Raw genomic sequence first — 288,358 nt, 5'->3', positions numbered from 1 at the left:
GATAACACTAATTCATAAGCTTATAGCTACACAGAAAGAATAAAAAGGAAGCTTTATATACCGTGTTTTTAAAAATGTTAAAACTTTAATGTTTTTAAAATAAATGCTCACACTCTAGACAAAAGCATGGAATCTGAAGTACATCTGAAACATAAGAAGCTTAAGTTACAGTGAATAAGGACATGCAGAGAGAAGTAAACCCGTTCATCGTAACATCAGCTCGAAGAATTAAGCCTTAGTATTCTGACTTCACTATTTAATTTCGATATTGAACATCAAAACATTGAAAACAATGAAGAAACTATCAGTGAACAATTTCTAACAAACACCTGTGAGATACTGTTATAATAATCCATTCTGATGATTTGTTAGTCAAATTGTTTAATCTTATGGTACCTGTAATTTATTTGACGGAGAGCAGGTGCCCGTAAAGATAAATTGAATTGATAACAGTAAATTGTTAGTGTAGTATAAAGAGGAAGTACTTTATTCCAGATAATCTATAGTTAATGAACACTTTATGCTAAATCAACAGTACAAGCAAACTTTCAACGTAAATAATTGTTTGCCAGAAATACTAACAACTTAATAGAAATTAATCAATCTGTGTGTGACGGAATACGATGTTAAACAGAGTAAAGATTGTATGTATTTTGCAGCCTTGAATTGCAATAAAAATTAGCCTATAATTGTTAAAGATTTTAAAATCATTTGTTATCTTAAAAACCAGCACATCTTCTACCTAAAAAAAGAAAAAAGGGGAAATACATTTATATATTTTTTGTTCTCATTGACGTTTGTGTCTTTCTTTTTGTCTATTTTTCTACAGCTCATGAGCTCATAGAGTAGCTACAAATGTGAATAAATACTTTAAATAATATCAGGATTTCCTAGAGGTTGTCGCTACTGTACCAACATAATGGTAAAGTTTTGTTTGTTAATCTCTACGGAATGATTTATGGACGACTGTCGACATTATAAAATGATTATCGAATATATATGTTCCATCTGACCAGCATTTCCAAAATTCCAACCTTCTCTTCGAAGTACAGATGCATATCGAAACACAACTGAAAGGACAAAAATTTATCTTAAAGGAATTGGAAGGAATGTTTCTTTGAAGAAGAAATAATTTGAGTTACAAAGAGAAGATAAAAAAAAATAATCTGTCGCAGATTTGACCATAAAAGCAGTTCTGTGTTGATCATGTTAACTTACCTGACTTGATTTATTTTGAACATTAAAATATTTTTGTATTTTCAATCTATTGACCTTCTAGACATTTTAAATCACCAAAATGTCAGTAAAAACAAAAAACATTGTTCATTTTAGATATATAAGCATAGTGCTTTTAAATCCCAAACATGAGAAGAAATGTCGTAGACCGTGTTTAGTCTCAGTAGTTCAGCATCATTTTCATTAGGAAATAAATCTTCCTGATCTTTTTAGAAGATTCTGAAATAAATCTTTATAATCTTTTTGAAAGAACATTAAAACCTACGTATATATATAAGAAACTGACCAAATATTGTTATTTAAGTGATGGTTTTAGGAAACAAAGGTGATTTATTAGATCGCATATATTCGTTAACATCATATTCAATGTCGACAAAGTAATTCACTTTTATAGTGTGGGATATTCCATACGTGGTATTAGGCTGTTAATGACATTACCAATAATAGCATTTGGCTTTAAAAGTGGCATTTCAAAGAAAAAGAAAATTTTATTTGCAGATTAAAGAACAATAGTCTGCCTTCTATCAACTAGCTCACTTATAAAATTGGACAATCTGTCCTTCAACTTTATTTTAATTAATTGGGCTGAACAGCAGTAGCATAACTAACCACCAAACGTGTCCGAAGTCGGCAATATTCAATCAAGTCATGTATTAAATAACAGAGTTAAACCATGTCTGCGGAATAGAATTATAACAAAGTTCAAAGAAAATCCGCCAAAATCAAGATTAAATTAAAGCATGCATAGTGCATGTTCAACGCTAAGAGAAATGATTTTTGACATTTATTGCAGTTTAACTGGTCAGCCCTTTTATCGCATTAATATCATAATCACGAACCAAATGCTTCTGGATATTTTCTTTAGGAGTCCCAAATGGTGATGAAGATTCCAATCTTTGTATTTCCATAGAATTATTTTGTAAAATTCTTACAACATGCATTATTGATATCAGAATTGACAACGTTATTTTAGTCTGTTCTGTATCATTATCTGATTCTAGTTTCTTTAGGGTATATACAGAGAACCAGACAATTACATTTATCATTACGTTAGAACATTTAGACGCAAGGATATATTGAAAAACAAGTAAAATTGCTTTTAGGCACAAATATGTTCTAAGAGAAAAAATTCCTGTAATTCACTTGTGATAGATATAAATATTTCTTTACACAATATGTTTGTTGTGTGATCCAACATACAATGAAGGGAATACAATAATAGAAACCAACCAGTGTCATGCTTTTAAGTTGCATGTTTTAAATTTCAAATATATTCTTTGATTTATATGATTGTACTAATTAAGACAATAACAATGATACAGAAAAGTATGATTAATCATCAAAAGTGAGCTATTTAAAACAAGGACATGTACAAAAATGTATACTGTACAGTTCTAATATTTGTTCCAGCGTTATTCAACGATTTTTATTCTTAAACTGTTTAGATCCTTGCTAAATATACATTTTTTTACGTGAATGTTGATGTTTTGCTATCTATTCAAAAGTACTTATTAGAAATATAGTATTCACAGATATGAACAACGGCGATTTCCAAGAAAAGAATTGCTGACATGAATGTATTCCATCCTGCACTCTAATATTGATGTTTAAAGATTTTATACGGGAGCACCATAGACAGTAAAGGAAGTCATGATCTTGTGAATGCCCATAACAAACTATACAAAAATTCAATGCAGCTTAGAACTATTCAAAGAAACTGTTTCAATTTTAAAAATCGTGCTTAATCACTCTAGTATATACAGACTATGCACTTCAAGGTGTAAGATAATAGGTACATATGTTTTCATGTTACTAATTGTTTAAGAAAATCACTTTAGCATTGCATGCTCCATTCAAGTACATTTTTTCAAATTTGAGAGTATCTTGTTTGAAAACTTGCGGATTTTCTTTAATATGTCGTTAACTTTTGAAACAACCAATAAGGTAGCATAACATTAAAAACATTTTCAACTGTTTTAAAGGCCGTATCACGTAGATAGTTATGTATATCAAAGTTAAATGCATTTAATGTTGCAGAAAACTATTTTTTCATGGTTTGCAGTGTTTTGTCATCCCAGCAGAAGAGGATAAAATAGAGAAAAGGAGTTTTGATACTGCTTACACTCAATTGTACAGTTGTTCAGAACTCTATTGTCCCTTTATCATTCATCCCTATCAAATTATCATCAGTGGTGAACATTTGAAGCAACTGGTCATATTGGGGTACCTCTGTTTTGAAAAAAAAACTGCATTCATAAACAAGGAAAATTTCTGATGCACTAAACGCATCATATTTTTATCTACGCAGAATAAATTTAAGCAAAGGTGTTGTGATGCACCGTAACCGATATTGCACGAGATTCACCAAAATGACTATTAGTATTTCCCAGGACGTCATAAGAGAAGCTTTGCATGTCCCGTTTCATGGAGTTATGACAATAAGTAAACATGCCACACTAAAAAGACTCCATGGGACTGCATGTCAACTTCCTGCCAATGCTAAAAAATAGGCATATTAATGATAAATGCATAATATACTTATCATCTTATTTTTCTTAAAGTTGTAATATAAACATGTAATACGATTTCATTGAGCGAGACATGTTTTTTTTAGGCTTTAGCGTTATCTTAAGCTAGCTGTTAGTTTGAACTTCACTTGTCATCACATACACAGCCTGTAGATATATCCATGTCTCTGAAAACAACCAAAATAATAATCTTTAATAGGATCTGATTTTCTTTGGAGAAAATAAATTTCGTTAATTAACAGACGACACCGTATTTGATTTATTGCCAGAGAAAACGGAAATCTATAAGTAATTTTGAGATGTCCAACTCGAGAGTCAATATATTATCTACAATTAAGATCAAGTCATAACTTTTATTTGTCCTCAAATAATCGTTTTCCTTTCCAATATCAAAAATAAAATCAAGGGCACTTAAAACTAATACAATGGTTCATTAGTTTTGTTTAAGAATGACTTGGTGATAGGGTTGTACAGATTGTTCTCAATTATATGTGGGCATAAATAATGGAAATTTGGATAGAAAAGATATATTTTGCATGAATATTAGAAATCTGAATTACATGCGGGTAAAAATTTGAAAGTAAAAGATATTTCCATCCATAAATGTTATCAGAAATGTTATGATAGATCCGCTTCATTTACTTAGTGATTAACTTGTGATGCAATAAAAGTAACATGCGTCATGAAACGATTCCATCTGTTCTTTACAATCTATAGCTAACCTATAAAAATGGACAGTACTGTAAAAGTACACATATTGAAAAAGTTTTCATAAAACTATGAAAAAAGGAATGTATCTTCAACCATCGCTACAAATTTCATAGAGTTGAAAGAGTTGAAATGCTGAAGTCTTTGCAATTCAGGGTGGCTGATGTCGAAGCAAATGAGTGATATTTCAGATAAAAGTTTATCTGTTTAACTTTGATTCCAATCAAGCTAGGGGGAGTTTATTCGTCGTCCAGAATATATTTGTTCCGTATCCTCACAGACGGACGGATGAAGGAAGGAAAAATCGAGGACTACATATAATCCAAAAACTTGTTTTGTGTGCATGATAATGCAATGTATATGATAATGCAATGTATATGATATTGTTCCTTTATTTTTTTACAAACTGCATCAACCATCAACCAAGATAGTTCCTCCAACAGAGCTCTCGGGTAGATGCGCGTGGGATATGAAAAAGGCCATATATATGTGCTTATCTCTAAATTGTGTTTTGATTTAACAAGATGTATTCAATTTAGTTAGTCATTTAAAGCAGACCAATTTAACATATATATATAGACTGTTTCTAAAGCCTCGGTAACACCTTACCGGATAGCTCGAACGGACGCCTAACGGATAACAATTTTCAATCCGTTCAAGTCCGTTAGACGTCCGTCCATATCCGTTGCATGTCCGTTAAGCGTCCGTTTTATCCGTTGCATGTCCGTTAAGCGTCCGTTTTATCCGTCGACGTCCGTTCTGTCCGGTGGAAAATTTTGAGCATGTTCAAAACTTTGAACGGACGTCTAACGGATAAAATGTCCGTTGAACGTCCGTTAGACGTCCGTTAGGCGTCCGTTTTGTACGGTACTCGTCCGTTTCGTTTCCGTTTTGTATCCGTTACGTGTCCGTTATACATCCGTTGGAGGTCTGGCAGATAAATTCACCAACGGACTTCTAACGGACGTCTAACGGATTAAACGGATGAGAAACGGACTTCTAACGGACGTATAACGGACATAACGGATGATGAACGGATCTGAAACGGATAAAATTGATGCCAATTGAAAATTTCTCGTCAGAAATGCCAAAAATATTTCGTTAGGTTCATGAATTCTTATTATTCATAATCGATCTTAGAGTAAGGGCACATCTTCACAATCAAGCAGCTGTTAAACTTATTCAGGTCAGACACTGCCCTTTAGCGGCATTTTGAAGAACAAACAAAAACCAGTTACACAGAACTTTGACTCTGGAGGCTCACAAATCAAATAGATTTGCTTTCATTATATTGCATGTTTTTTTCAGTTTTGTTTGGTAGGATTTGCATGATTTTTTATGTGATAGTCGGTTAAAAAGTTCATCAGAGCTCATGTTTTGTCTGTTATTATGTATATATATGCCGACTCGAAATAAAATCTACTTACTTAATTACTTAACTAGAACATTTTCAATATTAATGCAATTGACATGTATTATTATTGTCGCCTTTAATTTTTTCGTATATCTTGTTTATCCGTTTTATCCGGTACGCTTCCGTTAGGTGTCCGTTTTATGCGGTACTCGTCCGTTGGATGTACGTTCGACATCCGTTCTGTCCGTTACGTTTCCGTTTCTCGTCCGTTGCTTATCCGTTGCATGTCCGTTATGCATTCGTTAGGCGTCCGTTTTAGTTGGTCAGTACATCAACGGACGCCCAACGGATAACAATTTTGTCAACGGACAACTTTTATTTTCATCCGTTAGGCGTCCGTTCGTCTTATCCGGTAAGGTGTGACCGAGGCTTAACTTAACAAATAATCATGTTTCAATCATAGTGAATTATGAATGTGAAGTGTCATAGCATATCATAAATAATCCCTAAAGCCTCGGTCACACCTTACCGGATAGCTCGAACGGACGCCTAAAGCCTCGGTCACACCTTACCGGATAGCTCGGACGGACGCCTAACGGATAAAAATAAAGTTATCCGTTGACAAACTTTTTATCCGTTGGGTGTCCGTTGGTGTACTAGCGGACATGTAACGAATGCCTAACGGACACACAACGGACATTGAACGCACGTGAAACGGATACCTATCGGACAGAACGGACGTCGAACGTACATCCAACGGACGAGTACCGGATAAAACGGACACCTAACGGAAGCGTAACGGATAAAACGGATTAACATAATAATCTGAAAATTAAAGGCAACAAACCTTCTGAAAAGTAAAAGCAATAAACCATCTGAAAATTAAAGGCGCGTCAGATGGTCATGGTATCTTGTATATATGTTATAATATTTACTTCTGGGAAAGTGTGGTCAGTAGGACAGGTATCAAGATCATACGTACCAAACAAATTGAACAATTTATCCAAATTTTTTTTTAACGTTTTTACACACGAGGGTCACTTTAGTTAACTGGTTTAGTTGATTTTATTTTGTATTGCGTCTTGTTTAGCATGATATGTGTGCAAATATAGAGCTCCTCTGATTAAAAAAATCAAGGTAGAAGCAGTGTGGTAATTTAGTCTTATAGAGTTTAAGTTGATTTTCTGAATTTGTTCATATTATGGTATTAAAACGGATATGGTGTTATGCGGAACTCTCCATCCGTACTGCATGCTACGATATTTTGTTCCAGACGCAAGGTGTCTAAGTGTATAATTGCTAACTTGAGTCATGGTTCCAGCGGATTTTTGTAAAAGGTATTCTGCTTGGCTATGCGAGGTCCAACCCGCTGCAATATCTCGTCGAACATCTCTGTGGGCATACGAAGGAAGTGTAAAAAGGATTGCCGATCCTCCCGCCTAAGTTTGGTCATGAGTTGGTCATATAGACCAAAACTGCGTCGTCTTTCAGGACTAAGCCATGGTCGTGTCCACCATCTCCTTTGTCTTCTCCTTCTTCTCTTTTCGACAGCTATAAGGTTTATATTTGCTACATTTAAGCTGAGTCTGGCATGAATAAGAGCTGCTTGGTAGCGAAGACGTGCTCTTACTCCAAGATCCATCACGAATAGTAAAAATTCATGACACTCAAGAAAATCTAACATACCAAATATTGGCATTTCTGACGCGAAATTTCAATTGGCATTTGTGCGTTTTACATCTGGTAGGCATCCGTTTTATCCGTTATCCTTCCGTTAATGTCCGTTTCACATCCGTTTTATCCGTTAGGCGTCCGTTAGGCGTCCTGTAGACGTCCGTTGGTGAATTGGTCTACCGGATCTCCAACGGATGCATAACGGACACGTAACGGATACAAAACGGACGAGTACCGTACAAAACGGACGTCTAACGGACGTTCAACGGACATTTTATCCGTTGGACGTCCGTTCAAAGTTTTGAACATGCTCAAAATTTTCCACCGGACAGAACGGACGTCAACGGATAAAACGGACGCTTAACGGACATGCAACGGATATGGACGGACGCCTAACGGATAAGAACGGACGTCTAACGGACATCAACGGATTGAAAAAAAGTTATCCGTTAGGCGTCCGTTCGAGCTATCCGGTAAGGTGTGACCGAGGCTTAACGGATAACTTTTTTTTCAATCCGTTCATGTCCGTTAGACGTCCGTTCTTATCCGTTAAGCATCCGTCCATATCCGTTAGGCGTCCGTTAAGCGTCCGTTTTATCCGTTGACGTCCGTTCTGTCCGGTGGAAAATTTTGAGCATGTTCAAAACTTTGAACGGACGTCCAACGGATAAAATGTCCGTTGAACGTCCGTTAGGCGTCCGTTAGACGTCCGATTTGTACGGTACTCGTCCGTTTTGTATCTGTTACGTGTCCGTTATGCATCCGTTGGAGATCCGGTAGACCAATTCACCAACGGACGTCTACCGGACGCCTAACGGACGCCTAACGGATAAAACGGATGTGAAACAGACATTAACGGAAGGATAACGGATAAAACGGATGCCTACCGGATGTAAAACGGACAAATGCCAATTGAAATTTCTCATGGTTTATTGCCTTTAATTTTTAGATGGTTTATTGCCTTTTATTTTCAGAATATTTTGTTCATCCGTTTTATCCGTTACGCTTCCGTTAGGTGCCAGTTTTATCCGGTACTCGTCCGTTGGATGTACGTTCGACGTCCGTTCTGTCCGGTACGTATCCGTTTCACGTACGTTCAATGTCCGTTGTGTGTCCGTTAGGCATTCGTTACATGTCCGTTAGTACACCAACGGACTCCCAACGGATAAAAATTTTGTCAACGGATAACTTTTTTTTTTATCCGTTAGTCGTCCGTTCGAGCTATCCGGTAAGGTGTGACCGAGGCTTGAACTCTTCATTTGTTTTTAAAGAGAATTTGCATGGTGTATACATTGAACCCCAATCATATTAACTAAGTACTATATATACCATGGTTTTTACGAGTTAACATATTTAAACAAACGAATCCGAAGGATGAGTTTGTTTAAATATGTTAATGAGTAAGACACATGGTATATAAAATTTGTAATATAAATAAAATGATTGACAGCTTCAAGACCTTCAACTAATATTGGAAATTGATCACGTTACAGTTTTATCCAATGAAATGGAAGCTCGCGCAAGTCACTTTTGCGCCTCGTGTATGATCTTTTGTGTATTTCATGTAATAGAACCCCTGAATTTGCAAAAAAGGAAAGAAAATGTCAGATTATCCCGATTTTTATCAGACTGAGGTAAACAAAAATATCGGATTCCAACGTCGAACAAGGATTAAATTATTATTCTTATGGCGGTAAGAATTGTTTTTTGTTTTGTTTTCAAGTATCATACAAATTAATCATATTTTACAGAATTTTCATCTCATTGAAAAATGCATATTTATACATTTCTAGTTTTCGTACAAACTGCTTTCTTCCATTATTTTATTAATTCGATTATTAGATTATTTATTAAAACACAATTTTAATGATAAAACACTGTATTTAAACAGTAGCTGATCCAGGGAGCGTAGATAGTGTACGTTCCCCTAATTGATCGCAAAAAAAATCCTATATTTTCAGATATTTGTAGCCGATATTTATTCACTTTTATATATTTACCCCCTTTTTAAAATCGAAACTTAATTGGATCTTTGCAAAGGAAATGATAGTTTCACATTTAATTTATTTCACAACTTAAAGAAGAAACATTTAGTAATTGTTTCCAAAATTAGGGGAATTCGTAACAATCCTTTTATAGCTGACTATATGCGGGATGGGCTTTGCTCATTGTTGAAGGCCGTACGGTGACCTATAATTGTTAATGTTTGTGTCATTTTGGTCTTTTGTGGATAGTTGTCTCATTGGCAATCATACCACATCTTCTTTTCTATACTATATAGTTTGAAAAGGGTTTCTTAAGATTTGTGTACACATAATTTTTTGCTTTTTGTTATGAAATGAAAACAAATGAAGATCTTGACCTTTTAGTACGTTTAACAGTTTCCTAAATATTCAAGAGTCGGATACATTCAAAACTGAAAAGGTGGAGCCTCAGCCATGGAATAACATGAACATGAATATGTTATACCATGGCTGAAGCTCCGCCTTTTTCCCTTTGAATTCTAGTTGAGTTGCATATTTAATTAGCAAAGTATGGTACAACATTAATTTGCATATAATATACCATGGTTTTCCCTCACCACACTTTTTAAGTAAATTATTTCATAAAAAAATCAAAGGAAAAAATCCAATTTATGTTACAATATGAGGATAGTGTAGGATGAAATACAAATGAAGAAGAAATCAATCATATAACTTCGGTGTAGGTGTTTGTAATGTATGGGTGAAAAAAATGTTTTAAAATTTAATGAAGAAGTTTTTAAATCCGAGTTCGAACAGGATGTTATTGATAGGTTTACACTCATACCACGTATCACTTAAGTCGAGTCTCCTGAATGTTTGTTTTACTTCATGACAGACATAATTTGCAGTTTAATCTCAGAAGACCTGTTTTAATTAAAGATATAAATCATTATTGTGAAAGTACAAAATGTATCTTTTGCATGTATGTAATTAGAAATTAAAACTGAAAGGTTTTAAATGTAAAAGCACACGATATATATATTATATGTACTTTATGTAGCAGTGGAAAAGGCGTTTAGAGTCTAAAGTGAAGAAATCAACAATATTTAACAGATATTTCTGTGGTCGCTTTTCAACCTTTCCTGTGGCATGTTTTGTTGATCTTCTGCATCCCTTCATTTTATAATCCTGTATCTGCCTACTAAGCGATGCAGGAGTATTTAATGAAGTGGTTGTCTTTGGTCTCTGTCTATCATACGCGTTTTCATCTATTTCAATATTTCGGTTTTTGTTTAGACACGATATTAGCCTATATAATTCAAAGACAAAGAGGAAACAGGCTGAACTTGTTTTAAGATTGTAATTTGGTTGTTATTTGTCTTTTAACTATCTTTAACTGTGAGTACTTTCGTATTGGTGCTTTGTGTCTTTCCTGTTTTTTGTGTGCTTTGATTTGATATGACGAATCAATTCTTTTCGGCCGATTTTTAATGTTTGATATTATGTTGTTCTGTTACCTCACTGTTCAGGTTAAGGGAGAGCTGGGTATCTGCAAATATGTTTAATTCCCACACATTCTGTATATATGTGCCTGCCCCGTCAGTAATGTGTTATTCAGTGGTGGTCGTTCGTTGCTGTAGATATTAATAGTATGTGTTTTTCGTTTGTCTGTACAGTAGTGGTATTTGGTTTTCATGTTTTGAATTGATTGGGGTTTTGTCAATGGTGCGACATCTCTATTTTATGGAGACCAAGATGGTTTTATGTTATTTTGAAGTACGATTATACATAGACATATGTATTATCACCAACAAATCTGACTCCTGGTTTTAGAAAGGAATGAGATAAAGACAAAGTGTATATTTCATTTAAAGTTAAAGTCTACATTTTTCAATACACAAAATACCGGTCAATGACAAGTTAATTTAGAACTGTATGTTCCACTATGACAAAACAGACTCTTTAAAAACTTTTGATATCTTTATTTACTATATAATAAAAATGAGAGTAACATACAGCTACGGAATAAAACTACAGGAAAGATAAATTTATACATTTAATATAAACACGTTCATGCACAAAACTATTTGTGCAGTGAAATTGTACAGGTATTTAGTCAAATATCAGAATGTTAGTTTCATTTTAACACTAGTATAACCTAAACTTTTATATGGTTTTATATACAACTGTTTTCCACCGAAAAACATTATTTACAATCGCTATATTGTCATGCTGTTTTTGGTTTGTAGAAGTCTGAACAACATTTGAAATTGGCTTCTTTTATCCAAATAAAACTGGTTTTTTTCTGTGTGTCTGCATAAGAAATAAGTCTAAGTTTTAGTACATTTACCGAGCCTTAAAACAATAAAGTCTGAACTGAGATATCAGAAGCTATACCAGTTTAAGAATTTCACATCTTAAGACATTCATTGACAACATGTAATCATCTTTCCACTATCGTGCACGTATTAAAAAATCTGGCATATAAAGCATCTGAACCATTAACCAAAGGCCAGCTTAATAGCCATGGTAATGGTGACAATTTGATGTCTTTATCGAAAAGTCCAATAAAAAGAGATTAGATGATGTTTAAATGGTCCATTAACGACGAAAATGTGTGAGTTTATTGTTATTATTATAGGACTACAGTTATTGGAGTGTTAATGAATGCAGTTATTTATGGTCGGTCATTACTTCCATGAAAGCTGTCACCGCAATCAATAGGTAGCTTCACCTTCCTTTTCCTGAGGGATGACCCATGCAACAACAAGTTTAAAATTTAAATGACTCTTTTAACCCAAATGACTGATTGAGCTCTGTTTTATATCGCATACAGTCCCAATCAAACATAGAAGTTCAACCATTGGTTTTACTACCAAAAGGCCAACATGTTATATAATATTCCAATACGATAACGTACTAAAGACTCAGTTGTCAAATCTAGAGCTGCGACATGAACGCATGATACGCACGTTGCTTTTTCAAAGAAAAAAGTTCTATAACCCATCGATGTCATAGCATAAATTTATATAAAAAAAATAAAGGGAGATTTATTAAATAGTTATAAACCAGAAACCAAAGTTTTAGCGAAATAGTTACGGTAGAATGAACACGTTCGAGAGTGTCATGCATCGAATGTATGTTATGTTTTAAAAGTATCTAATAAATCGTTTTAAGATTGGTGCATACACTGCAAATGTGTTGATGGTTTTGTTATGCCCCATTTAATGGCATTATGTTTTCCGGTCTGTGCGTCTGTTCGTCCGTTCGTCCGTCTGTCCCGCTTCAGATTAAAGTTTTTTTTTTACCCCATTTTCACGGTCCACTAAATGTAAAAAAAAATGATAATGCGGATGGGGCATCCGTGTACTGGGGACACATTCTTGTTTTAATTGTTTTGTATGTACAAATGTAACAGTTATCCTTTGAATCATCTATTTGCATGTGTTGAGAAATTAAAGTATTCAATCTGAATATGTGATTCAGATTAATTGCTCATCTACTTCCTGTGTATCGTATACTAAACATGGCTATGATTAGTGAACAAGATCTCATAATGATTTCCACTTGTGTGAATGATTTACATCTTGTTGACATTTACGAAACATCTCTTTTTTGTTCATATAAAAAAGTTTTGTTTTTAGTTTTGAAAAAAAACCCACAGAATTAGTTTACAGCCTTATCATTTGCCTCCTTTGAAGATATAATGGTATACAAAAAAAATTCCATGGTTGTTTGAATAGCAGTATATTTTAGTCCTGTAATGAGAATTGTCTTCTACGGCAGCTGCTTTTCTAACTCTAAAATCGATGGAATATTACAGACTACAGTTGTAACAATTCTTCTAATGAATGTATCTCCTATTAATTAATGCGTTTCCTGTACTGGTTTGTCACTCGTTTGATGTCGTAGATGCTGTACTTTTCTACTTCATAATTATAGGATAATGTCACAAAATTAAAAGCCTTGCTTTGACATTCGGAATAATTTTCATGTTCGAAATACATTGCGTCTATGGCATTTCTGTTTGACATAGAATTTTACGTTCTTATCTATGTTAAAAATAGAAGAAAACAATTATGCTACACAGTCGCGCTTAAACCATTAGAATAAAACAGTTCTGTTCAAATAAATACAATAAAATGAGTACTAGTATGTCCTCTTATTAATAATAACCAATAAAATTGAGAATGGAAATGGGGTCAACAACTCGACAACGGACCAAAGAGTAAACAACCGAAGTTCACCAATGAGTCTTCAACACAGCGAGAAAAGCTGTATTTAAACACCCAATATAACGACTGTTCCTTACTGAAATGTTGTGTGTATGCATTGAAATACAAAAAAATGATTTCCTCAGAAATTTGTTTAGAGCAAGAAATACAATTTTGAGAGTGTCTGCATGGTTGCAAGATATCTCTCAAATCCGTTTCCAGCCAAGGAATGAGTGTTTATTAAACTCATTCATCGTTATTAAAAGGTCCGGTCAGTATTTTGTTTCCTATGTTGTGTTTTGTGTACTGTTGTTTTTCGTTTGTCTTTGTCTAATTGGACCATTGCGTTTTCAGTTTATTTTTGACTTATAAGTTTGAAGATCTTTAAATATCTCTTTGGTATCTTTCCCTCTCTATTATACTCAGTATCCTCACTTTTTACAAAAGTCGTCATGCCGCATGTTTATCTGTTTTTGGGTCTCACAACTAGGAAGCCATTTGAGAATCAGCAATCGTTAAAGGTATGGTGGTCATACTTTTAAGCATTTGACATAAGCAATTTATATAGCTCAGATGCTCTGTTAGCAGATACCGATACATATAGTGAGTGCACTCAGAGCTAAAAGTAAGGGCAATCATAAGCTTTATGTTACGACATAAACCATCAAATACATGTTAAGATATGAAAATTAGGTATGACAATATTAAAAAAAAACCCACATCACTCTTTGTCTTAATACGACCTATGCTCTGATTCTTAAAATCAACAGCATTTTTTTTTATTAAATGGAAACCATTTCTTTATATTTATATGGGGACGGAGTCCCCAATTACGGTAGAAAAATCAAAAAAAAAAAATCGGGAAAATTTCCCGAATTTTTCATTGTACTAATGAACTCAAAATCGTTAACTTTTTTTATGTCATGTTTTGAAATCCCGGACCGGCGCAGAAATCTACAATATACTTCCTTTTTCCGGTCTCGTTATGAATCTTTGAGTAAAATATATATTTATCAGTCTAGTATAAAAAGGAGGGAACGCAATACCAATTTTCATTTTTTTAAATAATTCTTTGATATGAAAAAACGTTACCTGATGAAAGCGTTTCTTTGTTTACATTGCATATGACGTCATAATTTAAATAACGTCACAACTAAAATCACTAACAACAGAACCAAAATCGGAAACGTTACGGTATTTCCGTTTTATTTTTTTAACAAATATTAAAGTTACAAAAAATAATGCATACAGACTTCGTCCCCATTTACAGGTTATGCCTGCCTCATATTAATTTATAAACAAAACTGTCGAATAAAAGCTTTAGTTTCAAAGCAATATGTGAAAGCTGTTGGTTATTGATGTTTTAATTAGTCAAGCACCCAGTTATAACGCATATCCAGGACGAAATTCACTGAAATTTAAAAATCTTTGATGATAACTTTAGCTTTGTTGTTAAAAGATGCTTTAATCATATAGCAGCATTCTTTAGAAGTGTTTTAGTGATCACATTTAATCTGCTTAATTGAAGCATAATCTTGTTGATAACATACTTTAATAATTAAGACGTCTGTCGTAAAATCAATTATCCCTACATTTACTTTTTCATATTAAGTAAGATATGTAATTGTTTTTTGCTCGAATACTGACTCATCATAAGATAACACTATGATAGTCACTGTATTTTTTTCCTGAACAATACTTAACCATTTGCAAAGAAAACCAAATGCACCGCTTGGGATATGTGTGTTTGCTCGGCATATTTTTATTATAAATGGTTTGTGGTCCTGTATTTCATAATATTACTTCTCCTGAGGATTCATACCATTGAATTATATATGACTTGAACATTTGTGCACGTAAAATAAATAAACAGAGATATAAATCGCAAACGAAAAGGTCTTATGTAAACCACTTTGCTAATGTATTCTCTTTGTATACGATTTAATCAGATATAATGCTACCTGCAATAGTCTATCGTCCACTATTTGTCTATTTAGAAGTTGTATGGAGATCTGACAAAAACTCATAGGAATATTTTGATGGGCATCAGTATATGTATTGTTTGTTTCAGAACGACAATATATGTATATATATTACTGGCTTATACATTTGTCTTTTCCACATGCGATTTCAAGTGATATCGAATATAAAAATCAGGAATGTTAACGAATTACATCACGCAGAAGGTGATCCATAATTGAGTTTTACAACTTTTTTACAGGACATTTCAGTTTCCGTTGTATAAATAAATCAAATTAAACAAATTAGAAAACTGCAAAAACTGACCAAAGTACATTTATTGGACACAATGCTGCTACTTTATGGCATACACTCACCATCTCATATCATTCACACATGTTATTGTCCTAAATATACATATAATATCTCACGGATGATATTACACGCATCATTGAATACGCTTTTTTATGCTGATTATACGATCGAGAATCATCACAAAGCTCCCTTTCGATGCCACTGCTGATGGAGTTGTTATCCCCGAAGGGTATTACCAGCCCAGTCATCAGCACTTCTGTGTCGACATGGATTATCATTGATATGATCATAATTATAAATTAACTGTTTACAAAACATTTAATTTTTGAAATACAAAGGCTTTTGTACCTCAGGAATAGATTATGTTGACTCTTTGAAACCTTCCCTATTTCCATTCTTAATTTTATCTTGACTGTATTTGGCAAAAGTTTAGACATTTTTGGTTCTCTATATTCTTCAACTGCGTACTTTATTTGGCTTTTTAAACTTTTTTTTTATTCCATCGTCACTGATGAGTCTTTTGTAGACGAAACGCGCGTCTGGCGCAAATACAAAATTGAATCCTGGTATCTTTGATGAGTTTGTGCACAACCAAGTAATGCTCGAAGTTTTGTTTATGACACATTAGCTTTTTTTTCCTTCAAGGACAATATTTCTTGAGCATCTTGTTGTAACATTTCATGAGGCACATATTTGAATCATGCGTTGCATACATTTTGTAAACCGTAACATTGATAATGATGAAAAAATATGTGTGGTTTTATTTTCAACATTTGGTTTTCTGACATTGCAAAGCTTTAAGTTCTAACCGTGTACTTTTCTTCTTTTTATTACAACGGAATGATAGATAAGAATTGGAAAATGATCTGAATGAATTTCAATAGAAAGGATCGCTAAATTACACATCGCCCATAACATCAATGGCTTCTGGACTATAAGCTGTAAGAACTTCTTGTATTCGTCGCTTCAAACGAACCTGTTGTACACCTGACTTAGACCTGTACCTGAATTTATTTAGAATTAAAAAACTACTGTTTGTTAATTGATTAAAGCTGTCTAGAATGAAATTTTGGCGTTGCACCAAAACCAATACAGTAAGAACTTTACTCTATCCTTCGTGCCACCCAACAAATAACAAAGAGTAAATAATGGCAACAGTAGTATACCGCTGTTCAAAACTCATAAATCCATGGACAAAAACAAAATCGGGGTAACAAACTAAAACCGCGGGAAACGCATTAGATATAAGAGGAGAACAACGACATAACACTAAAATGTATCACACACAGAAACGGACCGAGCATCAGAAAAAATCCCACGAGAATAACAAATATAACATCAAAACCAAATACATGAATTTGGGATAGACAAGTATCGTGACACGTCTTATCGCAATGTGAATTTACACTAAAAAATAAGAGAAAACAAACGACGGAACGTTAAAATTTAACACACACACAGAAACGAACTATAATATAACAATGGTCATATTCCTGACTTGGTACAGGTCATTTTTAAAGGAAAAAGTGGTGGGTTGAACCTGGTTTTGTGGCATGCCAAACCTCGCACTTTTATGGCCATGTGAAATATAACATCAAAATGACAACACAACACAACATGACTACAATATAAATAAATTGGAGAACACACTATTGACTGCTGTACCCCTGTTTTTTTGACATTTTTACTCTTTGAGTATGTTTGTTTTGTTCATACATCGTTGACAATGAAATGGAATTTGATGCGACTGCCATACAAGTGAGAGGTTTAGCTAGCTATAAAACCAGGTTCAATCCACCATTTTCTACATAAGAAAATGCCTGTACCAAGTCAGGAATATGACATTTGTTATCCATTCGTTTGATGCGTTTGGACTTTTGATTTTCCTTTTTGAATTTTCCTCGGAGTTCGGTATTTTTGTGTTTTTACATTTTCCATTTATGTAATTGATGTGTCTTTCTAAAGTTATCTTTTTAGTCATCCACTGTTTATCCTCCCAATATTAAGCTATCATAAATTTGTTTATGATTTTAGTATTATTAACGAATTTGAAAGTAGACACATATGGTAGTGAAATTTTGCAAAATTGTCAGCAATGTTAATGTCAGTCCTATGCATTGTGAGTAGATTGTTTAATTGATTAGATCAGGTTTTACTTAAGTAATTTGCGTCTTAAATTTTACTTAAAAGCGCTAAAAAGTTTTCTACTTGTATATATATTGTGTATGGTGTTATTGTAGTGAAGTGGAATGTATTGACAACATATTTGAAATTTAGTTCCTATAGTAATTGCTTTTAAAATAAGGCCCGATCTTCTAAGTAGAAAAATAATCCCTAACCTTTTCTATCTTGTTTGTTTCCTTATAAAAAGTTATTCCATAAAGCCAACAACTCTTGTATACCGAAGTTCGTGATGGCTTTCAGTTTTAAATAATTCTTCCATCTTCCAAACCTATTCCGTAACTACAAACAAGTATACGAAAGTAAATATGCAGTAAGAACCGTTCATTGCCAATGTTATGTGACTATTTATCTTCAATTTAAAACATAATAACATTTTTCAGTTTTATACTATCTTAGTAGTTTTAGGGCAGAAAGATTTGGCAGGTAAAAGAGAAGTACTTGGTGTATACAGTTTCCCCGTGAAGCACGTTATATTTAATTCCTTGAAAAAATACAAGGTTTAGCTTAGGTCAAAATGATGTTTGATTATATTAATTCGACAAGCTTTCTGTTATCTTCAAAAGGGCAAGGTAAAACACATCAAAGATACCATACTTTTTATTTGTTCCATTATACGCCCGTCTCGTAAACGCAAAACTTATCAGTGGTGTTCGAATAAAAAAAAATTAAAAGCCAGATGAAAATTGAAGTTGTAAAGTTCTAAACGTTAACATTTCCGAAAATTGTTGTAAAATATCTTTGTCTGCGGTAGAACAACTTCTGGAATAAGAAAATCCTTAGTATTTTGAATAATACATACTTTTGAGAACAGTAAATTTATAAAAATGACCATATAGTTGATATTTGTATCAACACTGAAGTGCTGACTACTGGACTGCTGATACCCTTGGGAACGAAACGTCGCCCAGCATTGGCATCGACCCAGTGGTGTAAATAATTATCATAGTAATCACATTTATAATTCAATACACAAAACGCGCGTTTCGTCTACATAAGACGTATCAGTGACGCTCAGATCAAAACTGTTAGAATGCCTAACAATTACAAAGTTCAAGAGCATTGATGATCCAAAATTCCAAAAACTTGTGTCAAATATGGTCATGGTTATTCATGCCTGGATAGGGAAATCTTAGTATTTTGAATAATTCATACTTTTGCAGACAGTAAAATTATAAAAATGACCATGTAATTGATATTAAGGCCAACACCGAATTGCTGACTGCTAATTTGAGCGCATAAAGAAATGATCTTGTTTAAGCTGTTTTGAAAATGATTCTATAACCATAATCTCATATTATTCATATGCTGTGAGTCTGAATATGGAAGAAAAATTTACGCTGGACTTTAAGCACCAATGATTTAAAAACACTTTCTTTATATTGATCATATAAACATACAACACTACAAATTCTCCGCTATAAACGGTTTCCAAATTTTGTTTAGAAAGTGTAGATTTAGATTTATGATAATTGTGTTAATAATGTTAATTTCATATACAGCCCTACAAAATAATCAAACTAAAATTAAAGTATCAATGGATATTAATTTTAATAACACAAACTCTGTATACATTATTCACTCCAAATTTGGATTATTACAGTAAAATTTAAGATTTATTTCGCATGATAACTCTTCTCTGATATGGATAAATCGCTAGAAAAATGTTATTTGATTTAAATGACGAATTGAACTTCTAACAATATAACCAAAATGTACTAGACAAAAGTATATCCTTACGTATGTACAAATAGGTTTTTGATTGCTTTTATTTCTTCCTTCTCCAGCAAATTCAATGAGAATATAAAGTTTTATAGCACAGTCTGTATCTCAAAGAAATTCGTGCATACAATTCATTATTATGTATTTCATTTAAAGAGAAGAGTGACATTGAAAATATTATAGATGATAAGGTAGATATAAGGGTGTAATGGACGGGTGTCACATGTGGATTAATGGGGTGTGAATTTGTCATCAACTAAACATTTGGTTTATCACTTTGGTAACACATATTTTTAAAGAAACAAAATCGTCAGTTGGATGTCCAAACCTAATCTGAATACAAAATTAAAAGAAACAACTCCTGGCATTGATATACACAGTTTGATTATGCACTGGTACATTACTCCAAACCTGAGAGGAATTTTACAGTTGTAAATTCAATGTAAGTGGCACCTCGAAAAGAGCATGTCACGACCAATATATATAATCTGAATTGAGCCAATCGTTGTTAAGAGGGGAAATATCCTTTCGAAATCTATGTTAACAATCGTTTACTTGTGATAAAAACCCAGACACCCAAAATATAACTTCTTATTGAGAAAAAAATATGTCATTTATGTGTAATATGTTTGCAAATAAAATTTTAAAAATGTTTTCTTCTAGTATAACTATAAATTAATTCTTTAAATGTTTCAAAACATGCATGAATTAAAATGTAAACTTATTTCAAGGAATCCTTGGCTTTTGAATGGCTGATATATAAGAAATCTTAAATATGTATAATAAAATGTTAGATGATTTGAAGAAAAGTACATCATCACATTATGAATCAGACACAACTCTCTGAAAATCAGTACATGAAACGTGAAAAAGAAAATGAAAAATAATAAGTATTTTAACCAGTAAGCATCTTTGAAATAGAGCCAGAAGACAGATATGATAGACGTAAGTGACTAACAGACATGAAGTTATCCGTCCCTGTTTTAATTTATAGCTATCAGCATGGATAATCATAATTTTCGTTGTAGGATACCCTTAGAATCTTAGGAGTGACAAGTAACAATTCTCTGCAGCTCAAAAAGTCAGAAAAGAGATTGAAATATATTCAACAAACAGGTAAGGAAAATTTTTATTGACAGGAACTGTAGAACAGGACTAAATCTGCTGTTTACGACAGATGCACAGACTTTTTACGAAAGGTGAAACAGCTACATAATTTTCTTATCAAGGGAAAATTGACATCAGAACTATTGAAAGTATAATGGATGCTTATGATCCTGACTTTCTATATAAAATCAGAAGAAATATTGGTTATCATAAATGTGAAGATTTTTTGGAAAGAGCTGGAATTATTTTTCAACAAAAGACAGCTGTGCATGATAGGCAAGGAGCTGACCATGAGTACAAGTCTGTGCTTTATCCTTGTCCGATTTTCGTAACAAGATAGCACCACACTTGCCAAACGAAGCCCGTATCTAAAGTAAATTTACAATTAGGTGACAAAAAAATATCTGGTCACCGGACGGCTTCAAGTCAGATTCGCAGTAAAACAAAGACCATGGCCAACATGTACAAACACGATTTGCAGCACACCAATGAATTTTATTTTAGGTATTGGTATTATAATTAAAAGGACATACACAAAAAATTATTTTCTTACATGACACTGCCTTAGTCCCAGTTGGAGATCATGATCAGCGATTACCAACTGGAGTGAGACCTCACAACAGATCTATGACCCTTTGGTTATATCATTGGTTGCACTTTATAATAATTGTCATGGATATGGGATGTTTCATTTGTATTTTTTTCTATTGATATTCCTGATGATAGAAGCAAGTAAAATAACAAAAATATCCAACTCTAAGGAAATTTCAAAACCGTCGGTCCCTAATCCAATGGCAAAATCAAAAGCTCAAACATACCAAACGAACGGATAACAATTGTCATATTTCTGACCTGGTACAGGCATTTTCTTATGTGAAAATGATTCGTTAAACCTGGCTATATAGCTGACTAAAACTCTCACTTGTGTGACAGTCGCACAAAATACCATTTTATTGACAACAATGTTATAACAAGACAAACAGACATAGTAGGTAAACATGTCCAAAATAGGGGTACAACAATCAACATAGGGTTATAATCTTATTCGATATAAAACAAAAAAATATAAAAAAAGAAAACAAAAAATCACATAGACGGGACAGTTTCTACAATGAGTAACTATTTGTGACATTAAAAGATAAAATCTTCGAGACTATAACAGCTATAAATTATGCTGTTGAATGAGTTTAAATATTATAGTATGACAGGGGACCTGAATCTTGATGTGCCATTACTCTTTATGTACACAGATAAATCACAGGCCTACATATGGTATAATAATATATAGTTAAGCAAGTTAATGCGCGAATACCAACAATAAAATTGAGAATGGAAATGGGGAATGTATCAAAGAGACTACAACTCGACCATAGAAAAAAACAACAGCAGAAGGTCACCAACAGGTCTTCAATGTAACGAGAAATGTCTAGTTGCTAATCAAGGGTGCCCCTTATGGTTTGACTGTTTTGCAAAATGTAGCCCTGGAAAGACCAATAGAAAAAGAAAGAAACAAAAAGAAAAAAAAGGCTTATGTAAGGAAGACGAAAAAAAATACAGAATTCAAATTTCATTGTAACAGTTACCAAAACATGTTATAAAAAAACTTGATGCCAAATTCCAGACTGACGTGGAAGAAAATAAATGTTATCACGGATGAAGCCGTAAATGGTTATGCTATAGAAGACATTGGTCATCGGCCAACTGTTCTTGACCAACTGATAAAGTCCTTTCAGTTGAATAATTAAAAACGAAAAAATGGGTTGAGAAAAGTGCAGATTCCTGAAGAATTTCATTGATCTGCACATAATAGAAAGACGTACACATACTAAACTAAAAATGCTGAAAAAATGTGCCTATTGCACTACAAATCCCCACTGTCTATTTAAAGATTTGTTTGATTCTCTACACATACTACAATATCCTGTCCAAGTTCAGGAACAAACGTATGCATATAAGGATGTTGATTACGTTTCTGGAGGAAAAACAGATAATTAAGACCAGGCTTAGTCAACAAAAGTGTTAATCCCATTAGTCCCCCCATTAAGAGCTCTGTGTTCTCCACTTAACTCCTATCAACGGAAGTTACTAAATACAACACATGTGTGCCCATCAGCTCAAGAAGGATAACTCCATATAATAACGCGGGAAATTAGAGGAGTTTAGGTATACAGTGTACATAACGAAAAGGAGAGAAAATGTAAGTTATGACATAAACACTGCAAAACATTTTTTTAATGTTAGGTGAATATCATAAGATAGTTTTTGATTTATCAAACGGCATAATCGAATTTTCAGTGGCCGAGCAGGAACAAATAAACCACTTATTGTGATGTACCAATGTCAAAAACGTTAAAATGTTTTATTTTATTCGCGAGACGTTCACATCAAGATAGTAAGAAAGCCAAACAAGTATATAGTTGAAGAGCAAGTTTGATCAACGGGTATAAAATTCGTGCATAACAGTTATTCAAATTTGCCGCGATAGAGAATCGAAAGCATAAAAATCAAGAGGTAGTGCATTATTTGTTCAAACAGAGGAACGTTTAATATCTACAAACATTGAATCAGCAGATTACTTTATAATTGACGGAGTCTCAACAGTTGATGTAAAAATATCAATAAAATTAGGGAAGTTAAGCCCCAAAAAAATCATATATAATTAAAAATGATACAAGTGATTATGTCTGGTGATTTTAACCAATTACCTAATGGGTGATTCTAGTGACCACTGTTTTATTATTGTTTTCTTCACAAAGTTCAATAGAATATTACTCATTTGCAAAGTTAAACACTGCCTTCAGTGCAAACAATGCACTAAAACAAGATACAACAACTCTGGAATGGTGATGATGGTAATTATTAGGGTCATAACTATTATATTGACGATACATATTCAAAAAAGGATGTTTCTTTCATCTCTCATTCTGGTTTTTCAGATATTGAAATTGAAGAACATACACTATTGGATGTATTAATTGACAAGTTAAGGTTGCCCTTTGTGTTAGTTCACATGGATCTTTAAAAAACTAACTATTCTGCTTAACGACAGCAAAAACTACTTTTAGTCTTATAAATATTTTAATTCAGAGGAGTGTGTAAAACGTGTACATTCTTTGTTAAGTATCAATCTAAAGACGATAGTGCAACTTGGATATATTATCAAGATATGACAACTGTTTTAAGTCACATATAATTTTTTTTAGAAGATGTACTACTGAAATAGTGTAAACACATTTAAATATGATGAGTTGGCTTCCCTAACAAAAAAAACCAGATATGTCAGTGACTATGTTCTTGCTAAATTTAAACAGAAGTCTAAAACGGAAATTCTTCAATTACCATAGCATCAGAATAAAAAAAACATAGTATCAATATCAATTAAAACAAACATTTGCACCTACAAATGTACCACAACCTCAGTGAAAATGGGTGATTTGCGATTTGCAATTTAATATTTCTGTTTAGTCTATATTTGGCGACATGCATTTGACGCTGCTCGGTACTTGAACATCCCGTCATTGTGTACTATATTGATAATTTTTGTATTCATGATTTTTGTTTATGCTAAAGTGCTTTGTTTATATGTCGTTTTGTTCTCTTTGTTGACATATTTGCTTGTTTTACAGTGATTACGAGTATAGTCTAGTGTTAAATTATCAGTCCCACATGTTACTGAAGTAATGACTTAGATATTATTATAGGATTGACATGGTCTTTATTAGTTTGTGATCGACCACTAAAAGTAAAAGATATTATTCAGAAACAGAGATAAAGAAGATGAATTCTGTACTATAGTTATCAAAGATACCAGGATTATAATATTACATTATTGACATATTTTTTTATATATAATTTATCTAAACAATTATAGTTAACCATATATTTACGGGTTATTACAATATTTTTGTTACATCTTTATTTGTAGATGAGACTTGAGAATGCTATGAAAATTAAAATATATCTTTAAAAAAAAATTATGGTACAGTGTTGACTGTCGCCCCATTGTTGAATTTGTTACGTGTTATGTCTGTTTGTTATGGTCACACTTCGTTGTCAATATGGGGGGATTGTGTGCGACTGTCGCACGGGTGAGAGGTTTGGCTAGCTATGGACCCAGATTAACTTACCGTTTTGTGTTTAAGAAAGTGGTTGAATCAAGTCGGGAAGAATATGTCAGTTGTTATCTATTCGTTTCATGTGATTGAGGTTTTGATTTTGTAATTTACGTAGGGACTTTCCGTTTAGAATTTTCCTCGGATTTTGATATTTTTGTTTAATATATGACTTCTTTCTATGAAACATCGATTTCCACGGAAACACAGCTAAAAATCTACTTTTCACAGTTAAAATTTTACGCCAAATAAACCTTTCAAAATGAAAATATATTCAGAGTTTAAATATGGTACATTGGAATACATATGGAAACATAACTGACACAAATGGGGGATTCATGATAATGAATTAAGGGACTATAGGGGGCACAGCTCACGTTCCTATTCTCACCTATCGCCACGTGGCTTCTCAAAACTTTTAATATAAAATATAAAAAGGCATGATGACCACATTGTTTTTATAATTAGTCGACATATAACATGTCTTAAGAAACACGTTTGAGCGTTGTTCCCATACCCTTTATCGTTTCTCACATTCTTAAGACAATAACAAGAAAAAAATTCATAGCAAACAACTTACATATCGTTGTCAATTATTGTTTTCAGCCTATACATACTCTCTTCAAAAATACACATTTACTAACGAACTATCAGATAAGCTACCAATAACAATTATTAAAGTTGTTTTTACTGTGATAAAACATTTGAAAATAATCTTTTTATAATGATTTTTTGCAAACACCACTCTTTAAGACCACATTAACTTATAAAATCATCGCGAAGAGAATATAATTTTTAAAAGTGAAAAGCTAACTACAGTTACACTATTGTGATAAAATTATGGTCATAACGCCACTACAATCCACTAATTATGTGTTTTATAACCATTCTGGTTTACTGTGATATTAAAAATAAAAAAAACCCACTTAAAATCTACATTTAAAGCGCTTTTTTTCATTTACAATTCCCAAGAACGATGTACTCAAACACGAGAGCAAAGAGATTTAGAAAAAGTCAATTCAGAAGAGGTCAACTTTGTCAGAGGGAGTTGGAACCCAAGTTTTTTTTTAATATTTCTAAATTTATCAACAGAAAATATATTAAAACAACAACTGCTGAGCATTATATGCTTATACTCCCAGCAATTCGCAATTTCTCCAGCACTGGTATCAACTCAGTTCTTAAAGAAATGAAGTTTTTTTATTCATGTAAAGTGTCAGGCACGCTTTTGGAAGATTTACCTGTACCGTACCAGCAACTCTTTAGAATAGCATGTTTAACTAAATTCTTCACATCAGACTCCTGACATTTTGGATATTTCATGATTTTAACTGACTTCTTCGGGTGTTAAGTGCAATACATAAATGAATAAAGCAACACTATATGTCAAACTTTCTCGATTATAATCATAACTCTACAATTGTCCGATAGCAATCAGTAAAAACCTTGAACAATAGTATTCTCCAGTTAATGCATTATATGTATCAATAAATTATTTTTTTGCAGTTTTTGACAAGCCGAAGTTATTTAGCATTAGAGTAATGATGTTTTTGTATCAGTTCAAGGTTTAAAGCTCTCCCGAGATCGGCATTTATTTTTGATGATTTATATTAATACGTGAAGATGAGAGGTACGATTTATACGTTGTTCCTCAAACTTACAGAAAATACAAAGAGATGCATATGACATATTGTTTATAGCTAGCTTAACCTCTCACTTGTATGACATTTGCATATTATTCCAATGTTTTGACAAAAATGTGAGAGCAAAACAGACAGATAGGTATAATTGTCAAAAATAGAGGTACAGCAGTAAAAATTGTGTTGTATCTATAAAACATAACTATTCCAACAAATAAAAAAACAATATTTGGTATTTTTATATCCTTCAGAACTAGTAATTAATTGAAGAACAGACACAATTCCACTGTCATTTTCTTTTTTATATTATGTTTCGACGTCGTCAGCTCAGTCCCATAATCCATGACAAACGATACGGTTTTAGTTTTGAAATTATTAATTCCCCCACCGTAGCAGTAATTTATCAACTCCTGCATATGGAATATACATTTCCAAACTCATTCGGTATTCAAAAGCTTGTCGCTGCTTTATAAGACGTCACCAATGTCAGCAGAAAGATGAGGAACCAGGGTTTTGTACCAGGGTTTTGTTTCAGGGTTATGCCAATGAACGTCTTGTCTTTTTTTTTAAAAAGTTCATCGGAAGATACCAAGATCTTTTTGATAAATATTCCGTACCAACTCCACAAAAAACATGATGGTCTTCAAGTATAGATTGAAGGTTCTGAGATTCTGAGGTTCTATATTATCTGAATCACGCGTCGTAGTGTTTTAGTTGTCTTTTTATATTTTTATCTTTAATTTAGTCAATTTTGATTATATACTTTTGACATGGCTCGGTATTTATACATCACACCATTGTGTTATTAAGTTATGGTCATCTTTGTATTCTCATTTTTGCTTGTGTACTTTTTCTTTATGATGTCTATAGGCCATATTGATTTTTGTTGAAAAAAGCATTTTTGTTTTTATAGGGATTTTAACATAATTGACCACTGGGTCCGATTTTTGACATTTTATCAAGCTTAGTAACCAGATTTAAGGTAACAGGAATATGAGAGTTGTTTTCCCTTACGCTTTATGTGTTTGAACTTTTGATTTTGCCATCTGATAGAAGACTTTCCATTTTGAATTTTTTTTGGAGTTCGACTTTTTTGTCATTTTACTTCTTTATAAGTATCACAGTATAAAAACTAACCCGAAGTGTTACGTGTAAATAGCATCTTTTTCCAATACTGCCTTAAGTCATTTGCTCATCATGGTTTCATATTTAAGGCTTATCTATACAAAGCTTATAGTTTGATAAAATAACTCTCTATGGAAAAATCTTATTAAGCACCATTTACTTTTTCACATCATATTACTTCTTTCACAATATGATATAACATTTTCATGATTATAACCGACTCCTACAGATGCAATAAAATGAAAAATGGGTGAAAATAAACCTTCTAGACTATAATCAAAATTCAGCCATCAACTTAAAGACTATCAGTGAGATACTGAGCAATAATACTCTCCAGATACTGCAGTATATGCATTTATTAATTTCTTTATTGCAGGTTTTGACAAGCTAAAGTTATTAAGATTAAAAGTAATGATGCTTTTGTTTCAACTCAACGTATAAGTATGCTCTCCGGAGATCGTTTATATTTGTTTCGATGCAAGATATTTTAACTATATATAAAAATGAATAAAAGATTTATAATTTCCTTTGTGCAAACGAATGGTTATTTTCTCAACTTATCCAAATTTCTTAGAGATGCGTTCAAAAATTATGCATGTATATAAAATATTATTGTTAAATCTGGTTGAATGTGGAGAGTAATGAAAGTAGCTAAATATTTATCAAAGGTACCAGGATTATAATTTAGTACGCCAGACGCGCGTTTCGTCTACATAAGACTCATCAGTGACGCTCATATCAAAATCTTTATCAAGCCAAACAAGTACGAAGTTGAAGAGTATTGAGGATCCAAATTTCCAAACATTTGTGCCAAATACGGCTAAGGTAATCTATTCCTGGGATAAGAAAATCCTTAGTTTTTTAAAAAAATTCAAAGTTTTGTATATAGGAGATGTATAAAAATGACCACATAATTGTTATTCATGTCAACACCGAAGTGCTGACTACTGGGCTGGTGATACCCTCGAGGACGAAACATCCACACGCAGTGGCATCGACCCGGTGGTGTAAATAGTTTTCAAAAGTACCAGGATTATAATTTAGTACGCCATGCTATTCTTTGTTTAGTAAAGACCTCTTAAAAAATTTAACCCGACGATGTGCTTACATAGCTCATAAAAAATCCTGTATAAACCAACATAGCATTTGATGTTTAAATCATATAGAACATATATGTGGTACCTATATATATTCAAAATTTGGACTTCAGTTAACAAAAATTGCAAGAAATAAACTAATATAAATAGGACAATTTTGATATGACATAATGAATATACAGTTTATAAAAAACTCGTTATAAAATATAATCCTCGTATAAATGTTTTAATTGCTCATGGTTGCAAAATTAACTTTTCGTAGAAATAAGATGAGGGATGAGCGTCAACGATACAACTACCCATTCAAATCACATTGAGTAAAAAGTAAACAATTAAAGTGTCAAAAATAATTACATAGTTCTATGTGATTTGTTTCAAAATTATTTCTTTTTTACGTGAAAATAATTGGGATCGAACAGCCAAAATTTGTTAACATACATTATAGATACTAGTATACATCACAAATAATTTGAAGCAATCCAAACAAACATATAAATAAATCTGAAATATACGCAAGTTAAAGTTGATGATAAAAAAAAATCCGTGTCATGTAATATAATGACATATACTTATAAGGAACAGTTCAATAAAATAAAACCTGTATACAAAACTGGATGTAAAAAACCGTGCCACATCAAGAGTCAAACTTTGGCAGGATATAAATTATCTTATAATATTTGTTCGAAAGAATTCTTATCAAATATTACAGAAGTCACAATAGAAGTTTTGTTAGATGCTTAAAGTTAATAAATATTATTGACTATGTTTTGACATTTGAAGTACCAAGGACAACATGAAACAAAATTTACATATTAAACAATAACTATTTCAACCTGTTAAAATCTATATGATTCGTTGACATTAAATCATAATTAAAAAAAGATTAACCTAGCCGTATTTGGCAAAACTTTTGGAAATGTGCGGTCCTTAATGCTCTTCAACTTTGTACTTTATTTTGCCTTTTTAACTTTTTCTTATTCAAGGTAGTCTAACAAGGACTAACAATTTACTAAGTTTGGATACATACTGAGTGTAGATTGATAAAAAATTTACAGATTTTATTATGTAATAAAAGTTCCAAGAATATTTGTTACATAATAAAAGCTCAGGGAATATTTGTTATATAATCTCGACACATGACACTCTTTCATTCAAGGAACAAATATTATGAAACAATATGATGTTTTAAATCTAGGAATTATCTTATGAAGGATTTAAATGTAATGTTGGTTCCCAAGAACTATTATTATCCATAATTGTTCTGTTCAAGAGGGAAGAAATATAAAAGCAAAATTCATATATTTCACCAAAACGACCAAAAGGAACATACTTAGACTACAAAGACAAAGGAATGAATAACTGAATAAATGCTACAAACATCACCACCCAGAAAAAAAATTAAGAATGGAAATAGGGAAATTGGAGACAACAATTCGACCAAAATAGCAAATAACATCCGTGATGCCAACCCTCACACTTAACATCTAACTCATATGGAATAAACAAACACACAGTAGAAAAGATTCATTAAACTCTTCAGAAATACCAGATTTAAATGTTTGATTGTGCCAGGCACATGTTTCATCTATATAATACTCATCAGCTATCATGTTCAAATAAAAAAAGTTAAAAGGGTCAAATTAAGTATGAAGAAAATCAGTGGGATCACATTAGAAAACTTTAGACTGTTTATGGAAAGAACATTATCAATATATATCTTATGCTTATTCTTAATAGTAAAATACTATTTAAAATGTTGAAAACGTATATCAGCTATGTTCATTACTGAATTAAAAAAAGAGTCCAGAGATTTTTTGTCAGCTTTTTCACGTTTTATCCATTTCAAACAGTTAGTATGGAAAAAAAGTAAAATCACAAAAATACTGACCTCAGAGGAAAATCAATTCGGAAAGTCCATAATCACATGGCAAAATCAAATAACAAAACGCATATCAAAAACGAATGGACAAGAACTGTCATATTCCTGACTTGGTACAGGCATTTTCAAATGTAGAAAATGGTGAATTAAACCTGGTTTAATAGCGCTAACCCTCTCACTTTAATGACAGTCTCATCAAATTCCGTTATATTTACATTGATGCGTTAACTAAACAGGCACAATAAATAAAATAGTCAAAATATGGGTACATCAGTCATCATCGTATAACAATTTTAAAAGGAACAATTTAATAGAACACAAAATCATCTACTATCTACAAACTCATGAGTCGTGGATGATGTTACGACACTCATTCCAATGAATAATTGACGGGGGACGATATTTAGGTTAAACTTATTTACTGTACAAGTCTTGCTCGGGACGCATCCTGAAAGCCTATTGAATTAAAATAATAAACTCACTAAAATATAGAACTACCAGGAAAATTTAAAACAAAAAATCTCTAATCAAAAGGCAAAACAAGTGAAACTGCGAGCTACTGCTCACTGATGATACCCCCGCCGCAAGTGGATAATATTAATAGTGTATAAATATGCAAGTGTTCGGTAAACAGGAAGTTGTCGAGTGATGAATCTGAAAACGCATCACACGGTATAGCTGACTTATATAAATCCTGAAACCAAATTTCAGAAATCCTTGTATTGTAGTTCCTGACAAAAATGTGACGAAAATTTTCAACTTGGATATCATGTGTAAAATCATACAAGTGTTCGGTAAACAGGAAGTTGTCAAGTGATCAATCTGAAAACGCATCACACGGTTTAGCTGACTTAGATAAACCCTGAAACCAAATTTCAGAAATCCTTGTATTGTAGTTCCTGAGAAAAATGTGACGAAAGTTTCAAGGGACGGACTGACTGACGGACGGACAGACAGAGGTAAAACAGTATACCCCCCTTTTTTTTTTAAAGCGGGGGTATAATCAAAAGCCCAAACACATCTAACGAATGGATAACAAGCGTTATATTCCTGACTTGTTACAGGCATGTTGGATTAAACCTGGTTTTAACACTAATTAAACCTCTCATTTGCATGACAGTGAGTCGTACAAAATTCCGTTATATAGACAACGATGTGTGTGAAAAAGACAGAAACAAAAGGTAAAAAATGTCAAAAATGGGGGTAAAACAATCAAAATAGTATAATACTAGTAATATTAATCACTATAACAATAAACACATATGTAACAGAGAAACAGGGAAAAGGCATATATATATAGAAAAAGCACATTATTTAAAATGAAATACCACACAAAAATTTACATAACACAATGAAGGAATGTGTCAGTTCAGAGCCACGTCATGTGTGTTACAAAGAAACTCAAAACAGAATATAATTAAGACAAAGCACATTATCAAAAATGAAAGAAAATACAAAAAATTACCATTATATACAATGACGGGATGTCAAAGAGCAGAGCCACGTCATATGTTTTAAAGACACACTAAAAGGCATTAAGACAAAACACATCAGCAAAAAGGAAAGACAAGATTACAAAAGATTACCATAGCACAAAGACGGGATGTATGAGTACACAGCCACGTCAAATTGATATCACCAGAAATAGTCTTAACAGTAACACTCAGTATTATACAAAACAACAACTAATGGAGTACTTTAACACGTTGTTAAGATGAGAAACAACGTCAGAATACATAATCTATACTTCAAGATCATCGTGTATTATTTATTAAGTTGATACGGAATATTTATACACATTTTTATTGAGTAAAAGGACGAGACGTTCTTTGACATACACTTGGTTCATCAACTTTGTACTCAAGACAATGGTGACGATTTACAAAGTCTCAGTTGCAGCTGCAAACTCGAAACACTAAGGATGTTTCTATCACACGCATAGATAACCTTAGCCGTATTTGGCACAACTTTTTGGAATTTTGGATCCTCAATGCTCTTCAACTTTTAACTTGTTTGGCTTTATAAATATTTTGATATGAGCGTCACTGATGAGTCTTATGAAGACGAAACGCGCGTCTGGCGTACTAAATTGTAATCCTGGTACCTTTGATAATTTTTGTATACCGAATGTTACAGTATATCACATATATTATGCAGGTGAAATTGATAATTTTTATCTCGTTTGTCTTAGGATTCTAGTATTAAATGACAGTTGCCGTTTTTAATGAAAGTTTATCTAGCAAGGCGCTTTTAAAGATTTTTTTAGTATGTTTAACTTATTCTTTTTTATGGTTCTATTTCTAAGTAAACAAGTAATTAGAGAATGTAAGTGAATTCATGAACTTAATTGTTATTTTCAAGATTACCAACGCTGTTCGTCCGATGGGTTTAACCTCTAAATAACATACTTTGATATGGAAAAATCAAATTGGGGACCAAAATATTTTTTCAGTGAATCTTTACAAAACAAGATATATTTATGCTTATAGAAATGTGTATGTTTTTGATTGCCGAAACGTACGACCCTGAATCAAGTTTGTCCATTTAAAATCACAGAACAATGCTTGGTACATTCCGCTTCTAAGGGTTGACAGAGAAATACAAATTTTGTATTCTGACTGTCTTCTGCCCATCATTTATTTTCGTGCGTACCAATTTTTGTACATTGTGAAAAAACCTCGATACTCGATACAATAAATCTTTGCAAAACCTTTTTAGAGGGTCTACAGTTGGCTTGTTATAATGCTTATTTCTCGGCCTCTTTCTTCAGCATATCCTCTGATTTAAGTGGTTTTCGTATTCCGAGTCCTCAATCAACCAACGTGCCAAAGCCTAAAATTGTTTGACATTGTCTAATCGGACCTTTTATAGCTGACTATGCGGTATGGGCTTTGCTCATTGTTGAAGGCCGTACGGTGACCTATAGTTGTTAATGTCTGTGTCATTCAAGTTGGTCTTTTGTGGATAGTTGTCTCATTGGCAATCATACCACATCTTCTTTTTTAAACTATAATCCATTATTTTTATTATTTATTTGTTCCCGTCTAGAAAATGCATTAAGTCTTTGAAACTAACTGTTTTTTGAAGAAAGCATCCATTAGTCGTTCAACCTTATTCTATAGTTTGTAGATAGATGAGACAACTATCCATCCAAGTCACAATTTGTAAAAGAAAAACCATTATCTGTCAAAGTACGGTCTTTAACACGAAGCCTTGGCTCACACCGAACAGCAAGCTATGATTGGCCCCAAAAATGACCAGTCAAAACCATTCAAACGGGAAACCAACGGTCTAATATATAGGGAAAAAAAACCGAGAAACACTTATGAACCAAATCAACAAACGACAACTACTGAACATCAGGTTCCAATCTGCATATTTAATATAACTCAAGCAGCTGGTACCATGATAATATCAAAAGTACTTTAGTGTTCCATGAGCTGATCAGGGTTGAATCGTAAACAATCTCCCTCTGTACTAAAACAAATTATCTTAATAATTCTTGAAATATCAAAGTGTGCAATTTGAACAAATATGAAAGCATCAGTTGAGGTGAAAGAAACATTAATCGAACACGTTTGAAAAATAAAAATCTAAATGCATAACATGAAACCTTATCCCGATAGCTGTGATCCTGTGGAAAACATTTATCATATTTTCGATGCCATTTTATAATGGTGACAAATTACGCTATGCATCTGCACACTCAGGAGACTACCATGATTCAATGAATGCCACTTTTCTTTCACTTGCTCCAATTGTATCTGATTTCAAAGCATATAAAGATATCATCAATGGGATATTTTGTAAAATAGTTTTTTTGTATTGTATTCTTTCTTATAATATTATCTGGTTCGTGATACTTCGTCTTTTTACAAATAAGAAATAGTCTTTTCTAAATACAACTACCCGACATTAAAACCCCCGAAATCAACGATTACTTAAAAGAATCATGATTGAATATAATCAGAGACATTTAATACAAATGATTTCTTTAACTGTGAACACGTGCATGAAATGATCAGGTGGTCAAGAAGAATGAAATTCTTTTCGGAATAAATTTATAGTATACTATATAGACTGATGAAAGGCCATATTGTTGTGATTATCCATCACATCCTCATTTGTAAAATTCCCTTCTTTTCCACTGTTCAAAATTGGGTTTTTATGGACTATTTTGCTCTCGTCCTAAATATGCATATACTATTATTTTTTTCCTTTGGAAATTAAACAAATAACAATCAGGCAATACGATTAACAAGAAAAGGTGACTGGAATCAAGATGTATATAAATAAAAACATAACACAATTTTATACCCAGTAATTGTATACTGTAGCGATACTTCATTCTTATTCAAAGTCTTTATTATTCTCTGAGAACTTAGTCTAGTGTTCTTTAGGTCCTTGTAACTTTCACACTTTTAATGGTGACAAAATTGAGGTAATTGAAAAGTGAATTCCTTAGAAATGCTGCGGGATGAACACCCAGTGGTAAATATTGCAGGTATATTAAGTTCTAGAATAAATTAACAAATATTTCTAATTTAGGTTGACAAGGGTAAAGGAAACAAAAAAAAACAAGAAGATAATCTGTATTGAATCCATTTGCAAATAAGGATATAGTGTATTAAAATAGAATGTTTTCCGTTTATAAGACCACCCACAGACTCGTCAGATCGTTGTTGTACGCGTGTTTTTTTTTTAGAGAGAGGATGGTGTTTTCGCCTCATGCGAATTGGATTTAACGTCCAATTTGCCCCATGTCGTGGCAACGTATTTATACCTCTCACACAACCAACCGAACACTCCACTTAATCCAAGTTTTTTTTTACTTGACAGAGAAAATGTGTATTCAGACACTAAGTTACATGTCTAATATCTAGAAAAATATCTGAAGGAAGTCTGAAAATATAATTGGAAAAAAACTAAACCTGCGTTGTTTCAGATAAAACTCCAATTTCACTGACGTAGATTATACATCTTGATTTCATGAATTGTTAGTGTTAAAAGATCTGTGTTTAAACAAAAAGGAATTGGAATATAGGAATCATTATTACGATTTTGTCCGCTAATACTAGCCATCGACAATAACCAACTTATTATACAGCTTTAAAAGAAATAAGACAGAAGAAGGTACAGATATATGTTTAAACCTGCCGCACTCTATATGTGCATGTCCTAAATCAGGAGCCTGCAAATGGGTGGTTGTGGTTTCTGCTGTTTCTTTTATTTGATTTTGTGTTATTTGTTCTCTAATGATGTGCCGTTACACCACTGTGAATGGTAAGAGGAGTTGGCGATTTCAAACATGTTTTAACCTGCAACATTCTTCACGTGCTTGTCCAAAGGTGCCTGTAGTTCAGTAGTTGTCGTCGGTTCATGTCGGTCATTGTTTTATCCATAAATTGCTCTTCTGATAATACGGTATGATTGTTTTTCATTGTTGAAGGTTGTACGGTTGCCTATAACTGCTTACACTCACTTCATTTGAATTTTGATTGATCGATACCGAGTTGTCTCATTAGCATTCATATCATATCTCCTTATTTTTATATAAAAGGAAACTGTTGAAAAATATCAAGCGTTCCTCAATTCATATACGTGTTTGCGTGAAGGCCGTTCCTTGACCTATAAAGGTTTACTTCTATCAATTGTTTGTTTTCATGGAGAAGTGTCTAATTGGCACTCATACCACATCTTCCTATATCTTTGTACCATTAAAGTAATATTCTCATGCCATTGATTCCACCATTTTATCAATCAAAATACAACAGCCTGAAATTTAAAGACTATGATGATATAATTATAAGTTTCCTTTTACTGTTGATAGTAAATAATGACATTGTGTCGTTCTATTATATCTGTGCAATTTATCTTTAATTTACCAAATTGTAAAACAATACGTAAATATACAAATACTGAGATGAAAAAGAGAGAAGTTTGCCGATTCTTTTAGAGATAATGGTGATTGAACATTTTTATTCCGACTTTATGGAGACATTAGATATACAAAAGATTGTCAGCAAATTAAAACAAAAGCTTCTATTTCGATTTTCTGTCAGACAATCATAAACCACTATCAGAAATTTACAATCTATTTTCAAAATAGAAATCATATCAAACTGATCATAGTGCAAGACGAGACCGTCAAAGTATTGTCAGACTTATCGCCATTCGTAACTCTTATAGAAATAATTTAACCGATTCTTCGATGTTTTTACCATTAAAATAAAGTCATTTTGTGTGTGGGTGGGTGGGTGGGAAAAGGGGGGAAGAATAAATTGAGTTGTTCGTCAGTGTTGAATAAACCATTTCAGGAACCTATTTGAATATATTTAAAAGTTTGATCATTATTACAGAAAGCTCTAATACAATACGGATCAATAACATTATTTCTGTCAGGACAAATACGCTTACCTATAAAAAAAAATGAAGATGTGGTATGATTGCCAATGAGACAACTATCCACAAAAGACCAAAATGACACAGACATTAACAACTATAGTTCACCGTACGGCCTTCAATAATGAGCAAAGCCCATACCGCATATTCAGCTATTCAAAGGCCCCGATAAGACAATGTTAAACAATTCAAACAAGAAAACTAACGGTCTCATTTATGTAAAAAATGAACGAAAAACAAATAAGTAACACATAAACAAACGACAACCACTGAATTACAGGCTCCTGACTTGGGGCAGGCACATACATAAATAATGTGGCGGGGTTACACATGTTAGCGGGATCCCCCCATCCTAACCTGGGACAGTGGTATAACAGTACAACATAAGAACGAACAATAAAAATCAGTTGAAAAGGCTTAACTCATCAGATGGACAAACATACATGTGGACGTGGCCGGGTACTTATACATCCCGACACTACCCTTTGTTTGAACATGTATCATTCTACCTATAGAATATTTCAAGAGAGAGTCATAACTGAATAGAAGTTGTATTTGGTTAGAACAATTAAATTTGAACTGCTTTTTCTGGTTAGGGGTAGATATTTTGCCTTACAACAAGCCATCTAGATTACGGAGTTGCACCACACAACATTGCACTCTTCCTTTAAGATTCTTCGTATGTAAGGTTCATATTCTTAGTGGACGTGACTGCAAATTTACACATCTTCACAGAAAATCGGCCATTCCACTTCAGCTACTGACGGACGATAATAAAAGTTCCAGAGATTACTATATTATTTCTAGACCATAGTAAACACTTGGCCATTATGACAAAAGTGTGTCAGAAATCATATATGATATTCTTCCTCAGTCATAATAACCTTCCATCATTACCGAACTGAACAAAGAAATAACACCACGGGTGCCGTATACGGTGCAGAAAATGCTTACCCTTCCGGAGCACATGATTTCACTCCCGGTTTTTAGTGGAGTTCGTAATGTTTCTTAATTATTATTTATAACTGTTGATGTAAATGTCCTTTGGTTTTGCGAGTCTTAAAGTTTGTTTACTCTTTGGTTTTGATTGTTATTGTCTTAGGATACCATGTGTAAAACAAAGCGAAGTAAACGTGAAAAAACCGACACAAACAAGTTCACAATGAACTATACAGCAACTTAAATATTGATAGATATTCCCGTGCTTGCATTTCCTATCATGATTTTCTTGATAGAGGGTTGCTGCTCACAAGGAAGCTATTAAACCAAGAGTGTCAAATGGTGAAGTTGAAATCCTCCCTTCGTTAAATTTACAGACGTTATCACGAGTTGGTTGACCGTTATGGAATAACCGTTTTAAAATGATATCGGATATGTTCCTTACGTCGTAACTACAATCCACTACCCTTTCATGAATGTGACCTACCGATAAGACTATTTACCGGATTTGTTATCATTTTAGCAACACGACGGGTGCCACATGTGGAGCAAGATCTGCATACCCTTCCGGAGCACCTGAGATCACCCCTAGTTTTTGGCGGTGTTCGTGTTGTTTATTCTTTTGTTTTCTATGTTGTGTCGTGTGTACTATTGTTTGTCTTTTTGTCTTTTTCATTTTTAGCCATGGCGTTGTCAAATTGTTTTAGATTTATGAGTTTGAGTGTCCCTTTGGTATCTTTCGTCCCTCTTTTTTTTTTTAAAGATTTTACATGCATGCAATGCAAATCTCCTAGTTACTGCTCTCTTTGTGACATGATTTTCTCCTACTAAGATCGTACATAGTGATGATGAATAGGGTTTAGCGAGCTAATAAGTCAGATCTAATCCACTATTTTCTACAGAAGGAAATGCCTATCCAAAAAAATGGGTTATGACAGTTGGTTTCCGTTCGTTCGATACGTTTGAGCTTTTGATTTTGCCATGTATTACGGGACTTGATGTGTTGAATTTTTCTTGGAGTTTGGTATTTTTGTTATTTTACCTTACGGATTCGTAAATGTTTGTAAGTTTCTATGCATTATTTGTATCCAAATAAATACTGTATCGTTGGTGTACACGCCGATTAATAAGATACTGCGGTATTGAAATTAATTCTAGCCCAATAATTTTGTTTCGAAGTGACAAGTCTGATCCAAAATTTTGAGTTGCATAACATGTTAAAAACGGAGTAAAATATGACGAGGTCTTACACTCAGAACTCTACTTCCACAAAACTTCAGATTGTCTCATTATAACACATAAAAATCTCAATCATGAACACATGTAAGCCATTGGTGAGATGGTGAGATGTCAATTTAGCTACGAGTATTGAAATGACCAATTAATTACTGCAGCTTATCGGTCGTCCCATTGTCTATATCACTCTGTTCAGCTCTTAATATTATTCCATATCATGTCTTTGTGACGTCAAATACGTTGACCCGGCCTTAATAACTTTGACCCGGACATATCAGCGACGTCATAATGTTTGAACCAACGTTAATAACTTTGACCCGAACTTATCAGGTCATCTTTTGTGTGACGGTGAAACAAAGAAAACACTTCTGAAACACGCAAATATAGCCCGATAAATCGATTATCAGATTATCTGCATATTGATATTGTAAAATATCAGCTGCTTGACATTATATGAAGGCTTTTTGATCTCGTTCGCTACGCTCACTCGACAAAAAACTTCATATTATGTCTCGCAGCTGATATTTAACGATATCAACATGCAGATAACCCGATAATGGGTACATATATAACATACCCAAACAAAAAGATTGCACATTTTCAATATAAAACATAAAATTTGTCGCCAAGGACATTTCAGAGGTGCCTGAATGGTGTGTCCCACTTTTCTTTGTATTAGTATTACATTTTTATGAGAAAAAAACAATACTATGCGTAAACTAAGGATTTTCTTACCCCAGGAGTTTACCTTAGCCGTATTTGGCACAACTTTTGGGAATTTTGGTCCTCAATGCTCTTCAACTTTGTATTTGTTTGGCTTTTTAACTATTTTGATCTGAGCGTCACTGATGAGTCTTATGTAGACGAAACGCGCGTCTGGCGTATAAAATTATAATCCTGGTACTTTTGATAACTATTTCTTTGAAAATGAGTTTTTCTTGTTTTGCATTGCTTATACTGCTGTTTCCAAGAAGTGTGTTCCACGTCTCTTATGCACATACATGTACATCTTTAACCAAGCAAGCACATTTGAATAAACTAACGTTCACATATTAATGACAGCTTCAGTTTATAAATTTTATCGAAAACTAAAATAATCTGGTTTATTATCGAGTCCTTGTGTTTACCTCTAGTGGACAGTGTTGGGTCCGTTATGTTAGTAGGTTTATCATTGAGGTTTATATAAATAAACAAATGTTTGAGTTTGAAAACTAAATCAACTTAATAATTCATTTTATTCATATTGCATCTAGTATTTACTGTTATGAAAACATAGTTGTAAATGATAAATATTAGATTTCTATGTTTTCATAGTTGTGTAAGTGTTGTTACTTCGAAGTGGCAACGGTCAAACATTTTCTTTACGAATGGAAGATTCTGCATCAATTTTTCAAAGTCCCCTGGACTATCTTGGCAAACTAAACCAATAGCCTGCAATGAACCAAATATTATAGATGTATAACAGGTAGAAAAGGATGCGACTGATTTTGAGGACTTTTTATTCTTATCTTGAATATGTATATTCAGGAACATAATACGTGAACATTAAATATTTGTATCTATTATAACAAAATGGCGATCAGAAGTATTATGCGTTTCCAAATTTAAGGACATACTGTTAACAAGAGACCATCTTTTGTAATGGGTCATACAATAAAATTGAGAAAGGAAATGGGGAATGTGCCAAAAAGACAACAACCCGAACATAGAGCAGACAACAGCAGAAGGCCACCAATGGGTCTTCAATGTAGCGAGAAACTACCACACAGTAGGCGTCCTTCCGCTGGCCCCTTAAAAAATATGTATACTAGTACAATGATACTTGACGTCATACTAAACTCCGAATTATACACAAGAAACTAAAATTAACAATCATACAAGAATAACAAAGGCCAGAGGCTCCTGACTTGGGACAGGCGCAAAATTGAGGCGGGGTTAAACATATTTATGAGATCTCAAACCTCCCCCTGTACCTCTAGCCAATGTAGAAAAGTAAACGCATAAAATACGCACATAAAAATTCAGTTCAAGAGAAGTTCGATTCCGATGTCAGAAGATGTAACAAAATAAAATGACGATAATACACAAATAACAACAGACTACAAACAGTTAACTGACATGCAGGCTCCAGACCTCATTTAAACTGATTGAAAGATTATGTCTTCAAAATATGAATATCAGGTACAATCCCTCTCGTTAGGGGTATAGTATCATACCATCATAACATATTTGAGAAGAAAACAACCCGTGTCATGCCAAGAACTGTTTTTTTTTTAAATAAATGTGTTTAGTTCCGATGCAAAGATGTACCACTAAATCTTTATAATGTAAGAACGAGTTGGTATCGTAAGGAAATAAATCCTCAATTTGTTAACTCAATAAAGTAAAATAATTATTTAACGATACCTAGATTGATGATCTTATTATTACACTACAACAAATTTATGACGGTTTAAGTCAAGATCAGACTTTGACATTGAGTAAACATTAATGAAATAAAATAATATGGATGTTTTATAGCGGGGGGATAGGACCTTTATCGGGACTCCGGGATCGGGTCATTTTAAGCTCGGGATTTCGGGATTGACACTTTCGTGATCCGGGAATCCTTTTTTTCGGATTTCGGGACGTCGGGATTTACTTTATTTAAATTTCGAGATCAGCACCCTCCTATCCCCCCTCTTTATAGCTGGAAACCTGGTGTAATTATTTTTATTTTTTTTTGCACATAATTCTCGAAAAAGATTATAATAAAGGTTCGGAAAAAGAAAAGATGAGAGTACAGTTCCTTGTTTTAGCTTTAAATTCCTTATCTAAGCTTTTCTGATTAGGTTACATTTGAATTCCCCCATAACTTGAAAATTAAAGAAACAACAAAAACGGCTCCCTCTGCCTTATTTTTAGACTGATACCTCGAAATTGACATACACGGTCATCTCAGTACAAGAATCAATGACAAACGAGACGATTCTAATTTAGAATTTATTAATTTCCACCACCTCAGTACCAATATGCCAATTTGGAATATATATTTCCCAACTTATTAGGGTTCAAGAGCATGCATCAACTAATCAGACTTTTTAAAACGTCACCAGTTTCTAAGCAGAAAGTTGATGAACCAGGTTTATGTCAAAGAACGTCTTGTCCTTTTTCTAAACAGGTTCAACGCGAGGTTCTAAGACCTTGTTGATAAATATTCCGCATCAACTTTAAAAATAATACGATGACCATGAAGTTTAGATTCAGGGTACTGACGTTTTTAATCATCTTAATAATGTGGTATATTTTTTATGTGTCTTTATAAAAAGTTTTACTGTTTAGTCTGTTCTTTTGGTAGTTTTCATTTGACGTGGTTCTGTACTTATACATCACGTCATTGTGTTGTCGTTCTATCATAATTTGTCTATGTACCTTTACATCCCATCATTTATATTTTCATGTATTCAGTAAAATTTGTCGATATTATATGTATTTTAATGCTTCTAAATTTTCAAAGTCCTGTAGAATGTTCAGAAGTTGAATGGTGGTTACCTTTTTATTGTCTTATGTTGTCGGATGTATAAATGAGAATTAAAATCACTGCAAGACTGCTCTCCGAGAAAAATTTAAAAAAAACCGGAAAGTAACCAATTAAATGGCAAAATTGAAAGCCAAAGATTCCTGACTTGTTACAGGGACAGTATTTTTTTTTAATTCGAATAACGACAAATACACACTTTATGCGTTATCTACCTTTTCATGCCCCTTTTATAATTAAATATTCATACATACCTTTCGCTGCCCAAATATTTTAAACAGTTCTAGTTCTAGACCAGTTCCTCTGACAGTTAAGGCAGTTGTTGCCTCTTCCTTCCATGTATTTAAAAATTCATCTGTCGTCATACCTTAAATGTTAATATGCATTACAAGGGTTAAAAAAAAATTTGTCATCGTGAACGGCTCTCACTGTGAACAGACTTCCTGACTAGTTATTCAATTTTTGTCATACTCATACAACGTGGTGAAACTGTTTTGCTGCACTTAGATCTGATGGAAACAAATCACACACACACTTGAAATTATTGATGGGCAAAGGATAGTTACGATTATTTTATCTTATAACTACTGTGTAGTCATTATTATTCGCTGGATAACAAATCTCGTGGGTTTCGTGGGTACAGGTGAACCACGAATTTAAATGTTCGACGAATAGCATATTTCAAATGGGATTTGTGAACAGAGATCGGCAAAACCACGAAATCAAATATCCACGAAAGTTTCATTTATTTGGCTTTTATGTTTCACTCTAGAAAATGTATTATACTCTTTGGCATTCAATGTGTTATTTCTTGAATTATCATCAGGAGGGTGGATTTTGTCTTGTATATATGTGAAAAAATCTTAAGAGAAAATATATCAAATGAATTCTTGAGTTTGGACATAGAATGCGATTCATGTTTGTATACATATCAATGTTTCTTCCCCTTTCAGCATTTAATTATTCTTAACAATATCATCCATGTGGTTACATAAGCATTATATAAGGTAATCGGATTCAATTATGTACATATTAATTGATGATTGTGACCTTTAGCCTTCATGGGTAGAATCTAAAAAACAAATCAAAGAAAATTACTGTACAAGTATAAAGGTAACATTCCGTAATTTGTAAACTTAAAATTATATATGTAAAAAACAAAATACATACCGTTGCATTCACCATTTAGATCAAACTTATACACCACTGCTTTTGTAAGTTTCCTAGGTGGAGGTCCGGTCAGTTTGCTGTCAACTCCGACTATTTGTGCCCACTCCTCATACGTTACCAAAGAAGTACATGTAACTTGGAAATTACCTTTTTGCATTATACTGGAAGACATAGTACTTACTTCCGCTGGGTTTTGAACCTCAAAGACTACAAAACAAATAAAATTTTAAAAACGTAAAACGGATAGCAAGAGAAACCAAACATGTTGGTCTGTAAATCAGACCAAATCAACAACAAAAACTCGATTGGTTTGCAAAATATATACTAACAACAGGCACAACAAGTGAGTGGGTCATACTTAATGTCTCTGTGTTCAAATTTGCCTCAATGCTTTTGCAAACCATATGTTGTAAAAGTGAAAATCTAAGTGTAAAAAGTAAAATCACAAAAATACTGAACTCAGAGGAAAATCAATAAGGAAAGTCCATAATCAAATGGCAAAATCAAATAACAAAACGCATCAAAAACGAATGGACAAGAACTGTCATATTCCTGACTTGGTACAGGCATTTTCAAATGTAGAAAATGGTGGATTAAACCTGGTTCTATAGCGCTAACCCTCTCACTTTAATAACAGTCTCATCAAATTCCGTTATATTCCGTTGTAAACAAGTGTATGAATCAACTTAATGACTTAAGGGCATCCGATACAGTTTCAAGGGAGTTAACTTTTGGAGCGACGTTGAGGGCATACGATACGTCACAGAAGAGGTAATGACGTTGCTAACGTAAGTTGTTATTATCGCGACGTCAAACTATGTCTTATAGAGAAAAGAATCAGTTTTCGACTGATTTTTATCATTCAAACGTATCTAACTTGAAAACTAGCTCATGGATCCCTCTGAATTAAAATGCTAATAACTCAAAAAGTAGCACATGAAGGTATATATTTGTTTTAATGGGGCTAAAAATAGACTATATTCAAATTGTCAGCAAAATTTAAATCTTTTCTCTACACGATGCATCGGATCTAACGTTCCTATCATGACAAACGTTGGTTCGTATCCATGCATCCCGCATATCCAATATTATTTTGCATCTTCAATCTTTTGTTCAATGATAATGTTTTACAGACTGTCTTGGTTGTCCTTATTTGAGTGTGCGTGTGTAATGTTAAAATACTTAGGAAACTCCTCACTCTTTATATTATCACATGTGTCGAATAGTTAAAATACTAACATGCCAATATCTTTGGTTCACCAACAACCCGAAAACAGAAACAAACCTATTTTATTGTTGAATATCTTACATATACTGTTTTCGACTGTTAAGTATCATCCGTGATTACTCCCCGTTTTGAATGGAGTTGTGTTGCTCATTCTAGTTTTTAAAGTACTTCAGTCAGTGTATTAAAAATTGTCTTGTTTTCATCGTATTGACATTTCTGCCATTTCTTTCTAAAATATTATTATTTTTTTCCCTTCTTTACTTTCCTGTTCTATTTTCTTTTAATTTTGGTACCTGTTTCAGAAACAGGGTTTTTATTATGTACAACAGTACATTTGGTAGAAAACTCACCCTGAACTTAAACATAACTTTATTTCCCAGTAATCCATTTACTACTTTAACCATGCCCTCTACGTCCACTTTTTGTTGACATCCTATCTCAATGGTGAGTAGAAAGTGTGCTGGTTTCGACATTTCTAATAAAAATAATACACATTCTTTTTAACTTGAAATATTTATACATTTTTCGTTAATAAAACAAAATATAGGGCCTCGGTAGCCGAGTATAAAAGGATAAGGAGTTTCATGGTCGAAGCGATTTGAACTTGTATAAAAGGAGGTTGATGACCAGATTTGTGTATCAGATTGCTCTTGATAAATATACTAGATATACTTTTTTAAATAATATTAAAGGAGTAGACCCGGTAAGACCTTGTTTCAAATATAGAACTTTTACAAAGTTGTTAAATTGTAAACTATTATTTATTTATTTAAAAGGTAGAATACTTTTGTTACATTAATATGGTCTGTTTTTGATAGTACAACGAACATACAACAGGTGCTAGCATCAATATTTCATGCAAAATTACTGTCTTGATATCTTCATATTTTTTGTCTAAAACTAATGTGGCCGTACATGTGTTTAGTCTTAATATTTAAATATACGTTGTATACAATGATGATACACAACATATATGAATGTTGGAGATGAACACGAATACACCCATTTCCATTTTAAAACCAAAAGCGTATGAACAGTGTGGCTAAATGGTATATTCTATGAACGTTTTTAAAGACCAAGGCAGTCCAAATCTTTAATCAAACGTACTTCGAATTTAAGACCGAAATTAATCCTTACCAGACCTTCTCCTTAAATGATTACGTTACCAGGTTTGCTGCATCAGATGCCAATTTCAACTACAAATGTACTTGTTCAATGATGATTGAGATCAATACTATCTTAAATAGATCCATTTTTCGGCTAGTAATGTAACACATACAGAACTATTAAGTTTAACAGATTTCAGTGTCTTACGTAAAAAAAATATGTAGGAAAATATTTTAAGTATGATTGTATCATCTTATATTTAAGAAATGACACCAAATGTCAATGGAAATGGTTTGTTTTGAATATTTCTTCTCTCGTTATAAAGAAATTAGCAGCAACATTCCCATTCAAAACTCCTAAAAGTTTTCATTTTGATACTTTTTTTCAAAGAATGGCTCCTAACACTTTTTAATTATTATATTATAATAGTTTTTTGTGGACTGGAAATAGCAGACGGAAAGGACCGAAATTTGCAGAAACTTCATTTTGAGATGGTTAGAAAAAATACAAACCATGTTATTATTGTGTCGGTATGGTTTTAAAATATCTGCGGTTTATTAATTATCAATTCATAGTTGTTTTGTATTTTGTATTTTTTATTTTGTAATTTTATATTAAACAATATAACCGATATAAATGCAAAAACTCAGTTGTTGAAAATCACCTTACCTGACAACTTTTAAAAACTCCCTGTTTAAAATGAATGTGTTTGGTACAATACAACTATAATGTTTCAATTGATATGAAGGATGAAATTTGAGTAGCAATGTTCCCAAAAAATACCTCAACTTATGGTTATACTAAAACCCAAAGTTTCTGATTTTTAACGTGTCCTTCGTTTTATATAATAGTATTATATATATTATGTAAAATAGTAATTGACTTCGTCTTTAATCAGAAAATATAAGTTTAAATAACCTGAAAGTATTTTTTCTAAAATACATATGATATAGAAATTTATTTAAAATGAAATGAAGTATACCAATCAAAATAATAATAATAGACTGTTTACTTTGTATTTTCTATTATTCATGTTATATTGTGTTGATTTCTTTTCAGTTATAAAGTTAATTCATTTGGGGTGTATATTAGATTTAGGAGATTTAAAATAAACTTTTTGAAGTTTAAATGTCAGTCACAAATAGTTATATTGGAGCTTTTCTTCTTTCGGTGACATTACCATGAAATGTAATTAACAATAACTAGTTATTTAATAAAATGTTAGCTAGAATAAAAGTCATGGCGGTTCTTATTTGTTTTTCTAAAAGTAATATCTATTGCTATTAATATTATGGCTATGCCTGGTTAATTCATCTTTTTTTTTAAATTCTAAAAGAGGGGTCTACTTATGTTTGATTATAAAGAAGATATTTTAAAGTCAAGGAATATTACAAAATTCTTGGACAAGATAAATGTATGGATTTTTAAAGGTTCTTCAAATAATATAAATATGTGCCCTCTTGTACTAAAAAGCGTGTTTTTACAAATCATATCACTCGAAATGTACCCCTCATCAAAGGGATATTTTTAACATCAAAGGGCTGTTCTCAATCTGACTACAACTTGGATGGAGAATTGTCTCATTGACACTCATACACATCTATTTATATACTAATTGCAAAAGGACAAAGAACGAAAATGAGAATAACGAGACGACTGAGACACAGATAACAAACATATAACGCAACAAATAAAATTCTCACACATCAACGAACAGCTAGGGGGTGTACACAGGTTTTCTTGAAGATTGTGTAAATCCTGCTTCTTGCAAACCAGCCGCTATGGTACGAGCTATAAGACATGCACGATGGTGGAGGAGAAAAGACATATATGCCAAATCAATGGAGTCAATAAAAAGCAGATGGAATAGTTTTTCAATTATTTCTTTGTCAACAGGGAAAAAACCATTTCAGTTAATTATAAATTAAAGAAATGTAAGGTACAAGTGGTAAATAAAGTTGTACACCATCTTGTTTTGATCAATATTGGCTAAACCTATTATTTTATGTTTACAAAAATTTGCAAACTTTTAATTTTTTTTTAATTAAAATTTCAAATCGCTTGCACGCCCCATTTTTTGGAGTCGAAAATCCGTAGAACAAGAAATTAAATTGATGTGGCCTAAGTTAAACACTTCTGGAAAAATAGTCTGAACTCAAATAGTGATCGATTAAAATATTAAAAGTATGGGTTTTTTTCGTATTTATTTTTATTTTGAGTAATATTTCTTTTTTAATATCTTTTATAATCAACTTACCTTACTGGTTTTGAATAGGATATGAATGATACGCAATAGTGGTTTAAAATAATCTACGACTTCCGATGAATTAAAAAGATAATACGATGATTTAAAAGGTGACACCTACATATAGTTAAACATACAGTAAAATGAAAATATTATTGAAACGATAAATAATTTTATTGAACGCGTACAAAACTTCTTTTTTTACTGACCATGTGAAATAATAGAATTGGGTTTTGATTAACCCCAATGTATCATGTGCTTTTGATTGGTGTATTGTTTAGGAATGATTTGTTACAATAAACCTTAGCGATGTTTTTGTTTTGCTTCGTTTAACAAGAAATGACAACAAAATTCGTAATTTCCGATCAAAACTGTCAACATCATTTGCAAATCCAGGTTAAATTTCAAACACATTTGAGGTATGGAATGTCCTATATACATATTTGTCTTTTGTTATTTCATGAGATGAAAATAGTATATCAGGGTTAGATGTGTTTCTTTCGGTTTTGTTTTGTAGTCCGGATTCGTTACCTTTCAGTTGATTTATAATGTTTAAACACCGGTATACTACTGTTGCCTTTATTTAGATAACACAAAAAGCTTGACACTTAATCTGAATGAATCAAACAATCGATAATGCATTCAAAATTTATGACTTACAATGAGTACAAGGGTTATTAATGCTTTCGATACCCGAAGATTGTTGATTTTTTATCCATTCTTCACATCAAATATGTTGTTGTTCGAATAGACAAAAAATATTTTGCCCCGACCACGGACGGACAAAACCTTTACCAAAAACTGTAGTTACACAGTGCACGTGAGACCTTATAGATAAATATATATGGGCCAATAAAATCATTATGGGAGGAAAACGAAACCGTTTGATATGCCTAAAATTATCCTTTGGAATGTAACTAAAAAACTATAAATTCAAAGCGAAATATCAATAGCATTGCATTAATCTTTAGACCTACATGTATGTGATTATTAGAAACTTAATTTCTTAAGTGTAGTAGGTAACCATAAAATTGCAAATTTTAAAATTGTATTCGTATATGAATATTTTTTCAAAATATAAAATATATTTCCTCTTAATGTAGAAACGTTCAACAGTCCAATCTTCTCTTGTTTGAAACTGTAACAAATAAATTGTACATAGTCATTTGTGAATGTAGCTGATTGTACTGTATTATATATATATCTATGTTTCGCAAGACTTCCGGATTCGTGCAAGGATAAAATAGTAAATGTCATATGTGTGTTTTAGCTGATACGGTTTTAAATTGATGTCATGCTTTCCTTTGATCGATATGTCAATAGATCTCGAAGACTTCAAAAGCCCTGCCAACGGTTTAAGGATATTAGGAGATCTGGACTTTGATAGATGAAATCTTAGCATAATCTTCTTTAAGAGCATTGTAGTGAAAAACCATTATTTAATGTTCTTCGACTTTTAATTTGAACGAAATTGCATCATTAGCTTATAATCAAATTGGAAGAACAAACAATGTCTTTCCTTAAGACATAAAATCATATTTATTGTTAAATTGAATAATGTGATAATGCCATCTGCTGAATTAGTTGTGTGGTGTAAATAAAATATTGTTTGTGAATAGAATATTGTGGAAAAATGAATAATTTGTCTATGCAAATTGGACTTTATATCAATGTGACTAAAATAACTACCATATACACATCATTGTGTTGTGGCTCTCTGTTAGTCGTACCATTCTGTTTACTACCGCCACATTCTGTATGTATGTGCCTGTACAAGGCAGGAGACTGTAATTCAGTGGTTGTAGTTTGTTGATGTGTTACACATTTGTTTTTCGTTAATTTTTTTCTGTTCATAAATTAGGCCGTAAGTGTTCTCGTTTGAATTGTTTTCCATTTGTCATTTCGGGACTTTTTATAGCTGACTATGAGGTATGGGCTTTACTCGTTATTGAAGGCTGTACGATGACCTATACGTGTTTATTTCTGTGTTATTTAGTCTCTTCTGGATAGTTGTGTCATTGTCAACCCTTTGGGTACCGGAAGCAAAAAAATAGCGAAATGACCCTGATCAAAAAATACATTTTTCGAAATGACAATTCTGTTCCATAAATTTGGTGTTGCATAACTAGATTACAACGGAATCAATAATTTTGAGGTTTTAAATGCAGATCTCTATTTCCTCGAAAATGTCTTATCAAATTGTTTTATTATTATGCAAGATTCAATCATGAAAATTAAAGTCATTGCTGAGACGATCTGTCTATTGAGCTATTGAAAAATGTATTTAATGTTACCATAAGATACATATCCAAAACTTTATTTATTTTTAAGGTATTGATTTTTGAAGATAAAAACATAAAAAACTTTTTCGGCAAGGAATAATTTAGGGGGTGTCTGAAAGCTGTGTCCCGATTTCCGTTTGTCAGTACATGTTGTTGAATTCCTCTTTCGATGACATATGTTCCGCATTATTGTTTTTTCACATATATCATTGACCAAACAAGACGATTTGAGTATGATACCGTTTAAACATTAAAGACAGCTTCAGTTCAGAAATATTATCGAATACTTCAACTACTTGGTTTATTATTGCAGAACGTGTGTTTACCTCTAGATGTCGCTTCTGCGTCTGTTATGTTGGTGGATTGCTATTTCATTGAGGTTTATATAAAGATAGAATTGTTGAGCTTGAAAACTCACTATAGTTAAATACACTAAGTTTATTATTTTATTCATATTGCATCTAGTATAAACTGTTTTAAATATATATGTGTAAATGTTTAATATAAAATTTCTATGTTGTCATAGTTTTGTAAGTGTTGTTAGTTCGAAGTGGCAACGGTCGTACATTTTCTTAACGAATGGAAGATTCAGCATCAATTTTTCCCAGTCACCTGGACTATCTTGGCAAATTAAACCAATAACCTAAAACGAACAAAACATTATAGAATATATTTACTAGGGATCAAAATATGCGACCGATTTTGAGGACTTTTTTTATTCATATATCTTGAATATTTTCATTCAGAAACATTAACGGTGAACATTTGAAATTTTTGTATAGCACTACAAGATGGTTATCAAACATAGTATGTGTTTTCCAGTTTAAGGACATACTGTAAAGAAGAGGTCACCTGTGAAATGGTCCATACAACTATACCACTGGATCTGGCTACCTTATCTTAATATGTAAGCACGAGATTGGTATGTAAGAAATCACCAATTTCTAAATCCAATAAAGTAAAATAACTTTTTTTTTAAAACGGCAGCTAGATTGAGGATTATAGTAATAATTACACTACCACAAAATGTTGACGAAAAGTGAAATCTGACTTGAAAATTGTATAAATCAGTAAAGAATTAATATTTGAATTATTTTATAACTGGAACTTTTGCATGTTTTTTTTTAAATGTTAGCACAGAATACTCGAAGAAGAAAAAATATTAATATAAAGTTCGGACAGAGAAAATGACCAAGTCTATTTGTTTAATTTTCACTTTCAATTTCCTTTCTTCATTTCGAATCAATAAACAACTTGGCAGCGAACTCTTACGTCGCAACACTAACAGTCGCACAACCGGATTTTGGGTATAAGTGTATTTTGGAAAATAAATGTTGTTTTTTTCATTAAAATAATGCTGTAAATTTGAAAATGTCTTATCAATTTCAGCATCTGCTAACGATTCGCATGTTTCTGAATTTAATGAGCATATAATATAAGTGGTATTGCAAGAAAGAAGAAATACCGAGCTGCAAGGAAAATTCAAAAAGGAGAATTACGTCCATTTAAACTGACAAAATCAAACATAATTAACCAACGGAATAAATAAAAAATAAAACATGTGTCTTAATTTTCTCTTTGTACACGCATTTTCCAAAAGTAAATGCTGGGTTGAACCTGGTTTAATAGCTAGCTTAGAGCCCTAATTAATATGGTAGATACGATTCGAATCAATAAACAACTTGGTAGCGAACTCTGACGTCGCAACACTAACATTCGCAAAACCGGATTTTGGGTATAAGTGTCTTTTGGAAAAGAAATGTGGGTTTTTTTTTCATTGAAATAATACTTTTAATTTGAACATGTCGGATCAATTTCGGCAGCTGCTAACGATTCGAATGTTTTTGAATTTGATAAGCATATACTATAAGTGGTATTGCAAGAAAGAAGAAATACCGAGCTGCAAGGAAAATTCAAAAAGGAGAATTACGTCCATTAAAACTGACAAAATCAAACATAATTAACCAACGGAATAAATAAAAAATAAAAAAAGCCCCAGCTATGGGTAAATAGTTGGTCAGATGAAGATCATAGCTCTGTTAAAGCAGTTCATCTAAGAGAAGGACAACTTGATACAAAACCAATGGTTAGATGGGAGTCATAAGCTTTGGTTAGCAGCTTATCTAGAGTAGGAAACCTTGATTAATAAATCCCTGGCCCTCCTGGTAAGGAGGTTTGGCGTCAGGCTAATCACCTTGCCCTGAAAAAAAAAGCTGATTACAGAAACTACAGTCGATATACATGCTTGCCCTTCTAGGGTTGGAGCAGAAGATGTTTTTAATGCAACTGACCGCCATGCGATGCAGAGAATGACGTCTAATAAACCGATACTACTGTTTTCGCCCAAAAAAAGTCACCTAAGTGGCGCAATGGAATGTACGCACAATGTATGAATGTGGAAAATGTGTTCAGATAGCAAAGGAGATGAGAAATTATGAAATAAACATACTTCGCATAAGTGAGGCAAGATGGAACCAAAGTGGAGTTTTGACACTGGTAACGGGTGGGGAGATTCTATACTCTGGAAACCCAAATGAAAATGATTACCACACTAAAGGAGTTGCAATAATGCTTTGAAACACATCAAAGAAGAGCCTGATGGAATGGGAACCAGTAAATGAGAGAATAATGTGGGTGAGACTAAAAGCTAAATGCCAAAACATTTATACAGTGTTATGCATCAACCAATGATGCCGAAGATGATGTATAGGAATGTTTTTATGAACAATTACAACATGTTTGGGACAACATCCCCAAAAGAGACATCAAAATAGTAATGGGTGATATGAATGCTAAGATTGGAAAAGAGAACAAGGACAGAGAGAAAACATTAGGAAAACATGGTCTAGGAGAAATAAATGAAAATGGAGAAAAGCTAGTTGAATTCTGTGAGATGAATGAGCTTGTGATAGGAGGCAGTTTATTTCCACATAAGAACATACACAAGGAGACATGGGAATCACCTGATGGAAAAACAAAAAATCAGATTGACCACATTATTATAAGTCAGAGAAGGAGAAGCTCACTACAAGACGTGAGAGTTATGAGAGGAGCAGATATCAGCTCAGACCACCATCTTATCATAGCCAAAGTAAAAATTAAACTTGCAAAAATGACCAAAGTCGAACAAAAACGTATTAAGTATAATGTGGAGAAGCTACATCTCAAAGATCAATTCCAAATCGAGCTCAGAAACAGATTTGAAGTACTTGAAGATGGGCCAGACCTGGACATAAATAACGAATGGGAAGTGGGAAGAGATATCATCAAGGAAGTGTGTGAAGATGTACTTGGTAGGAAAACTCTACGAAAACTAACAAAAAGAAAGATTGGATGTCACATGGAACGTGAGATAAAGTAGAAGAGAGAAGGAAAATGAAGGAAAAGGTTAACACTGCAAGAATAAGGGCTCAGAAACAAGAAGCACAAAACAAACACCAGCTCCTCAACAAAGAAGTGAAAAAATGTTGTAGGAAAGACAAGAGAGAATATGTAAATGATCTAGCAACTGAAGCAATATTTGCTGCATATAAGGGCGACATCAAAACCTTGTATAATATCCCCAAAACCCTTAGTAGACGAAAAACAGCTAAGTATAAACCAGTAAAGGATAAAGATGGAAAAGTTCTAACCAATCTTAATGAACAGATGGAAAGATGGAATGAATACTTTGGCAATGTCCTGAATAGACCAGAACCAGACCAATCAGTTATAGTAGAGCCAGCTGTGGTAGATTTGAACATTAAAATAAATAACATCAAGAAATATGAAGTGAAAAAGGCCGTCAAAGCACTCAAAAATGGAAAATCTGCAGGCATAGATGAAATACCACCTGAGGTTTTCAAATCTGGGACAATGACATAATCGAATACATGCACAAGCTCCTGAATAAGATCTGGCAGGAAGAAAAGATACCAACAGAATGATTAAAGGGTTTGTTAGTGAAGCTGCCAAAAAAAGGTGATTTAGGGCTATGTGAGAATTGGAGAGGCATAACAATTCTATCAGTAGCTAGTAAAATACTGTGCAGAATTATACTCAGCCGAATAAAAGATGCGATTGATCAGGTACTGAGAGACGAACAAGCAGGTTTCAGATCAAACAGAAGCTGCACTGACCAAATATCAACACTACGTACCATCATTAAACAATCGGTAGAATGGCAATATCCCTCTACATCAGCTTTGTCGATTTTGAAAGGGCATTCGATAGTGTCAACAGAGAAGGGCTGTGGCAACTGCTAAGGCATTATTGGATACCAACTAAAATTGTGAACATGATCAAGGCGTTGTATGAGGATTTCACAGTACAGGTGATACATGAATCATCATTCACCAATCCTTTCCATGTAAATAATGGTGTGAAACAAGGCTGCCTACTCTCCCCTACACTATTCTCGATAGCTATAGACTGGGTAACAAAGCAAGCAATAGACACTACACCAAGAGGTATACAGTGGAACTTCGCACGAAGGCTAGAAGACATAGATTTTGCAGATGATCTGGCTCTGTTATCTCACCGTTTAAAAGACATGAGAGACAAAACCACCGAACTCCATGCAACAGGAAAAAAAATAGGGCTAAAAATCAACATCAAGAAGACAAAAATTATGAAAGTAAAGACCAGAAAAGGAGGAACAGTGTGAATTGAAGGAGAAGATATTGAAGAAGTAGATCAGTTTACTTATTTAGGAAGCATCATGGATAGAACTGGTGGGACAGATGCAGACATCAGGACGAGAATAAGTAAACCTCGACAAGCATTTGCTATGATGAAGCCAGTTTGGAAATCAACAGCATTTACAGAAAACACCAATGTTAAGGCAGTCCTTTTTTATGGCGCAGAGATCTGGAGACTTACAGCAGGGGTACAACATCAAATCCAGGAAAGAACCAACAAGGAACCAGCAACTAAACAGCTAAGGAGGAGAACTTGGCAATGGATTGGGCATACTTTGAGGAAACCTGTAGGTACCATCATTAGACAGGCATTAGAATGGAATCCCCAAGGACATCGGAGACCGGGAAAACCATTTCACAGCTGGAGAAGATCAAGGCACAAAGAGCAGGAAGAAATTGGATATACCTGGACCGAAGCTAAAAGGATAGCCCAAAATAGAGTAAGATGGAAAAAGCGACTGTAGCAGCCCTATGTTCCACAAGGAGCGAAGAGGATTAGGTCAAGTAAGTCAAGTAAGTCAATGAATAAAAAAACATGTGTCTTATTTCTCCCTTCGTACAGGCTTTCCCAAAAGTAAATGCATGGGTTAAACCTGGTTTTGTAGCTAGATAAACCTCTAGATTTTATTATGGTTGTTGATAATTCAGTTGTATTGACAAAATGTGGCGGGTGACCCAAACACACATAATAGTTATCATGCCACCATAACTGTGGAAACACGCACCACAGACATACAGCGCAACTGATTAAAAAAAACATACAACAGACACCAAGAAAAAAAGGTGTTGTTAGTCGAATAATACATTCAATAGAGACGTCACCAAAACAAATCGTGTATGTGAGATTAAATTGACAAGGATGGAGATTAAAAGGTTTAGGTAGTGGATAGTACACACCGTGGTATGTTGATTTGTTCCTAGAAAAATTGTAATGACAAAGCTTCTGCCATTAAATATAAAATCAGTGCCATAATTCCATTATTCATGCAGCGACGCACTAAGGGATCTAGAGGATCCTTGATGTTGATTTTTATCACAATTAATTTTATAAATGCTGCATATACAGCAGCATGTTTTTCGGTATTAGATGCAGTTAAATAAATGCTACAAAGTTTATGAATTGCGGTAGAATCTGAATTTACGACAATGTTCATATACAAATGGTGGTTACTTTTTTATTGTTTAATACTGTTAAATGTAAATTAAAATTATATATTTATATATTCCTACATACCTTTCTCTGCCCAAATACTTTAAACAGTTCTAGGTCTATACCTGCAGCTCTGACAGATAAGGCAGCTGTTGCCTCTTCCTTCCAGATATTCATAAATTCATCTGTTGTCATACCTGAAACGTCAATATTCATTACAAAGATCAATGTTTGAAATTAGAATAACTATCCTAAAAGTTTCTATAATATACTTTAAGAGAGGTTCACATTGATCCGAACTCTGACATCACTATAACTGAAACAGATACAAATAATAATATTTTGTATTTTTCTACATTTCGAATGAAAACTAATTTCCTATCAAATTGAACGTTTGCATTATTTTTCTGCAAATCTGGATAAAAGGAAGGTTAAAACGATACTGAACTCCGGGAAAAATTCAATTGTAAAGTCACTAACAAAATGGCAAATTCAAATGAGAAAACACATCAAACGAATTCACAACAAATGTCATATATCCTGACTTGGTACAGGCATTTTCAAATGTAGAAAATGGTGGATTGAACCTGGTTTTATAGTGCTAAACATCAGTCGCATCAATTCCGTTTTATTTACAACGTTGATAACTAGTATACATCAATAACCAAGGTCACTCCTTCCACTAACCACAATGATGGTCTTAGAATGACGATGATTGCAACAGGAAGACATGGTGAGAGACGGCGGAGAAAAAAATATATTAATATCAATTAAAAGACCAATCGCATTTGTCAATTTGTTCTTTTCTAGAAAACTACTTAACTGCAACTATACGTGAGAACAGAAGTTTAACGTTTCTGATGGATAGAGATTGTGGTTGGGCAACATTGAAAGTTAAGAACTGTCATCAACAACTTGGTTTGAATTGATGGCAATTCCCCAACAGGTCGGGAAAATATGAGGACAATTATTCTAAACGATATAATCTATGGGGTACAATAACTATAAGGTACTAGGGTTCAATCAATGATGAGTGTGACATATGGCCTTGCATGGGTACAGTACAAAATCAAATCAAAGAAAATACTAGCACATTTCATTATTTGTAAACTTTAATATACATGCATGAATAATAAAAATGCATACCGTTGCATTCGGCATTGACATCAAGCATATACACCACCTCTTTAGTAAGCTTTCTTGGTGGAGGTCCAGTCAGTTTACTGTCAACTCCTATTATTTGTGCCCACTCCTCAATTGTCAATAAAGAAGTACATGTAACTTTGAAATTACCTTCTTTCATTATACTGGAACACATGGTACTTACTTCCGCTGGATTTTGAACCTCAAAGACTACAAAACAAATAGAATTACATATAACATAAAAGGAATAAAAAGAGAAACCAAACATGTAGGACTGTAAATCAAACCACATCAATCACCAATTCTCGATTGTTTTTGTAAATATAGACTAACAACAACGAGCAATAAACTGTTTATATATCCTGATATATATAGCACAATAAAAGAGGGACGAAAGATACCAAAGGGACAGTCAAACTCGTAAATCTAAAACAAACTGACAACGCCATGGCTAAAAATGAAAAAGACAAACAGAAAATCAATAGTACACATGCCACAACATAGAAAACTAAAGAATAAACAACACGAACCCCACCAAAAACTAGGGGTGATCTCAGGTGCTCCGGAAGGGTAAGCAGATCCTGCTCCACATGCGGCACCCGTCGTGTTGCTTATGTGATTACAAATCCGGTAAATAGTCTAATTCGGTAGGTCAAATTCATGAAAGGGAAGGGGATTGTAGTTACGACGTAAGGATATAAATAATATACAATGTAATGTGATTGAGTCATACCAATTTTCTGTGTGTACAAATCTGGATCAACGTTTTTTCAAACCATAGGTCGCAAAAGTGAAACTCAAAATGATCTCATTGATAGAGGGTTGCTGCTCAAACGGAAGCTATAAAACAAACTTCTAAATGGTGAAGTTTAAATCATCCCTTCGTTAATGTCAGGGACGTCATCACGAGTTGGTTGACTGTTATGGAATAGCCGTTTCGCAGATGAAAGCAGATATATTCTTAATGTCGTAACTACAATCCTGTCCTCTTTTCACGAAACATGTGACTTACCAAATAAGACTTGTTACCGGGTTAATGCTAGCATGAGCAACACGACGGATGCCACATGTGATGCAGGATCTGCTTACACTTCCGGAAATCACTCCCAGTTTTTGTTTGTGTTGCAAAGTCTTTAGTTTTCTATGTTGTGTGTTGTGTAATATTGTTTAAAATTTTCTTTTTTAGTCATTGCGTTGTCAGTTTATTTTCGATAATGAGTTTGAATGTGACTCTGGTATCTCTAGGATAGAAAAAAAACAATAAATGCATTCAAAATACTGATATGCAAGTATAGGTAGAACTGGATTAAGGTTAGAAATTTGGACTATCGCTTGATAAAGATTTTGTTTGTTAGTGGAGAAAAGTTTGACTAAATACGTGCCTCCTACAAACTCTCAAACATTAACACATTTTGTTTAAATAGATATAAGAAGATGTGGTATGAGTGCTAATGATACACCCCTCTATCTAGTCAGAATTTGTAATAGTAAACAATCATAGGTCAAAGTACGGTCATAAATACGAAGCCTTGGCTAACACCAAACAGCAAGCTATAGAGAGTCCCAAAAATGACTTGTTTAAAACCATTCAAACGGGTAAACCAACATAATCTACATAAAAGCGAGAAACACTTATGAACCACGTCAACAACCGACAACTACTGAACATCAGATTCCTGATTTAGAACAGGTGCAAAAAACTGCAGCGGGTTTAAACGTTTTAATAGGTTCACCTTCACCCTTATCTAATAGTTTAACATCTCAACATAGAAAAAACACTATAAAATATCAATCGAAATGTCTTAACTCAATCAAAAGACATATTAACACAAGTGAACACACACTGAACGAATAAATTCGATCTATGAAACAACGTAAATACAAAATCAATAAAATGAGGGGTTAGTTAAGGTTGGGTTTTTGTGGTTACTTTTGTCTACATGATGCATCGATATCGGATCTAACATTCCGATTCTGACAGACGTTGGTTCATATTCAAGCATCCCGCAAAGCCACTACTATTTTGCACCTTCAAACTTTTGTCTAATGATACATTCTAACAGACTGTCCTAATTGATTTATTTGTGTGTTTGAAATGTTATTATGAAGATAGTTTAAGGCATTCAAAAAACTTCTCCCATGTTATAGTGTCACATTTGTCGCTAAGTAAAAAAATACTTGCATGCCAATATCTTTGGTTCACCAACAACCTGAAAACAGAAATACTACTATGTTCATCCTACATGTACTGTTACTTGTTGTTTTTAATGAACTGCACTGGTTTTTTTTTGGTTTTGTGGGTTTATTGCCATGACTTCGCCGATTTCTTTTTTTTATTTGTAGTGTCCACCTCTTACTTTTCACAATATTATTTTACTCATATTCTTTCTAAAATTAGCTGTACCCTTATTGTTTAGTTTTTACCTTTTACAAAATAGTTTGAAGTGTGAAATGTCAACTGATATCTATAAGCGAAGTATTTAATATGTACAAAATTACATTTGGTAAAATACTCACCCTGAACTTAAACATAGCTTTATTTCCCAGCAAACCATTAACTACTTTAACCATGCTCTCTACGTCCACCTTTTGTTGACATCCTATCTCAATTGTGAGTTTAAAATGTACTGGTTTCGACATTTCTAATTAAAATAATACACATTCTTATTAAACATGAATTATTTCTGCATATTTTTTATCACAGTATTCGTTCATGTAGAGCCTTCTGTAATCGAAAGAACATTCAAATTTAATTCTTCCTTGATTCTATTGAAAAACTTCGCTACCATATACTATTTTTAAGATTTAAAAACATTGCGTACCTTTTACATTATGTTTTGTTTGGGAATTTCGTTAATAATTGATGCCATTAATGATGACAAGCAGCAGTGATGATAGCATAAATGACGTCACAATTAAAACGAATATTCATGTTTTTAAGGTTGATTGAAACTATATGAGGAAAGAAATGATTGGTGCACTTATCTCCGATCCTTATATCTTTGAAATCCGTACAAGAAACACAAGGGAAAAAAACTGAATTAAATGACGTAAAGTAACGTCATATTACTTTTATATAAAATCAAAACACACACATATTCATGTAAGTATACAATTTGATTTGTACTTTTTGTGAATTATAGCAAGTATCTGCTAAGTCAGCAATATATGACTATTTCAACTACTTATACTTAGTTTAGCTCGAGGTATTAAATACCTTCATAAATATATCCAATTTTTTGACTATCAATGTAAATCTTACAGAACTGTTTTAAGATTTTTACATATATCAGCGTTTAACGTTAAAAATGCATAAAAATATTAAAAGTATGCTTGTATCATTTTGTATTTAAGGAACGGAATATTGATTAACTGGTTTATATTGAACATGACAATATGTTGGAACACACCGAATGTCAATAGCAATGGTTTGTGTTAAATCCCCTTTCTCTCGCTGAAAGAAATTAGCAGAAACCTCCATTTCATAACTGGTTAACAGAGAAACTGATAACTGGTAAATGTGGTTTTTTTTTCTATCGATGTATGAGTTTTGAACATCGGTATACTACTGTTGCCTTTATTTCCATCGATTTTAGTTTATACCCGGATTTTTTCTTTAATTGATTTATGACTTTTGAACAGCGGTTTACTGCTGTTGTTTTTATTAACGAGGTGGAAGATATCAATGGAACATAAGTAAAACTCCTAAGTCAAAGAGAAATGTAATACAACTGTTCTTTCCAGTTACTTCATTTTAAAGAATGACTCGTTTTTAACTATTAAAAATACTAGTTTTTGAGGATTAGATATAACAGGAGCAAAGGACATGAATCCGCAAACACTTGAAATTAAGATATGTTTCTCCTTTTTGTTTTATCAATATCATTCAAAATATTTATAAAGGTACCAGGATTATAATTTAAATTTAGTACGCCAGACGCTCGTTTCGTCTACATAAAACTCATCAGTGACGCTCATATCAAAATATTTAGAAAGCCAAACAAGTACAAAGTTGAATAACTGATTACCATTTGATTGTCATTAGAGGGAGGTGTTAGGATGAAACTTGAAATTTAAAGCAGGACCGGAGTTTGGAGGCACAATGAGCAACTTGGCAAAAGAAAGGCAGGATGACAATCTATGTAAAAAGGCAGGCCCAAAAAGAATGAAAAATAAATAGGCAGGACAGAGATTACAACTAAACGAAAATGCAGGACAAAATGTTCGATAATAAAAATCGAATTGAAGCTAAGTACAAAATAATTTTAAAAATCATTTCAGTTATAAAATAACCTTACCTGAGAATTTAAAACGCTTTTGTAAGTATAAACGTTTTTGATATAATACAAGCCTGTTAAAGCGAAGAGCACGTTAAATACGTAACCTTATGTTGTTATTTCGTAAGCTGAGGTTTTATTATGGAACATTGATCAATGATGAATTCTAAGTACCAATGTTAAAAAAAAAAAAACTTACGAAATAGCAACATCAGGTTTCGTTTTTAAACGTGAAAATTCGCTATAAAAATTCGTTAAATATATGCTATGAACATTTGAGTAAAGAATATAATAATTGGCCTCGTCTACGAATCAGATATAGGTTCCAAATAACCCGGAAGTGCATCTATATACTTACTATATCGAAATGTGGTTTTTTTTGCCATATGGAATCATATAGTTTTATCTTAAAATTTTAATCTAATCAGGCGAAAAAATATATAACCTTATACTTTAATTATGTGTTAAAACATATGTTGAAAATGTTAACCCTGTTTGCATACGTGTACTAAATTTATATTAAGGTATTTTGTTTAATTCAAATGCATCAAATATTCACAATTAAGAGTGTTGGTGGGGAGGGGGGTCTGGTTACTTTAGCAATCTGTTTTTGTTTTATCGTGAATCATACATAATATAGTATGCAGAATATATAATTGATTTAAATGAGAACCTTTATGTAAGGACTTAAAAAAATGAAAGATACTACATATTATTTTTATTTCTTCATAATGTAAATTTTCATATATAATATATAACATTAAATACCAAACAAAACGGTTTTATAAATCAGTGGAATGGTTTGAACACAAATACAGCTCCATCAAAACGAACGAAATTGACACTAACAAGTTTTTCGGTGAAAATCAAGAGTTGATTGACCGATACAAAAACATGTGGCTAAAATCCCTTGCGACACGTAAGTTTCACAGTCTTCAAATTAGATACAAGACAATATAAAAGCAATATATTCATCTGTTATTTTATAGATTCTATTCCCGATTGGGATATGTTGACGGAAGATAGTCCGAATAGAGAATCGGTGATGCATGCATAACATGAGGTCTCCCTGCATGTATGTGTTTCCCTCAATTATTTTGTTTTATTCATTGTTGATGTATATAAGATTTGACCATTGGTAAACTTCTGTTTCCAGTATTAATACTAAATGTGCTGTCTGCGCTATCAAAATGAATTGACCGTTAAAACTTTTTCTTTCTACAGTCATTGATCGTATATATCACGGTTTTGACGATGGAAATGTGCAATAGTTCGAGCGGAGTACGTTGTTATCTATGGACACATATGTTTTGTTTATAAAATCAATAAGGTGAATGTTTTAAAAATACAAACTTTAAGACATTGGAAAATGAGAGCATAACGAATAGGAGTATAAACAATTTCTTACACCTTTGAACACCTCTATAAGTTGATAAAACTATACCTTTTTTTTAGTTTATAGCTGAATATGATTCTCCCAGCAATATACCTGAATCACCTACTTTTCCTTATGCTCTATTGAACCGGGAATATGTTTCAATGAAATAAGTAATTGCTTTGCTAAAAAGCTAGCCATTTGATGGCTTATTATGTTGAAAATATATTCGTTTATTTGTAGTATCATTCATTCAAAAGAATACTCTGTATTTTAGTATTGGGGTATATAAAAGTGGAACATTATAAAGGCTAATATGGTATTTTAAAAAGAATTGAAATTCTTTTGTGAGAAGCAAGTTTTACCTTAGGAAAGAGCTTAATTTCAAAATCACTTGCGTTTTTAATTTCACTCAGGTCTCCTTTTGTGTATTTTAATTTTGATATTTAAGGGATTGTGTTCATTTTTGTTAGATTTCTTTGTTCAATTATGTATTTATTTTTTAAATTAGTCTTAGAGCTTAAAATAATGTCAAGACATGTATCTGTTCCAGCCCGTATGAGTATTTTGACCGGAGTATTTTACAAAATTACCCATACGGTCGGACCGTACTCGTACGGTCTGACTAATATTAAGAAGTTGGTCGTGTACTGTTTATATAAAGAAAATGAATGTCAACATTAAAAGTGAAACAAGGTAAATCATTGATGACTGATTTGATCCCCTAAAAACTTTCTTCTACTAGTAAAACGATCAGAAACATCATCATATATGTTTAAACTATACAATAAAATTAAACAGACTTATAAAAATCCAACTGCACGTGTTGATTTAATATATTTATATCTATATTTATGTTAACATCGCTTATGTGGTCATCTGAGGTCAACTCCATATTTAATTAGATGGGGTCTAGACCAAAATACACACGAAACGAAACTACATATTATTGAACCTATGCTCCGTAAACAGTTTACTTCAGACTTTTGATAGGTTGGATAAATCTTTTACATTGTTGTAAATTAAATATGAAAATTTTAGTCAAATCGGTGACCATGAATTTGACAGATAGTGCCCCTTTAGAATACACTTCAGTTATGAATAAGAAAGTTAAAATATTATTTACATATAATAGTAGTTATCAAAAGTACCCGGATTATAATTAAGTACGCCAGACGCAATTCAATAATAAAGACAGATCAAAACTCAATAAATTTGAATCATTTTTTTGTTTGACCTTGTGTCATTAAAATATTAATTCAACACTTCACTATTAACTTGAATCAACACCTCACAGTCATTTTCATGACATACTTTAGTCTCGGTTGATAACCTCTCGCACATATATATATAGCGTTTAGGGTGATTAACGGATCGATCAGATATTTATAGGGGGCGTAACAGATACTAAAATATAGAACATATCTATAAATTATAGCAATTTCGTTATCCCCAAAGTAATTATTAAAAAGAACAGTTAGCATGTAGTTGTGATTATTAAACTTGCAATCTTGAAGCTCACCATATGTTGCCCAACCTGATGATGATCATATGAAACCAGTTACTGGTGAAAAATAACTATAATCCAATTCTTGAACCAATGCATGTATATATCAACAACTTTTTTACCCATCCATATCGTAAAAATGGATAATGGTAAAAAATTATTTCTCTCGGTCTGTTATGATGTGAAAATATGACAGCTAATTAATTGTCGTGCGTTGAAGCCGTAGTTTACCGATTGTCACCATTATAGTACACAATCAACAATGAAGCATGGATATTGATCACGTGTATAACGTGAACAATTAGATAATAGTTAATTTGAATGACAGATCCATGCGTATTGCGATCACCGGATTTTTACGAGAAAGATCACGCTGAGTTCACTGCATACGGGAAACATATCGGCGAATTGTTAACTGAAAACAAACAATTAAAATAAGTACATTTCTACTAAATTTGGATAAATTATATAATTTGTCTTGAGAAAAAGTATATGCACATAAGATATAGAATAAGAAATAGCCAAAAAAAAAAACATGTGTATAAATTGTTTTTAAGGGCATTCGATACAGTTTTGATCCTGTATTTACAAGTTGATGAAAATTTGCATATAGGCTCTTTTTCACCTGATTAAATCAAATATGTAAAAAAAAGTATACCTCCATGTGCTACTTTTTGAGTAAATTGAGATCGAAAGGGGCTATAAGGGCCATGTTTGGCCCCACCCCGAAATTTCATTTAATTCGTCATGTTGTAAGTCTATACCATAGACCTTCTGAAAATAATTGAATTTTGGGTCTAGCTCGTTTATTCTGTTGCCTAGCAACCACTATAATGGCGGAATTAAACTCATCAAATATGAATATTATACAGCTTTAATATATCTATATTTGAAATTGAACCTGTTTAGCATGTAGAAAACTTTATACTTGTACACTATTTGAATATTACATAATTAATTGCACATTTTTGCCAAATTCACTGTTGTTTCTCCCTAGCAGCACATCTGTGCCCATGGCAACCGCAATTTGTTTTCTAATTTACAAGATTTAATTTTAAATATATTGCAACAGGAAGGCAATTTAAGATGCAAATTGTAAAAAGAAACAAACTCCAAGGTAAATATTAAGGGGGAAAGCAATATTGAAACATCAACAAACAAAACAAAACACCGGGTATTACTGATATCTACAGATTGTGCATCTGATGCCGGGTGGGGTCTCACTTATCAGCGACTTGAGGAATAATATAAAGACAAGACACATTTAGCGCTAAGAAATCTTTATTAATTATCTGAAATAAATAGATACAAACACATGCATTAAAGGGTGTTTTCAAAAGTCAGTGTATTTCCATTACAGTAGTTATGTTTCAGGAAGGGGTTAGGGATGAAGGGGGCACTTCTATTTACACCTTTTAAGCTTGAATAAGTGAAAAGGTAACAAAACTATCAGATATATATGATAAGGACAATAAAGATCCCATAACTTCTTTGACTGTCAACTTGTTTGGTGTTCCCGCTGTGTCTTTATCAAGCATTTTTTTCTCTTTGGACACTTAAGTATTACTCGTTTAAATAAAACCACATGAAACCAAATCAATATGGGAAAAGGTAACTTTTTTTCCTACGCAATTTATGAAAAGGTATATATTTTTAAAATGTAAAACTGGGTGAGGTGACAAAACAGCGGCACCCCTATTAATTAAGTATTGAAGTACACCCCACTCCAACCCCTCTAGACATATGTAAAGGATCGTTAGGGTTGATTTTTCGAAATTCAATTTATTTTTATTAACTTTTTGAGACGTCCAGAATTACAACTGTATCATTCTATAGCATTACAAAACTGGAATATGCTACTATATCAAATAAATCTGTATTCTTAAATTTTCTATATTCATTATATATATATATATATTATTTGTTTTATTGTAGTTCTTGTCAATGTGACTAGTTTACTTTTCGCCTTCACTAATCTTAGTGTCGTATGACTTGGTCTTTGATCATCAAGACAATATTCATTATATAATTACAATTTCATTTAGTACATGGATGTCCAAATCGCAAGACTTAAACAATGGGCAGGAAATCCTGAATTAGGACAGGCCCAAAAAATCGGCAGGCTTAAAAATGTTATTTTGAGATCTCAAACCCCCTCTCCCTTCACCTCTAGCCAAAGTAGAAAAATCAAACACACAATACACACAGTAAAATTTACTTCAAAAAAGTCTTAGTCTGATGTCAGATTCAACTACCTTGACCTAAAACTTAAACCTGAAGTGAGACACAAGGAAAATCGGACGAACAGACTAACATACGCACGGACGAATAGACGTCTGACGCATAGACCAGAAAATATAATGCCCACAAATGGAGCTAAACAACAAAACTGGGTCACATTTTAAAATTTACACTTTATTTTTCCGCATGATTATAAAACTATTCAAAACATAACCTTTAAAAAGGTAACAGACATGTAGTATGCTTACAGACTTCAGGCTCTTGTTTCTATGCATGGAAAGGTCAATTATCCATATATATGATCATATATATATATATATCGAATCCCGGCCAGGGAAGAACCAAAAATTTGCGAAAGCAAATTTACAGATCTAACATTGTTGGGTTGATGTTGAGACGAGTTGTATATATATATATATACATTCGCGAAAGCAAATTTACAGATCCTACATTGTTGGGTTGATGTTTAGACGAGTTGTATATACATAATGTACACAGCCATGTATCACCATCACTGCTGGTGATCCAGTGGATAAATCTGTTGTAGAGTTGTCACTGGCTCAGACGTACTTATTTATATAAACAGGTATATACGGATATATGGATAGTCTACCTTATGCCGTTTCCGTTTTCTTACATTAAAATTTAATAGAACTTGTTCTCTATACAAATTACCCACAAAGACACATCCAATTGGAATATAGGTAGTTTCATTTTCAAAATAAATCTCGTGATTCTCGCCGATTATGGAAATTTAAATAAAAAAATTCCCACCCCCCTTTTTCGTAACATTAATCATGGATCTGACCCTAATACCAGGGATAGAAGATTGCCCCATTCAAACAACAGATGTTTAATTGATAATTAGCAAAAACATCAGAAATGTACAGATTTTGTTACAATGAAGTTCTATCTAAAATTTCATTATTAAAAAAAATGTCCTCAGTTTTTATTGACTCCCTTACACATGAAGTTCATTGTTTTTCGGATTTTTTAAAGAAATTTAACTAGATAAAGTTACGGAAATATCATTAGGAATACACTTTACACTCATAAACAAAAACATAAGTTTCTATAGGCATAAGAATGTATAAACTAAACTTTGTCAGATGAAAAGGTCCAATTTGGACTGCAAATTTCAGCTTTTTATTGCTCCGCTTGGCTATGAAAAATATAAAATAAACTATCGCACCAACCTTGCACCAAAAAGATTTTTTATCCGAAGTTTGATATGTATGAACTTGTCAAAATGTTAAAATTTCTAATTGGTGCAAGCATGGTGCGGTGGTCAAAATTAAGAAAACCATCAAATTTTCTGTATTTTTGCTTATTTTCCCAATTATGACGTCATTTGCACCTACCATTGTGACGTCATTGAACCTTTTTTAGTTAAATAAAAACATATTTTTTTAATCATTAGTTCATATTCTAATAATTTATGGAGAAAAATCTGCTTTGTTAGAATTTTTATTATCTTGAAAATCTGGGGCCATTTTGGGCCATTAAAGCCCCTACTCCAGATATTTCATCAAAATACGGATTTGTGGACGTATTTTTCCTTTAGCCTCGGTCACACCTTACCGGATAAGACGAACGGACGCCTAACGGATGAAAATAAAAGTTGTCCGTTGACAAAATTGTTATCCGTTGGGCGTCCGTTGATGTACTGACCAACTAAAACGGACGCCTAACGAATGCATAACGGACATGCAACGGATATGCAACGGACGAGAAACGGAGACGTAACGGACAGAACGGACGTCGAACGTACATCCAACGGACGAGTACCGCATAAAACGGACACCTAACGGAAGCGTACCGGATAAAACGGATAAACAAGATATACGAAAAAATCAAAGGCGACAATAATCATACATGTAAATCGCATTGATATAATTGAAAATGTTCTAGTTATGTAATTAAGTAAATAGATTTTATTTAGAGTCGGCATATATATACATAATAACAGACAAAACATGAGCTCTGGTGAGCTTTTTAACCGACTATCACATAAAAATTCATGCAAATACTACCAAACAAAACTGAAAAAAACAGGCAATATAATGAAAGCAAATCTATTTGATTTGTGAGCCTCCAGAGTCAAAGTTCTGTGTAACTGGTTTTTGTTTGTTTTTCAAAATGCCGCTAAAGGGCAGTGTCTGACCTGAATAAGTTTAACAGCTGCTTGATTGTGAAGATGTGCCCTTACTCTAAGATCGATTATGAATAATAAGAATTCATGAACCTTAAGAAATTTTCAATTTTCAATTGGCATTAATTTTATTCGTTTCAGATCCGTTCATCATCCGTTTTGTCCGTTATACGTCCGGTAGAAGTCCGTTTCTCATCCGTTATACATTCGTTTTATCCGTTAGACGTCCGTTAGAAGTCCGTTGGTGAATTTATCTGCCAGACCTCCAACGGATGTATAACGGACACGTAACGGATACAAAACGGAAACGAAACGGACCAGTACCGTACAAAACGGACGCCTAACGGACGTCTAACGGATGTTCAACGGACATTTTATCCGTTAGACGTCCGTTCAAAGTTTTGAACATGCTCAAAATTTTCCACCGGACAGAACGGACGTCAACGGATGAAACGGACGCTTAACGGACATGAAACGGATAAAACGGACGCTTAACGGACATGCAACGGATATGGACGGACGTCTAACGGACTTCAACGGATTGAAAAAAAGTTATCCGTTAGGCTCCCGTTCGAGCTATCCGGTAAGGTGTGACCGAGGCTTTTCGTTAGAAATACATAACTTTAAAAAAAAAAGATAAACACGATCTGTTTTTTGTTAGATTATTTGTAAATTATGTGATATATAAATATTGCATAATTTTGTACATTTTATTATTACAAATAATTCAAATTTATCAAATGATTATGAATGTAGGAAAAAAACGTCTTTTTTGCCACGAAATTAATCACATTTAAAAAAAAATGCACTATTTACTTTTTCATGAAAATTGGTACACTTAACCTTCTTACGTAATCAAACCAAATGTCATTTTAAAAATGAGAGGTCAATGAATGCGTTTTCAAGTTAAATAAGTTTGAATGATAAAAATCAGCCGAAACTGCATCTATTCTCGATAAGTCACCGTTTGACGTCGCGAATATAACAATTTACGTTAGCAACGTCATTACCTCCCCTGTAACTGTATCTTATGCCTATTCTTGTCTCTGGGTTTTATAAACATTTAATAAATATCTATAATCAAAATAAAGATTCTCGGCAAGTATCTGCCAGCCTGCTTCTATAGCCTAATGCAGTTCTTCATTACGGTAAACATGAAACAATTTAAATGGTAAATATGTTTCAAAAACGGCCTGGGAGGATTTCCCCCATAACCTAGGTGCCTCAGTCGGCGGCAGCAAAACTGACTTGCCTCTTCTGATTCTAAGGCCTAGTGACGGACATGTCTAAATGATATTGCACTCTTCATAGGAGGATCACGGGCCCTCACTTTCGTGTGAAAAATTTGATTATACAGAAAATCACTGAAGCATGACTTTAGTAGGCCCCCTCATAAAAATTTCTGGATCCGCCACTGCTCATGTATAGAGGATACCACGCTCTTTGCACGCAAAGGCAAAGAGAGGGGTCTGTAGGTGAACCGTTGTACTTGAAGCTAAATTTCGGCCCCTATACAATATACCCTGATTTTCTAGTGAGTCCTTATTTCACCAACCTGTATCCCGAACAACCTCTAATTCAGAACCCGCTTTTCGCATTTATTGCTAATTTCTTTCGTCCTGAACCTTACCACAAGACGATAACCAAGCAATTCACAATCAATCTATTCTGATATTATATATAGCACACCACGGTTTTTCTCTTATTTTCATACTATAAAATACAATTATTCTGTATTTTTCATATTATAGCACATCACTATTTTCTATTCTTTATATTGTATCACACAAATAGTCTCTACTCTTTATTTTTTATCCATTTTTCTTAGTTTTGTCTCATTATTCTCAATTCTGCACATTCCTGTTATAATTTATACTGTCCTTTTTATATATTCTATCAGATATCTGATAAACTTACCTTACAAGATCTTACCTTACAAGATCTTACAAAACACTCACATCAAGTTACGTCTATGTATAGAAAAAAACTACTCATACTCAACTACAAGAGACTGAATAGTTGGAATGTTACTTAGCTTTTACACCAATAATCTGTGTCGCCTAATCCTTTTGAGAAGAACATATTTAGGAACTAACCTTCACAGAAAACCACTTTGCCAGAACTTAACCAATCATTCATGAACACCAAATATTCTTTAAATGCATGTGTGTATCATGCACATGGAGAAGATGGAGTGGGATTTATCCCATACTGCATGGTAACTTGTAAAGAAACAATTACTCAAAAGTGTATTCTACTACATATTCTACTTCTCTAACTATTATAATATTCATTATGTAATAGCAAGCAATTAAGGACAGCTTCACAAACAATATCTTCTCCTTTGAACCTTTATATAACAATAAGGAGATGTGGTATGATTCACAACAACTCAGCAGAGTTCAAATGACGTGGTTATGAGCAAGTATAGTCACTGCACGGCTTTCAATATTGAGGAAACTCCATACCATATAGTCAACTATAAAATTGCATGCATTTAAAATGAGATACAATTCAAATGTTCAAAAGCTAGCACCTGAGATTAACCCCAGTTTTTGGTGGAGTTCGTGTTGCTAAGTCTTTAGTGTGCCATGTTGTGTCTTGTGTAATATTATTTGTCTGTTTGATTTTTCGTTTTGAGCCATGGCGTTGTCAGTTTATTTTCGATCTATGAGTTTGACTGCCCATCTGGTATCTTTTGTCCTTCTTTTAATTGTTCATATGATTTTTAATTTGTAAATACAAACCTTAATTCTCCGACAACATGGTATTCTTGATTTTTGTTTTATTTTATTAATATACGTTTGTGTACATTTTTCACTTGGTGATTGCTGTCAAAATAAAGTAGGTTTAACAACAACAAACAGGAGGTTAATATAGGAAGAAACAAATACATAACTTTACAGTTAGACATATTGTCTATAATAATTGTTTAGGAATGGTAATTTTTGTCTTTTGGTTGTTGTTTCCGTTGATGCATACCCTTAATCTCCCTTTCATTCATATAGAAGGAGAAAATCAATTATATGAGCGTTGTATACGGTGGATGCAATAAGGTACAAGGGGACATTTTAACGCTTTGTGTTAATGTAAAGTTATACGGACACAGTCCAGATCAGAGTACAGTGTTGAAACACGTTAATATTTTCTTTAACTTTAATTTCTCACATAGTCAGATTTCATGGAAGATAATAACTAGATTGAATTAACAAACAGACGATGAAGACGGAAAAACAACAACACCATGCCTACATGAAATACCACGAACAAACAAGCATTTCACTGAGCACTAGCACTATACACACAACTTCCGAATGGAAAATGACAGACTAAACCAAAAAATAGGGTATGAATGCGTTTGAAAATTTTATTGGTTTTTGTCGAGCCTGCAACTTTTGTTGCAGAAAGCTCGACATAGGGATAGTGATCCGGCGGTGGCTACAGCGGCGGCGGTGTTAGCTCACTTCTTAAAAGCTTTATGTTTTAGAAGGTGGAAGACCTGGATGCTTCATACTTTGTATATAGATACCTCATGTTACGAAGTTTCCGGCAGTCACATGTCCAATGTCCTTGACCTCATTTTCATGGTTCAGTGACCACTTGAAAAAAACGTTAAGATTTTTTGTAATGTTGAATTCTCTCTTATCCTAAGTAATAGGATTACCACATTTGGTATGTGCGTACCTTGCAAGGTCCTCATGCCCGTCAGACAGTTTTAACTTGACCTTGACCTCATTTCATGGCTCAGTGAACCAGGTTAAGTTTTGGTGGTAAAGTCAATATCTCAGATACTATAAGCAATAGGGCTAGTATATAAGGTGTATGGAAGGACGGTAATGAGTACATGTCCAACTGGCAGGTGTCATCTGACCTTGACCTCATTTCCAAGGTTCAGTAGTTAAGTTTTTGTGTTTTGGTCTGTTTTTCTCATACTTTATACAATAGGTCTACTATATTTGTTGTATGGAATGATTTTAAGGTGAACATGTCTAGCGGACAGATGTCATCTGACCTTGACCTCATTTTCATGGTTCAGTGGTCAAAGTTAAGTTTTTCAGTTTTGGTTTTGTTATCTGATACTTTACGCCATAGGTCAACTATATTAAGTGTATAAAAATGTTTTATGATCTATATTAGTCGCACAGGTTTTATTTGACCTTGACCTCATTTTCACGGTTCATTGCTCAGTGTTAAGTTTTTGTGTTTTTGTGTTTTGTTCTCTAACTATAAGTATTAGGTCAACTATATTTGTTTTATGGAAGCATTGTTAGCTGTACATGTCAGCCTGGCATGGTTCATCTGACCGTGACCTCATTTTCATGGTTCATTGGTCTTTGTTTAGTTATCTTATCTTGGTTAATTTAACGTTTATGTGACAGTTGTAATAAAGCTTTGTATATACTTAGGACTATCAACATAATATCAATAATTAGTAAAGAAGGCGAGACATTTCAGTGTGTGCACTCGTGTTAATCCGTAAATTTTGAATCTTCACAAACTAAAATCGTAGCTAGGATATTTATTCATAATATACATCCTTTGAAAGATGTTGTATTGATCATATTACTAGTAAGCTACCATACCGATTAATATATTATTCTATCAACGCATATTTACGACTGTGGCATTTGCAAAACCCAGCATTGTATATTTAGAAGTTCCTCTGAATAAGGACAAAAGTTGTCTCCCTTATCCTGTACGTATTGAGACATACAAATGTGTGACAATTGGAATATAAAAGATATCAGGAAAATAAAACTGAACATATTGAACAAAATTTGTGATATCTGACATATGTGGTGTATTAGATATGCACACTTCAGACATGGTATCTTTTATTTTTTTGTACAGTTGATCTGTTCAAGACTTTCATGTCATCCTTGAGATTTACAGATCTTCAGCACGACGTCTATTGCAAGCGATATGACAACTCACATAATCTGAAAAGTTATTATCATTTCCTTCACAACCAGAGAACTTGAATGTAGTACACATTTTGAACATTCTATTGTAGTAGTATCGAGTTGTTCCGGTAGTAGAATTAGTACACGTTCCAGCGTCCATTGGGGCGTAGCATGCACATTTCCTGAGACAATCAATTGGGTTTCTGAACATATTTTTGCTCTTCCCTAATCCACTGTAATTAAATGATTCACATCGCCCACTTTGTGAACTGTAATAAAACATCGGTATCTTGATCATATGGCTTAATGGGCTGGTGCCTGTATATGGTGGTATTCTACATCCTGAAGAAAAAGAATGGTAACTTACCAGTTGTATATGTTACATTGCAAAAGCAATATAGTGTACTTTAAATTGTAAAAAAATGTTGATTTGATTCCCCAGCTGTTTAAAGATAATCTTTTTTCGAAATGATAAAGTAGTGGAAAACGATTTATTTTATTAAAAAGTTGAATAAAATTCGTATTAAATCAAACTTAATTTGTAATAATATGTTTCTGTCAAAATTAAGAATTAAAAAGTAACTAGACTTCGACATTCACGAGCTCCAGCATCAACTTACTTCGTGGAAGCTGTTTCCATGCCAGTATCTGTTGGAAATTAATCTGAGCATACAGAACAGGCATACAAAGCAATATTAGTAGACGTAACATACTAATGTTGCACACTGAAAAAATTAGAAAGACAACAATAAATATAAATTTAACCATTTTTTAATACAACACATTTATGTTTAGACGATAGCTGAAACTGAGATTTTATCGATGTGTTGAAGACCCATTTGTGGCCTTCGGCTGTTATCTGCTCTTTGGTCGAGTTGTTGTTTCTTTGACACATTCCCCATTTCTATTCTCATTTTAGATATATTACTTATATTATGATCACCAATTATAACAGAAACAGAACAGTAACATATTATCTTGTAATGGGTATAACAATGAGATACTGACCAAACAACACAAGTTTAATAAAGAGACATATAGAGGTTATAATCTTAACATTATTTAATGTTTCTATTTTGATTTATAAAAAAATTTGATTTATAAAAAAAGAAGTGTAGTTAAAGTTAATTTTAAAAATTATGATATAGACATAGTTTTATAATAGCAGAATCTTTAGAACTAGCATTAGAAATGGCATGATGAATACATAAAATTGAGAATGGAAATGGGGAATGTGTCAAAGATGCAACAACCCGACCATAGAGCAGACAACAGCCGAAGGCCACCAATGGGTCTTCAATGCAGCGAGAAACTCCCGCACCAGGAAGAGTCCTTCAGCTGCCCCTAAACAAATATTTATACTAGTGCAGTGATAACGGACGTCATACTAAACTTCGAATTATACATAAGAAACTAAAATTAAAAATCATACAAGACTAACAAAGGTCAGAGGCTCCTGACTTTAGACAGACGCAAAAATGCAGCGGGGTTAACCATGTTTTTGATGTCTCAACCCTCCCTCTATACCTCTAGCCAATGTAGAAAAAAACAAGCACATGTAAAATAAGCACAGTAAAACTGCACAGTAAAAAGTGCGAGTTCAATGTCAGATTTGGTGACAAAAGAAAATAAACAAAATGAAAATAATACATAAATTTACAAAGGACACTAGCAGTTACTGACATGCAAGCTTCAGACCTCAATTAAACTAATTGAAAGATTATGTTTTCATCATATAATTATATATGTAGTTTTCAACGTGAAGTAAAAATGTTGCATACGTTAAAGCATTTGTGACCCTTACATATAGAGCAGAACATTCTTGCATAAAAAAAAAAGTAAAACAAAACTACGGCGAACTTAAAGGAAAATTATAAAAGGGAAAGCTCATAAACCAAAATATTTATAAACTGATTAACTAACGGACCGAGATGGAAACAACTGTCAGATTCTTATATTTATGATAGATACTAGATCACAATAGTATACTTGGAAAACTACATTTAGCAGCATCTTGATATACATGTTTACCCTTTAACCAACAATTGAAAACCACTCTTACATATAGAACATTCAAAGCAGCACTCGCACCCTCAAAGTGGAAAGGGATTATTATCAGTTGCAAAACTTGTTTCCCAATCCACTATAAATAAATATGCTTAAACTTAATAGAACATTCTTGCATAATTATAAAAAAAAGAATAGCAAAACTACGGCGAATATCTAGACCATCATAAACGTCTTTGATTATATATCGTTAAATTGCTGTCACATTGCCGTTTTTCAGACATTTCCTTTCCATTTATATAAACAAGTCAATGATCAATTAATGCTACAATAGTTTGCCGATGTTCAAATTTCGTATTTTTTACTGCATGATTTAACACGCATGCCAAAAAACCCTAAAAATCAAGTATTAAATGAGATATCAATTTGTTTAGATTAAGATATCCTTATAAAAACTTGCAGAACTTGACTAATATTTTTTAAAACAAAATTAAAGTAAAACGAACCTGATTATTAATGATGATGATCAACCTCTCGTTTACTTACATGTATAACGTTATTGCAACCCTACAATTTTAAAAGTGACTAATTAAGTAACATAGTAATTAAAATGTTATTAACATATATTAATTAGATGCTTAAACACTTGAACATCGTGTGACCTTTAGTTGTTTGTAAAGAACACTTCTTACGTGAATAGAATATAACTGTGTGTACGGTAAACAACAATGACAATTTGTCGTTTTATAAATAATAATTAAAAAATAGAAGATGTGGTATAATTGCAAATGAACCAACTGTCCACAATAACAAAAAAAAAATGACACAGAAATTAAGAGTTATAGATCACCGTACGGCCGTCAACAATGAGCAAAGCCTATACCACTAAGTGACAGTCAGCTATCGAGTCTCCGAAATTATAAATGTAAGACATGAGACTCAAAGACTAATAAGTTTATTTTTTAAATCTTTCATATATATAGTGAATTCATAGATATATTATAAACAATATAAGATGCCTTATCAACTATATGAAATATCTTATACAGGATATCTGATATCTAAAAAATAAATTTAATACATCTAACATACTTTATAAGATATCTTATGAACTTTAAGAGATCATATCTTATAAAATATATTAGATACCTCATATAACATGTAAGATATCTCATAAAAACTAGATAATATGAAATATCTTATATGAAATATTTAATACATTATACAGATAATTTATATGAGATATCTAATAAATAATATATCATACATTATAGAGATTAAAAGATATCTCATATAATTTATAAGATATCTCATATAGTTTATAAGATATCTTATATCCTTCAGATAGTTAATAAGATAAGATATCTTATATAGTATATGAGATATCTTCAAGTTCTTAAATTGTACAACGGCTTGTCATATGCTGGCTATTTATGTAAATTCATTGAAACGACGAACTCTGTTTACAAAAAATCTAACGTCGTGCAATCATATCATTTTAAAAGTTATGAGGCAACAGTTCGCTGTAAAAATCAAACTCTGACTTGTTATGCATATTGAGTTCTTAACGTGTTTAGGATTATGTTTGATATCTTTTAGGATTATGTTTGATATCTCAACACATTTCTAAGAAATCTCATTATATATGCAGATCTCATTAATATAAAATGATAAAATAATTTCAATTAAAGAACTAAACCACAGACACTGGACACTTTTAATAGCAAAACACTCATTTGCAAATCCGCTGCCGCCTCAAATAAGAGCAACAGTCTCATGTTTATAAACAAAATGTGCGGAATTACATGGGATTCAATAATTTCATTGGTTTTCTACTGTTACTATTATATTTATTTTACTATTTGATTTATTAAAACATGGGATTTTCAATATCCAATGGGACAGGGCAAAATCCCATGGGATTTTGGATGGGATTTTTTTGGTCCCATAGAATAATTGTAGTCCCATGGGACTATAATTATCCCATGGGACAAAATAAAATCTATGGGATTCAAATTATAGATATATAGTTATAAATATACAGTAATGTGTATGTTACAATGAATGCTGTTTTGTAGTAAAATAAATTATATACATACAAGTTTTTTATATTTTTAATATATACATAGATATAGGAAGGAGTGGTGTGAGTGCCAAGGAGACAACTCTCCATCCAAACAACAATTTAAACAAGTAAACCATAATAGGTCAATGTACGGCCTTCAACACGAAGCCTTGGCTCACAGTGAACAACAAGCTATAAAGGGCCCCAAAATTACTAGTGTAAAACCATTCAAACGGGAAAACCAACTGATCTATATAAAAAAACGTTTTAATGGAACCAAACCTTCTCCCTTTTTCTGAAACAATAGCATAACATCATAACATAGAAAAAACACATGATAAAATATCAATTGGCAGGATTAACTCAATTAAAAAACGTAAATTAATACACTATGAACGAATAAATTTGATATTTACTTCTTTTTCATTTTGTCACAAACATAGTTTTTTTTTAGTTTTTTTTATTTATATATATGACAATAAAGATTATTCTTATTTTGGAATGTATAATAATATTTACGGTCAATGAGTTAAGTCCTTTCACTGAAACAAAAGGAATACATGTCTAAATAAATCAAAAAATATTGTTTTGTAATCTTTGTTTTGTTTATTTTATTATGAAAAATAGAACTGAAATATATATTTCGTACTAGTATTCTGACTGAATAGTTTACTCTTTTCATGAGGTTATGTTTTCTTTGTTATAGTTTCATTGCAATACACGAATATGAAAACAATTTGAATTATATACCTTTGTTGTGAACATAATATTATGCTTATATTTGCAAATTTATAATATAAACATTTTTTTGTTGAAGTTTTAGCTTTCTTTTTTTACTGCTTGCTATGTTCAATTATTCAGTCCACTTTATAAGAGTCAAGTCAATAAATTATTTCATCCACTAGAATATTACTGCAATTCTTAGACAAAACATTTTTACAATCTTTTCTTGAAATTTCTTCCTCCGTAAATCTTTATTGGGTGAAGCGATTCAATTGAGAAGACAAATCAAGTTTATTTGGACATCAACATACTAATATTTTTTTCATTTGTTCCTTCTTTCAATTGATAATAACATTGTTGCATTTACATGATCAAGTTATTGTGCATCTATGATCTTGGTGATATGACTCCTTTTCTTTTATAGTCATTATGTTGAAATTTCCTCTTTCTTATAAGTGTAGGAAAAAACCACATTCCATTTCAAATTAATAAAAAAAAAAGTCGCACTATGGAGAAAATTATTAACTTTACGTTTTCTGTTCAGTATTGATGTGTTGAATGATGACCATGAAAACCGAGATGTCTAACCTACAAATACACAGAACTCAAAAATTATCAGTGAAGAGAAATACAGCAATAAAATGGCTATTTTATCATGTTTATGAACATTTAGATAAATTTTCATTTAAATATTCGTTGTAAGTACTCTTATTTTAGTGATTTGTGTCTATGATTTACATATTACCGGTTGTTGTTTGGTTCCTTGTTGCAGTCTTTTGAGTTAAGCCCATTGCAACAAATGTTAACAATTTGTTCAAATGTTGATCTGTTATTTAAACCATTGTCGGGTATAGGGTTTGCTCATGGTCAAAGGCTGTACAGTGAACTATTTTTTTTTTAATTAAGGGGCTCGCAGGTCTAAATCATATTTTTTTCTTAATATAGCTATATTTTCTATAAATGAAATTTATCTTATACTAATAGAAAAATAAAATGTTAAAAAATGGGGTCACTGTTCATTTAAGCTCACAATCCGTCTTCGAAAGAAGCATACATTTTTGTAAAGGTACTTTTTTTCTTTTGAATTATTAGGAGAAATAAAGTTATTAATAATATCAAAATTAAAAAAAAAAAAAAATTACAGAAATCGCTTAAATTTTACAATAGTTTAGTTTATGTACAGCTTATTGAAAATGATAATAAAAAATATAGGTCACCGATGAGTTACAAAAAATGGCATGTTTGCAGCAAAGGGAGATAATTTGGAGCTTTTTCAAAGGTATATACATTTTAAAAGTCATCTGGTGCCAAAACAAATTGATTGTTTTGAATGATTTTTGTACCATATGATAAAGTAACAACTAACCTTCAAACCTTCTTAAATGTCATTTGATCTCTATTGGAGAAAAGTCTTATTGGATATCAGACTGCTTCTTATTTTTATATCAACCCAGCAAGGATGTGTATAGTTAGACTATACATATCCTAGAACCCAGCCATATTATGCCTGTCAAATATCAGGAGCTTGAACATACATGTAGTTCAGTGGTTGATGTTGGTTTATATCCGTCATTTTTGTTTTTCATAATTTTGTGTTTTTATAAATTACAATGAATTAGTCTGGTATATTTGAAGTATGAATTGATGCTTTGTCTCAAATTTTATTGGTGTTGCTTTTTATAGATAACTATAAAATGTAAAGGGTATGGGTTTTCTGATTGAAAATAAATAGAATAGTAACATGAAAAAACAAATGAAATTATTGAATGCCATGTAATTCCGAATATTTTGATTATAAACATGATATTGCAGCTCTTATTTGAGGCGGCGACGGATTTGCAAATGATTGTTTTGCAAATTAAAGTGTCCAGTGTTCACTCATGTTTAAGGTCAACACAATTCTAAACACAAACATGAACAGTTACTCATTGTCATACACATGTTTGAAACTGAAACATGTTTAGAACTGAGCGTAAAAAAAAGTTCACAAAATGTGTTAGCATATTGAATTGTGTCTAAACACCAGTTTAACAGTGTTTAAATTTCATAAACCTACTAAGAATGTACAAATCTAAGTAAAAATAAAAACTAAGAGAAGCAAATGCGCTGCAAAAGAGGTCAGACCGGGTGTGTCGATTTTGTAAGCGTCTTCTGCTTTGAATGCATCACCACCATGCTATTCCACACTCGGTAAACATTTTAATATCAGGAAATGTACAAATCAGACGAATATTGTATCTGAAGACGTGAGCTCACGAACAAATGTCTCTTGTGAGTTACGACAAAGACATGTTGTAGCAAAATATTCCCGTGCTGTTAAAATGGGGAAATTGTGTGAACTGTACAAAATGAAGGAAGGAATTAAATTTACATGAAATAGTGTATTTCAAGGTTTTGTTTTTGTTCCTATTATCAATAGATAAAACAAGGTGACATTCTGGTACTTCATGCCAAAAAAATAGAAAAAGTTCCATAACTCCCATTAAAGTATCAAACGGCAGCAGATTATGATCATCTAGACATAATAAAACAAACCTGCTAATTATGAGAGTTTCATTGAAACAGCTTCACGATGGGTCATAGAAAAGGATAAAGTAAGGCAAGCTCAAAATCAAACGATCCCTACAAAAATGGGCTGTTTCTACCAACATTATTTGTTTATAATTAAGCATAGTCAAAATAATTGTTTGGTACAATCTAGAGTATACTACGACAAATAATTCTGTAAAGTACTAGAATTCTAGCTTTTCAAATTCTTAGCATTGATGTGTTTCGGACGGATGGACGAAGACGATAAACATGTCTTCCGCGGAATGGCTAGTAGGGATGCATGATTAAAACTCATTGGAAAACCGATGTTGTTGAAATACCAACAATCCACAATATACATAACAAATATTTTATTGTTAAAAAATAACTTTTTTGGTTTTTTTGGTTTTGGCAATTCTTTAATGACAAAACAGTCTACTTTTTCCCATTTTGTAGAAAAAAAGGTAAAATCACAAAAATACTAAACTCAGAGGAAAATCAAATCGGAAAGTCCCTTAGAGTTTGTCTTTGGTTCATGTCTACCATATTTTTTTTTTTCATTAAAATGTTTTGTTACAGATCAGACCGTTAGTTTTTGTCAATTGAATTATTTCACATTTTCATGTCGGGGCCTTCAATAGCGGACTTTACTGTTATTGAAGGCTGTACGATTGTTTATTATGGCTAACATCCACTTCATTAGAACTTTGGTAAATAGTAACTGTTGTCTTATTAGCAATCCTACTTCATTTCTTTATTTTTATATTGCTACAGACTGACAAGTACATTGCAAATGAAAGTTGTGATTGAATTATATTCTATGGAGCATTAAAGACATTTCCACTACTGAAGTAGTAGTTTTTTTCACTTTCCAATTTATATCTGTACTTTGTGAGGAAACAAAACCCAGATCATGCTTGTGAATCTTCAGTGGTCTTCTGGTTAATATGCGAAATGTTTTAAGGACTGTGATTGACCCTAACATGAAACCAGGTAGAAACCGACTGTTAAGTCACACATTTTTTTGTTTTTCAAAAGAGAGAGAATCATAGTTTAAAGCAGGGTACCAAAAAAAGAACTCTTTCATTTACAGTTAGATCGAGTTTTAATTGACAAAATGACCACTACTATGGTAGTGAAAAGTAACGGAATGTCGATCCATTATCAAATTAAAAAAAAAGAAACCTCAAACGAATGATAAACAACTGTTATATTCCGTACTTGATATGTTGGTATTTCCTTATGTAGAACATGGTGTTTTAAACCTGATTTATCGCAAATTAAACCTATCGCTTGTATGGGAGTCACATAGACACACGTATAATAATTTATGGTTTTTAAAATTAATGTGTATGTGTAATTTTGATTAACGTAATGGGATTTTCATTTTTTTTATTTCTCGTCCCCGAATAGCAAAAAACATTAAATGCACATTTTGATCCATAATGACTCCAGTGATGCTAGAGATCAATCCAATGCATTATACAATCGTTGAATTGTTGATAAATGTATCACAGAAAAAGACAAAAGCATAGCTAATAAGGGATATAATACAACGTCATGGTTGTCTTTCTTAGAGCAAAACCAACATGAGTATGGCAGTAATGTCATGTTGCCTTATTTCATACATAGAATATACAAAGCTATAAATTAGATAACATTGTCATTTTAACAGATACTCTAAGCTAAATATATGTAAAGTAGACATTATTAATAGGGGCTTACATCTAGACAACTATCAACATGTATGTGGATAGTTTTGTCAGTGGTATTTCATATACTACGTCGTATTTTTAAATGATAGATAATAAACTGTGTGGTTTTGCCTACATTAGATTACGCCATGATGATATATTTGACCTTGATTTGGTGCTTCTATAATACTGCTATGTTTGGATCCGGAGCTTCAATTGATTTATTTTAATTTTTACTAATTATTTCGCTACTCTGGAAACCTTTGTTCAGTGAGATGTCTCTTTTCAAAATCGAAAAACCTCACCGAAACTTTAGTTTTCTATGTTGCGTCTTCTGTACTATAATTATTTGTGTGTTTTTCTTTTTCCTTTATAGCCATCGCGTTATCAGTTTATTTTCGATATATGAGTGTCACTCTGGTATCTTTCGCTTATCTTTTCTTGACTGACAATTTGGAGCTTTACACAGGTGTCAGTTTATGAAGACCATGTGTTGCGTTCCTGTTATCCTTTCTGGTTTTAATGCTTTTTAAAGTTACTGTCTAATCGCTGTTTTCCCCGCATCTCTTTTTTTATTCATATTCTTTTTTCTTAGGAATTATATAACTGGTTATTGTGCAACTTTTTAAAGTGATTGTTAAAGTCACAGGTCTGTTCAAGATAAGACGTTGTCTTGTAGATTGTAAAGTTTTGTTGGGGTGATGTTATATATCACGGTTAAACATACGGACATCAAGTACTCATAGACTAATGTATGGTATCCATATAATTTGTGCTTGTTTCAATCCAGAATCACGCGTGTTATTTTTTTGTTGTCTTTGAAGCAACATTCTAGCAGCAACTGCATGTGGACTATAATATTTTTCGCAGTTGATACAATATGACAGAGCTGAGCTCGTGTTTTCTATCATTATAAACTTGATAGAGGGTTGTTGCTCACATGAAAGCTTTTGAATAAAAGGTTTACGTTGACCATTATGAGTGGGTTAACCGTTATAAAACTTTGTCATAAATAACAACTGATATATTCAAATCGTTAAAACGCTATCCAATGTTCATTTCCTATTTTGTGACATGCTTGACATTTGATTACAAGCAGCCTGATGAGTGCCACTGGTGGATCAGGATCTGCCAACCTTAATTGAGCACCGTATATCACCCCCAGTTATAAGCTTTAAGTGAGGGTCGTGAGGCTCAGTCTTTCGTTTGCTTTGTGATCTTGTTAGTCTTTTCGTTGTCTTTCTTGTTTGTCATGACTTTCCCTCGATTTTTTACGGTTGTATGTTAAATAGTGTGACGGTCGACATTGGGGGAAATATCTTCTCTCATAATGTTGAAATTAATTAAACAAAAAACAGGTCTTAAAATAAATGTATAAGTAACGATTATTTAGATTGTACAGACTGAGTGCTCATGTAATGAAATGATATATAGATTTATAACGAAATATGTCCATGTTATACACGTGTTAATGTCTGCATCTGCGCATGCATTCACGTTTACTGTGAAAGTTGTTCTTGTTGCCTCCACATCCGGTGTAATGGAACTTTCGGCACATCTTGCTTGCTTTTTCATAGTAATATCTCACAGTATGGGCCGTACAGTCTGTATTTCCGTAAGCAATTGGTTGGTCACATTCTAAAATAAAACGTATTTATATCTAATTAGTGAGACTATGATTAATAAGTACATGATGATGGGTCATCTGATAACACTTTTAAAAATTAATAGTCTTTATGGTATGACGTAACGAAGTCAACTAACATCAAATCATTAAAACGAATAGTCACGAGCAATGTACTAAATATAGTTAGCATCTTTTTGATATTGCTACTTCAAAGTGTAAAATATAAAGATTCGGTAACAGGTTAGCGATTGTTAACAGAGCGTATTCTATAAAAGATAAACAAAAAAGCACTTAAGTTAAAAAATAGAAGGTCTAGAATATGGGCCTAGACGAATAAAGAAAAGATGTTAGAATGGGTCTGAATATGCTTGGAATCAGCCTGCGGGAGCATGAAAGCTTAGTTGTCCTCCAACTATGATTACCATGCATTGAACAGTCGCCATAACAGTCCTCCACTAACATATTTTATATCACCTTTCATTTAAGATGGTGTTACCATCTCGTAGGTATAATGAATGATCACCCCCTTATTCCATCTTCTACGTAGTTTTGGAATACACAATTTTACGGTTTCCTGTTGATGAACAGAAATCAAGTGTTTTTAACCTTGTTCATCAAAGAAATCATCAGCGAAAATATGCACGTTTGATACAGATGATCATTTACCCCCTAACTTCACAAACATCATCATCTAAATGTGCCAACTTTGCCTTTGTATTCATTTATGCAATAAAGGTGTGAAGTTGTTACCTAAAATATGTTGTAACATCAAATGATACATTTAATTTCAACTTACGAAGTCTAACATATATATGGGTAATCCCTTTTTAACTTACTATTAGATGATGATGACGCCCATGAACCTGAAGAACTCCCGGCCTTTTTGCCATGCGTGCTATCCCACCAGGACATGCCTGCTCGCCATGTCGGTTCGTCTCTCCCGGATCTCTTACCTCCTTTCTTTGAGTGTCTGTCTCTCCTTCTTGATTTGCTTCCATGTGAGTTGCCTCCATTCAACCTTTGTTTCAGTTCTTGTAGCTCTTGTAAGTAAAACTGTACTTCATTTTGCGATAATGGATTATATTTTCTTACCGAAAAAATAGATCTTTTTTGTCTGTGAGCACTCGTGAGCAGTAGAATGCTACACAAACACAGGCCCAGTGAAATAATGTTTTTGTTCATATTTACTGTCTGAAAAAAAATGAAAACAACACGTTTAATAATTTATTGCGTCCAAAGCTTTTCTGTATTTCCCTTCATCAGGAACGCCCAAAGCCAAACATTTGAAATCAGAGGATGAATAAGTACCCAAACCGTTGAAGAGCTATATGACAAAAATACCTAAAACAGATAGCCAAACTCATCTACTCAATTCAACTTTGTCTGAGGGAGCTGCAACCTTAGTTTCTTAATAATTTCAAAATTTATAAACGGTAATTTTAGAAAAGTTTGTTAAATCATGTCAGTACCGAAAACTGAGCTGAAATATATGTAGATGAATATATATAAGCAGTATTTAAAATTACATACACTTTTATATCTGACTTAGCGGTATGGGTTTTGCTCATTGATGAACGAAGGCCTTATAGTTATAAACTTCTATGGCATCCGTATCACATCTAATTTAGGACGAGAACAAATTAACAAATATTGGTACAGGACAAGAAATGAAAACTTAAACTGCACAAATAGGGTATGTTTTTGGTAAAGCAGACATTTTCCTTGCAATAGGTCACTACGGATTCACAAACTCGTTCATGGAGAGGCCATTATATCGTTCTCGTTGATTCACACAATATGTGTTGGGTTTTTTAAAACCTGCACAACTAAACCAACATTGTTTTCGTTTTGGACCTTTCGATCGGACAGGCGAAGTCCAAGTGACCATAGTTCTTTTTTTTATTCAACTTTTGGGCAAATTTAAGTATATGCATAATTAAAATTATTAATAAGTTCTTGTACTTTTATGTGATAAATATCATGTACATGTTGGAAAAAACATGTTGTTTATGAGAATAAATGGGAGCGGCTTGACACGAAGATATTTACTTTTCAAACCACAACTGTTTTTGCAATACGTCTGACTTGTCTGTGAGAATCAAAAGAAAAACAATTTGGAAATGGAATTTGAGTAAAATGCTAAGTAGCCACTGTTTGAATATTCTATTTGAAATATAATTTCCCCCGATACATTGAGGATCTTGGCTACGGAATTTGTGTATTCAATTTCATGTTGATACAAAAGACTTGAATGCATTCATGATTGACGATTTTGCATGCCGTGTATATTTCTCGTTCAGGTATAATTACTTAAGCAAAATTCTTGGGAAATATACGACTGAAACCATAACCAGAGGCTCATATAAATTGGTTGATCGTAACAATATTTTGGTTTGTACTTAAAGAAATTTTAAGTCTGTCGTTAGATTGATAGCACGTCATGCACGTGTCCCCTTTCATCTATCTGACATTTTGACTAGTTGTTGTCGTTTCCGGATTTTACAATTAGTTTTGGCATTTCTTCAAATCGTATGGACCCAAAAAGTCGATTATGATATACATATATGGGTACCTGGGCCTTCGGTAATAAAACTTTACTCAGTACTCTGAATACAAAATTTGTGCTTGCTCGAACACCAAATCCAGCATTTTGATTGGTTTAATTCTGAGTGAGTACGATAAACGTACCTTAAATTGATAAGACTGTCTTGTTGAAGTCATAAAACTTTGTCCACTGCTCGGAGCACAAAAATCATGCTCGAAACATGAGTTCCAGCATTTTGACTGCTTGATTTTGCAGTACAAAAAACTGACTCGAAAGTTCTATTCAACAGCAAAATCTGTTCGAAAGAGGGGTGTCCATTTGGCTGTTAAATCCAACGATTATGTTATATGCTTTATACTATGATTATAATATATATAGACATGCCCAAACCTAAAGAACATGTCCGTTATCTATGAACTGACTAAATGTAATCGTCACTTATTGTAGAATAAGACAAACAATACTGTCTGTTATTTTTCAAATAGATCGATTTCACTACACAAATACAACCAGTAACACAAACCAGTTATAACTTTAAAAAAAAATACATATCGCAGCTGATTGTCAGTATTTCCGATACTTCAAGAAATCAGCGTATTTTTTCAATCAATCACCAAGCGGATAGCGTGATATTAAAACAGATTTTTAGATTAAAGAGTGTTATGCACACTGTTCCTTATGAAAACTTATTTTATTCTGACTTCGTTTAGCTTTTTCAAAACTTGAAATAATGAATCATGGTAAAAAAAAACTATATTGAGAGTTCTGAACTGTTTTAGACTACATGTATAATATGAGAGAGAAATATGGCGTAGTCTATTTGAATCCTTTTTTTCTTGAAAATATCTATGAAAAGTAAGGTATATTTTGTAGGCTTTCTTGTGGTAACATATTTCAATTTGGTGTCTTTATTTCTTCCAGTAATGGAATATCCGTCATAGATCATCGAAAAAACTTATCATCGGATCTGTATCACGTGCAACACAACGGGTGCAATCAGGGGAACAATATTCTATGTTGTAGTTTTTTTATTATGATTCTCCAGAAACGGCCTTATCTGTCCAAAAAATCGGGGTTTTCCATTTAAACTTTTGATATTCGATCATGTATTAGAATTACAGAAATTGCATGTAAGTTAACGATGTTTTATATGTTTGTGTACGACAAAAGATCTATACGTATCCCCTTTTACGATTAACGACAAGAGATATCAACGTATTTTTTTTATCATGTGATCGTCTTGTTGGCGCACTCGTTTCATCAAGTGAAACAACTGGTTTCACCAGAATGATAAAAACAAAACAGTCCTGAATTTCTGAGTTCAACCAGATTTTGGTTGTGCATTGTTGCCCAACATATTTTTTTCTTTATATTGTGTGATTAAGATGTTAAAATATACTAGTTTTACACAAATGTAACGATAAACAAGTTTTTTCTTTCCTTGAATATAGTAAATAGAAAAACTCTTTTAAATCAACCAATAAAAACCAATCACTTCTAAGAAGATGAATATAATATTTATTTTTTTTAAATTATCCGGCACATTATTTCGAAGATGATAATTTCAGATTTAAATATATAAAAAGACATTCCAACCCAAAAATTTAATCAGACCGTGTAACTGCTGCAAATACTATGTTCAAATATAATTATATATATTTTTTTCTAATTTTTGGTAAAAAATACATTTGAAAATTAACCAAGTTGATTAAAGTCAGTGTAGCAAATGTATACAAAGCTAAACATACTTAAGGTCAAATTATCCCAATTCACAATATGAGCTACTTACAAGTTATATCCGATGGCTTTTATCATATATAAAAAGTAATTCTTCAGTATTAAAAAAGATGGAAATAAGAGGTCACTTACTCTAGTGTAGTTGCAGAACAGTCCTTTAGTAATTTCGCCAATAAAATAGAAATCACGAAAGTGTCATCAAATTTAAATATTCAAATCACGTATTTATAACTGTAATTATGCAAAAATAATTTGGCCTGACATGCGAAATGTCATACGGGTGACATGTAATTAATTTCGTGTGGTTTAGTTTTGTTTTGAATTATCCGGAAAGTTCTTGCAATAGGGGCATTGCATACTTTTCTATATTTATAGCTTTTTTAAACTTTCGACTATAATTGCACTTCCTTGTCATCAACTCGAGCCCATTTTTTTTATACAATATACTTTGATTTGAATCTTCTAGCTAGTTCTAGCTACATGGACATTTTCTACTTTTCTATCTTTAGGCTTTTTTAACCTTCGAATATATATTGCAAAACATATTTGTCTTCAGTTCTGGCTTACTTGTAATACAATGCACTTTGAAAAAAGTTATCTTAAATTAATACATGTAATTAGGCCATTTTATCCCTAATTGTAAGATTATATCGTTGTATGAAGTCTCTCACATAACTTGCATTAAGAATCAATTCCATAACAACGTGGTCAAGACTGTTTCTTGGCGCGCTAATAGACTGGGTCAGATAAGGTGAATGTTGGTCTGTAATGGCCACTTGTCATATCGTACGTGTTATAGTCATGTAAACTACAGGGTTTCAACGCCTAAATCAAGATTTTTTTTTTAACTAGCAGAGGACTCAACCTTGTGTATTGATTAAAAAGGTGGAAACTTAAGAGAGGTGCGAAAGATACCGGAGGGACAGTAAAACACATAGATCGAAAATAAACTGACAATGCCTTAATTAAAAGAAAAAGACAAACAGACACATAATAGTACACAAGACAGCATAGAAAACTTAAGACTGAGCAACATGAACCCCTCCAAAAACTGGGGGTGATCTGAGGTGCTCCAGTTTCTTCTCGTGCACCTGCATGTACTGTACTCTTTTATTCGGATAAAATCCGCACTGGACGCCCGGGCCATTGACAGACTGAGTGAGCTTAACATCACTGTTACCAATAGCCGATGACAAACAACTTCATGGTAAATGTTTCATTAGTATTGCAAACATTAATATTGCGGTTATGAAAATGATTCTAAGAAGTAACTAACGTTACAGAAATCTTTACACTATGAGTAGGATAAACAAAACGTAACATAGAAACGAAATCTGACACTCAAAATTTATTTATTGTGACTAAAATTACGAAATCTCTTTGTCGAACACTTTCTTCTAGAATTGGTTTCTCTAGTTGATTTAATATCTGAAAGCATAAAAGAAAACATTATCATGTGTGTTTAAAGTAATTCATTGTTCATATGACAATTATATGAACAATAGTTTGCGAATTTTTATGAGATTCAAAAAATGTGTTAATCATACGTTTGTGAATTATGTCATATCTATAGCTTTGATTTCATTTTGAATATAAACAAGACAAATTAGTTCTAGAGACATCTCAAAGTGATACCAAGCACCTTCACTATAAAAATCAATTTGGCTCGTTTAATATTCATAAAATTTTGACATGTTTACTAAAAAATGAAAATTTCAAAAAAACTTGAACCACACACTTCTTCGAAAAATTTTCGTTGGACAAACAGCAGTTTGACTAAAACCAATTTTGATCTCTGAGAAGCTTCAATTTCCTGAACAATAGAAGGTCATTAAAACATTCATCTGATTTTATTAATCTCCCTGTAGTGTTATCACCTTAAAATTAGATGACAGGTTAATTAAATGTAAATTAAATGCTTTATTAACTTTAATTGTAAACAATGATTGTCACGTGTACAGACTTCAGTAGGGTTGATTGATTGTTGTTTGCTCAACATTCAGTAGTAAATAGCTCATACATAATTCATGACGACAACAAATAAGCAAGCATTTTAAAAAGTAGGGCCTGTAAAGTGTGTTGACCGGGATAAATGGTGGCTATTTGGAATACCACTGGAAAGGAGGGTATGTTAGATGGAGACATACATTTAAGCTCGCGACAGATCCCCTAGTGACATCTCCAAGAGTTGTTGTAAAAGTGCAGATACCATGGAACCCTCCCTTCACGTGGCATCAGATAAACGTTCACAAGTTTTTGTGAAGGTTCAATTGTCTGATGGGAGAAATTCAGTGAGAAGTATTTTGCTTTACCCCATTAAATCTTGGGGTCCTTATTAATAACAAAAGTAACGTAAACACGTACAATAAAACAATGATAAATTTTAGTGCTAGTCAAAAATAAAGAAATCAAAAATTTAATAAAAAATATGATATAAAAATATGTGCTGTTAGTTAGAAAAGTATCTGACCTGTTGATACACATTAATGCTATTCTACATTCTTATATTAGCAGCATTCTACATTGGAATAGTTTAGGATGTGGAATAATGTGATTCAGGAGACATCGATGACAAATTCCACTTTAATATAAACTTTACTATTTTGACATTTCATGATGTTTTCAATACTAGAAAAAAGAACTATACTGAATAATTTGTGTAAACTCATTAGATGGAGTAACATAGGGCTGGAATCGCAGGAGTGACATTGTAAAGCATTTATAGATCGTATATTTACAAAACATAACTACTTGGTTGACCGTTATGAAATTTCTGTTTTACAGATGACGACGAAAATGATCCAATGGTTGTAAACCTTTTTTCGTGAATATGACCTACCGAAATAGACTTGTCATTGAGTTTGTGTTTTAATGAAAGAAAAACGGATGTCACATTGAAGCAGGATCTGCTTACTCTTCTGTAGTATCTTAGATCATTCACACGATTTCCTCGGGTTAACGTCTTTGTTGCCCAATTTATCGTTTCCTACGTTGTGTTTTGTATTCTATCGTTGATATTGTCGTCGATTTCAGTTTTAGCCCATGGTAGTGTTTGTTTATTTTCGACTTGAGTTTAAATATCCCATTGGTTTCTTCGTGTTGTTCATGATCGAAATTTAGTTTTTCAGACTTTCTAATACCATTTAGTCTAGATATTTGAAAACTTAACCAACATAACTTTCATCTTCATACAAATCTTTCACTCATATTCTGCATGTTGGTTTTTCTATTCCACTTTATCATTTTCCGTTGTTTTATGACTTATAAATATTTGTTTTATTTGCTTTAGTTGTTGTTTGTGATATGTTTTACATGTAGAAGGAAACAAAATGCCCATGAAAGGTTTTGAGATTTAAACGCGTTTGATACAGGTATAGTATGAATAATTATAGATAGGCGGGGCTTCATCTTGTATACACTATACTTGTACATGTTAGTTGAAGTTAAGCTATGTATGCAAGTTGAAGCCCCGCCTATCTATTGATTGCAAATGTCAATCTTAGTTATAATGCTTGAGCAATCTTTTATACAAACAGAGCAAGAAAGCCAACCAATCTACAGGCATTATGAAAATGTCTCCTAGGAGAAACGAAATCTTTAAATGGCTTGTCGCGAACCGTGAATAACGTTAAATCATTTCTAAAAGCAATGTTTTAACAAGTGGGGTGGTGGTATAAGAAGTGGAACTACTACTAGTATAACACTAGCATGTCAACAGATCGAATCCCGCACATGGCAGGTGCTCTCGACTCCAATATTAATTAATTGACTTGGATTGATTGTTTTCCTACCGGAGGTCGGTGGTTTTCTCCGGGCACTCCGGATTCCTCCACAAGTAAAAACCTACCGGAAAGAAATATTACCTAAGTGCTGAAAGAGGCCTTAAACACTAATCAATCAATCAATTAAACAATTTTCAAAAATCAAGTTATATTTGCAAATTTGTTGTTTTTAAACATGTCGCTGTCGTAAAAACTTACCTGTGTCATAAAAACATTACTTATTCTTTTTTGGAGGATTTTTTACTTTTCCTGTCCTTCTTTGATTTTTTGGATGATTTTTTAGGTGCTTTCTTTGACTTTTTAGAAGATTTTTTAGACGATTTTTTAGATTTCTTTGACTTCTTTGACGGCTTCTTCGTGTCTTTTGAACTTGAACTTGGCTTCTTTTCTAAGCTTTCTTGCAAGGTTTGAACTTGGGTCATTAGCGACATGATTTCCATAGGTCCCATCTTTGCTCCAACTTTGTTTGGGCCATCCAGCATCGACATTATTCCACTGAGGTCAAACGGATCCTCCTTGGTTTTCTTCGCCGCATACGTCACGACTACAAGGAACGTCCATACAGACACAACCAAGAGTAGGCTGTTCATTGTAGGTCAGCACGTATGCTTGCTAACTGAAAAATGGACGTATGAATAATATAAGTTTTTGTTTTATTATATTATATAATATTATTAGAAACAATATAAGGCTATTATGACTACAAAATTTGCTTTGATAAACGACTTATGTGTACTTGCTTATGCGCATGTCCTAAAAATACTGTTTATAAAAAGAGAGGAGGTAATTCAAGTCTCTAAGAATCCTGTTAAAAGAATGAGAGATTTTTCCATGATTTGGAAGAATAATATTGGACTTTTGTCCCGATTATAAATAGATTTTGCATCATAATCAGTTGCACTATTGCTATAATAATATAACGAACTAGTACTGTTTTCATCGTTTCGATACGTAATTTCGATACGAAAAGAAGCTAAGTTGAAATTATATTTAAACTATTGCAATAAAATCCGAATGAATACAATCTCTATCAAATAAAGAGTTTATTTTTAGATGATTTATGAGTTATTGAAAACGATAGAATTTTTAACCTTGCAAACATTATCATTGGAAACAATTGATACCGAATGAAGAAAATGGTGTAGACATTTTACCAGCTATAAAATGCTCTATTAATTATTCGTTCACATGAATCAAAACGGTACTGCATTTTGTGAAAAAATGTAAAAAAAATAATACATATTTAATTGAACATTTATAGGCACAGAAAATTTATTGAAAAAATACCTTAAATTAGTCAATAACGAAATCAGTATACTCACATTTGATCGGAACTTTGTCTTTGAACTAAAAGTCTTTTTAGTGAACCGCGGCGTATTAAGCTAAAAGCTTTCGTAATTTATTCATTGCACGTGAATTTTCATATTAATGATGTTCAATGGCGGTACATGTCAAATGTGGTAGCATGCTTGCAATATATAATTTTGATTGTATACCTTCGCATGCAATTACTACAATAACAATAAAAACTAGTGATTTATGTTTGAACTATTCCAAAATTTTCCTGCTCATACTAGTTCTGATTACAATTTAATTAAAAATACCTTCGTCAGAACTGGTTAGTGCACTGTCAAAACATTAAAGACGATATGATATATAGCTTAAAGTTCATACAGCTACGACAGAAGTAATGTTAGGTCTGAAACTCGTGAATAAACAGACTGATACAACTTGCATGCAATTCTAACTTGAAAATTACTTCTAAATCCAAAATATCTTTCAAAAAAATTTAGGAAACCGTAGCAGAAATCTCAATAAGACTACTAACATAAATTGCGTCAAATAAACTGTTTGTATGAATAATGCATATGATTAATATTTTTAAAGCGTTTTCACATATAGCATGATAAATGGTATTGCGTGACTTTAGGTTAGACGCAAGCAACAATTCAAACAACCTTAGTTTTCAATATGTCAATCAAGGCGATCTTTCAACATTTCAATCCTTTATAACTATGACATAGAACTTACAAATGAATCATTAAAGCGAAACACCTCTCAATAGACAACAAATTCTACTCGATTAAAGAACTGCGACACTGTGTATATGCAAAACTGATCGTGTATGTATATAATCAAGTCCTTCCTACAGCTTGGTGAATGTGCTGAATTCAACTCTGCTCCTCGGTGTACATATAGATAGACCTTGATTATCTTCAAAATATAGGCCTACCTTTCGTGATTTACAAACACCGTGAAAAATCAAAATCAACTGTACTACGACTTTCTAAAGCTTTGTAAACAAAATGACTTATTTCAAACATCCTTTAAACAAATAAATTCTTAAATCTATCGTCTCAGATATTGCAAATCATGGAATGGAATTAAAAGATGGCACGAAAAATGTAACCTTTTGCGTAATCTCATCGAAAGTTTAACGGGTGTCATCTAGAAATATCTGTATTAAAATTGTTGAAGTCACAAATACCGTCCTCAATTCTGCGTTTATGATATTATCGAGCTTCCAGTGGAACAGGATCTGCTTATCTCTCCGACGCACGTGAATTCACCCTTGTTTGTGGGTTGGTTTTGTTTGTTGAGTTTGTTGAGTTTTTATTGCTTCGTATCTAGATTTCTGTTTAAAAATTTTGAGAGTTTGTCTTTTTTCGTTTGGCCATTTAGTTGGCTGTCCTTCATATATTTTTTTTTGCATTGACCCATTGTTATAAATATCTCTTTGAGGATAACATCAATATCTAAACAAAGAACCAATAACAAAAATTCCAAAGGAGCCATCATACCGCTTATAGATTAAAACACACATTTGAAGAACAATTCACTATTGATTGGATGACCAAATTTGAGCTATATAATAAGACAAATACAGTTTTCTTAAGAAAATGTGTGTGGACAAAGTATATTTGATTATCTCCAATAAGATTTAACTAACTAATACATGAAGTACCTGTTCTTGCTTCAAATTTCATCATTAGTTTTTTTCTTTAATATATTGGACTATGTTTTAATTTCCTTCGGAGATAATAACTTTTGTCGAGTATAAATTATCAGCTGTGAAATTTGAAAAAAATGGACTAGATTGCAAATTGAAAGTTATTTTATCGTAATATGTTTTCTTTGTTACCACAATTTAAAAAGACACTACTTCTCTCTCTTTAGAGCACCGGATTTCATTTCATTTTTTTTTTGTGGTGTTTGTATTGCTCAATCTCTAGATTTTGGTGTTATGTTTAGATAAATGGTGTGCGTCTTCATTTTAAGTTTGAAAATGACGTAACTGATTTGAAATTAAATAAGTAACAAGACAGATGCCAGAATAGGAGAACTATCTGCTTACCCTTGCGGGACACATGAGATCGCACCAAGTGTGTGTTTTTTGGTGGGGTAAGTGTTACTCTGTCTAGTTTTACAAGTTATGTTTGTCTTTTAGTCAGATTTGAGTTTTGGCATGACATTGTCAGTTTCCTGCGACTTATGAGTTTGAATGCCACCTTGTTATCTTCTGCCTGGTTTTCACATTAATGCTATATTTAAAAGGCTATTGATATTGCTGGTCGCTTCTTATACAGACTATTAGCTTAGAGTTTATTGGATAATCTCATGTTAGAACCAAAACATAACGCAACATTTATGATTTTGACTGTCCCTTTGGTATCTTTCGTCCCTCTTTTGTAGCTTAATACTTTGCATAAGATTATATTTATTCTTCTTTTAGACGAAGATTATTTTGTTATAATAGAAAGAAATATATTAACAATGTAATTTTTTTATTTCATGGATATGAAAACATTACTGCTTTGCCTTCATTATCATGCTTTTCAAATGGTAGAATAATTGTCATACATACGATAACCTTGGCACCTATTGGATTGTACAGATGTTTAATTTTGGTCAAAGTTCTAATTAACTAATGACTTGATATTAGCTCCCTTAGAGCAGTTTGGTATACATTCGTACCAATTTACACAATTTAATATACGAACTGCACGTTTGTTAGTTGTTCGTTGACTGCAAATATGGAAAGTGAGACACATTGACACAACAGATTAATTATCTAGTAAAAAAGAATGTCTTAATGAATTGCTACAGTACTACAGAACCAAGTATATCGTCTAATAATAGGATATGAAATTGTGAAATTTTACCTATTATGTCTGTTCGTTTTGTTAGCACATCATTTTAACTATAATTGAATTTTGAATTATGTGCAAGTGTCATACAAGTGAGTGGTTTAGCTAGCTATAAAACCATATTAAATCCACCATTTTCTACATAAAAAAATTCTAAACCAAATCAGAAATATGTCAGTTGTTAATTATGATTTTTTTTATAATTTACAGTAACTGTTTGCATAAGTATGAATAATTCGAAATACTATGAATTTTCTTATCCCAGGCATGAACACAATAGCCATTTTTGGCAAAACTTTTCTGGAATTTTGGCTCCTCAATGCTTTTTAACTTTATACTTGTTTGGCTTTCTAACAATTTTGATCTGAACGTTACTGATGAATCTGATGTAGACAAAAACACGCGTCTGGCGTATTAAATTGTAAGCCTTGTACCTTTGATAATGTAAACCATTCGTTTAATGTGTAGAGCTTTTGATTTTGACGTTTGCTAAGGAAATTTTCCTTTATAATTTCCCTCGAAGTTTATTATGTATGTTATTGTACTTTTGAGAGAGATGATTTCTACTACTCTATCATTTGTTTGATGTGTTTTGTCATTTGATTTTCCCATGTGATTAGGGACTTTTCGATTGAGTTTCCTCGGAGTTCAGTATCTTTGTGATTTAACTGATCATCACAGTTCGAATCAAAACAGTAAAAAAAGACAAATTCAATAAGCTAATGAAGAACTTCGAAAACCAAAAAAACGAAAATTGTATTAAATATGACATTGGTCCTCCATGACTTGGTGGCATTACAAATATTTTATAAAAAGTGCGAATCACAATTTATTATAGACTGGATTTGGCATGAATCTTGATATTTGCAATGGCTGACTCAAACAAAAGTTCTTTCATAAAGAAGAATGTGTAAATCATTTAATTTTTCCTTCTTAAATTGATAACTTAGTAAATAAAATACTCACATAATAAAATAACATGTTAAATCAATAATACTTTTTTTTCATTTGATTAGTCACATACTCGTTTACATTGTCGTAATGTCCTGTACCGATTCTCGTTTCCTTTGCAACCACTGAACCAGAATTCTCGGCACATTTTACTCGAGGTTTCCCAGTAATAACGTAGAACATACTTCTCTGAACAATAAATACCCTGATTAATTTCAGCATGACATGAACATTTCCTTCGACATTCAGAATAAGAATCGAAGCGGTTTTGGTTTCCTCCGCACCCATTGTATCTAAACTTGGCACACTGTCCTTGTTTAACATTGAAATACCAGCTTGTCCGACTATGTCGACAATGGTGACCACTATCACTTGGTAAAATACATTCTAGGAAATAAATAAAGAGACAATTTCATTTTCTGTTATTCCTGTTAGCTGATAGTCTTATAAATGAACTCATAGATACCAGGATTAAATTTTGTATTTACGCTAGACGCGCGTTTCGTCTACAAAAGACGCATCAGTGAAGTTAGAATCCAAAAAAGTTAAATAAAAAGTCCTTAGTATGTAAAAACTTAAAGAGCATTGAGGACCAACATTCTTAAAAGTTTTGCCAAATACAGCTAAGGTAATTTATTCCTGAGGTAGACAAGCTTTAGTACTTCAATTGCAACTGTAGTATATCGCTGTTCAAATCTCGTAAATCGATTGAGAGAAAACAAATAAGGGTTACAAACTAAAATTGAGAAAAACACACCAAATATAAGAAGAAAACAATGACACAACAGACAACTGAAGTGCAACAAAAAACGAACGACAATGCAATATACATAGAAATGAAATATAAGATAACAACTTCATTCTCCTGACTTTGCACAGGACATTTTCTGAAAAAATTTGTAAGTTGAAACTGGTCTTGTGGCTAGCCAAACCTTGCGCTTTTAATGATAACATCAAATTTAAATGCATCAAATAATTTGGAAATCAGGATAATGACTTACCATATGGAAGGACATTGGCACCAGATTTGGAATAACAGGACATAACACACATCAGTAATAAGGCAATTGGAATGAACAATATCATGATGTTTCTAAAATTAGAAAGAAAATTAATGAAAATTAAGATAGGTTTTCTTTATTTCTCACAAAGTTCAGGAATGTAATTTGTTTAGAAGTAAAGCAGTCGATAACAGTGTGTTAGAAGGCAGGATTACTGTATCTTAAAATTTAAAAGTATTTTGAGATGATTGTTTACAGTAAATTTAATCATTATTCCTCATTATTCTTTACAAATAAATAACATTATCATTTGGCGTTGTATGTTCATTTTCGACTTGTGATTGTTCCTTTGTTATCTTTCGCCTCCCTTTTTAAAATATTGTCTGAAAAAGACCATTTTCGGGTTAATGGTTTTAAAAACTATTTACTGGGTATTAGCTATAAACTGGACGCAATGTATATATCGTACTTTCAGTATTACAAAACTCTTATTTACTGGCCATTCAAACAAAAGCAATTTCATATGATCTTTTTTAAACTTTTATGGGGTGTCTTATTGGTTGTATAAGTATGCAGCTGGGTTCGTTTAGAATTGAGACGTTGAATCCGATGCCTTTTGTAGGGAAATTTATCTACTTTTTGCAGTTTGTGAATCCTACCAACAACTCTTATCAGGGTTTGTTGGTGGTCTGTTGCAAGTAAAACTTTAGAGTATAAATGGGATATTTACCACCGGGTTTATAGCAACAACAAACCAATATATCAGAACTTTTTGCATAAGGAACAACCTGAATGAGGTCAATCAAGATTCATAGAAAGGAATCAAACAAAACGACGTAAAACAATAGCATGCCCTTTCTGGTTAGGTACTTCAGATACAACAGATAATAAGTGTTAACAAAAATACCGATTCTCTAGGTAATTTCAAAAAGGAAAAGCTCATTAAAATAGACATAATCATATGTTACACTTTATCAACTATAAACAATACAAATGAAAAACAACTATCATAATCACAGATCACAATTTGGAGTACAACATTGCATAAACAAATGTTTTAGAATGATAGCTGAGAATACAGATCCTTTGTATATGTACCTTAATGATATCAGGTAAGAAGGTGTGTTAGAGATCATTTCAAAGGTAAATGCAATGCTTACTAAAGGAAATGGAATATCAAATGCGGTTAAAAGTTTGTAGTAGAATCATATTTAGTATGCAATTGAAGTAGTTTTGTCAAAACCTATTGTCATTTAGATTTGAGCAAGATCAAACCAATTTCAAATGTTAAACAGGGAAAGGTTTTTAAAAATTGTGACAGACTGCTAATTTAATATACAACTTACTTGTTTGTTCAATTGATTTATGTTCAAACTTGTTTCGATGATATATAGCTGCAATCTAAGAACCAATTTAGAAACAATAAATTAAATCAGTATAATTTGCAGCCCTAAATAGATAATAATATTGAGATGACATAGGCGATAACAGTTTGGAGTCTTTAAAAGTTTATAAAAACTCACCTATCGTCCTTTTTCTTGTAGATATTTGAGGTAAATTATGATAATTGGCGACATAATCTCGCACGAAATACATGTCTAAAAAATGTGAATAAAACGTGTTATTGTTTATACTTCCATAATAACTTAATTAACATATTAAACTTTAATTAAATTCACTTAAATTAATTTTAATTACATATATAAATGACACGGCAATATCGGTGTTGTTTCATGTTCTCTTTATTTATACATCTCTTTATTTTTCCCTTTTTGTTAACATCTGCATATAAGGTCGGTCATGTAACCTTTTTTTTTTAATATGTTTAAATTAGCTCGTTAGCAATTAATTATATTAATGTGTAAGGAAGCAAAACTCAGTTGTATGATCCTTGTTATAGACTTAAGGCTAAACTTATTTCACTTTTAGTAGTCGGACACTTTTCTCATTAATTAGAAAGTAATTACTTTATAAAAATAAACAACCGGAGGAGGTGCAGATGCTGTTGAGACTTTTCCCTTGAAAAAAAATGTAGTGCAACAGCTAATTTATACATAATATGTTGTATATAATTAGATTCAAAATATATCCTTAAATCATTATTTGATATTTTGTAATTTTTTGGTTTTTATGTTTGTTTAATTGTTTGTTTGGTTGGTTGGTATTTTGTTTGTTTGTTTATTTTGATTTGTTAGTTTGTTTGTTTGATTATATCTATATCTTATTTTTAATTATGTCGACAGTGGTAAACCGATGTCAAAATCGCACAAATCGCTTAAAAAAAATAAATGAAAGCATCAAACAAAACCTTAATGAATCGGATGAAATCCAAAAGTGATTCGACAGTGTACGTCGACAGAACAAGAGTCTTAAACTATGCATTCACCCCACTCAATGGAAATATGAACTGATTTTGAATGACCAATTGTCATTGGTTTCGTGGGTAGAAGTGAACCACAAATTCAAATGTTTTCTATAGGCTCTATATACAGTGATTGGCAAAACTACGAAAAAAAATATCCACGAAAATGCAAGTTTTCAGTAATCAACAAAAATTGATACCCACGAAAATAAATGAATCCACAGAACATGACTTACTAGCCTTATCAATTAATAATTCAAAGTTTGGAACTCTGTAGACAACATTTATCTCACAGAACTTGAAACAAGAAATAAAACATAAAGTCTGTCTCATATATTGACTATCGTCTGCAATTGACAAAAAGAGTCGGTCGAGAACAAAACAATACAACAACACAGATGATTTTAGATTCCCAATTGTGAATTTCCATTTGTATGTAGCGAATAAACTCATCATAGATACCAGGACAAAATTTAGTATCTACGCCAGACGCGCGTTTCGTCTACAAAAGACTCATCAGTGACGCTCGAATTCAAAAAAGTTAATAAGGCCAAATAAAGTACGAAGTTGAAGAGCATTTAGGACCAAACTTTGCCAAAGACAGCTAAGGTAATATATGCCTGAGGTAGAAAAGCCTTAGAATTTCAAAAACATTGCAACAGCAAGTGTTTTAAAGTATATATCTTCGAGTAGATACGTATTCCGTGGTTTACATTTCTTATCATGATTTCCTAGATACATGATTGCTGCTTACGATGAAGCTATTTAAATAAAGGTTCCAATTGGTGGAGTTGAAGGAATCCCTTTTATAAACACCATGATGAGTGGATTTACTTTTATGTGCTTATTTATTTGTAACTTTTTTTATATTGTCCATATAAGTATTGTATATTGAAATATATGAAAATTAACTCAGAATTGTAATTTTCAATTACAAAAGTAGAAACATGTGTATGTTTATGAATAACTACATTATTTTATGAATTCAAATTTAAAAAAAAAAATGAGTATACGAATAAAAGGTTACCTGAAAATGATGACACAATTATAACTTCTACCAGTTATTTTATACATCTGTGAAATAATAATTGATAATCTAATAGCTTTCTCTAAATGAGGGGGAGTATTTTGCAATTACAATGCCTTTCCGTTCATCTGTTAGTTCATATTTCAGTCTAACCATCCATCCATCCATTCCTTTTTACGTCCGTTCGTATATCAATTCTAAATGAAATCTTTACTAAAACAAATATGATTCACTAAAGAAAACTCCTTTCCCGTTGATGCGAGTAATAAATCATCTTTGTTGTGGTACTTTTACCTGAAATTTTATCACAGGTTTATATTTGATCAAAGTAATCTCTCTTTGGATTTTCATGACTTTACTTTTATTATTCGATAATTATGGGACTGCACTAATAAAAATTTAACATTGTTTACGATTGATTTCCTCGAAACTTTGCAATGATGTTGAAATTGATTAATTGAAGCTGATTTTTTTATTCTTCAGAGTATCTAGAATGTCGTTCGAGAATGACTGAACTTTCACTATTGGATTTAAATAAATATTTTTCTCACGTTTTTCAATTTTTGTATGCTTGCTTCTATTTACTAAAAACTTTACACAACTGAAGTTATAGGTTAAAGTGACATACGAGAACATATTTTTTATTTTTTTATTTTTGTCATCTCAGAGTTATAGGACTTTCACCGTCAGGTGCATGCAGCGTACTAAGTATAGTATGCTTGGATCAAATTACTGCAATATTTACACTATCGATGAGATTTATTAGCAAAATACTGTTTCGCTTTTGATTATCAAATTTTCTAGTTAGTCGATCCACAATATGATACTTTTGAGTCATACAAAAGACAATAGTCTTTATAAAATGTAAAAAGCAGTGTATTGTGAATACCGACTTCTTTAACATATATACGTATATTTATGAGTGAAGCTTGTTTGAATCGAACCAATCTTATACAAGACTCTTTTTCCTCGGTTCTTTGTAAATTTTCTAATCATTAGTAAGCCATGCTTTTTTGCTAAGCATTCCGATATTTTGTTTTGCACTTACTGCAAAAAGGGATTTACTTTGATACATGTAGCCTCCTCCATTTATAATAGCTACTTGCAATGTATTCATTTACATTACTATATTCAATATTGTTTCATTTACATAACTATGTTCAATATGGTATCATTTACATGACTATGTTCAATGTTGTGTCATTAACATTACTATGTTCAATGTTGTGTCATTTACATGACTATGTTCAATATTGTGTCATTTTCATGACTATGTTCAATATTGTGTCATTTTCATGACTATGTTCAATATTGTGTCATTTACATGACTATGTTCAATATTGTGTCATTTACATGACTATGCTCAATGTTGTGTCATTTACATGACTATGTTCAATATTGTGTCATTTACATGACTATGCTCAATGTTGTGTCATTTACATGACTATGTTCAATATTGTGTCATTTTCATGACTATGTTCAATATTGTGTCATTTTCATGACTATGTTCAATATTGTGTCATTTACATGACTATGTTCAATGTTGTGTCATTTACATGACTATGCTCAATGTTGTGTCATTTACATGACTATGTTCAATGTTGTGTCATTCACATGATTATGTTCAATGTTGTGTCATTAACATGACTATGTTCAATATTGTGTCATTCACATGATTATGTTCAATATTGTGTCATTACTATTTTCAATATTATGTCATTACTATGTTCAATATTGTGTCATTTCTATGTTCAATATTGCGGCATTACTTTGTTCAATATTGTGGCATTACTATGTTTAATATTGTGGCATTTACATTAATATGTTCAATATTGTGTCATTGATATTACTATGTTCAGTATTGTGTTCGTATGTAAAAACATATTATAAGCAATGTCTCACAAAAGAGCTTGGAGTAAACAGCACAACTGGGAATCCTAAATATTGTTTAACATCATTTACAAAGGATGAAATTTTACAAATCACTTATCTGTCTTTCTATCTTTTGGTACTACCATCAAAGAAAACGAAGAAAATCTACCGTCATTATCCTGGATACCAAAACTTTACACCGTATAAAGAACGATACATAGCTGGGTCATCTAGATGTTTGACTTAACATCTTTCTAAAGTGATGGCTACTACTCTTTCTAAAGCAAAAGATGGCCGTCGAAAATATGGTGATGAAATATATTCAACCAGTGGTGTCAATCAGATGTGGGATTCTTACATTATTTAAAGATCTCTGCTTAATCTTAAATCACAATCTCAGTAATTTTGTATCTACATTAAAACATTTGATTTTTCTACGTTTTACACTGCTATTCTTCGTGCTCAATTGAAAGATCGACTTCACCATTTCATAAAATAGAGCTGTTTTTATTAAAATGAGAATCGTAGACATAGAAATATTCCTGTTGGTTATTATAAATCTTATTTTGCAAAGAACCATACTGAAGAGGATATTCTCAAAATGCAGAACTTTTTGATCGACAATATATTCATTGAGTTTGGAAAATTGATATTTCAACAGAAAGTTGGTATCCAAACGGATACTTATTTTGCATCCCTACTAGCCGATTGGATTTTGTACTCGAAACATGAAGCAGAATTAATTCAGAACCTTTTAAAAGACTAAAAGAATGCACCTTGCAAAATTCTTTAACTTTACTTTCAGATATATTGATGATGTCCTATCACTGAATAACACATATTTCAGCCAGTACGTACATCTCATTTATCCATGTGAACTTGAAATTACGGTTACTACTGATAGTATGAGGACTGCTTCATACCTTTATCTTTTTTCTCAATATTGATACAGATGGACGACTTTTCACTAAAATCTATGACAAACGAGAAGATTTCGAATAAAACTCATTCCATACGATAACCATTTCGTACCATAGCAAAAAACATGTAGTACCAAAACCATTTCGTTCCATGAACATTTCTTACCTTATGGAAGACTATAATGTATACCATTTTGTATCATAAGAAAGGTTATAATGTGGATCATTTCGTATCATATGCAGATTAATGTTCATTCGTTGTCTAATAAACCTAGCTCTCTGTTGTGGAATTAAGGAAACAATTAACGACAAACACTGTCCAAACACAAAATTATCCATCTAGTTCTTAATTATACCAATCTTGATTCATTATAATATGAACAAACACTTACTGTGACAGAAAAAATACCTATTTAAACAAAATTATCACAAAATAAATTCCAATCGTATATACCCATTTAGACCTGAGTATTTTTCATGTACTAAATATGATATGGTTAATCTTTTCTTTTGTTTTCATATGGTACGAAATAGTTTATGTTCATTATACGAAATGGCTAATTTTTTGTACAAAATGGTAATTTAGTGTAAGAAATGGCAATGACCGAAAAGTTAATAGTACAAATTGACTAGAAACCACGATTGTAACTCGCCAATTACCTTTACCCCATCGTATGGTGTTTACATATCTCAGTTAAAACAAAAGGGGGACGAAAGATACCATGGGGACAGTCAAATTCATAAATCGAAAATAAACTGAAAACGTCATGGCTTAAAATGAAAAGGACGAACAGACAAACAATAGTACACATGACACAACATATAAAAAATTAAAGAATAAGCAACACGAACCCCACCAAAATATAGGGATGCACGTGCAAGTTTTTATTTGTAGCAGTTCAGAGTTTCAGGTATTTCGTTGTTTTCTCTTATTGGTAATGTGTTTCTCTCTGTTTAGTTTTTTTTTTACCAATATTTGTTTTCGCTTAATCGATTTATGACTGACTATTCAACAGCGGTATACTACTGTTCCCTTTATTCATATATTTTTTTCTTCTAACAATCATATCTCAGAAATACCCTTATTTCATAAATTATCTCTCTAAGCTTATTACAATAAAACTCATCATAGATACCAGGACTAAATTCTATATATACGCCAGACGCGCATTTCTTCTACAAAAGACTCATCAGTGACGCTCGAATCCAAAAAAAGTTAAAAAGGCCAAATAAAGTACGAAGTTGAAGAGCATTGAAGACAAAAATTCTTAAAAGCAAAAACAGTTTTAAACTGTCATATTGTTACTAAACAGTACTTAGGTACAATATTTGAAAAGCAGTGATAAGGGATAATAGACAACCAGACGAATAATCCGATAGGTTAATCAAACAGAGGGTTTATTAATGTAAGTTGTACTGTCACCATAACATATTGGTTATCAGATACGATGTTCTTGTGTCTCTTAATTCACTACCGATATGTATTTTTAGATCTTTAATTTTACGCAAACGTCGTCTATTCTGTAATTTTATGGTGACATATTGCCGATTTTGACATGTTGACTGAGTGTGAATTTGCATTCTGATGCATACATAGCAGAAGATGTTTATCGTTTTCGATCCTTTTGGAGTAAATGCGACTTTCTTAGGTGTTTTTTTATTACCTTTGATTTATTATCATAATCAGTATATGACAATTTAACATCGGTATACTTCTGTGCCTATATTGATTTAATTGTTTTTCATCTGGTCAACCCGAGGCCATTAGTATGACTTACTGTACGGTATTGGATCTTACTAATTTTTCAGAACCTTCAGTTGACCTGTAATCATAAACATCATTGTCCTTATGTCTTTTTGATAGTTTTTTTATAAGTATTTAAACCCCATCTCCTTATTTTAAATATGTATCTGATAATTGTTAACAAACGACCATTTCAATGTTCTATCATGACCAATCATTATAAATGCACAGTAATACGAAAAGTAGGAATAAACGATAAATGTTCACGAGAGAATATTAAGAAATAAACCATATATTAATGGTACAGAGCTTTATTTGCGGTCATCATCTTGACAGTTGTTGGAAGATATATACAATGACCAGTTTAAAAGGGAACACTTTTCAGTAAAACAAGACGGCTCCTACCGTCCGTCGACTTTAAGTCCCTCTTATGCTTATTGAAAATCGATACATATCTTAAAAATAACATACTAGTATGCAATATAAATACGATTTTTAGTACAATAAAGGTGTTCGGCAAATAATTTTCTGTTTATTATAAACAACAAATTTATTTCTATTGATTGGAACTGGCTTACTTAACACCCATGAACATCCATGTTGCCATGTTTGTAGTACCTGGGACTATTGTTGTAGTTGGATTCATTGCATTGTTATTTCCAAATGAACTTTGCGAATTAGTTCCTTGTGATCCAAAAAATGAATTTCCTTGGCCAAAATTATGATTTTGAGGTGGGGGCATGTTTTGGGCCATATTCATTCCTCCTCCGCCTGTTCCCATGCTTCCTGAAGGGTTATTATTCATTCCAGTATTTCCCATTCCAGGATTATTTGTGTTTTGCATATTCCGCATGCCTGTGTTAGTCCATCCAGTGCCAGGATTAGTCAGACCCGGCATTTGTCCATTTCCTTGGTTTGGCATTGCACTTTTATCAAGAATATGGTTTCTGACATTTTTCGAACCAGCAGTGCTAAAAGAAAATGATGCAATTCCTGTATTAGCCTTAGTATCTGCAGCACTTCCCGATGTAGAACCAGTTATAAGACTTGCAGCTTGATTAGGATGAGCAATATCCGTTCCAGCATTTTGGCTTCCTACGCCCGGATTTCCGCTTCCAATTGCAGAATTTGTATTTGCCATGCCTACGTTTTTATTATTCGTATTACTAATTGTAGTACCCATATTTCCCATTCCATTTCCTCCGTTATTACCAATTCCCCTTCCATGTCCTCCATTATTACCCATTTCCATTTGTCCATTATTACCAACTATTCCATTTACGCCGGTATTACCCATTCCCATTTGTCCATTTCCCAATCCCGACATTCCCGTATTTGGATTTCGCATATCCATACCAGTATTTCCCATACCCGTATTAGGACTTCCCATACCCATATTAGAATTCCCCATACCATTACTAGGATTTCCAATACCATTACTAGGATTTCCCATACCATTACTAGGATTTCCCATACTATTACTAGGATTTCCCATACCATTACTAGGATTTCCCATACCATTACTAGGATTTCCCATACCCATATTAGAATGTCCCATACCATTACTAGGATTTCCCATACCCATATTAGAATGTCCCATACCCATATTAGAATGTCCCATACCATTACCAGGATTTCCCATACCCATATTAGAATGTCCCATACCATTACCAGGATTTCGCATACCATTTCCAGGATTTCCCATACCCATATTAAAACTTCCCATACCCATACCTGTATTTCCCATACCACGAGAGATCATACTATTTCGGTTCATGCCGTTTCTGAATCCGCCGCCATTGTTTCCCATATTCCAGCCCATTTGGTTTAAAGCATGTCCCATCATTCCAAACTCTCCCAACATTTCCGTGTGTTCAAACTCTTTTGCTTTGCACGTGTTCATACACTGTGTTATAGAATTAAATCTGTTTCCATTACCGCCGCAACCAGTATACATGAATGGAGTACATGCTTCTCCAGCAAATGCATACTTTTGTACTTCCAATTCACAGTTGAAACCTCCACTTCCAGCTCCCTCATTCATAGGTTGTTTGCACCTACATTCCTTATTACATTCACGTATGGTTGCAAATCCTTGATAAAAACAGCCTTGATTCAAAAAACATCTACCGGAAGTCTCACTGAAAAACCATCGTTGTACAAACATACCCATACACATACCAGTTTGATGCATGTCAAAGCAATCTATTAATATAAAAATAATGTTTTAAGAAATAAAACAGGTTATATTATTTATTATATAACATGTTTAAAGCACATCCAATACAATTTAAAAATAAAATTGAGAATGGAAATGGGGAATGTGTCAAAGAGACAACAACCCGACCATAGAACAAACAACAGCAGAAGGTCACTAACAGGTCTTCAATGTAGCGAGAAATTCCCGCACCCGGAAGCGTCATTCAGCTGGCCCCTAAACAAATATATACTAGTTCAGTGATTATGAACGCCATACTAATTTCCAAAGTGTACACAAGAAACTGAAATTAAAAAAATACAAAGACTAACAAAGGCCAGAGGCTCCTGACTTGGGACAGGCACAAAAATGAGGCGGGGTTAAACATGTTTATGAGATCTCAACCCTCCCCCTGTACCATTAGCCAAAGTAGAAAAGTAAATGCATAACAATACGCACATTTAAAATTCAATTCAAGAGAAGTCTGAGTCTGATGTTGTCAGAAGATGTAACCAAAGAAAATAAACAAAATAACAATAATACATAAATAACAACAGACTACTAGCAGCTTGTTTCCGTACAAGCATACAACGGACAGATTGTAAATTGTAATGGTCAAACATACCAACATCGTTGTCCTTAAGTTTGGTTTCTGGTGTATTAATGTCTCAATGCTAGCAATCATACCACGTCTCTTTTTATTTATATATATATATATAAGTAAAATATTGATTCATGTTGTTATGAAATAAGGAGATATTGTTTGATTGCCAATTTACCAAACAAAAGAAGGTGTCAACAATTACAGGTCTTCATACAGATTTCAATAAGAAGCAAAATCCATGTTGTTTTCTTAACTTGAGTGCCACGTCTATTAAGGACGAGAAAAAAATCTATAATACAGTAGTAGTATCTTCAAAGAATAACGATCTAGTAAATATCAACTACCACAATAAAAACAAATATGGTTTGTTGGACAGATGCAGAAATGCACAAGGGACGACAATGAATTATTGCATATAACGTCTCCACTCCGACCGTATGTACATGTGTATTTAAACATCCCACACAGTAAAACAAACTCCTGGTATGCACCAAAAATGATATAAAAGGAGTTCGTATATTATTTTCTTCTCTTACGGAAGTTGAAACCTTTATTTCTAAATAATTTGCCAGTGGTTTCAGAGATAATTGTAGACTCAGACGCCTCACCAATGAACTGTACACAAACTGAAAGGTGATATTTGTGATTACTTGGTAGTTACTTCAAAGGACTTTGGTAAACTAGTGATAAATTTTCGTTTATATTCATTGATGAAATTTATCTACTTTTTTTTAAGGCTTGACAAGGTTTCTGGCGCTCATAAGCTTATCCTATGAAGATATTTACTACTTATGGTCTTGAAACATTTGCCGCTCCATTTATGATAAACATTTTTGCACTATTAGTAATATATCTAGTCTGTGGACTCAACATTGACCGCTCAATCACTAATAATTTTAAGTAGTCAGTTGAATAAACACATAATGCTCAAACTAATATATCTAGTGTTAAGACTAAAAACCGATCGCTCAATGAATAATGTAGCTAATATATGCTTTAAACGCCCATCACAGAATCGGAAATATAACTAGTCAATAAAAATACTAAATGCTTACTTCTATCCATTTTGCCAACAGCTCCAGCAGCAACAGGTTTTGGTGTTGCTTTTTTAGCTTGAGCATCACCACTTCTTGCATACAAGAGAACACATACTAACAGAGCTAACAGCTTCATCTATTATTTGAGTACAATAATCGTTCTGGATAGTTTCAGCAGAAAATAGTTGGCTACAAATAAAATCAGAATCGCATTTTTCAAAAAACAATCCAAAAAAATCAGATGTATGTCATTTCTGTAAAAAAGTTAAAACTGCAACGAATATGTTCAAACAAAATGTAAATAAGGTTTATCAAGTTGAATACCTAATTGAAGTTCCTTCCTTCCTTTCTTTCTGTCTTTTTTATTAGTACAATATCATCATTTTGTTACTATTTCATTTAATTGCGGTGTAAATTCTGTTAAGGTATCTCAAAATACCATGTTCATGTAGTTTTTGGTCATTAATTTACCGTCCTTTGGCTATTTGTAACTTCTGATTGTTTCCTTGACACCTCTCGCTATTATATATAAACATTTGCATAAATATAAACGATTGTTTTACTTCTCAGCCAAATATATCATTTAACCCCAACACATTTCTCTTCAAGAATAAACAGTATGGCGATTATATTTGAAAAACATCATTATTGCCCCTTTTCAACCGATTTTAAGAATATTATTTTATTACTACGTTAGAAGGCAAGATATCAATACTTCTGAGATCAGTTAGATAAATTATCAAAATATGCATGTGATGCACCTAAGTATCTTTGGTTTCTATAAATTTATTTATCCATTTTTTCCCCATAACTATTAGCTTCATAAAATAAAAACACAGCTGGATAAAATTGAGGAATAATAAGCCCTTATTTGTCCTCTAAAATTATATAAAAAAAAATATTTTCAGTCCCTGATTCGATGTTTATCTAATCATATCGATTATGCATATAGAAAAATATTAATAGAATACGGAATCTGAATCTGCATATTATATTCCGAACACATTAGTGCAAAAGTGTTTGTTGCGATGTCATTACTAAATTAATGTATTAATATATTTGACCTTAATTATCATTTGACACGAAGTTTATGTCTAAGTTAAGAATGAGCTCTAGTAACCTTAACCAATGTTTGTTGAACATTTGAAAGATGTCATTTTGAAGAAGATTTATAGTTCTTTTCGATTTTCGAATTCATAAGGCCAAAAAAGGTAACATTATCATACCTGAATTAAATATCTAAATAAGTAATCAAACTTACTCTTGCTTCCTGTGTGCCTCGTTCTACATTTCCATATATATCATGTCTACTTCATGACTGGCTGAATTAGTCTGTTGTCAGTTATGACAACAAGTTTGCATACTAATGTTCATTTGCAATGTAGATGTTTTTTAAATACCCATATACGTTGGATTTGTAGAATATATATTTTTTAACGAGAAAAGGGAAATTATGAGTATATTTTTATTCGACCTAGATATATTTTCCATTCGTTTGACTAATTGATGTGTTTGACATTTTTTAAGGGACTTTCGGATTTGAATATACCTTTGGAGTCCGGTATTTTTCCATTCGTTTTATCTTTTGATTTTGACATTTTATAAGGGACTTTCGAATTTTATTATACCTTTGTAGTCCGGTATTTTTTCCTTCGTTTTATTCGTTTGATTTTGACATCTTATAAGGGACTTTCGGATTTGAATATACCTTTGGAGTCCGGTATTTTTCCATTCGTTTTATCTTTTGATTTTGACATTTTATAAGAGACTTTCGGATTTGAATTTTCCTTGGAGTTTGGTATATTTTCCATTCGTTTGTCAAATTGATGTGTTTGAGTTTTTGTTATTTTAACATTTTATAAGGGACTTTCAGATTTGAAATATCCTTGAGTTCGATATTTTTGCTTTTTATTTTTTATTTTTACAGAATTCCAAACACATAAAGAAATGTTAAATAATTTTGATAGTCATTGTTCACTTGATATCAATTCTTATATATCCATATTGAAAATATAAGAAATCTGAAGACAGCGTTCCTTTTCACAGGGTCATATGATTATCTACTTATCTGAGTTAGATTTTCTATTGTGGTTCATCTATAAAGATTTGTAGGAGTGATACTCTATCATCTCTTCACCAACTACCCGATGATAATACCAATGGAATAATCTTTTGATTTTACACAGCAGCCGAGGTTATTGATCGAGATGAACGCTCTAAATTATAAATTAACTGTTTACAAAACTTTGTTATAGTAAGGCTTTCTACTTCAGGGATAGATTACCTTAGCTGTATTTGGCAAAACTTTTAGGAATTTTTGGTCCTCAATGCTCTTCAACTTCGTACTTTATTTGGCCTTTTTAACTTTATTTTTTATTCCAGCGTCACTGATGAATCTTTTATAAACGCGTCTGGCTAAAATATAAAATGTCAAACCTGGTATCTATGATGAGTTTATTTCCATTAGTATCGAGAATAATATACATCATGAATTTTTACACCTTTTTAGAAGTAAAATATTAAAACAGATTCCTCCTCATATATAGATAACACCTTCACGTCTTTTGTGTGTGGATGTGTGAGTGTAATTTTTGTGTTGTCTTTTTCTGCCGAAAGCACACATTAGGACATTATTCATACCAGTCTGAAATATCGTCTTGTCTTGAGATCGATTTTCTCAAGTATGAGCAAATATTTTCTTTTAAGAAAGATGGGGTCTCTAATTTAAAATTGATTGATTTTTTTAATGATTTGTGAACATGTAGTTTATGTCATGCTTTTATGAAAATATAATAAAAACGTACGGGTTACCGGGCTTTATATCACTTTACATGTTGTGCAAAATTGTCAGATTTTGTATAGATTATACATGGAAAACCCAAGTTTGTTGGATGAAAAAAAACACACCATAGAATTTTAAGATAATAAAGCCCTCATTATATGTGTTCAGATAAGAAAAAGAAAATAATGGTGTCATCGGACTCGTTTTCTTGCTTCATAATAAAGTGGCTAAATTCACGTCACATTCTATAATAAACGTTACTTCATCTGAAATATGTTTCTTTATACTAGAAATATCTACTCTCATAGTTGGAACAGTGAATCAAACAAAATATTCAATGTTTTGCAAGATACAACCGTTAGTATAATAAAACACATAATTCTATATATTAACATAGCAAATCTTACACATGAATTACATTCTACTCTTGAAATTTACACATTTTATTATGTGGCATTCATAAAAGCAACAGTAGTATACCGCTGTTCAAAACTCATAAGTTCATAGAAAAAAACAAATCCGGGTTACAAACTAAAACTGAGGAAAACGCATTAAATATAAGAGAACAACGACGCAACATTAAAATGGAACACACACAGAAACGAACTAAGCTTTAGACAAAATCCAATGAGAATAACAAATATAAGATCAAAACTAATTACAAGAATTTTGGATAGAAAATTACCGTGACACGTCTTCAAATAATGTGAATTCACACTCAAATATAAGAGGAAACAAACGACACATAAGAAACACAAAGTTAAAATGTAACACACACAGAAACGAACTATAATATAACAATGGACATATTTCTGACATGGAACTGGATATTTTTAAAAAGAAAAAAATGGTGGGTTGAACCTGGTTTTGTGGCATGCCAAGTGTTATCTGCTATTTCAAAATCCAAGATGGAGCTACCTGAACATGCAGATTTTTTTAAGTAGTTGCTGTTTTGACATGTTTTTTGTACGTCTTGTTTGATTTTACACAATTTATTATAAATATATAGAATTAAGATCTGGACATTTGTATTTTGGAATCAAAAGTCCTGTTTTAGGATTTACATATGATTTTAGTAACGCTGCGTATGCGTCCAAATGAAATTGTTATATAGTTGTACCTTCCCATACGTCTCTAGATAATTGAATGTCAAAAACTTGACTATGCAAGCACCAGTTAAGGTGCTTGAATGCAGTAACTGTTATAAGAATAGGATTACGACATCGTGGTGATATTTTTTACTTTTAAGAAACATTTGTAACAGGCGTGGTTAAGTTTATATATTAACATAGAGCTTTCGGCGAGTCACAGACAAGGCTAATTAATTGTTGTCGTGTATGAAACATTTATTTATAGAAGATATTACACAATTAGAAAAAGAACGATGATTAATAATCATGTGATATCAAATCTGTATAACGTTCGTTATTTTTATATAATTTGTTTTGTTATTTTCAGAAATTTATTACGTATCAAAAAATAGGTAAACGGTCATTTTTTTTTTCATTTCAAAAGATTCTTGAAATATTTTCTCAAAATACATGTCCTGAACACTTTATACCATCAACTTTCTATTGCTATATAACCATATAACAGTCCTTAGGATATAATTCAATTATTTTTACTTATATAGATATACATGTATATAGCTTCCTCGAATTCACGACCTACTATAGTATACAAAATACACTAAATATGTATTTGAAATATTATAACTGCATACGTTCTACCTGATTGGATTATAAGAGAATGAGAACTTGTGACAGGCTCTTAAAACTCTAGGAACATATGTACTAATGTATGGTGTTGGTCCCTTTCATTTACCCATAGTAGGTTAATAAAAGATTAAACCAACTAAAAAACGTAAATTTCTCTATAAAACTATGCATATGTTTGTTATCACATGTGAATTTTGATTGTCTATGTTTTTATTGTATATGAAGAATTGACCTATAAATCAAATAATTAACACTATGCAGTCATCCATAAGTCCTAACTAGAAAATTGTTTTCCACAACACATTCATATAAAGTAAATAAAATACTTTTTCGTAAAATGACATCTTTGGCGTCTTACTAAAGCAATTTTGATGAGCAAGATATCATTTAAATTATTTTTTGAGACATTTACAGATTATTTAATTTGTTTTTTAATTATTTTTTTTTATATAATTAACTCGACTTTAAAACATATAACCAGAGGCGGATTTAGAGTGCAGGGGACAAGGAGGCCGCGCCCCCTCCCCTTTATGAAAAAATGGGTTGATTATATAAGGAATCACTGAAGCTTAACCGGAGCGTGCCCCCTCTAAGGCAGTCAGTGTGCCCCCACTTAAAAAATTTCAGGATCCGCCACTGATAACCACATTTTTAGGGGCACTTGTACACTAAACTCTGCGCTTTTTCATAACACTTTAATAAATGAAAAAGTATAATTTTGTACATTTGGAATTCGATCCGGAAAATTGTTCTTTGAACAGGGACGACAGTCTTGGTTTACATTTATTTAAATCGATCTCCAATTTCATGTTCTTACTAATGCATCATCTTCATCTGTTTGACGGTTATTTTTTATGTGTTGGTGGCATATTTAAACAGCAATATTATTCATCCAAGACGGTTGAACTGGTGATGATATTTTTCGTGACCCTCCATTCATACTTGTTGCGAATCCTCGGCCACCTCCTGCAGGGAGTTCACTCATTACTCCTCCTCCACTATTGACTCTAAATCCACCTCCACCTCCACCTCCGCTTGTCATTCCTCCACCTCCCATTGTTCTGCCTGCACCGCCCATTGACATTCTTCCACCTCCCATTGGCATACCTCCACCTCCCATTGACATGCTTCCACCGCCACCCGACATGCTTCCACCTCCCATTGGCATGCCTCCGCCTCCACCTCCGCCTCCACCTCCCATTGACATGCTTCCACCGCCACCTGACATGCTTCCACCTCCCATTGGCATGCCTCTACTTCCACCTCCCATTGACATGCTTCCACCTCCCATTGGCATGCCTCCTGCTCCCATTGACATGCCTCTACCTCCACTTGTCATTCCTCCACTTCCCATTGACATGCTTCCACCTCCCATTGGCATTCCTCTACCTCCACTAGTCATTCCTCCTCCTCCCATTGACATGCTTCCACCTCCCATTGACATTCCTCCACCTCCCACCGGCACTGGACCGGATGATTGAATACTTAATGTCCTTTTGCCACCAGTAGCCATTGGTCCTGATGACCATGATTGTCTCGTTTTTTCAGCCTTTACGAGTCCAGGTCCTGTTAATTCGCGCCCAATAACATTCATACTACCCGCTCCTCCAGGTATGTTTGATGACCTTGACATAGCTTGGAAGACACCTTTATTTAAAGCTGGTGCGTTTTCATTATGCAGCCATACGGTTCTACTGCCACCAAAAGTTTTTCCGAAAGTTCCACCCATACTTCGGTCTCCGGATATAGAAGATATTTTCATACTTCCCCAATTAAGTCCTTTTGGTTCAAGATTTATTGTGAACGACCCTGAACATACTTTATTACATTCCTCGTATGATTTAAAATTATTACCATTCCCTTGGCAACCACCATACCAAAACTTTTCACAACAGCCTCGTGATGGATTATAATACCATCTTTCCTTGATAGCCTTGCATGGTCCGGCGTCGGGACTTACTTGACATGCGCAGCTCCCGATGCAGTCATCCAATGACATAAATCTATTATCATTGCCGCCGCATCCCCCGTACATAAACTTCTCACATTGGCCAGTTTTTGTGTTGTAATAATAGTTGGGTATACTGGCTTGGCAGGATCCTTTCATCACTGGTAAGGTACATCCTGTTAAAAAAAGTTAAAACCACATTGGTGAATTATTTGAATCTATAAACATCTATAATATATTAATCCCCTTCCCCATAAAAATTTTACTGAGAGAAAAAATGGTACAAATAAATTATCTATTATGCATCAATGAGGCATGTTAAATCTTACCTATAAGAATGTCGAGTATTTTATGTCGTGATCACATCAAGATATTTTTTTCCGATCCGAATGCGATTGTTATTGGGAATGTTTTTGCTCTACTGTATTAGCAAACACAAATTTTTTTTTTATCAAAAAAGTGCTATTTAACAGCTCTTTCGTCGTGTTGCTCATCTTTGGGCGAATTGCTATTGTAGTATTGGCGTATACCTTACGTCTAATCTGTTTACCCCTCTGGAGCACCCATGATCACACTAGGTTTTTGATGGGAGTCATTTTATTCTATGTTATATAACTTAAATAGTTCTCGTTTAACTTTTTTTTTTTATCTCATTGTTTGTATTGTATTATGAAAAAATTATTGATGTTGTAATGTTTATGTCCTTTGGGGCCCATAATTGGAAAATAAAATATCTTATCTTATCTTATCTTATCTTATTGTAGACTGTTGCTTCTTTTTTGGACGTTTTTCGTTTTTTTGCCATGGTGTTGTCTTCGACTTGTATGATCAAAACACCTCTAATATCTTCTGTACAATGTATCTCTTGTATATTCATATTAAAGACCAACTTGATTTTACACGTAACAAAGCCAGCAGGACCACGACCCATTTGACTTTCCTATCTATTTAGATATATCTTAGATTATATGATACCGTTAAACATTGCAAGTCCATGTTTAATTGATTTGCTCAGATTTACAGTTTTCATTTAGAAACGTTCGTGGTATAAATTGTTCGGTGAAGAATTGCCGAACTATTTTTTTTTTTCTCTTTTGTGTGCCTTTTATCTGACTAATATCTTGCATGAACCATTAAATATTTAATGTAATAACCCTTTTTTAAAGCGGTTGTCATTTATTTGTTTTTGTTATATATAAACTTCATGCTTGCATTTTTTCAATGATTATTACTGAACCTGACGTATCATCGACTTACTTTCAGGATCTGCAACTACGTAATTGTAAGTTAAATCCGAAACAATGAACGAAAGTAGGTACAGCAACTGAAATAAAAGAAGTAAAATAAAACATACCATGAGTGAAAGAAGCAAAGGTTTGGTTATTGATTAAACAGTCACTGATTCACGATACCGAAAAATAAAGTTTTAAGACTTTTTCCCTATCTAAGCATATTGAATATATACATACATGTATGCTTAAAATATTGATGCTTTTGATAAAGTATACTCTATTGTCTTTCCTGTTACCCTACTGTTTTCATACCTGTACAAAGGACGCTTACTCTAAGCAAATACTGTTTGTCATAGTTTTGTTTCATTGTATAAAAATGTCAGGCAAAAATATTCGATTTGAACCATAATCACTCACATCTTGGGATCAAAATTCAAAAACAAATTGCACCAACTCCTTCACTGATCTGATTTTGTTTTTGTCTTACAGAAATATACTGATGTGTTCATGCTATGTTCGCAATTTTGAAAATACTGATTTTAAATTTATTTAGTTTAAATCGTTTACTTTATATTAAAGTTTTTTTTATATATATTATTCCTTTCTTACCTTCATTTTCCTAGTTATCTAACACGTATTATCTTTATCGTTCTATTTGACAACTAAATCTTACGTCAATATTCTATGAAAATGAAGGGGAAAACTTAGGACAATTCTCAGTTAATCTGACTATTGCATGTACAAACCTACATATTCTCCTTTGTTAGACCTCCATACAGTATACTTTGATTTGACAGAGGTGTCCTAAAGTGCACCAGTGAAAGATGTTGTATCTGTCGTGAGTCAGGCCAAACTCCCTACAGCCATCACTGGTGATCTGTACCAAATTTGTCATCCTTTCTTTACCTACACTTATATCATTATCTTTCAATATCTTTAGGCTAAAAGTAGCTGTTGAATACACATTTTATGACGCCGTCATTGTGTTCAGAGGTTTCGACAAGTATTCAGTGCTAACATCATTTGTCTCTATGTAACTTGCTGATTTACCGTTTGTTCAACATGCATGACACTTATATACAAAAACTGTATGATAACATATATTTCATAAGAATTTTGAGTGATTTGAAGTGTACATATTGTGTATTGATGTAGAATTATTTCAAAGAACAGTTATTTTGATTGATTCGTTCATCAAAAAATTGCTTAAAGCATGTGAGAGTCTACATTGGTGAAGACTATATCGCTTCGAGCAGCTCGGAAGCTCTGTAACATAAAGATGATATAGTGTTGTTTCAAAATTCAGACTCAAGGGTCATTGTCCTATCTTTTAAAAAACAAAATGACTTATAAACCAATGGCATTTAGTATTAAAACTGGTGATAAGAATTATAACTAGTTATAATTTTAAATATTTCGTTTCTTTTTTAAATCAAACATCTCTAAATTAACATAGTACATATGTAATGCTAAAGGAACACATTTGCCATAAAAAAAAAAAAAAACGCTTGTACAGTTTCAAACTCTAGGGAGTAATTTAGGTTGAAAGGTTGCTCTCGGTAAATTGCATAGAAACTCTTCGAAGCACATTTTTAGTACAATTGCATTGTGTATACACGTATGAAAATTAAACCTGCCATTCATACTGTAAGAAAGAATTTGACAATTTTCAGTGAAAGTGGTTGTCATTTTGTGTATGTGTTACATAATTTTTTTTCGTTCATTTTTTGTACATAAATAAGGCTGTTAGTTTTCTCGTCTGAATTGTTTTACATTGTCATTTCATGTCTTTTTGTAGATGACTATGCGGTATAGGCTTTGCTTATTGTTGAAGGCAGTTTTGTGACCTATAGTTGTTAATTTCTGTGTCATTTTGGTCTCTTGTGGAGAGTTGATTCATTGGCAATCATACCACATCTTTTTTTATATATATATTGAACAGAAGGAGATAAAGATATATCACACCAGCACATACAAATGTGTAATTTTAAGTTTTTAAATACAAATGCATTGTGTATGCACTTTTGAAACTTTATTCTCTGATTCTTAAAGAAATTATATAAAATTGACCATACGAATATTCGTAACAGGTACTTATATGCTATAAAACAAATTACATATGATTGTTATAAAATCTGTGAATATTAAACCACCTTCATCCTTCGAATGTAAGCTTAAATGTGACTAGATTGTCTCGCTTTGCACAGTCACATTTTTTTCAGGCAAAGGTATGGTATACCAATGAGACAACTATTAACCAAAGTTCAAATGAAGTGGATGTAACCAATTCCAGGCCTTCTACAATGAGAAATACTTAACACCTAACGGGAAGGATTGTGATTAATAGACATAATCTTTTTATTGGTTTAATTGAGGTCTGAAGCTAGTAGTCATTTGTTTATTGATGTATCATTGTCATTTTGTTGTTTAGTTTCTTTTGTTACCTATTATGACATCGGATTCGGACTTCTTTAAAACTGAGTTTTGCTGTGCTAATTGCTTTGTAGGGTGTTTTTTTTCTACATTGGCTGGAAGAGTAGAAGGACGGTTGATATCTCAAAAAACAATGTTTAACCCCGCCGCATTTATATATTTCGGAGTTAAGTATGACGTCCATTATTACTTAACTAGAGGCCAGGTGAAGCACGCCTCTGTGTGCGGGATAATCCCGCTGCATCGAAGACCCATTGGTGACCTTCAGCTGTTTTCCGCTCTTTGGTTGTGTTGTTCTCTCTTTGACACATTCCCCATTTCCATTCTCAATTTTTTCATACCGTATAGTCGGCTTTGAAAGACCCCGACGTATGAAACAATTCAATTGAGAACACTAACGGCCTAATCTATAACAAAACAAATTATGATAAACAAATATGACAGACTTGAACCGACGACAAGCACTAAACTACAGGCTCGTGACTCGGAGCAGACACACACAGAATGTGGTTCGGTTAAACATGATTGTGATTGCGCATCCATCACCTACCCTAAGACAGTGGTGTAACAGTATATCAGTTGAAAAAGACTTACCTCATCAGATTGATACAAAGCAGGGAAACATCAAATAAAAACACAGACCGGACGTGCAGGGTATTTATCCATCCCTCATCCATAATATAAAAAAGACATTAAATACAGATCTGAGAGTACTAGCAGGTACTGACAACTATTTCAAAGCCAATAACAAGTAATAAAAAATATCATGTTTCGAAGACTAAATGGACTTTAGTTCAGTTGCTAAATACATTACCCGTATATATGTAAAATGCAATTTTTATTTCTTTTACATCCAAACGATATCAAACGTCTATTTGATTTTTGTATCCACTATATTGTAGAAATGGTCATGCGTAAAAAAACAAAATAAAACCATCTGCGTTGAAATTCTATAATTTTTCATATGGATTTAATAATAAAGTGAATTTGTGGTAACTATGATTGCCAATGAAACATCTCTCCACCACAGACCAAATCACATAGAATTAGTAACTATTAGAGTTTATCGCGGCCTTCAACAATGCACACATGTCATACCGCATAGCAAGCTGTAAATGACCCCGAAAGCACAAATATAAAATAATTTAAACGAGGAGATCATGAGATTTATTGTAGTTCGCACATCAACGATTTTGCATGTTTTCAACTTATAAAAGTATTTCATACAAAAATATTGAATATATAAGGAGCAAAGTTGATCATTACATTTTAATTTATTTAAACAATTGAGTGATCGTTAATATATATAAATTAGGGTACAATATAATAACTTCCACAAGATCAACCGTATTTTCCCCAGAAAATATGGTTATAATCCACTTTCAAATATAAAAAAAAAACTACTCAAAAAGTTGTTTAGAGCTGGAGTTGTTTCTAATTACATAATACTCATAACTCTAATTTCGATCGTTTGAATCATTATTTTTTTTCCTCCGCAAAGGGGCATTAAGTGTTACCATTGACCGTTCTTATTTCCTTCCGTCCTTCCCAATAACGAATCCAGGTAGCGATTCACTGGTCGTTCTATAGTTATGCCCCTGTCTATCTGGAAAATAAGTTTTAGTTTCTGCACTCTTACTTAAGTTTGCCTTACAATATTTTTTATGAAACTCATGCTACAAACAACTACAGGCAAACAGAGTTTAATTTTTGACAGTATTTCACTAACCGGTCATGAGTTATGCCCCTTTTTTAACTTAGAAAATGGCTAAGCTGAAAAGGGGCATTCGTATCTGTTTAATCATTCTTCTTTTATTTCATATTAATTCAAATTCAAATTCACAAAAAAATAAGGTACGACATATATTTTTTTTAACAGAGGATAGGAACTGTAGTTTAGTTAGAGGAACATTCTATGGTCGTACAATGAAGACCTACATTGTCTTATTTAATCAAAGAGACATAACAAATGATAACAGTACATGTGTATGTAATGTAGGTCATCATATGTCTATGTATACTATTAAACGCGTTGGCTAACATCAAACGACGAAAAGTATAAGTGACTGTTTATTGAGCAGCCTGATAAATAGTCGTATGTTTAAATCTGAGGATTGTCCCCAACTGTTATAATATTTAGAATGGTACAAACAAAACAGGTTAGCAATAACAAAAACACACAAAATCACAGTGACAAACTTATTCGGAGGACCAAGTACAAATGCAACATAACAATTCAAACAACGAGATAGTTGTACTAATAAATGTAATAGACGCATACAAAAAAAAAGAACTATCAAACTTTTGACAATACAAGCTTCCATCAAAACTTGGTTACTATATCAGATGTTCCGATAAAACAAGAATACATCTTGCATTATTGCTTTATATTCGAAATTCGTTTAATTACATACTAATCAGAAGCAGTAATGAGTAGAGTTAAAATTTCGTAAAGAGAATACAAAGAACTTTGTTGGTAGAGGTCAGAGATCAAATATGATGTGACACGTTCTTGGGAAAGTAGTGAACAAATAGTTACATTTAATATCGTATCTGTTTTGCCTTTCTGGTCAAATTCATCTAAGATCAACTTTGCCTGAGGGAGTTGGAATTTAACTATCTTAAAAATAAAGAAGATGTGGTATGATTGCCAATGAGACAACTCCCCACAAGAGACAAAGTGACGCGGAAATGAACAACTATAGGTCACCATACAGTCTTCAACAATGAGCAAAGCCCATACCGCATAGTCAGCTATAAAAGACCAGAAATGAATTAAAACAATTCAAACGTGAAAACTAACGGCCTTATCTATGAAAAAAAATGACCGAAAAACAAATATGTAACGACAGGCACATACATACAGAATGTGGCAAGGTTAAACATGTTAGCGAGGTCCCTACCCTCCCCTTAAACTGGGACAGGGGTATAACAGTACGACATAAGAACGAACTAAATATATATAGCATGTTAAGGGAAATATACGTTAAAACGAGTGTACTATGTATCAGATTCGTGAAACTCTTTTTTGATTTAAAAATACGTGATTAAAGTCACTCGTATTGATAATACATGTATTAATTTTTAATTATTCACATTTTTTCACGAGCTTTTACAATAAGAACCAAAAAGGCCCATAAAATCCACATGCATACGTGGCGTATATGATTTTGTTTTTGTATTTCTAAAGTACACCCGTATAATAATGTTTATTATGTGTTAATCAGATTAAAATCATGGACCGAAAATCAGTCATTTTTAAAGAAACATTTATTCTTATTGTTTACTGAATGGAAGAAACATTTAACAATTTTGTGCTTTATGAATAAACTTAATCAGCAACATTCCAACTAATTTTTGAAACCTGAATCTATTAGAAGCAGTGTGATCAATAATGGTCAACTAATAATCAAATTCAAATCAGGTTAAACAAAAATTAGGTCGTAGTAGCGGAAAGTTTAGTGTGATAAAAATAATATACATTGATGAATGGAGAATTAGAAGAAAAGTATGCTATCAATGTTGTTAGCACCAAAGAGTTGTCTTCTAAGCTGATATGGAAAAGGGAATTATATTTTACCTGCAGTTTAAAGTAAAATATTATAAATACCGAACTCCAAGAAAAATCAAAACGGAAGTCCTTTATCAGATTGTAAAATCAAACGTTTAAACACGTCAAACGAATGAAAAACAATTGTCATATTTCTGACTTGGTACAAGCGTTGCTGAAAATGGTGGATTAAACCTGGTTTTATATCTAGCGTAACCTCTCACTGACAGTCGCAAAATATTCCACTATATTGACAATGTGTGGCAAAACAAACATATCGAAAGGAGTAGGTCCGGTAAGGACCGATTTTGGCCTCAAATTTCAGTTTCATCTGACGAAAGATTTTGACCACTTTTTAAACACTTAAGTGTCTATTTCATTTGATTCATATATTTTTTGTGAAAGATTTTAACTCCTTTAGTCATAAAAAACGATCTGATTCAAGCTAAAATATGAAAAATCTACCAAATATGCGAAAAAATGTCACTTTTCAGATGGTTTTTGTCAAAAATGAAAGTGGCCGCATCCGTGTTCATCCTCAATCTTTATATATGTTATGTATTATCATCAAATACAGCTTCCATTTTAATATTTTGGATGAACACGAATGCGGCCACTTTCGTTTTACACGGAAACCGTCTAAAATTTAACTAAAATGCTTAAATTTTGATGATTTTAGTAATTTAGCATGACTTAATGGTGCTAGTACTTAATATAATGTGCATTGTATTGCCAAAAAACAGCCAATATTTATGTAGCAGAACCATTCGACTATCCAATAAATAACTAAAAGTTTACATTTTAACAATTTTGTAAAACTGCTATATTTTGGGGCCAAAAATGGCTCTTACCGGACCTACTCCTTTCGAGATATCAAGAAAACTCCAGGCAAATGAAAATATGAAAATAACATTATAAATTTATGTATATATTGCCCAGGATGCTTAAAAATTACTAACCGAATATATGAGGAATAGTATAGCCGTGAATGTGCATGGTCAAATGTATGTTTTCTAGCTTTTTTAAAAAGTGATTTTCATATTTTGCATTTGACGATCTTGACAAGTAAAAGTTTTCGTGTGCCAATATCTGAGTTTAAAAAAAAAATCATTAGGAACTACTTGAATTTAATTTGGTTCGAATAAATAATTGAGTAAACTTTATTTTGTTGTCAGTTTAATTTGTATGAAATATTAAAACAAAATGCTTTGAAATTAAAAAAAAAAAAATGTATGAAACTCGCAAGAAATTTCAAAGATGGTGCCACTCTGCTGATATATTTTAAATGGTAGTAAAACAATTGAACGTGTTTTGTATAAGTAGAGAATGGAAATGAGGAATATGTCAAAGAGACAACAACCCGATCAATAAGAGGAAAACAGCCGAAACATATTGATAGGTCTTCAAATACAGCGAGAGAGAGAGAGATCCACCACCGGAGGCGTTATCAGCTAGCCCCCGCATATAATTCGGTCTAACAGAAAAAAACCATCGACTTCGAAGTATTTTCTTATGTCAAAGGCACTCAAATCTATAAAACAATCTTGTTTGTATTGTAAATGACATCGAAATAGAATACCAGAGTAGTAGGGAAATGACCATTGTTATATTATAGTTCGTTTCTCTGTGTGTTGTATTTTAATGTTGTGTTTCAGTTGTGTCGTAGTTTTCTTATATTTGATGCGTTTCCCTCAGATTTAGTTTGGAACTCGAATTTGTTTTTTCTCTAACGATTTATGATTTTGAACAGCGGTATACTACTGTTGCCTTTATTTATACATTATGTATATCATGGACTAGTATGAATATTTTACTGTTTCTGTAATATCTCCAACCCAGATAACTTTTACAATAGACGGAATACAATGCACTAACAAATGGAGTAAAAAGTAAAATCACCAAAAAAATGAACTATAATCAAATGGCAAAATCAAAGCTCAAACACACCAAACGAATGGACAACAACTGTCATATTCTGACTTGGTTCAGGCATTTTCTTTTGTAGAAAATGATGTATTGAACCTGATTTTATAACTAGCTAAACCCCTCACTTGTATGACAGTCGCATCAAATTCCATTATATTGACAACAAGCGTGAACAAAACAAACAGACATTATAGACATAGGTAAAATGTCAAAAATAGGGGTACAACAGTCATCATTGGGTTGTAGTCTTCATCACAATTTTTATCATTTAGGCGTTAATCAATCAATTAAAACTGCTTACAGACGTTTGACTTCTATTTTTAACCATAGCCGATAGAAAGATAACGGATAGGCGAAAGATACCAAATAGACAAACAATCGTGCACAAAACACATCATAGAAAACTAGAACCTGAGCAATGCGGACCCAACCAAATCTTTGAGTGATCTCAGGTATTCCGGACTGATAAGCAGATGATATTATACATAAAGGGAGGGAGATTAAATGTATCAATTGATAATATTCTACATAAAGGGAGGGAGGGAGAATATGTGTTTTATCTGATAATATTCTACATAAAGGGAGGGAGGAAGAATAAATGTATAATCTGATAATATTATACATAAAGGGAGGGAGGGAGATTAAATGTATTATCTGATAATATTATACATAAAGGGAGGGAGGGGGATTAAATGTATAATCTGATAATATTTTGAATAAAGGGAGGGAGGGGGATTAAATGTATTATCTGATAATATTCTACATAAAGGGAGGGAGGGGGATTAAATGTATTATCTGATAATATTATACATAAAGGGAGGGAGGGGGATTAAATGTATAATCTGAAAATATTATACATAAAGGGAGGGAGAGAGATTAAATGTATTATCTGATAATATTATACATAAAGGGAGGGAGAGAGATTAAATGTATAATCTGATAATATTTTGAATAAAGGGAGGGAGGGAGATTAAATGTATTATCTGATAATATTACACATAAAGGTAGGGAGGGAGATTAAATGTATAATTTGATAATATTACACATAAAGGGAGGGAGGGAGATTAAATGTATTATCTGATAATATTACAAATAAAGTGAGGGAGAGAAATTAAAAGTAAACCAATAGAGTCAGAGACGGCGAGTAAGAAGTTAAATAAGATTTCGCAAATATTTAATTTTACTTCAAGGTTCAACTCTTTTACTCCTGGTTTCAAAAACTCAAAAACTCCGACATGAATATTAATCCATTCCTATGATGCCATCAAAACAACAAATTCTGAAAACAAAACAAAACAAATGATTAATCAATTTTGCATCTTTTAACTTGAAACGGTTTAAGTTTAATTTTTGATATCTTATGAATCTTATTGTCTTTAAATAATACAAAAACACTAATGAGAGAGGGAATGGCATTTCAATTTATTATGGGACAAATAAGAAGCAACGTTCATTGACTGTTTCGTGTTCAATATTCAAGTCAATAACACTCAAAGATACAAGACTAATTGTATACGCCAGGTGCGCGTTTCGTCTATACTTTAATCATCAGAGGATCATTTAGAACCAAAAATTTAATTAAGCTTAGCAAAATACAGCTTAGGTTATTTATTCTGTGGGTAAATAAACTCAGCATCGATACCAGGACTAAATGTTTTATATACGCCAGACGCGCGTTTCGTCTACAAAAAACTCATCAGTGACGCTCGAATCCAAAAAAGTTAAAAAGGCAAAATAAAGAACGAAGTTGAAGAGCATTAAAGACCAAATTTTTAAATAAAGGCCACAGTAGTATACCGCTGTTCAAAACTCATAAATCCATGGACAAAAAACAAAATCGAGGTAACAAACTAAAACCGAGGGAAACGCATTAAATATAAGAGGAGAACAACGACACAACACTGAAATGTAATACACACTGAAACATCCTTGGTATTTCGATTCGAATAATTTAAAGTTTTGTGAACAATAAATATCGGTTCCTGTCTGTCTTTTTTGTTTTCGTAAATTGTTTTGTTATAAATAAGGCTGTAAATTCTCGAATGCATCATTTCATATTTTCTATGTATTTTTAGTACCATTTCTTTACTTTAAAATTATGGTAATAATTAGGTACTTGTATTTTACAGTACTTGATTTTCACTAAATATTTTTGTACAGAAATAATACAATACTCCATTTTTGAAAATGATAACTTTGGGAGATTTGAAATAGAAAAATCTTACAAAATGCTTAAAGTGTAACGGTAGTAACCAAAATCTGTAGTACCTAAATTTCAAGTACAAATACAGTACTGTAAAATACAGTTACCTAAATATTACGATAATTTTGAAGTAACACAAAAGTACTGAATATTAAAAGTAAATTTCCAGTTCTACAAATGTTTAGAAATAGTACCTATGCAACAGTAGCTGTGTAGGCGACTATAGGGTATATGTGGTTCTCATTGTCAAAGCCATACTGTTACCTAGCATACTTGCTTACATCCAAATTATTTGAACTTTGGTGAATAATTAATTGACTCTTTGGCAATCTTATCACATCTCCTTATTCTTATATAACTTAGTTGTGAACGATTATGCATACCTATCAAATTCTGACACCCAATGAGTGGGGAAAAAAATAATTGAGATTATAGTTGAACTATATACCTTCATAATTTAGCTGTCCGTCATTATTCAAATCTGCTTCATCAAACATCTCTTGTACTTCATCGTCACTCATTTTATCACCAAGATGTGTAACGATATATCGAAGCTCATCCACACTGACAAATCCGTTTTTGTCTTTATCAAACAGTTTAAAGGCATTCATAAGTTCTGTTTCAGGGTTGTTTAACTTATCAACTATCATCTCAAGAAATTCATCAAAGTCTAATTTTCCATTTCCTGGAATAAACAGATAAGCAAATAAGCAGCTTGTATTTTTAAACACAGTATGCTAATACGTTTACTTTTCTACATTGGTTAGAGGTATGGGGGGGGGTTGAGATCATCTCACAAACATGTTTAACCCCGCCGCATTTTTGCGCCTGTCCCAAGTCAGGAGCCTCTGGCCTTTGTTAGTCTTGTATTATTTTAATTTTAGTTTCTTGTGTACATTTTGGAAATTAGTATGGCGTTCATTATCACTGAACTAGTATATATTTGTTTAGGGGCCAGCTGAAGGACGCCTCCGGGTGCGGGAATTTATCGCTACATTGAAGACCTGTTGGTGACCTTCTGCTGTTATTTTTTATTTGGTCGGGTTGTTGTCTCTTTGACACATTCCCCATTTCCATTCTCAATTTTATCAAATAATTTTTATATTTCATACCATGTTATAAATATGGTGCGTCCGATGCGTATTCTGGATTTACTTTCATCAGGAACACCCAAACCCCAAATTTGATAACCAGGTAAGGATATTTCAATACTTGAATACTTTTGAGCAAATATGACCAAAAGGGACAAAAATTTAGACGAACCGATCTAAGGTAAACTATGTAAATGGAGTAAGGAACCTTTCTTGAACAGGTTAAGAACTTACGAAAAGTATGTTAATTGTACCAAGAGTTTCAAATGGTGAAGTTGAAATCATCCCTTCGTAAATTTTACGCACGCCATCACGAGTTGGTTGACCGTTATGGAATAACCGTTTCACAAATGATATCGGATATGTTCCTTACGTCGTAACTACAATCCCCTTTCCTTTAATGAATGTGACCTACCGAATTAGACTATTTACCGGATTTGTAATCACATAAGCAACACGACGGGTGCCACATGTGGAGCAGGATCTGCTTACCCTTTCGGAGCACCTGAGATCACCCCTAGTTTTGGGGTGGGGTTCGTGTTATTTATTCTTTAGTTTTCTATGTTGTGTCATGTGTATTATGGTTTTTCTGTTTGTCTTTTTCATTTTTAGCCATGGCGTTGTCAGTATGTTTTAGATTTATGAGTTTGACTGTCCCTTTGGTATCTTTCGTCCCTCTTTTATAAATCATGGCTGTGTCGAAACACTTGTTATTATACTCAAGTACTAATAGTCCTCTAGCAGAGGTCATAAATTAACACTACCAATATTATCAATTGCTTATCGAAAAAATGATCAAAACAGCAACACTTTTTGAACGTAATACGATAAGCCATTTTGACAGGCGAAAAGCCCTTTGGTATGATCAAATGTGTGTTAATTCTAAACTTTTTTAATCTTGTACTTTTATTCTAAGTACATGCACAGGTATTCTAATAATTTTCGAATTTTCTTTCAATTTATTCTTTGTGAAAATATTTCGTTTTGCTCACACATTGTTGTCAGCATAATGGAATTACATATGACGGTCTTAAAAATGAGAGTTTTAGCTAGATATATAACCAGGTTAAATCCAACATCTTAAACATAAGGATATGCCTGTACCAATTCAGCGATATGACAGTTGTTTTCCCATTCGTTTTATGGGTTTCATTGAATTTATTTTAGCGTTACTGTGCCGAGTTAGAAAAATTGCAAGCCGTGCCAATAACTTATCTCTAGTGTAGGTTAAACAATTCAAAGAGTAGGTGTAGAACTGTTTCATGTTGTGTTTTTAATTTGTACTTCTAACATACCATCGCCATCATATCGTTCCAATATGACTTCTACGTCAGCCTCTGTTGGATTTTGTCCAATATTGCGCATGACAGTTCTTATTTCACTGACAGATATTGTACCATCACCATCTTTGTCGAAAAACTTAAATGTTTCTCGAAATTCTGTAAGATAAACTGTTTTGTTTTAAAGTGTACATGTATTTTCGGAATAACCTTCACCAAGTTTGCACGTAAAGTACTTCTAGGACATAACGTCAAAATATCAAAACATACCCCTTTCGTCTAAATTGTTATGTCTTCATTACAGTTGTAGTCAATTAACCAAATATAAGGAGCGTCTTTTACAGTCAAGCGGTTGGGTGTCCAGAAGGTTTGCATAACATATCAGCAGTTTTCACATTCATTTTCATAAGCGGAATTTTTCATTATTTTAATTGACTATTATACAATTACTGTCTTTTGTTGAGGTAAATGTGTGGTTTTATTGACTTTTGAAAAACTGATATTCACTGAGGCCAACGGCCTACTAATAGTTTATAAATAGTTTATAAATATGGAATAAAATTGACTTTTGAAAAACTGATATTCACTGAGGCCAACGGCCGAAGTGAATATCAGTTTTTCAAAAGTCAATAAAACCACATATTTGCCGAAACAAAAGACAGTAAATGTTTTATTCCATATTCCGAGAGAAATGAATGCAATAGAAAATATTTACCAAAACCAATTGTACATCAAACCTTTTTTTAACAAAATTATACACGTAAAAGCACGCGACGTTTTGCGCGGTAAATATCCTTTTTCCGCAGGTGAATATGCTTATTTATTCAAAATCCCATTCATATAGAAAAACCTACTAATAGTTTATAAATATGGAATACAATGTGTTATTCAATATCTATTTAATGTTGTTTTGTTTGTTTTTGGTTATTCTACCGTTTGGATTTAAAGAATGTGAATTGAGATGAATATTTTATTAGATCTAAACATTATTTATGGCAGGTATTTTGAAAGTATCTTTAAATTTTACAGCATTGCACGACCTTCTTATGTGATTGAAAGCTTAGCATACTGTAAAGACACCGGTCTATTAGTTATGTTATCCTCCAGATGTAAAACCTGCAAACTATTTCAATTGTGGAGATAACTTTAAGCAAATCTTCAAAAAGTAATTTCTTTAGGTGTCAATAAACTCATCATAGATACCAGTGTTTACGCCAGACGCGCGTTTCGTCTACAAAAGACTCACCAATGACGCTCGAATCCAAAATTGTTAAAAAGGCAAAAAAAAGTACGAAGTTCAAGAGCATTGAGGACCAAAATTCCTAAACGTTTTGCCAAATACAGCTTAGGTACTCTATTCCTGAGGTAGAAAACCTTAGAATTTTAAAATACAAACGTTTTGTAAACTGGTAATTTATAAATATAACCATATCAATAATAATTCATGTCAGCACATAAGTACTGACTACTGGCCTGGTGATACCCTCGGGGAATTAAAACTCCACCAGCCGTGGCGTCGATCCAGCGGTTGTAAATAAACTCATCATAGAATTTTAAATTGACAGAAGGCAAACTAAAAATCTTCGAATTGAACAGTTTAGCGGAAAAATCAATCATGCATGATAAATACCTGTTACTTCTTCGGGAGTTAAATCTTCTATCTGAAAGAATATGAGAAAACAAAGCATCAAGATTTATTCCTTAAGGTGGTATGGGTGTCTTTCGCCATCTTGGATTGTAAAAAACAGAGAATCTAAGGTCCATATTTTTTATCAAGTTAGCAAAATTAGATGCAGGAATGCAGATATTAATGTGAATTTTCATTTAAAAGAACCAATTTTTAAGAATATAACTTAGAAATATTGATATTTGTACAAGTGTAGATTATTTTTGGTTGTTTTTGAATATTTTCATATTGGCAATTTAAGGGGAGGTAACTCTAAAACAGTGCATTTTCTGAAGGACTCTACATGAAATTTTCCTATTTTGTCTTTTAGCTGGAAAAAACGTACGGTGACCCTATCTTTTCTTTTGATATTCTCAAAGCAATGTCTGAAAGCAATCTTTTCCTAGTTTATTTTACAATTCTATCATTTTGTTTAGTTTCTATTCACAAAATGTTGTTTTTTCCTGTACAATCCATACAAAATTTATCATTTTGTCACAACCTGTAGCTTGAGAAAATGCGTGGTGACCTGTCATTTTTATAATATTTTTGAACATGTATCAATAGATACTACATTTTGACAAAGTATGAACAAATTCTATCATTTTTATTTTAGACTCCCATACCACCTTAAGATCTATGTTTATATGTACTTTCACTCAGTCTTTAGTTTTCCATGTTGTGTTTCGAGTACTGTTGTTTGTCTGGTTGTTTATTCCTTTTCTTTTGGCAATGGCGTTGCCATTTTCGACTTATGCGTCTGAATGTCGCTTTGATATCTGCCGCCTCTTTTTTAAGAGGTTTTGGTATTACAGCCTGTCAAACATTCTATTTGTATCGTGCAGTCATTTTTGTATCAATGAGTACACGTTTCCTGTGGGGTTTCTATGTTTTTTTTGTGTATTACGAAAAGCCAAATCATACCACATCTTCTTTTGTATATGTAATATACCTTTCGAGACTATTGTCACAGGTGAGACCTGACAGTTTACTTTCTCTGTCAGTGTAATGGATAAAAGTATAGTTAAAATAACAAAAGAAATGTTATACAGTACACCAGAAAACACCATGCAAAATAAGACTGCGACGAAAAAAAAGTCAACGAACTACATTGCCAAAACAGCCAAATTTGATACAGAAAGCAACTGGCACGAAATGGTTGTAGGGTTTCAACTTGGTTTCCATGTGTACAAAAAATTAGACTCTATATTCATTGGAGGCGTAGAAGTAAAGTACACAATAAAACACATACACAGTCCAATCAATACAACAGATCGACAACTTACTTGTATATAAAATAGGGGCGAAAGATACCAGAGGGACATTCAATACGTTTATCTTAGACCCTACTATTTATGTTTAACATCATCTACGCGCTTGAAATTGACCCATTGAAAATTTTGTTATATTCTGAGTGAGCTGTTATATATTGTAAGTAAAGTATTAATTGCAAAATTTTAAATATTATACTCTTAGTACTATTTGAACAAGTGAACTATTTTATATGAGAATATGGATCATCAATTAATATGTTAATGATAATGAGTGAAGTATCATTGGAACTCGATTTAAAATAGAACTTATCTTACCTTTTTTAATTCCATTTTATTTGTGTGTTTCCATTCTTTTTCAAGCCCACCAGTGTATGTGTAAGGATATATATATAACAGAACTACTAATATTTATATACTAATGTGTTTGTAACAATACTAATGTCCAAATATTTGTTCAATTAAAATAAATTTTCGATATTCAATTTAAATCTTTTTGCAATTCAATATCCATACGTGAAAAGATTTTCCGAATCTTTAATATAAGTAATTACCAGTACCTGTTTAATTTGACAACCACTTGAAAGGTCAACACTAACACATTTTTTTTCATTTAGTATTACCCAATTTGAGGTTTATTTTTTTCCATATTTCGTTCCGTTGATCTCTTTTATTGCCTTCTATAATATATACGGTATAGGTTTTGTCAGTTTCGTAAAATAAGTTCACAGTCGCTTTACAGAATTGTCAGTTAAAATGGTCGGCTGCCTCGCCACCTTTTCCCATTTGTAAGAAAATCGGTTGAAAATTCAAGATCCCCTTCTTTCTGTTTTAATAATCAAGTAACAGATAGATCATGATATTAAAAAATTGGGAATTAAGAAGGGTGGAGTAAGCAAATTCATGATATTTATTGCACCTGGCTCAGAAAATGGTCAAATTTTCCATGAGTCATTTCTTAGCAGGTAGATGATTTAAAACGTTAGTTGTCATTCTGTAGGTCAATGGTATATGCATTATCGTTTGGACTTTACTTTAACACCTTACTGAAAAAAAAATAAAAAGGTTGTGCGCACGTAAATCTAGTTTAAACCCAACCATTTCGTGCCATCTCCTGCCTGTCCCAATACAGCGTGCTTTGACCATGGTTTGGTCGTTGATGTCTATTTTCTTGGAGAAGTCTGTTGTGCCCTGGACTGGTCAAGTGTATTGTTTAACATTATTTGGTTAATACTACTATTGTTTTATCTACACTGATAAATAAAGTAAACTGTCAAGAAATTTTACACATGCAGGCGTAGTTAGGAACACAGCAGTGTAATACTTTCACAGGATTTTTACAGCAACGGCTTTTTATAAATTTTCGTAACAAATAATGTCATGTTCGTAACAAATATTGACAGTCACTCGTTTCTTTTACCGAAATTTCAGTAGAAATACAATGGGTGGATGTGTAAACACCTTTTTGAAATTATGTTGAAATATCAAGTCTACTTATGTTGATAAACATACAAACATTTTGTTCAAATCCATTAATATTTTTTTTTACCTAAAACTAAAAATATGCATTCGAATGCATCATATTGAAACATATTAACTGTGTATTTATATCTACTAAAACAGATGGACTATCCTCACTTTTTGTCATAATATGAATACAAGTAGGCTATAAACATTATGCCCCTGCATCAGATTCATAGCTATTTACACCAGGTTTTCATTCATTAATAAATCATTAATCCTTGGCATTAATTTCATTTGAATATACATTGTTGTACTAACATTTTTTAACTGTAACATTAATCAATGACGCTATAATGTAACAAAAAAAAGACGTTCAATAGTAAACGAGTAAAAATTGTAGGTACCTTTTAGGATTCGAAATTTACACGTTGAAACATGTGTATTTCGATATAAGCGTTTCGTTGCCAAAACATTTTGAAACTTTTGTTCTCGATTGCTCTATCATTGCTTCCAACTGTTTTGCAGCTAGCGTATGCCATACTGAATTAAGAGCCTAGTGTTTTTTTTTATACATTTAACTTCTTGGTCGATGCGACTACAAGTTCGCGTTTTGTCCTCGAGGCGGCCACGTAGCAAGGCAGTAGACATCCAGTAATAAGTAAGCATTTCTGTGCTAAAATGATATATCACTGATTACTTCATATTCAGCAATGCTACTTTTGGTGAACTGCAAATCATTTGGATATACCATGGGTTTCAATCATGTGTTCATTTTCATAAATTTCCTGTTAACAATACTTTGTTTTGTTTTTTAATCTAAGGATTTTCTTATCCAAGGCATAGATTACCTTAGCCTAAATGGCACAACTTTTTGGAATTTTGCATCCTCAATGCTCTTCAACTTCGTATATGTTTGGCTTTCTAACTTTTTTTTATATGAGCGTCACTGATGAGTCTCGTGTAGACGAAACGCGCGTCTGGCGTACTAAAAGAGGGACGAAAGTTACCAAAGGGACAGTCAAACTCATAAATCTAAAACAAACTGACAACGCCATGGCTAAAAATGAAAAAAAGACAAACAGAAAAACAATAGTACACATGACACAACATAGAAAACTAAAGAATAAACAACACGAACCCCATAATAATTCCGGTAACTTTGATAACTATTCACACCACTGTATCGATGCTACTTCTGGTGGACGTTTCATCTTAGAGGGTATCACCAGCCCAGTAGTCAGCACTTCGATGTTGACATCAAAATCCATTATGTGGTCATTTTTATAAATTTCCTGTTGCTTTGAATTTTTTTTTCTTAAAACTAAGGATTTTATTATCCCATCCTTAGCCGTGTTTGGCATAACTTATTTTTTGAATTTTGTATCCTCGATGCTCTTTTATTTAGTATTTATTTGGCTTTCTTACTTTTTTATATGAACGTCACTGAAGAGTCTTTGGTAGACGAAATGCTCGTCTGGCGTACTAACTTATAATCCTAGTACCCTTCATAAATATTCTACTGTATACATAGATGATCAAGTCAGATTTGACACAACTTTTTAATCGAGTGCACTCCGATAAGTCGTGTGTAGACGGCACTCGCGTCCTTGGTACTTAATTTTTAGCCTGGTATGTATGAATTTGAAGAGGTTTTAGTTTTATCAGCAAATTGCATGAACTCTGTCTTTTAGCTTTGTATCAGTTATTTTTCCTCTCAGCCGGAGTGAAAACACCTTACAATATAGGTTTTGTTATACGATATTGACTTGTATTGTCGTTACAGCAATCCCGTTCTCTTTTCCTTGAATGTAACCTACCAAATTACACTTAACAACGTGAACTTACATGACTGAGCAACACGACGGGTGCTACATGCGGAACATATTCTGCCTATCTTTCTAGAGCGCCTGAGATAACACTTGGATTTTGGTGGGGTTCAATGTTCTATGTTGCATTTGTGCACTGTTGTTTATCTCTTTTTAGTTTACCTTTTTTTGCCATTTTTTGTCAATATATTTTCGACTTATAAGTTTCAATATCCCTATGGTATCTTTCACCTCTTTTCTCCATAGTGTTTTTTTAGGGGGGTAGTTTATTTCGATTTTATTTCTTTTCATCTTGAATGTTTTGTATATGGAGGATGTTTACATAAACCCAACATCTTGTTATGCCTTCTTGTCATCAAATGCCAAGCTGTTTAAAACTTATTAACCGTGAAGAGTTTTCGTCGGAAGAAAAATACCCGATCATTAGACAAACGGGTATGCTTGGTATTATAAAAAGAATAATTTAAGTTTTCATAATAATTTTTATTATTAAAGTGAGAAAAAAAATATGAACAGCAAATCAACGATTTTTAATACACAAACAAAACACATGCACAATCTCGCACATTTAATGACAGTTTTAAATATAATTTATAACAAAATGTACATTAAACAAACACTGTTGACAACTAATAACTTCGTAACATAACACTTATAAACATATTAAACAATAAAAATGTAAGACTCAATCTATTAATTACATGTTTTACGTTTTCATTCATAATTTACATAAAATGTTCAATAATATTGCTGCCTCTAGTTGTTTCAACCAATTTGATTACTTCAGTTCATCGCATGTCATCATATAAAAGAATTCTACAAAAAAAACATGTCATGGATAAAGTATAAGTATGTCAATATCCATTTCAGTTCATGTTTCATTGTATGTCCTAAATTTAAAAATTCTCAAATCCAAGGTTTATTCTTAAAATTCAATGTCAATATATATAAAGAGTACTGTATTGTCAAACCCCTTCACACTATACTCATTGGAATAATTTTCGAGTGTTCATCATCGTGTTTACATGGAGTGCAGTGATGGGTTTAGGCAGGTTAACAGTAACCAAACTTCCAACGTATATGCCATTCATTTGAAAATGCCTGAACCAAGTCAGGAATATGACAGTTGTTGTTCATTCGTTTGATGTGTTTTGTCGTTTGATTTTGCCATGTGATTAGGGACTTTCCGATTGAATTTTCCTCGGAGTTCAGCATTTTTGTGATTTTACTTCTTTTTTTTCAGTTCAAATAAATTACCTCTATCAACTAAACAACGTTGACGCCTACAAGCAATCAATTAAAATTTGAATCTCTTCCGCCAAGGTTCTCACTGTGAAAAGTTTGGTCATTTTTCCCACATAGACTAACGGTCGCCCTTAATTAAGAGATGTTGCAGTTGCTTTTTGCTAGATAGATCTTGACCTGATTAACAATTTAACCCCATGTCAGATTTGCTCTAAATGCTTTGGTTTTTGAGTTATAAGCCAAAAACTACAATTTACCCCTATGTTCTATTTTTAGCTGTGGCGGCCATCTTGATTTGATGGCCAGGTCACCGGACACATTTTTTAAACAAGATACCCCAATGATGATTGTGGCCGAGTTTGAATTAATTTGGCCCAGTAGTTTCAAAGGAGAAGATTTTTGTAAAAGATAACAAAGATTTACGAAAAATGGTTAAAATTTTACTATAAAGGGCAATAACTCCTAAAGGGGTCAACTGACAATTTCGGTCAAGCTGACTTATTTGTAAATCTTACTTTGCTGAACATTATTGCTGTTTACAGTTTATCTCTATCTATAATAATATTCAAAATAATAACCAAAAACAGAAAAATTTCCTTAAAATTACCAACTCAGGGGCAGCAACCCAACAACGGGTTATTCCGGAAATTTCAGGGCAGATAGATCTTGACCTGATAAACAATTTTACCCCGTCAGATTTGCTCTAACTGCTTTGGTTTTTGAGTTATAAGCCAAAACCTGTATTTTACCCCTATGTTCTATGTTTAGCCATGTAGGCCATTTTGGTTGGTTGGCCGGGTCACCGGACACATTTTTTTAAACTAGATACCCCAATGATGATTGTGGCCAAGTTTGGTTTAATTTGGCCCAGTAGTTTCAGAGGAGAATATTTTTGTAAAAGTTAACGACGACGGACGACGACGACAGATGCCAAGTGATGGGAAAAGCTCACTTTGGGCCCGGTGAGCTTTAAACGGATTGTAATGTCCAACGCAACGTACAAACAAGACTTATTCGTTCAGTAATGAGTAACATTTTTTGTAATTTACGCTACAGAACGAATATAAAGAGGATGTTAAAGAATTAACACATAGAATGAAAACAAATGGACATGGTTTTAAGATAAGTGCATTTTTAAAAGTCACATCTCATATTTAAAAAAATGTGAGTACGTGGAAGACGACCATTATAACAAAATGATGAGAGCTTTTGCGGACTTCCCCCTATTTGAATTTACTTTCCAGTAGTTTTGTTATACTTTATTCGAAGTAGTTATTTCAAATGGACAACGGAAACAAACCACATCAAAAATGTGTGCGTCTGAAACGCGTTTCTACATTCATCATCACCAGGAACACTCATACCAAAACATTCAACTTGACCATAGCACCTGAGATCACCCCTAATTTTTGGTGGGGTTCGTGTTATTAATTCTTTAGTTGTCTATGTTGTGTCATGTGTACTATTGTTTTTCTGTTTGTCTTTTTCATTTTTAGCCATGGCGTTGTCAGTTTGTTTTAGATTTAGGGAACTACCATTTGATTTTTATGGGGGTGGGGGGGGGGGGGGGGGGGTGGGGGGGGGGGGGTTGGATGAAATTTGAAAAAATAGGCAGGACAGGAGTTTTGAGTTAAAAAAAAAAAGGCAGGATGGGACACTTGCAAAAAAAAAAGTCAGGATGACAATTTAGGTGAAAAAGAATCAGGATAAACTAAAAAAAAAAAAAGGCAGGACCGAACAGAGTGAAAAATTAAAAGGCAGGACAGAGATTACAGCTGAAAAAAAAGGCAGGACAAAATTTTTCATCCTAGCCCCCCCCCTCCCCCCTAAAAATCAAATGGTAGCTTCCTTATGAGATTGACTGTCCCTTTGGTGTCTTTCGTCCCTCTTTTACAAACCTTTGGTTCAACGGCTTTCGTGTTAGCAGCACAAACTGAATGTATTGACACACCACACACAACATCCTTACAGAAAACGTGTGAAAAGTAAAATAACAAAAATACCGAGAAAAATATTAAACTGAAATACAGTCCCTTGGCAAATGGCAAAATCAAAAGCTCAAAAACATCAAATGATTGTGAGAGATATATAGATATATACGTCATACCATATGCAAGTATTTCATGAATGCTGCAACATTCTATTCTTAGGGGAAAAATACAATCAACATATTACAAATAAAATTCTTTTTTACCTGAAAAATTAATCTTGCCATCTCCATCTTTGTCTGCTTCCTTAATCATAGACATTACATCTTCATCTGCTAAATCTTCTCCTAAATTAGCCATCACCTGTTTTAATTCTTTGGTATTTATAAATCCATCTCCATCTTGATCAAAAACACTAAATGCTTCCTTAAGTTCTTTCTCGGTATCAGCATCTTGAACTTTCTTTGCCATCATCATAACAAACTCCTCAAAATCTATTTCACCGTTTCCTGAAAAAGATACAGAATACAAGATGTATTTAAAGAAACATAATGTCTTTTACGTATATTTTTTTTAACTGATAATGAAAAACATTCGCAATGTCAATTGAAAAAAAGCTGTACCTTCCATAGATCCGTATCCAACGTTTAACATATAAACATTATTTTTTTCTAATTATTTGAACTTGTTAAGTCCCTATTCCACGTAATACCAATGTAAGAAATTGGACAATTGTCTTCCTTTTACGGCTTTTAATATTTTCTTTATAATAAAAACAATGTATACTGTCATGAAATTATTACAAGTGATAAGCCGATCATTTCCTTTTGTATTTTAAGGTATGGGTATTGTATATTGACTTTGTTTATATAATATATTACAACAGTATTTGTAATCAGTGATACATTGAATGAATTTGTAATAATAGTAAATATCATGTGATACCTATTTCGGGACTATTTCATAATTATGATAGCCTGATAAAAATATGAATATTGATTTATAAAAATATGGAAATGTGGTATGGTTGAATATAGGCAATAACCACCAGAGACCAAATGCAACAGTAAGACCTCCATCAATGAGTAAAACCTATTCCGTATTTCCAGCTAAAAAATGCCATGTCATGACAAAATGTGAAATAAGCCTGCAATTTAGTGGTTGTTGTTTGTTTATGTGTTACATATTTGTTTTTCGTTCATTTTTTTACATAAATAAGGCCGTTAGTTTTCTCGTATGAATTATTTTACATTGTCTTATCGGGACCTTTTATAGCTTACTATGCAGTTAGGGCTTTGCTCATTTGTGTAGGCCGTACGGTGACCTATAGTTGTTAATGTTTGTGTCATTTTGGTCTTTTGTGGATAGTTGTCTCATTGGCAATCATGCCACATTTTTTTTATACAAAAGAGAAAAACAACGGCTTTATAGAATAGAAAACAATAAACGAATAACAAATATGACAAAAAGAAACCAACGACAACAGCTGAATTGCAGTAGCTGTCGCTTACTTAGTTCATTTCTTTTTTTAAATATATGTAAAAATTATCTCACTATATTGTCACGGTATCCATTTATATATGATATACGGTTAGTGTCTTATAGATGTTTAACGCATATTTAAAATTTTCAATTATATTCCTCGGTCATAGATGACCTTACAAGGTTTTTGGATGTCCAGTGTATATGGCCTTATTCTATCATAGCTCACTACCTGACAGGAGAATTCAAAATTGATAGGGCCATGGTTCCATACTACATTATAGTTTGGATGTTCAAAGACGGCACCATGCATTGCTTCGATCTATCCTGTGTTAATATTAAAACGAGGAGAAAGATGGGAGAGAAAAAAATGATGAGAAAACGGCATATAAGATTCAAATATGCAATAAAAGATTCATTATATCTGTAAGAAGTGCAAGTTCGTAAAACAAAAATAATTGCAATTCCGTGTTCTGCTGTTCAGTGTTATGTCAAAATAACAATAAGAGCAAGACGATGTGAAACATGCCACACAAGTAAATTATTAAAATAAAATACCGGGACTGTACTGGACTTACATAATGTTCCCTGAAGAGTCAATTGTATAATTTAATAAGCTTTAGGAAGTGTTTTTGTGCCGACTTCGATATCTTTTGTTCTTAATTAAAGATTACAAATAAAAATTGAAGAAACTGACAAAATTCTCTAAACATAAAATTGAGAATGGAAATTGGGAATGTGTCAAAGACACAACAACCTGACAAAAGAGTAGAAATTGCCAAAGGCATTCTTGTCCGTTCGTTTTTTATGTGTTTTGTTATTTGATTTTGCCATGTGATTATGTACTTTCCGATTAGATTTTCCGCTGAGTTCAGTATTTTTGTGATTTAAATTTTTTCAATGGTGTTTCAACACAGCGAGATACTCCAGCTCCAGTAGGAAGGATTCATCTATCCCTTTAGAAATGTTTTACTCCTTACCATCAACGTCAACCTCATTTACCATATCTTCTAACTCCTGGCTCGATGGATTTTGACCTAATGACCGCATAACTGTTCCCAGTTCTTTTGTTGTTATAGTGCCATCGCCATCTTTATCAAACATTTTAAATGCTTCGCGATATTCTACAAAGATGAATTATCATTCTTTAGTTAGCTATTGTTAGGTGAACGATGGTAAAATAAATGAGCATGTTGATATAATAACAGCAATATTGATCAATATTAAGAAATACTAAGATATGTCCGTGTCACGAGAGTCAGTGCTTTTACTTCTCTGCCATACATTGTTTTTAAAATGAGCTAAGATTTCTATATCTGTATATTTTATGAGGGACAAATTCGATCTTCAAGCAACAGTCAATTTTTTTTCCTCGTCAGTATTTTTTTTATTTTACTTTTGATCCAATCCATGTACTTATGTCAATCGGTCCTAGGGGTTGTTTTGAACTTGGAGTGAAATGTAAGTTCTTGATCCGTTGTGACTTTGAATTAACCTTTTGCAATAAAAGCACTGTTCTTTTTGCTTTACTCTTAGGGAAGTGTATGTTATGTTTCAATGATAAAACAGAGTCTTTTTTTTTTTACACTTTTTGTCTCACGTTTGTCTCCTACCTTGAATTTGTTCTGGCGTCAAGTTCTCAACCTGAAAAAAAAGATAACAGTTTTTATTTTGTTTAAATGTAAAATAAGTTGAACAATTAGAAAACTGTACAAGAGATTGGTGAAAGATACCAGAGGGACATGCAAAACTGCAGAAAACAGCTTTTATTTTTCATTAGTCATCAAATAATTTTTTTATAAAGCAATCTAATTTTACAAAATTTAAAGATTTACTCAATGACCTACCTTCGTCTTTATTAGTGGCATATTTGGTTTTATAAGCTAAGCTTTCCCACCAAACTATCTTTAACTGCTCTAACATCGATACAATGTACTACAAACTTACTTTTTAAATAAGCAATTTCTTTTAATTATCCTAAAGTCCTTGCAATGATGTACAGATCACGTTCAAGTACTCAATATCAAATGAAATAAATGTGAATAATAATTAGTTATTAACACTTAGCGTGCAGATAGTCTTTTGTCGATCTACTGTAAACTCAATTAATATGCCGTGTTTGGTATTTATTTCTAATCGACCCAGCATCATCTCTTAGTAAAAAACCATATCGGTGTAACATCCAGGTTTTATAACACTAAGCCTGATCATTGAAATATCATACAATGTATTGATCAGGCTTGTTCTTGCTTAATGTATACTATATATATAGATAAGTAACCGATGTGTGAAAGGTTAAAAACAGCCAAGTTTATAGTGTTTGGTCATTTAAAAAGTCAAAGAGTGTCTTTAAGTGTCTCTCTTTTATTGTTTTATTACATCTTATATTTGAAAGTTGATAAAAAAAATAAAAAAAATAATCGACGTTTTTCGTCCAATGCAGTATATTCCTCCTGTATGACTAAACGAGTCCTTATATATCGAATTTTATAGTTTAAAATGTCTAAATGACAATGGTGTGATCAACTTAAAGTAAAGCCGTACCATATTAGAAAATAAAAAATGGTACCTTAAAGTTAGCCACAAACGGCATGAAAAACATTAAAATTATATTCAACTTCAGAGAAAGCAGAAAGCAGTTTTATACTACACCAATAAACGAAGCAACTACTACCGAATACTACTACAGGATTGCAGACTCTTTGGTGCAAAAAGACTCATACATTATTTTGTTAAACATGTTACCCCTCATTAAAAAATACAAATTGGGGACAGTGGATTGAAAAGTATAAAGACTATTTAACTTCAGACATTTTCCGTAAGATCATGGAAACAATTACTCTGCAACATTGAGACTCTTTGTAAGGTTGTCTGTATATTAAAACATTAATTTTATAGACTGTAGTTTAGATCTTCTCATGTTTTATAAGTTCCAACAAAAGATTTAAATGGACAAATAAAATACATGATACAATAAAATCATATTGACCTCTTGTTTACAAGATTAAATATCAAGTGATTGATTAACATTAACATAAACATTTAAAAGGTTTTGAAGTACCTATATTATTATGGAAACCATGTACTGATTGTTAAATCAAAATATTTTTTATAAGTATGCAAAATCTCAAGACTTTTAAATGTCCCTTCTTCAGAATTATGTGTACTTTGCTGTATATTTGGTTTTAATCAAATTAAGGGGTCATATCTGAAGAACCAATTGCTATATGTTTTGGAGTACGACAAGACAGAGAGCAAAAAGCTTTCGCCGACTTTAATTCGCCGACTTTAATTCGCCTTTTATTTGTCACGACTAGTCAAAAGTTTAGTTTTGTAATTTATTTACCCAAACTTAAAACGAGTAAAGCGAAAGTGGAGGTGGCCAATGAGAACAGCAACCATGGATACCTATATACAAAAACATGAAAAAAATCTTTCAACAATTGTCACCGTTTGTAGAATACTATTAATGAACTCTGTTGTGTTTGTTGGTAGTGGTGTATTCTTTTGTCATTGTCCTGATGTTGTCTGTTCAATTCATCTTATGATTTTTGATATCCCATTACTCCTTCTTTTTAAAAAGTTGTTCGTTCTTGAAATGCCAAAAACATTCTGGCGAATTATAAAAGCTTATTTCCAGAACATAACAAAAGACCACCCGTGCACAAGAAGAGACAGAAATCTTTACATTTGTACTTTAAAATCCTTGTGTTCTAGTAAGACTGTGCATACGGGCATGACATTCCTAGCTATTATCTAGACAGTACAATAAGGTATACTATCTGAATTGTGTAGAACATAATTATGTATGATGATATGATATAAAATCTGACAATAAGACAATGATCAATAAATAATTATGCAACTTTATTTGGTCGGGATTAAATTTATAAGATGTACGATATATTTTGTATAAAAGACAATTGCCAAGGATCACTAGGTGCGATAAAGATATAGCTGAAACGTTGTTAATATTCGTATATACAGATCACATGTGGGTTCCACCTACATTATTTACCATTTACTAATCACATCTGTGATATTGCAAAGCATGTTTGGGCACACTTTTCTTTTTTCCAGGGTTTACATTTTTATAACCTTTACGACATAGATATTTTTTCTTTATGAACAAATCTTTGCCAGTCGTCGTCACATGCTTTTTTTTCTACTTGAAAACATCTTTTATGTATACCACCAGGTTTATTTTATAGTTTTATCATTCTACACAAAATTTCGCTTGTTTTGGGGGCAATCAGAGGTATAAAATACATTGCAATCTTTATAAAGGTTTGTCTGCAATACCAAATTAATTGTTTTTGATTTATGCATATTGAGATGTCATTAACTTGCAGTAAATGGAAGCTAAACAACCACACTTAAAACAAATGCCAGAAAAAGGGTAAGCAACACGTTATTTCTACTAACGAAAAGCTAAAATATCTGTAATAATTTGAAATAGTAGCCACTGGACATTAACCAACCAACAATCAATGGTTATTGTTTACCCTTGGTCATTTACTAGTATCCTTTTTTTCGGTGGGGCTAGATTTCGGCGCTTGATATAGGCCATTCTACCGTCCAATTTGTTTTATTTTTATCAATTGTCGTGCTTCTTGTGTTTTAAGTGTTATTTGGTAAATATCAAGTCGATATATTAATTTTGGACTGAATACAGGTGAAATCACCCATATTTTCTGAATGTTGCTGGGAATGGTTTTCCTCTATTTGTCGTTTTAGGTCCAATGGCCTATATCAAAAGCCGAAATCTAGCCCCACCGAAAAAAAAAAAGAATAAATGAACAAGGGCAAACAATAACCATTGATTGTTGGTTGGTTAATGTCCAGTGGCTACTATTTCAAATTATTACATATATTTTAACATTACGAAAATGTCGATAGCAACAGAGGTTCGGTCTGCTGTCGTTAATCTGTGTGAGAGAAAAAAAGCCGAATACAAAATAAATATGAACACATTCCTTGTACCTACCATTTTGATGTTTGGTGTAGTCCTCTATTAAATGAAAGTTGTTGAATCAGTTCATCAGAGTATGTAATGCAACAGTTTTATCTATAAATTCAGTCATGATATCATCTTTTTTATGATAGTTCTATAGGAACAAACAGAATTTGATAGTGTCCAAATGTATATTACACTAACAGTTATGAAAATGGTATACTATTTTTTAATTAATACATTATGATTTAAACGAACAGGTAGATTTAATATTTGATGAACGTCAAATTAAGGTACTTCCAGGGGTCAAAGGTGTGTTGTATTATGTTATTATATGTTTCGGTCATTTAATGTGATTTGTTACATTGTACACATTAGATCACAATACAGAACTAATACAACCCGTTTAAATGTAATATGAATAAAGTAAGAAAATAAGCTAGAGAGAAAGAAAAAAGACATAACTATATTGTTTTTATACGATTAGGATGATATGCGTTTTCTATATTTTAGGGTTACAATGAACAGTTACCCTTTTGATAACTTGTCTTCTGTGGTGCCAATCTATTTAACCAACACAGGAATAAAGTCTGTTGTTTCCGCTGTGTGTTTTATTTTTTTAATTTCTATTTGATATTTATTTTGTGTTTTTTATTGTTGGATTCTTTCACATTTTAACTCGCCTGACCTGAAGGGCCAAGTGAGCTATTCTATTCACTCGGAGTCCGTCGTTAACTTTTTAAATTCTTCTAGAGAACCACTGAATGGAAGGGAACCAGACATGACATGAATGTTCCTTGTGAGGTGCTGACCAAGTTTTGTTACTTTGTAGCCAATCCATCGATCATCCAAAATGGCCACCAGCGAGGACTCAGTTTAACATAGGACCCTATCGGAAATACACATGTCTTCTTTTAGAGAACCACTGAATGAAATGAATTGAAACATAGCAAGAATGTTCATTATTATATGCTGACCAAGTGTTGTTACTTTGTAGCCGATCATTCATCCAAGATGGCCTCCAGCAGGGGACTTACATCAACGTAAGACCCTATGGGAAATGCATATAAAAGTTTTTCTAGAGAAACTCTAAATGGAATGAAACCAAACATAGAATGAATATTTCTTATGAGATGCTGACAAAGTGTTGTAAGATGGCTGCCAGCGAGGAACTTAGTTTAACATCGTTTCGTTGGTCATGTTCTAGAATGGTTAATTTTCAGACAGGGAAGAGAAAATATAACGTACCGGTTCGCCCAGACTCGATCTAAGAGTAGCGGTGGTTAATGTATCTCGCAACGAATGTGACCTTTATATGTTATACCGGTTGAATGTGGCAGCAGACGTGCATTGTACCATGTGTATCGAATAATTGTAAGGTGAACATATCTGTCTAGCAAGTATCATATTACTGCATGTCATTTATTCATCATCCAACATAATAACTTGCCTCGCGGTCATCCAATGTTCAGTACAACAGTACTTTTATTTGAAAAATCCTGTTTACAAACTAAAACCGAGGGAAACACGTCAACTATAAGAGGAAAACTAAGGAACAACAGGAACACTGAAGTGCAACAAAAACAAACGCATTTATACATAGAAAAGAACTATTTGATAACAACTGCCATATTCTTAACTAGGTACAGCACATTTTAAGAACAACAATGGTCCGTTGAATCAGGTTTAATGAATAGCCAATGCTCCCTAGGTATTGACTCCATTTAATTTCTTCTGTAATAAGGTGGCTTGAATAATAAACATTCTGTTGATTGATTGTTGGTTGCTTAACGTTCAGTGTCTTATATTTCATGCATATTCATCATATTCTGTTGGGATTATTCGACCATGGAGGTATAGTACAGTAACATGATTTTTTTTGAAAAAAAAAGTCACTATGTTGCAGTATCTCTCCAAATATAGTGAAAATATAAAGCTATGTTGACAATACACTAAATAGTTATCAAAAGTAGCAGGATTATAATTTAGTACGCCAGACGCGCGTTTCGTCTACATAAGACTCATCAGTGACGCTCATATCAAAATATTTATAAAGCCAAACAAGTACGAAGTTGAAGAGCATTGAGGATCCAAATTCCAAAAAGTTGTGCCAAATACGGCTAAGTAATCTTTTCCTGGGATAAGAAAATCCTTAGTTTTTCGAAAATTCAAAGTTTTATATTCAGAAAATTTATAAAAATGACCACATAATTGATATTCATGTCAACACCGAAGTGTTAGCTGCTGGGCTGGTGTGCCCTCGGGGACGAAACGTCCACCAGCAGTGGCATCGACCCAGTGGTGTAAATAGTTGTCAAAGGTAACAGGATTATAATTTAGTACGCCAGACGCGACTAAACAACTTATATAAGAGCTATGCCTCTTTGAATTATCTTACTTTTACTACTTTCCGTTCCTTCATTTTATTTTGGGGAGGGGGGATGTTTGTTATTGTGTAGTCTTGTTTTCATTTTATTAAAGCACATCTGTTAATTCATAAATAAAAGTTCCGGAATACTATTTTCTGTTTTATAATTTCAGTACAGTAAACATTTGATAAAATAAATAATGGAATCGATGATATTGCCGTTTCCTTTCTGTCAGATACTAATGCTGATATCTCTGGCATAAAATGTGTATACATTAGCTTTAGTTCAGTGGCTTTGCTGTACAGATCAGACCACAAAACAAGTGTATTGCAAGCAGTAGGTGTTTTTTTTCATCGCCAATTATGATGCAGTATTCTTTATCATTGTCTCAAATTCTGAAATGGAAAAGAAACAAAACATGTAAGCAAGACAAAACTTAGATCACTTAGTCTGATAAGTATATATGAATTACCATAAGTTAAATAGTAAAGACTATACCTTTAATATATTTTTTACAACGGGTAACTATAAAATACGCGTTCATTATCACTGAACTAGTATATATGTGTTTAGAGGACAGCTGAAGGACGCCTCCGGGTGCGGGTGCGGGAATTTCTCGCTACATTGAAGACCTGTTGGTGACCTTCTGCTATTGTTTTTTCTATGGTCGGGTTGTTGTCTCTTTGACACATTCCCCATTTCCATTCTTAATTGTATGCATTAATTTTGAGTCGCATTACTACACGTATCTCATTGGTTTATAAAACAAATGCATCATAAGATTCCAGCATGCAGCCATTACTGTTACTATACGATCACTAGGTAAGAGTAATTTTTCCGACGTAGTCAGTATAGTTTCGGTTTGTGCCCTTTGAACTTAAGAACGCTTAACTATGACAACAGAATACGCATGCTCGAAAATCCTTTCTGTGATTGGACAAAATGCTGTCATGGGTGGGTGATTTGGTTGTGTTTGATAAAGCGTCTCGAAAATTATATCAGGATGGAAAGCAAGTGAAAAACTATAAATATTTGAACTAGATCTTACAAAGATTTACATTTTTATTAAAATAATTGTTTCTCAAATAGCTCTTTGCATCCATGACAGCTGTTTATTCGGACAATTATATAATTTTTAATGTAAACTTTGTTGTACGAAGGTACATGACTTTTAGAATGCACCTTCGCATGTGAGATTTCCGAGGGGTTTTTGGTGAATGTCAATAGAAAGATACTTTTTATACTACCAATAGTTTCTAGCTTTGGTAACCATGAATTAAGTTTATTGTAAACAGTAGTAAATTGGTATTTGTTTCTTTTTAATTGCACTGGATTTTTTGACAAATAATTTTTTTAGGTGTCATCACAATATTCTTATATATTATATTGCCTAAATATAATAAGACTTAGTAAAGAATTTCTTGTAGTTGCATTCAGATGGAGATTTTATTAAAGAGGTCCTGCATCATTAAGTCATTATGCTTCTGAAGGTTATCAAAATGACAGTTTTAAACATATTTTCAAATTTTAATACGTCGAATTCCTTTTTTAAAGATAGTTCTTGTTACTTCTGTGGTTTTAAAAATCTTGAAATAAATTAAATTAGATAACTGAATATTTCTTTAAAATAAAGAAGGTTTATATTAGAGGAACAGTAGTTTACCGATGTTCAAATCTGATATTTCCATTTAGATACAAATCAAAGTAAAAACAAATTGAGGGAATCGAATGAACTCAAAAAGGGGCGAACCCAGTGCTTCTACAGAGTTATTGTCTCCTGCTTATTTGCACCAACCACTATGGGTATCCACACTCGAAAAGGTGTCTCTGTTGAGTCGAGAAACAGACACATCGTATCGTTAAAATTTTGATTAATTGATTGATTCATTGTTGGTTGGTTGACATCCAGTGGCAAATATTTCAGGCATGTACAGGACAGTTATTTTTTTTTAAATAAACCACCCGAACAATATAGTAAGTAAATAGTTTATTAAAGTGTCACATATTGATTGACATAAATATAAGCAACATTATATAAATATATACACATAAAACAATCAATATCCAGCCATAAAAACGACTTATGAGACACTAAAAAGCTTAAAATTCTATAAAAATTTCAAATATATTCCGTAAAAACATACAAGTCACCAAAAAAAAAAGTCACCATTAAAATTAAAAATCACTATATTCAATAAATATATATATATATAAAAATTGTCGAAATCTGACTTTCCTGGTAAAATTAAAATAATAAAACTCTGAAGCTAGTAAAAATTTCATGAAGAGCAGTTAAACAATTTTCTTCGCCAGAAAAATTTATATAAAAATTTGCAAAGGAAATATTGTATATCAGAACAGTTCATAATTTCAATAAATTTGTTATCTATGTCAAGACTGAAAAAATTTTGAATTAATTTTGAACATTCATGAAAAAGGTTATACCGAATATCGTCATAAAGTGTACATTCCATCAGAAAATGTTTTTCAGTCTCTACACTGCAACTTTCACAAAACAAACAAAGTCTATCTTCTACGGGTGTAGGCGGCCTGGAGTATCTGCCAGTTTCGTGCGCTAGCGGTAGAGCCCCGGAGCGAAACAGAGCCATAACACGCCTTTCCTGTTTAGAAATGTTTAAAAGCACATAAGGTTCTGTTTTCACACATTGTTTATAACATCTGTAAGTGCGCAATTTGTTTCCGTTTTTTATATTACGACGGTCATCAAAAAGTTCTTCATACCATTCTGTGTTGTCCAGCTCACATAGTTTTTCACTAATCATATGCATAACTGATTTAGTCGATAATGTTAAGTCATACGTCGGATCCTTTAGTCTGATCCGGTCAACAATCTTATGAACTTCAAATGACCAACCCTTTCTTCTTCTAGACGTCCATTTAAAAGTTTTGTATGAAATTCTTTGTTGGTCAGTACGGATCAATTTGCACAAAAGTCTACAATAATTTATTCGTTGTTTGGTTATTGGCGAAGTCCATCCCATATCACCGCGTGAAGCTACGTTCGATGTGCGCTTTCCCACCGATAAGAAAAATTTACATGCTCGGTTTTGTACTGCTGATATGGCACTGAACGATTTTGTGCCCCAGATACCACTACCATAAAGTAAAATTGGTTCAACAACGGACGTATATAGTTTATTGTACACTTTAAAGGTCATCCCTCCCATGGATTGAGTTTTTGTAATTAAAGCACCCAAAGCACGGCTCGCTGCTTTGGCCAGTTCTTTTGCATTTTTTACGAAAGTTAAATGTTCGTCCATCCACACTCCAAGGTATTTGTATGAATCAATGTAGTCAATATCTTTTCCAGAACATCGAAACGTAAAATCTGAACGTAAGAATGACTGTGGACGGAAATGGACAATTTTAGTTTTGCCAATGTTTACGGATAACTTCCATTCAGCGCACCATTCGGTTACTACATTTAACATACGTTGAAGACTTTCTTTATCTGGAGCTATTAGCGCTATATCGTCCGCGTAGAGCAATAAACTGAGACGGAAATCGTCAATATGCACTCCACATTCTAGAGAGTTTATACGATCAGCCAAAGTATTGATGTAAACTGAAAACAAAGTGGGCGATAGGATACAGCCCTGCTTCACACCGGCATCTACACTGAACCAAGGGGTCTGGTCACTATTGATACGAACGGTACATTTTAGGTCATTATACAAGGATTGAATCGCAGATAAGAACTGACCACGGACACCAACACGTTGTAATTTATACCACAGAAGATGATGTTCAACGGTGTCAAAAGCTTTCTTCATGTCTACAAAGCATACGTAAGTTGACTTTCTTGATATTTTTCTGTCGTTCAGAATAGAATGAAGCGTGTGAATATGTTCTTCGCAACTACGGTTACGGCGGAACCCATTTTGTTCATCACACAGAATTTCGTTATTTTCCAGCCAAGAGCTAAGTCTCGTGTTTAAAATGTAACAATATATCTTACACGGCACGGAAACCAAAGTGATTCCCCTGTAGTTCATAGGATTTCTATCATCGTCAGATCCTGGTTTTAAAATTGGATTGATGATACCACTATTCCACTGATACGGAACTTTTCCAAGATTAAAGCAACCACTGATAATTTGATAAAGTAAGTCTATTGCCGCGTCATTCTTCAAAACTTCCGTCGGAATTTCATCTATTCCCGTGGCCTTTCGTAATTTAGCGTTTATTACGGCATTAACGACCTCGTCTCTTGAAATTGGTTGATTTAGCGGCGTGACGTCTATTTCTGTGTTGAATGTAGATGCATTAAGTTGGCTATTCTCTCCACCATTGCGTTGAAATAAATTTTGAAAGTCACTTTTCCATTTATTAAGAACGTCGTTTTTATTCGTATTTACATTTCCATTTGGACCTAATACCGCCATCGGAATACATGGTTTACGTTCACTTGCGATTCCAATTTTACCAACCGACTTCCAAAATTCGCGCTGATTTGATGTACATAGTTTTTCTTCTAATTTCTTTCGCTCTGTTACTTGGTGTTTCCGCTTATATTTTCTGTTAAGACGATCGAATGTCTTCCTTTCCACACAATAATCTGTTTTTAATCTTTGTTTTGTGCCGCTCGGACCATTACAGCGCAACCATTTCTTTTCACATGCACACACTTTAGTCCATTGTGAAGACAAATCATCGTTCCAGTAAGGTTTATACCTAGATTTTGTGCTTTTATTACGACCCAAACCACTTGTGTTTATTCGTAGCTTGTTGTTCATTTCACACTTAAGCAAATCTTGAAATTGGTCATATGCGTTTTGTATATCACTAGATACATTTATATAATTTTCAATATTTTGAATAGTTTCCATCACCTTTGAATATATTTGTTCATTCATCAGAAAGTCATTCGGAACAGTCGACACGTTATATTTAGGTTTTCGTATTAATTGTGGCTCTTCGGAAATTGTTTTATAATTCAATTCAATTTCAATATCACTGTACAAAAACGAATGATCAGGGATACTTTCTGGAACATAAGCAATGTTATTAACTACATCCGACATAGATATGATTTTAAAGTCGCTAATGGTATCCAGATCTTCATATGGGACGCAAATATAGTCAACTACGGATCTACCTGATGTAGAAATACAAGTGTATTCGCTGTCTTGAAAACGACCATTTAACATTCCAAAATTTGTATCACTCAGAAAATTTATAAATGTGTCTCCATGGTGGTTTTCTTTTTGATCTAGAACATTCCTAGGTCTCACTAAATCAACCCCCTCTATATAATCTGAATTACAACCCACACGGGCGTTAAAATCTCCACAAATAAAAATTTTCCCTTTATGTTGATATACATAGACTTGTTGCATTAGTGTTTGGAAAAAAGTGTCCGCATCAACAGGCCTGCACGACTCAGCTGGTGGTAAATAACATATTACGACACAAAAACTTATATTGTCTAATTTAGCTGAAAATTCTAACCATAAAATGCCCTCTTCGTTATCATCTAAAATATCAATATTATATATGGACTGTAGTTCATTTTTAACAAAAGCGCCAACCCCTGCAGAGCCTCTCGTAGCTCGACTATGTAAATATTTTCTATTGTTTCCATAAAATCTAAAACCATTTGCACTAAGTGTTTCATCTCCTCTCAAAAACGTTTCGCATATTCCTAAAATATCACACTTTGAAAAGTTTAAAACCTTTTCTCGAAAAATAGAGTTATCGTTCGATTTTGCTGACCACCCCCTACAATTCCACACCCCAAGCCGCAGTTTGTCCTAGTTGCGTTTGGTTAAAAGACGACTACCAGCAAACATATACTTCTTGTCTTTACCCATTTCCTTAAGCACAGTTCTGACTGCATTTTGAAAATTTCTTGTTTCGACCGGTAAATCATTTTCTATGTACACTTGATCAAATTGTCTGTTTTGTTTTAGCTTTGATTTATTCTTCATGATTTCTTTTTTACTTTCAATACAATCAGTTTCTACAATAACTATACCTGGGTATTTCCCTCTGGCTACTTTTCTTGATACATTTGTAAGACCTACGTTAGCTAAGCCTAAGCAATCTTTCAACATTGACTGTACTTTGTGTTCTGTTAACTTGGTTTCAGTTTCTTCGCGTTCATCATATTCAAGGTTCTTGATCACTAGCCTATATTTGGTTTTATCGCTATTTTGACTGTTAATATGTTTTTCATGTACCTGTTTTTCAAGATGTTCTATTTTATTTTGCATAGTATTAAGTTCTTGTTTAACTTCAGTTTTCACCTCATTCATTTTGTCCGTTAATTTTCTATCTATAATCGAAGAAATTTTCTCGGAGACTTTCTCGGATATTTTTTCTTCGAATCTTGTTTCAAAATCATCCATTCTCTTTTCTAGATTTTTACTCATAGTTGTAAAGTTCGATGAAAGTTGCAAAATTAAAGTTTCTAGCCTACTAGTGTTGTCAATCATTTCGGGTGTACTCGATGCACTTGGTGTACTTAACTCGCATTTACTTTTTTTGTGCATGAAATTTATGTCTTCTTGGTAACTAGAAACGTGATCTGATAACTGACGTTTTCTTTCGGACGAAGATGTTGCTGTGTTGTAATGTAAAGTACTTACAGGTGCGAATCCTTGATTCATCGTAACATGATTGTTTACATATTGTCCGCCATTTGTACACAAAGGAAAGTTCACAAACTGATCCATTTCCTGATTCATGATCCTATATTCACGCAATAAATGTCTTACTGTTTAATATTAACACTGTTTGTTAACAAAATAAACACTTGTGCTGTATAAAATGTCTAAAATTGGTATATATCTCATAAAATAACCACTTTTTTCTCAGGTACTTTCTATTGAACACCTTTGTTTGACCACAGGTAAATCGGTTATATATAAGCAAAGAGAAGTTATGCCTTTAGAATTATAAGTAGATAAAACGTTTTTCATACCTTCAAAATCAATTACACCATCTTTTTTAAGATCAGCTCCGTCTATCATTAGTTTAATTTCATCATCCGAACATTTTATACCAAGACCAGAAAAGACTTTTTGTAGATTATCACATGTAATTAATCCAGTGCTATCTACATCGAATACGTTAAATGTTTCTAGAACAACATCATCTTCATTTTCTCCATTGGTCAATACCTTGTCTTTCATCATTTCTACAAATTCGTCTATCTCAATTGTTCCATTTCCTACAAAATAACCGACGTTATTATATTTAAGTGTAGAAAAGTATGTCTGAAAATTCGATAACCCTAAGAAAACTGGTACACATACGAGGTTAGCATTTATATCTAAAATGAAGGAGCGCGGAAGCGCTTCATACTAAAAATGTGCACACGGTCAACGCTTTTACAACCCTATAATATTACACACAAAAAAGCATTCAATACTTATAATTACATTTTTTAGCTAGGATCATGAAAACACGATTTTTATCAAGTTTTTACTTGATTCACCTGTGCACTTTATCGTGGGACCTCGTGTCATCATGAATGATAAATTTTTATTGTGTAATGCAATTGTTTCAGAAATAGCACGTGATGTGCAGTTAGCCAATAAGAATAACGTATTATAATGAAACATACATTTAAGATAATTATATGTATATGTAGGACTAGGTAAAATTAAAGGAAATATTGCTTTGTAGAGCTAATAGGTAAGTTCTGAACAGTGGATCGACCGAGATGCCGAGGAAAAATTGGATTGATAAAAATTTGTCTGGCAACAGGCCATCTACAGATCTCTCAAAGAGTAGTAACAATGGTTTTTGGCGTGTAGAGTTGCTTGGCACTTTCCTCGTCGGATTTAACGTATATCTGCGTATTTATACATCCCATACAGTCAGACAAACTGACGCCCCTCTTTATGTACCAACGGTTGATATTATAGTCTCCTGGTAATTTCTAATAAGTAAAAACATAAAAATAAACTCCGTGGAAAATTTAAACTAGAGGCTCTAAAGAGCCTGTGTCGCTCACCTTGGTATATGTGCATAATAAACAAAGGACACAAATGGATTCATGACAAAATTGTATTTTGGTGATGGTGATGTGTTTGAAGTTCCTACTTTACTGAACGATTTTGCTTCTTACAATTATATCTATCATGAACTTTGCCCATTAGTAACAGAGAACTATATTTGGTAAAAATTTACATAAATTTACCAAATTAATGAAAATTGTTAAAAATTGACTATAAAGGGCAATAACTCCTTAAGGGGTCAATTGACCATTTAGGTCATGTTGACTTATTTGTAGATCTTACTTTGCTGAACATTATTGCTGTTTACAGTTTATCGCTATCTATAATAGTATTCAAGATAACCAAAAACGGCAAAATTTCTTTAAAAATTACCAATTGGAGGGCAGCAACCCAACAACCAGTTGTCCAATTCATCTGAAAAATTCAGGGCAGATAGATATTGACTTGATTAACAATTTAACTTCTTGTCAGATTTGCTCTAGATGCTTTGGTTTCATAGTTATAAGCAAAAAACTGCATTTTACCCCTATGTTCTATTTTTAGCCGTGGCGGCCATCTTGGTTGAATGGCCAGGTCATCGGACACATTTTTCAAACTAGATACCCCAAAGATGATTGTGGCCTAGTAGTTTCAGTGGAGATTTTGTAAAAGATTACTTAGATTTATGAAAAATGGTTAAATATTGACTATAAAGGGCAATAACTCCTAAAGGGGTCAACTGACCATTTTGGTCATGTTGACTTATTTGTAGATCTTACTTTGCTGAACATTATTGCTGTTTACAATTTATCTCTATCTATAATAATATTCAAGATAATAACCAAAAACAGCAAAATTTCCTCAAAATTACCAATTCAGGGGCAGCAACCCAACAACCGATTGACCGATTCATCTGAAAATTTCAGGGCAGATAGTTCTTGACCTGATAAACATTTTTATCACAGTCAGATTTTCTCGAAATGCTTTGGTTTTTGAGTTATAAGCCAAAAACTGCATTTTCCCCTATGTTCTATTTTTAGCGGTGGCGGCCATCTTGGTTGGTTGACCAGGTCACGCCAAACATTTTTTTAACTAGATACCCCAATGATGATTGTGGCCAAGTTTGGATTAATTTGGCCCAGTAGTTTCAGAGGAGAAGATTTTTGTAAAAGATTACTTTAATTTACGAAAAATGGTTAAAAATTGACTATAAAGGGCAATAACTCCTAAACGGGTCAACTGACCATTTTGGTCATGTTGACTTATTTGTAGATCTTACTTTGCTGAACATTATTGCTGTTACAGTTTATCTCTATCTATAATAATATTCAAGATAATAACCAAAAACAGCAAAATTTCCTCAAAATTACCAATTCAGGGGCAGCAACCCAACAACCGATTGACCGATTCATCTGAAAATTTCAGGGTAGATAGATCTTGACCTGATAAACATTTTTACCCCATGTCAGATTTCCTCAAAATGCTTTGGTTTTTGAGTTATAAGCCAAAAACTGCATTTTACCCCTTTGTTCTATTTTTAGCCGTGGCGGCCTTCTTGGTTGGTTGACCAGGTCACGCCACATATTTTTTAAACTAGATACCCCAAAGATGATTGTGGCCAAGTTTGGATTAATTTGGCCAAGTAGTTTCAGAGGAGAAGATTTTTGTAAAAGATTACTTTAATTAACGAAAAATGGTTAAAAATTGACTATAAAGGGCAATAACTCCTAAACGGGTCAACTGACTATTTTAGTCATGTTGACTTATTTGTAGATCTTACTTTGCTGAACATTATTGCTGTTTACAGTTTATCTCTAACTATAATAATATTCAAGATAATAACCAAAAACAGCAAAATTTCTTCAAAATTACCAATTCAGGGGCAGCAACCCAACAACCGATTGACCGATTCATCTGAAAATTTCAGGGCAGATAGATCTTGACCTGATAAACATTTTTACCCCATGTCAGATTTCCTCAAAATGCTTTGGTTTTTGAGTTATAAGCCAAAAACTGCATTTTACCCCTTTGTTCTATTTTTAGCCGTGGTGGCCATCTTGGTTGGTTGACCTGGTCACCCCACACATTTTTTAAACTAGATACCCCAATGATGATTGTGGCCAAGTTTGGTTTGATTTGGCCCAGTAGTTTCAGAGGAGAAGATTTTTGTAAAAGTTAACGACGACGGACGACGACGACGGACGACGGACGACGGACGCCAAGTGATGAGAAAAGCTCACTTGGCCCTTCGGGCCAGTTGAGCTAAAAAAAAGAACATCCTTAATTAAATGAAAGTATTGTAAATATTACAGAAAATAAAAATAAGGGTAATACAAGGGTTAAATAAAAAAAAAACATAAACTGGAGGTGAATTACACATGTAACGCGTTCAGAAATTACAATATGACACTATGCCACACATCGACCACAACCTGGAGGTGAACTACACATGTAACGCGTTCAGAAAGTACAATATGACACTATGCCACCAATCTACCATAAACTGAAGGTGAATTACACATTTAACACGTTCAGAAAGTACAATATGACACTATGCCACCAATCTACTATAAAACTGGAGGTGAATTACACATTTAACACGTTCAGAAAGTACAATATGACACTATCCCACCAATCTACTATAAAACTGGAGGTGAATTACACATTTAACACGTTCAGAAAGTACAATATGACACTATGCAGACTTGGAGCTCATTTTCACAAAAATACTGAACTCGGAGGATAATTCAAAACGGGAAGTCCCTACTCAAATGGCGGAACCAACAGCTCAAACTTATCACTAGTATGTACCTATGGTCCAATTCGTGTTGATCCAGTATTGTAAGTTTAGTTTAAAGGAAATGTATTTACTATGAATAAAGATGGGGGTTTCTGTGAAAGAGACGGAACCAAAAGTCAAAAATAGCCAAATAACATCTAGAGTAAGATTTTCATCGTGTCCTAAAATTGCTGTTTGTAGTTTTTTAATATCTATTTTAGTCAACAGCATTATATTTTCATATGTGTTTATTTATTTTTTTAAAACAAACCATCTTCATCAACTTCGTTTATCATATCCTGCAGTTCGGCCTCTGTTGGATTCTGTCCAAGTTGTCTTAAAACTGTACCTAGTTCTTTTGAAGTAATCGTTCCCGAATCATCGTCATCAAACAGTTTGAAAGCTTGTTTAAAATCTAAATAGTAATAAATAAAATCAATATCAGATATTGGCAGCTTTTGTTTTGTACAAGAGATCATAATCGTAAACATGCATGTGCAACGATTATTATGAATTTATAAATCAATTTTTCGTTATGCAATTTACAAACATAAGCAGATCACAATCAGTAAAATCTCAGATCTTGTTTGGTTTCTGAATAAAATATTTCTTAATGAATGGCTATTATCTATTTCGAATTAATTGAACCATTAAAACTATTTTATCTTTTTTCTGCATGGATTTTCTGCCAGATCGGAGAAGGTCTGGGTGAACCATGTTTTTATAAAAAAAAAAATCATCAAAGATAACAGGTTTTTAATTTTGTAAACCATGTTTTAAATTTGATAGAAAAAAGTTTACCTGCCAAAATATCTGGTGGTATCTCAATTTCTTTTGGTGTTTCCGGTGTTTGCCGACGAGAAGCTCTGCTTGTACTTGTCTGAAATTATTCATCTTATGACCAAGGTAGTGTAAATAAACTTAATCAGTTAAACATTTACAAGTAAATTAAATGCAAATTTCGATGAAACCATGGAAGTTGACGATAAAGAAACTGATTCTCTGAAAGTATATCGATAGCAAATGTCTTGTACAGACATAAAGGCAAAAAGGGAGATAAAGTATCACACTAGACTTGTCTGCTACAATGTTCTTTAGAATTAGAACAATTACAAGATAGGCACATTGAGAAACAATAACTATAACATATTATACTTCATAATACCGTTAACGGTTTAAAATTATGTTATCCTACATAGGACAGTTTTCTTGGGAAAATACATCCCTAAATTTTGTACTACATCGAAAATATTGAGTTGTAAATTAAGATTAATAAACTTACCATTATTCATTCAGGATTACGACAACAGTGACATCCATGTATTATGTGTTTGAGAGCCGAAATCAATACGTGTGAATTAATACATTTAATAGATAACAATTTATATTTAAACATTCTTTTATTTGAATTAATATTCTTTACAAAACAATAACTGTACATTTTAAATAATTTAAACCAGACATCGGATAAATAATCAAATAAATCAAGACAACTCATTGTGTGAAATTTAAACTGACTATTATAGAATATACACGTATTGGTAATATATGGTGCTTAGATATAGTAGTTCGTTGATAATATGACCTTATACAGAATCTAGGATTTTGATTGGTTCATGGCTGATGTATTTTTCTTTGCCTTGTCTTTTATTAGATGAATATTGTTCATATTTCATTATATCCCTAGTATATGTTGCAGGATATATAATATAAACAACTGCGCCATGAGCACACGGAACCCCCGTCACTGTTTCAAAGAATACTGTTGCCTTTATATTTCGCAGTAATATGAAGCTGGTCTAGAATTAAGTCTTATTGAGTAATTCGTAAGGACGTTTTAGAAAACTAGCAACGTACATTAAAACAACTACCTTGTGTCAATATCAACAATGAAAAAAAGTCATCACATTAGTTTCATTGTGCAGCATGTGTTTTGCAATCATTTATGTTTTCAAATCATTATTGTTATAATATCTTTATCTCAAAGATAACTTATATTTTGACTCATCGAATGTATCACCAAATACCATGAAATATTGTTGAATATATAACACTGAAGTAAACAGCTCAAGTAAACATTTGATAATCTAGTTTCTTTTTTCCCATATTTCTTAAATGTCATGGTCATCGTCTTTTAGCATGGCCTCAAATTCTGAAATAAAAACAGCTTCATTTTAAGTAATAAAACACTTAAACGGTTTTATGTACAATTATGTGTTGATTTGTAAACTGGTGTGCTCTATTTTAATTTGTACAAATGATAAAATTATAATCCGTTTTCAACGTTGATAACATACAATGTATAACACAACCATGCACATAACTTGTTGTTTTTGTTAAAACAAAACAAAAATGGTAATTGTATTATCGCATACATTTAAAATCAAAGTCACAAACAAAAGATCAAAGCTTCAGAATTGAAATTTAAGGTCCCAATATTTCCGAGCTTAAAAGAATTAAACATCCAAAGAACATGAACCAAGACGACGAATCATTATGGTTAACAGAATGAATAAACGAATACAACATACTGATCGTAAATATGTGGCTAGCTAGCTACATGTGTAGTTGGTTCCCTATCATCATTTTTACAGAAAGTTTTATCCAAAGACCTTTTGGCTCGAAATTTTATGCTATATGTTATTTCATTTTGCATTTTATATCTTATTTTTTACTTGCAATTAGAAATTTACAATGACGATTGGTTGAAAACAAAACGTTTCGACAATAGAGATGATTTCAGCTTCCAAATTGTAAATTGCATATGAAGTGTATATATCCCCGTTGATACGATATTCCAGGGATTGCATTGCCTTTCATGCTTTTTTTTTATAGATGGGTTGCTGCTCACATGGAAGCTATCAAACTAAAAGTTCCAATGCAAAAGGTGGGGTTCGTGTTGTTCAGTTTTTCGTTTTCTATGTCGGGTTATGTTTGCAGTTATTTTTCTGTTGGTCTTGTACTACGTTTTTTTGCCATGGCGTTGTAAGTTTATTTTCGACTGCGTTTGAATGTCCTTTCAATATCTTTCACCTCTCTTTTGTAGACCTTATGATATTGTTATTTGGATGAAGATTTGTCTCATTGGTACTCACACCACATCTCCCTATATGTACGTATGATGTCAGGGAAACATATATTGTCTGTGTTCATGATTACATTGTAAATTATAAATACATGTATAAGGAAATCAACCTTCCAGACTGAAGCTTACCTTCAAATTTACTCTGTGGTCTCCATTTAAATCGGCACCAATCACCATTTGGTACACATCACTTGATTTGACATCTAAACTTAAACATTCCATGGCGTCTTGTAGGTCAGAAATCGTAATGAAGCCGTCGTTATCTTTGTCGAAATAGTTAAATGTCTCCCATAGCTCCTGTCTGTCCTCACTTAAATCCGAGTCAGCAAAATCTTCACGTTTCAGCATTTTTATTACATCAACTAAAGTACACTTTCCGCTGACTGAAATACAGTTCAGATATTTCAATGAATTTGTTATATTTAGTTAATAAGACATTTGATGGCATTGTTAAATTTCTTCATCTAATTCCACTTAAATACTTGTCGCGCGTTAATCATTCACAGAACCTCACTCTGACTTTGACTTTCTCGAGTTGTCCGATCTCGCTTTTTTAAAGATAATATCCTTTCTCAAATGTCAATTATACTTCCGAATTCATACTTTTAAAACACGCCGTTTTTACACATCTATTTAAAACCAAATAACTGCAGCTTTAAACAATATTTTTCAAATCAATTTCATAATAGACGAATAGCAGACATTTCAAAGGTGTACAGATGTGCAATTTAGGGCATTCAGTCAAAGAATTACTAAGAAACACTACTTTGAAATCGTTTCGTCCCCAGGGTATCACCAGCCCAGTAGTCACCATTTTGGTGTTGACATGAATATCAATAATGTGGTCATTTTTATAAATTTCCTGTTTACAAAACTAAAATTTAAAAAAAAACTAAGGATTTTTTAGCCCAGGCATAGAATACCTTAGCCGTATTTGGCACAACTTTTTGTAATTTTGGATCCTCAATGCTCTTCAACTTTTTACTTGTTTGGCTTTATCAATATTTTGATATAAGCTTCACTGATGAGTCTTATGTGAACGAAAGGCGCGTCTGGCGTACTAAATCATAATCCTAGTACCTTTGATAACTATTTTAGTCCTTTGCTGTAATTTCGTCTCAGTTTAAAAAAACGATAATATTTGTTATAAAAATGAAATTTATCGGCACATTTCTTCCATTTCAGTGCAATCCTTTGAAGATTTACACCTTATTTTCATAAAACGGCGAAATTGTCTCCGGCGAATATGTGCGCACCACTCTATATGTTATAGATGTAATATAAAGGTATTTTAATCTGTGTTTTAACAGTCTCTCATAACACTTTTTAGAGTGGCTCTTTTATAAATTGTTAATATTATATTGTGTTTTATATCAAATGTTTTAAAGAGGTGAGACTCTAATAAATTATTTGTTGTTGTTGTTGTTGTTGTTGTTGTTGTTGTTGTTGACGTTGTTGTTGAATAATTTAAATTATTATACTTCATGTCAAAATGCCAGATTTTGATTGGCTAATACGTCATTGGTTAAAACACGCTACGTACAATACAAATATTGTTTTACTCACTACCAGAATTCTTCAACAACATGCCGATTTCAGCTTCCGTTGTATTAAAGCCTAGCTGATTTATAACGATCCTAAGGTCTTTTGTTGACATGGTTTCTTCAGTTTCATGTATGGTATCGGTTTCTAAAAGTTGTGAAATATAACTGTCTGGCTTGATATCTTTTGATGACATCGTTGAATTTGCACAGAGTTCAAAAACCTGTCTGTATACTAAAAGAAAAAGAAAAAAACTGAATTGCAATTTCTAATTTCATTATTCTTAGCTTTTTTTTTCTTCTTCTTTTTTTTTTTTTTTATCTCTCTAGACATAGCAATAATACTTACCAGCTGAATGACGCCTCCGGGTGCGGGAATTTCTCGCTACATTGAAGACCTGTTGGTGACCTTCTGCTGTTGTTTTTTTTTATTTGGTCGGGTTGTTGTCTCTTTGACACATTCCCCATTTCCATTCTCAATTTTATTAAAACCAAATGCGTAGAATTCTGATACTCTATTTACTCATGAAGTTTCAGCGTACTATTCTTCTTTGTCAGTTTATTATGTAAAATGCAGTGAAAACCTGTGTTCATAACCCCGTCATGGCAGCGAATATGTTGTTCATGTGACGAGTTTGGAAAGATAATTTGAAATTTTGCTTGTCTCAAATAATTGTTTTAAATGGTCTTTCAATATGTTAATCTATTAGCTGACGTGCTTAAATGTCCTATAGCTCAGAATTGTTAAAACTAATAAAAGATCGAACCTTTGGGGGTAATGTGCACATGATATACTACAAGCTTGTTTAAAAATGTGTAATGAGATAGTAACTATTTATTATCTATTGACTCAGAGGCACATATTCATCGATAGATTGGTTGATTGTTGGTTGCTTAACGTCTAGTGACTAGTATTTCTTGCATGTTCAGCACGAGAACAAATTAACCATAAATACAATATGAAGTTCATGTAATAGGGGCCGTTCGGGATGAATTGCGAGGAAATTTTGATCGCCATGGGAAAATTATGGTATAGAATTCATCAATACTTCTTATATGAATAAATGTTCACAAATAATTATGATAAGCATGTAACGACTCTGTGCCATTATTTGCTCGCTTTTAATAGCACAGAATATTTGTCAAAAACTTAGATGGACATCAACTGATCTACAAAACAATCAGCCACATGTATATGTGCTAAAAAGGACTTTCGGCCAATTTTTCAGATTAACACTCTCAAATTGTATTTAGCACTCAATACATTTATTTTCAAGTGATATCCTCCACCATACTTGAACTTGATGAAACTTCTAAAGAGATTTAAATCACGTTTGACCGAAACCCTTCATCTACTGTTTATGATATGCAGTGCAGTGACAAACATTTCATGCATATTCAGGACTGTGAAACTACTGTTCATGGTTTTACTATTGTGAATATTATATAAACGCGGTAGTAATTCTCTCTAAAAAAAAAACTGTTATGTCAGCACTTTAATGCTCTCAAGTAGGTTTAAAATGCTCCCTTAGATGACGTTTCTAGCATAGACTAGCCTAATACTTCGAAATTTCAGAATATATTATGAGTTATGCATACTCAAGAGTATACCAACGTGTGGTTTTGTTTTAATATCGTTTTATTTAGGGTGTATTTTTGTTGTCGTTGGTGTGAACTGTCCCCAAAGTATATAGTTTGCCATAGTAGGAGTATGAAAGGGGGATTGAGTGTTATATTTTTTGGACTCCGTCATAATCTCATTTAACTGTCTAAAAAACATATAGTATCTTGATATATGGCCGCTCTTGAACTGTGTTAATGCAGCGCAACGGTACTTCGTCAGTCAAAAGTATATGCTTTGCAGTGTCTAGTTTGTCTTAACCTGTTAGTCCTTAAAGGGATTTGGGTCAAAGGTAGATATTTGGTATCATGGATACCGTAATGATTTTTAGGCTCTGAACGATTAGGACTGCAACGTGTTGCTCTAGTGTTGAAGAGTCGTTATGTTGCTGTCTTGTTGAAGTAAAACGCTAGGCAAAGCTCTCTATTTCATAATGGAATAACAAGATGGGTTTCAGTTTGTTTTGTGGGTTTTTAATTCATTTAAAGTATAGTTAGTTACATAGAGATATATTATAACACTATAAAAAAAATATATATCTTTAATAATTTGAAGCAACTATTTAGATTTACAAGCACTATCACAGTATTTTTAAATTCTCAATAAGTACAAATTTATGAAATAGATAAATAATGCAATAATATAACTTATACAACAAATGTTCATAGCACAACTGTAAAGACAGTTTTAACATTATATAAACATACTAAGAAATAACATTGAGTTACACAACTGTTATGCACTAAATGTTGGTGGTGCGAAGCGTTAAACTTTATGAATGTATTACATACAGAACAGATCATGGCGCGTATCACTGTCCATGTGGTCTAAGTCGGTTAGTGAGTGCGAGTGTGTCTGGGATACAAAGAATTCATTGACACTGGTTAACTGGTGGATATCTATGTTGAAGTTCACTGTCAGCGTATCGTCGACGAGAACAGATGAATTCAGTCTTCTTTGGAAAAATCTATTAACTTGAACGACTGTATCTTCATAGAAAAGAGCAAATGGCGATGAACGTAGCGTCTTCTTGGTCATAATTTTCTCTAACCTACAGTTGATCAGCGATGATTCAATTGTGGAGTTGACCTGTGCATATTTAGAGCAGCATAACAACTTGGCGCTCAACTGGTAGTTTTTACTGTGCCCAGTCGTCCCACTGGGTTTGATGATCATACACCATTGGATATCTTGTTGCATTGTACCAACTATAGTAGGACTGTGTATATCTTTACTAAGTTGACTTATGTTGTGTATAGTCCACATATAACCACCATCACAAGGTTTCAAAGTCTGAGTAGCCATGGTAGATTATCGGTAAGGCGAAGCGTGTCTGCTTTTTGTAAATGTGCTGGAACTATTTCAATCCAAAATTCCCTTTTCTATATATATAGGGCTCACGGCTTGTACTCAAAATAAACAATGTCCTTAATTTTTATATCTAAGAGAAAACCGACTTTTATGTTTTCTAATCACATTGATTTTTAATTGGTGTTTGCACAATGAGTAGAAATTTGGGATTCATTTAATTAAGAGGATAATAAAATAAATTTAGAATTGTTTAGACTATCCACGTTTGATCATGTCCAATCATTTGATTTTAATGACAACTAGAAAAAAGGGAAAACTTTTTGATTAAAAATTTAAATTCATAATTGGTGATGGCCATTTGATTAGGAATACAATAATAAATTGTTTATTTTAAAGTATATCACATATTGATTGCAATAAAAATAATTCGTACACAATATGCATAATAAAACAACCAATATCCAGCCGAAAACTAACTTACGAGACACTATGTTATACCAAATACATAATATTTTCAAATTAAAATAGCGTGAAAATAAAATAATAATAAAAATAATATACATCTTTCCACAAATAAATAATCCTGAGCTGGAATTTCTCAGTGAATTTTTATTTGATATATAAAACATACATTAAATAATGATACTATCGTCGGTGTTTCACTTCAATTTTTATTTAAAAACCAAGCATACATCATAATTATAAAATTATTCACAAAAAAAAATGATAAAAATTCTCAAAGTTTTCCATTTATAATGAAATATCAGATTATAAATCACATTGTCTAATAAATTAAATAAAAATTTAACTTTTTATAGTATTTAAACTTTTAAAAATGTAAAGCCCTTTTTTTTGGGTCTAAATTAGGCCAAAAAAAAAAAATAGGATGAATAATCATCATCAGAAGACAGGAAATAAGCTTAATGCTTGAAAATTTCTGGCAATAACTTAATGCCTAGGCGTTAGATTATTGCTTAGGATTGAATCAAAATGCCTAATTTTAACTGACTTATTGCCGCTATCATATATATTATAATATATGTATTAATAAAGAACGAAAACAAAGTTATTGGGGAGACCATGTTTTTTTTTATTCTAAATTTATCAATACATTTTTCATAGACATACATTTACAAATTGAATGTAAACTATGGGAGATTAAAAAAAATGATCGTAATGATTTTGTTTTTCTGACTAATTATACATAATTTTGTACCAATTGATCTCTAAATGAAAACAATACAAATTTCACTTTTTTTTATCCTCTTCATGTTATATAGATAAGAATGAAGAAAAAGATTACCTAAGACAGTAGAAAAAAACCTTTAACACCGTGTAATAATGCATTTCATTAAAAAAAAAAAAAGATTTTGGGCAAATGTCAATGAAACAGAAGTTCTCGTTTCCAAAGACAGACTCATTACTAATACATAAAAGTTTTATTAGATAGATCTTTATTCTCATTAACTAAATAACATAGTTACAGAGATGATAATATATACAATACAACATATTTTGCATGTGTGAAATATACATAAATAAATGTAGTTTAACCAGGAGGACAGACTTCCACTGATATATAGTTTATAAATCTACACAATTTTTCTAGTAAGACAATATTGACTGTAGTGAATACATTTTTAAATTTAAGAATATTAACACTTGTACAACAATAGTGTGGTAAATATTTATATCGTTCTTTTTTGAAAAAAGGACAAGACATTACATAATGGAATTCATCGCCGATGTCAGCAGATTCACAAAGGTGACATAGCCTCTCTTGTCTTTGAACATTTTGCCACCTCCCCGTCTCCACTGGCAAACGGTGATTGCCACATCTAAATTTACATAGTTTCAGTGCATTTTTTAACGATAAAACTGTAATATAATTTTCAAATTTAAGTTCTGTTTTGAATAATTTATAACATAAACCTTTTGATGATTGATTTACATTTGCAAACCATTCTTGTCTAAACTGATCTTTTAACTTTTGTTCAATACTTAATACAATCCAATTTTTTGAGATACAATCTTGATTTTGCCAAATGTTTGACATACCACAATAATCAAAGATACTTTTGATAAATAACAACCATTTGTTTTCAATTCCATACTTATTATAATTAATATATATCAACTTATATAACATTGACGAAATCTTGTTATCAAGTGTGTTATTAAGAAGGTTGCACCAAAATTTTATCATCCGTAATTTAACGTATAAAGAAATCGGATATCTTCCCAATTCCCCGTAAACCATAAAATTTGGAGTCGATCTTTTTAACCGTAAAACATGCTTACAAAAACTCAAATGTACTCTTTCCAAAATGTCAAGATTTTCGTATCCCCAGATTTCGGCCCCATATAAAAGTATAGGTAAAACAGCTTTGTCAAACATGTCAAGCTGGCATTCTATAGATAGATGGTTTGATCTACACTTCTTAATAACACAATACATAGCTTTAGTAGCTTGATCTCTAAGATATTTTCTAGTTGCAAAAAAAGATGCATTTCTAGAGAATATAACACCAAGGTATTTATAGTTCTTAACAATTTCTATCTCTTCATTATTAATATAAAATTTCAAATTATTCTGTGGTCTACCTTTTGAAAATATCATAACCTTTGTCTTGTTAATATTAATTTTAAGTTTCCAGTTTTCACAATATTCTGAAAAACTATTTAGAAGTAATTGTAAATCTGTGCTTGTCTCAGCGAGTAAAATCGAGTCGTCAGCATACAATAAGACAAATATCTTAAAATAAATATCCAGTTCATCTTCTATATCAGATGTAATTGAATGTATACCTTTTAAATCACTATTTTCCAAAAATTCATGAAGATCATTTAAGTATAAAGAAAATAATAAAGGAGAAAGATTTTCCCCTTGGCGGACCCCAATATCACTAACAAACATGTCAGATGCTTCATTGTTATGTACAACTCTTGATTTCACATCTTTATACAAATTTTCTACAACTCTAAGAAATTTACCAGTTATCTTATTTAAAACAAGCTTATACAAAAGAGAGTTTCTTTGAACAAAGTCGAAGGCTTTTTCAAAGTCAACGAATGCACAATGCAATTTTTTTCGTTTAACACATAGCAACTCAAAGAGTGCATACAATGAAAAAATATGATCGTTTGTAGAGTATCCATGTCGGAAGCCTGCTTGATTTTCGTTCAAGATATTAAGTTCATCAACAAATTCCCCCAATCTATCATTCAGAATAGATGTAAAAATCTTACCAAGGCATGACAATAAAGTAATAGGCCTATAATTTTTGGCGTCTAATTTACATCCTTTATTCTTGAATACTGGTATTATGTTTCCAATAAGCCAGGCCTCCGGCAGGATACCCGTATCAAAAATAAGATTAAACAAATTAACATATACATCAATCATACTGTCAAGAGAATTTGCAACATATTCATTGATTATTTTATCTTCACCTGGCGATTTGTTATTTTTCGCCTTTTTGATAGCTTTAATAATTTCGTCATGGGTAATTACACCATTCAGTGTCTCATTTACAAGATTTGAGTTCAAATCATTATTAATGACAAACTTGTCTTCAAATTTGTTTTCATTTAATTCTTTGAAAAAATCAAATAAAGTTTCAATAGATATATTGCTTTTTTCTCTTTGTCTACCTTTGTTAAATAATTTCCAAAATTCCTTGGGATTTTTGGATTTTAATTTTTTCATATTATCACTTATTTCTCTATTATGCTTCCTGATGTTTTCGTCCATTAGACTTTTATAATAATATTCACAGTGTCGTAATCTTTCTTTAAATAAATTTGACCCATAATGTTTATACATTCTTTGTGCCTTTCTCAGTTCCTTCTTTGCCTTTTTACAATCAAAATTATACCATTGTTTATTATGCTTTTTATTACAATTCAGCATATTTCTATTAAAAGTTTGTGTACCAAATGTTGCTTTGGCAGAATCTATTAAAATATCAGTAATATTTGTAACTGCAGTATTTATTTCATATTTTGTTACATTTTCTTTATTACTATAAACAGATAATTCATCTATAACATTTCTTATTTTGTCTTCATCTATGTTATTTTTGAAATCATTTACTTGCTCAAATTTCCATTTTCCAATTTTATTTTCTTCTTGATAAGATAACTCTGTAGTGAGTAGTTCAAATGTGGGGTTCACTCTATTAAAAGATAGTTTCAAAGGTGAGTGAACATCAGAAAAAAGTTTAGAAAATTCAAGAATTTCAAAATTCGATACGCATCTTAAAAAGTGTGAAGTACAAATAATATAATCTATAACACTATTACTTCTACTGGTAGGCCGACCAATAACATCTTGGCCAACTCTACCGTTTAGAATAAATACTTTGTTATTTTTACAAAATTCAAGAAATTTTCTACCATAACAATTTACAACTTTGTCTGGATTATTTCTTGTTCTTGGTATATTTAAATCATCTAACATATATACATCAGTAAAGTCTGATTGATCAGTAAGGTTGTCAATTACAAAATCATCTATATCATCTTCATCATAAAAATCATGCAAATTTGCTGTGCGACTGTTAAAGTCTCCAACCAAAATAATATAATCAGATTTTTCAGAAAATCTCTGAAGTTCAATTTCTATCTCATTAAAAGCTTCTTCAGATGTATAATTTGTATTTACTGGTGGTATGTAAACTATACCAATATAAACGTTTTCAGATAAATTTAAGACTTTCTTATCAATAGTAAACCAATAAACAAATTTGCATTCAGTTTCAATAGGTTTAATATACTTTTCTAAATACTTTCGGTAACCCAATGCAATACCACCAGATCTATAGTTAGAAAGCTTCTGTCTATTTTTAAAACTAAAAACAAATTCATCACAATTAATTACGTCGCAATCATCTAGTTTGGTTTCAGTAAGACAGATAATATCATGATTACACAATAGGGATTTAAATTCAGGGTAAAGTAATCTATTTTTAATACCACATACGTTTAAACATAACAGGTTAATACTATTGTCAGTTTTATTTACAGTTAAATTCAATTCACAAGGGTGAAAGTCACATGTATCGGTTGACTGGTCACTTCGTACTGTATCTTCTTTGCCTCCAGGGTTGTCCTAATGTCCTTTCTTGGAACGTCTCCCGTTGTTTTTTCCTTGGGTTGATTTGGGGCGAGCGCCTTCATCATCGTAGTTTCGTCTCGGTTGTTGTCTTGTCGCTCCAGGGTTTTGATGATCTGTTTTCTCTGGTGGAAAAAATTCGACTCCATCTACGAAGAGGCGATCCCTCCTAAAGAATGCCTTTTTTCCCTGTCTCCGTGCTTCTTGGAAGAATGGCCATAGCGTTTTTCGTCTGTCATTAATTTCTTTTGGGAACTGCTCACTAATGCCGAATCCAGTATCCCTCAACTCTCTTGCGGCTTTTCGAACAGTCTCGCGTTCTTTAAAGTTTCTGAATCTACAGACAATCGGCTTTGTTGTAAATTTAACTGAGCCATCTCTATTTCTCTCAATATATTCCTTCCCAAAACGATGAGCACGTTCGTATTCCGCGGGTCTGTTTAGTTTGAGTTGTTCGACCATAAAGTTTTCAATGATTTTTTCCGTTTGTTCCGTTTGTTCGTCTTTTTCCTGAAGCGGTATTCCGGTGAAAATCAGGTTCTCCCGCATTGATCTTGTTTGGAGATCTTTGTGCCGATCATATAAGTCATCTAGATCTTGTTGTAGTCGGAAGATTGTGTTATTAGTGGCATCTTTTTCGGATCGAATTTCATTAAAAGCACTTTTAACCTCTTTAACATCGTTGTTATTATGTTCGAATTTTTCGTTCACAAAGTTCATGCTCTTTTCGACCTCATCGACTCTTTTCGTTACATTTTCGACGGTTTTCACTAAGGTTTGGACAGTTTTATCAAACGAAGTTAATTTTTTTGACAGTTCATCCATCATCGACATTTTGTTGAAAATTTCGTTAACTTTATGGGTAAGCATATCAAGTTTATTATTTGCATCTATATTAGGATTCATCATAGGTTGTAAGTTGTGTGGGGTACTTGTGTAAAACCCGGCAGCTGGTAGTGTTGGCGAAAGTTGAGTAAAATTTGGATTTTGAATCGGATGCTGCGATACCGCATACTGTTGGAATTGTGATCTGTTTTGTTGGATCATTGGGGAATCATAAGCTGGAACGTTAAACGTGTCCATATTCGCCTTTTCAATTACATTACTATCGGTTTTATTTTGACTTGCATTGTTTTTGTTTTCATTCGGCGTGTGAGTTGATTTCAGTGTCTTTTTATTTCGTTTCTGACCACTTACATTTTGACCACTCGTGTTTTTCCTTTTCTTTGGATTTTTGGCTTTCTTTTTTGGACTCATATAGAAATTTAACAGTTCCTTTCACATAAATCACTTAAATTGTTCATGTTGAATTCCGTTTTAGTCCATCTTATTCCATTTTAAAATAAATTTTCAAGAGAGAAAGAGAAGTCGACATTTCTTTTTTCACACATGCGCAAACGATATTAAAAGTCGTTTAAATGTGCGGTCTCCAAACAATTTTGGATACTAAAATTGCAAAAAAGATAAGAATCATCAATTTTCGTCATTTCGTATCAGCATAAATATTTTCTGAATGCCCTTGTGTTTTTTTTTAAGTTTCACAACATAATTTGTTTGTTTCTCTGAATCAAACGACATGCTCATTTAATTTTCATATTGTTCTATTTCAACCGGATTTCCGACTGTGAAATTATGATAGATATACATGTATTTAGACTTATTTCCCTTTGATAACTAACTATATAATATAGCCGATTTTTATTTCTTTGTATTGAGGTTTTGGGGCGTTATTTCAGTTTTTCACTGATTCAGCTTTTTGTAACACATAATATACAATAAATAATAAAGGCTGATATTTTTTATGGAAATAAAAAAATTAGGAGCTGTGTTATAATTGGCTGCTGGATTACAATCGGACGAAGATGTGAACCATTATGGAGCCTTTAAGTTTTTCATATTATTCTTTTGGCAAAAGCGGATCTAGCCTTGTTTTGTCGTGTATTTGACATAGAAAGTGAAATTCACATTTATATACAAACTTGAATATCATACACTGCCTGAAAAAATATATATCTGTTATTTTTACCTTCGTATTCCTTTTTGAAAATGTCTGTTTGTGGAGTTTCGTTTGTTACATCTGAAACTGCAGAAAATGGTGTCTGTCGCTTGGCAGAATTCTGTAATAAAACGCTGAAATGTCAGTCCGTCCACAAAATACTTGAAAGTTTTAGTTGAAATGTCTAAATTGCCTTAATTATGATAATTTATTGGGTTGCAATTTTATTTATTACCAAAGTCAATAATAGTGTTGCCAACCATGCAACCGTGAATTAAAGAGATGTGGGATTCACCAATGTAATATACAACAACCCAGCAGAGTAAGACGAACTGCAACAGAAATCAAATATAGGCAACCTGGTATTTGACAAAAAGACTCTTTACAAAAGAACCCTTTTATGTGTAACATACTGTCGAATTAAACCTTATAGCAGTTCTCATCAAACCGTGTAGAAAACAGATCGATCAAAGAAAAAATGAGTAAAATTAGTTGTAGAAGTATATCAAAGAAACAGCAAACCGGGCAAACCGCCCAACATCAGCGTTGACTTTCAAAAGACTCCCAAGAGGCTAACTGACACACGGTATTCAAATCATGCCACACTCACTCAAGATTATTCACCCTTAGATTCAAATCATGCCACACTCACTTTAGAATAGTCACCCTTGGATTCAAATCATGCCACACTCACTTTAGAATAGTCACCATTGGATTCAAATCATGCCACACTCACTTTAGACCATTCACCATTGGATTCAAATCGTGCCACACTCACTTTAGAATAGTCACCCTTGGATTCAAATCATGCCACACTCACTTTAGATTATTCACCATTGGATTTAAATCATGCCACATTCACTTTCGAAAAGTCACCCTTGGATTCAAATCATGCCACACTCACTTTAGAATAGTCACCCTTGGATTCAAATCATGCCTCACTCACTTTAGAATAGTCACCCTTGGATTCAAATCATGCCACACTCACTTTAGAATAGTCACCCTTGGGTTCATTTATCATATTTTGTATAATGCGTTTAAAATATATATTTGTTTTACAAAAGATATAAAAACAACTTACCATTTACAAAATATCTAGATATACGGTCAGTTTACATAAATTCATAATGAAATGAAAAATTCTGAAGTTGTCTGAAACATACTTAATTATTGCAAATAAAATGAAATAACACAATCTTACCGTCGAACTCATGTCGGACAATTCTTACAAAATTATGTGCTTTTTGTATATTCATTCATTTATATATTTATTCATATTTGAAGTTGAAATATTTTGCATTGTGTACATTGTCTATTCAAATAAAGAAGACGGTAAACCGTATATATTTGGATGGGTTATCTTCAGAATCTATATATACTACATCGTTAACATTTAAAAAAATGTTTTATCTTCTTTGCAAAACAGGCATTATATCAGTTTAAATATTTGTTCACGACAATCATTGAAAGACGTTTTCAGGTAATTTCTATCTATGTAAGCATGTTAGTCGGGTTGTTGTCTCTTTGACACATTCCCCATTTCCATTCTCAATTTTATAGATCAAGATCAAGCGTTTATTTTCACTGAACTAGTATATGTAGTATATATTCAGATTCAATAGTTTATTAAAGTCTCACCACTTGTATTACATTATACATTTTACACAATATTAAAACTATATATATACATATCTAAGATTTAAAATACATCTTTAGCTATATCATATGACAAATAAAAAATTTGTTCTTCTACATAAAATATTAAAGCAGGTTTCAGCAACTACCTGACATAGTTCTGCAATATATTTATTAAATAAAACATTTTCAATCTGTAGAACAATATTCTTATGCAGCATACTATCATATTTTTTTTAATTATTTACAGCATTTTTATGTGACCATTTGAAAAATTTATATATATTTGTTCAGGGGTCAGCTGAAGGACGCCTCCGGGTGCGGGAATTTCTTGCTGCATTGAAAACCTTTTGTTGACCTTCTGTTGTTGTCTTTTCTATGGTCGGGTTGAGCACTGTCTGTTTGACACATTGGCCATTGTCATTCTCAATTTTGTATTATTTATTAAAATTGAACTTTTGTTTTAATCGTCACCTGTTTTTTTACAGAATGTATTTGAATTTAGAGGTCGACATATTTGAAAATCATTTGAGCTGTTATTGCTTTGTTGTTTAAAGATTTTATGTTTTTTATATTATGTTTTTATGTCATTATGTTTTGTGTCGTTTCATAAATTTTGATGTTTTACCCTGCTACTTGAATTGTTGTGACTCTGACACGTTCTTCATTTTTTTTCGTATTTGATAACATCTCTTGAAGAAACTACTCAAATAAATATAGAACGACCAATCTGAAATTTCCCAAAATAAAATGTTCATTTAGAGTCCTTTGAACTGGGAAAAATATATATTTAGCAGTTATCATAATACTTAAAAAAATAAATAATCTAAAAATGTATAGAATGTATACTTATGAAATATTCAGTACATTTTTACGTTCATTCTATACATTTACAGATCTATATCAGTTCTATTTCACTGTATCTTCAAAAGTATAAATGCTAATGTATACATTTTTCGATATTCATTCAGAGGCAATAAAAACAATTAAAACTTAATACAGCAGAATACCATCGTCCATGTTTCTGAAATGAAACAGACACATGAGCAAGTAGCAGAGTTCAACTTTTTATTCAATTTAGATTGCAAATACGGTATGGTCATTCCATAGTATATGTATGGTTGTTGTTGAAGGAGGTGCGACCAACCCCTGAACTAATTTTTCTCATAGCAAACACATTTTTAAATGTGTCGGATTCACATAAATTCAGAAAAGCACAGCTTTGTATATATACTATGAGCTAGGTTCGAGCATAATGGTTACGTGTTCATAAATAGGATCAAATTAAAAATGCTGAAGATGTCTGAAACCTGCCGTTTTGAAAGACAGTAGAAGGTTTTAAGTATTAACAACAAATAAATGACATAGATCAGACATGACACACACGACGTAATTGCTTATTTTTTGCAGGTGGTGATATTCTGCTTTTCTGCTGTCATATGCATTTGGCTGCTCATCTTCCATCATCTCTGATTCTCTGTCGATCTCCAGGGGCGGATCTAGAATGTTCAGTTAGGGGGGGCGCAAAAATTAATATTCGCCGAGCGGAGTTTTTTTTAGGTAAAATTATTGAAATATTCTTCTTAAGGGGTGAAATGTAGATAGCTCGAACTATTGTGTGTTTAAATAAGCGAGGAATTCAAGTTTAAAGCTGAAACAGCCTTAATCCACACCTGACAACAATCTACAGATAGACGGGCGGACAGAGTGAGACGAGACAGATCACAATTGCTCACCTAACCAATATATTTTTCAAACGAAAAGTTCTACTTTTACCAGCAATTTTTAATTGTCCTTTCATACTATCTGTTTTATACTTTTTTGATTTTCGGAGGTCGTGCCAGATTTCACTGTGTTCGCCACAAACAGCTAAAATCAGAATGAGATGCATTTACGCAGCATACGGTAATACGGTACAGAATTCGGCTAACTAATTAGGTTGCAAGGGAGAAATAAATATAGACACAGAGATACAAATTAATAAACTAACCTTTCGCTTAAAACAGTATTTCTATCTTTCATTACGGATATCAAGGATTTGTATAGTTACTTATTCTAACTATACAAATCCTTGCGGATATCATAAAAGAATCTCACCTGCCGACTGTTTTCTGGACCGTGTCATGCTGGAATTGTGAAAGTGATTTAGGGATGTTTTGGAACTTCGATTAATCAAACAAATTGATTATAAAAACCGAAAACACAATGTTATAGCTGTTTTTACTTTAACAGCTAAAAACCTATTATATCTGTCATCAAACGCAGCTCCGCGTTTGACACATTCCTTTCAAATTATTGATAGAACTTTGATAAAGCGTAGGTCAGTTGATTAGTAATCACGTTGATTCTGTGAAACTGACTGTTTTATTTATACTTTGAATGTTAAAATAAGATTGAATGGTCTCTTCTGATACTTAAATATGTTGAAGTCAAACCATGCTTTGCAAATTTTAGGGGGGGGGGGGCGCACGCCCGCCACGCCCCCGCCTAAATCCTCCCCTGATCTCTGCCGGTGCATTAATATCATCAAATGGTTTCAATCTTCACAATATACTTTGTCCCAGTGCCATAACATCCTCTGGTGTGACCAAACCTCTTCTCATCCGCACTCGTCTTCCAGATCAGATTATCTCTGCGATGCCATAACTTACAAGATAAACTTCCTGCTGCTTTTCAAAGCTGTCTTACTGCTGTCTACCTTATCGTACCAACTTATTCCATTGCCTTAGATTCATCCATTCTGACTGGGCAGAAATCCTTTTCAGCCTCATTCTACTTGGTACACTGAGCCACGCTTACCAACCTCTCTCACTCTACATGTTGCCATCAGCTCGCTAAACGTCTCATACCTTCTTCCGCTGGTATGCCTCTACACGTCTCTCTTCCCAAAGGACTGTTAGTTCAGAACTTCTACTGCTACTAAATAGTATCTTTGACTTTTGTTACCAAATAATTATTATGTACAATGTCTGGACGTAGGCAGATGTCACTGTACACATTCAGGAACACACAAGGTTCTTCTCAATATCAGCCCTCATGTTGCATTTACTGCCCTTATTCGAGTTTAAGTGATGTAACTTTGGTGCCTGGCCCTAATCAGAGACATATGATATGTAATATATGTCTCTGTCCGAGGCAAAATTAAACATTAATCATAATTAGAATGAAATTGAAAAATACCGCGACAAATGTGAGATTAAATACACACTCAGTTATAGAAATGTAAAAACCATAACTTTATAATACGACAGAAGCACATATGTATATCAATTGGGAAAATGTAATTACAGCTGTGACTTTTGCAGTGACCAAGGAATATAGAACTACTTCTACTGGCAGTATACACTCATGCCTTGCAGTACTACTGAGGACATCGTTGAAGTTCCATGGGTCCAAAATGTTTTGTAAATCTGAAAAAAAGGCATTCAAGCATTAATTTTTTATTTCATTTTATACATATCTTTTATTATTTATGCTCCCTTGAAACTGACAACAATTAAAAAGTTTTATACAGATCTATATATATACAGTCTGAGTCTGCCGATCGAAATGGTACGTTGTTGTGTTGAAATGACCCTTTTTGTTGGTAATATGTCGGAACATTTAATTATCTACCTTATTTATAAAAAAAATGGTCGAGAAAAGTTTACAACTTCCGTGATAAAAAGTTTAGGGTTTAACGCCCATAAGCCCCATAAAAGGCGATTAAATGGCAGAGAGGAAATTTAGACAACATATTCTTAAAAGAGGGGACGCAGCAAAAATCCGAGATGAAGTTGCGCAGGAGATGCGAGAAAACATTATTCAAGTAAGTTGACAACAACTATTTTTACAAATGTCAAACATAATATTGACAGTAGAAATTATACATAATACACTAACAGTCATTGACAGTAGACAGGTTCAGTAAATTTTCAATTTCAACAAATATATCAGTTGATTAAAAGCTCAATCTAATTGGAGATTGAAGGTTGATATCGTGTGGTAATCTTTAAACATGTTAAATTATGGAATATCAGTTTTTTGTTTTTTATTGAGAAATACATGTATGATTTTCAATGACTTTGATAGCAGATATCCCTTGAATTTAAAATTTACCTGCTATTTAGAATGCATTCTGATGTCATAATTCCCATTGAAAACGCCTGCATATACAAATACATATGATGAACATGATGGATGTACATACACATTTCATTTGTCTTGTCAGATTTTACAATATCAATAGTTTTTTAAAAGAGAGCATGTTTCCGTTGGCATATTCATTGGGGCCCTGAGGGGCCGCCTGTGCCCCTCTTTTGTAGGAAAAATAAGTTGATTATATAGGGAATCCCTCGGCCTGAAGCAAGATAGGAGGCCCCCTCCCTTAGGTCAGACAGTGGGCCACCATACGGAAATTTCAGGATCTGCCACTGGTTGTTCAGCTACAATATCATTGGAAAACAATAAATCTTAATTAGTAGTTGCGTAAGGCCAAACATCAGACAAAGTGAAAGTAGAATCTGGAGAACCTGAAGGATCAGTCCTACGACCAAAGCCAGTATTTTTCTTTTTTACATAAACAACCTATCATGAGAAGGACTATGCTCAACAGTGAGACCCTTTGTGGATGATGCTGTTGTCTATTTGGCCATTTCCTGAGACAAAGATTGCTACAAACTCCAAGAAGGCCTGGACAAACTGTCAAAATGGGAAAAACTTTGGAAAATGGAGTTCCACCTTGAAAAATGCTGTGTCCTCAGCAAAGTCAGTTTAAAAACATGTTAAATTTGTCACCTTTTGGAATTTGTGGATATGAAGAAAATTATCACAACATCAGTTGCACAATATGCATATATGTCATTATTCAATAATGTTTTGAAATACATTTGATCTTACTTGTATTCCAAATGCATTTTTTTTTTGTGTGTACATGTATGTGGGGTAATTGCTGATGTGTGGGGTGCACAGGAAAAAGTTGCAAATAGAATTGATCAAATGATACAGGAAAAAAGGGTCCACATATTTGTTAACATATATTTTTTTCTGAATCATGTTCAAAATAAATCTTACAATCAGAACAGTTTCAAACAGAACAAATTCAATAGCCAATACTTTAAAATTACCTACTTTCCATATATAAATGCTATAAATCTTAAATTACTTTATTTGCCCCATATCACACACTCAGTTCTTTTGTATATAGATAGATCTGTTTGATGACAATGATAGGTGACTAGAAATCAGAAATTATAATTATAATGGTAATCATCCTTTCGAATAGACTGTCCTTATGCAAAATTGAAATGTAAGCTCCGCCCAATCAGTTGAAATAACATTGGTAATACTTACCTTTTACAGCCAGCCAACTTAGATTGTAGGAGATGGTCCTTCTTTGTAAACACCATTAAGGATTGGAAAAACTGCCTCCAGATATTGCTACAAGCATATATATCGCTTGAGATATTCAAGTCTCAAGTGACCAAAACCTAAATCGATCAACAATTTGTTTTTAACCTGTTTTTAATCATGCACAACTTTCCAGAATACTTATTATGTTGAATGTGGGTAATATTTGGAAGAAGCAGAATACACAAATGTAGCTCAGAGATGATATACAGTCGAGAATCACCCTTGAGTTGGAAAGATCATTGACTATCTGTTCATGCTGCCCAGGTTTCTAGGCTACTTCAACATGTTCAATGAACATCACTTTTGATATTTACATACCTGTACTGGTAGCTGAATTTTGTCAAGGATTTATTAAATGACCTTAAATCTATCTCTGAATAAACCTCTGCCATCAAACAATGAATAAACTTCTGCCGATAAACAACAATTACTTTTAAATTTTAATTTATGAGATCAAATTTTACGGGAACTTGCGTGATATTAAGAATCAAATCTGTCAATTATGTCAAAGTCAAAGAAGTTTACTACTACAGATACATTAAGTTATACAAGTATCTGTACAACATATCTCTTTTGTCTTCTCCATATTTTTTATATTTGTACATTGACTCCAATAATGGCCAACATCTCAGGATTGAATACCCCAATTAATGTTCACCATTGGATGTTGACCATGCAAGAGGGTGGACATAACTAAGAGGACATCACAGGTTGTACTGTACCTGCAGCATCAGGACTTCACTATGGATTTTGAAAGATACTTATTTGGTCAATATACATTGTAACTCCAAGAAGGAACTAAAAAGCAATCTTCAGAAAAAATATATCATCAAGTTAAAAAATTCACGAAATCAAAATAAGATTACAGTACCTATAGAACATTTTGTAAAACTTAACTCAGCTGATACAATCTTGATGCATATTTGGATTCATATTTCAAATACTTTTTGATGAGTCCTACCTAATTTTCAATACTTTATCACTCATGGACTCACCAGTTCACAAGATGGTGAATGCTTCCTATGCAAATTCTTGTGAAACTTTGAATTACAATATACATGCATATATATGTATTATCATGATTATTGTATATATATATATAATAAATTTTAATATTTAAAGCGTGAGGCTTGCCAAGCTTTTTGAATAATTAAAATTTAACTGTTAAAAGAGGAGAAATATTAAAGTACACAAGTTATAGTGATGGAATCTGTTTCTCTAATGATTTTTATCCTTCCTTTTCAAAGATTTGAAGAAAGTTGTGTACTTTTTATGCCATGTCATCAGACATGGTCACCTTTTTTCATAACGTCACAATAGGAAATTCCTAAAGAAACCAAGATAATTTAACGTCACAATTAAACTTCGACCGATTATTTGCTGAGAACAGATTTTTCACTAGTGGGGAGAAATATTTTCCTCACATCCATGAAGCAATGTGAAAAAAGCACAAAATTAGAGAAATAAATTTCATCAATTTGATTGTATATAGTTTATACAGTAACACATTTACTAAATAACATGTGTGTATATCATTAATATCAGTAAAATTGTCTACATTTTCTCTCCTTCTGGAAAGAGAATTTGAGATTTTTGAACCATACTGACATTGACTGACTAATGTAATAACATGAATAAAGAATATTTTGAGTGATGTTACATAATTTTTATGTTTGCTCTTTTTTTTAAGTGGCTACAAGAATAAATTATTTTACTTTCAAAAAGACTTTTTTTACGTGTAGATACTATCTAAGGTTTAGTTTGTCAAACATTAAAAGTTTGTCAAATGTTCATTGACTTTTATGAAACTTTGGCAAAATATGATATATATAAAGAGATAATGGAAAAAAGGAAATATGATATTCAATTAAAAAAACAGTACACTTGTAAATTATACTAACACTTACAATGACTGTTGTTATATATTGTAGTAAATATTTGAAGGGGTTTGAAAAATATGATTAGGACTGGACATGTAAAATGTAGGATGTCTCTGAATTATACTACTGTTTACAAGTTATGCATTATATTAAGGTACCACTTTTTGATGCTAAAATTGAACAGGATAAACCACATTCATAACCTCCAATAGCTGCAGGCATTATACAATACAAAATGTATTAAGTAAAAATTAAACTTCTCAGATATCAATTTGCTCTTTATCTTTAAAATATTTTGTATTGTTAATTGATTGAAAACGCAGGTTAAAAGTTTGGATGGAAAATCACTTACTGGTTGATCTTATCAGAAGGTGTATCAAAAAGCAAAGACCTTGAGGATAAAATGATTCATGAATGTCTCATTATTTTGGAAATGTATAATAAAAAAGTCGCCTAAATCTTGCATCATAGTATAGAGTGAAATAAATATATCATATGAATTTTTCATGACATATCTGACAAATTAATTTGTTATGTTCTAATTGGAATAAAGTAATGACCAATGCCTTCACTATAAGTATTGGTCCACCCTCAGTAGTGGTTGTCTGTTCACTTTCCTTCACAAAAACACATTTACTTTTTAATTCAGCATTGCAATTAAAACTCCGGAGGAATATTGATCCTCCCTCTTCCAGTCCCCAAAACAGCCTGTTGGAAGCCATTGCATTGTCTGACTATATACTCTAGTAGACATCCTATCTATCTTCATATTACTATTGATATTATGATAACATTGAAGTAATTATGAATCCTTCTAGGACCTAAAAGATGTAAATTTAGCATTATATGGGGATGCATCAGGACTTAAGTGTATTTATACATCATTGTGATGCTAGTACATTTCTTTAATATACTAGTAAACATATATGTTTGTCCCATGATAGAATTTTTACAGTACCATACACAAGAGGCAAAGTGCAGATTTCATTTGTTGATGCATACTTAATTCAGTAAAATATCTTGATTCATGCCTGACTTTTTTTCTTAATAGAGGATTTTGTTATATTTTTCTATAAGTGAACTTTATCTTATACTTAATAGAAATATAAAATAAAAAAATGGGGTAACTGTTCATTTTCACTCACAATCTGCCTTCGAAAGAAGCATACATTTTTGTAAACATACTTTGTTACTGTTAAACTATTAGGAGAAAAAGAGGTAATATCGAAATAAAAAAAGAAATAAAGTACAGAAATCGATAAAATTTTACCATAGTTTAGTTTGAGAACAGCTTATTTGAAAACAATAATAACAAATATAGGTCACAGATGAGTTAAAAAAATACATTTCATTAAAAATGGCATTTTTGTACCAAAGGGAGATAATTTGGAGTGTTTTCAATGATACATACATTTTAAAAGTCATTTGGGGCCAAAACGAATTGATTTATTTGAATGATTTTTGTACCATATGATAAAGTAAGAACTATTTAAGTCATAGATAAAATGTGTGGTGAAAAAAAATGTTTATTTTTTTCTGAAATTTTGATACCCTCGAAGTTAAACATTTTCCCTTCTTACAGTATTGTATGCCAGTAGAAATGCACATACCCTTGTTATTGTGAATAGATTCCTTACTCCTGAATTCAGGAAACTGTTGATAAGCTTTTTTGTCATAGCAGTAGTACATGTAATGTTTTAAATACCTTAATAGTCCTTATATAGGTTTTCGGTATCAGGTTGAAATCTGCATGTAAAAGGAAGGTAGTTTTTTTTTTATCATTTTTTCCGTTTAACTTTTAAACTTCATTGGATCATTTTAAGTTAAAAACAATAATTTATTTGTTATTTAGATAAAAGGTTTAAAATAACAACAAGGAAGAAGAGTGAACTAAAACATCTATTATTTGTACATCTATATGATTACTGACATTTAGTGTTACCAAAAAATCACTGACCTTTACTGAACTGTGTTTACAAGCTACATGCAGTTATGTAAATGATAAAAAAATCACAGTTGATAGAACTTCCAGATTTTACAGGAATTTTGATTTGTTATTAATGGATGGAAGAAATGGCTATATGTCATCTAACTAGTGTAGTGAATACATGTCTTTTGGATCCTATTTTAAAGGTGACTTGATTTCATTATTTCAAGCCGTTTCAATTTGAATTGTAATAACAGATAAGTATTGTAGATCATGTAGGTCATTGTTATACATTTGTAAAAATTCTACTAGAAGTATTCATAAGTTTTGAAAGGTCATAAATTTATAAAAGTAGGAATACTTGTATACATGTAGATTTTATTAACCTCAGAATAAAAATTAAAGTAAACTTATTTTCTTAGTAATTTTATGTGTGCAGAACCAGTACCTTTTTGTATTTTTAAACTACAAATGTAAAATTTACATGTTTACTGTCCTATTACTAAAATTGTATTGTAGCATGCAATAATTAGTGATAAGACCTCTTAAAACAAGAGGGGCCTCAGTGGCTGAGAGGTCAAAGTAGTTACTATTGAATTTGTAATCGCTAGCGAGTCATCGCTGAGGTTGTGAGTTCGAAACCCGCTCATGCAGGTGCACACGACTTCAATCTTAATTGACTAGGATGGTCATTTTTCCTATTGAAGGTCAGTGGTTTTCTCCAATAACCCCGGCTTCTTCCACTAATAAAAACTGGCCGCCACTTAATTGCCTAAAATTGGTGCTTAAAAGTTGCGTTAAAAAACCAAAATATCAATGAAATCTTAAAATAAGAACTTACATAAATGATATTTAGAATGCATTATGTTTTTTTAATACAGAATTAGCTTTAAAGTCTTGTTATAATTAGTTCCTGGTCTTTTTGAAACTAAAATATAATTACGATATAAAATGTAAAAGTATTTAAGATTAGGACTGTTCACCAGGGAAGTATAATTACAATGTAAGGAATTTGTATTATGATTGTTTACCAAGGTAGTATATTACAATTAGTAATGAATTTACATTAGAACTGTTTACCAGGGAAGTATGATTATAATGAAGGGAAGTAATTTTGATAATTCATTTCAAAACAGAAAATGTTACTTAGCTTATTATATTATAAACTGATATTAACTTTGTAATTTTACCATATCTCAGGTACTACAAATGTATAAGCAATAGGTCTACTATATTCGGTGACGGAAGGACTGTAAGGTGTGCATGTCCAACTGGTAGGTGTCATCTGACCCTGACCCTATTTTCATGGTTCAGTGGTTATAGTTAAGTTTTTGTGTTTTGGTCTATTTTTCTTATACTTTATGCAATAGCTATATATAGGTCAACTATATTTGGTGTATAGAATGATTGTAAAGTGTACATGTCTAGCTGGAAGGTGTCATCTGACTTTGACCTCATTTTCATGGTTCAATTGTCAAAGTTAAGTTTTGGGAGTTATGGTCTTTTTTTTCTTAAAGTTATACTACATGTATATATATGCAATAGGTCAACTATATTTGGTGTATGGAAAAAAATATTATCATCTACATGTCAGTCGTGTAGGTTTTATTTGATCTGACCTCATTTTCACGGTTCATTGGTCAATGTTAAGTTTTTGTGTTTTGGTTTGTTTTTCTTAAACTTTAAGCAATAGATCAACTACATTTGTTGTATGGAAGAATTCTTAGCTGTACATGCCTGCCTGGCATGGTTCATCTGACCTTGACCTCATTTTCATGGTTCATTGGTCAATGTTTAGTTTTCGTGGTTAATCATGTTTATGTGAAAGTTGTAATAAAGCTTTATATTTAGGACTATCAATATAGTATCAATGATTAGTAAAGAAGGCGAGACATTTCAGTGTGTGCACTTTTGTAACATTTAATCAGCTATTCATGATTTTTTATTAATTTTCAGGCACGTCCAAAAGCTGTTGATCCTGTGGATTACGAAACCTATGTGTCAAAGAATAAAACAATTCTACACAATGATCCTCAGAGAGAAATGCTCACATTCCCGTATGATGACATTGTTATTCCAGTAAGTCAAGCTAACATTAATTTGAAATGTATAATACACAAATGTTACTGTACATGTATATTACCATTAGGTTGCGCAATTCACTAATTGTAAAATTTGGGATCCCAAATAAAACATGGTCATTATATAACAAAGTTAATAGAAGAATACCAAAACATCTCGAGGAAACAGTTATTAGTGAAAACACAGCTGAATTTGTTTCACATCAATTATTTTTTTACACCTCTAATGTTACAAACAGCAGTAATGCACATATGAATAAAAATAAACAAATGTGCCATTTAATTCCAGTTGTCACATAGTTATATGTCTGTTATACTTTCCTTGATCAATATAATGACTAATAGAATAAATGGGTTTGTAATCTGAATTAGAAACATACAACTCATGAAAACAAAAGACAATGATTCAGATGTACTTCACACATATACTTCTATGAAGTGCATTGTAACTTGTGATTAAGTCACTTATGTAAAGTGAAATCTTTCGAAAAATAAACCTTATTGGTATCTGAAGAGCTTGTCCAGATTAGAGAGGTGTTTCCTTTACACAGGTTAAATTACTACATTTTTTCACTGTACAAATGTAGAATAAGGTATAAGGGTTTAGCTTAGGCAGAGTCCAGTTTCTGCAGGTCTCACTCAGTTAGACAGATATATCATTGTATATTTTCATATTTAAATGTTGCAAGTAGCTATTTTCTGTGGATATAGATTTTCCTGCTGCCCTCAAGTAATTAGAATAATTCTCCACTCTAGATTGTTATAGCATAGATTTTCTACAAGTTAATGTCAAACAAATCATACAATATTAGATTGGTTCTTCAGCATATAAAACAATATAACCCCATTATATAAAACAAGATAATTGACAGGAATAAAGATTGGTTTGAAAGTTGTGTCCACAAATACTCCAATTTACAGATTTGTTCATTATTTTCAATGTATGTAAGTTACATGTCATTTTAATGTTATTAAATTAGACAAATATTATAAATGTTGCAGAAGAACAAGTTTCACATTTAACTAAATATAGGCCTTCTATTTTAATTTTATAATAAAACATCAGAAAGTTCATAATTTAGTACTTTTAAAAGACTTGATCAATTTAAAAAAAACTTCATGTTTTCTCACAATAGTGCTGTGTAGGCTCCTGGGTTAGCAAACGATTTTTGATTATTGCTTAAATTTTACACACTCCTTAGTTTTATTAATCTTAAGATCTGTATACTTTTTGGTGATGATTCAAAATTTAATTTTTGAGTTATTGAGTATTTTGTAAAAAAGGGGAGGTTTTTTTTTACATGTCGCACCGTATCTCAAAAACGATTTATTTTTATTGCTTAAAACTTTACACACTTCTTTGTTACCTTAATCTTAAGATCTGTATACTTTTTGGTGTTGATTCAAATTTTTTTTGTTGAGTTATTAAGTATTTTGTAAAAAAGGGGGAGTTTTTTTTACATGTCGCGCCGTATCTCAAAAACAATGTATGATTATTGCTTAAAACTTTACAAACTTTTTTGTTATATTAATATAAAGATCTGTATACTTAATGGTTTTGATTCAAAATTTTATTAAAGTGATATTTAGTTTTTTTGACGATGACGATAGGCGTAACATGCGCTCATGGCTCAGCTGTTTATTATTGAAATGTGAAGTGTTTTGTAAGTTTTTTTTCATGAGAATGTAAGTTTATAAAGAGGTATACTGCTAGTACATCGTATTTAAATAGACCAAACACTCCTTGTTTACTGATTTCATTTGAACAAAAGGAGAAATATGTAGGTTATATATGTCAATGAGACAGCATTGAGCAACCCAACAATGTAATAAAACCAATTATAACATCTCTATTTCATCATTAGTGTCCTGCTAAAGACAATGTGCATTATTCCATATAATGCACATGTTAAGCTCTAAATTGCCTTGATTCTAAAAAAAGTTTACAAAATATGTATCCCACGAAAATAAATAAACTCTATTTTCAGGATTTATTTATTTGGATATATTGAAATTTTATAATCATGCTAATATTTTTATATTTAGCCACCCACACCACCAAAGAAGATGCGAACATTACATTCAACTGTACCACCTACAGCCACACAGGAAGCCACCAACCTGTTGGTACGAGAATGTATAAAGTCATACACAGATAGCTGTCATGTTGTCAAGTATAAATATGAACAGTACTCAGGAGGATACCAGAAACTTCTTAAGTAAGATCTACTATAGTATACAACTCTATATAATGTGGATGAATGTCTGATATATGAGTCTATTTCTTTTATTGATAGGCATCTGAGGATAGAGTGGCCTTGTTTTTATTGCTGAATTAAAGAAATACTTTCTCAAGACCTTACAGCAATAAACATTTGGAGAACAATTATGATACTCAGACACAGAATTCTGAACCATTCAAAATACTGAATTTGGTGATTCACACACACTATTAGTACTCCAAGCACTGTTTAAAGTTCTATGACCAAGAACCCAGATACTCACCAATATTTATAATAAAATTTATCTGATTTCTACTTAATTTTGAGATCAGAGCTGGGTGAGTGCAATCCAAAAAGAAATGACAATTTTACCAGTTAAAATTTATAGCAGAATGAGACCTTTTTTGTTTGACATAAAGTTGGATAGGTTTAGTCTGAAAAACAGAAAATAACTTCTCTTGCCTTCTGCAGTTCAATTGTAAGCATCTAATGTGCTGTGAATCACATTTAGTTTTGTTATAACAGTCACTTTGGATTTTGATTTACTGATAATCTACCACAATATAAACTAGTTTTCCTTAAATACACAAAAATAAATTAAATCAAAGATAGTGTTTGCTTCATTCATGTACTGACATACAGGTAAGGTTATGGTAGGCATAAGAAACCATGAAAGAATGAAACACGTTAATGTTATGTAAGAATTTACTAAATTTTAAATGATTTTCTGCAGATTAAAGACACCTGAAACTTTACCTGAACATGTGTTTGAAATTGATGCAGAGGTGGAAGAGAAAGAAAAGGATGAGGTATATCAGCTGACAGGGATACAGTTTTACTTTCATGCTAATCATTTCTAATCTTAAATTAAGACAGGTTGTTATTTCAAACCTCAATTTTCATTGAATGACATCAAAATTGTTACTGGGTAAAATTCACGATCGAATGAATAGAAAATTAACCATAACCAATGAAATCCGTTCTGCTAATTTGGAATTCAGTTAAACTGAATGTTTGAGTTTGATTAATTGTATTTTATTTTAGTATTGTAGAGGTGGATTTAGGGAGGTGGGCCCCCCCTTTTTGGGATAAAATTTTGTCACTTATATAGGGAATCACTGAAGCATGACTGGATTGGGCCCCCTCTTAGGCAGATAGTGGGCCCCCACTTATGAAAATTTCTGGATCCGCCAGTGTATTGGCAATTTAAAACTCATTTTGTCAATCTGTTATCCATGAGTTTCAGTTACCTTTAAAATTGTGTATTTTCCAATCACTCATCAACTTCCTGTTTCTGAATTTGTTCATACACATGATGGCCATGTAGGAAATTTTCATTTCACTCCCAGGAACTACATATCAGAGCTTTCTTAAATTTGATAGCAAGCTTCACCAAATGATATGTTTTCACATTCATTACCATTTATGAAGTTTTTAGACACATTTTTCTCAGGAACTATCAGTCAACACCATTCATGTGGGCATGCTTAACCCTGTGATGTGCCTTTTAATTGGGGTTGTTGTCTCTTTGAAATATTCCCAATTTTACTCAATTTTATTTTATATTCATTGCTCTCATAATAAATTTTTACCTTATACTTATAGAAGGGTATCATTAGTTAACAGTAGCTCATAGTTTTACATGTTTGAATAAAATATGGCAAAACAAATATGTTTTGTGTATCCTTTATTAAGTAAGACACAATGCAATTGCCTTTGTAAACCTTATGTATATAGTCAGTCTGATGAAATCATGGAAAGAACATATAGGGTTATAAGTCACTGCAAAACTAAAAAAAAATCAAATGGTGTAAAATTCATCAAAGAAAGAAATCTATTGTCACTTCACAACATTTCCCCACCCTTGATAGTTTCATTTTTCTCAGTACAGAAAATGGTAATTACATGCATGAAGTAAAGGAAATGGTAATAAGATTTTAAAAATGTATATTTTATGTCTTTCTAGGACACAATCAGCCGACAAATGGGAGATGTTGTTACTAAAGAGGGTTGGTTGTACAAAGGTCCTGAAAGTGGCAAAGAAAATGTCATCAGTTTTACCAGGGTAGGTCTAGATTTTTGTTACCCTGCCTCGAAAAAGTAATTTACATGTAGTTTCATTTGTTGGTTACAAGTTTGAGTTCTTGATTTATATAATTAAATAGTTGACAAAATCTCTTATGTCAGAAGGAAATCAGAAGTTTTGATTATTGTTTTTACTAAATTCTAAGGTTCATGCTTCAAACCAAATTGGTCACATGCAGAGGCCACCAACATTTTTTTTGTTAGGAAGTGTATCTGACCTGTATACACCTTTGCATAATAAATTTATTTTGGTGTAGGGATGCAGACAAGGTTTTCAGAAAGAAATAGACCTTATAAATGTATAAAAACAAGCAATCTGGCTAATATATAATACTGTAAAATATCATACTTTAGAAAGTTTGGAAAATGGTTAAAACAATGCTGTTCTTTTTAATACGCTGTAGTTTACATTTACAATCTAAAAAAATATTTCCAGTAAATAGTGTATTAAAAAATTAAATACTCCATATGAAATACCTTTACCTACACACTCAATGCAATCAGCTGTAAAGAGATAAACTGCTATTGGTCTGTTAGTTATAAAATAACACATGTTACTGGTGAAAGAGTAATACCCTATCATAAAAGGTGCATGATAATTCAATTCCCTCCATGCAATATTGATGTTTTGAAGAACCTTAGGAGATAATTTATACTTTACAGGCATTTCTGTCAAGGTATACTAATGATTTTCATAGATCTGGAGCTGGTAGCACTTTCTGCTTTTCTTCTAGGGAAATTAAAAAAAAAAACATGTTTGAATTCACAGTAGAAAACATTTGATGTTAAATAGAACTGCATTTGGTTTATAATAGCAATTAAATCTTGGATTTATTTTACTTATACTTCTGGAAGGGATTCTTAATGTTAGAAGAAAGTAGAAAAGTAGCACTTCAATTTAGATTTAAGTAAAAATTATGGCTTTTAACTAAATTTTGTTTCATGATAAACTTAGGTGATAAAACTCATTCTTACATTTTCAGAAAAAAGGTCTATTTTGATTTATAGACCTTTTGTCAGAATTATAGAAGTTTTACTTTGAAGTTTTGGTAATACATACATCTTATGATGAAGATGTGAAGCTTTAGTTGTGCTAGCATTGATTTAGAAGAAGACTAAAAGCTGATTTGCACAGATTCTTAAGAAATATTTATTACGTATGATGAACTGTAGTTAGAATATGTCTGTTTTAGAAAAACATTTTATGTACAATAACATTTAGTTTGTGTTTTAAAATGTTTTTGCTTTAATCTCTTATTTTTTCTACATTTCTACAGCAATTCAAGAAAAGATATTTTGTGTTAAAACAACAAGCAGATATGACCTATATACTTGAGTTCTTCAAAGATGAGAAAATGATAGAGGCCAAAGGATCAATATTTTTGGAGCTGGCAGAAGAAGCAATTAAAGTAAGTTTTATATTTAGAATATTCAAAATGTTAGAAAAGAATTTAGTAGGTTAAGATAAAAAAGATTTATGACTAAATAGAAAATTGAAGCTAAGAATCCAGTCCAAATCTTAATTTGTAATCGGCAACTGATATCTTTTGACAATTAGAAGATGCAATTTAGTTGAAATTGAAGAATGAAAAATGTTAAATCTTTATACTTGAATAAAAGATTGGAGTTTTACTCTGAAATGAATTATAAACTTTCTTATTAATTGGTTGAACAGCCATGAAGGGTATGTAAACTGAGTAAAATTACAAAATAACACAATATTTAGACAGTTCTAAACTGAACATGTGCAATCAACATCACTATCTTCCAAAAAAAAGTGTATTATGTATTCATCTGAAGTATCTTTCTTTATTTTAGAATCCAAAGAAAGGGAAATATTCATTTGAAATTAAGATGCAAGGAAGAGGACCATATGTGTTGTCGGCAGAGTCTGAGTCTGAGGCTTCTGATTGGATCAAGACAATAAATAGAATCATTAACCTAGCTGAGACTGCATCACAATTATCAATGGAGCAAGCCAAAGGTAAATATTGAAATCTGATGTTGAGCTCTAATTTAGAAAATATTTGTGAAAGGTTAATCGATTCTCAGAATTTTTTGGATTCATTTTTTTAAAGATTGTTATTGATTATCATTGATCAGCTCAATGAGATTGATTTTCTAGCTTGAGCTGGTACAGAGGAATAATGATAATCTGTTTATCGCTATTTTACCTATGCCAACGACAATTTAATTTACCTCCTTAGTTTCTAGCGATAATTTTCCATCTCACTCAAGTAGCATGATGTGAATAATTATCACAAAATAGCGATAATTATAGAATAACTAAATATAATCGAAGAATTTAAATAGAGAAAAATATTCAATTAGTGACCGAACAACACATTTTAACGTAGTGCATGAGTTAATTATCATCGTTGTTCTGTCATGAGTTGAATAATTTTCAATATTTGAATTCTTTAATTAGTTATTCTTTTATTACATTGGCAAATGGCTTTTTTTTAAAGAAATTAATGTAAAACATGTATGGACTACATCTTTTTTCTACTCATTCACAAGTTTTGATCCGAAGTTATTGACGTCTTGACAACAACTATTCTTGTATGACGTCAGAGAGTGAAATAACCACGTTTATTTCACATGTGAAATTATTGGTTTTTATTTAACTGGGAAATCAATGTAATTCATTTCAACCAATGTAATAATGGATTTATAAAATAAAAGGCTGTTATTAAAAGGTTTTGTTTTCAAACGTATGTTCAAATTGAAATATTCTACAATTCTCACTTACTTTAATATGTACTCATGGGCCTCCTGTAATTTTATTGCAATTCAGAATAGTGCATTGTTTGATTGATATACATTTGTTAATTACAGAAGAACCTACTCTTGACAAGGCAGCTAAAGTAGAATACAGTATGCATCCAGAATTACAAAAGGTTTGTGACTGTCAGACTATAAATATTAGAATCAATGAAAAGGAGGAATGATAAGAGGCATTCATGGCCACTAAAATTAAAGAATTGGTATTAACATTATTTTTTTCAAAATTATATAAGTCAAAGGGACTTATGAATAGGGTGATATTAATTGGATACTAGATTGAAAATGCAGTGTTCCTACCTTTATGACATCATAAACATGTTGAAATTGACATTTTTGATCTAACATGGTTATTTTATAAAATAAGATAGTCTTTTTTGCAAATTTAAACAAAACGAAAGTCTTTATCAAAAAGATAATGTACTCACATTACTATCTGTTATAAGCTGTTATAGGCCTTTGCTTATATCCAATATTAATGACAAATTCTCAAAATGAAGCCATTTTGGAAGTTTATGCTGACAAAAATGAGAAGCAAAATTCTAGAGGATAAATATAGATTCTTACATTGATACCAGTGGATTATCGGATTTATCCAATCGAGATAGTTAAATTATCAATTTTAAAGTTCGAGCCGCCTCGGCGAGTACTTTAAAATTTATAATTTAACTATCGAGATTGGATAAATCCGATAATCCATGAGTAACTATGTAAGAATCTGTTTCTCTAATGATTAAAAAGACATTTTCTTTTTTTGTTTACCGAAAATCCTCTTCGAGTGCCTTTCACATTGCACGAAGTTGTCAATTTCATTAACACCTGTTATCATATTTTGGTTCATCCAGTCAGCCAAAAAGGTCATGACCCTTAAAATCAACCAATGATCTTCTGAGATCACCAGCAACCACACGTTGATTAATTTTTTTTATACAATGGGTTCGAAAAGGGATAAATTTCCATAGAATTAGAGAAAGACTGATATCTAACAGTCTACTGTATCATGAGGATTTGAAGGTTGTAATTTGGTAGATTCATAGTTACTTTTTGATTTTCAAGCTAAAGTGCCAAAAGATGTTCATTTATCTTCCCTTATGAAATAGTATCAACGTTATATTTAACAGGAAACAGTATGAAAATTTATACAATTTTTATCTGTGATTCACTAATGCTAATCATTGTTAGTTGATGATAACCTTTTTAGTGGTGTTATGTTGAAAATTCTGCAAAGGGAAAAATTTTGAATCAATATAAACATCATTTACTTAATTATTTCACAAATTTTACTCTGCATTTACAATATATGAAATAAGTTCTTGTTAGTAAGCCTCTTGTACTGTTGTTAAATATATCATTAGACTAAGTTATATTTTTCAGTATTCCAGAGAAACAGAATCAATGGTTACGTCAGCAAGAGCAAAAGACAGACAAAATCTTTTCAAAGTTTATCCTAATTTAAATGTGAGTACATGGTGTCCAAAGCTGTTGGACTTGTTGAGAACATATTATTGCAAATTCATTAATCATTATAAACAACAACAAAAATACAATATGATTGAAAAACTTCAGACAAAATAGAAGATCATACATATTGGAATGCTTCAAGATTACTATGCAGTCAAAAATAATCAGAGATAAACCTCTGCTGACACAGACAATTATGGCTAGAGTTATGTTGTATATGATTAGAATAAGAAGTCAGTTGACATCACTGAGACAGCAGCACACCAACACAAAAACGTAAATTTCCTTTCGAAGTGAATATACTATCTTTACCAATGAAAACAATTAATGCATCTAGAGTTTAAAAAATCTCCATCATGAAAAATATATGTTAGACTTATAAATCTGGTATCTTTGATAATGCTTATTGTCTAAAACTCTCTAAAAACCTTCACAACCTAAACTGGAGACAATAATCAGGGCTTAATCAGTAAGATTGCGTCCTGCCATGATTTAATACCAACATGTCATTAGATGTTGTTTTATTTCAGAGACATTGTATAACAGAAGATACTGATTCAGAAGATGAGGAAGACATTGATGTGTTTCCTAGAGAATTTGGTGAACGTTTTCTACTGGGGTTGGTGGATTTTAAGACAAAATTACAAATAAATCAGCTGGATGAAAACATTGGTAAACAAAGTAAAAGTTCAAATGTAAGTTTTTTACACTTTTGAAACAGATTTTTGTTCTATGGGAGAAGATATTTTTTTTTTAAAGAACAATTTTAAAACTATTGTTCATATGATAAACAGTACATAATGAGTGTACAATTTTTATACGACCGCAAATTTTGAAAAAATTTTGGTCGTATATTGCTATCACGTTGGCGTCGTCGTCGTCGTCGTCGTCCGAATACTTTTAGTTTTCGCACTCTAACTTTAGTAAAAGTGAATAGAAATCTATGAAATTTTAACACAAGGTTTATTACCATAAAAGGAAGGTTGGTATTGATTTTGGGAGTTTTGGTCCCAACATTTTAGGAATTAGGGGCCAAAAAGGGCCCAAATAGGCATTTTTCTTGGTTTTCGCACCATAACGTTAGTATAAGTAAATAGAAATCTATGAAATTTAAACACAAGGTTAATGACCATAAAAGGAAAGTTGGTATTGATTTTGGGAGTTTTGGTCCCAACAGTTTAGGAAAAAGGGGCCCAAAGGGTCCAAAATTAAACTTTGTTTGATTTCTTCAAAATTGAATAATTGGGGTTCTTTGATATGCTGAATCTAACTGTGTATTTAGATTCTTAACTTTTGGTCCCGTTTTCAAATTGGTCTACATTAAGGTCCAAAGGGTCCAAAATTAAACTTAGTTTGATTTTAACAAAAATTGAATCCTTGGGGTTCTTTGATATGCTGAATCTAAAAATGAACTTAGATTTTTTATTATTGGCCCAGTTTTCAAGTTGGCCCAAATCGGGGTCCAAAATTAAACTTTTTTGATTTCATCAAAAATTGAATAAATGGGGTTCTTTGATATGCCAAATCTAACTGTGTATGTAGATTCTTCATTTTTGGTCCCGTTTTCAAATTGGCCTACATTAAGGTCCAAAGAGTCCAAAATTAAACTAAGTTTGATTTTAACAAAAATTAAATTCTTGGGCCTCTTTGATATGCTAAATCTAAACATGTACTTAGATTTTTGATTATGGGCCCAGTTTTCAAGTTGGTCCAAATCAGGATCTAAAATTATTATATTAAGTATTGTGGAATAGCAAGTCTTTTCAATTGCACAGTATTGTGCAATGGCAAGAAATATCTAATTTCACAATATTGTGAAATACCAAATTTTTTTTTAATTAGAGTTATCTCTCTTTGTCCAAAATAGTAAGCAAGAAATATCTTATTGCAAGAATTTTTTTTAATTGGAGTTATCTTCCTTTGTCCAGAATCAACTTAAATCTTTGTTATATACAATATACAATGTATATTCACTTTTTACTACCAACTGATAAATTTAAATAATCTTTACCATTCAGTGATAACAAGCAGTTTTTTTACATTTTATTTACAGTTTATTTTATGATGTATTTAAATGAGTAGTTATTGTTGCAAACTCCATTAGAATATTTTAATTGAGATTAGTTTTGGAATAAGGGAAAGGGGGATGTGATTAAAAAATTGGGTTCAATTTTTCTCATTTGAAATTTCATAAATAAAAAGAAAATTTCTTCAAACATTATTTTGAGAGGATTAATATTGAACAGCATAGTGAATTGCTCTAAGAGAAAACAAAAATTTTAAGTTCATTAGAACACATTCATTCTGTGTCAGAAACCTATGCTGTGTCAACTATTTAATCACAATCCAAATTTAGAGCTGAATCCAGCTTGAATGTTGTGTCCATACTTGCCCCAACCGTTCAGGGTTCAACCTCTGCGGTCGTATAAAGCTACGCCCTGCGAAGCATCTGGTTAAGTGATGGCATTTTCTTGGAAAGATGGTCTAAAATGATATGAAATACAATGTTTAAACAGTGAAGTGTGTTGGCTTTTCATCATATTAAGTCTGTCTACTTATTGGAACAACCAGGGGATTGACATTTACATTACATTGTAATTTAAATCACTGTAGTCAAACTATAGATCATCTTAATTCTGATTAAGTGAAAGGGTATCATAAAAATCTCTCACTTAAGACCATCAGTATACATCAAACAAATTGTAAGGCTATTCAAATATGATAAGTTGTGCAACAATATACTGTCATCAGATATGGATGAATAGAAACACTAAATGATTTAGGGCTATACAGAGAAAAAGTGTCTCCTTGGGTGCAGAATCCCCATGAAATTTAGGTGTACCCATTAACCATTTAACACACTTTAATTCATTTATTCTTTTTAGAAGCCAGTTATGTGTGCATATAATGGTCTTAAAAAATAACTTTCATATTTATTCTGATTTCTTTAAATTAGTTTGTATAAAACAGATTAATGACACATAAATTCTACTTTCAGCCTGAACCTTTCTTTTTGACTTTTGCACTTTATGATGCCAAAGATGGGAGGAAGATATCTGAAGATTTCCATATTGATCCAAATGACCCAGAAATTCTTGGAATGATTCCACCTGAAGTCCTTCTAGCAGCAGACAAGCTACAAAGTGTTGAAGGAAAGAAAACATCACCACCACTTAATGGTCTGGATGAGAACTGGTTGAAGTCAAAGAAAAGACAGGTTTGTCAGATCTATTTCATTAAAAAAAACTATCATAGAGTTCAAAAGTTTTTCTTTCAGGAGTGGTGACCTCTAGAATAAGGTTCTTATTTCAAACAAAGTCAGACTATGCTATGTTAATTGCACTAAAATTAATATATAAAATTAAAGTTTTATATCATATTGGTCTGCAGATGTATGGCTGCTCGGAATTTAAACATACAGTAAGATATATGTGGCTTGAGACATTTGCATGCCTAAATGAGTACCCAGTTTTAAATCGACATTGATATTACCAGTGTCTTATAATAGTAAGTGACAGATTAATCAATTTAGAAAAAGAAAGAGAATGCATTGGTTGGGGACAAAATGACCATTATATGAAGGTGGCCTCTGATTTAAGGTGACTTTTAAGGTCTGATTGTAAAGGCATGATTTTACTATCAAACATTTGCTCTATCATCTTCAAAAATATTAGAGAATACAGATGTTTTGTTATATATTTCAGGGTATATTTTCTGTGGTCAGTTGTCATTCAGAGGTGTATCTAGTGATTACAGTAGAGAAAGTCTTACAGGGACCTATAGGACCAGCTATAGAAACCTATATAAAGGCTTTGGAAGGCAAAAATGGTACCAAACAATATAAACAGATGAAGCAGTTCTGTTCACATATAGGTCATCACAGAATGCCTTTTGCATGGGCAGCTTGGTAAATATAATCATATGTTTAATTTTTCAAGGGGAAAAAGCTGTGAACAAAATTCCCTCATATTGCAAGAAACCAATTTGTAAATTTTAGAGTGAACACTTAAACACTTATGCAGTATAATTTACTCTAAATAAGTGGCAAAAATAAATGATGTTTGACACGCAATTTGGAAAGGAATATGACGTTTTTATTGCAATAAATGGATAACAAATTTACTTCAGGCAATTTTCATCACGTTCTTATGTAACACAATTATTTTGCTGAATCTTAAGAACATTTTGAATTATGCTCTTGAGTCTCACAGAAGTAATAAATATTGTCTTCATGAAATAACATGCAACCAACTTAAGTCAATGCTTGTCGCCCTTTGATCAGCAAAAAAAAGATACCCCATCCTGATCTCTATCTAGATAACGCTAAAGGGCACATGGCCTTTAATTTTTGGAAGGAAAAGGGCATGGCGTCAAATTGCTTTAGATAAAACACTAAAGTCTAAAATGTTTTTTTTGAAATCCTGGATCCGCATCTGCATTATAGTTCAACCTGCCTTTTTTTCATTTTATCTCAATGATATTTATAATCAGTACCTCTTAACTTCAGTTTATGATTAAGACACGTTTGTTGTAGGAACTGAATCATCGCAGAAATAAAATATTTAGTTAATATCGTTCTTTGAAATTTGTCAAATAAGTTTTGTGTATTTCCTTTCTAGTCAAGTATTATCTAGAGAATATGGACCAAGAAGCCTTTCTCTGTACAGATACGATGGAAACAAGATTTCTGAGGATGACCTCATTAAACATTTACAAGATTTTAGAAAGTAAGTATTAGAACTTCTCAAAGATCTATGAGAACTGGTGGAAGAAAAAAAAATTAAGAGATTTGACTGACCTATTTTATACACATAAAAAAGCTACTTCAGAGTTTAAAAGTAATTCTTTCATAAGTGGTGATCTCTAGAATAAGGTTGTTAATTCAGACGTAGTCAGACTATAAAAATTACAAGATTGAAAGTTTTATCCCAAATCATTGGACATATGCATAGCTGCTTGGAATTAAGACATTACATTTAAAAATATCAAAATATGCCCCATCTTTCTAAGCTCCTTATAGAAGTTATATATATTATAAAGTCAGAAAGATCTGGTTTTTTTTTAAATGAATTGTTTAGTTTGACTTAATAATGAACTTATACTATGGAAAACTACATTACAAAATACTTCAATTCAAATTCATTTACAATTTTTATACAATATTTGCAGACCAGAAAAGCAGTCCAAATTACAAGAGATACCTGGCAGTATAAAGATATCACTGAAAATGCTGAAGTCAGAGGAGATGCTACAGAGTAAGTTATCAGTCATAAATGAAACATTGCTTTTACTTAAGGTGCTACCCAACACCTTCACTAAAATTAATTTGGCTTCAATTTTCATAAAATTTTGATAAAGTATACGTATTAACTTTGATCCTTTGACAAAAATATAAAAAATTCAAAATATTTACACTGGTTACATAGCAGTTTGACAAATTCTAATTTTGATCATTGATAAGCTTAATATTCCCTTAACAACACAATGTAATTAAATGTTAAGAGTTATTTCCCTGTAGTGTAAGGTACCACCTTAATTCTTACATTATCTACATATATGCTTTTAAGACTTTATTATTTGCTAAAGAAACTTATTTTTACTAGAATATTTTGTGAATACATGTAGTGTTGTGCATTAAGCAACATGTTTTTCCCTGTAAATATTGCAAGCCAAAAGAAACTAGTATTAAGCATCATAATGTAAATGACATATGCATCAAAAGTGCAACCCATTCAGAAATTAGTGCTATATTGTTCATAAATTGCTAAAATTGATGCTACAGATTTTTTAAAGACTTATGATAAAAAATAAACATTAGAATTATGCAGATATTGTCTGGCAGAGAACACCATTTGCTAGTGATGCCCTCAATACCAATTACAGGTAAAGCAGAAGAAAGTTTGACTAACTTAGAACTGACCCATAATCTAATGTGTGGAGGTTCACTATTGTCAAATGAAAACACCACACAATCATTAGAAAAAAATCATAACATCATGCTTTATTTACCCTTTTCAGAGAAGTGGTTATCAGGAACAGGTATATTTTGGTTTGCCCTGCAGTGCACTGCGTTCTCTGAATAACAAACCGGTTTTACTTGCATTATATCTCACCTCCACTGTTTATATTTCAGGGTGCTATTTATATATTTATTCCTGTCACAAACAATATTTTCATGAATATTTTTTGTCTGTATAAGTTTTCAATTTTATTGTTCATATGTTCAAGAAAGATGATTTTTTCATTTAACTAGAAACCAATTATGTTTTTGAAGTCAATAAATACATTTTATTAAAATTGAATTCAGAAAAAAGTCTGTGTTGGTTCCTTTCTTGATTAAGATTTTTCTTTTACACCATCTTCACAGATGAAATTATACTTTTATTGTTTAGGTTTTTTTAATCATTTTTTAATTGGAACATATAATAAATGAATAGAAACTTCTCTATTGCAAAAGACATGACATGCTTTTTAAAAAAGGCAGTAATACTGACCATAAAGAAAGATGAAGGACTTTTTATAAGAGCTTTACTTAAAAGTATAACAAATAGTTTAGTAAATATATATTTCTTAATTTTGTTGTAGTTTTTCTTATCTCCCCTTGGTAGTGGTCATACATTTATATATTTTTATCACAATGTCTTTCCATTTAGTTAGAACTTTAATCTGAGGTACAGAACATATAATTCACAAATGAACATATAATAAAGGGGTAAAGTGATGTTGCTTTATCAAGTACAACAAATTAAGGAATTAATTTGATTCAAATTACATAGATTTGATTTTTAAATTCAAACTTTATGGGTAATTTTACTTTTTTGGCTGTTATATGTCTGGTAGAATTGAAATTTGAGGAAAAATTGAATACGAAGTTGATATAATTAGATGAACTCAACATTTATTTGTAGAAAAGCATATCCAAAACCCCATGACTATTTTTGTTCTTGTATAATGGTCTAAATTTCTTGAGATCATCACAGGAAAGGCATCCGATGTGATGTGTTTGTCAATGTTTGCAGAGAGTGTTTTAATAACTAATATATTAAAAAATGAACTGGAAAGAATAAAGAAAACTATAAATTGTAAAACAATTTGATTAAGTAATACTTTTTATTACAGGTACATTAACTTCATCTTTCATTCCCATAAAACCATTCCCTAACCCCCCTGTAGAGCCTCCAGCTTTTGAAGTAGATGAGTTTGTTCCTGAGAAAGCATCTTTATGTGACACATATGATTCCTACATCAACAATCTCTATGTCTACCCATGTAGCCTCAAGTTTGAACACCAGAAATCTTTTACAAAGGTAATAAAATTTAGCATATCAATTTATATTTAAAAAAAAATAAAAAAATAAACAGTTTCTTTTTGATACACCAAAAAAGTTTATTTTTACACTTATTTATGAATATCAGAAACTGTTTATAATTATTTATTTCCATTTCCTAAAATTTTAAAGATTTTTAAAAGACAAGTTTTATTCCCCAATTGTGTACAACATTAAATTCAGTGATATTGGGATAATATAAAGATGAAGGGGATGTGGTCTGAACGCCATTGATAAAGCAATTACAGTACACACCCTTAGGACAAAGATCTTAACAGTTACAGGTTAACATTCAGTCTTCAACTATGTGCAAAACTAATAGGAGGCTTAAAAAGGCCTGGTGTGACCAAATGTTGGACAAATCAAAATAGAAACCCTACAGCTTTATTTTTACTATAAAAATGAACAAATAATAATAATCTGGTAGACTGCGATCAATAACAATGACTGGATTACAGGTTCCTGGCTTTGGACAGGCATGAAGAATGTGGCATGGTTTTACATGTTTTAACTGTCATGTATAAGATATCATTCAGCAGAATCTTATATAATGCTTGATGTTGACTTACTTGTTTTGGTTGTTTTCATCATAATTGATGTTTATACATGTATTTTAAAAATGCTGATATTTAAAGTGTGTCATAAATAATAATTACAAAATAATTGCTTTGCATGTCTTAACAAAGAAGAAGTTATGTAGGAACCAACAGAAAATTTGTTAACTGAATCAATTGAGTTTTTGAGATATATTTAATACGTCAGCCTGGTTTCTTGAAGTTTAAAATGAAAACAAAACTTCATTTCTATAAAATTGCTTTCACAAACCTACTTTATTTTTCTCAGAACTCTAGGACACTAAGAATATGTAATTGAATTGGTGTAATTTTTGGTCAAAAAGATCTTTTTTTTTAAAGTAATTTTACATGTTTTAAGACCCTACATATAATGTTTATTTTTGTGTATTTTTATAGGCAAGAAATATTGCCTGTTGCATTGAACTGAGAGATAGTGATTCTGATAGTGCTGTTGCCTTAAAGGTAAGAATTCTTCTATATGATATCGATGTATTTTACAAAAATGGACAATTTTACCTTTGTACATTACTGGGATAAGATATGAGCTGCGTCGGATAGAAATCAACCTTATGCAAGTGCAGGTATACATGTACATGTATAAGACTTTGAATGATTTTGGAACATTCAAATACAAAATAAAAGATGAATTTTGGTCTGTTTTGTAGAGTCCTTATATCAACTCAATTTTCAAACAGTTACAGACTTGGCATAGAGATTTTTGTTAACCCGAAATAGGATAACAGATGTATTGATATTTCATTGGCATAAGGTCGATTTCTATCCGACGCAGCTCATATATTACTTATTTAAGTGAAATATAATATTTTTTTGGGAAAAAAACAGAGTTTCCTTGCTAATATCTGAATGAATCTAAGAACAATATATTGCGACAAAAGATCAAAACGAATATGGTTTCTGAACAGGTAAATTACTATGTTATGACATAAGTTCCTAATAAAAAATTAGAAACTATTTTGTAAAATTGTGGGATTTTTTCTTGTTAATACATATGTATTGTTATATAGACTCCATCACTGCAACCAGTGTGTTATGCTATTTCTCAACTGGAGACAGTTAAATTTTGATATTTTGAAAGCACAAGGCTTGCTGAGCCATTTTAATATACAAATTAAACGGTTGAGAGTGGAGAAATAAGTAAAGTTGTGTTCTTTATATGTGACATGTGACGTCATCAGCATGAAATGAAATGTGATAGTAGATATATTTTGTATTCAAACAATTAAACCTAATAATTATTTAATTGTAAAAAACTCAACATTCTTTCAGCAACTTAATTTACATAGAAGTATTTTGTAATTTCAGTACATATATGGCAGACCAGAAGTAGGAATATTTACATCTGTCTCTAGTACTACAGTCATCCATCATAGTACATCACCAGATTTTAATGAAGAGGTTAATATTGTTTTAATATTTTTAATATATATCCATTCATAAAAAAATTAACATAAGTGAGTCAAAGAAGGTAAAATAGTGAAATAACTATGTTCCAAGGGGTGTGTCTTAAATGCCCAGTGTTATGGAAACTCCATTTTACTGTAAATTCTGGAATTAAAATGTGCACACTAATACAAAAAATGAAATTCAACGATAAGTTTCAGTAAAATATATTTAAAATATATTAATGAGATTCAGATAGATCTTTTAATGAAATACATAGTTTAAAAATTAAGAATAAACTACTGGTAAGTAACATTCCCCCCCCCCCCAAAAAAAAAACCCCCAACCCCATCACAAATTAATTTTGAAACTTTCAGTAACAGTGAAGCAACTTAAAAGCTGAGTTGTTGTTCATTTTGTACTCACACCATAAAAAGAGCTTTCTATTCAGGAACAACTATAAGCAAAGTTTCTTATCATATTAATTTTTTTTTATGGGTTTTGAGTACGGTAAACTAACTTAATTTTACTGATACATTTTTTCACGTTTAGCCCTTACTAGCAGATTTTCAAATTTGCTTAATTAAGTTAAATAGGAAAGATCAAAGTTTTACACATTCATGACTTTTTATATTTATGTTCTTTTTCTACTCGTGACAGTGGCCAAAAAATAAATCGCTCACAAATAATAAATCACTTGTAAAAATAAGCTTGTTTACAGTAATCTAAAAATATTTTATTATTATACTAGACTTGAATGAATCAAGATAAACATATAAGATGATGTTTTGTAGGTAAAGATTATATTACCAATTCAAATCCATGACAGACACCATATATTGTTCAAGTTTTATCATGTTAGTTGTGAGGGGTCAAAGTCTGGTGTGAGAAGTTCCACCTCAGGAAAGAAACGTGATAACATAGAAAGTGCTGTAGGAACAACTTGGTTACCTCTTTTGCACCAAGGAAAGTAAGTTAAAGTTAAAAGCCAGTGTGAAAAATGTTTAAACATTGATTTACCATGATAAGTTATGTGTGTACCTCTATATAGAATTTTATTCATATAAATTCCAACTATATACAATATAAGAAGTTCTTAGAATATTTTTAATTTAGAAATTCATTATTTTATTTCCAGAGTTGTGAATGGAGAAATGAGTATTCCTGTGGCTTCCAATCTTCCACCTGGTTACCTGTCATACAAAATACTGGAACCAGGCAGGGTAAGTTATAATACAAGTATACATGTGTTCTATTGAAAAAGAAGCTGTATCAGCAATAGAAAAAATATGCTATTTCTATTATCTTACAAAATGAAAGTTTTTTTAGTTTTACTCCTAACAACATTTATTGTACATGCTGATTTTCATTGATTTATCTATAATAAATGTAGTCCGATAACTCTTCAAATGATTTCTTCCCAAATGTTATCATAAGAATACAAGTAGAAGTGAAACAGCATCACAAAAACAGAATACAGTAATAGGTCTAATTATGATCTTCAACGATAAAGAATTCTTTATACGACAATTCAAGCTTTAAATTGCAGCATCTAGAAAATTTTAACAACATTTTTATGCCCCACCTACAATAGTAGAGTGGCATTATGTTTTCTTGTCTGTGCATTCTTTCCTTCGTTTATCTGTCAGGTTAAAGTTTTTGGTCAAGGTAGTTTTTGATGAAGCTGAAGTCTGATCAACTTGAAACTTAATATACATGTTCCTTATGATATGATCTTACGCATTTTAAAGCCATTGAATATGGAAATGATAGTGTGAGTGGGGCATCGTTGTACTTTGTACACATTCTTGTTTTAAGGTGTTCTATGTATAAATTACCTTATGTCCATTTTGTTTATTTCTCTTTTTTCATTTAAAGTTATTAAGGGAGATAATAATAAAATTTGTAATAAACAAGTTAACAAAATGAAAAAGGGTGGCTGTTACTAAATTTTATCTTCAGCAGTAAAATGAAGACTATTATTCAGCATCTCAAACACTCATTATTTTCATTAACATTACTATAAAATTTCTGGAGCTTAAATATCCGTAGCCGTAGGTGTAAATGTAGCAGAAAGGACAGTTCTGATGATATCGTTACAAGAACTCATAGTATTATTTCTACACAATGTTTAGGCATATTTAATTTTATCATTCCAGGGATCTGTACCAGATATAAAATGGGTTGATGGTGCTAAGCAAATTTTTAAGGTCAAAGTTCATGTCAGATCTACTGTGTATACAACGGTAAGAGAATGAAATAACTATCTGGAATTAAATCATGTATTTGTATAAAAAAGAAGATGTGGTATGATTGCCAATGAGACAACTATCCACAAATGACCAAAATGACACAAACATTAACAACTATAGGTCTCGTACGGCCTTCAACAATGAGCAAAGCCCATACTGCATAGTCAGCTATAAAAAGCCCCAATAAGACAATGTAAAACAATTCAAATGAGAAAACTCACAGCCTTATTTATATAAAAAAATGAACATGTTTCTGATATATATTTGGCAAAATAAATATATGAAAGTAAATTATGTTATATTTAATTATTGCAGCTTTACATGCGTTGTGATACTTGGTAGGTGTCACAGACTGATATCTGTACAAACAGTTGGAAACATAAATCAATTAAGGTGGTACCTAACACTACAGGGAGATAACTCTGTAAAATCAGCCGAACGTTTTAATTACGTTGCTTTGTAAATGGAATATTAAGCTTCTCAATGATCAAAATTAGTGTTTGTCAAATTGCTATATAACCAGTGTATTTTTTCTGTTAAAAATTTTCATATTTTGTCAAAAGGTCAAAGTAGATATTTTGTTAAAATTTTATGAAAATTAAACGAGCCAAATTAATTTTAGTTAAAGTGTTGGGTACCACCTTAACAATGATAATAATAAACCTTTTTGGAAATTTGATAAAAAAAAATTTATTGAAGATCTCTTGGTTACAATTGAAATTCATTAAGAACTTACACTTCCAAAAGATGAAAAATTGACAGTCCAAATGATTAAACAAAAACTTTTCAAAATTTTGAAGAGATTAAAAAAATAATTTTTTTATTAACCTTTTGTTTCATGGAGTTCTTAGTTTTAGAATATTATCAGATACAATGGCTTTTTATAACATTTGGACCATTTTGTATTACTGAAAGTTTAATTAATATCAGCGTCAGTAATACGTTTTACTGTACTAAAATACGGTATTCAAACAATTCCATTGAATGATCAAGATTATCAATGGTAAAGTCAAGACATGTTTAAGTATTGCTATTTTAATTTCAATATTTACATAGTCAAAATAACAAAAGGGCGAGACATATCTCTGTGATAACAGTTCATTATGAATTGACTTTATATTTGTTTTTATTTTCTTCTTCATAGGATCAACATCTTCATAACTTCTTCTTCCACTGTCAGAAGTTAGAGAATTCTGATTCAGGTGCTGACTCAGAGATAGTCAATAAGTTAAAGGTAGGTATTGTCCTTTTTCCAAAGGAGTTGGGTATAATAGTATACCTCTCCCATTTGCTTGGCAATTCATAACACATTTTTCTGTTCCTTTTTTTGATGAGAGTAAATGTCTTAACGTTTTGATGAAACTTAAAAATTCTCATTTGCTAAAGATGTACATCTTTGAAGTGCCATTCACATACCGTTAATGAAATTTTTGCCATATTTTGAATAAGTGAATAGAAGAAAACAGAATTTCTAATGTAATTCATAGTTTTTGAGTGTGCGTTCAAATTTTTGGTAATATTTCATCATTATTTCTCCGTATAAGATAAGACACTGTATAGAGATTGCCCAGTTTTAGAATGGACATTCTAGCTAATTATGATTGCAGACTGGTTCATTATTTGACATATGTTTTACATAAAACGTATTCATCAGATCAGTCTGTTAAAGTGAGTCTAAGATCTGTTGAAGTCTCAGAATTGAATTTTAGAATATAAATAATGCAGGACTATGGACTATGTGTGTGTGTGTGGAGGGGGGGGAGGGGTAAGAGAAGAAAAGATGCAGTTTATGTAACAGAAGACAACAATACTATTTGGAGTTTAGTATGGTGTTAATTATCACCGAACTAGTATATAGTTGTTTAGGGGCCAGCTGAAGGACGCCTCCAGGTGCAGGATTTTCTCACTACATTGAAGACCTGTTGGTGACCTTCTGCTGTTGTTTTTTCCATGGTCGGGTTGTTGTCTCTTTGACTCATTCCCCATTTCCATTCTCAATTTTATTATGCTTAATTACAAAATAGATAATCCACTGTTGTATTCCAGGAAGATTTTAGTAATCCATTGTGGAATTTAGAACAGGTCTACTTGAAAAATTCTATCAAGGTATTATAGATACCCTGTTAATGAATTTTAATTGTCAGAGATATTTTAGTGGTGATGGTCCCTTATGTAATTAGATGGAGAAAATGAATGATATCTAATGGAGACTTCATAGCATGTTCAGAAAGGAGAAAATAGAAGATTATTTATTGCTAGACTATGTGTATATCCTTGATATTACAGAAATATATGCTAATAAGATTATTAATCAGAATAACAGATAAAAAAATATAATTTTACTACAGTTACTGGTTTTTGTCAAGCCTTCAACTTTAGTTGGCTGTGTTCACAAATATTCTCTCTGTGATTAAAGTTTTTAAAATTTTAATATCTTTCTTAAACTATCCTGGGTTTGTACCAAACTTAAACAGAAGCTTGTTTATGATTATAAGATAGTATCCTGATTTAAACTTTGTAAAATTAAAATTCCATTTTTACCGTACTTGGACTTAGTTTTTTATTGGGGGGGAAAACATTACAATCACTATGTGGTTAAAGTTTTTAAAATTTTAATAACTTTCTTAAACTATCCTGGGTTTGTACCAGATTTGGATGGAAGATTGTTTATGATCATAAGATAGTATCCAGAAGTAAATTTTGTAAAAATATAAATCCGTTTTTTACGTATTTTACTTTAAAGGGGACTAAGATTTTCTGCCAGACAACACATTCACTCTGTGGTTAATTTTTTTATACTATTTTTTAATTTGTACCAAACTTGGGCAGAAGCTTGTCTATGATCAAAAGCTAGTATCTAGAAGTAAATTTTGTTAATATTTTGTACCTGTGTATCTGTATTTTTCTTATAAATGGACTTAGTTTTTCTTCCATTTAACATTACATACAGTCTACAGTAAAAAGTTTTTAAAATATTTGTCAGATTCATAAACTATCCTAGATTTTTACCAAACTTGGACAGAAGCTTCTTACAATCAAAAGATAGTATCAAGTGGAATATTTTATGGATTTTTTCCTCATTTTTGTTGAGCCTGGGATTTACATCAAAATAAGGCGAGACACTGGGTTCCGCGGAACCCTTACTAATTTTTATATATAATTTTTTCAATATTTTTGCTAAAACAAATATGAATAAAACTAACCAGTTGCATGAAAATACCATTTTTTTAATTTGTTTTTTCTTGTTGTTGTTCAGGCAGACATGTTTTTAATGAAACAAATAATATGTTAGTAGTTTTGAATTGTGTGAATGAAACTGACCCCATTAATATCTATGAAATGTATGTATACTCCATGTTGTTAAATATTTTCTTCTCAGGTACAGTGCAATTTTAAAAACACTATATATATATATGTTTTTTTTCCAATCTTATATGTTTTTTTTTATTTCAAACTGATAAGCCATTTTATGCAGATAAAAGCTGTTATTTTATATGGTGTAATTCTGAACTCATTAATACCAGCTCATTCTGATAATATAAGGATCAGTTGAGCAAGAGTGTCACAGATAATTCAATACTGTAGAATTTAGAATGGTATAACAAGCTACTGAACTGAATGTATTATTTTTTCAGTCCCTTCATGCCATAGACTGTAATGTGTATGTTAAATTCTTGCCGACATTGTTGAATCAGCTGTTTAATCTACTGTCCAAGTCACTTGGGGAAGACATTTCTTTTAATACTGTCAAGTAAGTAATTTATTCTTTGTTTTGTGGATTCATCAGATACTAATTTTGGATTTCGTGAGTATAGGTGAACCATGTAATTAAAATGTTCAATGAATGACAAAGACTTGTAAACAGACTTTGGCAAAAACATCAAATTAGATATCAATGAACATGTAAGTTTTCCTTAATCCATGAAAAACTGGTACCCACGAAAATAAATGAATTCACATAAATGAATTCACAGTACAATATAGAAATGCAATGTACTCAGGCATTCAGCAAATACTAGTTATTAATTATCAGAGACACTATGTAAATAGACTATTGTGATTATAATAATTTTTCTTTTTTATTGTGCTCATTTGTGTAATACTAAAATTATTGTAAAAAACAAAACCACCTTATGAATGCAGGGGAAGTAATAACTCAAAAAATTATAAATTTAATATTTCATATTTCTTTCAGGGTATTGATTCACATTGTTTCTGAAGTACATGAAGCCGACAAGGTTGATGCTTTGAAGAATTATGTCAAGGTTTGTGTGTGATCAGGGAATTGAAAAAAAACCCAAGTACTGTATAGTCTATCTATAAATAGTTTGGAAAAGATCACAAAATGAAGTCTTGGGATATAAAAAAATAAATAAATAATTGAATTGAATTTACATGGGTTTTTAAATCACCAATAACAAGAACCTGAAAATACATTTTACAATCTATGTAAAGGTAATTTTAAGATTGGGAATCATTTATAAGTAGAGCAACATAGATTTATTTAATACAGCAGTGAACTTTTTTCACCATTGCAGTTTTAGTTAGTAGAACAGGCTTGAAAAGATATTAGTAGTCCATTTGTTGTTTGAGACATCTTTGTAATGCTGTAATAATGTGTACAGATACATGACAAATACTTCTTTAGTTTCTTTAATGTCTCTTATATGTTAATTATAGTAGAAAAGAAAATTCTAAAAGATACAATTCTCCTAGGCACAATCAGAAAAGACTATGCATGTTATCTTATTTAAATAACTGCTATGTAAAACTATTGAATGTTAAAATTTTATTACCTACAACTGTCCTCAATTAAACCTTAATCTTTTTTATTACAGTATGTGTTCAAACCAGACCCTTTAAGAAAAGGAACAAAGCAAAAGGCAGTCCATGAAGAATTATCACAATTCTTGACTAGTTTACTTAGGCCTGGAACAGGGGATCATGTAGTTACTACAAAATTTCTTAAACATTCCTGGTTTTTCTTTCAAATTTTAGTGAAAAGTATGACAATTTATCTGGTAGATTCTGATCGTGTCAAAATGCCAAGGAATGAAAGATTTACTAGTGATTATCAGTTCAGGATACAAACATTACTACAAACAGTCACCCCTCATATCATTCAGAAACAAAAGGATCGGGATACTAAATTGGCTAATCAGAGTATAGCAAGCTTTTTGAAGGTAAGATTACTTTATTTGTGTGTGTCCTGATAAAATCTCATGCTAAATTAGTTGTACCGAAAATTCAAAAATTATTGCAATGTTTTTATAATTGCGAAAAATGTGACAGGGTTATAATCGCCAAAAATGTGAAAGGGTTATAATCGCAAAAATTTAAACCTACATTTTAATTTTTTTATATGAATCTATGTCTAAGTTTAAATTATACATATTGTTATAGACTACATTTTGGTTAGAATAACATTTTCAATTGAATTGTTTTATTGACATTTCAGATGTGTTTTACTTTGATGGACAGAGGCTTCGTGTTTGAGATGATATCTAAATATATACAAAACTTTGGTCCTGGAGATGCTAAGGTAATGATATCTAAATATAATTTAATAGAGGATGTAACACGTCTTCAGATTGGCTGACGTTATTTTGTTATGAGCCCATAGACATAATTTAGTCATGTGACCATGACATCATCAACGTTTTTTCATGGTTTTCTACGGTTTAAAATTGAATTTAGAATTGAATTATAAGAAATGACTGTAATATGTTTTCTGTCTATTCGAAATAACATAAAAAATGTGGTGCACACTGTTAAATAACCCGCTACATGCTTTATTCAGTGTGCACCAAATTTTTAATGTTATTTCTTCATAGATAGAAAAAATATTACAGTCATTCCTTAAATATACGTAACTTTGGTCCTGGAGATGCTAAGGTAATAAATAGTACGGTTTTATATAAATTTTGGTAACTATTTTTTTGTTTTATACTTCTCAGCTGAGCCTGAAGGTCATACCTGAAGGTCATACTGAGGATTTACTTATATTCATGTGTGCCAATACTCGTGGATTAAGGAAATCTTACATGTTGAAGGATATTTAGTGTCATGGCTTTATTGCAGTCTGCATACAGGATTATATGAAATTTGTTATAAGTTGAATATTTATTATACCCCCGCTTTAAAAAAGGGGGTTATACTGTTTTACCTCTGTCTGTCAGTCCGTCAGTCCGTCCCATGAAACTTTCGTCACATTTTTCTCAGGAACTACACATCCACCCTTTCTGTAATTTGGTATCAACATTTATATATGTAAGCCATACTGTGTGATGCGTTTTCAGATTCATCACTTGACAACTTCCTGTTTACCGAACACTTGTATGATTTTACACATGATAGCCAAGTTGAAAATTTTCGTCACATTTTTCTAGGTATACACAATAAACATTGATGATAATATTAATATTTGATAAAGATGAATTCTTCCATTTTAGAGCTGTAGTTTGCCATATTACAATTATTTGTTCTTCTTTTTCAGACTTTATTTGAATTTAAATATGAGTTTTTGACAAGAGTTTGCTCCCATGAACACTACATTCCCCTCTCATTACCAATGATGAGAAAGGGAATGATCAAAACATTTAAAGGTGGGTATTATATTGTAGGACATTGCTTGATATATTGCATTGTGGGAAAATCTATACTTAAGAATGTTTATAATCTAAGAATGGTATACAATTGAATGAGTAAATTGAAGGGGGTCAAAAGCATTTTTTAACACCAAGAACAAATATTATCTTATGAATTATATTAAAGCAAAAATAATCATTGTTTAAAACCAGTAGATATTGGTCAAAAATAACAAGTGCTGAGTATAAGGATACAAAATTTTGAATACTTAACAAGAGAATTAATTTATTCATACCTTATGCAAGTACCTGTTGACTTTGTTTGCTTTATTTATCATTAAGCTATAAAAAAAAAAAAAATTTTAATTTCCTTTTTAAATTATTTTATGTTGCTGTTCATGCTTTTTCAAAAATCTTGTTTGCAATGTTATCCCAGAATTCGTAGTCAAGATTTCATATAGCATTTCAGGAAAAAATCTTTTGAATGTTTATTTCTTATTTAGATAAGGGTTCTTTAAGAGATATTCAAATTGTTAAATTATTCTTTTTATTTAATTCTTCAATTTTAATTTTCATATATAATTGAAAAAAAAAATAAACAAGATTCAGTGATATTTTAAAAGGGGTGTTCAAAAATAGATTTTTTTCGTGGGGAAATGGGAGGCACTCAAATTGAGTGGTTATGTGTTTTGTTGCATTTTCCTTAGAATTTTATGAAAATTTTGTATAATGGGTGGTTGGGGATTTAAAAAGTGCCTTCAGTGTCCCCATAGATTAAATTCTTGAACAGCAAATGTTTTATCAACCTATTTCCCCCATTACAATACATATACACATATATTATTATGAGCACTTTGTTCTGTCACAGAAATAAAAATGGAAGGTAATGTTCACTATTGTCTGAGTAATCCTGCTTTATAATTAATTACTTGTCTATATGCAGCATCAGCCTCTGTTGTCATGGCTACAAACTTGGCCTATATCTAGAACTAGTTATTGTTAAAACAGTAGTTTGTCTATATTTAGCATTTACTTTTTTTGTCATGGCTGTGCAGTTTTCTATAGTTTGCCTTTTAAAAATATGTGTCAGTATTTAGCAGTTTGTGTGAATTATATCTAAGCCTTTGTTGTCCTAGAACTGTGATAGGTTTACTAATGAGAAGTTTTCTTAGCATTAAATCTATATGTTAATGACTTAAGTGTTAATGCAGACATGTAGATTTTGAATTCAACTCTTTTGAAGGTATTAATTTTAATTCATTTCTAGAATTATTAGATTGCTTTTGTTTCTTTTTAATGTAGAAAGAAAATGTGCAATTTTTTTTATTTGTATACCTGCATGCAATTGCATAACTCATTTGAATTTACTCTAGAATTTTATCTTAGCATTTTACCTTAGAACTTTTTTAGAATTGCATTGCTTTTTAGAGGTTACAGACTCCAGTATAATTTTCTCCCTATTCTCAAGACCAATCAATTTTTGACATTATGACATGTTTAAAAAAAAAATGGTGAATGGATAATGCTAACATGTTTACCTGGCCATATTCCCTTTGTGTCTGTTTAAAGTCAGGAACATGTAATTCAGTGTTTATCGTTTGTAGCTGTATGTCTTTGGTATAATTTATGCTTTTTCTAAGAAAGTTACATATATACATTCATTTTGCATCTCGCTTTCATCCACAGCTATTTTAATTTTTGATTGATCCAGTAAAAGCAATTCTGCTATCTAACATGGTAATAAGGTTTCAAAAAAAGTTAAAATTTCAGTACCTGTTTCAGTTTTAACTTAATAAACATCATATGCAATGATGTTTGTGTTCAACTATATACTATTTGTGAATACAGATGCAGTGAGTTGTACAATCGATGAATTGCCATTGTTGAAATAAAGGATCTTTTTAAAAATTTATCAACAATATTCTTTTACAATGTTAGAATATAATACTTTTCAGGAACATTTGTAGTTGAATGTAAATATATTGATGTTTACAAATGAACTTTCAGAAACATCACATTTTGATAGTAAGATATTTTCTTTTGATTATTAACAATAGCAAATTTTACTTTTTAAGTTGACAATTGATTGAAATAATGTTGATATAACATTTTATAGTTTTTCGCTTAACATATTACCAGATCCCAAAATTTAATTTTCTGAAAGCTCATGTTTTAATAATTTTGTTGAGTTTAAAGAGAGCTTTTCATAACACAATGGTTGGTGCTCTTTTTGTTAAGTGTTATTTAAGTTTTGTTTGTATTTGTTTATGAGGGATGCATGATTTATGCATGTATTTATTTCTTGAAAATTAACAGTAATCCAACATTATCTATTGCTGTTGAATTGTATGATTGTCACATTAAATCAAATATATTGGTAAAGTTATATATAGTATATAAATATAAAATTTGACATAAATTCATTAATTCTAAGCTGCATATAATACGGAATAAGGAGCTCTAGAATAGCTTGAGCGCTGAATGCATGATTTTGGTTAAGATTTGACATATAGACAGAAAATCTCAGGTGTGTTAAATTGGTTCAATGGATTAAATTTAACCAATCTTTATATAGGTCAAATTGGCCTAAAACTGTACTGATCACCCAAATCACTAAAATCAAACATTCTATTTCATGACGAAAAAATTGACTTCAGATTCAGTCTAAATTAAGGATATAGATTTGAAATGAAGGATAACCCAAAAGTATAAACACATCTTTATTTAGGATTTTTTCTGAAATTCTGAATCTAATTTATTATTTCCAGGAATGACAATAATAAGTTGTTGATTATTGCATAAATTAATAAATTGAAATAAGAAATGAACAGGAAATATTTTGTACTATATTATAAAACTTTTACAGCACATTTCAGTCAGTATGTAGCTAATGGTAATATCTTTGATTAGCTTGCTTGTTAGCTGAACCGTGAAGTCATTGTTAGGTAAGGTAAACTTCCCTCCTTTTAAAGTAGCTTAGTCCTACAGAGAGATAGATTTTTTATCTGTTGGGCTAGTCTACTATTAAAGGAGGGAAGTTTACCTTACCTAACAATGACTTCACGGTTCAGCTAACAGGCAAGCTAACCAAAGATATTACCATTAGCTACATACTGACTGAAATGTGCTGTAGTTAAAATAATATTCTTTCATTTTTGACTGAAACACTTAGTACCATACATATGCACAAGTCAAAATTAGGTTTTTTTAAAGTTTGCAGAAAATAAATGCTCTGTTAACATATATTTTATAATCATATGTAAATCTTATTAATATGACATTGAAATTGATTTTAGATTTGAAGTGTGATTACACCCTGTCAGATGAGTATAGGAAAAACCATTACTTAGCTGGACTTCTGTTGCATGAGCTTAAAATGGCACTGAATGAACCACGAGACATACGAAGAATTGCCATATTGATGTTAAGGAACCAGTTAGCAAAACATGCGTTTGATGACAGATATACCTCCAAGGTAAATATTTTATGATACTATTTGGTAAGCATTATAGCGTAACAAATTTATTGTATTACTGTCATGAGCTTATGTCATGGTTTGCTTAGGGACATGGTTTTTCATTTTCTTAAATTTGCCATTTTAAAAGCTTTATGTTGTATATTGAATTTTATTTCAGTCACAGCAAGGGAGAATAGCAGCACTATATCTACCAATCATATCCATCCTTATGGAACATAAGAGACACCTGGTGGATGAACCTGGCAATCCTAAAGTAGTAGCTCCACCTCCTCCTCAGCCCATTCACATGATGAATGGAGATGGGCCAGTTCAGCGGCGTGAGAACAGTCGACCTGGGACACCACAGACATCACACAAATCAGTCACCTTTGACAACAACACACCTATCAGGGACTCCAAAGTTTTCGCCCTGATTGCTGGTAGTACAGGAAGTAAGAAACATCATTATGTATATTATTTGATAGGCCTGAAAAAAAACCACAAAACTGAGTAACATAATACTACTGAGGATTCATTATAATTTGTAGGATACCAATTTTAATGCATTTTGAGGAAACAGCATCACAAATTTTAAATATAAAAAAAGTACACATTTTCTATTGACTTTTATGCACACTTTGATCCAACATTGAAAGAAAAATAAATAAAGTTTTTTGAAAAATTGGTACGACTGAAAATAAATGAATCAACAATATTCAGAGATGAAATAATATAGTCAATTTTAAAACTGAAATGTAGATAACAACTTGACAAACAATTTTACATATCATTGTTTTGTTTTAGCACCAACTCTCAGTCTTCCAGATGGACAAGGCTTAAATGGAAGTACAGGTTCACTGACCAGAAGTGGGACATCCTCTGACGAAGACACTGGAAAAGACAAGAAACATAAAAGGTACAGAACTTTTTAAGAAAAAAAATCATCAATTGAATTAGGTGGATCTCTTATTTCTGCTATTGTGGTCTTTTTGTATCATGGTCTTCACAAGTTTAGAAAGTTGTGAGTGATTCTAAGCCATGTCAGATACACATTTTCATACTTATATTTGCTATTCTATCCGTCTAACATACAGAGTTACATTATAAGATTAGTTGGCTGATGTTTAGAAAATCAATTATTATTACTTTGACTTGACTGTTAAGGTGGTACCTAACACTTTAACTAAAATTAATTTGGCTAGTTTAATTTTCTTAAAATTTTGACAAATTATTTTCTTTGACCCTTTGACAAAAATATAAAAAATTCAAAAAATTTGAACCAACCGTTTATTCAGAAAAATTACACTGGTTATATAGCAGTTTGACAAACACTTATTTTTATCATTGAGAAGCTTAATATTGCTTTATGAACGCAATGTCATTAAAACGTTTTGCTGATTTTACAGAGTTATCTCCCTGTAGTGTTAGCTATCACCTTAAGTGTTGTTCTCAACCCTATGCAGTTTGTTCAAAATTCTGAGCAAATTGTAATTTGTTTTATCAATCTAAACTGTTCAACTGGCCAGGCATTTTAATGAAACGCCATAGAAAAACAGTCAAGTTGTGGCAGTTCAAGAAGATAAAATAAAAGCATACTTACAATCCTATCAGACTTAAATTCCACTTCATAGATATAATGAAAACTATTCTAAGAATAACTATTTTTTTATCGGTTTCCTTTATTTGTAATTTTTATAGACATTTAAATTTCAAAATATATACTTTAGTACTATTACTGGGTATGGGATATCTCTTTATGAGTTTACTTCACATCTAGTTTTATTTGGTGGATTTAACAGTATTTTTTGTAACAATATCTAATGCTTCTTTTTATTTTACTATAATCGGAAAAGTTTAATACATTATAAATGTGTCTATTTTGTAATTAGTGATGAGGAGTTTAAAAAACGATACAATTCTATCAGGTAACAGTGCAATGTATATGTGTATGTGTTGTTATCCCTCCACACAAGAATTTGTAACACTTTGGTGGCAGACATTCAATAGTTGGAGTAAGGGAGATAATCCATAATCTAGACATTAATCAAAGGAGAAAGTGGTGACATCAAGTAGCATATGTACCACATTGTAAATATGAGGCTGGAACACAAAATCAAAGTTAATTTGAAATTGTTAAGTAACTTTCAGTCACAAGTTGAACATTCAAATTAAATTACTTCAGATGTGTTATATCATTCGATAACTTTTGTTCATTTATAATATATAGTTAAAAGGGTGGAAATGGTTCTCTTGTACCTAAGTTATATTTGTTATTGTTAAGCATATATTTAGATTATATTTTCTTTACCATTTTAAAAAATGAAATATGAAATATTACAAGTAAGCCAAAATAAGCCAATTATAATCGCAGATACTTGTTTTTCATTCATGTATATGTTGTGTTGCTTTCTTCTATAGCAAAATATGCACCACTACACAGCTAAGTATGTTTCCATTTTATAATGCTGTTGATTTTATCAGCCTGCATTTTTGCTGTTGTTAGTTTTATGGCAGTTTCTGTCTCTAAGTTCACGCGAGAAGATTTATATACATAGATTTATGAATCTACTTGAAATGTTAGACCGTCAAATTTAGATTTCCGACTATCCCGTTTCAGGTTAAAGTTTTGGTAAAAGTTTTTGGTTGAGGTAATTTTTTGCTGAAGTTGAAGTCTGATCAACTGAAAACTTATTAAACATGTTCCCTATGATATGATCTTTCTAATTTGTAGGCCATTTTCACGGTCCACTGAACATACAAAATAATAGTATGGATGGGGCATCCATATAATTGGGAAGCATTCTTGTTCTTTAACTTTCCTTTTAAAAAATTTGGTTTTGCAGATTGTAAATTATTTTAATGAAGACATTTGGAAGTGTAACATGTCAGCCAAAATCAGCAAATAAAACTACTGTTATTGAGGGTTTTGTAGTCTTTTATGATAAATTGGTTCATTATTATAGAAAAAAAACTAAAATGTGTAAATATATGCATATATGTGGTTAGAATTAAATTGTATCTATAAGTGTATTTAAAAATAAATCAATTGAGACTGTATTGTTTGATGTATTTCAGATCTCCATCCAGTTCTAATGTATCTAATACTGGAGCAGCTATACCAACAGGCTATTTATATAAATACCAGAAGTTGGACATCGTGGAAATCAAGGATTTACTATTATGTTTTATTTCTGTAATAAAACATCTACCTGAAGGTAATGTATATACTATATAAAACATCTAACTGGAGGTAACATATTTATACTGCTAAGAAAAAGAGGTTCAATTTGTTAGCTGGCATGATTTTAAAACTATGATTAAAAAAAAATCATCTTTATGTAGAACAAATTTAGGACTATGGTATTGATTAAAAACATTACACCATTCCAGGTCTGTTATTTTTCTACATGATAAATATTACTAATAGTAAACAATATCAAGGTCAGATCCAATACAAATGCCAAGGTCAAATCCAATACCAATATCAAGGTCAAATCCAATACCAATATCAAGGTCAAATCCAATACCAATGCCAAGGTCAAATCCAATACCAATATCAAGGTCAAATCCAATACCAATATCAATATTTCTTGTTACTCGTTGCTGAATCTGTACATTCAGTCTCTGTATAATTTGGGATTTGCTGACTTCACAGTTCATAATCACATGAGTAATATTAGATCAGTTAACATTTTTTTTCTATTTCAGATATTCTTCTTGGCTGGTTCAACAATTCATCTGAATTTGACATCATAGACTTCTTTGGCATTTTAGAGTAAGCGTGTTATAATCATTATGTTAGAAATGTGGAGTAAATATCAGTAAGATAGTCATAAATATACAACTTTTGAGTTACAATGAGACATATAAAAAAGAAGGAAATTTTAATTGACTACATTTTAAAATTGATATTTAGGGACTCAGACAGAAAATGTAAATTCTGCATTTAGATTTTCAAAACTATCATTATATCAAATGCACATGTTAGATTAAATATTCAACGTTGAAATTGAAAATGTAAAAGTGGAATATGTCAAAGAAACAACATCAGAAAATAGCTCAAGGCCTCCAATGAGTCTTCAACACAGTGAATAAAATTCTGCACACAGAGAAAATATATGATAAAGCTTGGCTTCAAAATTATTAAGTTTTCAAATCTTTTCTGACATCTAAAATTAAAGTAAGATATTGAGACTGTGTAATGATAGATAATAATGCTTCTTACTCTCCATGTGTAACATATATCAAAGATATGTGATGAAATAAGATTTGTGTTATGTTACTTATTTGACTGTTTCAGGACATGTTTACATCATTTCAAGTATCAGGGTAGAAAGAAGATACACGATCTCAGGTATGTAAATTAGGAGATAACTGTATAGTAATTTAAGCTTGGCCTTCATAAAACGTAGATTTTACTGTCGCAAATTTAGTTTACCTAGTGATGTGTAGCCTAGATCTTTCATCAGTGAATTGATATATATCTGGCTGTTCTGTCCCAATATTTTGACACTACTTCTTCTGAGCTGCTCAAAAAAAATTTGTGAAAATTTTTTGGGTTTACTATAGTATGACATGAAAGTTGTCTGATGAGAACACTAAAATACACATTTGTAACCACCTCTTATGCTATGCTCTTAATCAGAACTTAATGAAACTTTCTTAGAATTTTCATCACATAATGCCATTGTGCGCCTTATATTATTGTTTTTATCAGAATAATTTTGGCAAGTCATGGATTTTGAAAGGGTCAGGTGGTTGATAACAATATGTGATCTGTTCTGGCGGTACCTCTAGTTATAGATTTGACGCAGTTCTTTCAGTTGTTCCTTCACAGATAATAGTAAATTTTGCTAACTTTATTTTCCAGCATTATAGGTGACAGCAGAAAAGCCTTGACCATGCCTGCCAGTAGACGATCTATGCCTGCTTTAATACCAGGAAGTGGGAGCATGAATACACGGACATACAGCCAGTATAGTGATCTTAATTCTGAGTCTGGTACTTTACCGTCACATGGTCAGTATAAATTAAAGGTCGTTCAGGTCATTAATTTCTCTTTGTTGTATATTGTTATATATATCTTCACTGTTGCACCACAATCACGTGAAAGCCAGGAAAATTGGTTTCCAACGAATATGAATGAATCCACAGTAATTCAGTCATGCATTGCTTTAACTGTGAGATTGTTATATATTTGTCAAAAGAACACAAAAAAATATGAAAGATAAAATCACATTGCAGTTTGCCTTGTGTATTATTACAGTTTTTACACCATTGATTTATCATTTATAATTTGGTATTGCTTGCTAATAAGACAAGTATCTACTATAGACATTAGAGTTTTCTTTATTTTGTCATGGATATTTTTATTGTAAATAGACAACTTATGAATAATATTTATATTTTTTAGTACCATCACAAACCTCCTCATCAGAAGCAGATGCATTAGTCAAAGCTTTACAAGAGGCTAACATGTCAACAGAAGTTGGACTTGCAGTATTAGATATACTTAGTCTATACTGTAACTTTTTCAAGGTAAGTTAGAATTGCAGTCTTAGATATACTTAGTCTATACTGTAACTTTTTCAAGGTAAGTTAGAATTGCAGTCTTAGATATACTTAGTCTATACTGTAACTTTTTCAAGGTAAATTGGTGCTTTCTAATGATGCAATTGGGCATATTCAATTTGTTTAGAGAATGCATTATTGAGAATTTGCACTCTTCCAAAGAAAGAATTTATAAGTTGCCTAAAAATTTGTCAAAGCAATCCATTCTTTTGAGTAGACAAGGCAAGATAACATAAGAATTTTGTTTTTGCTTTAAAAGTTAATAGGTTTTATAAAACTATTCATTATTGAAGAATTTAAGACACAATTAAGATGATCTGTAAAGGTATGGTCCTTATACATATATATGCAAAGATAGATCTTATTTCTACACTGATCCAAAGAAAATCTATCATGAACATGTTACTAAAATGGACCATCCTTAGGAATTCTGTATTTTGAAAAATCACTGCTTCTTTTTTCAGCTAGTATTGAGAATATATTTCACTTCTGGTAAAAAGCTTAATATTATTAACTGGTCATATGTCATAATGATTTCTGTGTTTGCCAAACCAACAAACAATGATTGATAAATTTTACTTTTGCAGAAAAATTTAGAGTACAAAGATGGTGACAACAGCTTGATGCAGAGAGTATTTGATCTCCACCTCTACTTCTTACAGCATAGCCAGTCAGAAACATTACAGAAACATGTCTTTGCTGCACTCAGGCAGTTCATCAGAAAGGTACATTGTCATTTGTAAAAAAAACTTGTCTGTAGGACATTAGACATGACAAAGGATTACTTGTTGTTGTTTTTGTGTTGCAGCATGTGAATTATCAATGGTTTTACAGACTTTTTTCAATGAAATTGATAGCTATAAATATTCCCTAAAAACAAATGTATGAAACTTTTATGGTAAAATAAAAACATTAACATCAAATTCTTCAATTTTTAATATTGTCGTAATTGTTTACCTGTACTTGTTGAGATAACGATCCAAGATTGATAGACAGAAAATAATTATACTTTCAGTTTGAGAACGTTTTGTACCGTGGTAATGCCAAACTTTGTGGAGACCTGTGTTATGAAATACTCCGTAGCTGTAACTCCAAGCTTTACTCCACAAGGAAGGAGGCTTGTGCTTTACTCTATTTACTGATGAGACAGAACTTTGAACATACTAAAAAGAAAAGTGTTATAAGAGTACATTTACAGGTAAGAAATAGAGCATATTTATTCAAGGAAAGCATTAGACCTATTTATCTGTTGCTTTTCTCTAACATTTTACTTTTCTAACAGAAGAATATTTTAGTTTGATGGTACCAACTGCACTAAGGTCTAATATTTATAAAAATAGAAAGAAGGAAAATACCTCAACAAGGAACAGTTACAGTATATCTATAATAAAGTATTATACATAATTCCTTATGATACATTTTTTCAGTTAGCTAACTAAATTAAGTGCTTATTCTTCTATATGGGGATCTGATATTTTTTTTATCTTTTTCTGTGCAGGTTATTATATCTGTGAATAAACTGATTGGTAATGTTGTTGGTCTAAGTAATTCACATCTGCAAGAGAGTTTGGCTATGATAAACAGTTATGCTTCCAGTGATAGACAAATGCAGGTAAATATCTATTATGTTCTTGTCATATGTGTGGTTTTCATATCTGAATGGTTTAACTCTCCTTTAAAGATGCTATTTTCTTAAAGTGACTCTAATAGTTTGTTCCATTTTATGGAATAAAAATATTTTATTTCATAGATCTCAGATAATATTTTGAAAAGAATGATGGTAATCAGGAGTTGAGTCATTTGCCTTGTGAGTTAATTGTTCTTTTTAGTAAAAATTAAGAATTTAACATGAGGAAATAAGGAATTTCAAATATTTCATGCCATAAATGTATAAATCCATTTTTATATTGTTTACATTTTATTTGTTTCCCACAACATCTAAAAATAGTATTGATAAGAGAAGATTACAATTTTAGATGTTTGGACCATTTGTTGAATTTATGTCAGGAGTTGCTAGAAATCGTCGGGAGGTATCAACAGATTTTAAATTGTTTAATTTTCATTATGGTATCTGTGAATGACCTTATTATGTAAAATTATATATGATTGGTTTGCAAAGCTTCAATATTAAGTTCTGATATCACTCTGATTTATTTGTATATATTTATTTTGAATGCATTTTACATATTTTTACTTCTGAAACAATCCTGTTATTTCTTCTTTTTTTCTCTCTCCTTATTTTTCTTCCATTTCTGCAAAGTGGATTGGGGCTAATGTGTTGTATAAACAAGTAGATGAATTGTAGTTAATAGATATAGGAAGATGTGGTGTGAGTGCCAATGAGACAACTCTCCATCCAAATAACAATTTAAACCATTATAGGTCAATTTACGGCCTTCAACACAGAGTCATTAATTGAATAGGTAAGACTAGGGAGTAATTGGTACAAATAAAGTTTATGGTCCTTTGAGAACTGCCAATTTTGGTAAATATACCTCGCGCTATGATTTTTTACCTGGTTTATCAGTCTGTGAATCATCTTGTCTGAAATCAGAACAGAAATTTCACAAATAAAGACGTGCATGAGAAAAGATTTCAAATTGCCATCTTCAGATGCTATATAGCAAAGGAATGCTATGACATTACAAATTATATACTTCAAAGTAAGAAGTTATAAGTTGTTCTTTTTTTCCTAGGTATGTGTGACTTAGTCTAGAACTTTCTAGTATTATCTAATTGTTGTTTTCAGAGGCGTAATAAACAAAAGGTAGAGAAAGCGTCACACAGTTATATCATTGGCTCAGGGCTTCATATAGCTAGATTTATTAACAGTGAAACCTTAATGAACCAAACCCCAAAACTTACCATACTTTACACATATTTATATTGCACTGGATTCAAAAGAATTTTGTTGACATATATCATAGAAGACCCAATTTTCAAATTTTGGTGCCTCTTTTAGTACTCCATTTATTAGGAAGTTACTACCTATCAGTCTTTCTAGATCCCTTAATTTTTTTTTTCATTATTAGGTTTCAGATAGATTTCACTGTAGAATTAGACCAAAGATGCTTTTAAAAGTAATAATCAAGAAAAGGCATCTATACCAAACTTCAAGAAACTTATTTAATCATATTGAAGTATTTAAAATTTGCTTGATTTATTATCCTCTTTGGCAATGTTTCACAAATTGAGAAACATTTGTATTTGCAGTGTAAGGTTGATAGTAAATTTGCTTTAAGAGTATTTGCTTTCAGATGTGCTGTGCATTTTATCAGCCAATAAATAAATCATTAAAAATGGGGAGGTAACTCTATATTTATAATCTACAGACACAACTTGTGTTTTGCAAGAACAAATCTCTTGGACTTCATGCTGAACGGAGGGTAGGATATATACAGCTTACTCTCAGTATTATACATGTATACTGGGTTTTGGGGCATGAAAATTTAGAATTATTTTGGATTTTTGGTTTTCAGTTGAAACAAAAAACAAGAATGGTAAAATGAATATTTTTGACTTTTTGATTGGAGTTTTTATGTCCCAGAAATGCATGCCATCTTTCCAGGTTTTTAACCATACAGATATCAAATTTATCATTACAAAATTAACTTAGGCAATATATCTTCTTACGGAGTTGTCTAATGAACAACAAAACAAGTGCATGCATTTTATTATTACAATATTCCCTAATTTTAATACTGTCAAATATTCATATTGCTTGTACTTTTCTAAAAATACATTTCATATATTTGCTTGTACCTTTTTCTGATATGCATAATACATTTCATATTTTTAATATGCATAATAGATACGCCTCACATTTTATTATGCATAATACATATCATATTTTTGTTATGCATAATACACCTCATATTTTTATTATGCATAATACACCTTATATTTTTATTATGCATAATACACCTTATATTTTTATTATGCATATACACCATATTTTTATTATGCATATACACCTCATATTTTTCTTTTTCCTCATATCTTTTTCTGTTGATATAAAATTACCAAAATGTAAGTGTACTACTAACCAATCATAAATGTACAATACCAGCATGTCATATTATACTGTATAATTTTATCAGATCGACAGAAAATCAAAGAAAAAGAAAGTTAAAAGTGAGGTAAAGTGCATGAATTGACCTCAACCCAATATCTAAGCATTGCACTAAACAATTAACACAAACAAAAGTTTCTTCACTTTTCATTTAATATCACAATTATCTAAAATAACGGAAAAAGTTATTTTTAAGTGTTTGTTTTCTTGCTTAGGCTAAATTCTTTTTAAAAATAATCATTGCCAATTTTCAGTCACTTATTATAATCTAATGTGTCTTCAAGAATTTTTATAGGCACAAATACTTCTTGTCTGACCTATCAGAAGATGTATGATATATTTTTGAAGCAGTGGTAACAGCTTTATCAATTGCTAATTCCTTTATCTGTAGCTCTGTCACCTGAATAAATCAGAATATTTATAAAGATTATTTAGAATGATCTTGTGAGCCACTCATTGAACCTGAATTTGATCTTATATCAGTGCTGTAGTTGCAAAAGCAAAGTTTTATTAGACCTTGTCAGCCTCTTATTGACATCCGACATGACCTCATTTCAGTGCTTTCTTTGCAAAATAAAATGTTTTTTTGACCTTGTCATTGTTACCTGATCATAATCTGATTTCAATGCTTTGATGACCAAGTTAAAAGTTTTTGGGATGTATTCTTTGACTGAGATCTTAAGTCATAGTAACAATTTTTCGTAGTTCACCAGTATTTCATATGCTTCTTTATTTTAATTAGTATACAAGTCCTCTAATAATGTCATCTAGTCTTTACTACATTTTCAATTTTAAGTGGCCATGTGAAGGTGTCTGAATTAGATCTTTTCATAAGTGATAAGTCAGCCATAGTCACCTGAACTTTGATTTCAGTGCTATAATTTCATTGTATTCAAATTAGGTTTTTTTTGTAATCATACATGGTAGGTCACCATTTTTTGGTATTCTTGTTTATTTCACTTTTTAAACATACTTACATGCAAATGTTTTACTGAGGTTTACTTTAAAAAAAAATGTATTCCTTGTACAAAGTATAGGTTCACTAAAGTACAAAATGATATGATATTGCCTTGACCTAATTGTCATGCTTCAGTAGCTAGTAGATGAGTAAAGTTTTATGGATTTTATCCGGGAAGTGTTAAAGACATTTCAAACATATTTGGTATTTGCACCAGTGAACTATGACACAGCCTTGACCTTTTCTCATTTTGTAATATTATTTGAATTGACATGATTAAAAAATAGATGCATAGGGTAAATGGATCAGTTTGATCCTGTCATGGTAATTTTCTCTTTAAACATTCTCCTTTTCATATCAAGTATATGGTAGCAGGCGACACTGTTTGTGTGTTTGATTTGTATATTTTTCTACATATCTTTAACAACTTTAAAGAATCTACAGGAAGTACTTACTTGCAGTTCGATAGTTTTCTGATAATAAAGGAATCAAATTCATTTCAACATATTTCAGAAAATTACCTAAATTTGAATTGCTGTTGCATGGAATTAAGCCATTGTTAATTATAAAACTATTAAATCCAGCATGTTGCAGTTAAAGAATTAGACATGAATTACTAATGATTTCAAAATTGTAAACCTTAAATTTGAGATTTTGAATTTTTGTGTTCAAACAAATTTGTCTTTATATAAAACTAAATTTTGGGAAATTTTGAACTAATGCCTGTTAAGAGGAGAAAGTGATTATTTTCACAAAGTTGACATAGCAGAAAGATAGCTTCAACAAGTCAGCAATTCTAAATAGAAACAGAATAAAATGTTAAATGTTATAGACAAAAACTATTGCATATGATGAAGTCTGCCTAGTAAATAGTACAGTAGATAATTATTACTTTAATTGTTTCTAACAGCTTTAAAAAAAAAATTAACATGTTTTTGTTGTTGTTGGTAGAAGTATTTAGCAAAAAGCATTGTCAAATAAGTGGTTGCCTATCAAATTATTGTATGTCTGCAAATTAATTTGATACTTATAAACCTTTGTAAAAAGTAACTTAACCAAGTCAATTGGAATTAAGAGTAATATTTCTATAACTTATCTAATAATTTGAATGCAGATAAATATTCAACTGTGACTAAACAACACAACAATTCATTGATGCAGTGGCAAAACTTGAATATATACTATAAATTTTTATAATGTTTCATAATTTTATAAATTCATCTCAGAGATGAGATTGAATAAAAATTGAAAAATAATGCATGCATTCTGATTTTAAATGTAAGCAGTTACCATTTACTTGGTATATCCAGGTAGTTTATTTTATGGATAAAATTGCTTTGCATAACAATAAATATTGTTGAAGATAAATTGTTCTATACACACTTAATTGTATTTTATTAAACAAAAACATATCTGCTTTTCATGTTTTAACTTGTAATGTCTGTATTTGTGTTTCATACATTCCTATATCTGTTTCTCTTATTGTGAAAAACCAAACTTTTTACCTTGATTGTTTTGAAAACTGCATGTAACATTCAAATATAGTAAGTGTGCTATTTAATAATAAATGTGTCAGATATTTTGCATTTTTGTATTCAGAACTATTACTGTTTTAAAGCTTACAAGAGATTTTTTCAAAGTATAAACAACACTTTGTAACCTTTATTTATAGAAAAGTGGATTTCCAGCAGAGGTGAAAGATTTAACTAAAAAAATAAGAACTGTGTTAATGGCCACAGCTCAGATGAAGGAACATGAAAAAGATCCAGAAATGTTGATAGATTTACAGTATAGCTTGGCAAAATCCTACGACAGCACTCCAGAATTACGTAAAACATGGCTGGACTCTATGGCAAAAATACACTTAAAACATGGCAATTATTCAGAAGTAAGTGCAATATGTAATTAAAAAGGCTGTAAAATAAATGTATGATGAATATATTGTAACATAACAGTAATCAGTTGTAAATTCTCATTTGTTTTACTGCAAAATGGTCATTACATTTAAAAAGAAGAAAAAGAGGGTTTTTTAAAGTAGTATATTTTCATTTATTGTTGTAAGATATGCTGCTGAAGGTTGTGGTTCTCTCTGGGTATTCAAACTTCCTCTGCAAATAAAAATGACCACCATGGATTAGCCAATCTCTGGGTATTCAAACTTCCTCTGCAAATAAAAATGACCACCATGGATTAGTCAATCTCTGGGTATTAAAACTTCCTCTGCAAATAAAAATGACCACCATGGATTAGCCAATCTCTGGGTATTCAAACTTCCTCTGCAAATAAAAATGACCACCATGGATTAGCCAATCTCTGGGTATTCAAACTTCCTCTGCAAATAAAAATGACCACCATGGATTAGCCAATCTCTGGGTATTAAAACTTCCTCTGCAAATAAAAATGACCACCATGGATTAGCCAATCTCTGGGTATTCAAACTTCCTCTGCAAATAAAAATGACCACCATGGATTAGCCAATCTCTGGGTATTCAAACTTCCTCTGCAAATAAAAACGACCACCATGGATTAGTCAATCTCTGGGTATTCAAACTTCCTCTGCAAATAAAAATGACCACCATGGATTAGTCAATCTCTGGGTATTCAAACTTCCTCTGCAAATAAAAATGACCACCATGGATTAGTCAATCTCTGGGTATTCAAACTTCCTCTGCAAATAAAAATGACCACCATGGATTAGCCAATCTCTGGGTATTCAAACTTCCTCTGCAAATAAAAATGACCACCATGGATGAGCCAATAGGGCTGAAACTTCCAAAAAGAATGCTTTTACTGAACAAATGATTTTACTGTAAGTCTTAATAACATAGAAAAAGTGTAAAAATGTACATAAAAATGTTAGCTGTGAGTGCCAGATATCCTAGAAAGTTGTATTTTTAGTTAACTTGTACTGCACAATTATACTGAATAAACAGCATTTCAAACCAGACAGAACACATTATAATTATTGTTATGTTTTTCAGGAAGCACATTGTTTTATTCATATAGCAGCATTAATAGCAGAATATTTAAAGAGAAGAGGTAAAACTTTAATCAATCTTTTAATTATCAATAAGAATTGTTCTACAAAAAAAACCATTTTGACTTCAACAAAGGGCACAAAAAAATTACCAACTTTCTTGGAGTATCTATTCTTATATAGGAAAAATAATCATCATTGTGTCTGTTTCTTTGTCTGAACATGATTTTGACTGATAGCCTTACAATAGTGTGAAAATTGGATTTCAGAGATATTTTATAGGAAAATCACATTCAAGAGAATATAGATTGAAAAAAGTCCCACACTAGACTTTAGAGGATTTTTTTAATCTAGGAATGTATATAATGTATATTGTAAATTTTCCACCTATGTTAGTATTGAAAAACTACAGCTTAACCATAAGGGTTTAAATACGAATGGTTTACAGGTCAATTTTACTTAATTTTACTTACATGCTAATTAAAACAACACAGCAGAGTTAGGGAGATATAAGTGACACTTTAATAAAATAAATTATTATTATTATATATAATACAAACATGCTTCTTAAATTGAAATAATTTAAAAAAAAAATTGGTGGATATTTTATCTAGATGATTATGAAGGTATGTTTAATCAACTTGATAAATATATGAAACTCAGGCATATATAAATTCTTTCAATCTTTACCTGTCTGCAAAAACTAAGTATTATAAATATTTTCTACCTAGAAAACCTTTGTAAAAATCTTAGATAGGGCTTGATTATAATCAAATGCAGTTGAAGTTGTCCCTGAAGCTCTTAATATGCTTTGAAATGCTGCATGTAAGCATGCTCTATATTTCCATTGCTCTGTAAAGGAAAATGTTTCACTAATTTACTGGGTCCATTTTTCTCTGTACATAAACATCTATTGAAATATTTTTGTTGGCATTCAAAGAAAAAGGTACCATATAAAATGTTGGCATTCAAGGGAGACACCCTTTTGGGAATGTTGTATACAAAAAAGTGTCACTCCACCCTTCATGCATGAATTATTTGAATGAAGTATTAACTTAACTAAAGGTACTGATATATGCAGTTTAAAGTATTGGAGGGGTATATTTTTCTAGATAGTTAAATATTTGAAATTTGAGGCTTGAGAAACACAAATTTTGTAGCTATGATACAAAGTAATAAAATAAAATTTGTTTGACATATTTAATAGTACTGGGATAAAGATTTGTACAAAATGGTTATGATCCTCTTTTTATGCAAAAACTTTGAGATAACAAAATATTTATGCACAATCATCTTTTTATGCAGTAACATGCATATTAAGTTGTATACCTGCAAAATTCCAAAGCAAGAAGCTTCTTCTCGTAAAGTGTTTTTTTTTCAATTGTATTTTTTTTCTTTACTTTAGCTATAAAAAGTATATGAATTATACAAATCTTGTAAAATATGTCATATGCAAGCCACATACATACCTGTCAACTTTTCAAAATGCCCATGGGGGTTTTGCGTGCAAGAAGGCTGTCATAAGTCATGAAAAACCTTCAAAGGGGCCTGCAAATACATTTTAATGTTTTTTTTTTGGCTTCTGCATACTTCTATAAGCAGAAAGACATTGTAAAACTAATTGTTTTATTGAAATTGTGGACAAAATTGCTCTTAAAAAATTCAATTTGGGAGCCTCCATGGGGGAAATCCCCATCAAATAGTGACAGTTGGCAGGTATGCACATACAAATTCAACTAAAAATTACATCAGGTAGGTTTGTGATTTAAAGGTTGAAAACCAAATACCAAAAAACCTTTTAAAGCATTTGGTTACCAGACTGCTTATCACTATGAAATACAGGACTAATAATTTTACTGCAGGAAAGTTAAAGTCCAGTAAGTTGGCATGTTATCTGTTATCATGTTGTAATGTTTTTGTATTTTAGTAAATTTTACCTTCATTAAACTTTTTGACTTGTTGTTGTTAATTGATTTGTTTGTACATATTTTGTCATCACCAATTATTTGTTTAAGTTTTTTTGTTTTCGCTTGAATGTTTCATGGAGGTCAGCATGATGTCATACATTTGTCTAAGTTTCATCTTTGTTCACCTTGTACAATGTATTTTGTAAGATTGTGTCACCAGTAAATTGACTTCAGTTATAGTCATCCTTATTTTTTGTTCACCTTTTGCATCTATGTTTTTTATGTCTGTGGTTGTTTTTATGTCCTATTTATGGGCATTATGTTTTCTGGTCTGTTTGTCAGTTTGTTTGTTTGTTCATCCATTCGTTTGTTTTTTCATCCGTCTGGCCTGCCTCAGGTTAAAGTTTTTGGTCGAGATAGATTTGATGAAGTTGAAGTCCAATCAACTTGAACCTTAGTTAACATGTTCCCTATGATATTTTCTTTCTAATTTCAATGCCAAATTAGATATTTTACTCCATTTTCACGTTCCACTGAACATAGAAAATGATAGTGTGGATGGGGCATTCATGTTCTCGGGACATGTTCTTGTTGTGTATGAGTTGTCATTTTGGAGACGGTTGATTTACATTTTTATGGATTTTTATACAGTACCGGTACATTAGGCTTCATTTTGCAAATTTGTTTAGGAGCTGGTCATCATCTACTAGTATTTGTTTTTAGCTGTTAAACATTAATAGATAATTTTGTATTTTTTGTTCTTTTTGCTTCTGCTTGGATTTTTTTTATATACTGGGTGGTAATTTATGTTATAAAAGTTATAAAGGATATGAAATGAAAGGTCATATGAAAGTGATCATCTACATGAAATAAAAACATTGGGAAACAGTGTCTGATGTTGAGAGGAATAACACATATAATTACTGCTAATCATCTTGAAGGTGTCTATAAATGAAATTGAGAATGGAAATGGGGAATGTGTCAAAGAGACAACACCCCGACCATAGAACAAACAACAGCCGAAGGCCACCAACTGGTCTTTAATGTAGCAAGAAATTCCCTCACCCGGAGGTGTGATAAAGCCTACAATAAACTTCTTTGCAATGTTGTAGATTGATACAATGTACCGGTACTATTTTTTTATTGTTTAAATTTTTTAGTTTAGTTTATGCCTCACTTTTATACATTGCAACTATTTTTTTTGTTAGTCTTGACAATGTCATAAAAATATTTGATCTACAATTAAAACTTATTAAAACAATTGGAAAGTGACTACAAGAGAAACTATGAATTTAGAACTTATTACTGTTAAATATATTTATTTCATTTCTACAAGTATTAACTACTATTGTGTTATATAAACAGGATGTTTCCCTCAAGGTTGTGCTGCCTTCAAACTAATATCTCCCAATGTAGAGAAGGAGGAGAGTGGCATTAAAGATGATTCAGGGATGCAGGATGTTCAGTATACAGAGGTATGCACAATGACAAGGGGCCAATTCAGCCATTTTAAAAAGGGGGTTCTCAACCCAGGAAAAAGAGGGGTTTCCAACTATATGTCCCCATTCAAATGCATTGATCGGCCAATAAATCTGGATCTGCCAATGATGACAATTATTTTAAGAGGTGGAAAAAAATGATTCATTTTCAGTTACATAAACATTTATTTTTATAGACTTATTTTTTTCACTTCCATAATGAATTAAGGACATTTGTGATCTACTATTGTCTTGATTGCCTTTGGTTTACTATTTCTCTTCTTATTAGTCTTATTTATTTAATGACACCTCCAGATAGATCATGAATTGTGTGTAAGGTAATTTAAAGGCATTTGCAACAAAACACAAGTATCCTAAGACAGTTTCCAAACAACTGAAAGATAAAATATTTAAGAATTGCAATTTTTTTTTATCAACAATGAGTAAGTTATGAATATTTCCATGTGCTATGAATATATAGATACATAGATAATAATTGTTATTTTTCTTATTTCCATTCAGGAGACAATGGTAGAATATTTAGAGAAGGCTTCAAGATCTTTAGAGTTTGCAGAGAGATATGAGATGTTAGGAGAAATCTACAAATTAGTTATACCTATCTATGAATTTAATAGGGATTATGAGGTATGTTCTATGTAGAAATATAGTAATAGTAGAAGTATGGTATACATATTTTTAATATCTTATGCTCAGAATTCAAGAGGAGGATAACATATTCAGGATTATCACAGAAGTTTTAAGTTCATTTGTCGTATGTGTGTGTTTTTTAACCAGTATTTAGTAGGATAATAATTTATATAAATGATTCGAAAATAAATATAAAACCAACTGTGATTGATTAAGCTTCCACAGTTATTGGCTGACATATATTAAAGTTGATGAGAAATATTTATGCACATGGAAAGTATTTGGAAACATATCTTACAAACACATGAGGATTATTTTTTCCGCATGAAATGGAAGACATACACACTGATTTAAGCATCTTGTCAAGAGTTTTTAATTTACAAGTTTAGCATATTAATCTTAAGATAAAATACTGACTACTGACCTATTTTGTCACAGTGTAGAAATTAGAATTTATTGTAAGTCTTTGTTTTACAGAGACTATCCTCCTGCTACACTAGTTTATCCCAAGCCTATACCAAGGCAGGCGAGGTTGTACAATCTGGAAAAAGATTACTTGGCAAATACTTCAGAGTGGGATTTTATGGGGTAAGTACATTAACTTTTATTTTTAAATTCTATTGGTAAATGCAATGTGTAGTGGATTATCAATTTATGTCTTTAAATTGAGAAAGGAAATGGGGAATGTGTCAAAGTGACAACAACCCGACCATAGAGCAGACAACAGCCGAAGGCCACCAATAGGTCTTCAATTTAGCAAGAAACTCCCGCACCCTTAGGCGTCCTTCAGCTGGCCCCTAAAAAAATATGTATGCATGTATGACCTAGTTTAAATGATAATTGCAATTTTATACCTGGATCTCTTAACCTAATGTAGAGTGTTTTATTCTATGAGTGCCAATTTATATAGTATATAGTAAAATATCCAGGTTTTGCAGAGATTACATCATGCTATAAAGGTTCTTTCATTTTAAAAAAATATGTAAGTAATGAATAAATGTATGTTTCCCCAACAAAGAGTTAACATAGATATGATTTAGTTATTACTATACTTTGTAGTCATACTTTGATGATGAAGACCAAAAAGAATATATTTACAAAGAACCAAAAGTCACCAGTTTACCAGAGATATGTGAAAGAATTAGTAATATCTATGGTGAAAAGTATGGCAAAGAAATTATAAAACTTATTCAGGATTCCAAAAAGGTAATTAATGTGCAGTTTTAAAGATTAAAAAATCATGATTTATACACAAAAAAAGCAAAACTGCTGTTTTCTGTTAACCTTAGATAGATAAAAACACAAATATTTTGATACAGAATACAGAAAATTTTCCTATTTGATAGATTTTTTTTGTGCTGAAGGACTACTTTGATACACAATGTATTCATGACTCTACTCTTTAAATTATTTTTATGTGACGGAAATAAGTTAATTATAAAATGATAACTGTAGATTCATAGGTAGATTAACTGTACACTGTCATTTTGGAAGGGGCCTCAGTGGCCAAGTGGTCCACATTTCAGTGCATTACTTTTCCAAAATAAATAGATACCACCTGACTTTTAATAACAAAATAAATGTAAAAACAATGTGGAAAAGAGTACTATAAAAATGCGGAAACCTAGGAATTTAAATGGGGAAATGTAAAATGCCGGTCTTAGTAGTTGAACCACTGTATCTGCAGGCACTCCGACTTCCTAATTTCTTAAATATGCAAGTTTTAAAACTTATTGACATTTATTGTGTAAAACTGTTTATTTAAATAAAGAAAAACAAGTGATGTTTTACAATGTTTATATTTTACATTGGATGAACATAAACCAATGATTGATTTTGTCTGATTCAATTTTTCAACTTGGCAATGTAAGGGGAGATAACTTTAATAGTAAATTGTTTATAAATGAATGTTTATGAAATACCATTTTTGACGTGTAGCAGAAAAAAAATCAGTACATAAATATGCCATAATAAAAACCTATCTTCACATATAACTGAGTTTACATTTAAAATATGGACTGAAAATATTTTTTTTTTATTGTTGGCCTACGTTTTCTTGACAGGTTGATCCAAATCAATTAGATGGTAGATACTGTCACATACAAGTTACACATGTCACACCATACTTTGATGAGCGAGAACTTCAGAGACGACTTACAGATTACGAAAGGAATAATAATATTCGAAAATTTATGTTTGAAACACCATTTACAAAGGATGGCAAGGCGCATGGTGAAATTGATAAACAATATAAAAGAAGAACAGTATTAACAAGTATGTAAATATATAACAACTATGTACCATAGTCCTCTTCTACAGCTGAATATTTGGGTTGGGGTTTACTCATTGTTGAAGGCCTTACAGTTTCCTATAGTTACTAATTTCTGTGTCTCTTTTGGAGAGTTGTCTCATTGGTAATCTTACCACATTTTTATTAATATTCATGTAAGCATTTTTCACACTTTGATGAATTTTTGCATTGGTTGCATATCAACTTCCCGATAACCCAATGCTCATGGTGAAACCTATATGATTAGATATGATATTCAGGAATTCTTCAATGGTACACAAAACATGTTTATTTTGGAAAAGTTTTTGAAACAATACCTTTTTAAAAAAAAAACAATTGTATAACCTTTCAAGTCTTCATAAAAACCTTCACCCATTACCAATCAGAGAAGAGTTAGGAGAGTGAAAATTAGCTCTGCCAATTTATACTTTATCTTTTGCTTTAGGCATGTTCCTAATTCACTGTTTCAGAATCTAAAGCATCCTGGGTAATATTTTCAAAAGCGTACACCAAAACGTTGTGATAGGTTTATAATGTTCTAAACAATGGAAATCCATCCAATGACATTAAGTTATTTCCAATTTGTTATACAAACAATGAAATTACCCATAGTCCTTTAGATTTTGAAAAGGCGAATTATTGTATACTGAATATTTGTGAAAATTTAACCACCAGTTAGAGATTATTCTTTCAACTCTTTGTCCTTTCAGCAACCCATAGTTTTCCTTATGTTAAAAAGAGAATAGATATTATTGAAAGGAAAGATTTGGAACTAAGTCCCATTGAAGTAGCTATTGATCAAATGCAGACTAAAGTTGCAGAAATGAAGGAAGTAGTCAACATGTCACATCCAGACCTAAAAAGGCTACAGCTTAAGTTACAGGGCAGTGTCAGTGCACAGGTAAGAATGATGCATTGCCAACATGTCATCTCTAGACCGAAAAATAGTTATAGCTTAAGTTACAATCTACCAGTATATGTCATAAGCTTGGGACGGTTCAATGTAAAGATTTATTGTTCATGAAGAGGTTTGTTTTTCAGATATTGTGTTTCTCAGATATCATCAGCAATTGGTAAACTTTATGTGGTGTAAAGAATAATTGTCAGGTGAACATGTTTATGTGACAAGGTTCATATGACCTTGACCTCATTTTGTAATATTTGTAGTGGAACCTTATTCATTTCAGAGTGTACTATCTTTTATTCAGAAATTATAACAACCCTAAGATAGATAGATAATCAATATGATAAAAGAATTAGTTTTGAAAACTTTGGTAAAAAAAATGTCTGCCAAAGTAATCTTTTATCCCAGGTTCTTTTAAATTTATAAAGAATGTCCAAGAGAAGCTCGTTCCTCCAGGTTAGAACTTCTTAGTATCACTTTATATATGTATATGTAATTCACACATGCTATATAAGTTTGTATATTGTTAATATGTATATGCTCTCTGTAACAATTGTTTTAAGAGAATAAAGTAATCATTCATTCATTTATTTTAACTGTTGATTTTTTCTTCATTTTTTGATACCAGATAAATGTTGATTTAACAAAATATTATATTTTAGGTGAATGCAGGTCCTTTGGCATTTGCGGAAGCATTTATCAGTAAAGGGAAAAACTTTCCTGAAAGTAAAGTAGAATTGTTAAAGGAAGTGTTTAGGTAAATATATATATATACAGATTTATTACAATTATTCCTGCAAATATTTCATGGTCAGAGCTGATTCTCTGGGCTAATGTTGGACAAAAATAGGTCATGACTCTTGACATTCATTTGGTTTAATATTTTGTGAAAGATCATATCTCAATCACTGTGGGTATCATGTCAACTAGTGTATGGATGAATCTTGGAGTAAAGATCAGAATCCAACCACAAGTAGGTTAATGTGACATGCATTTTACATTGACTTTGTAAAAGAGGTTAACATGGTTGATTTATAGATTACCTGTTTTAATTTCAAATTGCCAAAATGCAAGTTTACAGTAAGGACTGATAGTTAATATATTGGCATACTTGAAGGCAATTTTAATTGATGCCAAATGATTTTTTTTTAATAATTACATTAGATGAATGTTTCATTGTAATAAGTTATTCTTATTGGCTAACTGCACATCGCATGTTATTCCTTAAGCAATTACATTACACAATAAAACTTATCATTCATGATAAGACAAGGTCCCACATTAAAGTGCACAGGTGAATTAAATAAAAAAATGATAAAATTCGTGTTTGTATGATCCTAGTCCAAAAAATGTAATTATAAGTATTGAATGCTTCTTTTTGTAACTTCATAGGGTTGTAAAAGCGTTGACCGTGTGCACATTTTTAGAATGAATCGCAGAATTGCTTCATACAAAATTTACTTCTGTCAATGCTTTAACATCCCAATAAAGTTACAAAAAGAAGCATTCAATTTTGAAATAAAATAATGATATGGTCAATTTATTTATGGTAGTTAGTTTCACAAAAAAGCATGTATAGAAAAGATCAATTTAACATTCAGTAGCACAATAATGATTGTATTTTTCCCAAATTTTACTTTTCCAGGGATTTTGTTTATGTATGTAATGATGCGGTAGATCTCAATGGAACATTGGTTACAACAGAACAGAAAGAATATCATGAATCATTAAATCAAGGCTTCCAAGATATAGTCTCTAAATTAAATGATATGTTTGGAGAAAAGGTAAGGTTGTTAACAGGTTTTTTATTGCACTCTCTTAGCTTAAGCTTTTAATCGTTAATGCGGATAAAGGGGTGCTCCTGAAATCATACTTTTTTTGGGTTTTATACATGAATTATTAAGTACTCAGGACTAAATTTTATGCAATTTTGCTTATCTTGAATATAAGCCAACATAATATTTCCATACTTGTATGAACGTAAAGCAGATTTATATCTTAAATTTTTGTAGTAATATGCTTTTTAAATGTATTTTATGTGTGTTCAATGAAGGGATTAACACTTTATTAGGTGTGTAGTATATAACATTGTCAATCATTTAATTATCGTAGCTTCAGACCAATTGAGGTAAGATGTGTGGAAAAAACTAATGTCACCAAATTATATTTAAGCACATTAATTTCTTCAGTTTGAATATACAATAAAGTAGATAGTCTTAACTAAACTAGTAGAATTGTGTATGCTGTTATTATTGTGCATATTTGAATACATAGACTTTGTGCAGAATACTTTTATGGCTTTTTTAAGGGTGAAATAATACAAATGATAAAGGTTTCCACTGTCAGAAAAGCAATCAAAAGATCTTGGGGTTTTCATTGATAAGTTATCGAAATACTTTATAATGTCCAGGAACACAATTGTCACCCTAATCTACTCATTATAGTCCCTAGTGTGGACAGTGTATTACTTGCATTAATTTTTTTCATACACCTTCACAATTTATTTCTCCACGTTTTATGCCTCAAATAGCAAGTAGGGGGGAGTAAAAAAAGAAGGGTAATGAATTTGAAAGTTGTAGTAATTCGGTTCCGTAGAAAAAAGGTTAAAAAAATATAGTGCATCTGAAGTTGCCTAACAGAATTTAAGACCATTTTAAAATATAATTGTCCATAATTTGAGTTGGAGTGGTTGACATTTTCCCTTATTTTGACATAATTTGTCCCAAAGGTAGTTCACCACACTGTGAAAATATAAATGAGAAAGTGCATGTGCAATCTTTCTAATTTTAATTACTGTTGAAAAGAAATGCCGTAGATAATAACTGTGATCTCAGGCTTATATGGATTCAATTGAGAAGTAATAAGCCTCAGAAATGTGATCTGGCTAAAGTAGATGCATTGATTGGCACATTGTGTGTATTTGTTTCTTTGTGCTGCCTTGATAAGTGAGACATAATGTTTGAATTATTTAATTTTATCAGTTATTGTATTATAATGATGTCGAGTGCAAAATGTTTGAGAATGAGAAAAGAGTTACAATAAGTTTGGAAGGTTCTAAAATTAGAGTAGACCATATAAGAAGGGGCATGTACTTCAATCATCATCAGAAAACCAGCATCAAATATTGTTCTCAAACCAGTCAGAAATGAAGTCTTGTATAAAATTATACCCTTTAAAATTTGTTTTGTCCTGAGACGATATGTTCTAGTCCTAGAAATGCCTGAAATATGTGCCTATGCTGTAAGAATTGATACTTATTTGTCTACAGAGAATACATTGAGGAAAAAAAGCAGTATTATCAAATACTACTTTAATATTTTGTGATTTTAATCCCAACAAAATTTGGTATAGAGGTTAAAATCACTTATCAACAAAAAGTTTGCCCTTCACATTAACAAAATTACTTTCTACAAACTATTTAGGGATTGTTTCGAGATTGCATTATAAGCAAAAATAACCCCAGCATGAAAATATGCATGTTTACAGTATTCTTAATCTTGAGACCCAGGTAAAACATTGTTTGGTTTGTTGCTGTGAATGTCTGTACTCTCAGTTTTCTGTTGCTAGAGTCATATGACAAAAGATTTATAAGGGATCTTGAATATAAACCTTATTATTAGGTTCATTTAAAAATAGTTATGTATAACATGTATAATAGACCTTTGGTGTTTGGTAAACAGTTTCATTGCTTTGGCGTACAGTATATACAGTTGACTCTCGTTATCTCGAAGTCAGCCGGACCAGAGAAATATTTCGAGATACACGTAGTTCGACTCAAACGAAAACCGGAAGTTTGACAGAACAAGGGACACAACTCTTGCTAAGCTTGGTAAAGCTAAAATAAATCCGGGTGAATATGGGAAGGGGATTGATATTCTGGTATCAGATCGATGTATTTGTATGTCATGGTCTTTCATTATTATAATAACATTATTTTTACTCATTTAATTGTTTCAGTTACAAATTTTTCATATGGCTTTTATCCGAGAGAGTAATTTCCAATCGATAGTTTCGTTATTCAGGTCGTTTATAGTTGACAAAACTGTTTATTCTCGGAAACAAGAGATTTTAGAAAATTTAGATTTCTCTTCATTTTGTTTTATCTCACTCTTTCTTTTTAAAAGAAAATACAACAAGATTAAAGACGCCGATTGAGTAGTTTTTAGGTGATCATCAACGGAAGTCATAATCCTTACTTTATACACACCCAAGCTCATTAGTGTAAATCACAATTAATTGTTTTGTAAACATTTTAAATACTTTTTTATGAACATTAACAATGTATCACTAATTATTTATAAAAAATCTATAAAAAAAATCTTAGGTAAACACTCGTGGAAATAGCATGTCATAAATCAATACAGTGGTCATTGACTGGAAATTTAATTACACGTGTATTGTCAGATTAACTCTTCAATCCATTTGAATGCCGGAGGTCATATTTTGACATATGTGTATTAGTTCGAGATAAATAATGAATTTTGAATGCTTTTGTTAACCTTGGGATTGTAAATTTAGTTCGACTCAACCGAAATTTCGACTCATCCAATTTCGACTCATCAGGAGGCGAATTACATACATTTATATGGAACAAAGTTCGGGACCACGTGAAAACTTCGACTCATCCGAAATTTCGAGTCAACCGAGTTCGAGACAACGAGAGTTAACTGTATATATATACTCACTATCATTCTTCTTTTACTTTTCTTTAAAAGTTTTCTGATTTGGTGTGTAGTAAGAAAAGTATGTATGGTTGGCCATTTATGTGTGGTTTGCTGTTGCATTAGCATCTGTGCATATCTGTAACAAGCAGAATATGAAGAAGGTTTTCCTCTTAGTCGTTCTTCCTTTAATCAATAGGTTTTTTAAAAAATAATATTTTCTTATTTGGTGATGTTATTATAAAGTACTTATTATATTAGAACATTGATACTTGTATACAGTTGCACTTTAATTAAAAGTATTTCAATCAAATGCAGTTTTTATTTGGCTTGGAAGTTAATGAGTTTTTAATTGCTGATTATAGGTGTAACACCACTAATTTTGGTCTTGTCCAAGACCATATAAGAAAATAGTACATATTTTAAAAAAAAATAGTTCCTATGCAGGGGTGCTACTTTCAAAATATGTAGAATATTGTATTAATTTTGGTATCAAATGAAAGCAGAATGACTGGGGATCATTGAAGAATGCTTGTTGTCTTACTACAAAAAACGTGTATTTTAATAATAAAAAAAAATGTATGAAATTTTACAATCAGAATATAGCTGGTCTGTTTCTCAGATCTGAAGTACCTGTTTTGGTACTTCCTAACTACCCGAAACCATTACTCTCTTGAATGCAATTAAAGGTATGTTATTTCTTTTTAGCACAAGACACCGTCAGGTGTTGCTTTGACATGCAATGATCGTCACTTATTTGAACATAAGACAAAAGAGCTGTAGCTGCTTAAAATTGAAGTCTTTACATAAAATGCAATGGGGCAATGAATTAGTGTTGTTCTTCCTATAGCTTTTGGCATTTAGATGCAATTGTTTAAATAGAATATGCAAGAAGTCCACAAAACTCAGATCAGGTTCAAATTTGGGTAGTGTCACTTTTACTTTTCTGCAGTTATGTCCCTTTATAACTTTTATTGATATGCAAATGGGGGCATCATCTGTGTCCCAAGGACTCATTCCCAATTTTTTTGTTAATTGTAAAAACATATGGACAGAAACGCCTTTTCTTTAATCTTTTTAGACTTTCTCTCCCATACATCACAGTATATTTTGAATACTTTTCACTAGCTTTACCATAATAAAAATATTTCTAAGGGTTCAATGATGGCTCAGTAATTCAGAAAAACAGTGAACAAAGTATGTTGTCAAATTGTGAACTTAACTATCTTTTAAGAATTTTATCCTAGGTGAAGGGACATTAAGGTTTATCTTTTTTCAGTCTGTATATCTGTCTGTACATCCATACATACTTACACATCCCTAAATTGGTTTTCATTCTTTAACTTTAGTTTGTCTCTACCAAATGATATGAAAACCTGTACACAATGCTTATATTCACTAAATACAGGTCAAGTTTTATTTTAATGACATTACCTTCACTGTTCTCAAATTAATTCAATTTATAAAATGGAAAATTGCACAATTTACCATATTTGTACTCTACTTTTCCCTTGCCTCAACCAAAAAATATGAAACTTAAAGGTGAAGTTTATGATAACCAAACAAAGTTTGAGTTTGGGTTGTGTCACTTTTACAAATCTTGAGCTATTCCATTACTGTTTGTTATTGAGAGCCATCAAACCTATGGTCAATCTCTAATGGCAACATACAGAAACACATGGCATCTTATTTTCAAAGTGAACAAAACGTCAGTAGGTTTGAATAGGTACATTGAACAAGCTATTATTTCAACTTGGAATTATTTTTAATTAATATGGAATTTGCATAATTACCTGTGCTTGAAATTTACCAAAAAATCCATGTATTCCATGTTTATTCTATATTATAATGTTTTGAGTGGTGAATCAAACTTTCCATACAATGTATTTTGTTTAGATAGTGTTGTATGCAGCACAGTACTCTTTATTGAAAATGGGCTATCTTTTTTGTAGTAAAAAGTGTTGTACACGGCACAGAACATTAATATACAAAACATGGAATTTATTAAAAATTTAAAGCACAAGAAATTATGCAAATTTCATAATTAAAAATAATTCCAAGTCGAAATATTAGCCTGGTATTGACTTCTGCACATTTATAAGCGGAGGCATCTGTTTCCCCATGACACATTATTCTTTTATTTAATTTGCATGGCATGGCATATTTGAAAAGTAATATAAAGAGCCTTATAGCAACAACAACAACAAAAAAACAATGAGTAAAGGCTTCTGACACCACAAGAAATGAATGTAGAATCTAATAGTTCTATTGCTTTTTTCCATAGTGAGTTATGAGATTTCAGATATCTGATGCATATTTGACCTCACATGATTCACAAGTTTGCAATAAGCTTCTTTCATCTATATATTTAGTTAGAACAACTATTTATTTATAAGGAACTATTGGTAATAAAAATGTACCTGTGTACGTGAACTAGATTTTTATTATTTGAATGAACAGTTGATAAATGGGCTCAACCAAGTTTAACCTATTTTTAATGTCTAATGGATTTTATGTTTACCAACAGAGGATTTTTGTAAGTGCTTAAGATTGTGAATTCACTTAGACGCATTGCAAACTGGAATGAAATTGAAACTGTTTTTAAACAAGTATAAATGATGGTTATTAATAAATTATCTTGACACTGGATTTTTAAAACATTTTTGAAATGTCCCATACATGTTATGCTATTGTCTAATATATTTTGATATTACTTTGCAGAAGACATTTGTTATTTCACAGAGTATCAAATATGGTTCCATTTTAGTTATACATAATATAAAATGATCTTAGATTTTGTTTGATATAATTTCAGATTTTAAAAATAGATGGCGGTGGTACATTGTCCAGACAAGGTTCACAGGCAGTGTTAAACATTAACTCATCAAGTGCAGGTGCTAGTTTAGCTTAATCTACAGGCATTGGTAGTCATGTTGTTATAATTACGAATCAAAATTAGTGGAACAATGGACTTTGTTCTGAGTCCTCAAACAGATAGAAAATGTGATTCCATTGTTTCTTAATAGCCAGTGTAACTTTGTGTGCTACCTCAGTTCTCAAGAAACATTTAGATATTTGTTAGACAAAGAGTTTTATATGAAGCTGTTGGCTTTAAATGTGTAATATTAACATTTATATTTAATAATTTTTGAGACATTTTATGTCATAATGTGTTATGTGTCAAAAAGCTAAGTACAAGAAGTGCCATGTTAACAGATGATCCACCTGTAATCATGTTTGCTATGGGTTATCTCCCCTTAATTATTAAGGGATTTATTACGGTCATTCACAGAATTCTTAAATTATTATTACTTTGTCTATTGCTTTGGATGTTAAGACATTTCAATAAACAATATGATTTGAAAATGAGCTCTCTAGTTATATACCTTGTTTTAACTAGCTGAATACTTTCTAATAACATTTTTTTTTATTCTGTTAAGATATTAGGGGGTTTTCATGTTGGTGATGTTTCATTTAGGAAATAAAATTAATTAACATAACATAAGGAATATGTAAGAAACAAGAAGTGTTTTTGTGAAAGTTTATGGAAGGGTCCGATTATAAAGGAAGTAAGTATTGAAAATATTACAGAGTAATTTAAAATCTATACCCCATATACTTGTGTTGATAACCAAAACAAAAAAAAATATATAATTATATATATAACTATATGTTTATTGCAAAATTCTATTTCCTGTTTTGAATAATCTTTGTTATCATTAGAGTGCTTCATTGCCTTATAAATTGAATGTCATAAGAGATGATAAATAACTAAAATATTTGTATATCCACTTATATGTGACGTTTGAAGCAAGTTACATTTATACAAATGTCTAATCTAGTTGTGATTGAACATTCTTGGATAAAAGAAAACTTCTTCAGTGACAGATATAGCTTGATAACTTCCTCTGGTTGCCTTTTTTGTTCTATGCATAATATGTTACCAACCAAACCGGTTTGATGTTTTTGTTTGTATAAGCTATTCTGTGATAAGTAATCCCCCTTTTTTATTTCAGTTTATGCACACAATTTACTTAGAATCAGGATATGATTAAAATATGCATTAATTTCTTTTTATGTAAATAATAGTTGAAATTATGAGGCATTATCTTGACTTAATGAAATTGATTTATGTTGTCTTGTTTGTACAAAAAATCATCTTGTATTGATTTTGTTTTTCATACATTCAAATGTAAATTTTAATCATTTTGTTTCAGTTTGCTGTGCCAATATCACAAGTAGATATATTACAAATCACAGACTTTTCATGATTGTATACTTAAATTAATTTTAAGATTCCCTCTTTTAAAATTACATTTAGTTTGCCCATGATATCTAAGCTGCCCATGGTATCTAAGTTTCTGATTTATCCAATGAAATGACATGATAAATATTGTGGCAAATTATAATTTAACTAATGTTCTTTGCTACAAAAAATATTTAGATAAAAAATCTATTGATATGAACAATGATAACTTTAATTCCCATGTTACAACCACTCATTTCAACACATTATATTTTGGATGTTTAAGTATTTTAAATTGATGGCTGCATGATGAATTATCATTGTAAACCTGAATTCTTGAAATGATTTTTTGTAGCAAAGAACATTAGTTTAATTATAATTGAAGAAGGAATCTCTGACATTCAATATAGCTACAAGTGTTCAGAAAATAGATTTGCAGATGTTTTGGAAACTTCGTTAAAAACTACTTGGCTGATTTGTCCATACAATCTTGATTGAGAATTCCAGTTGTATATAAGATATAGGCTCCGTTTTATCATTTTCTCTCATTAAAACTATAAGAAAAAAGTATTTAAGTATTAAACATTATATATAGCAAGATATAATCAGTTTTGACAAGAATATACTGAGGATTATTTTGGAATTCTCTTGGTATATATTTAAAGGGTTTATTCAATATAACTACATGTAAATGTTTATGCATCTACTAACAAAACTATCATAGGGCAGAACAATTATAGTAAAAATGTACCTTGATAGCAGATAATACTTTATATAAGATAAATATTTAAGCAGTTTGACTAATTATTTTGATGTTGCAATTTTCTGAACAGAGAGATACGTACTTTTGTATGTGCTGGTGTCTTAGCTGAAAGATGTCTTTAATGCATTTTTTTTTTATAATTTTCTCAAAAGTTTCTCAACAAAACCAACAAAGTTTGTGGTAGTTGTATAGATGATTGTTTTTCAATATATAAAGTCTGCAAATTCAGAATCAAGTTATGCATTTATTTAAACAAATGAAGAATTAGTAAAGGACAAATTAGTTGATTTTCTTCTTAGGATAAGTTATATGCTGATCAACTCATGCACATGTTGTTTTTGTCACTAGTTAATATTTAATTGATCTAAATCAAGTATGCTTATCATGATGTATTAACCCCTGTTGTTGTTTAAAGTATGCTATTGGTATAGATGTTGTATGCTGAGATGTGTGAAGATGTACATTTGAGGTAATTTAGAAAGGGTAAAACATATTCTTATAAAGAAGACATAATGTCATGGATATATATGGAGTTCATAAACTTTTGTTAAAAATTCCTTTATTCATGAAGACTTTTCATATGGGTGGAAATTTATAAGACAAAAAGTTCAAATTCAACAAGATAATAGAAAAGACATATATTCTGAAATAGATATTTCATTTCAAAGTAATGCTATACTTCAGGTCAGTTTTTGAATGTACATTTCTACATATAAACAAGACTATGTTTAGTATTAGACAGAATGATTAAATGTATAATGCGTAATTTGTTATGTATAAATGATGGCTATATTGTATGCCAGTGTTCAAAGGATATCTATATTTACATGTGCTTTATATGTACACTATATTTGTGTGAGTTAGTGTGTGTGTACACTATAATTTATGCCTAAATAGATCTGAATATAATATTAAATTTGTTATTATTTGTTATAAAATGCAATAAATATTATAACCACTAGTACTTTGTATTCATTGTAGGAATAATGATTGAGATTGATTGACTGTTTGTTTAGTCCTATAATCTGGCGAAATGTGCATTTGTTTGTTTGTTCCTCCATCTGTCCCTCTTTCCAACTCGAAGTCCAATCAACTTAAAGCATATAGTCCAGTCGAAATGTGAAACAATTGCTCAGAAGGTGGTAAAAGCATGAAACTTTGCAGAGTGTTAGTTGGGTTCATTACTAACATTTATAGCTATGGACCCAATTCAGAAAATCAAAATGGCGGCTCTGGGCGGCCATTTTGAAATCATGTCCAAAAAGTCAATAAAAATTATTAGGAAAAATATGAAAAATATGTTACTTCACTAATGTTGATAAACTTTCGTATTTCTTATGACAAAGAATATAAACTGAGGACTATTGAAGTATTTAGTGGCCATCTTGAAAGGTGGCCATTTTGGAAACGTAAATGTGCAATATCTTATTATTCGCTATCCTAAATTGTTTTTTGAATTAATACTAAGTTTTATATGCATTTACAACTAGTTTTGCTAATCATTTATTAATGACGGTTGCTTTTCATATAAGATATATTCACCAAGTGCTCAAATAAGGTATGCTTATGTTAACATATAAATGCATTTAAAGAAATACGTAAATTCTTTTAATTGCAGTTTTGTATGTAGGGCTTAGGTAATTTTTTACCATTAAAAACATCTGTATATAAAATATGAGCACTGTATGTTGAACAGGACAAATAGGTAGGTATCAAAATCACTAGAGTTGACCAAATCTAATAAATAAATAAAGAATTACGCAACGGGAAGAGAGGACACGTGATGATTTACAATGCCAAGCAAATACAAAAAGAGCAGACATAGACATTTGAGCTGGTAATCAGTCATTTTTTGTAAGCATACAACTGTTCAATGTTGATGAAGGCCATACAATGGGAGAATCAGAAGGCAAAAGGTACTAATTCTGTCAAAGCAAATCTTAATATATATAGTCAGGAAAAACAAAATGAGTCAAGGATTGAAAAACCCAGTAGAATAACCAGCCACAGTTGTGATGAATCAACAAGAACAATGATTGCAGATATTTCTTTATTTCTTTGTGATGAGGTATCTGACTATCATCATGAAGCATCAACAATTGTGATTGACAATAGAGTATGTGACTGTCACTTGAACTACTAACCATTGTTCTTTTAGACAGATACAGTGCTGAAGATTAATATTTCAGGAGCCGATCTCATGCTAAATGTGTGTTAAAACTGCACAACAAGTCAATAAGACAGAATTTGAGACACAGAAAGAAAGTCAAAAATCTATTATCCATTGTAATTGGGCTTGCCAAAATAATAGAAAACAGTGACGGCTCACAGTCTGAAACAGATATTGTTTTGATATTTGAAATTGATGATATGGAAAAATGGTACAGTAAACGTCCTTAGTAAATATTAGTTGTCATGGAAGGGATGATTAATACAACATTTATGAAAAATTGAATACTAGCTACCATAGATGATATGCAAGCACACACGAAAGGTTGCGTCTTTCTCTGGATTCTCAATGAATATGTTCGGGAAGTTCTGAAACAGGCCATGTCTTTTACAAAATGTTTAAGTCGTGATGGGGAATGCCTCTTCATAGTCAAAGTAACTAGAATAGTTTGAAGGGTTAGGCTTGCTACTTTAGAAAGGTTTACAGGGACATTCATTGTAGGCTTCAAAATGAATCCGTTCCACAATCTTTGAGACATCTTACTCTCTATCAGAGGACTGATCAGTTGCAGTTGCATCCCTTCGATGACGAGTTGCACAATTGAACTATTATAGCTGAGAAATGGTGAGTGTTGTCTTCCACTCATCGATATTACTGGATTGTGTCTCGATGGTTGGCCATCCTGTATCATTCATACTAAGGAACATTGTATGCTTGTAGATATCCTTTGTTAGTTACATTCCTATTTTGTTAGATGCGTTGCATCAGTCCTTTCTTCCATGATAACTACAAGTTGTTCCAGGCGTTTATTGTACAATTAAGCGTGATCTGCAAGCTTGGAGATTGGTACAATACCTCTTCCTGACCGTGTGTCGTCAATCTATTTTATTATTTTGAAAAGCACAACTCCAAGGATAAAAGATTCTTGGCTTTCTTTCTATGTCTTTTATTCTGCCTATTTGCCATGTCAAGTTTTATCAATCATTAAGCAGGATACTGGTGATTTGACATCTCCAGCTCTTACTTTGGCTAAGGAAATATGTCTTGTAGTACAGGTGCACAGTCATGTCCCATTTTTGTCGATTTTTAAATTTCGAAGTATCATGGAGATCTTCAGATACATCACCACAGAAAAAAATACATTGCAGTCATTGTTTGTGTTGATTCAGTATCACTTAACAGTGTCTAGTTACTTCTTGTTTTCTTTCAACTGGCAATTTATCTTCAACATCAGAAGTATGTTTTCCCTTTTACTGATGAAATATTTTGAGATCTGAAAATTTGTTTGACAGGAATTGTGCCGTCTGGAATGCTTCTGCAGTTCCATAAACCTCATTCAACTGTTTCAAATTGAGCGGAAGAAAAACAAATTCAAGACCCAACATTGTTGTATGCCTGCATCAAAAAGAGTGATTGCCAGCTCAAAAGTCTATGTCTGTTCTGTTTGGTTCTGCTTGCCATTGCATGCAAACCCTCACATGTCCGTTTCACATATTCCTTCTAGTCTAAACGCTCATTATTTTCTTCTGATATCTAGCTCCAGTGTTTTGAAAATCTAAAATTTTGATATTTTCCAACAACAACGTTCAGTCATAACTTATTTTATTTTCTTAATATCTGTTTTACAAAGTTACTTAGGCAAACGTGTAAGTAACAGTTAGAAATTCTTATACTGATATCTTTATTTTGTAAACATGTGCATGCCTTATCTGACCATTTTATAAATATCTAATGCATATTAGTAAAAAAAAGTGTGAATGCAAACAGAGAATAAATAAGATTAGCGAATAATGTCATATTGCAACGCCATCATTCTAAATGGCTACCAAAAAATATATACATATGAAGTCCTCAGATGACAGTCCTTGTCATCTGGGATGAATATACCATATGACTTTATAATAACTTCCTGCAGCAAGCGCTTAACTGATAAGTCAAAGTGAACACGGTTACTAAGTAAATGCAAATGTGTAAAGGCAGTATTACGTATGTAAATGTGAAGGACAATGTAGTAGAACATGATAGACAGAGTGAGGTTTGACAAATCATGTACATTTCATTTTTGTTAAATATAATTGAGAACATTTGAGCAGTTGGTCTTCCTATAACATTAATTACTTGTATGATATGAAATTCGTTATGTCTGCAATCAAGGTTTTTGAAAGTTGTTTCAAATGAACAATATGACAACAAAACAAATTATCCTGTAATCAGCCAACTATACAAATATTTTCTTGCTTTATTTATACTTGTAAAATAAAATCCTCCTGTTATTCTATGTTGAACAAGCGGTGGCAGGAATATTGCTTTTAGAGTAATAGTTCACTTTATGATCTTCTTCGTGGTCGCGTTTTTACTATGTCGATTACTTTTGAACATTAGAGACATGTACATTGTCGGAAAATATAATTTTAATAAAGAAATTTGTACCCTCTACGAAACAGAAGAAAAAATCGGGGAAGAGGGAGGGGGTTCATAGGCTCGCTTTTCGTCCTGTTTATATAGCTCAAACAAATACATTTGTATATCTTCGATATTGTTTTTTTTTTAATTTTCATCGAAGAATGACCTTTTTTTGGCTTAAAAAACAAAGATTTTTCAAGATGGCCGCCATTCAATATGGGTAATTTTTCCAAAAACTTTGTTCAACAAGACAATTGGAATCAGCACTGTTATTATATTACCCAGGTTTCATGTCAATATCTTCTCTAATATTTTTTTTAGAATTTTTTTATAAATCTATAGAGATCAAACGGCCGCCATTTTAAAATGGCCTCCTCTTCCGCAAATTTTGACTTTCAGAGTGGGGTCCATAGCTTAAAATGTTGTCCATGACATATACTACCACTATTCCAAATTTCATGCTTTTACCACAATCTGAGCAATTTTGTCAAAAATCTGCACAAATCGACTGGACTAATAGTACAAATGTTCCCTATGACATGAATTTTCTAATTTTAATGTCAAAATAGAGTTTTCAGGCAAATTTCTTAAGTACTATTGTTTTACTTCCAGTGTCATGTTTACACACTAATGACTTGCATTGTTTATATAGGCGTATAGCCATGTTCCAAAAAAATGAGGTCCCTTTGACATAGATTTTATGCTTCCTTGACTGAAAGGTTTTGTGAACTATAAAACCTGGTCTAATCCACCATTTTGTACATAAGAAAATACCTGTACCAAGTCAGGAACATGACAGTTGTTTTCCATCTGTATGATGTGTTTGAGCTTTCGATTTTTCCCTTCGATTAGGGACTTTCCTTTTTGGATTTTCCTTTGAGGTAGTTACATTTGTTATTTAATTTCTGTACTTTGTTTCAGTTCTTGTCACGCTAAAGTTAAGTTTCCCTTTGATAACTTTTGTTATCATTTACAGATACATGTTTAAGATTTAACAGGCTCACTAAATTTCTAGTCATTGTCAACCTCTACAGTCGGATCATTTGAGACATCTGGTGAACATTCACATATCCCAGTATTTCTAGATCATGTATACTTTGTTAAAAGCTTCTATTAATGTCTATTCAGCTGAGATATCTAGTAAATACTTACCTGTACATTTTGCTTCAGTCTGAATTTCTTGTCAACATTTACATCCAATGCATGTTAAATCAATCTTTTTCTCTTATTCTAACATGGTTTATCTTTTTTTCTGACCTGGTGATTATCTTTATTTAATCAACGTGTGGGTCTTCATTGGTCAAAATTCGTTCATGACGCACAGTTTTCTTGCATTCCCCTGAATTTCTTATTGTGACGTCATGACAAATGCAATCTTGCCCGATGACGTCACGTAAAGAGAACACATCTCTTTGCAGATCATTCGATAAGATGAATTGACCTTGTCTGCATATCGTTTAAAAAACATCAGAGAAACAGATTCCACCATCAAATCTTGTGCAAAACGATACTTATCAACTCTCGACAGTTAAATTTTAATATATTTGAATTGCTTGCCCAGCTTGCGTTTTAATTCGAAAAATTAATTGTCTCAAATTGACAGATATAGTATTACAGTCGAGGCCTAAAGAGATCACTCCAGCTTTAATGTCTGATCAATTTCACTTCAATCTATATCATCTAGATCAATGTTTATCTCAAACTAGATATCTTGTTAATATTTATAACCGTATGGCGTCACCTCATCCTAGATAGTTTAATATCCACATATACATATTTATTTCATTCTAGTCTAGATATCCTGTTAATATCTACGTATACAGGTTATTTAATCCTAAAACATTTTGTGTGGTTCTTAAATGATTGATCACTATAAAATCCGTTCTTTAAGGCCTTGTATACTGACTCAAAATCAGTAAAAATAACATGCAAAAAACAAAAATCATAAATATACCACTTGTGATTTATGTTCTTTGTATCAAAGTCATAGTGAGGCCATCAAGATGAACAAAGTTAACAGCTTGCTAAGTAATATCAAATTATAAATTTAATGTAACGAATTCCGGCATGAATTGCCCGACAATCTTTTTCAACACAATTTCTTCATAGAAACAAGTGTAGATACATAAATGAAGGTAACAGTAGCATACCACTGTTCAATAGTCATAAACCGATTAATGGTCCGTTATTTAATAAAACGTCATGCTAAAAAAATCAGTGAATAAGTAATAAAACAGAAACTATCAATGATTGACACCAAAATTGAAAGATGACAAAAACATAACTATATTTTTATTGTCATAAAGCAAATACATAAAATCAGTACAGAAATAATAAAAACAATAAATATTTAAAATATAAACATAACAAAGCTAGAGGTACAAAAGTTGCTAGCCTTGAGCTATAATTTATTTTTATAAATGAACATTAAATGAACATCGATTGCAAAAATGATCAAAGCATTAAAAAATGTTTCTTTATATAGACATCTTCTAACGATTTTAGGGAAGAACATATGCACATCCTTAAATGTCAGTTAGTTCAATAACAGAGGTTAAAAATACAATAAAACATATACATTCTAAACCTGTACAAAAGATAACGCAAATACTAGTACATGCACAATAATCTTAAATTAAATTATTGTTTACAAGTCATATGAACAAATAGCCTATGAAATTTATGTTATCACAGGTTTTTACTCTGAATCATCTGTTAACATATACATGTTAAAATATTCTTAATTTTACTGCCGCCACAGGAGCAATTATCAAGGTAAATAAACTCATCATAGATACCAGGACTAAATTAACAATACAGTTATTTTCACGAATAAAGTTCATGATTTTCACATTGGGACTTTATAGTTCAGAATCAATGTAATATCCTTTTTAGCAATAATAACCGTTATTCTTGTCATTTCGTGGCTCTCATTTGTAAGTATAAGTCTTCATACGGACAGATTATTAACATCAGTGCATAAATGTCTTCACACGAGAAACTTCAAATGTTAAATTCAAATAAGTTCATGTCTCTTTCATATACTATTTCATTGTTTTTGCTTTGTTCAACACGTCTTGTATACACTTTGAAATTGTTTTGAGATACAGCTATTTCTATTTCTGTTCGAGTTTCCTTCCTTGGTTTTGAAAACGGTAACAATATAATTCCTGACAGAATAAATAAAGAAAACGCAAAAATGTATACAATGTCTCCATTTCCAGACACTTTCTGTAAAAATGCTGAAAATGATAAGGAAACTTAAATATTTAACTCTTTTATAACTAACTTATTATTTAACCTAATATAATCCTAGTACCTTTGATAACCATTTACACCACTGGGTCGATGCCACTGTTGCTGGACGTTTCGTCCCTGATGGTATCACCAGCCCAGTAGTCAGCACTTCTGTGTTGACATAAATATCAATTATATGGTCATTTTATAAATTTCCTGTTAACAAAACTTTGAATGTTTCCAAAAACTACTCTCAGGAGTAGATTTCCTTAGCCGTATTTGGCGCAACTTTTTGGAATTTTGGATCGGCAATGCTCTTTAACTTTATATTTGTTTGGCTTTTTAACTGTTTTGATCTGAGCGTCACTGATGAGTATTATGTAGACGAAACGCACGTTTTGCGTATTAGATTATAATCCTGGTACCTTTGATAACTATACATCCCCTCCAATTTGGGACTTTTATACTGTATCATGTCTTAGCTCCAATCTGCATATTTTTAATCATTCCAGTATTAAGCAATCATAGATTCTTTTTGAAACACAAATTCTAAAAGTGTGTGTATAATGGTATATTTTTCATATTTCTTATACGGCTGTGTGAAACTTATCATCTGGTGCGTATTTGATATTATATCACAGACACCTCAAGACATATTATCTTTCTAATGACTATATACTTTTAACATAAGATAATGCATGTACCAAGTCAGGAATATGACAGTCGTTATCCATTCGTTTGATGAGTTTGAGCTTTTGATTTCGCCATTTGATTAGGGACTTTCCGTTTTGAATATTTATCGGAAATCGGTAATTTTGTTTATTTACGTTTGACTTGTGGATGTTTTATAGTCATTAGGTAAATACATTAAGATTGAAAATGTTTGAAATTTATAAAAAAAAAAAATAGAATGTCTTGTAACCTGGTGACTGTAAATAACTATCTCAAATTCTAATCAAACGTAAAAAAATCTAAATGCATGGTTTATCTGACCATATTCAATCTGAAAGTATATGTGACAAACAATAAATATTTCATGAACATACATGTGAAAGAAAGAAAAAGAAGGAGCAGATAGAAAATTAAAGGTTTCTTTGATAATTCAGTATTTAATTCTCTACATAAGGAGATGCTTGTACCATGTCAGGAATATAAAAGTTGTTTTCCATTCGTTTTTAGTGTTTGAGCTTTTGATTTTGCAATTTGATAAGGGACTTTCCGTTTTGGATTTCCTTGGAGTTTGTTATTTTTGTTATTTAACATTTTACTAACCTGCAATTGGGGTTCCTATAAGACCACCGACACCTTGCATCGATAATGCCAAGCTTAATCCTCTTCCATAATATTTTAGCTCAAGTAAATTTTTCAAACACAAGTTGAAGCCAATTAACGACCCTCCTGTAAAGAGAACGTAACTTTTTAAAGGGGCACTAGCTACGATATATATAAAAAAATAAAGTATGATTTTTTTTAGATCAATCATTAATCAAATTGGAATAATGAAATAATAATTTGCTTTTAGCAATTAATTTCCTTTAATTTTGTTGAAATAAGCGATTAAACATAATTTTTGACTGATTCGCTTGCAAGTGAAAACGTCATCATCATTCTAACCGGTATTCATGTGAACTTCAAGTTAACCCCTAGCTAGAGATTGACAACGCATGCATTGTACGTGTACTGGTTATTTAAATAAAAAGAATGTCAACAATGAAAGTGAAACTACGGTTAATCATTTGATTACTAATTCGATGCACATAAAATCATTCTTATATGGTTAAAAACAATTAGAAACATCTATTTTTAATCTATAAAATAAAATCAAACAGACCTATAAAAATGCAATTGCACGTGTTGTTTTAATCTATTCGTATCTTTATTTTTGTTTACATCGCTTATATGGTCATCTGAGGTCAAATCGATAGTTAATTAGATGGCGTCTGGACTAAAATACACACGAAACGAACCTATATATGATCTACCCCATGCTCTGTAAACTGTTTATTTTAGACTTTTGATAGTTTGGATAAATGTTTTACATTGTTATAAACCAAATATGTGAATTTGAGTCAAATCGGTTACAATGAATTTGACAGCTAGTGCCCCTTTAAGAGTGTCGAGTGAATGAAATCAAGAAATATATAGAGAAAATGAAGAGAATGAAGCTTGGAAATCTATGTATCGTTGCATGTTGTATGCTTTTGTGATTCATATCTACTCTTTTGAAATCAAAACACGACTATACGGTTTCATTATTTTTCTTTTCTTTGTATTTACATCACAAATTTTATCGATCATTGCCAAAACCAATTTGCCCAACTTGTATTGTTTAAAATAACCTTAGTACATCAGCCGGCACGAGTTTTTATTTCTATCGTTCTTATAATGAACAACAGTTTCAACGTATATTGTCATTATAGAGTACGGCTTTACAGGTATCATACATGGCTGGTGTTATTCTTTAATGAATGATTTTTTGTATTATCTGAATTAATTAAGAAAATGTGAGGACTGAAATTAGAGCTTGAATACGATAAGGGATTTTGTCCATCATTGAACGATGTATAAAGCCCTGTGAATGTTTAATCTTTTGTTGTTGTTGTTGTTGTTGTTGTGTGAACTCAATGACGTTTAACCAAATCATTTATTAGTATTACATTCCATTCAGTTTGACGAGCATGTGTATGTATATTTAATTACTTACTTTATCAGATGTTCGATTTACTATAATCTACAGACATATTAAAATATATAAACACCAATGTTATGACGTTTAGCTTAGTTAATAGTTTAATACATAAGATGTTTGTGGTTTCTTCGTATACAATGATTTCGTGAAGATCAAATAAAACTTACCTTGAAAGAAACCGTTTAACAAACCAAAAATGATGAAATGGTAAAGTTTAGTGGAAAACGGCACTATTAACAGGGTTAATCCAACAGCAAAAAGGAAGATAATCCACAGCTTTGTAATGTGTAAAGGGAGTTTGTAGGACAGGAATCCAAACGTAAGTCGTCCCATAATCTGCAGCACTCCACTAATACTAAATACCAAAGATATGTCATCCATGCCTATTCCAATGGAGATTCCTGTCTCTGGGAGAAACCCAATTGCAACGTAAAATCCAGCGATGAACAGAACATTCGATATCATGAACATTATAAAGCTTTGTCTCTTGATAAACGAAATGTCAATCTGTGTTTTGTGACTGGTCTCAACGCCTGTTTTTGATTCTAAAACAACAATTAAATGCATTTTGAAATGATTTTGGAAATATAAATGATGGCATTCATTTCTATTTCGTCTTTAGTAGTTGAAGTGGTCGGTCTTTGACTATTAGATAAAGAAAATAAGAGATTTGATAAAAAGGAGATCCCATTCACAAAAGTGATAAACGATGAAATCGATATTTATCTAAATATAATTCTTGGTTTTGAGGTAGGATATTTCTTTTCAGGCCATAGATTAAGTTGAAACAAGATTTTACTGGTTTTTTTATAGTCATAGTTATGATACACGAAAACTTACATTGTGACATCCCCGACTGCGACATTTTATTTTTCCACGAAAACACCACAACTACAGTAGAGGAGAAGGACCTGAGTTTACAACCGGTTTTTGTTCGGTTTCTGCTGCTCAATCTTTTGATTAATGTGTAGCGTTTTGTGTGATGTTGTTTGTCTATAGTCGGTTAGTTTGTTTTATAATGTCCCAAATGACGAACACACACGCATACATCTCCTGATTGACACAAGCAAGAGAGGCAAACTATGATAACTCGGTGCATAGTTTCCGGCTTTTACAATCCTGTGTACACTGCATTACAAACGAGCTCATACGTGAAACTCATGAATCTCATGTGAAACTCATATGAATTTCACATGAAAATCACATAATTTTGTTAACGTAAAATTCACATGATTTTTTAAAATAAAGTTATTCAAACAACACCTAAATTTTCAAATCTAAGTAAAATCATGAAAAATTCCGATTTTGTTGTTGTTGAAAAGTTCACGTGAAATTCATGTGCGAATCAGGTGAATCTCAATTCACGTGAAATTCACATGAAAATTTTCACATGAGTTGCATGTATAAGCTCGTTTGAGGTTAATCTCATGTGAATTTCATGTGAGATTCATGTGAAATTCACGTGAGCAAATTTAACCTGTGTAGTTAGTTGATTGATTAAATGAGAGAATTAGACATACTATAATATAGAAAAACAAAATATCACCTTTAGTATTTAGGGGAAAGACAACTGCTCCGCATACCACCGTATTTAACATTAAAGCAGAGAAAATCATCATTGTTCCATGAAATCCGTAGTTTTCCAGCAACAGTTTTGTGACAGGAGAAAAAATAATCATTGAAAATGAAGCTCCTAAACTGATAAGTGTCAATGCAGTGGTTTTCTTCTTATCAAAATACTTGTCTGTTGCCATCATACACGAAACTAACGACAATACAGCTCCAAATCCTAGATCACGAACAAAATATTGAAATAATGAAATAAATTGACTTTAAACCAATCAAAATTCAAAATGAAAATGACGTCTTACTTATAAATTTGTTGAATTACTTACTTGTGAAAAAATGGTATACATGTAAAACAATAGTGTTGTTCCTTTTCGCGACCTTCAATTCTGCGCTATAAAAAGTGGGAAATAAAGTCAACCAACGGTTGTTGTTTGGCAAATGCATTCCTCAATTGTATGTTATGAAAGACAGTTCAATTTGGTAAAATCTTCAATCAAGTGCTACTCGAAGGTTGCATAGTCAGTACGGTTTGTTTGTAATTCATGTTGTTAGTTTACTGATTTTTTGTCATTGACCGAAACAGTATGGATTTCAGAGATAACTTCTTCAGCGATACCTGTATCCTGGCATTGCACAAGGTAATGCGTTTTTTTTCTCTTTTTATGGCGTCGTTACACAATAAATTAATTTTATGTTTGATGTGATTATAAGTTTAAAGTACCCGTCCATGTCCACTCTGTTTTATAAAATGTAATTCTATTTGTATCCATCTGATGAATTAAGCCTTTTAAACCAATTTATATATATCATGTTGTTCTGTTATACCTCTAAACCAGGTTAGGGGAGTGTTGGCGCTTTCAAACGAGTTTAACCCCGCCACATTATGTATGTGCCTGTCCCAAGCTATAGTTGTTTTAAATTTTCTGTGTCATTATGTCTCCTGTAGAGAACTGTCTTATTGGTATTCATTCCACAGCTTCTTTTTATTATAACTTATTCAATATTTATGTAATATTATGACTATTAATATGCATAAAAGTATGCACTTTATATATAAAACGATAGGGAACAAAGACAAAAAAAACAGGGTACTGAGTATTAGGCCATACCAAATATAATGTGTTAAGCGTGTTATAGCATACCTAAAATAATGCCCATACACAATAACAATAGCGGAAAGGATGTCATAAAAGCTGAGATGAAACAACCAATAAACTGTAGTATCCCGCTCACTATTAACACTTGTCTCTCACCAAATCTTTCGACTACTGGCACCACAAGAACAGCTGTTGAAATAACGATAGACATGATTGTTAAGAGGAAAATTTTGTAAATACACAAGCGCTAGAAACCTGGTGTAAAATTTGTCATATTCATTGTATTTTTGACATTTTTACTTATTGTGTCTGTTTGTTTTGTTCACGCATCGTTGACAATGTAATGGAATTTGATGCGACTATCATACAAGTGAGAGGTTTAGCTAGCTATAAAACCAGGTTTAATCCACCATTTGCAACATGAAAAAATGTCTGTACCAAGTCAGGAATATGACAGTTGTTATCCATTCGTTTGATGTGTTTGAACTTTTGATTTTGCCATTTGATTTGGGACTTTTCTTTTTGAATTTTCCTCGGAGTTCAGTATTTTTGTGTTATCACTTTTTTCATACTGTTCAACAAAGAAATTCCCCAAAATGAGAGTAGGGGGTTTCTTAATGCTAAGTTAGAATAGCACAAAGGTTTTAACATCTATTCGATCAATGATAACGACTTTCTAAATACAGAGGTAATAACAAATGATATTTTTACAAGTTGCAGTTACACTGACACTCCTAGTTTTGGTCTCAATGCCTTTCTACTGCGTATTATTATTCATTATTTTTTATTATTCAAGCCTTTTGTACACAAAACGCGCGTCTGGCGTAAAAAATTCTAAGCCTGGTATCTTTGACGAGTTTGTACTTATCCTTGGACAATATAGCATGAAATTGAGAATGGAAATAGGGAATGTATCAAAGAGACAACAACCCGACCATAGAAAAAACAACAGCACAAGGTCACCAACAAGTCTTCAATGTCACGAGAAATTCCCGCACAGGAGGCATCCTTGAGCTGGCCCCTAAACAAATATATACTAGTTCATTGATAATGAACGCCATACTAATATCCAAATTGTACACTAGAAACTAAAATTAAAATAATACAAGACTACCAAAGACCAGAGGCTCCTGACTTGGGACAGGCGCAAAATGCAGCTGGGTTAAACATGTTTATGATATCTCAACCCTCCCCCTATACCTCTAGCCAATGTAGAAAAGTAAACGCATAACAATACGTACATTTAAAATTCAATTCAAGAGAAGTCCGAGTCTGATGTCAGAAGATGTAACCAAAGAAAATAAACAAAATGACAATTATACATAAATAACAACAGACTACCAGCAGTTAACTGACATGCCAGCTCCAGACTTCAATTAAACTGATTGAAAGATTATGATTTAATCATATGAATATCAGGTGCAATCCTTCCCGTTAGGGGTTTAGTATCATACCATCATAACATATATGAGAAGAACTAACCCGTGTCATGCCAACAACTGATTTTTGAATAAATGTGTTTAGTTCCGATGCAAAGATCCTATAAGTGAATCAATATCAACGCCAAAATATGCAATCTTAAATGACCTGACAACAGTATCGTAACTATATCCATTCGCAATTAGTCTATTTAAAGGTTTTGTTAGTTTCTGCGGTGAATACTGAAATTTTTGTGCTTTATAAAGAATATTTCCATAAAACAATAAGATGTGAAATACCTAAACGTATAAGAAGTCTGCATGTTGAGCTATATTTTCGAATGATGTTCTTATACCGATGATAAAATTTAGAAAGTGTTTTGACTAGTTTGTGATATCGAAAACCCTAGTGTAATAATTTTTCAGTAATACATAAATTTTTCTCGTTAAAATCTAAGACATTGTTACATACACGAGCGAATCGTACAAGTTGAGATATATAAACACCGCAAGATGGTGACAAGGGAACGTCACCATCTAAAAATGGATAATTAACGATATGTAATGAAAAATCATCTCTTTTATCATAAATTTTAGTATTAAGCTTTCCGTTAGTGATATAGATATCAAGATCGAGGAAAGGGCAGTGGTCATTGTTAGTATTAGCTTTATTTAAAGTAAGTTCAACAGGATAAATTTCATTAGTATACATACTAAAGTCGTCATTATTGAGAGCCAAAATGTCATTCAAATATCTAAAAATATTATTAAATTTGTTTATCTGAATTTGTCTCGATGGGTCTTTGCTGATTTTTGTCATAAATTGTAACTCTTAGCAATACAAAAACAGGTCCGCAATAAGTGGTGCACAGTAAGTCCCCATTGAAATTCCGATATAAATATATATATATACCAACCTCCTCCCAAAGATATCGCCGTATGTATCGATCCTATTAAAGTTACGGAGGTCAACTCAAAACCTAATTCCTCTGTCATACTGGTATAAAATATTCCAAATGTATTTGCAAACGCAAAAGACATGGCTACACCAAAACAACTGGCTAACATTACTACCCATGCCCATCCTTCGTCTTGAATATTTCTTTTTGTCTGTTGCTTAACGACCGTTTTTATCTTTGGGGTTCCTACTCTCTTCCAGGTCATGATGTTGCTTGTCAAATGTTTGAATCGTGAATGAAAAAGCTCAATCGTTACGTTTTTATACATTTATTATAAATAATGCAGTTATGACTGGTTTAACAATATATGATAGTTTTTAAAACAATAAGCCTTGAATATACAATGTAAAAATGTGCCTGCATCTAATGTATTTCTATTAAAAGTTAGAAAGATAAAGCATTCGTACTCTGGGACAATGACGCAAACAAAATTCGGTAAGATCTATGTGAATGACCCAAAAAGCTGCAAACCAAGCTTTCATAAATTACTCCGTCCCCTCAATAAAGCAATGACGAGACTATGATTTGCATTGAGAAACCCAAAATATAATTGGAATCAGAATTGAAAGTAGAAAGGGTTGTAATTTATAGATACACGTACCTTTTTTATAGAGAAAGTTGAAGGTCAGTGTAAATGAAATAAACAGTTTATAAATTTCGTGTATCAGAAATTTTATTCTGTATTTAAAAGTAATTAATATATTTCATAGAAGAATATTAACCAGTTTTTCGTTTAGAATCGTGAATGATAGAGTAAATTCATAACAAGCAGTTAGATATTGGCCATATCAGGTTTTATCTGCTTCATAGGAATACAAGGTGTGATTATCAAAAACCTTACAGACTAAAGTATTTACAACTACATTTGACTCATCAGTGGTGCACGAATCAAAAAGATTGGATTGGATTAGTTATCATAACGATAAAACAAATTGTACCAAATTTGACTACAGGGAAAACGGTAGTATTACATTTTCCCAGCATTAGGTTGGCCTTTTGTGTACCCAAGACAGGTGAAGGAAGTCAACTTATGAGGGCTGTGATTGGATGTAAGGGTACAATATATTTTTTATTTATCTATGAATAACTGCAGTTTGTATATTTACAATATAAATTTTAAAACCTATTGAAATATTTTCTAGAGAATTATTTGAAAAGGCTTCCAAAATTTCATAAATTTGGTGCAAAATGACGGTGGGCATGGATAACATAAACCAGCTCCGTTGGAAATTGGTCATGATACTATTTGGCTTCAATTTTTAGAATACAGTAATAAAGTACAAACACCACACATAACTGTTTTATCCAAGTTTTTATTATAAAAACTGGTAAATTTAGAAAATGTTAGTATTGTCGCCTATGGCAGAATAAATACTACCGTTTTCCCTACAGCGCGTTGACGTATAAAATAATATTCTGATATCTCTGATGAGTTTTTACAAATACTAGATCGTTACTACTGCTGGTAGACGTTTCGTTCACGAGGATATCACAAGCCAAGTAAATAGCACTTTTGTGTTGACATAAAATCATAGATTTATTAAGTTTCTGTATACATCATATTGAACAATTCAAAATATTAAGGATTTTCTGTTCCAATGTATATAAAGATTTAATTGTTTTTGTCACAAGTTTTCGAAATCGTTGGAATTTTCAGATTTACAACTAATTATTTGAGTTGGACTATCAACTGTTTATCCATGAGCCAATGATGAGTCTCATGTAGACGAAACGTGCAAATGAATACAAAAGTTGATACATATTTAGGACACCGATGACTGAAAAGAGGAAACATGACAGGTATCGAAGCTTAACATTGTTTAACATAAGATTTATAGAAAATGATCGTATAAACACTTTGTAATGTCAATGCTGACTGTAATATCGTCAGAGACAAAACATAAACCATCAGTAACACCAATCTTGTGATTGTAAACAAATATCACATATATATATTAGTTAGTTTAAGAAGTGTATACGCTAAATGCGTTCGAACGAAAAATCAGATCAGCTTCGAACTTAAAAATCCTTAATACCCAAACAGTTACAACAAAAATGGTGTCCAAGCCATTATTGATAGCTACATGTCTGACTACTTTTTTTTTTAAAACATACAACATTTTACCATATTAATAATATTTATTTCTGGTGGTAACTTCTGGATAAGTAATTTGAAAAAAACGAGTTTATAAAACGTCTTTTGGAGTACATTTGATTCCATCAGATTTTGTTTGTTCTCTTATTTGTCTCTTTTTATCGATTTTCGGGATATGAACATTGTTAAAATTCTATCACATTCAATTAATACTTTATTAACATTAAAATTTGATATTGAGCGTTTTTGATGACGACAGTAAGGAGATTGAAAAGATACCAAGGGTGTTATCTGAAATTAAAAGTCCGTTAAGCAGATAACACCATGATCAAAGAACCAATACAAAAACAGTACACAGAAACAATATTTGAACACAACGAATCCCATCATAAAAGTCGGTGTTGAACTAAGGTGCTCCGGAAGAATAAGGTCTTTATTTGCTACTTTTGGCAGTCAAAGTATTTTTCATGCAAGTAAAATCCTTTGATATACAAATCAGCTTCGGTAATACCTCAATCGCGACAATGGGAACGTTATTGTGGTAACGACCAGCACATCATATACGTTAACACCTTCGACACAGCTATTCCATAATGTGCAACATAATCACAATGGCGTCAATTTAACTTTCCAAAGGTTTGCAACAGTTTACCACTAGCAACCCTTTAAACCAATAGCATGCTTGTAAGGTGTAAATTTCTATCAAGGAGTGATCATGATAGCAAACGTAATACCATCTGGAAGATATACAGTTCATATGCAGATATTGCTAAAATGCAGCTACATACAAATGACAGTATAGAATGAAATTAGGGGCATTGGATTATAACCCTGGTTAATACAATCTCTTCTCTTGAATTTAATTTTAAATGTACGTATTGTTAAGCGTTTAATTTTCTACATTGGCTAAAGGTATAGGGGGAGGATTGAGATATCATAAACATGTTTAACCCAGCCGCATTTTTGCGCCTGTCTCAAGTCAGGAGCCTCTGGTCTTTGTAAGTCTTGTTTTTATTTTAATTTTAGTTTCTTGTGTACAATTTGGAAATTAGTATGGCGTTCATTATCACTGAACTAGTATATATTTGTTTAGGGGCCAGCTGAAGGACGCCTCCGGGTGCGGGGATTTCTCGTTACATTGAAGACCTGTTGGTGACCTTCTGCTGTTGTTTTTTCTATGGTCGGGTTGTTGTCTCTTTGAAACATTCCCCATTTCCATTCTCAATTTTATAAGATAACTATTATCGTTATGCTTAATTCTCATCCAACTCACATCGTCAATTTCTAGATGCTTGATAGATAACACTAGAAAGACGCTTCGGACGCATTAAATTCACATACTGTTATTTTGCTTTACTAGTATTGGCTAAATTCTGCTTAGGATTGAGTGCTAATTTCAAAGTGTATGATCAGTTCAGTAGTCAGTGTGTCGGTACTCGCATAACACTTTTTTTTACAAATTTTCCTTTTATAATTTAATCAAAAAAGTATTAAGAAACTCATGTTTCAACTACCTCAGGAAAAGTTTATCTCAGATAAGTTAAGGTATCATTTATATGTTTATCATATATCAAAACGTGTAAATCATAGTATCTTAATTTTTTGCAGTGTTTTATCTTCATGGTGAAGGTAAAATTCAGGAAAGCGCTTCAATCAAACCAAATTTACAATGTGATATTTTCATGTTTAAAGGCACAATATATTTTTAAGGCTAAAAAGATGTGACTGATGTCTAAATATTATTGACAAGTTCGAAATTTCGGATATTTTGGCATTTCAAAAAGACCTGGAACAAAACAATTGAAAGGCAAAATGAATATGTTAAAATTTTACAGACTTATGTTTGGTTTAATAATCCATAATTTATTATGTATTTCCATGAGGAGAGGGTGTAAATAATCTAGCTTCTACACAGTATGTAAGCATTTTTAAACAACAATAAAATACAAATTTATAAGTGGTAAACAAATAAAAATAAAACACCACGACAAACAAGAAAAAAACCGACTATGAGATAAATAACAGTCCTCAGACACAATACCGAAAAATAAAGACCGACCTACACGAACCATGCTTAGAATTCGTATGATTTTAGAAGCAAACAGGGGGTGTTAGCATATAATGTCCACAATTGGCTTGATAACCATAACTATACCCTGTTTCAGCCGTTTGCAGTCAATTCATTGCAGAAAAATTAATAATTATAAGCGATAATTTTGCTACATTAGTTGTATTGATGTTTCGTTTTCTTCTTCACATACATAAGTTATATCTCTATTCCTTGTGTTACGCTTAAATGCGGTATTAAAACTTTGAGGATTTATTTCTTATCAACCGGATGTCCAAAGATAGAAAAATATAATGGAAAGTTGAATATTTGATATTATGCGTTATTCTTAGATACAAATATTTTGTCTTAATGAGGTATAAATCGTACTTTGTAAAATACCTTCTAATTCAAACAAACAATTCGCGGAAACTGACATTATCAATGTCAACATATTTATTACGTTTTTTAACAGGAATATAGCAGTTGTTATCGAATAGTCCGTTTTTATATATGTTGGCGTTGTTTTTTTCCATTAGTGCAATAATTCTGTTCCGTTATATTCCTCTCGAAAGTGATGTGTTCCCTCAGTTTTGGTTTGTGACCTGGACTTGTTTCAGTTAAATCGATTTATGGTATTCTACTGTTGCATTTATTTTTAAACAAACAATTGGTATTTCCATGGGCACTTAATGTACTCTGTTGTAGCCGATTTGTCCTTTATTCATATGAGACTGATTTCATACAGGAACTTCTTAGGAAAACAAAAAATTGAACAAACAGTACCATTGAACTTTAGTTTCCGCTATAAGATTATTTTATCTCACTTAATAACTCTAAACTACTCATGTTAGTACAAACCCGGTAACACGTCTAAATCTGCAGGTCACATTCGTGAAAAGGGGACGTAATTGTAGGTAATGATTAATGTTGCTGATTTTGGTAAATTTGAAAGAATAAAAATATTCTGGTAACATAATGTCAAAGATATATACAAATAGATAAAAACAAATATATTAAATGAAAATCATTAAAATCAGTTTAGAATATTTTACTTGAGATATTGATGATTTTTAATATGTAGACAAGTTAAAAGACATTCGACCTGCTCCATTCTTCTTCAATCATAAATCAAAAGATAAAGATGTGGTATATACATCAATACATAAATAAGTCATCAATGAAGCAAAACAAAACAAAAAACAAAAATACAAAGAACAAAATGACACAAAAATACATATGACACAAGAAAACCAAAATGACCAATTTTCAAACGACACAAATGTCCAAACGAAACAGAAAAAAACCAAAACGACACAAAAAGAACACAGATGGAGATAAAGAATTGCATATACACTGAGTAACAAAGTTGTTATCAAACTTATCGGGGTCATAACAGATCTATCATTAGCATCGAATTCTCGAAATGAAAAAAAAAATCGATTTTACAAAGACAACAGCAGACAGGGTTAAGACCATGGGTCAAAATATGAACATTTAGATATAACAAACTAATTTTTTCGAAATCTCAAGTCTACCCCAGATACTCAACGGTTAGTTTCACAGCAAAGGTAAATAAAACAATAAACATCAATAAAGGAATATTTTTTAGAAATAATAATGATAAAATGTATATAATAAATTACAAAGCATGAGTTAATTTAAAAGTAAAACAGTAATTAACAAAACAATATTATACTTATTACATAAACAACAAAAATAAACAAAGTAAGTCATACCTTGACATAATATTAACATTGATAAAAAGAAAGTTAGTATATGTATCGCGTCAACATAACGGATAATCAAAGCATACACTTAAATTTAATCACGATTTACGTTAATGAAATTCATTTTGATAAACACTGTACTACAAGTAAGAATTTATAATGGGATATAGTTCACTTTGTCCGTCAGAATATCCACTTTAACCATGTAATCATTAATTTCTTAGTCATCTCTCGTGTCACCTATGCTACTGAACGTTCTGTTCTGAATTTGTTGAAGAACATAACAGAAGTTTAAAGTTGTCTCACCATAAAACCGACTTCAAGGTATCTTCAAACATTAAATTCAACTAAGTCAACATATCTTTCGTACACGATGATATTGTCTTTGTTGTGTTCTACGCGTTTTGTATAGACTTTCAACTTCTTTTTCGATACACTTATTTCTATCTCTGTTGGATTATGTTTCCTTCCTTTTGAGAATGGGGATAATATAAGTCCCGAAAGAATAAGAATGATAGACGCAAAAAAGAATGCAATGTTGCCATTTCCAAAAACTTTCTGTAATGATGCTGAAAATAGTAAAGAATAATTGGTATTTGTATCATATTTTGGATATTCAAATATTTTCACTATATCATCACTGAAGAGATATTAATTGTCGAAGTGACATAAGTTGCATTGAACTCGGGACCGATTATGTTATTACTAGTAACTTTACAGCTAAACTGTCGCCCAAACTAAGGTTCGTGTTGAGTTGTAATTTACTCCTTTATAAGCACACAATTTTAAAACAATTGAGAACAACAGTCTATTTTCTTATTTATAATAATGCAGTGTACAAAGTTATCAAAGGTTCCAGGATTATAATTTAATACGCTAGACGCGCGGTTCGTCTACATAAGTCTCATCAGTGACGCCCAAACTACTTCACCTGGATTGCACTGAATTGAATACAGTAATTAATAACCGAATATATGATAAAGACTTTTCTTAATGGTAAAAAGACATGGCGTTGTCAATTTATTTAGGAGTTTGATTGTCCCTCTGGTTTCTTTCCTCCCACTTTCATGGACAGATGTGAAATGAAAGGTTGTAATAAGAATCTAGTATTTGATTTACTAACCTGCAGTTGGGTTACCTAATAGACCACCGACACCTTGCATCATTAAGGCAAAGCTCAGTCCTCTTCCATAATATTTGAGCTCAAGTAAATTTTTCAAACACAAGTTGAAACCAATACTAGAACCTCCTGTAAAGGGATCACTTCTTGAAACAGTGTCTTAGAAGATTGCAAATTTGATTATCTATATATATATATTAACCAAAACGCAACAAAATCAATTGGAAAATATTTTTGTCATATTTTTTTTTATTTTGGTTTCTATCAACTTCGTTAATCTAATTAAAACATGAATTTACTATGCTTTTACTTTCTTAATATAAGAATTTCAGTTCCAGAATTGAATCCTTTGATTTCCCCAAAACTTGTTTTCAACTATTTTTTAACAGTAAACTATACTTTGACCTTGTATACAGTATTGCATGGGTTTTTTATGTGGTATGTACAGGATATCGATTGGAATTAATTTTTTTAATGTTAAATCGACTAAATGTTTCTTGTGCGTTTTTTTTTTTTTTGTAATTTCAGAAGGAGGATCGAGGGATTGAAAAACTTGTGTTACCCTTTCATGTGTTGATCGCAAGTTGATCACAAGTCAAGAATATCATTGACGATTGTTATTGTCACCGACGAACACATTCACAATAAATATAGCCTATGTTTGAGTCGTGACTTAAAAAAAAAAAATTTTGTCAATCATTATCGGTCTAACTTTGCGATCTGCGCAGATATTTCAAGTGATACATATTTTATTTTAGCGTATGTTTTTTCTTAGTTAAATACCAGCCTTCAAAACAGCTTTTAAAATCTTACAAAGAACCTTTAAAAACGAAATCCTATATTGGAAACCTTCTTGACTGCTACATTCTTCGATTTATTGAACATATATAAACCTGAACATTATCCCCATGATCCCAAATCTAACCATGTTTATTCTGCTATATATCTATATAATCAAGGATTTAGAGTAGGCTAAGAAAGTTCTCACCTGCAAAAAAGCCGTTTAACAAACTGAAGATAATGTATTGGTAGAGTTGAGTCGAGAACGGGACTATCAACAGGGTTAATCCCACAGCTAGGAGGAAGATGATCCATAACTTTATAATGTGAGAAGGGAGTTTGTAGGACAAAAAACCAAATGTTAGTCGTCCTACAATCTGAACCACTCCACTTATACTAAATACCAAAGATATGTCATCCATGCCTATTCCAACAGAGAGACCTGTTTCCGGCAGAAACCCAACTGGGATGTATAATCCAGCTACGAACAAAGCATTCGTTATCATGTACATTATAAAGCTTGGTCTCTTAGCAAATGAAATGTCTACACGTGTTAGATAACTGGTATCAGTGACTATTTTTAGTTCTGAAATAAATTGTTTAATGGTTATTTTATATGATATTTTTATTCACAAATGTTGAAATGCAATGTTATGTGCTGATCTGAAGGGAAGCATGACCTAGTCATTTTGGTTCTGCATTACAAGTGTTCACATTTGCTTAACATATTTTCATTAATTTTCGGGAAGTCTAGAACGATGTTTCACTAAACTGTAAACGAAAAGTGCGTCTGACGGACCAGAATATAACCTGGTACGTTTGGTGAAATCACTAAACTGTCAATTTACTGCACAAAAAGATATTATAAACCTGATATGTTTGATGAGAGTTACCGTCACTTTGTTTATGTCGCTGCTTTTTAATTTTCCGTCCATAAGGGCATCACCAGCGAAGTTGTCAGCAGAATTGATGTTGATGATACCCACGTGGAAGAAACATAAAATAAAATACCAGGCTTATAATATCATTTTTCCCCAGTAGATTAACTGTTTATAAAACGTTTTTCTATATTAAAGATGGCCTTAGCCGTAACAATTTTTATTTTGTGTTATTATTGTTTAAATTCAAGTGGGTATGAGAATTATAGAGATTAAATGCGGTTTCAGCATGGTTTCATTAATGAGTGTTCACATAATTGTAACTGACGTTTGTTTAGGTGATGGGTTTTTTATTGCATCAAACAGACAAATAAGCAGATGTATTTGTCCAAATAGAGATAAATGAGTGGTGACGTGCTACGAATATATCAATAATGGATATATAGATAATAGATTACAAGTTATTTCGAAGAATGGATCTAAAAACAAACCCTTTGAGAGTCATTCAAGTGTGAAATATAAATTATCTGTTGATTCTTGCTGAATTGTATTGAAAACGGACTGTAGTGAAAAGCATAATTTGTATATTACAACAGAAGATCTCTATAAGTACCGTACACAAAATAAAACATAAACGGGGTTAAGTTGTGACGAGTATATACTGTTATTGACGTAGGATTTAATAAGATAAAGACATAAATTATAGATAAAATAAAATGAATAAGTACTTTTAGTGTTCAGTGGAATGACCGCTACTCCGCATACCACTGTATTCAAAAGTATAGCTGAGAAAATCATCATTGTTCCACGAAATCCGTAGTTTTCCAGCAAAAGTTTTGCGACCGGTGAAAATATAACTATAGATAAAGAACCACCTAAGCTGGTAAGTGTCACTGCAGTGGTTTTCTTCTTATCAAAGTACTTGTCTGTTGCCATAATGCATGTAACAAATGAGGTTGCAGCTCCAATTCCTAGATAAAAAATATATTGTTCAAATGATTTTTTTATAAAGAAATATAACATACATTGTAACTAATATTAGTTATCAAAGGTACCAGGATTAAAATTTAATACGCCAGACGCGCGTTTCGTCTACATAAGACTCATCACATAATTGATATTCATGTCAACAACGAAGTTCTGACTACTGGGCTGGTGATACCCTCGGGGACGAAACGCCACCAGCAGTGGCATCGACCCAGTGTTGTTAATAGTTATCAAGGTACCAGGATTATAATTTAATACGCCAGACGCGCGTTTCGTCTACATAAGACTCATCAATAAATCACCAATGAAACTAAACAATTATAAATTAAGTTTCAACTTATTTACTGGGTAACCTGACTCGCAAACCAATCTAGAACTTATGCATGTGAAAATAGAAATTCTATATACTACATTTCTTAAACCAGTGTTTTTGCCATTTGACAATATCCACGTACAAAGTGACACAAACCAGAAATACCTACAATATAAGAAAATATAAATGCTCGTGGAGTTTTTATTCTCCGATGGTATCACAAGCCTAGTAGTCAGCACATCTGTGTTGACATGGATTATCATTGATATGGTCATAACTATAGATTAACTGTTTACAAATCTTTGACGTTATGAAATACTACGGCTTTCCAACCTGATGAATAGCTCTCCTTATCTCTATTCGACAAAACTTTAAAAAAATGTTTGGTCCTCAGTGCTCTTCAATTTCGTACTTTATTTTTCCTTTGTAACTGTTTTTTATTCGAGCATCCTGGTGAGTCTTTTGTAGACGAAACGCGCGTTTAGCACTAATACAAAATTTTAATTCTGGTATCTATGATGATTTTTTTTTCTACAGTATGGATATTAGAAAACAATTATACTAAATATGAAATTTCCACTTATAATTTAATATTGTCATCATATTCATATAAATCCGCATATGATTTTCCAATTAAAAACTTAGATAATCATAAATGGGGTCAGATATTGATTACACCTCAATGATTCAACAAGGCAAAAACAATCCATTTATTTAAAAATGGAAATTTTGAATCAAGATTTGACGGTTTTCATTGGTTTGAATGTTCTGTAATACGTCAATAACTTGGTAAACACTCTTTAATACTAGTACTGCAAAATTTTGCAAATATTGAAATTCAATTTTACTCTGGTGTGAAAACAATTGGGAAATTGCCTATTTGTTTAAGTAAAACTAGGGGATCGGTATATATGTTATTTTACTTTTGAATATGAATTAAGTTTTGATGTTAAAAGAATTATAACTTGAAGTTAAAGCTAATGTCACGTGCAGAAAGAAGTTATATCATACCTAGAATAATGCCCATACACAAAAACAATAACGGAAATGACGTAAGGAACGCTGAGACGAAGCAACCAATGAACTGTAACATCCCACTCACTACTAACACGTGTCTTTCACCAAATCTTTCCACTAAGGGCACCACCAAAACAGCTATTGAAAAGAGGATTGACATACTAGCAATTGGTACATAATAATTAGAACTATCATCTCCAATGATAACAATGAATATTTATAGTTTAGTTTAAACATATTTCATTGTTCAAGACAAATGAATTAGACACAACTTAGTTCCATCATTATAAAAAGAACAAAGAACAAGAATCGTTTGAAGATTCTCACATGCACACAGCAGAATCAGTATTAAAAATGTTATATTAACATGTATGAAGTACGAAGAATGGAACAGACTCGTCAACAGTTGCTGTTTTCTCGTTTTTACCCTTCAATGCATACATATTTAACATTTATGCCATTGTACAAACCTCCTCCAAATGATATCGCCGTATGTATCGATCCTATTAAAGTTACGGAGGTCAACTCAAAGCCTAATTCATCTGTCATACTGGTATAAAACATCCCAAACGTATTTATAAACGCAACAGACAGAGCTACACCGAAACAACTGGTAAACGTTACCACCCATCCCCAACCTCCATCTGGAAGCTTCCCATGTGATTGTTCACAGCCTCCATCCGACAATTGTCTACTTGTCTGTTTATTGACCACTGTGTTTGTCTTTGAGATTACTGTTCTCTTCCAGGTCATGATGCTGCTTGTCAAATGTTATAACTGTGACAATAATAAAGTTATAAGGAACTTATATAGTTATTAAAAAGAATGCAGTTAAAACTAGTTGAACAAATCTCAAAATAAATCATCATAGTTTTAATATTACTAAACTGGTATCACTTTTGATTCTTCGTCAATTAGTATCAGAAAGATAAAGCATTCGCATTGAGAACAAGTACACTTAGATCTGGGTACATAACCTTCAATGTTTTTAACGCATCAAAACATGCAAGTTATCATAACAATGCTGTTAAGTTGTAAAGTAATATCCTGCGTACACCTACAAAATTACTCAAATGCTACTTTAACAATCGTTTGGTAGTATTTTTCAGACACTGTACAAAGTTGAACAATAAATGAGCTGTAAAATTGATGGCAAACCTGATTTTCTGTGTTATCAGATTTGTTTGACATGACATTTCTGGGCCTATTTTTCAGTCTATCAATGTCCATAAATCTGGAACAACATAAGTTAAGATCATCGAACCATTGTGTGGTTGACTTTTAGGGGTAAATTTTAAACGAAACACCTATATGAACAATATGATTGTTTAATTTACTTTGGATTGAGCTGTTTTTCTTTATTTCTGCTTATCCCCAGGAGTAGATTACCTTAGCAGTATTTGGCACAACTTTTTGGAATTTTTGGGTCCTCAATGATCTTCAACTTTGTATTTGTTTGGCTTTTTAACTGTTTTGATCTGAGTTTTGTAAATGATTTATTCTCAGCATTATAATTTCCCTAAAACCTTTCCAGGTTCTATACATACATATATAAAGTAACATTTGATAGGCCACGTAGAATTCGCGGATAAAGTTAAACTGAGAAAGGCGTTGCCCTTCTTTAGCGTTATTACATAATAACTGGCATAGAATGTCATATACAGTACTTAGTGAAATAATTTTTGTGTAGGCGAAGAAAGTTAAGATCAACTTACGATATGCGAAAGTTGATGGTCATCTTCTTTATAACTGAAACAATATTATTTTTACCTAAAACTGCTGGGTCAGTCATATTGAGAGAGAGTAGGACAATGTCTACTAATACAGATTGATTACCCTGTCTTTTTATCAGAATATAGTTGCTTTTTAATAAATGTCTTTCAAATGTTAATAGAGATTTTGAATTTTTTTGAAAAATTCACGATAGTGTCGTGTTTTTCGAAAAATGCTTCCCATAAAATTTATAACACGAATTCATACATTACACTCAAATACTTAAAACAACCAAAAGGTGTAACGGAAAAAGCAACCAAGCAACAATTAAACCAAAAATTCAGATTTTGTTATGTGATTTGAAATAAGTTTGTGTGGTTAACTTATCATACATATGGGGCAATGTCCTGTCGATTGGTACACATATCTCTTTTTAAAAAACAAAATTAACTGGCTATTCATTCAGAACCACAATCTGTAGAGAAAATTATCATAATAAGCAGAAACATATTGCCTGTTTCCGGTTTTATCCGCTTTTAATGCGATTACAAGGCATGCACGATACAATGTCATCGTTGTTTAACATACATAAAACTATCGTGACAACCTTGGGTTACAACATTCTTACTTTTCTTTGATGAAAAAGTCTCAACAACGAATTAACTCAAACGTACCACTACATTTTTTTGTTTTGAAACTCTAGCAAGTTCAGCTGCTGACATTTGTTTCTTTGTTAATAAGTTCCGTTCGTTTGTAGGCCATTGAACCTGGAATAAGAGTGTTTAATTTGCGCAAATCAGTCATGGTTTCATTGCAGTGTTGAAATTTGTATTGGTTCTTTTCAACTTAACTTAATGGTTTTTGGCTAACAAAATATTTTTTTTTGATAACATCTATTTTAACTGTAATCTGTGTCTGTTTTCTCTAAATTGATTTATGACTTTTGAACACCGGTGTACTATTGTTGCCTTTATTAAAATTTATTTAATTTAGTCACAGTGGTTAAAATACATGTACAATTTTCAACTGATAATTTTTCTTTGATGGCAGCTGAGTTTATTTCTAAGAAACTTTTCAAACTGTTTCGTTTTTTTGTTGGTATTACAGCAATGGAATATCAAAATAATTGGTTGTAGGATTAATAGAGTGTCAAAACATGGAGTTATTTTTGTGTTCTTGGTTCCACATACAAAGACAGTAGTTTATACATGTATATAGATTTTATCGAAAAGATTTTAACGAGAGAATTTTATGTATTACTGAAAAAATGTTACACCAGGGATTTCGATATCACAAACTAGTCAAAACATTTAATAAATTTTATCAACGGTACAAGGACATCATTTGTAAATATAGCTCAATATGCAGGCTTCTTAATATACGTTCAAGGATTTCACATCAAATATTTTATGGAATTTTTCTTTATAAAGCACAAAAATATCAGTATTCACTTCAGAAACTAACAAAACCTTTAAATAGACTTATATAGTTACACTCAAATACTTGAGTACAACATAATTTTAAGATACTTCAACGGAGTCAATAAACATAAAATCCTTAGGTGCAAAACTCTTTTTGACGCTTTCAGCTATTATTCTTGTCACATATGCCTCTGTCATCTTGTGCATACCAAGACAAAAACACCATGAAAAACTGTCAACAGATGAGTTCAAAACAACTTTCTATATTAAAGCTATGTCATGGAAAGACATCACCCCAAGCCTTTGTCTTCAAGCACAAAGACTAAATATTCCAATTAATAAGAACAAACTGCCAAGAATCTTGAAAACATTTTTGCTACTTACACTTATATTATCAAATGACATTCATCAAAATCCAGGACCCATAAAATATCCATGCGCAATCTGTGATAAATCAGTCAACAGCAACCATAGAGCTGTATCATGTGACAATTGTCAACTATGGGTTCACATCAAATGTGGTAACATTAGTCCAGAAGATTATAACAAACTGAGTAAATGTGAGAACATAACATGGTCATGTCCAAAATGTAAAATAATTTTAACTGGTACAACAATCGAACAAAATAAGCATACAGAACCAATAGTAAACAGCAAAAACAACAGCTTAAACACCTCCAGTACATCAACCGGAAGTGATAGATCAGAGATGAATAATGAAAATGATAAAGGATTACTAACCATACTTACAATGAATTGTCGTAGTTTGCGAAGTGAAGCTAAACGAAACATGCTCCAGACAATAATTGAAACACATGAACCACACATAGTTCATCTGCAAGAAACACATCTTGACAAAACCATATCAAAAGCAGAAATATTAGACCCAGAACAATATGAGATAGTCCGTAAAGACCGAATAACTGAAAAAGGTCATGAAGGCGGCGGCATAATTAATGCTGTACGTAAGAACATTGTATGCAATGGAGAAGACACACTAGACACTAACTGTGAAATAGGATGGACAAAGATACAACTGAAAGGCTGTAAAGCCCTCTACACTGGCTGTTATTATCGTAAACCAGATAATGACCCTACACCATTACAGAACTTGAATACTTCAATTAGTAGATTAACGCATAATAATACTCTGCCTAACATAATACTTACTGGAGACTTCAATTTACCAGATATTGATTGGGATGAAGAAGACTCAAATGGAGGATACACCATCAAATCAAGCCATAACTATTCCAACGAAATAAATAAACTAGCTTTAAACATTGTTGAGGAACACTGCTTGCAACAATGTGTCACAGAACCAACCAGGGAAAAGAACATTCTAGATCTTGTTCTCACAACTAATGAAAATCTAGTACAGAAAATGAGCATTACTGATGGAATGAGTGATCACCAGATGATAATTACAACTGTCAATGCAAGACCAAAGGTAATTAAGAACAAGCCCAGAAAAGTCTATCAATATAAGAAGGGAAATATGGAAAAAGTTCAAGAATATTTGAACAGCAAATATGAAAATTTCAAGGAGAAGATAACTGAAATGAACATCGAAGAGTACTGGACTCTATTTAAAACTCACCTTTTTCAAGCAATGGACCTACATATACCATCCAAAAATCTGACATCGAGATTTAACTTACCTTGGGTGAATCAACACATCAAGAAGATGATACGTAAAAAAGAACGACTATATAAAGTTGCAAAGAAATACCAAACTAAAGAGCACTGGGATAAATTCAAGCAATATAGAAAAGCAGTAAAGACAGAACTTGATATAGCACATAAGAAGTATATATTTGATATGTTAGAAGTAAGTCCATCAACATCAGAAGCTTCAACAAACACACAAGACCAATACAGAATAGGGAAAAAGTACTGGAAATACATCAAATCTAAAAAGAGGGAAACAGTGGGAGTATCAACACTCAAAGTTAATGGAGAAATATTAGACAACAGCAAAGGAAAAGCAGAAGCACTTAATGCACAATTTCAATCAGTATTCACGATTGAAGACTTTCAAAGCTTCCCTAAGATAACTGAAAATGAAACATCAAAAATACCAAGCCTACACATTAGTACAGAAGGGTTAATCAAACTACTAAAGGGAGTGAACCCAAGCAAGGCAAATGGTCCAGACAATATATCGTGTAGAATATTGAAAGAGTGTGCAGAGTCAATATCACCATATTTACAGTTAATCTTCACCAAAACACTAAAAGATCAAAGTGTACCACAAGACTGGCTTATTGCAAATGTCATCGCACTATTCAAGAAAGGGGATAAGAGTCAACCGGTCAACTATCGACCAGTATCCTTGACATCAGTTCCATGTAAAATAATGGAACATATTATATTTAAACACATAATGAACCATCTTGAGAAGTATAATATACTTGTGGACTTCCAGCATGGCTTCAGAAGCAAAAGATCGTGTGAGTCACAACTAGTCATAACAGCAGAGGATATAACTAGAAATCTGGACAATAACCAACAGGTAGATATGCTCATATTAGACTTTAGTAAAGCATTCGACACAGTACCACACCAGCGATTGTTGAAGAAACTAGCATCATATGGTATCGATGGAAACATACTTGCATGGTTAGATGCTTGGCTGACAAAAAGAGAACAACAAGTCACACTGGAAGGAGAAAGATCAAGTACTGCTAAAGTAACATCTGGCGTACCACAGGGAACAGTTTTAGGACCATTGCTGTTTCTCCTATACATAAACGACATCGGGAATGACATAACATCAAAAATTCGCCTGTTTGCAGATGATAGCCTACTCTACCTAGCAATCTCGTCAAAGGATGACTGCAAACATCTACAAGAAGATCTCGACAAAATGGTAAAATGGACAAAAATTTGGCAAATGATATTCAATCCTTCAAAATGCTATGTCCTTACAATAACCAAAAAAAGGAAAACCATCAACTTCAACTACAACATCAATGGTCATATCCTGGAATCAGTTGCATCAAACCCATACCTAGGAGCTGAACTCACCAACACCATGTCATGGGACAAACAAGTTAACAAAGTTGTCACCAAAGGAAATAAAGCACTAGGCTTAATTCGAAGAAATGTTGGATCATGTCCAGAGGAAGTTAAAAAACAAGCCTATCTTGCCCTTGTCCGACCGCACCTTGAATACGCTTGCAGCGCATGGGACCCTCACCTACAAAAACATATTTATCAGATTGAGATGGTCCAACGCCGTGCAGCACGCTTTATCAAAAGCAATTACTCAAGAGAGCCTGGAACAGTAACAACTCTTCTAGAAGAATTAAATTTAACACCACTAGAAATAAGACGAAAAGTAGCACGTATAACACTCTTTCATAAAGCCATCCATGAAAGAGTTGCTATACCTATTCCAACGCACATTATAAAACCAAGAAGAACGTCGAGACTCCATCAACCGAACACTAAAAGATATGTACAAATAAGGCCAAATAAAGATATCTACAAATACAGCTTTTTCCCTAGGACCATCAGAGACTGGAATAAACTACCAGATGAACTATTAGAGATCGAGAGCAGTGAGGAATTCAAGACCAAACTCACCAAGCTCCTCTGTAGTGGCTAGCAACACAGACAGTCGATACTGGTAGAAAATGTTTTTAACCTGCACCTGTATATAAATTTCTAGCACAATTTTGGAACCATCTGTAAATATAGAAAGTTTATTGTCATGTTGGAGGACGTCAAAAGTTAAACCATACTTGAGTGATGGGTCGAAGTACCCTTTTCAAGTGACGACATAGCTCCGCTATGTCGTAGATGTAGATGTAGATGTAGATGTAGTTACGATACTGTTGTCAGGTCATAAGAGATTGCATATTTCGGCTTATTGATATTTGCATCGGAACTAAACACATTTATTTAAAAACCAGTTATTGACATGACACAGGTGTTCTTCTCATATATGTTATGATGGTATGATATGTATGATTGTGCCTGATATTCATATGATGAAGACATAATATTTCAATCAGTTTAATTGAAATCTGGAGCTGGCATGTTAGTTAACTGCTAGAAGTCTGTTGTTATTTATGTTTTATTGTAATTTTGTTTATTGTCTTTGGTTACATCTCCTAACATCATACTCGGACTTCTCTTAAACTGAATTTTGATGTAAGTAGTGTTATGCGTTTACTTTTCTACATTGGCTAGAAGTATAGGGAGAGGGTTGAGATCTCATTAACATGCTTAACCCCGCAGCATTTTCGCGCCTGTCCCAAGTAAGGAGCCTTTGGCTTTGTTAGTCATGTATTATTTTTAATTTTAGTTTCTTGTGTATAATTTGGGGTTTAGTATGGCGTAACGAACGGTTCATTATCACTGAACTAGAATTCATATTTGTTTAGGGTTCAGCTGAAGGACGCCTCCGGGTGCGGGAATTTCACGCTGCATTGAAACTAGTGTCAAGCTATCCAGCAATTCTGTTTATAAAAATTTATCCTGCAATTCGTCATCCTGCAATTACGTTTGATGAAATACTTAGATGACAATTTTCTTTTTCTTTAAAATCATAGTTTTTCACTTTTTCGTTCGACTACAAGATTTATATACAAAATCAAAAAGTTTTATATATATCCAATTAACAAAATTCTAAATTTAGTTTGCAAATTTCTAACTCATATTTACGGTTTTGTTATTACCATTTACAATAATATCATGATGACGATTCAAAAGTATTATCTGTTAAGTCCTGGATGTGATTAACGCATGTTTAATCCACATTTGCGATTTTCAAAACTCATATTAACGACCAAAAATAATATTTTGATGTAAAATAAATTTGTCATGATATATTAGTACCCACAACACATCTTCTTTTTAAACAGGGTCATCCCACTTGTTCAAACCCATTGCCCCGGCAGTTCTGTACGGCTAGGAATTATAGACTCTGCTCTTAAAATAGCTTTTGGGCAGTAATGCAAAGAACTTCTGGTGTAAGCATTCCTATAGGACGAAAGTTGCGTCCGAAAGATGGAAATAAGCCTTAATTCGATAAAATACGCATTGGGGGCGCCAACTTTCCGACCCATTGTCTTGGTATTTCTTTGTGGCTAGACATTATAGACGCTACTCTTAGTAACAGCTATTTGACAATACTACAGCGTGAGGGTATAGGATTCTGGTGTAAGCATTCTAAACGTCCGAAATTTTTTTTTGAGAGTATGAAATGAATGGTGCAAAATCCTGCATTCTAGGCATTTTTAGAGAGTTTGATAATGTTTTGAATTTGGACACTTTTTATATAAGTTTTTCATATTTTAAGACTTTTACTGACACCAAATTTTTAACAACTTTATTAAAATTTACAAGTAAGATAAACATCCAAATATCACTGATTTGAGTCTTCTGCCAGAACATATAACAAACATCGATTCAGAAGAGTTTGCCAAATTTTTCAAAGGCCGGTTCAGTCAAATCGTTTCATAATTTGTTCTGCTGGTATCCTTATCGCGATCATCAGAACATGGAGCATGGTAAGACCGCACAATCCTCGCCACTCATGCATGCTCTTTTCCAAGTTATCTGCCGTTTCAGGGCAGTCTGTGTTTCTAAAGGTAGCACGTTAGTATCATCAACACATTATGTCTTCTTACAATTCCTTCTCCATCAGTAATTCGGTAGCAGCATCGGAAGTAACAGTTTTGTTTGCAAAAGGGAATTAAGCTTTTCTGTAAGCACCATCATACAGTCGCAGTTACAAAATATTAAACTCGCTTTTATGCTGACAAAGGGTAAACAAACTAGGGATAGAATGAGATAAGATACATGTAAATGATTTTATCAATAGAGTAAGTATATATGATACAGGGGAATTGGAATGGATTATTGAAGTTTACATGTAGGCCCGTAATTTCAAATTATTCTGGAAATAGTTGGTGGTATTTTAGTTCCAGAATCTATAAATTTAGGGGTTAGGGTGTCCGATTCCGAAACCCCGAATATAAAGAAACGAAATTCTGTAGTCCCGAATAAGTAAAGACAAAATTCTGTGTTAAAGGTTCTACCATTTCTCAATAATATCAATTGGAATGTGGGATATTTATTTAATTTTTAAGTTTAAAATAATATGGATGAAAATTAATCCATGCATGTTTCATATTATTTATATTTTATTGATCTGTAAAGAGAAGGATTAAAGTTCGTGAAATGAATACGGCAGACAGAACTGCCCACTTGCGATGCCCAGTACTTGATTTGTCAAAAGTTGGTGAAACAGAGAAATGAATACGCAGACAGGACTGCTACTTTCCGAAAATCAGAACTTGATTTGTCAGACTACTTATCGTTTTGAATCGTTCCAGTGAAGTTATATGCAGTACTCAGACTCTGTTAAAAAAATAGTTTACTAGAATTATTCCTTCTTTACCTTTAATGTCGCTTTTCCTTTTTCTGCATGAGCCTGTTTTAAACTAGAGATCCATGATGATTATCGTTACTAGGCTAATGATATCGAGAAACATCACCCGTTGAGATGCCGAGTTACATCCAAGAAGAAGAGTTTAAAAGGAATGATGACAAGTTATAGAAAATCAAATAAATGTTGAGACAACAACAATTGATTATTATATTTATATATATTAATCACAGAATCCATTTTTAGGCAAAAACATAACAAACAAATAACTATTGTGGAAAAAACGGCCACAGTTCACTTAGAATGACGAGGTCTGACATGATTACAGAATGCCGACATGCTAGTTTTAACTGACAAATCTGTGCACCATTGGTAGCAATGGATGCTCAAGTTCCTCCAGGTTAAATTCTAAAGAGAACGAGGGTTATGATCCCCAAATACGTCGGGTCTTATTCGCATCACCCCCTGGTTTCAGGGGAGTAAAGATTAACATTTTTGATATTATAAAACACTGAATACATAGGCCATACTATGTATCATTAACAGTCAAGCTCGAACTGGTACCAATTCAGAACCGGCCACTCAGGGTAGACATGAGATGGTCTCAACAGAACTTCCTGCGCTACCGCAGGAAAGTAAAAACCTAATATGATCCGACGTACAATTACGGGAAACGATCATAACCCCTTAATCTTGCCAGATCCCGACATCCTTTTTGACTGTGACGAATGATTTTATTACAAAACAATGAACAATTAGAATCGAGTAATTAAAATAAATGCTGCATAATTTTTATCCAAATAAAGTCAAAAGTTAAATGCATCTAGGCGAAGAACTAATACCAGGTATTGGTAATTCCATTTTCACACTGAATGTGTCTAAATGTTTAGATGAAGGTGGTAGCCATTCATGAAAATTAGCATTGACATAATAATTATAGTTCTCGAACGTATGATTCAGCTAGCAAATCCATCGGCTTGATTGTCTCCTCTTTTTTGTCCAAAAAGTAATGGATCCGGCATGTTCTGGTCATTCTGAAAAGATAAATAAAACAGCAGCAGACACAAGAATTGTTATAAGATGGCAGATTGCAAGGGGAGGTGGGTGGGTTTTTGAAAATTTTACATATCTACAAGATTGGCTAGTGCAATGTAATGCTGACGAGTCATGTGACGTTGATTGGCGGGAAACAAGAACCGGATCCGAATGAGGCAATAATCATTTCTCTTTAATTAAATTGGTTTATCTTATAAAAGCGATAAACCGTATTAATCACAGAATCCATTTTTAGGCAAAAACATAACAAACAAATAACTATTGTGGAAAAAACGGCCACAGTTCACTTAGAATGACGAGGTCTGACATGATTACAGAATGCCGACATGCTAGTTTTAACTGACAAATCTGTGCACCATTGGTAGCAATGGATGCTCAAGTTCCTCCAGGTTAAATTCTAAAGAGAACGAGGGTTATGATCACCAAATACGTCGGGTCTTATTCGCATCACCCCCTAGTTTCAGGGGAGTAAAGATTAACATTTTTGATTTTATAAAACACTGAATACATAGGCCATACTATGTATCATTAACAGTCAAGCTCGAACTGGTACCAATTCAGAACCGGCCACTCAGGGTAGACATGAGATGGTCTCAACAGAACTTCCTGCGGTACCGCAGGAAAGTAAAAACCTAATATGATCCGACGTACAATTACGGGAAACGATCATAACCCCTTAATCTTGCCACTTGAGTGTGTCTATACACACTCACCAGAATCCCCCCCCTTTTCCTACAACCTAAAGGTCCATTTAGGTGAACTAGCTAAGAAGGCATTATTCTTTGTTAATATGTTTGAATCTTAGACAATCATATTTTTCCTTTTGTAATAGCTTTGTTATAAAAGTGCTGTTTTTGAAGATATCACTTCTTTCGTTGTATTATCCATGTTATATATATATATATATATTTATCATCATAAAACGCATTATTTTATCAGTAATACAGCCACTGATAAACCGATCATGAATAACAAATGGGTTTACTAAAAGAGTTATCTCGCCTTAACCGGCTTAGTTAAACAAAATGTATTCTAAAGCACATATGTTTGGAACTTGTTAAATATTTCTAAGAGATATAATGCGATAAATCAGGAAGTTTCTTCATAAAAATAAACAGTATAATCAATAAAACTGAACATCTGTGTTAGTGTGTACACATTCGGAGATTTGGGTAATAACTAGACTGATTGGTCACTGCAAAAGTACAATGCAAGATGGTGGTATGCCATGAATCTACTCAATTGCTTTGTTAATCTGTAATATGCCCTTATATTAGTTTTCCATTTTCAATTTTATTATCCTCTACAAAGTTTACGAAAATACATTACCTGTATATATAATAAGTGCTATATCCTAGGCACTCCTTCAAAGTCGTGTACATTTGTATAGGCTAATCTATATATTAATTTTAAACAAGTAACGTGACCAATATTTTAGAAACCAAGGGAGTAGAACGTACACAAAAAAAAAATCAAAAAAAACATATCAATCAATACATAGAAAGAACCACATATCCTGTACTAACATGACTAAATTGGCAATCACATGCATTCCTAGTAGTACTTAAAATTCGGATACAACTAAGCAGTATGTGCCGCTTTTTTGGAAAGTTCAAACTTGAATAGTTTTACGTCGAATTTATTTTGTGACCTAAAAGAACTAGGCGTTTCCTATACTAAATTGGCTACCCCATGCATTCCTAGTAGTACTTAAAAATTCGAATACATGTTTTCGGAAAGTTCTATCTTGAATAGTTTTGCGTCGAATATTTTTTGTGACCTAAAAGAACGAGGTGCTAAAGTAAAATTCCATGGTATTACTTTAAGTAATGGATAGTTGATTTATTCCGACTAGAATTAAAAAGATTGTGTCCATCAGCTTCTAGATAAGAATGCTAAATGTTCCTTTTGATAGAAGGAAATAGATCAAGAGTATTTGAAATAAATTTAAAAATTCATCGAGTTTCCCATCTGGATAACATGCGTGTTCGTTTGTAAAAGTCCTTAACAGTAACTTATATACCGCATATTTGTTTTGTTTCTAAAAATAGATGTGGGGAAGCCCATAGTTCGTGCCGACATGGAAAATAAATATGATAGTAAAATACAAACGTATTAAAACATCAATGTTCACATATATGAGTTAGATAAGACAATCAAAAATAATCTAAACAATACATGTACATGTATCATGTGTATATATACAATAACATTATCGCACTTCAAAGTATAGAGGATGTTGTGTACCATGCTCTGTCTGCTGCTTCGTGAGTTATAAAGTAATTTGATAATTGTGTGAATAGTGCACATAATTCTCTTATTTGCTCTAAGTTGACTTGTTGGTAAACTAATTGTCCTGTCCATGAGCATAAGGGGACGACCATTTGATATTCTGGGGGGGCCAGGAGGATTTGTTTTTGACCGGTTATTTATTTTTGTAAACTGAGAGGACAGATTATTCATTTTCTGCACTATTGAAGCAAGATTTTTCATTTTCATTAAAGCAAGGGACTGATTATTCATTTTCACAACTATATTAATGATATTCGAAAAACATAAAAATTTTTAAATATTTGTTAATTATGAATAATACATGTATAGTCAAGTCATTATGTACCATTCAATCAGAAAAATCATTATCCCCTGCAGAAATTTTAAGATCATTCAAGATTTCATTCATAACCTCAGTCACATACTTTTGTAAAAGAGGACAATATAATATACAAACATTTTTAAGATAATACATAGCGATACATGTACAGAACAAACGAAACACAAATACATAGTGATAAGTATATTATAAAAGACAATTGGAATACTAGTAATTAGATTAAGTATTTCATAATTTTCTTCACGAAATGAATCATTTATATTCCAAAGTAATATACATATATTGCATACATACATAGTATTTAAGTTAATTTAGTTTTGTTTGACCAAACCTAGCCCCTTTCAAAAGTATTGTCAAACATATTTCGCGGAGCGGAGCG

General features: G+C 32.0%; 11 protein-coding genes and 1 long non-coding RNA gene across 26 annotated transcripts; 1 reads left to right on the top strand and 11 right to left on the bottom strand.

The window, feature by feature from the left end:
• Window positions 1–51,404: 51,404 nt before the first annotated feature.
• On the bottom strand, window positions 51,405–60,551 carry LOC134709651 (uncharacterized). The gene is made up of 5 exons (XM_063569802.1): window positions 60,431–60,551; window positions 60,096–60,123; window positions 57,917–58,123; window positions 56,855–56,967; window positions 51,405–51,584 (listed from the first exon to the last, which is right to left on the bottom strand). Exons 1-5 carry the CDS (start codon window positions 60,482–60,484, stop codon window positions 51,462–51,464), a joined length of 525 nt encoding a protein of 174 aa, XP_063425872.1. The 5' UTR covers window positions 60,485–60,551; the 3' UTR covers window positions 51,405–51,461.
• A 13,698-nt stretch (window positions 60,552–74,249) lies between these two features.
• Window positions 74,250–77,024, bottom strand: LOC134709650 (BPTI/Kunitz domain-containing protein 3-like). Of its 2 annotated transcripts, none has more exons than XM_063569800.1 (3): window positions 76,923–77,024; window positions 74,990–75,094; window positions 74,250–74,711 (listed from the first exon to the last, which is right to left on the bottom strand). In XM_063569800.1, exons 2-3 carry the CDS (start codon window positions 75,078–75,080, stop codon window positions 74,353–74,355), a joined length of 450 nt encoding a protein of 149 aa, XP_063425870.1. In that variant the 5' UTR covers window positions 75,081–75,094; window positions 76,923–77,024; the 3' UTR covers window positions 74,250–74,352. The 2 variants fall into 2 exon arrangements, with proteins under 2 accessions (XP_063425870.1, XP_063425869.1); XM_063569799.1 differs by having other exon boundaries at window positions 76,883–77,006.
• Window positions 77,025–84,746: 7,722 nt separating this feature from the next.
• On the bottom strand, window positions 84,747–100,781 carry LOC134710962 (papilin-like). Its single transcript, XM_063571385.1, has 8 exons — window positions 100,702–100,781; window positions 99,179–99,270; window positions 98,247–98,564; window positions 93,323–93,622; window positions 91,609–91,685; window positions 90,668–90,724; window positions 85,851–86,205; window positions 84,747–85,025 (listed from the first exon to the last, which is right to left on the bottom strand). Exons 2-8 carry the CDS (start codon window positions 99,261–99,263, stop codon window positions 84,856–84,858), a joined length of 1,362 nt encoding a protein of 453 aa, XP_063427455.1. The 5' UTR covers window positions 99,264–99,270; window positions 100,702–100,781; the 3' UTR covers window positions 84,747–84,855.
• LOC134712170 (uncharacterized) lies at window positions 90,632–94,535 on the bottom strand. Its single transcript, XR_010106262.1, has 3 exons — window positions 94,401–94,535; window positions 93,277–93,694; window positions 90,632–90,724 (listed from the first exon to the last, which is right to left on the bottom strand). It is a non-coding gene; the product is annotated as an uncharacterized LOC134712170 (long non-coding RNA).
• A 6,617-nt stretch (window positions 100,782–107,398) lies between the features above and the next one.
• Window positions 107,399–112,329, bottom strand: LOC134712169 (uncharacterized PPE family protein PPE62-like). 2 transcript variants are annotated; one of them, XM_063573435.1, is made up of 3 exons: window positions 112,203–112,329; window positions 110,960–111,130; window positions 107,399–109,308 (listed from the first exon to the last, which is right to left on the bottom strand). In XM_063573435.1, the coding sequence occupies exons 2-3, from the start codon at window positions 111,075–111,077 to the stop codon at window positions 107,678–107,680; spliced, it is 1,749 nt and encodes a 582-aa protein (XP_063429505.1). In that variant the 5' UTR covers window positions 111,078–111,130; window positions 112,203–112,329; the 3' UTR covers window positions 107,399–107,677. The 2 variants fall into 2 exon arrangements, with proteins under 2 accessions (XP_063429505.1, XP_063429506.1); XM_063573436.1 differs by lacking the exon at window positions 112,203–112,329 and adding an exon at window positions 111,266–111,431.
• A 3,774-nt stretch (window positions 112,330–116,103) lies between these two features.
• LOC134712168 (uncharacterized) lies at window positions 116,104–119,371 on the bottom strand. The gene is made up of 3 exons (XM_063573434.1): window positions 119,231–119,371; window positions 118,647–118,713; window positions 116,104–117,565 (listed from the first exon to the last, which is right to left on the bottom strand). The coding sequence occupies exons 1-3, from the start codon at window positions 119,234–119,236 to the stop codon at window positions 116,313–116,315; spliced, it is 1,326 nt and encodes a 441-aa protein (XP_063429504.1). The 5' UTR covers window positions 119,237–119,371; the 3' UTR covers window positions 116,104–116,312.
• Window positions 119,372–127,666: 8,295 nt separating this feature from the next.
• On the bottom strand, window positions 127,667–147,210 carry LOC134710961 (uncharacterized). The gene is made up of 10 exons (XM_063571384.1): window positions 146,974–147,210; window positions 143,600–143,630; window positions 142,967–143,110; window positions 140,771–141,013; window positions 138,112–138,147; window positions 134,360–134,445; window positions 132,735–132,765; window positions 131,120–131,263; window positions 129,182–129,418; window positions 127,667–127,809 (listed from the first exon to the last, which is right to left on the bottom strand). Exons 1-10 carry the CDS (start codon window positions 146,974–146,976, stop codon window positions 127,784–127,786), a joined length of 981 nt encoding a protein of 326 aa, XP_063427454.1. The 5' UTR covers window positions 146,977–147,210; the 3' UTR covers window positions 127,667–127,783.
• Window positions 147,211–149,455: 2,245 nt separating this feature from the next.
• Window positions 149,456–161,466, bottom strand: LOC134712167 (neo-calmodulin-like). The gene is made up of 5 exons (XM_063573433.1): window positions 161,338–161,466; window positions 160,857–160,935; window positions 160,327–160,470; window positions 156,256–156,504; window positions 149,456–149,704 (listed from the first exon to the last, which is right to left on the bottom strand). Exons 1-5 carry the CDS (start codon window positions 161,338–161,340, stop codon window positions 149,670–149,672), a joined length of 510 nt encoding a protein of 169 aa, XP_063429503.1. The 5' UTR covers window positions 161,341–161,466; the 3' UTR covers window positions 149,456–149,669.
• A 700-nt stretch (window positions 161,467–162,166) lies between these two features.
• On the bottom strand, window positions 162,167–174,841 carry LOC134710960 (uncharacterized). Its single transcript, XM_063571383.1, has 4 exons — window positions 174,756–174,841; window positions 164,707–164,916; window positions 163,251–163,523; window positions 162,167–162,207 (listed from the first exon to the last, which is right to left on the bottom strand). The coding sequence occupies exons 2-4, from the start codon at window positions 164,876–164,878 to the stop codon at window positions 162,167–162,169; spliced, it is 486 nt and encodes a 161-aa protein (XP_063427453.1). The 5' UTR covers window positions 164,879–164,916; window positions 174,756–174,841.
• Window positions 174,842–180,046: 5,205 nt separating this feature from the next.
• Window positions 180,047–249,227, top strand: LOC134712165 (dedicator of cytokinesis protein 9-like). 13 transcript variants are annotated; one of them, XM_063573429.1, is made up of 53 exons: window positions 180,047–180,168; window positions 187,515–187,637; window positions 189,686–189,858; window positions 190,595–190,670; window positions 191,828–191,926; window positions 193,224–193,355; window positions 193,765–193,930; window positions 194,785–194,846; window positions 196,105–196,188; window positions 196,722–196,886; window positions 199,190–199,408; window positions 199,896–200,098; window positions 200,811–200,918; window positions 201,361–201,446; window positions 202,210–202,230; window positions 203,311–203,498; window positions 204,491–204,556; window positions 205,418–205,510; window positions 206,290–206,465; window positions 206,634–206,718; window positions 207,655–207,741; window positions 208,892–208,981; window positions 211,383–211,498; window positions 211,943–212,012; window positions 212,586–212,930; window positions 213,206–213,289; window positions 214,244–214,352; window positions 216,290–216,307; window positions 217,631–217,809; window positions 217,970–218,243; window positions 218,596–218,707; window positions 220,867–221,006; window positions 221,500–221,566; window positions 222,092–222,145; window positions 222,662–222,810; window positions 223,205–223,329; window positions 223,950–224,087; window positions 224,378–224,560; window positions 224,861–224,974; window positions 225,339–225,392; window positions 230,065–230,280; window positions 231,374–231,431; window positions 233,232–233,246; window positions 234,642–234,751; window positions 235,277–235,399; window positions 235,880–235,990; window positions 236,462–236,608; window positions 237,466–237,676; window positions 238,403–238,593; window positions 239,259–239,353; window positions 240,242–240,380; window positions 240,709–240,724; window positions 246,073–249,227. In XM_063573429.1, exons 1-52 carry the CDS (start codon window positions 180,070–180,072, stop codon window positions 240,721–240,723), a joined length of 6,363 nt encoding a protein of 2,120 aa, XP_063429499.1. In that variant the 5' UTR covers window positions 180,047–180,069; the 3' UTR covers window position 240,724; window positions 246,073–249,227. The 13 variants fall into 13 exon arrangements, with proteins under 13 accessions (XP_063429499.1, XP_063429490.1, XP_063429493.1 ...); XM_063573420.1 differs by lacking the exons at window positions 216,290–216,307; window positions 240,709–240,724 and adding an exon at window positions 216,342–216,359; XM_063573423.1 differs by lacking the exons at window positions 225,339–225,392; window positions 240,709–240,724 and adding an exon at window positions 227,463–227,501.
• Window positions 249,228–255,678: 6,451 nt separating this feature from the next.
• Window positions 255,679–259,332, bottom strand: LOC134710959 (uncharacterized). Its single transcript, XM_063571382.1, has 3 exons — window positions 258,933–259,332; window positions 257,349–257,474; window positions 255,679–256,081 (listed from the first exon to the last, which is right to left on the bottom strand). Exons 1-3 carry the CDS (start codon window positions 259,330–259,332, stop codon window positions 255,843–255,845), a joined length of 765 nt encoding a protein of 254 aa, XP_063427452.1. The 3' UTR covers window positions 255,679–255,842.
• A 10,497-nt stretch (window positions 259,333–269,829) lies between these two features.
• Window positions 269,830–272,092, bottom strand: LOC134710957 (monocarboxylate transporter 12-B-like). The gene is made up of 3 exons (XM_063571380.1): window positions 271,789–272,092; window positions 270,804–270,929; window positions 269,830–270,249 (listed from the first exon to the last, which is right to left on the bottom strand). The coding sequence occupies exons 1-3, from the start codon at window positions 272,090–272,092 to the stop codon at window positions 270,011–270,013; spliced, it is 669 nt and encodes a 222-aa protein (XP_063427450.1). The 3' UTR covers window positions 269,830–270,010.
• Between the last annotated feature and the right edge of the window lie 16,266 nt (window positions 272,093–288,358).

This window comes from Mytilus trossulus, chromosome 3 (assembly GCF_036588685.1).
Source record: "Mytilus trossulus isolate FHL-02 chromosome 3, PNRI_Mtr1.1.1.hap1, whole genome shotgun sequence".
NCBI classification, from domain to species: Eukaryota; Metazoa; Mollusca; class Bivalvia; order Mytilida; family Mytilidae; genus Mytilus; species Mytilus trossulus.
Note: the sequence above shows the minus strand (reverse complement) of the source record. Positions and strands in the feature narration are given on the sequence as shown.

Bases quoted from the DNA above. Each gene is read 5' to 3' on its own strand.
- LOC134710961 (XM_063571384.1), bottom strand. The intron at 143,111-143,599 runs GTAGGAGACAAA...TCATCTTTGTAG, and splicing joins GACGCCAGAACAAATTCAAG to AATATCGCGAAGCATTTAAA. The intron at 141,014-142,966 runs GTAAGGAGTAAA...TATCTTTTTCAG, and splicing joins AAATGAGGTTGACGTTGATG to GAAACGGTGAAATAGATTTT.
- LOC134712165 (XM_063573420.1), top strand. From the start codon at position 180,070: ATGGCAGAGAGGAAATTTAGACAACATATTCTTAAAAGAGGGGACGCA. The intron at 194,847-196,104 runs GTTTGTGACTGT...TATATTTTTCAG, and splicing joins TGCATCCAGAATTACAAAAG to TATTCCAGAGAAACAGAATC. The intron at 223,330-223,949 runs GTAAGTTAGAAT...TTACTTTTGCAG, and splicing joins TATACTGTAACTTTTTCAAG to AAAAATTTAGAGTACAAAGA.
- LOC134710960 (XM_063571383.1), bottom strand. From the start codon at position 164,878: ATGTCATCAAAAGATATCAAGCCAGACAGTTATATTTCACAACTTTTA. The intron at 163,524-164,706 runs GTGAGTAAAACA...ACTGTATTTCAG, and splicing joins GTTGTTGAAGAATTCTGGTA to TCAGCGGAAAGTGTACTTTA. The intron at 162,208-163,250 runs GTTGATTTCCTT...TTTTTATTTCAG, and splicing joins GGTAAGCTTCAGTCTGGAAG to AATTTGAGGCCATGCTAAAA.
- LOC134712168 (XM_063573434.1), bottom strand. The intron at 117,566-118,646 runs GTAAGTCGATGA...TTTTTTTAACAG, and splicing joins CGTAGTTGCAGATCCTGAAA to GATGTACCTTACCAGTGATG.
- LOC134710957 (XM_063571380.1), bottom strand. From the start codon at position 272,092: ATGTACATGATAACGAATGCTTTGTTCGTAGCTGGATTATACATCCCA. The intron at 270,930-271,788 runs GTGAGAACTTTC...ATCCCTTTACAG, and splicing joins GTTAAACGGCTTTTTTGCAG to GAGGTTCTAGTATTGGTTTC. The intron at 270,250-270,803 runs GTTAGTAAATCA...TACTATTTTCAG, and splicing joins ATTAGGTAACCCAACTGCAG to CATCATTACAGAAAGTTTTT.
- LOC134712167 (XM_063573433.1), bottom strand. The intron at 160,471-160,856 runs GTAAACTTTTTT...ATTACTATTTAG, and splicing joins ACCACCAGATATTTTGGCAG to ATTTTAAACAAGCTTTCAAA. The intron at 156,505-160,326 runs GTTTGTTTTAAA...GTTATTTTGTAG, and splicing joins AAACGAAGTTGATGAAGATG to GAAATGGAACAATTGAGATA.
- LOC134709651 (XM_063569802.1), bottom strand. From the start codon at position 60,484: ATGGTTAAAGTAGTTAATGGTTTGCTGGGAAATAAAGCTATGTTTAAG. The intron at 60,124-60,430 runs GTGAGTATTTTA...TTCTGTTTTCAG, and splicing joins AAGCTATGTTTAAGTTCAGG to GTTGTTGGTGAACCAAAGAT. The intron at 58,124-60,095 runs GCAAGTATTTTT...TTTGTTTTGTAG, and splicing joins TGAACCAAAGATATTGGCAT to TCTTTGAGGTTCAAAATCCA.
- LOC134710959 (XM_063571382.1), bottom strand. From the start codon at position 259,332: ATGCATTTAATTGTTGTTTTAGAATCAAAAACAGGCGTTGAGACCAGT. The intron at 257,475-258,932 runs GTAAGTTTTATT...TTCTCTTTACAG, and splicing joins GTTAAACGGTTTCTTTCAAG to GAGGGTCGTTAATTGGCTTC. The intron at 256,082-257,348 runs GTTAGTAAAATG...TATCATTTTCAG, and splicing joins TATAGGAACCCCAATTGCAG to CATTTTTACAGAAAGTGTCT.
- LOC134712169 (XM_063573435.1), bottom strand. From the start codon at position 111,077: ATGAAGCTGTTAGCTCTGTTAGTATGTGTTCTCTTGTATGCAAGAAGT. The intron at 109,309-110,959 runs GTAAGCATTTAG...TTATATTAATAG, and splicing joins TGTTGGCAAAATGGATAGAA to ATTGCTTTGACATGCATCAA.
- LOC134709650 (XM_063569800.1), bottom strand. From the start codon at position 75,080: ATGTTACGTCTACTAATATTGCTTTGTATGCCTGTTCTGTATGCTCAG. The intron at 74,712-74,989 runs GTAAGTTGATGC...CTTTTTCTTCAG, and splicing joins ATGGAAACAGCTTCCACGAA to GATGTAGAATACCACCATAT.
- LOC134710962 (XM_063571385.1), bottom strand. From the start codon at position 99,263: ATGATATTGTTCATTCCAATTGCCTTATTACTGATGTGTGTTATGTCC. The intron at 93,623-98,246 runs GTGACTAATCAA...CGTTCCTTGTAG, and splicing joins ACGACAATGTAAACGAGTAT to TCGTGACGTATGCGGCGAAG. The intron at 86,206-90,667 runs GTAATTTTAGTC...ATTTTTTTTCAG, and splicing joins GTGTTCGACAAAGAGATTTC to ACAGTAAATATGAACAAAAA.